Source organism: Rhipicephalus microplus, unplaced genomic scaffold (genome assembly GCF_043290135.1).
Source record: "Rhipicephalus microplus isolate Deutch F79 unplaced genomic scaffold, USDA_Rmic scaffold_23, whole genome shotgun sequence".
Classification (NCBI taxonomy): Eukaryota; Metazoa; Arthropoda; class Arachnida; order Ixodida; family Ixodidae; genus Rhipicephalus; species Rhipicephalus microplus.
Genome location: NW_027464596.1, coordinates 3,040,786 through 3,329,143, shown reverse-complemented (window position 1 = coordinate 3,329,143; position 288,358 = coordinate 3,040,786). Strand labels below are relative to the sequence as shown.

At 45.4% G+C, this 288,358-nt stretch overlaps 1 protein-coding gene across 4 annotated transcripts; it reads left to right on the top strand.

Moving 5' to 3' along the window:
* The first annotated feature begins 128,007 nt into the window (after window positions 1-128,007).
* On the top strand, window positions 128,008-270,884 carry LOC119169356 (monocarboxylate transporter 12). Of its 4 annotated transcripts, XM_075883989.1 has the most exons (8): window positions 128,008-128,137; window positions 178,712-178,929; window positions 181,409-181,468; window positions 228,197-228,380; window positions 231,212-231,355; window positions 252,549-252,893; window positions 259,139-259,687; window positions 270,310-270,884. In XM_075883989.1, the coding sequence occupies exons 3-8, from the start codon at window positions 181,448-181,450 to the stop codon at window positions 270,576-270,578; spliced, it is 1,512 nt and encodes a 503-aa protein (XP_075740104.1). In that variant the 5' UTR covers window positions 128,008-128,137; window positions 178,712-178,929; window positions 181,409-181,447; the 3' UTR covers window positions 270,579-270,884. The 4 variants fall into 4 exon arrangements, with proteins under 4 accessions (XP_075740104.1, XP_075740105.1, XP_037276359.2 ...); XM_075883990.1 differs by lacking the exon at window positions 181,409-181,468; XM_037420462.2 differs by lacking the exons at window positions 128,008-128,137; window positions 178,712-178,929; window positions 181,409-181,468 and adding an exon at window positions 203,026-203,324.
* The last annotated feature ends 17,474 nt before the right edge of the window (window positions 270,885-288,358 follow it).

Here is a 288,358-nt window from a genome sequence, read left to right as displayed (position 1 = left end):
TTTTTTCTTCCTAACGCGGCGCTCCTTCGTATGGTTGAAAAGGCTGCCACGCTGTTGGCGAAGCTTGTAAGTAGCGAGAAAAAAAATTGTTTTGCACTTTTATATAACATCGCATTCATTTGGTTATGTCGGGTCAAGGTGTACAAAAGGCAAAGTCAATGCTTGGGCGTATATATTCTCAAAGAGGCTTTTAGAAGGCGAAGCTCTTTACGCCGTGAATCGTATGTCCCGTGTCCTCGTAGCCGTCGCAGTAGCCAGTTGCATTGCAATGCATGTCAGTAAAAACGGTGTCACAGCGTATCCACGGCCTGAATAAAGATGAATGGGGCAAAGCGTCCGTCAGTTCATCCGCGCTTCCATGCGTCCGTCAGTGCGTGCATCCGTTAGTTCATCCGCGCGTCCGTCCATGCATCCATCCGTCCATCCGCCCTCTTCGCTGCACTCGTCACTATTCACCTTGTGCATACGCTGGGATTTTTTCGCTGCATATTTGCGCCACCCATATTCAAATACTCATACTTGCTATGCCTACTAAAAAGATATGCATGTGCTAGAAGCTAACTCTACTTCGAAGTTTGCAGGTTGTATAGTATGGAGGACACTGGCGAAGAAGTAACATGACAGCCCGATGAACACGCGAAATCAGAAGAGTTTCGCATTCTACGCTCGCGCATTACAGTCGATTCAAAGGGTTGCTTTCTTTTCTTTTATAAAACTATCACTGCATTTCTTTGTAACTCCACTTCAAGAATGCTTCCGTCGAGCCGCAGAAGCAGGATACAAGGAGCAGGGTGCAGACGGTCGCCATGCGTGTACACTATGTCAATACTGAACGTCACCGCTTAAGTGACCACTACGGGCTGGTTACAGGCTCAATTTGGTCACTGATGGTCCCCCATTTGCGCTGTGAATTTTAAGGCGTTTAGTGAATACTTTGGGCAATGTAACAACGAACATGGAAGTTCTTGATTGTTCAAGAAGTATGCATCACACGTTCACAGTTTGATGTACCTTCTATGAAACACTGCGGTGTTACATAGCAGTGACAATTTGCACTTTCAGTCCTTTAGTAGTCTACCTCAGTAAATACTTACTTTTCTTTAAAAAGCGCCCTTATGCGACATGTGCGACCCTTTGTTATAAATGCAGTCGAGAGTACAGTAAATGAACTCGACACTAATATTGCCATTCGGCTACCAAAACAATCCAAATTCGGATGAAAAAAAAGGAAACCAAATCAATTCACGCATTATAGCTGTGAAAGACGCTGTGAGTGAATGTATGTCCGCTAATGAAAGCCTTTATTCTGGCAAAAACACTTTTCAAGTCCGTTATTTCAGTGAACTGACCAGGGCAATCGGTTATCTAGAGCATAACTGCGCTTCAATTGACCAGCTCATAAATATTCAGAAGCAATATAATAGTGAAATTACGAGTCATCATAGGACAGCAATATGATTGTACGATGACTAGTTGACCCTCTTTTCTCCCATACAAGTCTCCGGAAAGGATCAATGCTAGAATGTCTCTATATTTCTCACATTGAGGTATTTAGCATCGAGACAAAACGCAGCGTTATCAAAAAAACGTAATACTGCCAAAGACGTATTGATTCCTCCTTACAATTACTTACTAGAGAAATCAGCAGTGGCCATGCTTTTCTTCTCGAATGGGGCAAAAATAGAAGCAATAAAGGAAAAAAATAGTTTCCTTCTACAGCCAGGAGATCCTGGCGGTGATTCGTGTCCGTAGGCGAAAAAAAAACCATGCACATGCTGGAATATGACGCGTTCTGCTGTATGCCCAGCTCTCTGCAGCCGCCCAATTACAATTAGTTACCCAGAGAAATAAGCAGTGGCCATGCTTTTCTTCACGAATGGGGCAAAAATAAAAGCAATGGATGGATGGATGGATGGATGGATGGATGGATGGATGGATGGATGGATGGATGGATGGATGGATGGATGGATGGATGGATGGATGGATGGATGGATGGATGGATGGATGGATGGATGGATGGATGGATGGATGGATATGGCTGTACCCTTTAGATCGGGCGGTGGCTAGCGCCACCAAGCCGTAATACCTAATGAACCAAAAACTATATTTATTTTTTTCCTTAAAGAGTGAGTTTGAGGATTCGTACTTTGCAGTGAAGAGTTTAATTTTCACTTGTGCCTTGACTTTAGCCACCAGTCAGATAACCTCCTTCTAGTTAAGTCTACCCGCTTAAAGTTTATTTTGCCCTCCCGGTCCCTAAACCCCAGTGCTTTGAAAACCTCTGCGCCATCATCCTGAACTATAGGGTGAAGCCCTTTACAGAACATTATCAAGTGTTCGGCAGTTTCTTCTTCCTCTACACACGCACTGCATACTGTGTCTACCCCTTCGTATTTGGCCCGATATGTCTTGGTTCGCAGTACTCCCGTCCTGGCCTCAAACAGTAGAGAACTACCCCGAGTATTGTCATAGATCCTTTCCTTGGCAATTTCCTGCTTAAATGTTCGATAGATCGCTAGTGCGGACTTCTTAATCATGCCCATTTTCCACATGTCAGTCTCCGTTTCCTTCACTTTCTTCTTAACCGATAGCTTTTTTTTTGGTTTGGCCACCTGCTGTTTTCTAAGTATTTACCAGTCAACTTCCTGGTTCGCTTCCTCCATTTTGTATCGACATTCTTCATGTACAAGTAGCTGAAAACCTTCCTAGTCCAACGCTCTTCCCCCATTTCTCTTAATCGCTTCTCAAAATTTATCTTGCTGCTAGCTTCCCTGCCCTCAAATGATGTCCATCCCATATCACCTTGTACTCCCTGATTTGGTGTATTCCAGTGAGCTCCTAAAGCAAGCCTACCTATTCCACGTTGCTTAATTTCTAATCTTGCTTGAACTTCTGATCTCATGCACAAGACCGCATTGCCGAACGTCAGCCCAGGAACCATGACCCCTTTCCATATTCCTCTCACAACATCATACCTATTGTAATTCCACAGTGCCCTATTTTTCATCACTGCTGCATTCCTGTTACCTTTAGTCGTCACGTATATTTCGTGTTCCCTTAGGTACTCGGTCCCATTGCTTATCCATACGCCCAGATATTTGTAGTTATCTGTTATCTCTAGCCTGACTTCCTGTATTCTAAGCTCACTGCCTTCGTTATCATTAAACGTCACGACTGCTGATTTTTCCTTACTGAATCTAAAATCTAAGCAATCTCCCTCATTACCGCAGATGTCCATCAATCTCTGCAAATCTTCCTTGTTGTCCGCCATTAACACTATATAATCTGCGTACATTAATGCTGGTAGTGCCTGATCAATGAGTTTTCCTTGTTTGTCTAAAGATAGGTTGAAGCCAAGTCCACTTCCCTCTAATTTGGCCTCTAATCCTTGTAGTTACATCATAAATAACAAGGGTGACAGTGGACACCCCTGCCTAAGTCCCCGTTTCACCTCTGTGGGCTTGGATACCTGTTTTTCCCACTTTATAACTACCTTGTTACTTTTATAGATTTCCTTTAAAAGATTAGTGACTCCATCTTCCACACCCAGTGTGTCTAGTATTCCCCACAGGTCCTCTGGGACCACGCTATCGTACGCTCCCTTGATATCCAAAATTCTAGCCACAGGGGCCTGAGTTCCTTTTCTGCTATTTCGATGCACTGCGTCAGTGAGAACAGATTGTCTTCCAACCTCCTGTGATTCCGAAACCCATTCTGCAGTTCCCCTAGCACCGCCTCATCCTCTATCCATGCCTGCAGTCTTTCTTTTATAATCTGCATCGCCAGCCTGTAGACCACTGATGTCACTGTTATGGGACGGTAGTTGTGTATGTCATCTTTGTCCCCTTTTCCTTTATAGATCATGCTCATCCTGCTAAGTTTCCATTCATCAAAAAATTCACCATCAATTATAGTTCTGCTCACTGCCTCTCTCAAAGTCTGTTTAGACTTCGTACCCAATGTCTTTATCAGCCCAATTTGAATGCCATCTGGGCCTGTTGATATACTACTTGGAGCCCTCTTCTCAGCCCTTTCCCACTCTCGGTGTGAAAATGGAGCCATTGTGCCACTTGATCCATCCCGGTCTATTGTGGTGCATAAGGCACTTCTTTGTTGAATTTTTCTGTCACCCTTGTTCTTATATATTCAATAGCTTCGTCCCCTTCTAGCCTAGCACCTTGAGCTGTAGTTATAAACCTCTACTCAAGATTTGTTTCATTTCTTAGGGAGTTTAGATGGTTCCAAAATTTTGCAGCTGCCTTTCTGTCCTCTTTATGTACTTCTGCCAGCCACTGAGCACCCTTTCTTCTAATCTTTTCATTGATCAGGGGGAATGCTTCCCTTCTAAAGCTTAGAAAGATTTCCCATTTTCTTTCAACATCATCTGTCGGATCAACCCGTTGCTTAGAATGTCTGTGTTCCCTATAGGCTTCCTGACGTTTCGCTATGGCTCTTTTAACTTCCTCATCCCACCAACTCTTGGGCTTGTGTCTTCTTTTCCGGGGTGACTTGTCTCGTGCCTTAGCAAGCTCTAGCCCAAACAGTCTAATTAGATTTGTATATGTCCACACATTTTTATTATCCTCAGTGATTACTTTCTCAATTTGTTTAGTAGCAATTTCTATATGCCTTTCTGAATCAAAAAATTTTCCTGTAGTTGCTCATCTTGTCTCCTTCGCACTTTCGCTGCTCTTCCAAGACTTAGCTTGATACGTTTGTGATCACTACCCAGACTTCTAGATCCACCTTCATCTATGTTCATTCCCCTGAGCTTATCATACATCCTATGTGACATCAGTGCGTAATTTATCGTTGACTGCAGCGTTCCTACCATGTTATTTGCCCTTCACACTTCTCGGTACTGTTGCAAATTATCAAATCATGCCTTTCACACAAAGCCATGATTATTTTGCCTGTTGAGTTAGTATACCCATCTATATCTTCTATGTGTGCATTCATATCTCCTAGTGTAATTATCTCGCACTCTCCTCCTAACTCCTCATTTGATATACACCCTACCATTGCCTGGTTTTCCTCTCTGGCCTTTGCTCCCGTCCACAAGTACACGAAACCAAGGAGTGTCATTTGCCCTGCCACTTTCCCTTTTAGCCATAAATGTTCCTTGCATGCCTGCTTGACTCTTTGCCAACCCGTGCTCTTATCTATAAATGCACCAATTTCACGCCCTTTTTGCTACCTTCTGTTCTATTGGAATAATCCCATACGTAGCCTGGATTGCAGGGTGGTTGCTCCTTGTCCCGAAGATGTGTCTCCAAAACCCCATACACCATAAGCTCCTCCTGCCTCAACTGCTCGTCTATCTCTTTCTACTTTAACCTATTCCTGCCACCCTGCATGTTAATATAGCCTACGTCTGACTCAGCTCGGCCCTTGTGCTTACGTCGATTTCTTCTCTCACGGACTACATGTGGCTTGAATATTTGTGCCCCTTTAAGTCCGTATTTGGCCACGCTGTTGGCCTCAGGGATCTGGGTCCCCTAAAAAAGCTATGGCTCGGTGACCCATTCTGTTACCGACCCTTCTGCCCATCGCACCACTGTAGTGAATGCCATCCTGTGCAAAGGGGCGAGCGCCGGGCTCGTACATGTCTTGGTTAACTTCCATTATGCTGTATCCGAGTTGCCGGCTCAAACCCTTGATCCCATAATTGGCCTCCACTACCCTCCTTTCGATCCCACGAGGCTGCCCCCAGACCTCTGGGACTGTGCATATGGTCACATGCACACTCCCAGAGGCTTTTCGGAGCTTACGCATCCCATCCTCTAGCTTTCTCTGAAGGTTCTGATCCTTGCCCTTCAACACATCATTGAGCCCAGCATGAATAATGACTAGATTTTCGCCCTCCATGCTGTTTTCTACAACCTCCTGAGCTTTGGCCAGTACATCCACCATGCTCTTCCCTGACTGTGCGTCCACCCTGACTCTCCCATCTTCCTTCACTGTCTTGAAGACGCCATCCCTAAACCAGGCCACGTTAGAGTCCCCCACCACTAGGACCCTTCTACGCTCCAATGGCTGGCTTCCTGTTTGTAATGGCGCCCCTGTTTGCTTCACCTGTTTCTCTCTGCCGTCAGTCCTGTTTTTCTGTCCTGCTTGAAGACTGCTGCGCCACCGAGCTGTATGTTCTCGGAGCCTCCGTGCTGTGGCCAGGCACTGCGGCCCCCTGACTTCCCTTCTCGCCTGTTCCTTCCCGCCTGTCGCCTTCTCCGCTTCCCCCGCCTTCCATGTCACGCCGCTTGGGGCCGGGGCAAAGCTCCATTAGTTCCTTTACACGCTGGTCTAGCTCGGTCCGCCCTTCCCGTTCTTTTCGAAGGTCGCCCTTAATTTGCTCTAATAGGCTGGCGGTAGCCTCCTCCCGCTCACGCGACGCTCCGAGCTCTTTTGGAGTTCTATCATCTGCTCCCGTTCTGCCCTAAGCTCCCCCTGAAGCCCCTTGATGCTAGCCTCCATGCGCTGCACGGCCGCCTTCAGTGCCTCGCACAGCCTGCACACGAAGCTCGCCTTCTGCGCGTCGGCCAAACTCGTGAATGCTGTCTCGTCTAAGTAGCACCAGCGCTTGCATTCTTCGCACTGCACCAGCTCACTCTCGCTCGTGGTTTTCCTAGCCTCCTTAGCCATCGCCCGCCCGACCATCGGACCGAGCGCCCAACAGCCCTACGTTTAACCCTAATCCCGCTATCCAGCCGCCTCCGTTAACTCTCCTACCTCAACAACTGTTTGAAGCTGCCACCCACACCGCACGCATACGTGTTCAATTTCGCTATTGGCCTCTCACTAGGTCCCCTTCGTGTTTGGCTCTAGCTAACAACTGACCGGACGCCCCGACCTTCTTCAAAACAGCCGCCTAGCCCGTTCACGTGGTCAACGTCACTACAACGTAGCCCGTGTCCCACACCTGCGGTACTGGCAACGCTAGTTATTGATTAGGAGCAAAAAAATAATAATGGTGTTCACAAACACAAAAATGAAGCGAAATGAAGAGAAACTTATCTCTCGTTGCGCACTACTTCTGCATCAACCGACCATGCACAACCTTGCACGACCTTGAATCCGTCGAACAGGCGGAGCGCGCGAAAACACATCCGCACAGCTAGGAAGTAAACAGGTGACCTCCAATAAAGCCTCCAATCCATATAAAACCTCCAATAAAACCTCCAATCGAATAAAGCGCCCGCCACCTAGCGGCCGCGCCTCGAAACGGCACTAACAGTGCATGGCCTCCGCGATAGCGGGTGCGTGGCATGTTTTTCTCCGGCTGTCCTAACCGCCACGCTTCGCGTGTGTCCAAACAACGGACATAATCATCATCATCATCATCATCATCATTAGCCTGACTACGTCTCCTGCTGGACAAAGGCCTCTCCCATGTTCCGCCAGTTAACCCGGTCCTGTGCTTGCTGCTGCCAATTTATACCCGAAAACTTCTTAATCTCATCTGCCCACCTAACCTTCTGTCTCCCCTAACCCGCTTGCCTTCTCTGGGAATCGAGTCAGTTACCCTTAATGACCAGCGGTTATCCTGTCAACGTACTACATGCCCGGCCCATGTCCATTTCCTCTTCTTGATTTCAACTATGATACCCTTAACCCCCGTTTGTTCCCTAATCCACTCTGCTGTCTTCTTGTCTCTTAAGGTTACACCTACTATTTTTCTTTCCATTGCTCGCTGCGTCGTCCTCATTTTAAGCTGAACCCTCTTTGCAAGACTCCAGGTTTCTGCTACGTAGCTAAGTACCGGCAAGATACAGCTGTTATATACCTTTCTCTTGAGGGATAGTGGCAATCTACCTGTCATATTTTCAGAGTGCTTGCCAAATGTGCTCCACCCCATTCTTATTCTTCTAGTTACTTCAATCTCGTGGTTCGGCGCCGCGTTTATTACCTGCCCTAAGTAGACATAGTCTTTTACAACTTGAAGTGCACTATTACCTATCTCGAAGCGCTGCTCTTTTCCGAGGTTATTGTACATTACTTTCATTTTCTGCAGAATAATTTTAAGACCCACCTTTCTGCTCTCCTTGTCTAACTTCGTAATCATGAGTTGCAATTCGTCTCCTGAGTTACTCAGCAATGCAATGTCATCCGCGAAGCTCAGGTTACTAAGGTACTCTCCACTAACTCTTATCCCTAACTGTTCCCATTCTAGGCTTGTGAAAACCTCCTGTGCGCACGCGGTAAATAGCATTGGGGAGATTGTGTTCCCTGCCTTACACCCTTCTTGACTGGTATTCTGTTGCTTTCTGTATGAAGCACTATGGTAGCAGTTGATCTCCTGTAGATTTCTTCCAGGATGTTTATATATACGTCATCAACGCCCTGATTCCGCAGTGTCTGCATGACGGCTGATATTTCTACTTAATCAAACGCCTTTTTTGTAATCTATGAAGGCTATGAATAGTGATTGGTTATATTCTGAGCATTTTTCAATTACCTGATCGATAGTATGAACGCGGTCGATTGTTGAGTAGCCTGTTAGAAATCCTGCTTGTTTTAGGAGCGAAGCTCCTTATGGCGTGGCTTGGGCGTCCCTCGTATGTAACCACCAGTGGCACATACCCGAAATAGGTATAACACTTGACCTCCAAGGTGGTGCCAGCGAGAGATTTCTTCTGTGCGTTGTTTAACAATAAAAAATAGTGCTCAATGTACATGCCAATGGCTGCTAATGGGGAATGAGAGACATGAGCATTCGGCTTTTAGTCAACGCGCACGCTGCGATCCCCATTAGCAGCCATTGGCATGTACATTGAGCACTATCGGACAAGAAAGGGATGCTACATTATACTCGCTGGGTGTAACATCCTTAGCTTTAGAAAGGTTTAGCGAGCGTTGAGTCGCAGTGCCATGAATACAATGAACTTGTATATACCATGAATGAACTCAAGGTGGTTAAAAATGAGAAGTAGATACGAAGCGCAAGCCGTAAGAATGTAAAAGCCGAATTCTCCTGTCTCTCATTTCTCATTAGCAGCCATTGGCATGTAAATTGAGCCCTATCTGACAGGGAAAGGTTGCTACGTTATACTCCCTGGGCGTAACCTCCTTGGTTTTCGAAAGGTTTAGCGAGCGTTTGGTCGCAGTGCCATGAATACAGTGAACTAGAATATACCATGAACTCGAGGTGGTTAAAGGTGGGAAGTGGACCCGAAGCGCAGGCCGTAAGAATGTGTGCGTGTGCCACCTCTCGTTTAGTCCTTGGAATGTCCGCTGGATTGCGGTGCTTCTATATGGGGAATATATGATAAAAAGATGCGAGATGGTGGGACTTGGAGTGTTGAATAGATGAACGAACGGACACACAAACAGATGCATGGATGGACGCATGAACGGACGCAGGGGCGGATGCACGAAAGAACGCAGGGACGGGCGCACAAACAGACGCATGGACGGTCACACAGACGGACGCATGGACGGACGAATGCTTCGCCCCACTCTCCATCATTCACTCCGTGGATATGCTGCCATTTTTTCTTTGGTTGCTTGAATTCTACTGTTTTCTTTACTGTGTTAGCAATTACCCTTGTAAATAGCTTGTATACTACAGAGAGCAAGCTGATCGGCCTGTAATTCTTCAAGTACTTGTCATCGCCTTTCTTATGCATTAAGATGATCTTAGCGTTCTTCCAAGACTCTGGCACTCTTCCCGTCAGGAGACACCTCGTAAACAGGGTGGCTAGTTTTACTAACATAATCTGTCCTCCATCTTTAAGCAGATCTGATGTTACCTGATCCTCACCAGCAGCTTTGTCTTTTTGCATGCGACGGACGGACATATATCTACGCAAATCTCTTCAGCGGACGACGTTACAACGCTCGTCCGGCTGCAAAGCACATCTGGACGATGGTAAAGCGAGCAGACGGACGCGCTGAAAAAAAAAATGCCATGCGGCACGCTTGAAGAGCTTATAGAGGCACGCCCAAAAGGCCATCTAGCAAGCTCTCGAGGCGGCGATGAGACAAGGTCACCAGTCCTTCTCGGGGTAGGCCTAGGCCTATAGGCCACGAATTGGCCTGAGTTATTATTGAAGCTGTTACCACCTCTACTGGATAAAGTGACCACTGCCCGCTTCGAATCTTTCAGCTCTTCGTCGCGCATTGCGTGGGCTGTTATTCTCAATCTGATGGTTCTGTCGTATTTAGGTGTGTGTCTTTAAGCTTTGGCGGCAACGTATACATGACCATTTGGTACTGTTTCTGAGCTTTGTACTCGTTTTCTGAGAGCTGTAGGCTTAGCGAGTGCCGCTATTGGCAGAACATCAGCTTGGTGATCTGCGTTAGCATGAATGCTACCAAATGTCAGAGTTCAGAATGATCTGCGAATGCTTTCTTATTCCTATTTTCTCTAGATGGCGCCACTAGTCTAAAAGTGCAATACCCCTTCATTGTAAGCAAAAGTATTGAATGTTTATGTACCTGTCTACATCTGAATTTACGAAACTAAACGACAAAAAGAAAAAATCAGCGCTTGTTTCCAGACCTGTAATGGTGCCCTCAGCTAAATCTGCTGTAGTATTTCGCGCGAATCCGATTGTGAGAAAGAGCTTGCCATTTTCCATTAGTGACGTCCGTGGACCCGGCACGGATGGCAGAAATCCGTGACGTGGGGACACGTGATGCGCCATTCGCTGCGGAAACGACGGATTCGGTCCGTCGTGTAGATACACGCTTCCCAGCAAAACCAACGAGTACCACCTCGCGCGCCTGGCTACCGCGAGAGGGCGCATTGAGTGAGGGTCCTTTGAGTTCAGTTCAGGCTGTCAAGGTGGATGGACGTGTTTTTTGAGCGCTCCGGATCGACTGCGCATATAAGTGTTTTTGCATGTTTTGAGCTTGTCTTTATAATTATAAGGCAGCGGTTGAAATCTTCGTAGCACTTATTTTATGGTACGGCTTTTTCGGGGGCCAGTCACCAGGTATTTATTAGTTAGTGCGGGTGTGTGTGTTTGAATTTTTTGTTGTTGTTTTTTTTTTCTTTTGCCACCCCGTGGGGGAGGTGCGCGTACATTGAACACGCAAATTTTTGTAGTAGAGCTTAGACTTTCTTTTTTTTCGTAGTGCAGGGCTCGAGTTTAGTAATTATCGAGTATAGGGACAATTGGTGTCAGAAAGGCATGGTTAAAAAGACTGTAAAGTGTTCAGGATGTGGAGTGGGTTTGAAAGTGGACCCAAGCGTAGAAGCGGATGTAGAAGAGGCTGACGCGAAGTGTAGGCAATGTGAGGTCGAGGAAAAAATGGAGAAAATGATGGTTGCCCAGAGTGAACTGCTGATGAGAATCGCCGAGCTCGAGACTGCGTTGGCGACAGAGCAAGAGAAAACGAGGGCAATGGGAGAAAGACTGAAGTCCGCCGAGGAAGCGCTAGTGAAGCTGAACAAAGAAGCGACCTACCGAGAGAACAGTATGGAACCGGCAACCAGAACGGTGGAGAAGGAAAAGCAAGCAAGTTTGAAAAACACAGGTTTAGCCGGTTCAACTGTGGCAAGGCCCAGCTTCAGCGAGGTAGTGGTGGGGCAGGGAGGGAACAAAGCAGCCGGCGTCAAAGGTGCAAGTAGCCCCCAGGTTCAGAACGCTCCAGCTGAAAAGTCACAGCATGTGATAATCGCTGGGGACTCGAATTTAAATCGATGCACAGAAGCCATCAAAGAGAGGGTAAGAGATGACAAGAGGGTTGCAGTAAGGGCGTTCCCAGGACGCCAGCTGGAAGCAGTCATGAGGCAAGCGAGCGCAAAGCTCAAAACGACAGCTGATAGACGAAACCTCGTGATAATTTCGGGCGGTTTAAACGATGTCCTAAATGAAGATGCAGCAGGACTAGCAGCCACACTGGCGAAAGGCGTCGATAACATGCGCGCCACTTCTCCTAAGGTACAGGTAGCGATATGCACGATACCGGAGGTACCGGTGCGTGATAGCAACCTGCAAAGAGCGGTGGTCAACGCAAACCAAGAGATATGGCGGATGAGTCGAGAGAAAGGCTTTGAGCTGGTGGAAATAAACAGAGAGGTGGGGGGGTTTTCAACGAGACAGAATTCACTTCGATGGGCGGCTAGGTCATGAGGTGGGTTGGCGACTTGCAGGACGCGCAGTAGCTTTTTTGGGGGGCAAGCGAGCCCTTCGGGGTGCAGGATAGCTAGTAACGAGGAAAACAACCAGGGAGACTCTTCGACAGGCGGTATGGACAGATACGATTCCAAAGTGGCACCAATATCTAAGATAGGTAGAGTCCGGGGCATAAATAGACGTAGCCACGAGCGCCGAGCCAATTCAGACATAGGGTATATTAACATGCAGGGTGGTAAGAACAGGCTGGAGTGGGAAGAGATAGAAGAACAGCTAAGGGAAGAGAGGCCGATGGTATACGGTTTTGTAGAAACACATCTCAGGGACATGGAACAACCTCCGAACAATCCAGACTACGCATGGGAATATTGTAATAGAACAGAAGGCAGCAGAAAGGGGGGTGGTATTGGGGCATTCATTCATAAAAAGTACAGACTGGCAAAGGGTCAAGCAGGAGTGCAAGGAACATTTATGGCTAAAAGGGAAAGTGGCAGGTCAAATGACACTCCTTGGTTTCGTGTACTTGTGGACGGGAGCAAAGGCCAGAGAGGAAAACCAGGCAATGGTAGAGTGTATATCAAAGGACATTCAGGAGTTAGGAAGAGAGTGCGAGATAATTATACTAGGAGACATGAATGCGCACATAGAAGATATAGATGGGTATACCGACCCGACAGGCAAAATGATCGTGGATATGTGTGAAAGGCTTGATTTGATCATTTGCAACAGTTGCGAGAAGTGTGAAGGGCAAATAACATGGGAGGTAGGAAGGCTTCAGTCGACGATAGATTATGCAATGATGTCACATAGGATGTATGATAAGCTCAGGGGAATGCACATAGATGAAGGTGGCTCCAGAAGTCTGGGTAGCGATCACAAACGTATCAAGCTAAGTTTTGGAAGAGCAGTGAAAGTGGGAAGGAGACAAGATGAGCAACTACAGGAAAATTTTTATCCAGAAAGGCAAATTTAAATAGCCACTAAACAAATTGAGAAAGTAATCAAGGAGGATAAGAAGACAGTGTGGACATACACGAATCTAATTAGACTCTTTGAGCTAGAACTTGCTAAGACGCGTGACAAGTCACCCCGGAAAAGAAGACACAAAGCCAAAAGTTGGTGGGATGAGGAAGTTAAGAGAGCCATAGCAAAACGTCAGGAAGCCTCTAGGGAACACAGACATGCTAAGCAGCGGGGTGAACCGGCAGATGATGTTGAAAGAAAATGGGCAACCTTTCTAAGCTGTAGAAGGGATGCATCCCTTCTGATCAATGAAAAGATTAGAAGGAAAGGAGCTCAGTGGCTGGCAGAAGTACATAAAAAAGATAGAAAGGCAGCTGCGAAATTTCGGAACCATCTAAACTCCCTAAAAATGAGACGAGCCAAGAGCAGAGTTTTATAACTACAGCCTAAGGTGCTAGGCAAGAAGGGCACGAAGCTATTGATTATATAAGAACAAGGGTGACAGAAAAATTTCAACAAAGAAGTACTTTATGCACCACAATAGACAAGGACGAATCAAGTGGTGGAATGGCTCCATTTTCACAACAAGAGTGGGAAAGGGCTGAGAAAAGGGTTCCTAGTAGTACATCAACAGGCCCAGATGGCATTCCAATTAGGCTGATAAAGACATTAGGTCCGAAGTCGAAGCAAGCTTTGAGAGAGGCAGTGAGCACAATAATAATTGATGGTGAAGTTCCCGATGGATGGAAACTTAGCAGGATGAGCATGATCTATAAAGGAAAGGGGGACTGACATAATCAACTACCGTCCTATAACAGTGACATCAGTGGTCTACAGGCTGGCGATGCAGATTATAAAGGAAAGACTGCAGGCGTGGATAGAGGATGAGGGGGTACTGGGGGAACTGCAGAATGGGTTTCGGAAACACAGGAGGTTGGAAGACAATCTGTTCTCACTGACGCTGTGCATCGAAATAGCAGAAAAGGAACACGGGCCCCTGTGACTAGCATTTTTGGATATCAAGGGAGCGTACGATAGCGTGGTTCAAGAGGAATTGTGGGGAATACTGGACACACTAGGCGTGGAACATGTAGTCACTAATCTTTTAAAGGGTATCTATAAAGGTAACAAGGTAGTTATAAATTGGGAAAAACAGGTATCCAAGCCTGCAGAGGTAAAACGGGGGCTTAGGCAGGGGTGCCCCCTGTCACCCTTATTATTCATAATGTACCTACAAGGATTAGAGGCAATATTAGAGGGAAGTGGACTGGACTTCAACCTCTCTTTAGTCAAACAAGGAAAACTTATTGAACAGGCACTACCAGCATTAATGTACGCAGATGATATAGTGCTAATGGCCAATAACAAGGAAGATTTGCAGAGATTGATGGACATCTGCGGTAATGAGGGAGATAGGTTAGATTTTAGATTCAGTAAGGAAAAATCAGCAGTGATGATTTTCAATGACAACGAAGGTAGTGAGCTTAGAATACAGGAAGTCAGGCTAGAGATAACAGATAACTACAAATATCTGGGCGTATGGATAAGCAATGGGACCGAGTACCTAAGGGAATATACGTGACGACTAAAGGTAACAGGAATGCAGCAGTGATGAAAAATAGGGCACTGTGGAATTACAATAGGTATGATGTTGTGAGAGGAATATGGAAAGGGGTCATGGTTCCTGGGCTGACGTTCGGCAATGCGGTCTTGTGCATGAGATCAGAAGTTCAAGCAAGATTAGAAATTAAGCGACGTGGAATAGGTAGGCTTGCTTTAGGAGCTCACTGGAATACACCAAATCAGGGAGTACAAGGTGATATGGGATGGACATCATTTGAGGGCAGGGAAGCTAGCAGCAAGATAAATTTTGAGAAGCGATTAAGAGAAATGGGGGAAGAGCGTTGGACTAGGAAGGTTTTCAGCTACTTGTACATGAAGAATGTCGATACAAAATGGAGGAAGCGAACCAGGAAGTTGACTGGTAAATACTTAGAAAACAGCAGGTGGCCAAACCAAAAAAAAAAGCTATCGGTTAAGAAGAAAGTGAAGGAAACGGAGACTGACATGTGGAGAATGGGCATGATTATGAAGTCCGCACTAGAGATCTATCGAACTTTTAAGCAGGAAATTGCCAAGGAAAGGATCTATGACAATACTCGGGGTAGTTCTCTACTGTTTGAGGCCAGGACGGGAGTACTGCGAACCAAGACATATCGGGCCAAATACGAAGGGGTAGACACAGTATGCAGTGCGTGTGGAGAGGAAGAAGAAACTGCCGAACACTTGATAATGTTCTGTAAAGGGCTTCACCCTATAGTTCAGGATGATGGCGCAGAGTTTTTCAAAGCACTGGGGTTTAGGGACCGGGAGGGCAAAATAAACTTTAAGCGGGTAGACTTAACTAGACGGAGGTTATCTGATTAGTGGCTAAAGTCAAGGCACGAGTGAAAATTAAACTCTTCACTGCAAAGTACGAATCCTCAAACTCACTCTTTAAGGAAAAAAATAAATATAGTTTTTGGTTCATTAGGTATTACGGCTTGGTGGCGCTAGCCACCGCCCGATCTAAAGGGTACAGCCATATCCATCCATCCATCCATCCATCCATCCATCCATCCATCCATCCATCCATCCATCCATCCATTCATCCATCCATCCATCCATCCATCCATCCATCCATCCATCCATCCATCCATCCATCCATCCATCCATCCATCCATCCATCCATCCATCCATCCATCCATCCATTGCTTTTATTTTTGCCCCATTCGTGAAGAAAAGCATGGCCACTGCTTATTTCTCTGGGTAACTAATTGTAATTGGGCGGCCGCAGAGAGCTGGGCATACAGCAGAACGCGTCATATTCCAGCATGTGCATGGTTATTTTTTCGCCTACGGACACGAATCACCGCCAGGATCTCCTGGCTGTAGAAGGAAACTATTTTTTTCCTTCATTGCTTCTATTTTTGCCCCATTCGAGAAGAAAAGCATGGTCACTGCTGATTTCTCTAGTAAGTAATTGTAAGGAGGAATCAATACGTCTTTGGCAGTATTACGTTTTTTTGATAACGCTGCGTTTTGTCTCGATGCTAAATACCTCAATGTGAGAAATATAGAGACATTCTAGCATTGATCCTTTCCGGAGACTTGTATGGGAGAAAAGAGGGTCAACTAGTCATCGTACAATCATATTGCTGTCCTATGATGACTCGTAATTTCACTATTATATTGCTTCTGAATATTTATGAGCTGGTCAATTGAAGCGCAGTTATGCTCTAGATAACCGATTGCCCTGGTCAGTTCACTGAAATAACGGACTTGAAAAGTGTTTTTGCCAGAATAAAGGCTTTCATTAGCGGACATACATTCACTCACAGCGTCTTCCACAGCTATAATGCGTGAATTGATTTCGTTTCCTTTTTTTTTCATCCGAATTTGGATTGTTTTGGTAGCCAAATGGCAATATTAGTGTCGAGTTCATTTACTGTACTCTCGACTGCATTTATAACAAAGGGTCGCACATGTCGCATAAGGGTGCTTTTTAAAGAAAAGTAAGTATTTACTGAGGTAGACTACTAAAGGACTGAAAGTGCAAATTGTCACTGCTATGTAACACCGCAGTGTTTAATAGAAGATACATCAAACTGTGAACGTGTGATGCATACTTCTTGAACAAGCAAGAACTTCCATGTTCGTTGTTACATTGCCCAAAGTATCCACTAAACGCCTTAAAATTCACAGCGCAAATGGGGGACCATCAGTGACCAAATTGAGCCTATAACCAGCCCGTAGTGGGCACTTAACCGGTGACGTTCGGTCTTGACATAGTGTAAACGCATGGCGACCGTCTGCACCCTGCTCCTTGTATCCTACTTCTGCGGCTCGACGGAAGCATTCATGAAGTGGAGTTACAAAGAAATGCAGTGATAGTTTTATAAAAGAAAAGAAAGCAACCCTTTGAATCGACTGTAATGCGCGAGCGTAGAATGCGAAACTCTTCTGATTTCGCGTGTTCATCGGGCTGTCATGTTACTTCTTCGCCAGTGTCCTCCATACTATACAACCTGCAAACTTCGAAGTAGAGTTAGCTTCTAGCACATGCATATCTTTTTAGTAGGCATAGCAAGTATGAGTATTTGAATATGGGTGGCGCAAGTATGCAGCGAAAAAATCCCAGCGTATGCACAAGGTGAATAGTGACGAGTGCGGCGAAGAGGGCGGATGGACGGATGGATGCATGGACGGACGCGCGGATGAACTAACGGATGCACGCACTGACGGACGCATGGAAGCGCGGATGAACTGACGGACGCTTTGCCCCATTCATCTTTATTCAGGCCGTGGATACGCTGTGACACCGTTTTTACTGACATGCATTGCAATGCAACTGGCTACTGCGACGGCTACGAGGACACGGGACATACGATTCACGGCGTAAAGAGCTTCGCCTTTTAAAAGCCCCTTTGAGAATTTATACGCCCAAGCATTGACTTTGCCTTTTGTACACCTTGACCCGACATAACCAAATGAATGCGATGTTATATAAAAGTGCAAAACAATTTTTTTTCTCGCTACTTACAAGCTTCGCCAACAGCGTGGCAGCCTTTTCAACCATACGAAGGAGCGCGGCGTTACGAAGAAAAAAGCGGGCCACGCCCACCTCTGCAAACAGGTGCTTTCCGTGCTATTGGGACGGCCTGAGAGAAACTCGCCACGCGCCCGCCATCTCGGAGGCCATGAACAGGGAAAACCTTGAAAAGAGATATGGTACCACGTAGAGCACGTTGAGAAGCGGCCGCAACTTAGGCATTGGAAAGGAGCTGACGGACAATACGTTAGTTTGTTCCAATCGAATCACTCGCGGCGACTTATTTGTCCTAAGGGAGTACACCATTACATACCGTGTGTGCATTCTTGCTAATGTTCAGGCATCTCTAAGCGCGGAATATAGTTTCGTTTAAATAACCAATCGCTTTAGCAAAATTTGTGCATTACGTGTGTGACTGTATTTTTCGCGTATGCTTGTTTTCTGCGCAAGATGCAGTGCTGCCGATTCTCTAATCAAGCTGCTCTAATCCTTCCACCACGACCATATTTGATTCAGAATGTGTGTATATACACGCACACAAACGCTCGCGCGATGACCGTGCTTGCGTAGCGTTCGTGTATGTACGTTCGTGCGTATAAACGTCATGTCCATTCATTCGTAGCATATATCTGCTTTGAATATGTACTGCCAATAAGAGACAAGCGACTGTTCGGAAGCACACGACATTATTTATTAGAAACATATTAACATGTATCGGCGAAGGAAAAGAATAAAGCACTCCAATTGAGATCGAAAGCATGATGGGCCTTATCTCAAAATACGCTGGGCCAGGCATAGCTCCGTTCTGTAATCAAGTGTACTTCATGCGTATTCAGCGTTTTACGGGACAACGGAGCTCAGTGGGATACATGCAATCGGCAGCACGAGTCGCAGAGTAGTTATCTCGAAAACTGTTAGGACCTTGCCTGTAGCAGTGTAGCAACGCATGCAGTGCAAAAGTGCTAGCACCTTTCGAAGAGGACCGCTACGCATGGCAGTTGTCTTCTTCAACCTCGGGTTCACTAGACAGTTTCTTCAATTTGTAGTCAATCTAATGCGGTTCACCACAGGGGCTTGATGTTTGCGCGCACAATGCAACTATTTCCGCCGTTTCGCCAGTGAAGTCCTTTATGCTGATAAGAATGGGGCGGACCGCGGCCAGCCCGTTTTCGTGTTCGACGAAGCAATGCGATTAGACGCCACAATCAAAAATGTTCAACGAAAGTGCTGCGTTGACCATGTTAGGTGTATCCATCGTCGTTTGTTCGACCAGTGTTGGCAGTACACGGAGCACTTTTAGGAGTAGCGAGTAGGGTAGCTTATTTGGCAGTGAATCGCGCCAGCGTCACTGCTCGTCACTGTTAAGGAAGCACATTTTCGAATATGCGTACGGGTAACCAATGGTGACAGAAACTATAAGAAAGTGAAGAGTGGGGAGATAGCAGGTGGATTGGGCACCCGAAGAAAAAAAGAATCAAAAGACTTAAGAGTGCGGCGGCGGACAGGAGGGGGTATGCCGTCGTTAGCGTAGTTCCGCACGACGGTTATCAACAGCATATAACCGCAAATGCGCGAAAAACAGAGACAATGTTCGGAGTGACAAGGTCTATAAAAGGGTAGAATAGTAGTAGGCGCGTTGCTTATTAATGTACCATGCTTGTAATCAGCCAAGCCATTTTATACATACTGTCTGATTGAAAATACAAGGCTCTGACTTACTTTGAAGGTTGTCTTGAAGGTCGACTTTGAAGGTTAAAGAACGACGCGCAGACTCTAATGTGCTCTATTTTCGGAAGAAGACTTAATTGCATTTCTATTTCATTATGTGTGAGAGGCGCCTGATTCTGCTCCCTTTCCAATCCTCGAAGCGTTATTCCCATTACAATTCCAATCAAATGCAGTGTCGCGAAAATGTGGAATCAATCTGAAGGCACTCCGACTCCGGCGTGGCGACTCCGCAATGCTAGGAAGGACCAGTTGAACATTGCTGAATATTTGCAGAACTTACAATCACGGTGTGAAGTTTCGGGAATGGAAATCAATTATTCGATGTCCACCCTTACCCAAACTTCTAGGAAAAATGCGATAATTCTAATCGAATAGTGTATCGAAAATCATCACTGACAAGACCAAAAAGACATTTAATCAGTTATAGGCTTACTTATAACAATTATTAGGTTTTTATAGAATCCACCCAAAACTCTTATTCAAAGCACGCTAACTTAAGGGAAACATGGTGGGGGAGAAGGAAAAACAAAGATACGAGACTTGCGCAGCATTCCACTGCGCATCAGCAACTGGTGGCTTGCAGGTACCAGCACAAGTAAGCCACAATAAAGAGTTGTTTTTATACCATCTGAATTGTGCGTTACAATTACGGTGTACGTGCTAGGTAATGATCCCAAACCCAGTTAAATTTTGAGGATGTAGCTCGGAGCCACGACCACTTGAACCAGCCGAGCTGTCCCGACGAGAGACAGACACCGTGGGTTGGCTGAAGGGTTTTGAGCGTGTCGCCGACTGCAATGAATAGACTGAAAAGTGGAAGCTCCGCCGCGTTTATTTCGTTTTGCAGGACAGCGCACGAACGTAGTTCAAAACACACACATGCTCACGTAAGCACACTCACATAAACACACGCACAGACACCGCAAATTTGTGAACACACACGCACATTTACCCACTCACACAAGCGCGCGCGCACACACATACCCGGGAAGACGCACACGAAAACAGATTCATGCACTCACACACATAGGGGCCCACGCACACGTCGAGTTTGTTCCACACTTAGGGTAAATCTTGAAGCGCATAAAATCACGATGCGGTCAGCGCTGCGATTGCGCGCAGGCAGCAGCTCGCGTATGTGCAGTCGCTTGAGGAGCTTCCTATTGAACCAAATTGTCTGCAATGGCGGCGCAAGCTGGCCATATTGTCGGGCAGCCTGCTTATTTCATCGTTGGTGCGGCAATAAGTTCGATATTATGTACTAAACTTTGTGCGTCTCTCTCTGTTATAAAAAGGAAAAGAAGAGAAAAGTGCCACCCGTAACTGTCTATCCTTAAGATGACAACTCAAGGGGTCTGCACAGAGATAGGGTAATAGGAATAAAAGCGATAGGACGGACAAGGGTAAGAGAATATAAAATGGTCATAGTTTTGCCGCGAGGACGGAGTGATGAATGTGATAGCAATAACTTGGAATGTAAGGTTGAGAACGGCTAGCAGATCGCAACGTGCAGCGCGCTGCTCACGCACAAACGACGCACGAAAACAACGCACACGGGACGAGAGCTAACTAACATCTTTTACAACATGATGCTTAACACGCTGTTAAAACAAAAACGATGCACGAAACGCAATCACAGGTACAGATATGAGTGCGAACGAACAAGTGTCCCAGTTAATGCTTCGCTTTGTTTGAAAAGCGCGTTCTTTACGCAAACGGGGCCTGACGAGTGAGCGAAGTTGATCTTTGTGGCTCAGGCAGCTGACGCAATCATTCTGGTGAAAGGCCAAGGAACCCGATTCTCCCCACTGAAGGATAAGGGCGAGCTCAAAAGCACCAAACCCCCCCGTATCCATACGTGAGGCAAAGTAGGCGTGGAGTAGACATGAGGCGTGGAGGTTAAGCGCGCGTTGATGCATCGCGAAGAGCTGGGTGCCTAGCGCGGGCGATTTTTTTCTTTCTTTAGTTTTCCTATCAATAGATGCGTATACATATACGGTGCTTGACGGCGACGTTGGAAGCGGTAAAAACCAGCCCAGACTGTCAATATAATGAATGTTGGAATGAAATTAAAGTAGAACTCATTCGCTTCGGCTCCCCCAGCACGCGCTCGGACCAACGAAACGCGCAGCCGACCGAAAAAGCCGCTGAAAAGCCAAGGCACAGTGATGCGACGGTTTAAAGTGGGTAATAAGAAGAGTGAGGTTCCCCAAACTCACGATGAAAGTCCGGTTGGCTATGGTGGTAGCGCCTCTTTATAGAGCTAATCCTTAAGCGTTGAGTGATCCTAAGCATGCACGGCCGCAGCACTGCACGGGTCAATTTTCCCGGCCCTGGCCAGGCCCCGCCCGAAAAATCTATGCTCCGGCCCGCCCGAGCCCGGCCCGGAGTTTTCAAATACGGCCCGCCATACCGAGCCCTCGCCCGGAAAGGTTTAGTCCCAGCCCGTTCCAGCCAAATATGCCATCGGAATAAATGAAGCACTGTCCAATCTTCGGTTACTGTATAGACACTTGCAGCACACAAGATAACTTCTAAAGAGTGTTTTGAGAAATTCTTTGAGGCCACAACTTTAACTGTTCTTGTGTATATTTCTGGTTAATTACACTTGTAGCACTTTTGAGAAATATTTTTTGAGCAATATCAAATAAAATGGGAGTCATAGCTGGCTCTCTCATCTACTCAGTGCTGCTAACCACGCTACCTTATTTTTGCATTTCAAAGAAGGACTACAAAATATAATACCCACATAAAGTGGAAAAAATGCCAGAAATTTGTCCTCCGACTATATAAAGTGCATTTGACCCATGGCTGTTGAGTGAATGTAGCAAGCCTCCTACAAATTTTGTTTATTGCACACTGGAATGGAAAAAAAAAATGTGTCCCACATCTTACCACGGGGGGAACCCAAGTAAGTGCATCACAGAGGGGAATAGAGAGGGGGGCATCAACGATACAAGAGGTTTGACGACGTGCGCGACGGGATTGTCTCATTTGGTATGTCATAAATAGGTAGTCCTCATCGTCACATAATCTTACCCTCTCTTACTAATTTTGGTTTACCCTACTTTATTTGGGTCATCACTCGAGTACCCAGACCTAAGAGATAGATAGATAGATAGATAGATAGATAGATAGATAGATAGATAGATAGATAGATAGATAGATAGATAGATAGATAGATAGATAGATAGATAGATAGATAGATACCCAGGCTAATGACGCCTGCAGCACGCAGAAGAATGCTTCGCTAAATAAAGCCACGTGTCCACCAGACACACCTCGACAAGCCAAGCGACAGGTATTAATAGAATTTTTAACAAACATACGGTATGCAGTGCACGCACCCCCCTCATGTCCCGATAACGCAGCAACTATGCAGCTTGCGAAACTATATGCGGGGTAAGCAAGTTGGACCTCTGCAGACACCAGGCAGAGATTAGCTAAGCACGTGCAACCTGTTTACATTGAAATTATACAAGAGATAGGGATCGTGTCACCACTTTTGATGCGTTTTACTTTTTTGTTGATATAAAAAAAAACAGCGGAAGCTAGGGTAAGAAGTTTGAAAGATTGAAAAGAAAATTCTTTGTATGGGGTGTCACTGGAGCCTTTGGAAGTTTAGGTTATGAAATGTGCCGCTACAGCTGTGACAGTATACCTTCATGTTACGAAAGGTACAGCAGCAAATCATCATCAGAATCATCTCCATTTTTAGAGCTTCCACTAACTTTCACAGCAGGAGTATTTTTGCGTTAGTTTGTCGAAGCGCAAGTGCGATACGCTTGTGCTTTGACAAATTAGCACAATTATGAATAACTGACAAAATATGGCAAAGACGAAAGAGGCCGTATGCGATGAGAATTCAAGTTAGGTATAAGCTAATTACCAGACGCTACATACATGAAGCGGCCTCTCTAACACAACAAATTGGTGATATTGGCATCGATAGGCGCGTCTGAGATAAGAGTCACTTTACATCATGAACTACAAGTGCACAAAAACTGCTTCTGATATAATAATGACTCGCTAGTCGTGTCTAGCAGTCTACGGAGTCACGCAGCTAGAAACAGGAGCTGCGGGTGTGAGAGCGAGGCTGCATAGTCGAAATGTTTCCAGAGGTTCACGTACTTATTAAATCACTACTTTGGGCAATGTATCATTGCTGTTGCAGCAATAGCACATGGTAAACCTTTGCTTACATGATACTAAAGAGCCTCTTTTCCTCAATGGTGTGAAGTTATAATAAGGGTTTCTTAAAATTACGTGTAGCATTCCAATGAAGCAAAATGCTAGACGTCTTGTACTACGCAATTACCATGCAGGCCAAAAGATTCAAAGTGTTGTCAGTTGCACTGTTTGAAATAGTATGTGTCCCATCCCTACGTCAAATCCTACAAAACAAAGTAAAACAGCCTACCCACGCCTATATACCGATACGAATGAGAGTGGGGCCTAATTCAGGCCCGACCCAGGCCCGAACCCGGCCGGGGACCGATCCAACAACCCCTTACCCGGCCCGACCCGGCCCTCAGTCTGGGCCAAGCCCGGGTCCGTACTGTGCTCTAGGTCGCAGCACATAGTCGCTGCTTCTGAGAGTGTGCTGGGAGCATCGTGACCATCGCACGCAGTGTCGTAACAGGCGTGTCGAGCATTATGTCCTTCGCGAAGCGGCAGGGGCGGACGGTGACTAAAAAGCAGGCGCACGTGGGGTCTTCGTCACGCCCTAGAAGATGGCGGCAGAAGCCGGTGATTGCGCAGAAGTAGTGTACTAGAAGAGGGCAGTGGAGTGAACGAGGCGGCCGCGCTGCATCTCGACTGATTCTCCAGCGGCTGACAGTAGTGGCGACGCTGTAGTTCCATGGTACTGAAGATCTCAGGAGCGTCTGCATTGGGAGCGCGTGCGCGAAAGCGTGTAATTGCTCGTTTTTAGTGCGTTTAATGCGTTTCTGAGCCTTCACAAGTGTATGCACACCTGCTACGCACCAAGGCGAACGAATAAATACGCAGGCATGCCGAAATTGCGTCAAGACATTCACTGTTTCAAAAACCTACTGACCAAAGAAAAAAAGAACACGTTAAGTCGTATTTCAGCGGATCCGCCTAGCTTCTTACTCAAGCAGCCCTTTGAGCTACGCGACATCATTAGTGGCTACTGGCGAACTACAAAGAGAGGAGAAGTATCAATATTGCGAATAAATCATACGCTCGCTATGTCGGCAATGTCTACAGTATCTAGAGTACTGTTCCTCATATGCGCTCGATTGTTTCATGAGAAACTCGAGCATAACTAATGTTGTCACAACATTTACATCAGCAACGACTCAGTTTCGTCATGTCAGTGTTGCGGAAAAAAATAAATAAAGTTTTCTAAAAAGCTCGTATTGTTTAAACTGCGTGCTTTCGCGCTTACTCTGCTTCTTTTATGTAAGCTTCAAGTGCTTATGATACCGGGAGGCCGATCTGAAGGAAAGCGTGTACCTAAGAGTCGTAAATTCTACGAGAACGGGGTTATCTTAAACATAATAAATAGTACCAATTGTATATATAGACTGTCCGTTAATCTGCGTAAATTCACTGTAATCAGTTCTCATTTTGTATTCACAGTTCAAATTGTGCTGCTTTCCAAGTATTCTATAGCGTATGGCCATTGTAAGCCCAGCAAATTCATGACGATGTTTTGTAATATAAGTGCAGTTCTTTTATTAAGTGTCAAAGCTGCAGGCAGGCGGTGGTGCATTCTGTCTTGAGAAATTTTGCTTGTATATATATGTGCACAGTAAACACACACGCAGACACACGCACACACACACACAAACGCATATATATATATATATATATATATATATATATATATATATATATATATATATATATATATATATATATATATATATATATATATATATATATATATATATATATATATATATATATATCCGCAATTATACGCACATAATTCACACGTCACCCCCCACTCACAATATCCATACGGCCGCTATTTTTACGCGGTCTGTGTTTCGTCCGACTACGTTGGACTTGAAGTAGTTTTGAGACCTCATACTGTCGAAAAGGTGACATTTACAGTGCGCATTTGTACAGAGACACGATAAACGTTCGGCGCAAAGCTGCCCAGGATTTTGTTTTTAGGAGGAGGAGGAGGGGGGGGGGGGGGTTGTGTGCAGCAGAACGACTAACTTTGGATATTTGGGGTCGCTGTAAATGCGAGTGAATATTCCGGTATACCCTTAAAAGTTAAATTACGAAAGTATTTCGTGGTGTTGGGGGTTCAGATTCCTTTCCTCTCCCCTATCTACTTGCGGCCTCCTGGTTCAGCGTGCATTTGACACGGTATTTTTTTTATCTCACAGGTTTCTGAGCGCATCTAACTTCCAATTAATCTGCTCAGTTATTCTGAATAATGTAGACGCATAACCAACAAAAGAAAACAGTTAAGACAGAAGAAATCAGAATAAGACATGCCCTTTCTGTCTCTTCTGTGTCTTATTTCTTCTAGCAGTGGTTCGTTGTCCATTAATTATAAGTATTACTTTTACTGCAAGTCAGCGGTCTCCTAAAACAAGTTTTTGTATCATAAATATTGTTTACGTTTAAGTAGGACCATCATTATGATGTAGTGCAACTCACTTGTGTTAGGCTCCGAATAATGGTGGTCTTTCACATCTCTGAAGCCATGTTTTCTTTAGTCAACGCATTACCAGCTGTTTTAGACGATGTGCTCCTACCAATGTTCGCAATACAAAAGTAATTTGAAGCACATTTAACTTCAGGTAACGTGTGTTATAATGCAAAGGCTATAAAGCCTGACTGTACCGATCATATTTTTTCTCATTGTTTTCATACCTGCAGTAACCAATTTAACAGTTTAACCTCAACAAAATAAATAATTTTCGATCTCTCACAAGGGTTTTACGGAGCTCGTACTCAGTAGGTTGGCGTGTCATACTTCAAGGGTTATGACATAATGTGTTAGACATAAATGATGGGCAGGTACGAAGAAATGTGCATCAAAAAAGCGCGCCGGGGGAGCCGAAGCGCATTGCAGTTACTGCGCGTGGCGGGTGGCTCTGTCAGTACTATTCGACGGCAGCACCGCCGCCACTTGGCAACACGGAAGGGAACGGGCGGCGAGGCGCGGTCTCGCCACTCAACACTTCTAGTACACTCTAGCAGAAGCTCGTGGTGTCAGTGTTGCCGTCAAGCGCATAGTGACTACGGCAGAGACCGGCTGAGTTGTGAAAAAGGGCGGCGACGTTTACCCGCGCGTGGGGATCACGGGAACGCAATGTGGGTCGCAGGGCAGCTTCCGAGGTCGTAGCGCCAGTTCCGGCGAGCGTATCCTGGAAAGAGCAGCCCTTGATGATCGTCGCGCTGCTCCCAGGGGCCATGGCGTTTTCCATGGCTATGCGGCGAGCCGCGGTGCCGTCAGATGAGACCATGATGATTGCGGCCTTGGAGCTGCCATGAAAGACAGGCCGGCTGGGTGGCGGGAAGTTTTTCGGAATAGTTGATGCAACGTGGATGTTCTGCTGCACTCAGTCCTGGAGCGTGCTTGATGCCACAGCGCCGGCACCGTTCGTCTCGCGAGCACGTTGCAGTTGCGTGCCCGAAGCGGTCGCATTAGGAACCTTGTGGGGGCCGGGGCTGGCCCAGGCGGACAGGGTGCCTTTGCTTGTAGAGAATGATATCTGGGGGGATGGTGGCCCCCGAAAGGTGAAAGTGAGTCAGTTGCCTCTCCGCACACCGGACACAAGTAGCACTGTTGACGCAGTGTTATCGGTGAGGTCTTCAACGAGAATGGACGGGTCGACTCTGTATAGATCATGCTCACACAGGTGTTGAGGTCCAGTTTGCTTGGGCTGGATTGAACTGCGCAGATCGTCGTAACCTGGTGCAGGGTGGTCAGATCGATGGTGGGGTGCATGTCAACTGCAACCAGGTTGCACTTGAAGTTCACCTGTGCACGTTGGTCGGCAGAGAATCCTTAGAGGAAGCCAGCGATGATGTCCCTCGACGCAGACAGGAAGTGTGCATTTTTCCCGACAGGTGGATAGATGATTGTGGATGCCTGGTCGTTCGGGATTAAATTGCCAACAAACCAACGGGGGATCTTGGAGGTGCGGAGATGTGCTTGGAGGCACGCACGCCCTTGAGGTGGGCACCGTTTGCTCGGCAGTCACTGGGGTTTGGAGAGAGAAGATGGTGTTGCTGCAAGGGGGGGGGGGGAGGGAAAACCCTTGCAGGAAGTCATGGTCGCGGCAGGAGAGGAGGAAGTTCCAACTTTCAATTTATTTTCGCTTGGAGCCTGGGAAAGGGTGGCATTGTCATGGCTGCTGTCCTCCTGAGGTAAGGTTGTCTTCCTGGATCATGGGGGCTTTTGCTGTGCCTGCTGATGCTGTTTGGGCTCCGAGGTTGCTGTGATGGCGTCCTGCTGCTGCGCTTTCTTCCGGTTGCGTCTCTGAGGCAACATTTGTAGCCCTTAGAAGGGCTGCGCGGGAAGGAGCGTAGAGCGACGACAGACGAAAGAACGGGTGTGCAAGAAACACGTCTTGCTTGCTTGATATGTCACTCGGCTATTGTTGTGCGATGCTAACCTATCAGCCTTCATTGGCAATAACGGGGTTCAAGAAACACAGTTTGACAACACACGTTGTTTGCTCTTTCGAATCGCCGTAGTACAGAGTGCGTTTTTTTTTCGTTGTGTGTGAACCGCAATACGCTGCGACGGAGAATAGTAGTGAGCTCATACCTTGCGTCGTATTTATCTGACTCTAAAAAAAGAAACAGCACTCTACAGCGACTGCAGTGTGGCTACGCGTGTTAAATACAATAAAACAGACGAAAACGAGTTCAGGAATGCTACAGTTGAGAGATGACGACCTGAACGTGCACGCGTCTTCTCTATGACATTTCATTATGCGAGGCAGCACTTACTCGCTGGTGCCGAAACTCGTGAAGCTTACAACTTCAATTATTACCCCGTTATGTCCCCAGTGGCCGCGAGGATGGCACTTATTTTAGACAGCATTGAGGCGCACTGTGACACGATGAGAAATATTGGCCCAGTTCCCGCAAGAACAATGAAATTCGCCCGTTGCCTGACAATCTGGCCAGCAAGCACCGCCAGGGGTGTAGCCATAATTTTTTTTTGGGGGGGGGGGCGAGGGGTCACGCCATTTTGACTCGGGGGCGGGGCACATGCATCAGCCTTTCTTTGTGACGTGACTACCAGCGGTAGTTTGAGCAGATTCTGTGCATCTATATGTCAGGGCACTTTCCCCTCTTCTAATGCGTATGCTTGAGAGGAGAGTAAGTAAAAGTAAAGTAATCACAGTAAAATGAAGTAAACACAGGTACAGTCACCATTTGAAGCAACTGCCTCTCGCCGCACCATTGAATTGACTAGTCTTTGAAGACACATCCTTTCGATGACCCGCCCGATCGGCAAAAAACATTGTTGATCTCTGTTAGGCGTAGATGGCGTAGTCCTCGCCGGGGCGAAGTGCGTTTATATTCAAGGACGGCTCCGCTTACAACGAGGATTGAGAGGTATACGTAGCATGTTCTTGAAGATTCATATTTGCATTTTAGGTTTGAGTTTTTTGCTGAGCGAATATTTTTTTTACTGTCAATGTTTGTGACTGCATGCCTATAGAAATCATTTTTGTGTTAAGCTCTATATATCAAGCAGCCTTGACGAAGTGATAGCTTTTAATAACTTTTTTTTTACTTTACTTCGTGCATCCGAGCATGCTTGCGATACGCAAAAAAGTATTTTTTTTTTTAAAGTAGGCTGCACGTTGGCAATACGATTTCGCGCGGTATTTTTCGGGCAGACTACCTCGCAACCTTGGTTGGCACTACGGTTACACTGTGGCTTTCGATAACAATAAGGTACTTTAATTGTACAGGTTTTGTTGTGCAATATGCGAGGGCAAGGTAATCATCGTTAAGATATGTTGCTCAGCCTCATTATAAAATTTACCTGGGACCACACTATACCTACTCACATAGAAATAGATTTTTCGCTGCGTGTATGTGCAAAAATACCTAAATACGCACAAAAACTCGTAATGTTCTCGGTTTGTTTTTTTTTTTGTAGATTTGGCCACTCTGCTCCCTGAAACGATAGCGTTGCGGCTAGGTCTCTTTCGTTGTTTACAGTCGCGCAGTCATCATTTCCTTTTGCGTCAACAGATTCAGAACTACTATACACTGTAAACAAAAATTACCCAGCTGGGAGGATTCGGGGGATGATGCTCTCGCTCTTTTCCGGTGACGGTACACAAACCGGAATGTACCGGACCATATACATTCGTTTTCCACCATTTTTCTCCACTGGGCGCCGGACGAAGAATACCGAAAGAAAATGGTGCCAACCCCTGATTACCTCCCGTGGTTGCTCCGGAAATGCTCCGGCACAACGCTCTTTGCCCCCGGTGGACGCTCCCCAATATCTGCCGCTCAACGCTCAGGGGCGTTAGAATTTTATTGAGGCTGGTTTGATTACATTTCATGAAATGCACAACACTGATTAGACCCATGGCCATAGGCTAGTAGGGGGTCTAACGGGAGAAAGTATACAAGCACAATACAAATTGTATAAAAAATCAGAACATCAAAAAAACTTTGATTTTCACGAAAACGAACAAAAATACAAGAAGATATCATTGGTATTTATTGTGATGTAAATGCTTGATAGGTATAGAGAACACATTGTTGCAGTTTGTTAATAAATATTCAATAACCAAGTACAGGCGAAACGTCAAACAATGTGTAAGGTTTTGTACATGGTAAATACTATTGTTCTACATGTTGCAAATACTTTTTGAGTGGGCTCGAGAAAGCCCTAGAATCTTTATTCTGAAGTGGTATGTTACTCCACCCTTTAGCTCCTATGAACTGTAGTAAGCGTTCACCACACACGTTTTTAGTAGGGGGAAGATTACAATTCGGCAATGTCATGCGTCTAGTGACGCGGAACGAGGAAGAAAAGATAAACATATCGAAAGGTACACTGTGTGCAATAACATTGTTGATGGTGACTGCGGTTTTATGCTGCCGTAAGTAATCAAAAGGTAGAATTTCCAACTTGTGAAACAAAGACTCACTGGGTTCATTATATGCCGCATAATCTATTATTCTAAGCGCACGCCTTTGTAATATGCGGATCGGATCAATGTGAGTTTTAAAGGTCCATCCCCATCAGTCTAAGCAGTACAATAGATGACCATGAACAAACCAAAAATAAAGCACTCAGAGAATATTTCTACTAAAATAACTTCTAGCAGCTAGTAGCATACTGCAGCCAGATACTAGCTTAGTACATACAGAATTAATTTGTTTTTTCTAGTGTAATTGGCGGTCGAACATTACAGCGAGATATTTAAATTCTTTTACATGCTCAAGTTGGCAGTTGTTCATTGTAAGACGAAATGACTCACAGTTTACATTTCGGTAATGGGAGTTAAAAATGGTGTATTTGCTTTTCTATGCATTGATTGTTAATTAGTTCAATGTAAACCACTTACAAACATATTTAGTTCTTCATTAGCTCTATACTCTTGATCGGCTATGTTATCGGCGGTAAGTATTAAAGCTTTGTCATCTGCGTACATTAGGAACTCGGCCGATTTTAGTATGCATGGTAAATCATTTACGTATAGTGAGAATAACAGTGGCCCCAGGACCGACCCCGGAGGTACCCCTGTCTTTATGTTTAATAATGACGACGTAAGATTTTGCATGCTGACCATTTGATGACGTCCACCAATGTAGTTAGAAAATAGGCTACAAATTTTGCCGCGGAATCCATAGTGTTTTAATTTCATAAGCAGGATATTATGGTCGACGGTATCGAATGCCTTTTTTAAATAAAGGAAGACAACTGCCACAAAAAGGTTGTTGTGCAGTGCTGTGTTAATCTTCTGTGATAACGATAACACAGCTGCTGATGTGGATAGGTGTGATCTAAATACATGCTGCTTCGGGCAAAAAGCATTATATTTTTCTAAGAATAGGCGCATTCGTTTTCCAAGAATCTTTTCGAATATCGTTTTTATAATGCTTAACACAAATATGGGCCGATAGCTTGAAGGATCAGAGCGATCGCCCTCTTTATATACCGGCACAACTTTGGCGTTTTTTAAACAAGATGGGTACGTCGACGTACCTAAGCAATGGTTACATACGTGCCACAAGATGGAACTCAAGATATCAATGTTATCTTTCACTAGGTATCACTAGGCAAGCAGTAATACCTTCTATTTCACTGGCTTTGTTCGTGCTTATATTGGCAACAGTGTCATGAATTTCATCGTCACTGATGTAGTGAAGAGCAAACGAATTTGATAAGGAGGTTGAAAAACATTTCATTTCTTTACGACGAATTTTGCGGCTAAGGTGGAGCCAATTTTAGTAAAGCATAAATTAAATTTATCGAATATACGCACACCAACTACATCAGGTGATACACGCTGTGTTGGTTCTTTACCGACAACTTCTTTTACAATTTGCCATGTTTTCTTTGAATCGCCTTGTGCTTGGAAAATGAGTCGAGAATAATAGACCTTTTTTTGTTGCCTCATAATATTCATGGTTTGGTTTCTCAACAGTTTGAATTGACCTAAATAATATTTATTTTATTTGTGCTGTCTCCACTTGTGGTACCAAAAGTCTTTCTTCTTCAGTAATGCAAGGATATCTCTGTGTTCATCAAAGAAGTTAGCGGGGTGTTATATGAGCGTGCGGACACGTTTGAACGACTGCATTCAATGGCATGGCGAATGGCTTTTGTTATGTTCTCTAGTTCCATGTTGGCGTCATCGTCATACAATGTTTGAAATTCGATGGAGAGGATGTGATTCCGTAATAAGTTGTAATTGATTTTGCTTGTATTTCTGGAAAATTGTGCATTCTTGTTTGGAGTTTTCTTATGGAAACAAAGCTATAGAAAAGTGATCTGCTATCGGTTCATAATAAATACCAGCATTCACTTTCGATGATAGGTTAGTTAAGGTGTGATTCCGACGTACTGGTTACTCTCGTAGGGGTATGTATGAGATTACAAAAATTGAATGAACGAACGAATTGTGTGTAATGAGTGTAACTAGTGTCTGCGGTGTGTATATTCATATCCCCAACAATAACGGCTCGGTTCTGGAGGTTACTTGAAAGACAGAAAAAAATTTCCTCCATCCTATCGAGGAAATGCGTTGCGTTGGAATTTGGTGGACGGTAAAGCACGCCGATTACACCAGAACAGTAGAGTCTGATAAAAAGTGCTTCTAAATCAGGAGAACTGTAGTTCGAGAAGGATATAACTGTATATGCGCAGCCTTTTTTTTTTACAAAAAGCGCCACTCCACCACCACGTGAACATGAGTCTCGCTGATGTCATATGCTTTGTACCCGGGAATGTTAACATTCTCTTCTTTTTTAACCATGCTTTTGTAGTTCCTTGCACATCGAAGTGGTTTGTATGTTCAGATAAAAAAGCAAGAAGCAAATTTAGGTTCTTCCTTATACTGCGGATATTGCAGTGGAATATGTTAGTGCATGTCTTATCGATCAGGTGATCAACTTGAGCTTTCGTGACAGCCATTTCTCTGAACATTCTAGTGGCAGGTGATCAAGAAGAGCAGCTACACTAGTTTCGCGAGATCATCCTCGCATGTAACGTGAACTACCTTCGAGTTCTCAGACTTCCTAGCAAGGATTTTTCCTTCGGAAACCCAGACGAACCTCCAGTTCTTATCTTTCTTTCTCTGTATAGCCTTACCTAATAAAACCTTATTTTCAAGACACAGATGTTCGCCCACGAATACAGGTTGATTTGTACTGAAACTAAGATTTGACGTGTTAAGCCTGTTCTTTCTTGCCGACTTTAATATTAGATCACATTTCGAGAGAGACAAGAACTTAACGGCCACATTTGGGACATTGTTTGCCTTCGTCGGCACTCTCTGAAAACATTGAAATCTTGGCGCTGACCTCAACACTCAGACAGTCGGCAATTTTTTTTCCACAATCTCCACTAGGTTTTCCTTCTCAGCGTAGGGAATGCCTTTCAGTTTAATGTTGTTCCGTCTCGAGTATTGCTCTATATCTATCATCTGTTTTGTCGTATCTGTTAATTCCTTTTCTATTTCCATGTTTTCTTTCTGACACTGGACGCTTCGGGTTCTGGCCTCATTCCATTCTTTACGCAGCGACATTATTTCAGTTTTGAGTTCGTCAAAGCTGTCACTAGCGAAGCTTACAGATGCCCTAATGGATATCAATTCTGCCTTGATAGCATTTTACAATGAATCAGTAGGGTTCCCGTCTGTTTTGATAGCTGAGAGAACGTCAAGAAGCTTCGTGTTCATCTCCTGCATTGCCTTCCCCATTTCCTTCACAGTACTTGGTGGTTTTTCACCTAAGGCACTGGCAAAATCCATCAGGGCATTCATTTTTCTTTTTTTGGCTCACACTTAGTTCACAAATAGCAACAGCAAATTGACAGTGTCATAGAACAAGTGCAAATTCAGGGCGGAGCGGTAGCCGTGAGTTCATAGGATTTGTGCTAAGTTACGCAAATTATCAAATCCTACGTGCGATGTGTAGAATACATGGTTAGTCAGTCCAACCAACGTCGGCTGCCCGATCCGCTCTGAAGGACGTCTACCAGGAGTTGCCTCTTTATATAGCCAATGGGAGCGTGCCCAACGACCTGCAGTGTCACTGTCGACGCCTCATGATCCGAAGCAGTCGGCACTTGCAAAAACAGAGGCACAGGTGTGCCTGCACGTAGTCCACTTGACGATTCTGCGTTGCCGCAGAATGACGATCCAGGTAATCCGATGCTTGTGGGTTTTGTTCCTGTGATGTGTAGAATACACGGTTAGTCAGTCCAGCCAACTTCGGCTGCCCGATCCGCTCTGAATGGCTGTTCGTGCGCTGTTCGAGGAGTGACGTAGGCAGCCTCGTCGCCGGGAGGCCATTCCCCACAAACCAACTTGGTGCAGGCAGAGCCAGTGCAGTGAGGATTGTGCGAAGTGTTCGACCACCTTGGAGAACTTAAGAACGTTCTAAACACCTTTTGGATGTCACAAACGACAAGCAGCAACAAAGGTTATCATCGACAGAAGGAAAATATGCGAACGGTAATCGTGTGATAGTTCCTGGCAGCGAACGACACATTGTGATCTCGCGAGTGTTGAGGAACCCGGTGGTAGCTAGTGCGGCAAAAAAATGGTGAGTGAGCTCTCCGTGAATTACCTGCGTTATTCCTGTCAGGTAGCACTTAGATTGGATAATGTTGGGTTGATAAACCAAACATGTGATCAATATTGGCTTATTTTATAAGACGTCAGTAAAAAGTCAGCGGTATTCTGATAATGCGTTGTTTAGACTACGTGTTTTTATTTTTCTGAACGCAGTTTCAGTAAGGCAAAACGATGAGGTGAGCGAGTTGGTACTGATTAATTATGGCGTAAATGCAGCACAAAAAAAACACGAAGTAAAAAAGTCAACACCACAAGAGCTTGTGGTTGTTAACTTTCTGTCCTCGTTCTTTTTTGCGCTACATTTACACCATATTAACTTCGGTGATTTGAATAAAGTTACTGTATTATTCCGAGCGCTGATGAGATATGCAACACTAAAAAATAGCATAGTTTTAGGTTGATTCTATCACATGTCAATAATTGTTATATGTAAACCTAACTGGTTAACTGATTTTTTGGTCTTGTACACATAAACGGTAGCATTTGTCCGCTTTCCATATAAATAAACGCCAGGTCGAAGTCTACCACTGCGTAAAAATTATTTTGATAGAATATGTAAGCTGAACTAATAAAACTTAAATACATGAAGTCAGTGTCACTTCTTTGTAAATGTAGTGAATTGAGGTAAGGCAACGTGTTTGGTGCAGATGCTTGAAAAAGTTATTTTGTTTGGATAAGTGGTATCTGAGATATTTATCTAGACGTATACTGGACTCTTCGGCTGACGTGATGCTTTCAGAAAAAGAAAGAGAGGGGCAAAAGAAACTGTCAATACTGCGGACGAGGAATAAAAAAAAAGAGGGGTTGTTTCGCAGGGCAACCCGTGCGGCACTCGACATTTCTGTGTAAGGGGGGGGGGGGGTAGTGAAGGTAACCCATATGACAGCCCAGCTCAACATTTCAAGACGAAGGAGGCATCCTAATGAAAGAAAGAAAGGTGGAGGCACCCTTTCGAAAAACTAGCCGTATTTTCTGTGTTGATGATGGGAGCGACTACTATGCTGCGGCTGCTGCTGCATTTTATTTTCTCTTTTCAGTCGTGCTGCCGTGGCTGTGACTGCTGGTATTTTTTTTTTTTTGGTGAAAGATGGGAGTGCGAACAGTGCAGAGTCGTAGTTTTGACCTGAGCAATACATACACGCTGGCCCGTGAACAGGAGAGGGGAAAAGAAAATTTCTTCAAGCCTGGGACGCTCATCGTGACGCTTACGCCTACATCACCTTCTATGGCCTCCGAACGTTTGCAGGAACCCTTAACCTGCAACGCTTTTGAGCATGGCCAGCAAACACTGCCGATTGGTAGTCGAAGCTGTCGACAACACGCAAGCCAAATAATATTGCGCAGCATGCGGCCTGGAATTCACAACAAATTATCAAAGTCAGCTAAAAATTGCTTTCTCTTCTCTCGACAAATCACGGAATAAGCCCGAAAATCCCTCGTAGTAAGCCCATCTATACACCATTGGCGGATTTGAACATGGCGCACTCGGTTGTTAACGGGATGGCCGCGGGAGGCCGCTATTTGTGCGCGCGTGCGCGCGCGATAACGCTATAGTGGCTAGAAAGGTTTCCCTAGTGTCGTGAACGAGACGGAAAAGCTGAAAGATTTTACAATACAGCCGCCAGATGGCGCAACTGCTCGTTAACACGCGGCACTTATGTGTCCAAGTCCGCACTATCAGGTGTTTCTCGTTGAAAACAAACTTTTTAATAACGGTACAAACTCGCGGCGCTCGCCACACAGAGCGCCGGTAAATTGTAAACATAGAAAACAAAAACAAATTTAAGGAGTATGCTGCCAGGTTATTTCCATCTGAAGAGCACTACAAGCGGGATATATAGCGCATACAGAACGAAGATGTAGGAGGTTAATGGCTTCTGTACCAGTTTTTTATCATTCCTTTCCACACAGTAGCGTTTGAGTGTAAAGACATCTATATCCATATATATTTAAAGCGCTTATATAAAAAAGACAACAACGAGAAAAAAAGACGCAAAGACAAGTGTTTGATGCAGAATGTGGGTGAACAGTGAAAAAAAGAAACGCAGCTATAGCCTAATGAAGTAAACATTAAATCTTAAATAAACATTTAAAAATGAGCATCAGCCCACAATTAATTTAAATTCATGCACACGTGAGAAATAAATATTGAACATGTCAGAAAGTGGCGACAAACCGAATGTACATAATTTACCGTGAAAAAGGAACAACAAGCAACAGCTGGATGCAAGCTTCGATTTCTCAGTGCAACTATTTTGCAATGGCACTCGGAAAAAAAATCAAAATTCATGCGTGAAGTTTAAACCGTGCACGGTTACTGGCACCGCCGCACTTTTTAGGTGTTTTTGTTTGTCCCGTTTTGAGGCCACGTTATATATTTAGTGGCTTTGTGAAAAAGTTCAGCCTGGTGAGTGCATAAAGCCTTATCACATCCCCAGTGAGCCGCTGCTTATGCACTGTGCAACCGATTAGTTCAAGTTCACAACTTTGAAGAAAAAATCAAAATGCTGGCCATTCGCGATCAATTTCTACAACCTCGCCGTTAATCACATGCTTGAACGTTGACATAGCGGTCATCAAAATGTCGCGAACACACCACACACGTCTCGCCAAGGTAGCTGTCTCTTTCTCTTGATGTTTCGTGCCCACTCTTCAAGGCATACAGGGTTCATGGAAGCTCTGAATAAAGATACCTTTTCTTCGCAGGTCTTGTATCCGCCTTTCCACAATGGCACAAAACAAGTTCTCTTTTTCTTTTTAGCCATATGGTACAATGTAGCGGCTGGACAGATTCGCAGTTGCACGCGGGTACAGTACTAAACTCTCAAGACGCAGCTCAGAAAGAAATTTCAGCAACCAATGAAGTTACAGTGCGAATTCCAACAGGGCCCCCCCCTCCCTCCAACTAGTGATGGCGGCTTTCCCACTCTCCTTCCACATAAGATCTAAACGAGACATGTACTGGTCTTTGAAGCAATTGACACGCTGATTTTCGAAGAACTTTTTCGCAGCTGCTTTCTTCGTGCGTAAAAAAGCACAATAAAGCTGGTACATTTCCCAAATTAACAATTGGTACAGACCGCTCTAAGTAGAGAAAAAGTACTGACGGCAGATCTACGAGGTGAATGATAATGAGATTGGGCGAAGCTCCTGGAAGTAATACCATGACATTTTCTTCCGTTCATTCGCCTGGCGATATGCGCGCTCCCTCACCGCTTACCATCTTCGAACGTTTTCAAGATCTGCTTCGCGACGTTGACGTGCTGCCTCGGCCTATCGTTTCCGTACGGAAGGATCTTGCCGACGCTGACGTGCCGCTGCAGCTTCTTGTTCACGTACGGCGGGATCTTCCCGACGCTGCCTTGCTGATGTGGCTCCTTGTTCCCGTACAGCAGGACCTTGCCGACGCTGCCTTGCTGATGTGGCCTCTCGTTCCCGTACGGAAGGATCTTGCCGACGCTGACGTGCCGCTGCAGCTTCTTGTTCACGTACGGTGGGATCTTGCCGACGCTGCCTCTCTGGTGTGGCTTCTTGTTCCCGTACAGCAGGATCTTGCCGACGGTGGCTTGCTGATTTGGCCTTTCGTTCCCGTACGAAAGGATCTTGCCGACGCTGACGTGCCGCTGCAGCTTCTTGTTCACGTACGGCGGGATCTTGCCGACGATGCCTTGCTGATGTGGCTTCTTGTTCCCGTACAACAGGATCTTGGCAGCGACGTCGCGCAGCTTCCCGGCGTGTTTCTGCCTTGCGTGCTCTCACTTGAGGGTCCTGTCTGCGAGCGCGCGCCGCCGCTGCCCTGACCGCCCGCCTTTCGGCATCCTTATCCATACAAGCACACACCGACGGCAACAAGCATCGGTAACTACAAATCTCTATCGATATGGTTTTGATTAAAGAACCATTGCTTTAGAAAACACCTGGCGTCTTTCGTTAAGCAGCTGGCGTCTTCTTTTTGTTTTGCTTTAGAAACATCTGGCTTCGTTTCGTTTTGCTTTTAGAAAACATCTGGCGTCTTTAGTTGGTTTATTTCATCAATCAACGGCGTTTTGAACAAAACAATTGCAGCATCTTTACGGAGTGAATGATGGAGAGTGGGGTGAAGCATTCCTCCGTCCATGCGTCCGTCTGTGTGACCGTCCATGCGTCTTTTCGTGCGCCCGTCCCTGCGTTCGTTCATGCATCCGCCCCTGCGTCTGTACATGCGTCCATCCATGAATCTGTCTGTGTGTCCGTTCGTCCATCTATTCAACACTCCAAGTCCCACCCTCTCGCATCTTTTTATCATATATTCCCCATATAGAAGCACCGCCATTCAGTGGACATTCCAAGGACTAAACGAGAGGTGGCACACGCACACTTTCTTACGGCTTGCGCTTCGGGTCTACTTCCCACCTTCAACCACCTTGAGTTCATGGTATATACTAGTTCACTGTATTCATGGCACTGCGGCCCAATGCTCGCTAAATCTTTCTAAAACCAAGGAGGTTACGCCCAGCGAGTATAACGTAGCAACCTTTTCCTGTCAGATAGTGCTCAATGTACATGCCAGTGGCTGCTAATGTGAAATGAGAGACAGGAGTATTCAGCTTTTAATTTCTTACGACTTGCGCTTCGTATCTGCTTCCCACCTTTAACCACCTCAAATTCATTCATGGTATATACTAGTTTATTGTATTCATGGCCCTGCGGCTCAACGCTCGCTAAACCTATCTAAAACTAAGGAGGGTACACCCAGCGAGTATAATGTAGCAACCCTTTCTTGTCCGATAGTGCTCAATGTACATGCCAATGGCTGCTAATACGGATGGCAGCGTGCGCATTGACTAAAAGCCGAAGCTCCTGCCTCTAATTCCCCATTAGCAGCCATTGGCATGTACATTGAGCACTATTTTCTATTGTTAAACAACGCACAGAAGAAATCTCTCACCGGCACCACCTTGGAGGTCAAATGTTATACCTATTTCGGGTATGTGCCACTGGTGGTTATGTACTACGAGGGACGCCCAAGCCACGCCATAAGGACCTTCGCCCCTAAAATTCCTTATTGTTTAATCACGCACAACAGAAATCTCACCAGGCACCACCTTGGAGGTAAACAATGGCTGCTACTGGGAATGAGAGACAGCAGAAGTCGGCTTTTAACACTTGTACTTCTACTAACGTTTCCTACTGGAACATGCCAATGACTGCTAATGGGGAATGAGAGACAGAAGAATACGGCTTTTAGTTAACGCGCACGCTGCGATTTTTTTTTATTGTTCAACAACGCACAGGAGAAATCTCCCACCGGCACCACCTTGGAGGTCAAAGCGTAAGACTAGTTAAACACTACGACTACAACTACGACTACGAGGGACGAACGGGTGCCGGTAAGATAAGAGTCCGAGCAAGCCGTTTCGCCGCGCCAGTCGCACAGCTGGTCCCGGGGCCACGTCACGCTGACGTTGCCCCACCGGTCCCCTTCAAGGAAAAAGGAAGCAACCTGTGGCAGTGTCGTCGCGCCCTACCGCGAGCGGCCGCCACCCCCTGGACTCGGGCCTCCCGCCCGGAGCCCCCCTCCCACCCCCATGCCAGGCATCGCAAGGTCCCCGGACTCCGTCTGCTGCCCCGGAAGCCTTCTGCCCTGGTGCCACCTGACGCTGAGCGGTCTCTGAGCCGCCCTGTGCACTAGAGTGCAGAGAAATCTGCACATTACCAGACCAACAAGTCGCCCTCCCTAGTCCCGCCGGCTGAGCGCCCGCGAGACCAGCGGACACGCCCCCTTCAGACATGGCAAGCCCAAGCAACCTCCCGGTGAGGGAGAACTGTTTTCTGTTCACCGCCCCCGATGGGGACGTGTCTATTGACGACCTTATAGATGCAGTTGAAGAGACAGCCGGACCTGATAGTGTGTTAGTCTTGCAACACATGGGGGCGCGAAGTTCCTTGTGTGTACCCGAAACGCGAGTCAGGCCACAAAGCTTATGGTCGCAGAGGGCTTCAAGGTTAACCGGGAACATGTTACAGTAGAAGCGGTAGGACCCCCAGTTACGTTTGTTAACGTATACCGCTTACCAGCATATATACCAGACGAGGTCTTGATTAACACTCTTTCACAGTACGGCAAGATAAGAAGTGTTTCCTTTGCATCAGTTCCTAACCGACAAAACAAGCTTAATAGGGTTAGAGTAGTGCGCATGGAAATGAGCAGGCCAGTCCCAAACTTCACAACCATTGCGGGGCACCGTGTCATGTGTGAATACCGCGATATGCGCAGAGTGTGCGCAAGGTGTAACGAACCGGGGCACATGGCCATGGCGTGCGCAGCCGCTTATTGCAAGAGATGTGGTGTTTTTGGGCATGACACCGAAGGGTGTGTTGAGGAGTGTAAGAGATGCGGCGGGTGGCACGGAACACGCGAGTGTTTCCGCAAACGCTCGTACCTTGCGGCAGCGCGCGGCCTTCCACCCGAGACGCGGCCAGTTACTGGTAACGACCACCCCAGCACCTCTCGCCCGCCTACCGGGACTGAACCGACATCAGGGCTTCAGGTCCTAAGACCCAAGACTCGGCCCCACACGACAACGAATGTCCCGGACCACTGGCAGTTCGAAGAACCCCGAGAGACGGAAGACGCCCGCACCGTATCAGCGACCCCCGCTCCCTTGAACGCAGGCTCCGAAGCGGGGGACGACACGAGCAATACTAGTTCAGATGGTGACCTGGACGAGTCGAGCGGCCATGAATCCGGCTCTCCGGAATCCACCCGCGACTCCTGGGATTTGTCGCAACCTGCAAGCGAGGAACAAGAAGTGCGAACACAGGCGCCGAGCCCCGAGAACGACGTGCCTGCATTCTCTGGTTTTGACGAGATTAGTTTCCCGCCACTTCCACCCCCGAGGGCTCTCCCCCCCAACCCTGAGGAGGTGCCCATCGTAAGCTCTGGCCGCTACGTCTTGCCGGATACTGGCCACTTGAGCACGGACCAGTGCACCTGCATCGAGATGCAAACTGCCGGCGCAGCCCCGACCGATAGGCGCGAGCGTTCGAGATCAAGGTCCCCTTTAAGAGGCGAGGACAAGTCACCCGGCGTGCCGTCGAGCCTACCCGCGAACCTTGAAAACAAGCCTCGGCGCTCCAAAGCACCCCTCTGTTCCAGCGACAGCGATGCCCCTCCCAGTGCGAAGTCGCCGAAATTGGACGCAGTACCGACAGCGAAAGGGCACTTGCCCTCAAGCGCAAGCGAAAAAAGATAGGCTCTTCGCCAAAGCACCCTCCCTTTTTTTTCTTCTCCGTTTTTGCTTCAAGGCGAACACAAGAGCGGGCGCCGCGACACTGCAACACGGTCCCCCCCTCCCCCCTTCCTCCTCCTCGCGCACGCTCCGCCTCTTTCTAACATGACGCAACACACCCCTCCCCCCACGCTTGTGTCTGCTATCAGCGGTGGCCGCGCCGCCTACTTCCTTTCCCCCTCTGCTCCTTTCGGCAGCCGAAGCCACGGCAATGGTTTTTGTTCATGCTTATCTGTTGCACAGCTGTCTGCTGCGCTTGCGACTAATCGGCACCATGGCTCCTATGACGCATCACTTAAACCACGGAGGGCTTTAGCCCAACTAGCAACCGCGCCGCCCGCGCCTTTACGTAAGCTCGGCTCCTTCGAGCGTGCCACCCCTGCCCAGGCGGTCGCCCCCCACCCCTTCCTTCACCCCAAGTCGTCTCCCCACACCCACTAGAGCAGATTATGTCAACTCACGTTTGCCACCTGCAACGTCCGCGGGTTTCGTGACAAATCGAAACAGCGAGACATCCTGTCCTACGCCCAAGCACAGGGTATTGATGTGCTCTTTTTACAAGAGACTAACTTCCGGTCGCCGTTAGAGGTCTCAACCTTCAGACGCGAGTTCCAGGTGGACGCTTTCTTCTCCCTAACTAAGTCAAGGGCCTGTGGAGTGGGAGTGGTCTTTACTACGCGACGCTTCCGGCAAAAGGCGTTCTGCATCTTCGGTGCTGACAGCAGGTCGCTCATGTTGGACCTCTACATCAGCGAAAGAAGGATTCGGTTCGTGAACGTGTACGCCCCGGCGACGCGGAAGAACACAAACACCTTCTTCCAACAGCTGCACGACCTTCTTTCGGAACCGGTCCCGCACGTCCTGCTGGGGGACTTCAACTGCGTCGTGGACTCGCAGCGCGACGTCAGGGGACCGGGCCGAGGGGGGTCCACGTACTATGCTAGGGAGCTCGTGAAGACTCTTCGACACCTTCGGTTATCCGACGCGTGGCTCATCGCCCACGGCGACCTTTTTGTCGCAACTCGAGCTTCTCACCTCACAGCCAGTCGATTAGATCGGACGTATCTCCCCTACTTTCTCCTTTCCTCGCTCGTGGCGTGCGAAGTCCTTTCCCCTCCGGCAGACCTAGCGAGTCCGTCAGATCACCTCCCCCTCGTCACTACGCTTAGCGGCTCTCCTGGACTCCGTACTGATGACCATGGGTGGCGAGTGGACCCAGCGCTCCTGCAAGACGATGATAGCATCGAGCGCATTAGGGCGCGGCTGCGGGCCTCCGTGGCGAACGCCCCGGACCTAACCCCACGCTCGTGGGACACCTTGAAAGTGCAGTGGAAGGGAATCCTTCAAGACGAAGGCAAGGCCAGGAAACGCCGCATAACCGCTAAACTGAATGAGATCATGCGCAGAATACGCATCGTCAGGGGGGCGGAGACGATGACGCCTTGCATGCGCGACTACCTGAACACCCTGGAGGTCGAGTATGCCCGGTTGCTCCAACTGCGCACGCGCAGACCGCCTGGGGAGCGGGGCGCACCCATTAACCACCTTGGAGCGCACCCCAGTGACACAACTGGGAATGGAAGCATACGAATTACCCGAGTGAAACGCCCGAACGATTCTTTCGCAACTGAACCAGAGGGAATCCGCGATGTCTTCTGCGAGTACTTCTCGGCCCTTTTTCGGGACGCCGGCAGCGACGGAGAAACTGACGGAGAAGATAAGATTAGAGAGGTCTGCCAGCACCACCCACGGCTGGGAGGAGAGGAGGTTGCGTTACTGAGCACGGAAGTGTCTGCAGAAGAGGTTAGGGGCGCGATAACAAGCATACCCCCGAACTCGGCCCCCGGCACCAACAGTCTCACAGCCAACTTTTACGCCACTTTTTTCGACGATCTAGAGGGAGTGCTTGTCGCACTGGCAAACATGGTGGTTACGAAGCAACTGAAACCCGCATCCTTTGGAGAGGGGAGGATTGTCCTCCTACTGAAAGAGGGAGCCCCGCAGGAGGAGCTGTCGGCATGGCGCCCCATAACCCTGTTGAACGTGGACTATAAAATGGTTGCTTCCATGCTTAATAGCCGCCTTAAGCTCCTCTTGCCATCCATCGTCACTCCCTGGCAGTCCTGTGCGGTTCCAGGCCGCTCGATCTTTGCCAACCTTACCGCAACAAGGGATGCCTTCGAATACATGTCTGCCAAGTCCCTGTCCGGAGCCTTTGTCTCCTTGGACCAGGCAAAGGCGTTTGACCGGGTGCGCCATGGATACATGATCAAGGTACTCCGCCAGTTCAGGTTCCCGACATGCTTCGTAGACACCATCGCCATCCTGTACAGCAACCTCACATGCCATGTAGTAGTAAACGGCACCCCGACGAGTAACTTTGTATACGAGAGAGGGATCCGCCAAGGGTGCCCGCTAGGGCCCTCCCTCTTCGTACTCTCGCTTGAGCCGTTGCTGGTGAACATCGACCGGAACATGCACGTCAGAGGCTTCCCGCTAACGGGGGAGCCCAACATTAAGGTCCTCGCTTACGCTGATGATGTATCCCTGTTCGTCAGGGACCCGACAAGCCTGCGAGCGTTTTGGCGAACATTCGCACACTAAGCTGAAGTCTCAGGCGCGGCCTTGAACATGAGGAAGAGCAAGGCCTTACCATTCGGAACATTCCCTCACGGCGCTCTGGGAGAGTTGAAAATGGTCGACGCCGTCAAGGTGCTCGGCATATACTTTTGCTGCGGCGGCGTCGCCGACCTAACCTGGCAACGAGCGCTCGAGCGGGCACAGGATGCAATAGCACGCCTCCAACCGAAGGATCTCACGCTTCGCGAGAGGGCCATAGCCGCAATGACAACCATCTGCGCCTTTCCCTTTTATGTAAGCCGAATAGGAGTGATGCCTACCAAGACTGCGACGCAATTGACAAGTATGATCGGTGCCTACCTGTGGGACGGCAAACCCGCGCCCTTACGTCGAACCCTCCTGCAACTCCCAGCTTCAGAGGGCGGCCTCGGGCTCACGCATGTCCTGACGGCGAGCAAAGTGCTTGCCTTGAAGACCGCAAGGGCCTTGTTTCGCGCACCTGATTACGTGGGGAGGCCCCTAATGCGTTACTGGTGCAGTACAAACTCATCGTTCCTGAATTCCAACCGGCCGCTCGCCCCACTCGCCGAGACTCCCTCCGCGTTCTATAAGGCAGCCGCAAACACCATGCGGATGCTAGAAAAGGAGGCCCCTACGTGCGACGTAGATGAGACCCCGCCTGCTCGCATTGTGGAAGAAATCGCCAGCAACCAGATAACCCCCGAAGAGAGACGACGTTCGCGGAACTGGAAGCGGAAAAGCAAAACGGATGGGCGTGCCATCCCTTCGTCCGCCCAAGACTTCGCATGGAGGAAAAACTGGAACGTCCTCCACACCCGCAAGCGCCTCCACAAGTTTGGCATCACGCCTACACCCCGCTGTCCCAATTGCCGCGCGGATGAGACCCTGGCGCATGCCTTATTTGAGTGCCCAGCGGTCAAACCGGTTTGGCGCCTGACTGCGAGGGATTTTAAAATCTGTCCTCCCCCAGCCCTGAACAGAAACAAAGGCGCCTTTGCAAAGTTAGTGGCCCTCTGCACCATATTCATGGTCTGGAAGCGACGGTGCTTCGCTGAGGTTAGCCGCTCTCCGGTCAGAGCGGCCTTCCCGACCGTAGCTCGTATCCGCCACATGGTGTGGCAGCACCTCTCAGACCAACTTGAAGCCAGCGGCGAGGAAAAGTTTCTCCGCCGCTGGCATACGAGGTTTTTCTCCTGCAAAAAGGCAAGTTACGCCTGCTGATAACCCCCCCTTTTTAAGCGCACGCCACCCACTGCGTCCCACTGTTTCCTGACCGGCAAATGGAAAGTGCCAATGCCCCCCCCCCCCCCTGTCAATTGTATAATTATGTGTCTCGAATCTGTTCTCTGTACGGATTAACCCCTTAGTTCTCTGGAGCCCGAACAGCGGCGACCATTATTGCACCCTTTTTCACCCTTAAACGGAAACGGGCTCTTTTGCGCGCGGGCCGTACAGCGCTCTTATAGCCTTTGTATAATGAGTGTTCGAATGATCGCGCTTCTATTGTAGTGTACAGTCTAAACGTGTTTTTGCTGTTCATCGGTGTCTTTACCGCGGGTGTCCATGATAAGTGTCGGAGAAGAATTATGTATTTGATTACTTGTCAGAAGTGCAATAAACTTCCCTTTGATTCGCCCCTAAAGAACAGCTGCGCCCCCTGTTGCAATTTTTTTTCTTCGTACTTAATCAGCCTTGCAGTTAATTGTTGACCATTCCATTCCATCCTTTGTCAGCTGAAACATCCACCTTGATTTGGGGGGGGGGGGAAGCACAGGTACAATATTGCAATTTGAAGAAGATGTCTTGCTAAGACAGTTAAATTGTGTGCGCGGGACAACAATACGTCCAACTCCTAGTTTTTGCATCTGTAGAAAGGTATATGGTTAGTGAAAATTATATCTATTGCATTCTATCTCTGTCGCGAAGATAAGCAGCAATAATATCTACGGTTGAAATGAGTGTTTCGGGAAGCAGTTATGCGACAGGGACGCAGTTTCACTGCCGCCAGCTGCAACCCGTCGTCAACCTCCCCCGCCCCTCGCCAACGTGCCAGCAACAGACAGCGCCACGTCGCGGTGCATAGAATTTGGTTTCTGCGCCGCCGCTTCGAAACGCTCCCGTTCACGATACTAGGAAACCCTTTCTAGCCACTACAGTCACAGTGAAAAACGCGCGCATTCGAAAAAAAAAATGGGGAAAGTGCTTAAGGTTGGGAGGCGCGCGTGACGTTTTTAAAGACTATATAGCCTTTTTTGGAGACCTTCGACAGAAAAATTTTGGTATTTTTCTGTTTGTTTGCCTTTAGCGATACCTTAAACGGCATTAAACGGCCAACCACATCCGCAGCGGCCAAATATACCGCTCAAGTTCAGCGCTCATAGTTGTGCAATTGTCAGTTTAAAAAGAAGCAATTATTGTGCATAGCTGACGTGTCATAACAACATGTCTATGTTTTGTATGTCTGTCTTTATACTAGAAGAGGCACACACAAGTAACTCTAAGGACTGTAGCGTTTATCGCGCTGCGCTGACTGTGCAACGCGTTGCTCAAAAAGGTGTTTCCAATGCTTTGCTTCGACGACACAGTCGTGGCACCTGCCCGTCGCTTTGCGATCTAAACCTTATCATCTCCGAGACTAGCGCGCGTCTATCTCCATGGGCGCGCATGCCTTCGTTTTCAAAGATAACTGCCAGATGGCACTCGTGCCTAACGTGCCTCGATGCGCTCGTTTGCCTCGGCTACACGCTCGAGGCACTTTAACGCAGCGCCTCCAGAATACCTTTCACCGATTTTCTTGCGCAGCACATCAAATAAACGTTTTGTTCACTCTCTCCAGACGCAAGACTATCGTCCTTCGACGACATTTGCAATGTAACATGCAGATTCGGGCCATTTTTTTTTTGTTTGCCCCTCACATCCCTCTCTGCTTAGATTCTAGCGTTTTCGTCGGGACAAGAGAAGAGAGAATGTCATTGCAGCGTGTGACAATTTTTTGTAACTCCACTCGTACTAGACAGATTCGTAAAATTTTGCGGCACTATATTTTTGAGGCAATACGCTTTTTCAGTGAATTGTTTCATGGTTACTGAAAAAAGTGTTTCAGGGACCCTTTAAGTTCAGTGAACTGTTCGGCCTTACCTTATTTCTGTGAAAATGCAGTTGGCTTAGGTGGCCCAACGTTTGTGTCTTCGGCTTTGTTACATTATAGAGATTTTGTTTTCTTTTTGTGCTTGAGGCGATTTGTCTTGAAAAAATACTTGCTCATACAATAACTACATTGAAAAATGTTCACAACGACAAGTATCGAAACAGAGCGGGCAGTGCAAATATAAAAAAACAATGCCAACCTATCCGGAAAATCATTTTTCAAAGTAGATGAAGCTACGCTTTCTTTAAACACAGGTCGCAACCATGCAAACTGTAAGTATTACGATGAGCACGCACTAAAATTCGACTGTAATAATCAGCAATAACATTTGATGAAATTAGGAAATAATCGGCAGGGGCATTCCTGATGCCATCTGCAAGAGTACTGAAATAGGATTATTTTAGTCTAGAATTGCTTTTGAATGTTTCAGCAAAAGTAGAGCTGTGAATTCAGAAATATATAGAAAACTGTCCAGTATTGAACTTTGTTGTCGTCAGGGAGGCAGGGAGATGTGTTTTTATCATGTTGCGGCTGTCTCACACCGGATTACTTGTGTGTGTGTGTGTGTGTGTGTGTGTGTGTGTGTGTGTGTGTGTGTGTTTTAGAAGTTGCTTCTTCTAATGCACCCACAGACTGTATTGGATTTTCAAGTGTTTAAGTGTCCACGGCTTTAGTGCTATCAGTTTCCGTGCCTCTCGCTTGATTTGCAGTTCTCATGTACATTTATTTTTTCCTAAATTATGCAGGAAGCAATCAGCTTAACCCTTGCTCTCTCTATGAATCTGATGGATGGTCCTTCGGGGATGGTGAAGAGTTTTTCCCAGTGGCCACCCTTTCTTCGTTTGTCGTGCAACTTTTTGCAGCTATATAGGATTCATTTTGAAGTGTGGCGTTTCAAACTTAAGTGCTGTTGATTCCATGAGATCTGTCCTATTGTATTTTGCTTTGGTGGCTTTTTGCATGTTTCTTTACTGTCTCCTTTTCCCAAATGCTGGGTAATCATCCAGAAATGGCAGCCTACTTTGAATAAACAAAGAATAAGAACTCGAGTGTTTTATTGAGTTTCATCTGATGGAACTCTGTGGAAAAGAATACACAGTTACTCTGCAGTGCTTGCATTAGTATTTTGACTTATTTCATCTAAGCAATGCGTGAAACGATCAGCATAGAATAAATAAACAGTGAAGCAAACACTTTAAAACCCTGTCATGCCAAGCGTATCATATATTTTAAGCCGTCTTTGGCAATTCGTGGCTGTGCTTGTTTCACCAACACCTGAGCCGAAGCAGTGCAGATCGATGGCCATGGACATCATAGACATTTTCGCTTTTGACTAGTACGGAAATTCACCGTGAGGGGGCCACACGTCTGCAGCGAATATGGCAGCACCCAGCTCAAACGGCATGGTGATTCCACAAAGAAAATTTTATGGTCGTTCTGCAAAAAATAAAGGTAAATATTTCGATCTTTTACCTGATTTGTGTTCTAGAACCTTTGCTGGCGCGGTTAAGTTAGTTTTGTTTGGTGCAGTCATGCTGAAAAGTGTTCTGACGGGAACATGTTTTCAGCGTACCGTATATGATACAGTGGGCATTCATCGTAAGCTTCACCGTCCGTATCATGTGTGTTACGAGTTACGATTACCTACAAATGTATCTAATATAACTTCTTTTTTCAGCTCGCATGGTCAAAGATATCATAGCCTGCATGCCTTCGTGTGACGTCAGTGACTTTAGTGACCTGACTGGCGACAATGAATACATTGCAAACAATGCAGCCTGGCTTGCTACACATGATACTGACATCTCTGATCAGTCCTCAGAAGAGAATGAAGACGATGTGACCAGCTCGCAATGCAGCACTGTATCCGTGGACAGGGGTGACGGCAGGAAGCGCTTGATAGATTGCTGCCTCCCTACTTTTACAGACACACCCACACAGCCTGCCGAAGTACTTCCTTTCTTGTCTTACTTCAGAGAGTTCGTAACCCCATCAATGATGAGCGAAGTAGTTCGCGAGACCAACTTGTACAGTACTCAGACGACTGGAAAATCCCTGAATATTACGGAGAGCGAGCTTGACCAATTCGTAGGTCTCTACTTATTCATGGGACTCGTGCAGATGCCCAGTGTTCGCAGCTATTGGGAACATGAAACGCGGTTCCCTGCCATCGCAGACATAATGCCAAGAAACCGATTTGAGAAAATTATGCGGCTTTTGTACTTCATAGATAACAACAAAGTCAACGACGAAGCAAAAAGGGACAAAGTATAGAAAATCCGTCCGTGGTAAGATGAGCTTCAGTGTAACTTTCTGACCGTAGAACCCAAACGTCTGAACAGCATCGACGTAGTCATGATCTCCTTTACAGAACGATGCCCAATAGATCAGTACATGCCCGCGAAACCACACCCTTGGGACATAAAACTGTGGGCGCGGGCTGGTTCATCTGGCTTTCTTTATCAGTTTGATGTCTGCCAAGGACAAGCAAAGAAAAATTACCAGTATGGTCTAGGCGGCGACGTTACGCAAAGATGTTCCAGGCTCTGCTAGAAAACAGGGGATACAAAGTAGCAGCGGATAACTACTTCTCCTCTCAGGACTGGCTGCTGAGCTGTCAAAGAGAGGCTTGGGATTTCTCGGGACGCTAAGAAGCAACAGACTGAAGGACTGCAGACTGAAATTGGAAAGTGACCTGAAAAAAAAGAAGGCCATGGTGCCTTCGACTATGCTGTGGCCTCTTCGCGAAATATATCAGTTGTGAGGTGGCACGACAAGAGAGCTGTCACCATTGTCTCAAACTATGTATCCGTTGAGGCAATTCGCTCTTTACGAAGATGGGATAGGAAGGAGAAAGAGTACATTCATGTTCCACAGCCAGCTGCAGTAAAGATCTACAACTCCTTCATGGGAGGTTTCGATCTACTGATTTAATTGGTGGAGCTGTGCAAGTTTGGATTGAAATCTACAAGATGGTACATGTACCTTTTTTTATCATACTCTCATGATGAGATTAGTGAACGCCTGGCTTCTCTAGAGGCGCCACTGTGACAACCTCAATGAAAAAAGTGCACATGTGAACCTCCGACAATTTCAGGCCGGTGCAGCCCGACGCCTAATTTCAGTGGGCAAAAAACCAGTTGGAAGACCGTCCTCTTTTGGAGTACCTGCTTCCAAAAAAACGGATAAGGTGAAGCATAAAACTTCGTTAAATTGTTTGAACGAAGAGGAGTGCCAGCACGACTTCAATCCCCTCACCAACCACTACGCATTTGCACGGACAGAAGCACATATGCATGGACGGGCGAACGAAAACATGAATTGACGGATGGATGGATGGACGCTTCGCCCCACTCATAGTCATTCACTCCGAGGATATACTGTGTTTTTTTTTTCTTCTGTGTTGGCTAACTAACAACTGCTAGGCGTGTGTGATATAATGCAGTGACTTAAGGTTTGTTGTACGTTAATTCCAGGTAATTGTCACGAGAGAAAAAAAAACAGACAAGACGACAAGAAAATTCAGAATAATTTTATTGCGAGTGCGGAACATAATTTGTTTCGCAGCACGGAACGGTTGTTTAGATTGATTCGTTAGTTCATTTTTGCCGGTTCCCAAGTGCTCACAGTACTTTATCATGTCGCCAATAGTTTGTCCCGTGGCGTAAAACAAATTTTATTGAGAGGAACTTAGGCAGTTCTATAGACAAATATTTAGGCAATATAAATCGGTACTATGTTCTTGTGATTCTGCTCCTGTCTGCTCGGAATTGGTGTCCCTTATTCAATTACGTGTTCTTGAAGCGGGCTCACAATATTGAACTGTAGCACCCACCATCACTGGCCACACGGTCTCGCAATGTAAAAACAGTGCTTTTGTGATATACTTTTCTGCTGTAACGACCCCTTCTTTTTATACATTAATCACTGTTTCATTGCTAAAGCTAGCCTTGAACAAAACAGATGACAATTTTAAACTTTGATATGTAAAGTTCCACTCCATGGCGTACGTCCCCAGACGAATGAGTCACTGCGATGTCATAAGTTACAATCTAAGGTTACATCGCCTATCATGGAGCTTTAGCATTTAAAAAAATATGAAATGGAAACGAATAAAATACAAAAATAAAATTGTTGTACCAGCACTTATAATTTATAAGTTACTTGACGTTGTAAACTTTATTAAACGTTACCGCGATTGCAGCGCAGGATTGCGAAATCAAATGTTAACAAGCGCGCCCTTTACCATCGCTGCTCTTTGACACGTTTAACCCGTGTAGGAACAGCTGAAGGGAAAGACGACGATTGCCCGTTGCGCAAGGATGTACGAGCAATACCTTATTACGATGTTCGCTAAACGCTTTGCATTAGTGCGGCCAGGGGTAGATGATATAAGTTGTGAGCGTTTAGGACCTTGTTATTGATCATTCTGCCTGGATTGACGCCAAAGTCGTGCAACAGGTGCTTCGGGACAAAAGCAAAACATCTGCTTTAATGCGTCACAAGAAAACTCTGTATTGAATGGGTGCCGCACTTGAAAAATGAGACGAGTGATTGATATAAAAATTTATACGATGTGCTTAGAGAACATGCACTACTTTGTTAGTTCACTCATGAAGCAACTTCGGCGTAGAGGCTCAAATTTACAAGATACCTTAAGTTCGCTTGTTTGTCATTTTTATTTATTTATTTATTTATTTATTTTTTATGACGTATAAGAGACGCCTAGGTCTGAGGAAGTTTAAAGCATCCATATCAGGTGATATATATAGAAAGTGACGCGAAAAACAGTTGTGCGGTTTATTTGAATAGCACACAGAAAGAAAAGAAAAAAAACATATAAATAATAGAATATTTTCTCCGATCAAGCTGCTACGACTTGCATCAGATAAACAGACAACGGAAACACACATTTTTCCTATACACAAAGATTAGCGCTACCCGAAAAAAAGTGAACTGAAATGGTGCCACACTGATATTTTAGGGATCACGTATAGCAAACAGGGAAAAGCAGTCCTTGGTTGTTAATTTACAATCTGAGACCATGCATGTAAAAATGAAGTGCCTATAAGCATTAGTTCTACCGAAAAAAGTGGTTAACTATTCAGGATAGTTTTTAGAGTGTTAAACAAGTTAGTATCATGTAGCTGAGCTATCAACGTTGGGCAGACTAAATTTTTGTGTTTCTAAGTGCTCTCTCAAGCTCCTTACTAAATCATCGCACTAATTGTAAAGTTTTGAGCAACCAATACTCTGCTGACAATTTTGTAGCTCCAGCATGATCAAGAAGACCGATGACACACTGCGAAATTTCAGTAACGAAGGTCCCATCAGAAACCACGGTCGACTTTACCAAGATGGCGGTAACATTGAACATTATCCGTCAATATCTATTCATTACCTGTAGTCTACACAAAGATATCGACCTATATATAGCAATCAGATACCACTTTCTGACACATCTAGATAGATAGATAGATAGATAGATAGATAGATAGATAGATAGATAGATAGATAGATAGATAGATAGATAGATATATAGATAGATAGATAGATAGATAGATAGATAGATAGATAGATAGATAGATAGATAGATAGATAGATAGATAGATAGATAGACAGATAGATAGATAGATAGATAGATAGATAGATAGATAGATAGATAGATAGATAGATAGATAGATAGATAGATAGATAGATAGATAGATAGATAGATAGATAGATAGATAGATAGACGTTACTAAGTTCAGAGAAAATCTAAACAAAGTAGGCAGGGTCGCAGGTGTGACACTTGCTGAAGATACAATGTGATGCTGAAAGTGTCATACACCGAGGAACTCACGGGATTACAGAACATTTTAGTCCCTTGTAATTTAAAATATTTTTATATTACGTGTTTTCTGAAATAAATGCTGCACTTTAGTTTTACGGTATTAGTTTTCACGGCTAGATTCTTTTGTAACCAAGATGCGAGAACAGACCTGTCATATATTTAATGTTTATTTTCGACGAGTGGCAACGAATGGTTGGCTTGGTATTTTTCTTAAAGCTGTGGATGAAAATTGTGGTGCTCTGCGAAAACTTTCAGTATCATACAGTGCTAATTACCACCTGAGCGGTGTATTGCATGGTCACTGTATGGCAATGTATGGTACTGTTAGGGGACTGTATGGCACTGTTAGGTGATCATTAGTCAGGCAGTCACATCTACCTTTAGCCCAATCATAGTAGGCAACAAATCTATTAATAAAATTCAAATTCACATCCCCAAAGCGTTTCATGACTGAAAATTATGCACCACCTCTGCTATCCACGCTATGTTTTTCTGTTGGTGTGATCAATGTCCAACATCTACGACGTGGCTCTGCAAACCACGTAAGGACATGCCACTTGTGTATATTTGCACAATCTGACTGCTAAGTGGGTGTGATGAGTACTAATTCTAATAGTGTGTGTACAATATTCGCAAATGAAAACCAAGCAATGAAATCTCGTAAACAATGCAGATCGGACGACACCGTCTGCGCATTCGTTCATCACTGCTACACCAGTGAAAAAAGGAAAAGCGCAATGTTGACAGATGCCAGCTGCACTTAGCTGTAACATGTTTGCAAAACCACGGCCAAATGTAAGAGCACAGTACCAAATCAGGCTGCGTAGGCAAATGCTTCGGTGGTTGACACATTCTGCAATAATGATGTAGCAATTTCGTGTGGTATACTTGGGTGATTTTCTGTGTGCAAGGCTCGTAAAATAGTAGGCATTGAGTAAAGTTATATTTGTCTTCTAGGCAACGTCTTTGACTGAACGTACGATTAGGAAGCTAATTTCAGCTGAAAACCTTTCATTTGTGAAGCACATAAGAGCTTTCTTCTCTCTAAGAAATCGGAAGAGAGATGTTTTCTTCTCAGTTTGAGGGTGGCAACTGCCTGAAGGACGCTTTAGCAATAAAACAGGACGTTAAACAGCGTATAAAACTACTTCCATGTACGATAATGTGTTATGCGATTCCTCTCGCACGTAAGTTTTAGACACATTATACCCAAGCTTTTGCTGATGCTGTGTCCCAAGGGATTTCTTCCGACATTGATAGGAGCTACGTGCCATGGCTGAAGTAATTGACTGACTTTTCAATAAGCATTCTCTCTCTCTTCCTTCAAACATATTCCCATTTAACAAAGACAGTTTCCCGGAGTTACAGAATTCTGCAACTCTAACCTCTTGACTTCATTTTTGAGCTTTTCGAGGTTATTCGCCCGCTGTTTGTACGTTTTAAAACGAATCACAACTGCCATAGGCGTGCGCTAGGTGCCTTTTTAGTTGAGGCATCCTGCACGGCCACACACGTTTAATTCGAACAACGGCCAGACAGATCGGACTCAGTGAAAGAATAGGGTAAAGCTGGCGCGCCCACGCGTCTTCTCTGATCTGCATAGGGAGGATGGTGCACCGCATGCTCCGGTCGTGCATGCAACATCCATTACCGCCGAAAAACCTTTCCACGTGCCCTGAAACGAACTTATTGTTTTAGTCGAACTCTGCAGCTTCTGCTTAATATCAAAACTACGATTTAGTGTTATATGGATGCCACTGTTATGCATTTGTTTCATTTTAACTGAGTATTGCCAGTAGGTTGAGTATTTTATTCACAATGAAAAGCAAATCAGAGAATGAAGATTTGAATACTTCTATCGGGAATCAGTTACCGTAAATGACCAGCGGCATTACTAAATGCAGACATCGTCGCAGAAATTCATGTCGAGACAGGCAAGCACGACGTTGGAAGGAAGGAGACGTGCCTTTCCAGAGGAGAATGTATGTGCCAAGTAAGTAAACAGCGTATAATTTGCTAACTTGTTCTTGGAACACCCTTCTAGGTCTGGCTTCGTCACAGTGATTGAAAGATACTTGAATACGCCGTTGGGAATCGTCCAACATGCAAGAATTCAGATTTGTTATTATATAGCGGCGCAGGCACAGAGAAACCTAACTGTTACTGTTTAGAAGTTTTACGGGTGCTTATGTGGACATGCAAGAGCATCTTATTAAGCCTGTACTGTGGCGTTCATGAGTCGTCTATAAAGAATATCAGAGTTAATTGCACTGAACACGCGGCGTGGTAGCAGCAATAGCTTCGATGTCCACGCAAAAGTAGACCAAAAAGGTACCAAATAGTCCATAATAATTGCTTTTGCGAAGTGGAGAAGCACTCATCCTGTTATTATTTGTGATCATCTCGATAGTCAGAGGTACCTGCTACACGCACATATGTAGGACATTATGTGCACTCTGTTGATTTTGCTGATAACGTTGTAGACTGATGGCTGTGCCGCTGTCTTGTCTGTAGTGGAGAGCAAGGATGGGGTATTCATTGGTTGAACACTTTGCAGTAGGGGAGGGGGGTTGCCGTAAACAATAACTGTTCACGCAATTCGCAACTTAAATTAGGTTCACAATTGCGTATTGTAAGCCGCCCGCTTGCTAGTTTATACTCTTCTGCCACGCCATTCTATATGTGCGAACGACCCGGCGTTAAGGGGCATGTTCCGGAAAAGTTCCAGGGTCGGCACCGTTCGGTGAGAGAGCAAAATCATCGTTGTGTGAGAGTAAAAATTTGAAATGGATGCGAATAATTATATAAATAAAAATCTTCAGCCCGAGCGAGAATCAAACCCTCGTCCGAACCTCGAGGGGCTTTATGACAGAACAGCTGCCTAGAGCACAAGTGTACTACCACCGAACCACGCCAGCGCATTTGTCTGCTTCGTAAAAGCAAGGTCATAAAAATCTCACGTACTGGGAAGAGTTTTCTCAACGAATATGTTATCCGGTCGCAAATGGTTAAATCTCACGAAGGGTACAAAACGAATTGCCCAGTCAATGGCTTAAGGTTGCCTACTCGCTTTAAAATATGCATTGCTGCGTAAAACGTTCATCTCCGCAGGCCGCTGACGCCTGTTTTTAATACTTTCGGATTTTGTTCAACTTGAATTCCGCTTGCAGCGTGACTGAGTCTCCGCGTTATTCGGGTTAAGAAAATGGTGCTTGCAAGTGGGGAACTGAAAGCAAGCAGGTTTACTGACACTTTTTGTACAGTTATATACGGGCTGAAAGGGCGAGAGTTCAGCAATAAGCGGTTAGGAGGATCCATTACCGTGGGCCCAGAGCCACAAGTTAAATAGATGAGCTGTTAACCCAAGGCCCAGAGTTGCTCTCACGTAGCGCCACACTAATAAACCCCCAGGCAGGCTTGAATAAAATCGATAAAACACACGACATCACCTACCTTGACACCAACCGATAAGACACTGTCGCCGAGGAGTCCTTGCGATAAGCGTGCGCACGTTTTACCTACAGGGGCGCAAAGGTCTGTCATCGCGCCCCCATTTCTATTAGGTCGCTGTATTGGGCAGATTTTGCTCATCCTCCCTTCACGTTGATGTATATGGAACACTTCACGCTTCATCGTTATATCATTTCGATCTTCAGAAAGACTTCGATCTCTAACCTAAGTAGTGCTTAGGCTGGCAAATGACCCCTAATACTGATAAATGTAATCTAACGACCATCACATGCCAGAAAGGACTTTTCTCCTTAATTCTACTTTTAAATATTCCATGTGAAAGGCACAAGCTCTTACAAATACCTTTTCGTGCATTTTTAGCCCTCACTATTGCGGTCCAAGTATATAAAAAATTTCAGCGCAGGCCTCCCGCATTCTTCGTTACCTCAAACGCGACATTCGCGACAATCAGTCATGGATAGATTCACTTCTATATAAACTGGTTCGAGAAGGAAGAAGCTCGACGCGTCTCGCGGTATACCCTGACAACAAGGAGAGCAGAAAACAGAGGACGTGGCCCTCCGTTTGAGCCACGGGAAACACTCTTACGCAGCTGATTGAAAGAGTAGATTTGCGGCTGCCTTAAAATGTCTCGGAAGTAAGTATTGGGCTCATTATCCAAACGTCGAAGAACAGCTGACGTGTGAAAACGAAACCACTCGCTCAAGGCAGACTGAGAATGGCAAACGGAAGACTGCAAGCCACCGTGGAGCTAGCGTGAGCGGTCCATTAGATGACTCATAAAGCACAAAAAATACTTGTGGCGTCGGTGGCGTCCTGCATTGATTTCGTTAGCATGAGTGGTGCAAAAGTTCATCATCTCGTGATGACATCAGAGAAAGCAAATATGTATAACATCATCAAGTTGGCATGGCCGCGTCAAGAAAAGTCACGTCACTTGATGACGCCACGATATGGAACTAATGTCCTGTCGATTTCTCTGATGAGGCTTTGCGTTGCCTCCGCAATAGTAAATGTTGCAAGCTTCTTGCCCCTCACCTGGTTTTGCATTGCCACTGCGATTGTCTAACCTTGTAGTAAAGGCCACAGCATAGCAAACAATGGGAAAGGGTAGTGAGTGTAAGGAGTGCTGATCTGAGCTTGAAAAGAAAAACGGAAAAGGCAGTAAAGCATAGCATAGCCGTGTATACCCTAGGAAAGGGGGGAACGGGAATTGGGGGTTTAGAAAGAGGAACACGAGGTGACGACAAAAAAAAAGGGGGAGGCCAAAGAACACAGCATAGTAAATGTAGGTGTGGATGTAGCTGTAGATCCTGAAGTTGTGGCTCACACCCAACCAGGGGGACTGGCAAAGAATCTTGTAACTTAACAAAAAAAGAATACGATTATATATTTCAATGCTAGCAAATAGAGTAATAAGAGAAATATTGGTTTTTATAAATCATTTTTGAAAAAAAACTTAGAATAATTAGTTCCTACTGAAGGAGCAATAAGTGCTTGATACCAAAGAAAATTTTCCTGTAGCCTACGTTAGTTAACTGGGAAACTTTTGGTAATGAGTTTTATTGAACAAAACTCCTCGACTGCAATGAAATCTTGCGCGGCCTCGCACTCTTTCCCATTGCTGTGCACATGGGTATGAGCACCTAATGACAGTACATTTGACGTTGTAAAAGCTAACCCAAGGAATCGTAATGGCATTTCCAGAGATACCTTTCTTAATGAAAAGATCAAAAAAAATTTCACAGTTCGCTCTTCTCCACAAAAAAGAACAGAGTGGGGAGGGAGTCAAGCCTGCTTTAAAGAAATAAAAATTTAATGGAAGAGTGCGACAGCATAATCGAGTGATTAAAACTTCCAAACATCTGTTATGAGGTGAGGAAGTTTTGAAAGGTCTCATTAAATGATTAAAATACCGGGAATTTTTTAGGTATGGTGTAGAAAATTCTCCCATCATCATTTGCCTCTGAAATCTAGCCGTTACTTCAAAAGCTTTTCTAGGGGTAATATTGATAGCTGGTCCGCCTCACGCCGTTTTCGCTAGTGCATCAGCTGTTTCATTTAGAGTTACGTCTTTATGCCCAAGCACCCACAGTAGCCGCACCTGAGTTAAGTGATTCAGTACTAATGATTTGAATTCGCCTAATGCTTTCCAATTGCCGGATGCCATGAGCGCACTGCAGACCAACAAGGAGTTCGTTATTATTGCGGCGGAATTGATTGATGTTGGCTGTTTTCAAAGGGCCAATACTAACTAAAAATTCTGCAATAAACCTAAGTGTGAAATCTGGAATTTGGAGGGAAAACTACCAGTCTAGAACAAGGCAGAATATACCAATGGCACTTTTTTTCATCTCTATGTGAAGCGTCCGTCGCAATGATGATCTGTACTTGCATTCCTAGCAGGTAGTCCTGTAAAGTAGCCCTTAACATATTACTCGGTAATGTTTGGAACAGTATAGCAAGCCGCGCGAAAAAAACTGAAGGTGAGGAGTGATGTGACGGTAAAAAGCAGATGGAGTGTACAGCATAGCACGTGCATGTTTGGTATAGCAAGGAGGTAAAAAAGAAGAAAGTGAGGTGAGGATGAAGGAAAGAAAGAAGTGCAAATGAAGTGTACGATTGCCGCACATCGAGCTACATAGACCAGCATTTCCGGCGCTTGCGAGGGGCAGCTCATCCTTGGGGGAAGTGATCTTTGGCAGGGGCTAAACGTGACTAGGAATGGATGATCTGATGGCAGGCGGTCAGTGGTTGTCCCTTGCTCGCCGTCCGCTGTGACGTAAACAAACGCACAGCTTCTATACCGGCTGCGCCGACAGGTCATGACTGGTTTCAGGATTATATCTTGCTGTTAACATCAGTGTGACAATAAAAATAACCTAGCCTGCAGACTACTTTACCGACGAGTACTGGTGCTGTTACTTTGTACGGCTGTTAATCTTGATGTTTTGTACATTGATTAATTGAACCAACACTTCGACGGTGGACGTATTCGTAGCAAAACGGCTAGCTTAGGATATTAGATGTTTGCTGACCTTATAATATTCATTGTTGTCCTGGATTACAAGAATAAGGTAACATTCATTTAACGGGCCGAGGTCACGGTGACCATATGACGAAAGTTGTCTAAAGTGGGCTAGGCGACCAGCCACAGATCGGGTCAGTGTACGGCCGGCGGTGCGGCAAGTTGTAGCGGCTGGGCGACGGGGAGTGGTATGGCAGTCGTTCTTGCCACGGTGTTCCGGTGATGTAATAGGTGTTGTCGCGAGGCAATTCAACCAGCTGCAGACGCGGCGCGGTGGCGGCCTATTTCCGGAGCCCCATCTGTCGGTACTGACAGCGTCGGTAGGTGTGGCTGGCCTACTCGCATTAGAAGCATGGCCAGCGGTTGTCAGGGGCGCGCCATACGTCACTTTACCCAGGCTATGGTGGCTTGAAGGAGAGGTGTCAATATCGTCCCGGCCGTGCCTTGAAAGGAGGCGTGCTGGTATTTCATTCCGCCGCGGAGCGGCGCGTAAGTCGCCATCATGATCGGTCGAGAACGCTTGCCAGCCGCTAGCGCGGCACATTTAGTTGCTTGCTCGTGTGCTCGCAAGTTGCAACGTCTACTCTTCACCCATTTGGACTTGTTCGGGATCAATACGTGCCAATGTGACCACGCAACAGTGCTGAGTAAACAGCAAAGACACTGCTTTGCACCTGGATGCAATGCGGGATATGCTTTGGCCCGCAAACAAGGGAAGGAAGCATCTCTCTTCTCTGCTCCCGCCGAAGATGAACAGCACAAGGCCTGGGAGCGTACGATTGCTCGCGCTGACAGACTACTGGAACAGAACTTCGTCGTGTGCGAAGCTCATATCGAAGGAAGATTCATCGTTCGTTGCTACAAGCATGTTATCAACGGGTTCTTAGCAACTTGGGAAAAAGCTGTGCCGAAGGAGGGTGGCTTCCTGAGTGAATCGACTGCCGAAGGACTCCTCGTCACTCTAAGCAGCACCCTTTCTATTCGGCACTATGTCACAAAAACTTTGGGGCCATAAGTACTTGATGACATCTCGCCTCTGCCAAGACGCACTTGAAAGCTTTTTTTTTTTAGAATTATGAAGCAAATCTCTGGCTAGTATTATCACCGTTCACCGACACAATTTTCGATCTATGCGAATTGACTCAGTTTTTACAGTTTGGCACAGTCACCCTCCATTGGAAACATACGTTCTGGAGTTCCGAGTAGCCGTTTATGTCCGGGCATCCGCAGGAATTCAATAACATTGCAGAATAAGCTGGATGAGCTGCTAGATGTGGGGCACCTCAATGAGGTTCGTGAAATTATAGTTGCTTGTGAAGCCCTCCCTGACCACACTGATCTCATTGGGCGCAAAAGTGGCTTCCAGATCACTTATTACGTCAGCGGCTATGTGGCCCGAAAGATGGGGAAAAAGACGAAGTGCAACGAATGTAGCAGGTTGTTGCTTAACTCTGAAAATTCCAACTTTCTTCCGGCAGAACCATGCCTTCTGTACCCGTCCGAGTCCTTAACAGACCTGATTGATTGATTTGTGGGGTTTAACGTCCCAAAACCACCATATGATTATGAGGGACGCCACTGTGGAGGGCTCCGAAAATTTCGACCACCTGGGGTTCTTTAACGTGAAATTAAATCTGAGCACACGGGCCTACAACATTTCCGCCTGCTTCGGAAATGCAGCCGCCACAGCCGGGATTCGATCCCGTGACCTGCGGGTCTGCAGTCTAGTATCTTAGCCGCTCAACCACCGCGGCAGGGCAAGACCCGGTCAAAACTCTATGGAACATGCATCCACCTATTACTTCAGCTTCAACAAGTTGAAATGTGACCGCATAACAGACCTTATCTTTTTCTTGTCCGTGAAGAGGTTAAATATGGTCGGCTTTGAACACCACAAACAGGTAGTGACAAACCAGATAATTAGTTTCTTTACACTGACCGGAATGCATTTTCTCGTTGCTGGAGAAAATACGTCCAATCAAAAAAGAGAGAGAGAGAGAAAATGAAGTTCTTGAAGTTGAGACGTATGACTTAATTGTCATAGTGGTAACTCAGCGAACAAGGTCTTATTTTATGTCACACTCTCTTGTTTCTTGTGATTTTACTATTGTCTTGTTCAGATTGCTCTAAATCTCCCATTAACAACTGTGATGTCACTCTCTGGCTGTGTTTCACATATGCAGAAATCAATTTTTTCGTGAACTGGTTTGTGACTGTTTTTAGATTTGTCAATCCAATCTAAATGACATGTGTGTATGTACGCCTATCGTATCATCGTATATTTACTGTTTTCTTTGATTGCCTTATTCACTTGCTTTAGCTGAGTTTCATATAACTTGCAGTTTTCTTTCACCTAATGAATATAATGTGTTTATTTTTATGTTGTTTTTCGTTTTCGTGAAAATAAACGTCTTGCTTGTAAAATTAGACCTTGAGTGCACAAGTACTAAAAATAAGGGTTGCCGATACCTTTACGTAAATTGAAACTTCACGGAGAACACTGCAGCATCAAATTTGAAAACTGCACGGACTTTGTTTTGGTGTCAAGCTCACGACAAGTCACTTGATTCTCCATCTTCTAAGCTTCGTAGCTGATATACTATGAAGTGAACTGAAAACACTAGTTTTAAGGGCAATACACGCTTTGCAGCGCGCCGCCAGAATTTTGACAGGTGGACTTTCTTATAATCCGCAAGGTAGCGTGAAATATTTGCAACAAAAAACGACTGATACGCACGCGCAGGCGCGAGTAGGGCCACCTCGAAGCGACCACAGCGCCGCCGCATCCGGATGAGTTCTCACTCGCTCTCCGGTGCGCCGATGCTGACACCTCTCCTTCTAGCCACCATGCCCAGGTCCGGAAACTCTCAAGTTCAAGTGATCACCTGTAGGGGGCGAAAAAATCAACCGCGGCGCGTTTCTATTTCAAACACCCAGAGTGGATTTACTAACCTCTCTGGCCACTCGCACTAATATACTTTTATACTTTAGGGGCGCCCTGGTCGGGACCACGTTTTAATTTTGAAATGACCAAATTCTACATCTTTGCTTACCACTACACATAAAAAACAACTTGTTCTTCTAGCAAGTAGTTTTTTCTCAAACATGTGCTGCGTCATCAATTTTTTGTGAAAGTTTTTACTCCAGCTGACTCGAGGTCAGCAGCAGCTTATTGACATCATTATTCTCATTTAAAAGCTTGCGGTGGCCAACGGTTGCGATGGCGGGTAACGGCTCGCGGTAGATTCGGATGTGTCTCGGACTGTTTGGTTTCGCTGTATATATTTGGGGCCTCTGCCGACCGACACACTCTTTCTCGTTCTGTTTATTTTGACTCGTTCAAATGGTTTCGCGAAGGCAATTCAAGTGACTTCCGGGGAACGAGGCGACCGTTTAAGCTTTCATTGGATGAACACCCGTTGCAAGCCCGGACCGGTGAGTAGAAACAACTTCAGTTTTTTTAAAGACGATTGCTTGCGGGGCCAGTTAGTTCTTGTCGACATATGTAGTTTTTTCCCAATGACTGCGTAGACGTCACACGGTGGCAGCGCATGCAATATTAAATTTTAAAATTGTTTCACGTCTCAATCTGTAACCGGAAAAACATGCGCTACTTGCGGCGTGGCTTCACGTGTTTACGAGTCACTGACTCAATAGTTAATTCTGAAATTATATCACCAGGTAACACCAACCAGGCCGTTGCGATGAAAGAAGGCAAATAAATCACTGTCACCTCGCATGTGTCTTCGTAGCTAGACCATATATAAGTGCAAAAAACCTACTAGGTAATAGTTTACCTCGGTCGCGTTTGAGAAACATCACATATTTATGGGTCTGGTTTTGCTTTAGTGTGACAAAGAAAGCGTCACATTAACTAGAAATACTTCTTTTACTGCCACAGCCTCCTGGCCCACCTGACATGGAAGCAGCTGTGTACAATGGGCAAGCAACCTGCTACACGACATGCCTTGTGAAGAAGCAGCCCTGAGTGATACACGTGTTATGAGGTACCATTACATATATGTATAAAATACTGCTGTTAACTAGTCAACTAAGTTTATCTGTTTACTTAAGAAAATTTAATGCATTGATTATGCATTGATTTCATGCACTGATATCTGGTGATGTTACTTGTTTTTCCAGACTGTAAAGCAACGACAGAATGACTACCCCCCAATGTCCACTCTGCAAGCAATTTGAAACATCTGAATGTCCACTACTACAGGTCATCTTGAACCTCACACTTGTAATGCTGTATTTGTGGATGTTTTACCGCGCATATCGTGGAGGGGTGCTTTAGATTGGCCACAATCATTGGCTGTCTACCATGGCATGGAATCTGCACTTCTATAATATTGAAACTGTAACACCATTATTTTGATTGTGTGGCACTGCTGAGCTCAACAACACACTGTTTAATCCCATCCACAGTGGCCAGATTTTGATGGGGGTGAAACGCTAAGACGCTTGTGTGTTCAAGGGTTCGTTCGATTCACCTGCACCACATGATCCATTTAAGAAAGCGCTGCACCTCGCCATTCGTTTCAGTGACGCAGAAATGTCATCCTCTTGATCGTGCCATTCATTTCAAAAAGCGCAGGAGAGGTACTGCACCAAAACTAGTTCATGACTTTCCTGTACCCTCTGCTCTGACGGAACTGGTTTGGTGCAGCCGCACGTACAGCTTAAGAAACAACAAAGCATTAGACACAGGTAATGTACCCACCTCTACAAATGTGGTGTTTTGCCAAGATGTTTACACTTCAATAAATCAAGCGAACAAAAATCAGGATTCCACCTTGTCGGCACCTTGTCATTCACTTACAATGCCGCACTGCTGAGCTTGTGCTGCACAAATTCTGAACTTCTCGTGCACAGCTGTGAACCAGTTCCGATTGGTGCAAGTGAACTAAACCTACCCTTAAAAGATGAAAGCTTGAAAATATGAAAAATATGTGAACAGGAGGTGTCAGAGCAAATGTTTCGACAAACAGTCTTGTCTCCTGTGAGGCTACAATGTCATTTGTTTTAACCCCTGGAAGCCAGAATTAATCTAAATTTGCCCACTACTGTACGACTCATGATCACTTCATAGTTGGCATGTGAATCGTCAGAAATTATTAACTGCAAAATGAACACCCCCGCAGTGAGGGGCATTAACAGGCTTTCCGATATTTAGTTGATCCTTGTGACAGTTTACGAACAGCACCCAGAACTGCTTCGTCTTAATTAACTGTGTTTAGCTCATACAAGTTTACAAAACGATGCGCCAAAGCTCATAAGGCTGCTCTCAATCACTTTAGCTTTGCACACATGTTCAATGGGTTCCTAAAATAATAAATCAAAAAGGTGATGAGCACTTACATCACAACTTTATCAAAGACGTAAATGCTGTCGTGAAGAGCAAGGTTGCGTTCATTGCATGTGGTACTGTTTTTTTTTTCATATAGTAGAGCAACAACCCAGATTTCTTTGAGCACATCTGTTCCTGTTTAAATCAAGTTGTTGTAACTATAGTGTCTACCACTACGAAGTGAAATTCTGTGCACTACGGGCATGAAAAAAAACTTGGAAATCGCACAGGTAGTTGAAACATACATGATCTTGACTTATGCACAGCCCCACTGCAATTATGCATTACATGAAGCTGATGAAGTACCAACTGTGCTGCTACTAGAGGTGACATGTCTGCTTTCTTCTCTATGCCGTCTATTTCACGGATAACGTTGAGAAGTGGCAGCGTCCAAGGTGTTTTTGAAGGTTTCCATTGTTTAAATTCTGGTACTACTGCTTGAAATGATGATATAGTATCCTGTAGTCTCGTTGCCGTCCTTTGTGTTAGTGCACCAGATAAAAAATGACTTTCAAGTTGCGTGAAAATTCTAAATAAATTTCGAGATGTTTCTTTAGTTCGGAGTACTGCCAAAGATGGCTCTCGAGCCTCCGCATACACTAAAGCACTGGAAGTTGACCGTGGTCAACCCAGACATACCCTCAATCTCCTTGCCAATAACAAGTGAAGTCTCCTTTCGGTGGAGGCTGGAAGTCCGTGCAGCAAAGGCAGTGTGTAAGTTACGATTGGGCGTATCCAGGCAACATGTAGGGCTAATAACGACTCTTTAGTACCACCCCATTTGGCCCCGCAGAGATGCCGGAGGATTCGAATGGCCTGATTCACTTTTTTTTTCAAGGGACTGGACATGAGGCGACCATGTTAGCCTCCGGTCTAAAATTACTCCCAAGAATTTATCAGTTTTCACCATTTCAATAGGCTGATTTTGCAGAAACATCTGGAAATTTCCAGTTCTTTTTAATGTAAACGGAAAGATGGCTGTTTTAGCCAGACTCAGTGCCATACCTCTTTTTTTAGAAAACGGTCTACATAATCCAATCCTTCTTGTAGAGTTTGTTGTACATCCAAAAACGATGGACCAGACGTCCATATACTTATATCATCAGCATATACTGAACATCTGATGTTAGGTGGAAGATTATACGGGAGCTGCGCCTTGACTGCATTAAAGAGAGTAGGGCTTAGCACGTTGTCCTTTGGCACTCCTTGGTTGACGACATGTTCTGACGTTGGGCCCTCCTGCGTAACTACAAAAATTTTCCGGTGATTCAGGAAGTCAGCGATCCAACGCAGTATCTTGCCCTTGAATCCCTGTAACGCCAGGCCTTCCAGAACGTGAACGTGACTCAATGTGTCGTATGCTCGGTGGACATCAAGGAATACAGCGACAGTGATGTTTCCTTGCGTTCGTTGGTTTTCCACATCTGTGACCAAATCAAGAAGGCAGTCCATTGTGCATCTACCTCTTCTGAAGCCGGCTATGCTTTCTGGTAGTAGTTTTTTCATGTCTTGCCACCATAAAATTCATTCATTGATCATGTTTTGCATCACATTTGAAAAACAACTTGTCAAACTAACCGGCCTAAACGAGTCCAACTGCATAGGGCTCTTCCCTGGCTTTAGCAACGGTACTACTTTTGATATCTTCCAACTTTCCGGAACTTTTTCTTCTTGCCAACTTTTATTATAGATGTCCAACAGGTGTAATTTTTCTTTCTTGCACAAATTAGCAAGAGAAGCGTATGTAACCCCATCTGTTCCTGGTGAACTTGTTCGTTTTACTGAAGACAGCACAAATTGTAGCTTCTCTGGTGTGAAGCTGTCATCCAGATCTAATGAACCGATCACAGAGAACTTAGTTACAACCGCTGAAGCTGATTCTGCTGAGGATTTATATTCGCTAGCTTGGGCGGTCTCTCCATTTCTCAGTATAAGATCGCAAAATTCTTCGGTAATCACACGTTCGCTAACTCCTCGAGACAGCGCTAGAGCCTGTAGTGGTCTCGAGTGGACTACTGGCTGTCGGAGTGCGCGTACCATGTTCCACAGTTGAGGCGCCGAGGTAAATGGAGAAAGTGAGGCACATAAAAGCGGCACAGTTGGTACTTCATCAGCTTCATGTAATGCATAATGAAAAAACGAAGATATATACAGACGGATCATGCACTGAAGAAGCGTCAGCCTGTGCGGTCTTTATACCCGAAATTCAGAAAAAGAAGATGTACAAATTATCGCACAAATATTCATCGACGACAGCAGAATTGGTGACTATCTCATCTGCGAGAATCCTGAGCCACGAAAATGGGTGATATGCACTGATAGCAAACCTGCTCTTCAACTAATCAGAAATGTGAGATCACCTCACAAAAATGGTGAAATAGCACATTGTATTGCAGAAACTGTGGAATATGCCTCATCGCAGGGTCACAACATCGTATTCCAATGGATACCCAGCCACATTGGAATAAAGGGAAATGAAGAGGCTGATAGCCTCGCGAAGAAAGCATTGAAGGAAGAACGGGATTGCGCGATCCCTATGTCTGGGACGGATATTCGACATTTTATATCGCAAGGAGCTAACCATTGTTCGATGGAGAAGTGGTTTGAGAGCCGTAAATCAAAGGAAACGACACTTTATGAAGTTGATCCACACAGAAAATTTTCCATAGTTACAGACCTCCCACGACACCTAGAGACATTATTCCACCGTCTTCGATTGGAAGTAGCATACACAAACAGCTTCCTACACAAGATACATCGATCCAACTCCCCGGAATGCCATTGTGGTCATGCAGAAGAAAATGTTCGCCATATTCTTTTGGAGTGCGTTAAATACGCGAATGAAAGAGAAAAATTAAAGAACAAATTAGCAAGTTTGGACAGACGGCCCCTCACAATAAACTACTTGGACCATGGCCTGAGATGCAGCTCCAGAAAAATGCAATAATCTTCCTGACAGACTTTTTAGTGGAGACCGGACTGGACAAGCGCCTATGACAGACAGCCAGAGATGGGTATATATAAAATGTGGTCATGTATATACTGACAGTAGAATAGTAAGGTGTGCGTGTAAATAGTTTATGACTGTGTGAACTGCGCGAAGAAAACTGTGTATTGGCATGATATTTGAACTGGTTTCAGTGTGCTATTGTGTTTTTTTTCTTTTCTGTATTGTTAATTTTTGGGTACCGTTCTGTATTATTATTTTATTTTTCGCTGCAGCACTTTGTGATATGGAGTAGCCGAGGCAATAGGCACCTCAAGCTCTCCACAGCAAAGCAGTGAAAACAGAACAGAAAAGAACAGCCCCACTGCAAGATAGTACGTATTTCAAGTCTTAACCTCTAAAAGTAGCAGGAAGAAAACAACTTCAGCTTTCAAGCACAAGTATACTGAAAAAGTAAACACAATAACAAGTGTACAATAAATGCGACCTTTATTGATCGAGTATTCGGACGAATTCACATCTAGTTCTACCAAATGATTTCAGGAGTGCTTGCTTGCAAGAGAGTGCTCAGGTTCTATCGATATGTCTATGCGAAAAAGGGATTGTGCTTAGAGCTGAGCAGATAGTGTACTGTAAGACACCAACAAAGATCTACAAACAACAAAATTGTACAATGCATGCCTAAAGCATATTTTCTTAGATTTGGGCCTTTTCAATCTGTAAGCACTCACCTTATAAGTGTTCTTTTAGAATACATGTTCTCTGCATACTCAGCAGACCGGTCATTACCTGCGATGAGAAATTCTAGCTGTAGTAACTGTGTAACTTAACTCTTAACAATAATTTTAGCAAGCCTGAAATATTTTAGGCCCGTCACCTAAATACATATTACCTATGATATGGGCTCACCCCTGAGAATTAAAACAAGTATCTACCCTGTCGACACGACGCGACATTGCACAATTGTGAAGTACTCAATGTAGCATTGCAGAGCGAAAAAAATTCAGAAGTACTTGTATCCGCATTTGCTTATTTAGCAAATTTAGCAGAACAACATGGCTATCACAGCGCGAGCTATCCATCGGCAATGTGCAAGTTTCCTTCCCGATTGCACATCATACGTTCACTTCACTTCAAGATAAAAACTAAAGGGCAAGCGCCGCATCTGACGGCAGAATCGGACCGTTGTCGTGAAGCCACGCTATTAAACTCGAGCGCCGCAACACAATGAGGGAGACATTCATTCAGCGGTCTCGATGTTCAGTTATATTCATATGCTCGTTAGCTTTCTTGAGTCTTCACACATGGGCTGAAAGCTTTCGATATGTATGAGTGACTTGTTTTGTTCGGACCCGACCGTATACATTGATTGTACCGGCTTGGACACTCGCAATAAGCGATGCAAAGCTTACTTGATTGACGTTGTTTTTGCCAGTCAAGTCCAGCTAGGTCACCTGGCGATAATTACAGACACAAACCGCGATTTAGCAACGAAAAAAAAAACCAAAGGAAGCGAGCAGCGTGAACTAGCCGCAGGCCCCCCACCTGCAGCAAAAAAAATGCGTCTGCTTATTGATCATGATAGTACTACCAGCGTCATCTCGCCTCGCGGTATTGCAGTTCAGTACGCCGCCGCTACATATTTGCATGTTATTTTGATACAACAGCCCAAAGGTACAATTTCCGTTCTCTAAACTGGCAGGTGTTCCGTGGTTTACCTTGGTGTGTAGCGCTGGCCGATGGGAGAACGGCAGGGCGTTGGTGGTGGTGGTGGCGGCATCTCGCGACGAAGGTCAGAAGTTCGGTGGAGCGGCGCTTTGGTGCGGGAGCGGAGGAGGGACGTCGCGTCGGGCTGCAGCAGCGTAGCTCCATCGCTTTTGGATAAGGCTACGGTGCTTCGGAGACTCCAAGCGATTGCCGAACTTCTTCGCGGAAAATGTCGGCAATCGAGTCCACTTGAGGCTGCGATGAAAGCAGCAGCTTCCGTAGCTCCTCCCACATGATCTGTCGGATCATATCACGTACGTCGTCGGAGCCTAGGGCGTGAACTTGCATCGATCAGCTATTGTACTATCGGGTACGCATTTCCAGCGTCTTCTCTATTGTCGAAGCCTCCGAGACAAACTCTTGAACTGTTTGGGGTAGGTTTCGCACCAGCCCAGTGAAGAGGTCTTGCTGTATCCCTCACATGAGCAAACCAACCTTCTTCTCCTCGGTCATGTCAGTGTCGCTGAGTCGGAACAGACAAATCATCTCTTCGGCAAAGATTCTGACGCTTTCGTACGGACGCTGCGCCAGTCTTTCCAGCAGAGCAACGGCCATTTCTTATCGAGCGGCTCTTGTGAACGTTTTCAGGAATGCGCCGCGGAAGAGATCCCCAGTCTGAAGTGACGACTTGTGGTTCTCGAAACGGGTCCTCACTGCTTCGTCCTTCTAAAGGTAGACGCCTCGCAGATTTTTTTCCGAATCCCACATGTTCAAGGCGGTCACTCGGTCATACGTCTCCAGCCAGGGTTTCGCTACTTCATATGATGATTCGTGGAAGGTCGGTCGCTTTCTTGGCTGCTGCATTACGTCCGTGGTGGGCTTTAGGACAGGGGCGGTCATAGTGGTCCCTGTAGTGGTGGTAGCCTTGGGCTTGCGAATGCTATTTGGTAAAGCCCCGTACTCTGGATGTAGCACTCGCTGAGTGCGGCTAGCTCGTTGATTGAGGTTTGCTTCAATGTCCCATTCACGATGTGGGCGTAGGCTCACAGCCAGAAGGGGACGTTCGGTACTTGGGCAGGAATGCACCTCCACCTGGTGTCACAGGGTAGTGACACGGACGAAGGAAGCAAACTAAATGTACATTGTCGTTCTTGATGAAATGGAACACATGAACGCGTGGCCTGCGCTCTGTGGCGGCTGCCTACAGCACCATCAACCGACAAGTGAAGAAAGCACATTCGCTTTTGTCGTCATCTATGGCCAAGCAGGATGACGAGTCATGGCCGGTGACGAGTCAAGCAGGTGACGAGTCACGGCCGGGATGACGAGTCACAAGCACTGCTAGATTACGTTACCGTGCGGTGAGTGATATCGGGCGATTACTACAGCTTGCGCCATGGTCACGCACAACGTTTGATATGTTGGCAGTGGACACGCACTAAAGGCGTGAGCATAAATGAAGTGCAACTAGGAGCGCTTGTCTTCCAGCCATAACTCATTTTTTTAGGCAACAGATAACGCTGAAAGTGACGTGTATTGTTTTGCAGTCGGTTGATGGTGCTGTAGGGGGCAGTCGCAGAGCGCAGGCCACGCGTTCGCGTGTTCCCTTTCATAAAGGACGACAGTGTACCAATAAATTGTTTATTCTGCCAATCTTGTCACCACGTAAAAGGAAAGACAGAATACTGAGTACACAGACACCGATAGCGGCGAACAGAGCGTCGGCAGTCGATCAATTGAGAAGCGATGAAGTGCATCGGCATTTATACACGTGCCATAGGGTATTCTAGCGTTAGCACTAGCGGCCACATAGATTCCAGAAGAAGCAGTAATGTCGGGGAAGAGCCCCGCCGCGGTGGTCTAGTGGTTAAGGTACTCGGCTGCTGACCCGCAGGTCGCGGGTTCGATTCCCGGCTGCGGCGGCTGCATTTCCGATGGAGGCGGAAATGTTGGAGGCCCGTGTGCTCAGATTTGGGTGCACGTTAAAGAACCCCAGGTGGTCGAAATTTCCGGAGCCCTCCACTACGGCGTCTCTCATAATCAAATGGTGGTTTTGGGACGGTAAACCCCACAAATCAAATCAATGTCGGGGAAGAGGGCATAATCTTACCAAAATGATCTGCTGCAGTCCCGTAGCTTCTCGAACACTGCTGGGGTAGTTTGTGCTGAGAATTACTGACAGTGAAACGGGGTGGTAACAAAACTTGAGGTGGGAGTGCGGCAATATTTATATCGTGGTTTTAGGATGTTAAACGCCCGATATTATCACTAGATATGATTATCACTAGATATTATCTACCTGCTGAATGTTTCTATCTCTACCTCTATCAGAAGATATTATCTCTATCTGCCAAAAAAGTATGCAACTTCTAAGGGAAGATTTCTTGTCTACGACAGCAGGCTGAAATTAAACGCCTCCGACTACAAAAAAAAAGCGACGCAAGAAGTGCAAAATCCATGAGAAGGTGTTTTCGCATTGTTACAAAGCAACCAGTAGCACCAAGCAGGATGCGAACTCATCGGGTCGCATGATGAAAACCTTAAGATGGCCCACAACGTGCCCGAAGTCCTATGACCATCACAGCGACGACGGACGACTACCCCCGCAAGACAAGCCACCGCCTCCACCCAAGCCTCATCGTCATTGTCAAATCCCTTCATTTGCCGTAACACCTCCTGCAGACTCACTCGATGCTTTCTTAAAAGGTGCATAACTTTTCCAGCCGCGGGATCGTGTTACAACTAAAGGAGAGAGAGAGGCCGCAGGCACGAGCAAGTGCCACGCGTGCTGGCTGGGGCAGTTGTTTCGTTGATCTTCGATGTAGTCACACGATGGGTCCGGGTCTCCTTCTTCGTTTCTCACACTTCTTTCGGAATTATTACTAGATGTTATCTACCTGCTGAATTTCTCGCTTGGTTCCCCCTTTTAAAACTTTGTACGTGGCCTGCCTTATGCCTAGCGATGACAGCATACAAGAGCACAGGCTCATAAAAAGCTCCACACCTAATATAATCAAGGCGCTCGAAAAATAGAAGGAAGGAGAATGATGACTCCTGCTTGGCGCGAGCATGCGCTAGAGCCAAAGCTGTCCTATAGTTATGCTCTATATCTTATGCTACGTTTGGCTAAGTGACGACGACCACATACAATCACATATGACAATCTAGGCAACTTAAGCGCTCCACCCTTAAAATTATGAATAGCTGGAGCACGGCGTAATAAGTTTGAAAATTCATACAATTCATAGTGAGCATTCGTGCTACCATAGAATTGAAGTGTTGCCTCATAGATAGTCTAATCGTATGCTCATCTGTTTTTTTTTTACGTGGGCTTTTCACTTTTCCTGAAGATCTGTGAGCTAGTAAATTATATGCAGTCGGTTTATTACTTTTGTAAGAAAATATATTAGGCAGCACAACAATGTTGAGCCACCTAGATTGACGAAATGAGCAAGTCTCCAAGCAAGGTTGCTGGCATTAACTCTCTCCAAACCTGAACACATTATAATCGGGTCACTGAACACAAATGCTTCATTTTTAGCAACATAAATTATATTCATTTTTTCCTGAACGATTCAATAGATTAAGGCCACCATGCAGTATATGCGTTCACCTTCGTAGGCAGTGCAATTACTCAAGGCGTAAATGCCTTTTATAGCGGAATTACAAAACGCGCGCTTACATAAATGCGACCACTGCAAACAGAAAAACATCGTCACACAGGACAGTGCAACGGCTTTCATATTCTTTTTCTTGAATATAACGAGGATAATAGAGCCTATTACAATGCAAACATGTGAAAGAATAGTGTTACTACTTTCCTAATTGGCGCACTAAACAGTCGTGAGTTCGGATTAGTTTGTTCTATGGAGAGAGAGAGACAGAGAATAAGGCTGAGTGAAAGGCAGGAATGTTAACCAGCAGAAAATTTCCGGTTTCATACTCTGCATTGGAGAAAATGAAATCGGATTTAAAAGGTAAGGTCGGAAAATGGAGAGAAAGAGGTGGGTAAAGAAGAAAATAGAAAGCACGCACGCACTTAGGCACGCGAATGACAAAGTCGTTTAGTGAATCCGGTTGACCGCAGAAACTTCAGCAGCGCCTTCGTCGCTGTCTGGCTTGAAGGTCGAACGTTCTCCAAACTTGGCTGTTCCGAAAGCAGCCGGTAGTCAAGCCGCGCTAACGTGACCGAAAGCTGTTGTATTTGGCCGCTGTAGTGAGGACAGTGAGAAAGAGCGTGGGAAATGGTTTCTTCTCTGCCACAGTGTTTACACGCAGTACAGTTCATTCAATAAATAACTGTTACGTTCAACGATGTGCTCTCTTCATGTCATCTAGCCTAGACGCTTTTTTTCTGCCCCACCTGTAGTAGCTGTCTAATATACATCTTTCATAACGTCATTTCTAACAGTTACACACGGGGCAGGTCTGTGTCAATATATCAAACAAACATATGCCCGTCAACATCATCAATTTTGCTTTAAGTATCCTTTTGGGGGTATTATTGAAGGGGAGAGGGAATAGCGAGTGAAAATAACATAGCAGATCACATTAATGAAACCTTAATCACAGAGAAACGCAATACTTGTTTAAAAACACTACAAGGTGGTACATTTTGAACGAGAAACAATAAAAAAGGCAAAAGAAGAGTACATGGTCATAATAAATGTTACAGCGTGATGTGACGACTGAGCAACTGCTTTAACAATTCAGTCTCGTTAGATGACAACACTATCTGCAAAAATGTTCTATTTAGTAGTGCCTATCGCCAAAAGAATTTATTGAAAGACGTCGAATGGTGCAACAGCTTCATGCGGCACACGTTTAAAAGTTGACGAGATTCACGCTTTGGCAGCATAAACAGTTTGCTGTTTCGGGCACCTGCAGAGTTCTCGGTCTGAAAAACTCTGCAGGCCAGCAAGTTTTCGTAACAGCAATGTCTGTGCTCTAACGTGGGTTCTGAAGTTAAGTCTGACCATAATTTCTTTTGCAGGAGCCATTGCAGTCGATGTTTCAGGAACACTCACAAGGGACTCACAACGACTAAACGTATCTGAATGTAAATTCATCCATTCACCTTGTAATGCTTGCCTAATAGCAAAAAAGTTAATAAGTAATAGCTAACTGATTAAAAATATGCAGCATAGACAGCCACCTGCCGACTAATACACATGGAATCGATTCCAGAAAGGCATGGGATCTCATGAATTTTTTTTTTCGGAAAAACAATCAGACACATTTGAGCACCGAAATGCTTGATAATATTGTTATGTGAGAAGACCAAGAGGTTGGTGTTATTATTTTACAGATTTGATTATTATTAAAAGGGTTGGCTAATGAACATAATTTGTTATTTAGCGCTTAGTCTGTCTGCGCGTCTGTCCGTCCGTTCGTCCGTGCTTACATGTAGTGAACACTTCAAGTACCACGATCTCGCTTGTTTTTGACATATATTCATCATATATAAGTACCGCCATCCAGCAGACAATCCATGGACTAAACGAGAGTATATATGTAGCACATTTCTGCTGTCAGCGTTTTGTTAACACCGAGAGCATGATAACGATGCCGTGCTACGTTTTTCGTAAAATGTGGACATTTTTTAGCGTGTTTGCGTATGTTTCACAAAAATCGTGGCGGTAAGCTGTTGGCATATTGTTTGAAAGAACGGTGAACCCAGCCTTGAAGAACACGCACACACGATAGGATTCACGAACACAAGCTGGGACTAGCAACAGTTTAATGAAGCAACGTGGTTCGCGAGGAAAACCAAAATTCACAAGCACTACACGTGATGCATCTGATACCAATGAAAACACTCGCATGGGACAATCCAAAAATGATTAATTACGAACATGTCCATGCAGCGCAAAATCACGAAGGTATTGTCACGACGTGGAAATGACAGGATACAGGACGACGGTACGACCAGGAAAAACAAGGTCTGTATTAACGAAACAAAAGAGCAGCCGCTTTGACGTCGTCTTCCTCGGAGCAACTGTGAGTACTCTCCACGCTCATCCCTTTGTCGTCCTCTTGCCCGGCCTTTAGCCGTGACATTAGCCTCCCATTCAAGAAAGCATCGTCTTGATGCTTTAAAATCAAAGTGGTTCGTACTCGCTGGAAACGCATGAGATCATTCGGAGAAATAAGGTTTCATCCGAACAACGTGCACAACTTCTGAAGCACACCTTCGACGCAATAATGAGTGCGCAGTATCTGGAACAACCTCATAAATGATGTCACTGAGACGTCGTAGAACTTCTAGGGCCCGAAGTACCGTCTTAACAGTTTTTCTGAGAGGCCACAGCGCTGAATAGGAGTCCATATCCAAACTTTCTCTCCTGGCTCGTATGAGACTACACGGTGACGAAGTTTGTAACGTCTTCAATCGTAGTGCTGCTGGCGACTAATACGTAGGCGTGCAAGTTATCGGGCTTCTTAGGCAAGCTGGGTGATATAAACAGCATCCGTCTCGACGTTTTCGCACTCGTGCAGCACCATATAGCATCCAGCATAGTGGTGACTTCACGACCATGAAGAAGGTGGAATGGCGTTGTTCTTGTTGTTTTTTGATGAGCCGTGTTAAAGGCGAACGTGACATACGGCACGATCTCGTCCCAGTTTTTATGCTCCACATCGACGTACATGCAGAGCATATCCGCAAGTGTCTTGTGAAACGCTGCCTAAGAGCCCCGCCACGATGGTCTAGTGGCTAAGGTACTCGGCTGCTGACCCGCAGGTCGCGGGATCAAATCCTGGCTGTGGCGGCTGCATTTCCGATGGAGGCGGAAATGTTGTAGGCCCGTGTACTCAGATTTGGGTGCACGTTAAAGAACCCCAGGTGGTCAAAATTTCCGGAGCCCTCCACTACGGCGTCTCTCATAATCATATGGTGGTTTTGGGACGTTAAACCCCACAAATCAATCAAACGCTGCCTAAGACCATTCACTTGCGGATGATACGCCGTTGTTCGCCATCGGGATGTGCCACTAAGTCTTAAAACCGTCTGTCATAGATCGGTTGCGAATGCAGTTCCCCTCTAAGTTATTAGAACTGACGGAGTGCCACATCCTCCACAAAAAATCGGGCTGCTTCATTTGCCGTGCCCCTCTCCAGAGCCTTGGTTTCGGCGTAACGAGTGAGGTAGTCGGTGGCTACTATAATCCATTTGCGACCTGCCGATGAGGTGGAAAATGGGCCCAAACGATCCATTCCGACTTGAGCGAATGGAGTAACAGGCACGTCAATAGGATGGAGGAGGCCTGCTGGTTTGGCGGGTGGGACTTTTCTGCGCTGGCAATCGAGGCATGGCCGAACATAGTGTTAAACGGTCGCCGTCAGTCTTGGCCAGTAGTATTTCTGCCTAAATCTGCACATCCTACCCGTGTAACCCAAGTGGCCAGATGTTGGTCCATCGTGGCATAATAATACTTCACTCCTTAGAGATGTTGGTACGACAAATAAGTAGTCGTTTCCGTGTGACGTGAAGTTCGAATTGTCTCGGATAAAAAACACGGGGTCTAGGCCACGGGTGCACATGGCATGTACATTTTGGCGTTTCGTGGAAATGAGCAGTTTGCGACATCTTGACACACTCATTGGCTTTGTACTGTTGATTTTGACGGCTTACTTGGTTCATACGGCTTATTATAGGCATGCGCCGATTGTTTATGCGTGTGTGGATTTTATGGAGTTGTTAGTCTAGCACTTATCCTGTCTGGATCATTCGCTGTTTTCATGTTTTTCATTGCATTCTTCGTAATTAGAGTTCGCTATCATCATTCTTTTTAGGTATAGTTAATATAATCACGTCATGCGAGAGTAACAAATATTCTGACACCCTTTCTCGTCTCCCGATAATTTGCCATCACGCGCATGCACAAAATGTATTAATGAACGCACGACGTGATCTATTGCACTATATTTTGTTGCACCAAGATCTATTGCACCATTGACGCACAAACTATACAGACTAACCACCTTTCAGTATGTTGTACGACGACGATAATCTGAATTGTACTCAGGATAGTGTTTCACCATAGATTGTCATCGTACAATCAATCGAATAGTTCATAAAACTGCTCAATAAGGAAGAACCCTCTCTATGACATAGATTACGAAACGGCAGTCGACTCTTGGGTGATAGAGGTTGTTGAAGTGTTGTGTCTGGTCGTTCTGGCACCGGAGACTCGAAAAGACGGTGTTCAGACAGCTTGCAACCTGAAGGAAACTTGAGGACAAGAAGTTCGCTACGTGACGAAGATCTCGCGAAACCAGACGAAGATTTCGTGTCCACATAGCCCACGCCCGCCCCAGTCAACGTTTTTCACTAGGGCATGGCCACCACAATTCTAAAGTCCCTATACCTACCCTTCACCTGTGGCACCAAGTTGTCTTTTGATGTGAGAAGGCCGGTGGGTGATGGGTCCGACTCTAGTAGTACCGGGAGCATGTCAGGACCATGGCAGAAGGCAAACGACCTCTTTTAGTCCTAGCCGCGGGCGACGCGTTTGCATTGGCAAAAACAATAAAATAAAAAAGGAACGCTGCTCGCCACGCTGGTGCTGGTTTTCATCCGCAGTGACGCCGCTGTCGTCAAGGAGGTTATCGTGGCCGGGAACCATAGCAGCAGTAGTTTTTGTCGAACACCTTACTACGTCGGGCTGCACGGCACCTCACTTCCCGTGTTGGGAAGACAATCCACATATTTGGACGGCCATCAGCAGGTCCGCAGCCCTCTGGCGACCTGTTCGCAGAACAGGCGACACCACTTTTTTCTTTACTCGGGTGGCAATTCCTACAAGGTGTTCCGTCAACAACTTGTGTGGGATTACACAGCCACTCCGCTTAAGACAAAGAAACAAAATACTCGAAAATATTTTCTGACAAGTACTCATAATAGAAAGAAGGTCTTTTTGCGAGCTCACGCATATCTACAACCTTACGGAGGCGTTCATGTAGCACTTGGGGGGCCTTCATTGAAAGACTGCAGTGTTGAGTCCAAACAAAATTGGAGAAGTTAAAAAATGAAACAGGTGATACTTCAGCTAGCCATGAAGTTGGTACACTGTGTACAGTTCAGAATTTCCCACAGTGAGAAAAAAAGTTGCCGGATACTCAGCGTTATGCAATGCGCTGGCGATTTTGTGGTATCAAAAACCGGAAATCAAGAAGTAGTTGCACTGTTTGCCATGTAATAGATTAATTGAATTGCTCGCAAATGTCAGCTAAAAAGTGTAATTGAGAGCTCTATACTCTGTTAGATGTCATATGTATCGCATATTGTTTCCTCGTTGTATAAGGAAGAGGAAAGGAAAGACAGGGACGTTATAGCCATTCGTTGTGTTGTGGTAGTGTTCATTGGACAGGCGGGACGCTCAAATAACATGAAACATCTATCACATCCACGAAAGGAGACTCGCCTGCTCGACTGAAGAGTGTACGGTTCGTCGCCCATTTTTAATGATACCCAGCAACGGAATACATACGCGAAGGAACTGATGGAAGCATATCAAATGTCATGAAATTCGAAAGGAAACTGACTGAAGCCTGCAAAATTCCCAAAAAAAACATGGTCCTGACCGTGTAGCTTTCATAGCGTTATCACAAGAAGAGGCTGATCATCTTTTCTGCAGCAATGCAATTAGAATGTAATATGCCCTGCGTTATATTGTCACGGCTAAAGGCCGGCCAAGAAGACAGAGCACGACGAAGTGATGAGCGTGGACAGAACCCATGGTTGCTCCGAGGAAGACAACGTTGAAGCGGCTGCTCTTTTGTTTTGTTAATACAGACCTTGTTTTTCCTGGTCGCACCGTCGTCCTGTATCCTGTTATTTTCACGTCCTGACATTGGTGGAGGTTCTGAACTTCTCCAACTGATGCTTGGGACATCTCCATGCCCTGGCACTTCGAGTACGCCACCGCAACCCGTTCCTGCAGTGGATACTTCCGTCCACCACTACAGTCGCCGACAGCGAGGCTTTACTCCCGAGGCAATACCCCTCCAACTTCTCCAGCAACACACCGTGCCTGAAGAAATGGCTACTGGAGGGCCTTCACAGCTTACTGTTGAGCAGCCTCAAATTCCCGAGACCTTTCACGATGTATATGAAGATGTTGAGGACTGGTTATCCCAGTATGAGCGAGTCGCCAAGGCCAACTGCTGGCCCACTGAACAAAAGCTATCACGCGTCTACTTTGCTTTGGCAGACAGCGCTCGTACGTGGTACGAGAACACGAGTCAACGCTGTCTTTGTCGGATGAACTTTGGCAGCAAATTCTCGGGACATTTGCAAACACCGACTGTCGGGATTTTGTTCTGCAGCTCATCGAGGCACGTATACAAAAACCGAACAAGAACGTCGCCATGTTTGCGGAGGACGTGACCCGCATGTTTGGGCGGGCTGACCGCGAGATACCTGAAGGTAAAAAAAATTCCGACATCTGATGAGGGGCGTCAAAGAAGAGCTGTTTGCCGGTCTTCTACACAACCCGCCAACAAGCGTAGCGGAATTTATCAAAGAGGCTACGACAATCGAGCGAGCACTGCATCAACGGCGCCGATACCACAACCAACCAAACAACACATCTCTCAGCCTCTCTGCTTTGACTGCCAGCAGTGAGTGTTCTCTGCGTGAGCTTATTCGTGAGGTTGTTCGTGAGAAGATCCAAAACCTCCTTGTGACTCCGCAAGAAAATGCCATGGCTTGCGTTGCAGAAGTTGTGCGCAAGAACTCCGCCGGGCATTTTCGTTGCCCGATTCGCTTTCAGACCAGCCTTCTGTAAGCTACGTAACGGCCGTACGTCGACCCACTCCAATGGCGTACAACTCGGCACTACTGACTGGCTTATCGTGACGTCAGCCAAGGGCCTTACCATGGGCCATGGGCCCCAGCTTCCGATCCGCCGATGCCGTATCCACAGTCTAACGTATCTATGCAAACGTCGCCGATGTACAGTCTGCCGACATCTGTATCTCGGTCGCAAAGAATGCCCACCAGTCGACCATTCATTTGTAAGACGTACTTGTGGTGCACCGTCGACCGCCGACTACTTTGCTTCCATTGCGGAGAAGCCGGCCACGTTTTCCGCATTTGCCCATACCGTGACTGTAACTATCAGAACCTTCTGCAAACCTCCCCTCATGCTTATTTCGATAAGCGTCTGCCGAAAGCCCTCTCGCAAATGCAAATGCTCTGCGCCCCTGATTTGAAGTCAGTTAGCGTCATTGGCAATTAACGGAATATATAATGTTGAACGTAAAGTTTTTAATGCTTTCAAAAAAACATGGTAAAGTGTCACGTGTAAATCATCCCTCAGTTTTTCTTGCAGATAAAGAATTCGCCCTTGTGGCGTCTGCCACACTTCGCACTACAGACAGTGGTCCGGAAGAGGAGGGAGCTCTCGCTCTGGCAATTGTTTATGCTACGACACTGTCACATGACTTCCCTGTCACTATTGTAACAGATTCACAAGCTTCTTGCTGTGCTTTCGCTCAAAGACTTGTGGCTGCCACATACACACAATACCCTCTCTTCTGTCTCACCGTCCGCATTACGTCCTGTGCATATCGTATGGACTCCTGGACACACCTCTCTCCATGGTAATGAACACGTTCATGCGCTTGCCCAAGAGCTGACCGGCCGGGCGCCATTGGAAGAGCTGTCAAAACCAGACGATGCATCGACAGAACCACTAAACTACAACGCTACGCTAGAGTACTACCGACAGAGCCATTATACGTATCCTCCACCCTCATCCTTCACTTAACAGGGCAGCTGCTGTCGCTTGTCGGCAACTACAGACCAATTCATTTCCTTGCCTTAATATGCTAAATCGCTTTCATCCGGCTCTCTACCCTCCTACTGCCCCTTTTGTGGATCCGTACCGACAGTGTACCACTCCACGTGGGAATGCTCTGCCCCACAGGATGTTCCTCTCATTCCCAACCCCGCCCCTTCCTCTTGGGAGTCTGCAGTGCTAAGCTTACGCCGGCAGGGGCAGCATCAGCTGATCCAGCGGGCTCGCAGGGTCGCGGAAGGCAACGAAGCCCTGGACTGAGGGCCCCACCCAAGGAAGGGTCAGTGTGTATTTGTTAATAAACAAGTTTATTCTCTCTCTCTCTCCTTCATCTGCACCTAACTCGCCGAAGCAGCGCATTTATGCCGAGGTGGCCCAGGGCACATCTCCTAGCCCTCGTTGGGGAAATCAACACCAGCGACCTTTGGGGGGAAGGTTGCCGCCCGTCGAGATGCTATCACACCCCCAACATCTTCACTACGGCGCGATACGACGAATAATACCAAGGATCGTACGATGGGCGATACCAAGGACGATACGACGCCACCGTTATCAACAGAAATCATAAGTGCCAATCTAGACATTTGTATAGATTGACGCCCAGTAACAGCGCTGATAGATATTGGCGCGGACTTCTCTATTATCAGCCGTAAACTCGCCGACTGCCTTAAGAAAGTCAGAAGAATATGGATGGGCCCGAACATAAGAACCGCAGGGGGTCAATTGGTGACGCCGATGGGCAAATGTACCGCTCGAAATATTATCGGAAGTTCAGATTTCGTCGCTACTTTCGTAATTTTATCGGAGTGCTGCAAATACCTGAGTTTGGGCATGTACTTCCTGCGTGAATACGGCGCCGTTATCAACACTCCTGAGAGAGAGAGAGAGAATAAACTTTATTGGGTTCCAGCATGCGGGATTCCCTCCGGCCGCGCAGGGCGTGGGGTTCACCCTATCTCACGTTACACTAGAAGTCCTAATGTCACGCGGGCCTAGACCTCAAGGCCTTCGTGCCCCGTCGCCGCTCGGGTTACTGAGGGTGTCCCCCTTTCGCCTTTGCAACACTCCTGAGAGATCAGTTACGTTTTGGATGGCCCCATGGCAAGTTTCGGACGGGCCCTGTACAAGACCAGTGGCGTAAACTTTTGCGCGTTTTCGACAACGACGTGACCATCCTGCCGCGGTTCAGTGCTCTCGTGGCTGTGACCTGTGCCACGTCGAGCAATTCTGAAAAAAAAAATCGCCGAGCAACTTCCAACACTGCTATTCAGCCATGGTTTATCTATCGCAAGATGCGTCGTGAGCATAAAATGGGGACACACGCACGTCCTTGTTAGGAACTTCAGCTCTGAACGCCGACATCTGAGGAGGGGCATGGCAGTCGCGTACATGCATGGAAGAGCTCGCCGAGATGACAGACTGCCTAACACTTGAGAAAGATAATTCAACTGCTCTGCCCCCCGTACCTCTATCTGTTGATATTGGCCCAAGTTTGCTGCCGGCGCCGAAGCAAAGTGTCCTGCAGCTTATTAACCAGTTTGAAGATTGTTTCTCTTCGACGTCCAGGGTCCATCAAACGCCACTGATGAAACATCGAATTATAACGACGACATGACCAGACTCATCAGGCAAAACCTGTACCATGTGGCTCCGCGGGAACGTGAAGCCATCGAGAACCAGGTGCCACAGATTCTTGAGCATGACGTTATTCAGCCGTCGAAAAGCCCTTGGGCTTCGTTGGTTATATTAGAGAAGAAAAAAGACGGCACATTACGCTTCTGCGTGGATTACCGCGAGCTGAATCAGGTGACAAAAAAAGACGTCAACCCACTTCTGCATATCGATCATTCACTCGATGGACTACGGCATGCGCGTTAATTCTCGTCGATGGATCTAAGAAGTGAGTATTGGCAGATAGAAGTCGATGAAAGATACCGGGAGAAAACAGCTTTCGTGACACCTGATGGCCTTTTTGAATTTAAGATACTTCCATTTGGCTTGTGCTCTGCACCGGCAACGTTTCAGCGGCTAATGGATACCGTACTATCAGGCCTCAAGTGGCCGACGTGCTTAGTGTAATTAGATGATGTCATCGTATTTTCTGCCACATTTGACGAACTCATCAGGCGACTGCACTCAGTATTTCAAGCTATCCGTTCCGCCGGACTAACACTTGAGGCAGAAAAATGCCACTTCGGCTTCAAAGAGCTTCTGTTCCTGGGGCATCTTGTCAGCAGTGAAGGTGGGCGGCCTGACCTTGAAAAAATAGCTGCCGTTACGAATTTTCCACCGCCAACTCACAAAAAGGTGGTCAGACCGTTTTCAGGACTGTGTGCGTACTACCGACGCTTCATTGAGAACTTCTCGCGCATTGCCTCGCCGCTGACCCGCTTTACCAGAGAAGACGTCGCATTCGTATGGAATGAAGAACAGCGAAAATCATTCGATGAGCTGCGGCAACACCTTCAGAAGCCACCTATCCTCGCACACTTTGATGATGACGCCCCGACAACAGTGTACCGACGCTAGCAACGTCGGCTTAGGAGCTGTAGCCGTGCAGCGGCAGGTTGGCGCAGAACGAGTAATTACTCGAGCAGAACACTTCCACGTGCGGAAAAAAATTATTCCACTGCGGGAAAAGAGTGCCTTGCGGTAGTGTGGGCCGTTCTGAAGTTCCGCCCATATCTGTATGGTCGTCCTTTTAATGTTGTCAGCGACCATCACTCCCTGTACTGGCTACAAATTTGAAATACCCTTTAGGACGGTGGGCGCGCTGGAGCCTGAAGCTTCAAGAATTCGACATGACGGTGGTCAACAGATCGAGGAAGCGACATTCAGAAGCCAATTGCCTTTCTCGTGCGCCATACAAACCTGCAACGGCAGAAGATGACGATACAGCCTTTGTTGGAGTTGTAAACACGGCTACTGTCACACAGCTGCAACGAGACGACCCGGAACTAGAACCCATATTTTTTTTTTTTTTGGAGGGTAACACTTCAGCTGTACCTAGACTATTTGCGAGAGGGCTTTCGTCATTTTGCTTGGGCAATGTCGTTCTGTATAAGATGATAAACTGAGCTGTGATCACATCACACATGACACTTAGCGCATTTCTTTATTATTTCGAAAGGCTTCGCAACTTTGATGTTCAATCGTATTTTTTTAGTTCGGACCATCTACAATGGTCAGACGGTCCGATTGCATTCAATTACAGGCTGCGTGAATACCGCATTCTATTTCCTACAAGTATACTGGTAGAAACTCACCTCTACGCTGCAAATGCGCTGCGCCCCTGATTTGAAGTCAGTTAGTGTCATTGGCAATTAAAGGAATATATAATGTTGAGCGTAAAGTTTTTAATGCTTTCAAAAAAAAAAACATGGTAAAGTGTCACGTGTAAATCATCCCTCAGTTTTTCTTGCAGATAAAGAATTCGCCTTGCTACATAGTAATGCACGTGGCGTTTATATTTTGGGTGTTTTATGAAAATGGGCTCTTTGTAACAGCCAGTTACACCTCTGGACTGTTAGGTGTACAGCTGTGAAATGACTCAGCCCATTTATGCATGGCTTCCTGAGTTGTGAGTGGGTGGGCTTTCTGCAATAAACAATGTGTTTGAAGTCCAACCCTTGTCCTGTCTGCTTTCTCTCCTTTGCTGGCTTTGCGTCTTTCACTGGTTTCCCCTTTCGAGTATTCTGAAGCAACTCACACAGCAAGCTACGTTAGTGATATGCTGTTTCAACAAACACGGTTGTGACACATTGGCATCTAGTTAGTTGAATTTAGTCCGAAATAGATAACAGGCAAAGTAAAGGCGCACATTACTCAGTTTGATTGCCTCTCAATGGCATGATAAAGTAGAGGAAACACAAGACATTGTACACCTGCACCTTGGTGTTTTGTCCTCATACATTCATGTTTTGGGCAGTACTTCAACGTAGTTTATGGTGATTCCAATCCCGTCCAATTTTCGGCTTCTTTGCCAGCTACCTGCCACTTTTTGGATCGTTTGTATTGTTGAGCATATTTCATTTTTTATGTTTTCCCTTTATATCGTGATTAAAGGCTGTGTTCCAGTTACTTAACTGGCTTTTCTAAATACAAATGCCTCAAACAGCCAGCTCTGGCTTGTTCATACTATTTTTCAATATAAGCAATTGCTTTCATGCACATAGAAGCGTGTTACATTACTTGCGCCGCTCTTCCCCCTTGACCTGCCGCTGTTCCTTGACGCGCTTTCACAGTCATATTGATTGTTATTCCGAAACTGACTCTCGACACCTTTTATTCATACGTATTGTTTAACAGGGAGTATGTAGACTCGATCATCAGCCAAATTGTGTATAGTCCTCGCCAAACCACGCCGCTGGTGCTATCCCCGACCTGCATTTGCTCAACGATAGTAACTCGGAAACTAGAATAAAAGTAATGTTTAATTTCAGTCTGACACTATTTCTCTACGTTATTGGGCCGGAGCATTGAGCAAGTTTTTTTTGGTCAGGCTATTCAACTTGAACCGCAGGCGCATCAATTACGATGCGTTTGCCAAGCGGGCAGAATTGAAAAAAAGGACCGGCTATTTACCGGTGGGAATAAGGTGTCATACAGAGGTAGGTTTACTAAAAAAAACTATTCGTACATAAAAAACAGACATGCTTCCTTTCACTTAGTGAAAGGAAGCATGCCTTTCATGCCATCATGGAAGCATGCCTTCAAGGCCAGCATGCCATCACATGCTTCCTTTCACTTAGTGAAAGGAAGCAACACAGACCACTAGCATCAGAAAGGTGAAGGGGAGAAAGGGGAGAGATTGAAGGGGAAGTGGAAGGAAGAGTGGAAGGGGGGCGCCCAAGGGGAGTCCACCTTATATTCCTTTTCTCTTTTTTTCTTTTTCCTTTTTCTCTTCTTTTCCTTTTCTTCTTTTTTTCTTTTTTCTGTCTTTTTCCTCTTTCCTTTCTCTCTGATTTGAGATTTTATAAAGCTGAGCACCAACAAACTTTACCTTCAATCCTGATGAAGGCCAGACTCTAGGCCGAAACGTCGAAATAAACCCCGTTGTGACCGCTCACGGAGGATCTACTGGACTATATGCAACGCTACGGCCACTCAGCCACCATGCCTGCCTATATATATATATATATATATATATATATATATATATATATATATATATATATTTATGAGATATAACAGACAATAATGCCAAAGATTGTATAGGGGAAGTTAATAAAACCAATGTATTGTAAATAAGAAGAAAGGAAAGTGGGTAAAAAAATACCTTGCCGTAAGCAGGCAAGGTATTTCCGCTTACGGCAAGGTATTTTTTCACCCACTTTTCTTTCTTCTTATTTACATTACATTGGTTCTAATAACTTCCCCTATACATTCTTTGGCATTATTGTCTGTTAGATCTCATTATTATTGTGTCAAAACACGAAAAAACGAGCCCTCACGTATACACTTCTTTCTCTTATTCATTACGAGGGCCTCGTACTGGCAGACTTGGTGCTGTTAGGTTGTATACGAGGGACTATTGGTCAGCTGCCCGCTCGTAATAGGTTCACGTGCTACGTGACGCCACACAGGCGTCACCATAAAAGGGTGTTCTACACTCGCCGCGGTGGCTACCTATGGCGCTGACTGACACTCCCACGTTTCAACTCACATATAAACCCAATAAAGTGGCTGGTGGGGTAGTCGCCGTGATAGCTCAGTAGCTAGAGCATCGAATGCGTTATTCGAAGATCCTAGGTTTGTTTCCTGCTCACGGCAAGGTATTTTTTCACCTACAGTCTTTGGCATTATTGTCTGTTAGATCTCAATAATATTGTGTCAAAACACGAAAAAATGGGCCCTTAGGTATACACTTCTTATATATATATATATATATATATATATATATATATATATATATATATATATATATATATATATATATATATATATATATATATATATATATATATATATATATATATATATGTGTGTGTGTGTGTGTGTGTGTGTTTTCGCGTGTGTGCGTGTAAAGAAACACGTTATGATTGAGCACTGCAATAAAAGAGCGTATAATATTGACTAAATGTATTACTCCACTCCCTGAAGCAATTTTGTTGCTATTTAGTTTCTGACCAGCAGATACTGAGGACGAGAGTACCTCGTTTCGCTACAAAGGGAGATCTTCGAACGTCCTTTGCGAAAGGCACCTTTTACCTTCGTTTGCGTAAAGATGGCCGTATGACATGAACCGCATATTCCTTGTCGTAAGGGCGAGGGAGGTAAACGGTGTTCGCGGGTGCCCGTGTGACAAGTGCATTAGATGAATGAGAGTGTTTGCACGCAGAATTGAGCGCTTGAGGGGAGATGGTTACCAAGATGACTGTTCTCTACTGCCTTGCGAAAAGTATCACGGAGAAGTGAAGAATACAATAATGACCTCACGTCAAGGGAAGAGACACGTTAAGTGTGAAATAGAGGTGACTGTGGGCATCTCTTGTCTGCCTATTATTTCACATCGCTTGAAAAAAGTACCATTAAGGTATATCTAGCGGTTTGTTTTTTTTTTCGGATGAAAAGAAATTGTCGAAGATTTGCCCGTTAGAAAGGATAGCCAAAGAGAAAAGCACAGAGGAAAAGTTAAATTGAAGAAAATAACACATGACACGAGGTATGTTGAGTGCAAAAAATGTGTACGGAATTCCTTTTGCAAGTGGAAAAGGATATGTAGGTTAATCAGGTTGTTACCTGAATGTGCGCCTTTATTAACGCGAGAGCCCACTAAAGGTGGCCCCGCGTATACTCACACTTATCGATGTACTGCGAGGAGTGCACTTGTGAGCCCAAACTTTCTGGCACCCAAATAATTTATAAGCACAGGAAGCGGACGACGAAAGGAGTAATGAAAGCGTATCAAATTAAGAAAAGAGGTGACAAGTGTGTTAGCGCAGCGTCTGTCCTGCTAAAACATCGCCAATTTACTTTTTTCGTAACATAACTAAATGGTTTTTCTCTTGATTTTTCTTGTTTTTTGAGGGGAGACAGGGGGTAAACATGTGCTTTTGCCGTTGTATGCCTTCGATCATAGGAGTCATCTTTCGTTACTTTAAGTTGTTGAGGATAATGGAGGTCATTAATGGTGATGTACATGCGTGTTATGCATTGTAGGGGTTTTGAGGCTGCGACTAGCTAGAGAACCCGTCAGGGAAGACGTGGAGCCAGGACAGGAACCTTGCTTAATCTTCTAGGCCTCGGCCGCAACTGCCCGCTGCCAGCGGCAGCCGCATGCCCCGAGTGCACCCGCGATCATCATTATCCTCCTTTTAGGGGTGAAGCTCCTTAAAGCGGCACCCGTTCGTCTCTCGTAGTAGTCGTAGTCGTAGTGCGTAATCAGTCTTACGTTTTGACCTGCATGGTGGTGCAGGTGGGAGATTTTTCGTGTGCGTTGTTGAACAATGAAAAATTCGCAGCGTGCACGTTAACAAAAGCCAAATTCTGTTGTCTCTCATTCCCCATTTACAGCCATTGGCATGTACATTGAGCCCTATCTGACAAGAAATGGTTACTACGTTATACCATTTAAGGTTTAGCGAGCGTTGAGCCCCAGTGCCATGAATACAGTGAACTAGTATATCTCATGAACTCGAGGTGGTTAAAGGTAGGAGGTAGACACGAAGCGAAAGCCGTAAGAATGTGTGCGCGTGCCACCTCTCGTTTAGTCCTTGGAATGTCCGCTGGATGGCGGTGCTTCTATATGGGGTATATAAGATGAATATATGCGAGATGGTGGTACTTGGAGTGTTGAATAGATGGACGAACGGACACACAGACAGATGCATGAACGGTCGCACGGATGGCTGTACGGACGAATGGACTAATGGACGGATGCAGGGGCGGATGCATGGACGAACGCAGGGACAGACGCACAGATGGACGTACGGACGCACGAACAGACACACGCACGGACGGGCGGATGGACGCACGGACAGTCACACAGACGGACACATGGACGGACGGAAGCAAGAACGAATGGACGGACAGATGCTTCGACCCACTCTCCATCAATCACTCCGTGGATATGCTGCCATTTTTTTTCTGTAATCGTCAAGCTCGTGGCCACCGCTCTCATACTGCCCCTCTCCCCTTAAAAAAGTGGATAGAAGATGTTGCAGAAATGAAGCAGCTATCCCTTGTCACGGCAGACCGCATGTGGTGCACAAGACCTCATGTCGGCGCAGTATATCTGCGCAGGGAGGCCAACTCCGTCGCCGCCGGAAGACGGAGGCTCGCCGGACCCGCTCAGGTTGACAACAGTGGTAGTCGGCGGGAGAATGGCAGACCCCTGATGCTCCAGGTGCAGCACTGGTCCCGGTGAGTCGTAAGCCGTTGCCATTACAGTATGTCGTGGTCGTTCTCGTTTAGCTCTTCATACCGTTCACGTATCGGTGGTGGCCACTCCTCCACGTGGTAGTCTTCGAAGGTTGGCGACACCGACAGTGAGGAAAATGTGACGTCCCCGAAGAAGTTCTGACGGTACCGGATCGCCTTTCATACTCTCTCTCAACGAAGCTTTGGTCGTCGAGGACAGCCATCTTGCACACCAGGTCAGACACGCTGCTGTAGTTGCTCACTTGACCTGCAGCTTCCTCCAACTGTTCTACCTTTGCTGTCGCTCTCTCGATATATTCCGGCAGCTGCGTTACTACTTCATCCTGTCGAGAATATTTGTCCGCCTGCTGCTGCCTTGCCTCAAGCGCTTTCACCAGTTGTAATGTATATGTAATGCATAGACGATCTTTGGTGGTGTAAACACGTGTGGTGTAAACTTCGGCGGATTTCGAAATGTTTGTGCAGGCGTCCGAGAAAGAGAAGGACGGTGACAAGAAGCCAAGCCAGTGACAGGTAGCAACAGTTTTCGCACGTGCGGCGGTGGCTCAAGAGGTTAAAAAAATTAGCAGATTCCATGTGCAGTGGGAATCGATGGTATGCGAAGCACGAATGAAGAAGGTTGATTTGCCACTTTTCAATCACCAGAACGTTACGAGGTGGAGATAAATTATGCCGTACACGACTTCCGTGTCATGATTATCATGTTTGTATGTTTCGTTCACCTTCGTCATCTATTCACGTCACGTGATGCCAAAATTAGTATATATGGAGCTAGCGAAACGGCCGCGAGCACGCTATGAGCGTGGTATGTTCTCATGTTCTTACATGACGCGCGTGTCATGATTACCACGTTTGCACCAGTCATACACATTTGTCATCCATTGATGTCACGTAACCCCAAATTTGGTATATGTGGAGCTAGCAAAACAGCCTCCAGTGCATCATGAAGGGTCCAATATACTCCAACGTAACTTTGACGTGCGCGCACGCTGGGCACAGCGACGCTACGTTAGCAAAACGCGAGCACGCTATAGTCTGACGCCTGGTGCGACCAGCGTCCATCGGCGTGACTGGACGGCAACCGGCGCCAAATGCAGCATGTCGCAATTGGCGCCATAGCGTTACCCAGACAGCACTGCGTCGGCCACTTATCGAGATGGAGGGACACCGGACGCTCCAAAACAAGCATGCGTGAAAGCAACGCAGCGCGCCCCTGCGAGTATATGCAGAACCGGCGCCTGGCGTGGGAACGCCGGCGGGGCGCGACAAAACGAACGGTGGCGTACACGCGCCGGGTCACGTCAAAATGTAGTGGCGCCTTGACTGTGGCATGCAGTCATGTTCTCGCATGACACGCATCTCATGGTTATCAAGTTCGCACCAGTCACATACCTTCGTTCATTGACCTTACGTAATACCAAATTTTAATAAAGAGAAAAATGGTTGGTGTAACCTTAAGAGACAAGAAGGGAGCAGAGTGGATTAGGGAACATACGGGGGTTAAGGATATCATAGTAGAAATCAAGAAGAAAAAAATGAACATGCACCGGGCATGTAGCGCGTATACAGGATAACCGCTGGTTATTAAGGGTAACTAACTGGATTCCCTGAGAAGGCAAGCGAGTTAGGGGGAGACAGAAGGTTAAGTGGGCAGATGAGATTAGGAAGTTTGCGGGTGTGAATTGGCAGCAGGAAGCACAGGACCGGGTTAACAGGCGAAAAATGGGAGAGGCCTTTGTCCTGCAGTGGACGTAGTCAGGCTGATGATGATGATGATGATAATGATGGTGATGAATACCAAATTTGGCATATGTGAAGATAGCGAAAAGAGCCTCAAGCGCATCATGAGTGTGGTATGTATTAATGTTGTTACATGACACGCATGTCGTGATTATTATGTTTGGGTGTGTCATTTACCTTTTTCGTCCGTTCACGTCACATAATACTTCACGTCACGGTATATGCGAAGCTAGCGAAACGCCTGCGAGCACATCATGAGCGTAGCATGTAGTCATAATGTTACATGACACGCATCCCATGTTTATCATTTTTGCGCCCGTCACATACCTTCCTTATAAATTCACGTCCCGTAATACCAAATTTCGTATAAGTGAAGCTAGCGAAACGGCCGCCAGCACATCGTGAGCGTGGCATAGTGTCATGTTGTTACATGACACACATCTCATGATTATTATGTTTCCACCAGTCAGGTACCTTCGTCATCCATTCACGTAACGTAATACCAAATTTGGTATATGTGACGCTAGCGAAACGGCCGAGAGTGCATCATGAGCGTGACATGTAGTCATGTTGTTAGATGACACGTATATCATCATTTTTATGTTAGGGTTGGTCGGTTGTGTTCGCCATGCAATTATGTCATACCATGCCAGTTTCGGAACATGTTATGTGAACGAAACTACCGCAAGAACAGCAAGATCATGAGTTGTAAATCATGACATTCATGACATACATGTCATGATTTTCATGTTATGACTAGGGAAATATGCTCGTCATATAGTCAATGTAAGCCATACAAAGTTTGGTATTGATACAATTATCCAAACGGCCAGGAGAGCCAAAAGGCGTAGGCGGTTGGATAGATAGATAGATAGATAGACAGACAGATAGATAGATAGATAGATAGATAGATAGATAGATAGATAGATAGATAGATAGATAATAGATAGATAGATACGCTCAAAGCCGCTGAAGATCGCTAAGAAGTTCTTCGCATTTAAAAGAGAAACAAGGGAGGCACGTGGGGAACGCGCAGAGAGCCGAGCTAGACCTAGCCAAAGGACACGCCAGACCAGGGCACTGTCCTTGGAGGTTTTGTGGCCATGCGCAGAGAGAGCCTGCTGCTCGCCTGGTGGTCCTGACGGTGGCTCCAGCTAAGACACGCCGTACCAGGGCGCTGCTCGTGGAGCTCCTCCTGCGTGTTATCTGGGGATCGAGGTCCAGGAGTCGAGGTACCTGTCCGGGGCTTCAGATACCAAGTGCGGCTCCTGCTACGTCGGCGTGTGTGACAGGCACGACGGGTTCCGGATCGCCGCCACCACCTGAGATGACTGAAAGCCGTCTACAAACGTGAGGACTGACAGAGGCGTTGGCTCCTGCCGCTACCGCACGCGGGACGTGCCACCTGCGTGCCTGAGCTTGCTAGGAACAAAGGCTATCGCCGTGCATGGACTGTCACTGCCTTGGGGTGCTGGTTCAGCAGACCGTGAGCGATCGTGTTTCTGTGTATATTGAACAGTAGCTGCTTGGACTTTAGGTAGTTTACGTGTGTATTTCTGTGCTTGTTTTCATGATAGTCGATCGATTCTCTTGTTATAAATGTTGTTCGAGAACGACTCCTGGATCACTCGTATCATTACTTTCATTAATCATGCACGGGAAGACGTGACGAACCACCCCTGTCGTTACAATATTTTTTGGTGTCCGCGACAGGATTAAGCTCTTGTTATGAATACCTTAAGCGCCTCACCTTCTTTGTGTGCCATTGCTGAAAGAAGGACACGGAAAAAGTTGCATCATTCAGTGTAGAACCTAGTAGGAACTCGGCCGAGGGAGAAATCATTTCGTTGTAGAAGCAGTTTGGTGCAAGCCAACGAGGGGACAGGAGCGTTGAGGTTACGTGATCGTGAGGGTAGCAAGGTTGTGGTGCAGGAGTATTGGACATGTTTACAGATGGTACAGCAGAGTTGCCCGTATACACGTGTCAGCCTTCTAAGGTTAGTTTGAGAAAACTATTGGGCAGGCGTCGCTACAGTTGGCAATGCTACAGCGGTAGATCGTGCTAGGACAACGCTAAGCTTGGGAGGAAAAAGTGACTTGACGGGTGACGGCTACGGCAATCTTAAGGACATTGTAAGTCAACAGCGCTTGACAATGTGAGTTGGCATACAGCGTAGGCGCCTTGCAGTTTCGGAAGATGTTAGGCATAAGGGCTCCAAAGCTCTGTTTAGTTTCATGCGATGGTTCCAGAAGGATATCAAGTCATCTGGACTTGATTAACTCAGCCTCTGTGAAAAGTGAGGAAGGCAGCCTATAATAGAAGACAGAGCTACTGCTGTTTAAGAAACAGCACATAGAGATCCTGTTAAAAGGTTAGCCATAGCGCATGCTGTGCAGATAGCGTCTTTTTTATTCTTCCAGTTTGTTTGGCCAAAAGGCCAGCTATTACAGAATTTTTACGCTAGCGTACAGTGCCTCGGAAGTTTAAACTTGTTACAGGAAGGAGTATTCCAGAGTGGAGTTGTTCTGTTTAAATGCTTGGATTGTGTGCAAGGTGACATAGCTACATGCATACGTCCGTCCCTGGAACTATTGTTCCCGCTTCAGCGAAGAAAGTTTGTTATGTGTTTATTCAGATGATTGCGGGAGATATTAGATATTTCTTGTAAAGTCCTTGGGCAGAGTATTGTACACATGTACGGTTGTCAGTGTTGGTTGTTATGAAATGTCATCTTAGGGAAGAAGTCAGGCTGTGAATCAGTGTGACATTTTTAGGTAGACAAAAGTTAATTCAAGCGTTCTATGTGTTGTTCCTTATCCCCATGCTATTGTTACAAATGTTGTTTCATTGAAACAACTTTCTTGAGTGGGGGGATAATTGTAATGCATGGACCAACTTGAACGGAATTTCGAAATGTTTGTGCAGGCGTCCGAGGAAGAGAAGGGTAGTGACAAGGAGCCTAGCCAGCAACAGGTGGCGACAAGTGGCACGTTATTTGGTGCTACGAGAGGTAAAAGAAGAGAAAGAAGATAGGCGCGTGGAGAACTCGCCGAGACACGAGCAAGACGTAGCCGAAGGACAAGCCGGAATAGCGCGCCGTCTTTGGAGGTTTCGTAGCCGTGCGCTCGGAGGGCCTCATGCTCGCCTGGGGGGGGGGGTCGTGACGGTGGCTCCAGCCGGGATACGCCAGACCAGGGCACATTCCGTGGAGCTCCTCATGCCTGTTCCCTGGGAATTGAATTCCGGAAGCAGAGGTACCTGTCCAGGGCTACTGCTACCGGGCTCGGTCCTGCTACGTGAGCGTGCGCGACAGGGACGATGGGTTCCAGATCGCCGCCGCCACCTGAGACAGCTGAAAGCCGTCTACAAACGTGAGGACTGACGGAGGCCTTGGCTCCTGCCGAGCTTGCACGCGGGATGTGGCACCTGCGTGCCTGAGCTCGCTACAGACAAGGGCCATTGCCGTGCGTGGACTGTCGCCTCCTCGGGACGCTGGTTCAGCAAACCATGAGCGACCGTGTTGCCATGTAGATTTAACAGTAGCCGCTTGGACTTTAGGAAGTTTACGTGTGCATTTCTGTCATTATCTTCGTGATAGTCGATCGAGTCTTGTTGTTTTAAATGTTGTTCGAGAACTACTCCTGCGTCATCTCGTATCATTTGTTTCGTTGACCACGCACAGGCAAACGTGACGAACCACTCCAGTTGTTACACTCACTTGTTCTCCATCTCGGCTGAGACAAGGACCTGTTTCAGCTCTGAAAGCTCTCCCTTAATGATGTTTTATTCGATCTCCTTTTTCTTGCGGGTGTGCGAGAATACACTGAGCTGTTTTTCTAATTCAGAGACCTTTGCCAACAAAGTCATCTGGCCAAGTTCGAGCCCGTGTCCTAATTCTTGTTGCACTAGGCTTCCTTCTAGCCGAGTTTCACAGTTAGTGCCTGCGCGTGACTGGCCTCTCGGTGGTGCTCCTACTGGACCTGGGCGAGCTGTACACGGGCATCAGATGCCTGCATTAGCAGCTCGTCTAGCTGTGAGTCTTGAAGTACACGCTGTCGTTGAAGCTTGTAGTATCATGGGTTGGACGCGACACACGGCGAACACGATGCCCTGCGCCCCAAGCGCCGGCCGGGAAAGAGGAGAATGCAGGAGCCGAGACCCAAGCTGGCACTCACGGAACTCTTTTATTAGCAAGGGCGCCACAATATATACAGCACAGCAGCGCCCCCTATCATACGTATTGAAACCAAAACCGAAAGCAATATACATCATCCCCCACCCTTTAGTAGGTAGTTCTTATACAGAAGTAGGCTGTTGGGAAATGGAACGCAACGTATCCAGCCGCAAATGCTTACAGAATTTATAATTGGTATCTTTATACACCACCTATTTACTTGCACTATTCAGCATGACCGTATGTATCCTTCCCCTACGTGAGGAATCTTGCCTCACCGGTATCAATAAAATGCAGTGGAACAATTGCTACAGCAAAGCAGATCAAAATGACATCAGAATAGGAACTTGTACAATACAAGACATACCTAAACATTATTTTAGAATGGTCACAATGCACACAATTCATAATTTATTGACATTTGAGTGGTCTGGAGGCTAATGAATTTTCGGCGGATGGCATGGTGGTATGCATGAAAAAACGTTCTCGAGCAACTCGCGTAAACACCCTCCAGCCACCTGTATGGAGCCCTGCATCTCACGTACATTACTATTGCAAGGCAACGTAGCTGATTTCTCGCATGGTATCCAAGACAGACCTCGTAGTAATGCCGGAACAGACGCATGAAATGCAGTAACACGTTCTGCAGTAGACTAGGTTAAAGCACTGGTATTAGGCACAACCGCATAAAATTCACAATATATTTCGCGCACATGAACTGTATGCGTTTAAGGCTGTTAAAAACATTCTGCATGCACGCAAGGCTATAGAACACTCGCGTCGGTATAATGTAAGAACTGTATACGCTGCATGGTAGGCAATTTCAGCTGATGCCGCTTAACATCGCTACAAGGAAAGTTATTGTGACTATCACGTATTTCACACACTTCATTACTGCAGGCTATTGATCTCACCCTCTTTAGCACACCAGCTTACTCGAGCCGCTCAAGCTCGTCGGTCACCTCGTTAGGCAGCCTGAATGGCCGTTGCTGGAACTTTGTGGGATCCTCGTGGCCCTGCCTGTAATCCCGTGGGTGTGCAGATTCCTGTACGCTGAGGACGGTGACCGTATTCGTCACAATATGATCTTGGCCTTTCTCCCCCCCCCCCATCTGGTGCAGATGCCAAATTTCCCGATAAACGGCACATCCTGCCAAAGTGCCTTTGCTTGCCGCAGCTTTTGCAAGTATGGCAACGAGCTGGAAAGCCTGGAAAATTAGCCCAGTGACGAGTCGAGCCGCAGCGGAAGCGGACACTCGGCTGGGATGGTGTTGAAGTACGAAAAGAACAATGTCCTGTAGAGCCGCATCTTCCACGGAAGACTGTTGTCGAGAGCCAGCGCCTTGGCGGGAGCCTGCTGCTGCGTAGTAGCGTCGACCGCTATCTGACTCCTGAACGGGCGCATGAAACCCAGATGTGGCTTGAAGGGCGCACTGCTGATCTAGCGTCTGATTTCGCATTGCAGATTCATCGATGCGTCTGAATGGTGCTCCATAATTAACTGCGTTAGCTTGCTGTATTGCTTCCATAGCTTTGCCGATTTCTTCAGACTTGGTCAACGTAAGTGTTCGGCTGGCGTTCAAGAAGTGTTCGCACAACGCTGACTAGCATACTCCTTCAACGAGTTGATCACGTATGCATTCGTTAAATGCCTAACCAAGTGCGCAAGTGAAGGCTTGTTGTTTCAGTTCCACGACATACTGGGTGAAAGATTCGAGCCCGGCAGTTGAAGCCTCCTGCAGAACTGATGTCTTTCAGCGATGAAGTTTGTAGCGTCCACGATGAGCAGGTCCAAGGCATTCAGTAAATGTGTGTACTCATTTGCTACATCCGAGCGACGCACAGATGTAAAAGCCGGTTCAGTAGAAACTTGAGCTTTTGGTGTTCTTATTGTTGCGTCCGCAGCGACGTAGATCTAGATGTAGATTCTTAACTTGTGGCTCACACCCACTAAGGAGAATTGGCCAAGAATAGGGTAGCTTAACAAAAAAGAATATACATATTTGAATACTAGCCAAAATAATATTGATTTTTTCTAAATTCTTCCTGCTAAAATTTGGAGAAATAGTTCCTACTGAAGGAGCAATAAATTATTGATTGCAAAGAAAATTTTTCAGTTGTGTACATAGGTTAACAGAGAACCTTTTGGAAAATAAGTTATTGTGTAATTCTCTTCGACTGTAAAATCAAATCTTGCACGCTGACTGCTGTTGCTTGTTTCACTTCGTCCCTGTTGGAGTACAGACGTTGTTCCTCCGCTCCGTGCCACGTCAAGAGAAGAGCCACTTTTCGTTCTGCTGACCATTCGCTGTCTCTGGCAGACACAATGTGTGCCTTGAAAAGCTTCACGCTACCTTTTCTACGGCACTGGAGGGTACGCGGAACATGCAAAAATGGTGCCGGAGCTGCGACGGACATCTTTCAGAAGATTCGCTAGTGGCGCACACAATAAACTGCTATCGAGATGCCAGGGCAATGAGCAGCAGCAGAAGTAACATGTAGGCATCTAAAGTATCGTCCGCAACAGCACGTTAATATCTTTCCAACTTTTGGGTATAGCCGAAATATATGAATGCAGGGGTAAAGTACGTGTGACCGTGAAAGCAGAGGTCGCATAGGCAAGCAGGATGCTCGCACTGTTCCTTGATGTACATGGATGCGCAGAACTCGTCACCAAAATGTAATATCGTGGGTCAGACGCGCCACATGGCGAACACGAGGCCTGGCGCCCGAAGCACCGGCCGGGAAAGAGGAAAAAGGAGATTCCGATACCAAGGCTAGCACTCACGGAACTCATAATCAAGCCGTGGTGTTGGGACGTGAAATCCCACTGTGATGATTATGGACGTTCGTCCCGTGGGTTGCTACTGACGGCCGAAAAAGGTTTTGCAAGAACGCTTAATGAGGCTAAGAGAGAAAAAAACGCCAGGTCTGTGAGTAAGCCGCAGCACAGTCACAACGAAAGCTAGAAGAGTGGCCTTTCAGAGCCTTTTCAAAACACCCATTGGGTAATTACTGCAAGCATACTTTCTTGATACTCACTAGGGCATTATTAATAAAATTTTGAGTAGTAGGCCGGCATTCACTATGCTGTTTTTCTTCATTCTTCTGAGAAGCGTGGTCTTTGCTAAACACTTGCAAGGAATTTTGTGCCTATTGTCCATGCAGTGGCTAACGACGATGAGGAATTATGGCTGAAGTGGGTATGCACCACAGTTATTAGCTGAACAAGAACAAGATTTTGTGATAGTTTGGAGCATTGGATGGCCCACTCGTTACGCTATTCGCATTGTGTGGCGACTGGTTGTTTTTTTCGCTGTTGTAAAACGCTTAGTAAGTTGCATTAACCCAATTACTTTCCCGACATCAAGCCTGTCTAAGACAAGTTTACCAACAAGTCTCAAGCACCAGCGTAGCTCAGTGGTAGAATACTGCGCTGGCTCCCAGCGGACCCGGGTTCAAGCCCCAGTGTCATTGGTTTCGGAAAATTTCATTGTGAAAGATCGACGGTGTGCGTCCTAACACATGGCGGCCCACTCCCACGATGAGACACTAAGGCCGAGACCTAGCGCCACATTGTGGGCCCTCTGGGCCACATTGTCCATCTGCGCTGCTTGTCCGTCTGCGCTGACTTTGGGCTGTCTGGGCCGCATTGTGGGCCCAGACAGCCCAAAGTTATGTCCGGACGATGCGACAGTAAGGCCGAGATCTAGCGCCGCATCGTGGGCCCTCTAGACAGCCCAAAGTTGTTATGTATTATCGCCGGACTCCACTAGATTTTTTTTCAATTTCACGTGATGTGGTTACGGACACTGCCGGTGGCGCTGGCCGCGGCGGAATAACACCTTTTGCTGTGAAACTTCATGAAGTACGGTGGTGAAGAGAAAATTGAGAAGCGATAAACCGAAAAACAAATGCACAGGGAACTGGCAAGCATGCGCACCAGGCAGGCTTAAACTGTCTGGAGTTGGGCTTTGGTACTGCACGACCCTAACGAACGCGTAGAGTTCGGGACTGGTAAGGAAAATTAAGAAGGACCACCGCCTCATGGCTCTAAGGACTGTCCTCCCGTCGAGGTGTGCCGGTAGACGTGCGGCAGGGCAGAAGTGGCATGGAGGATGCATGGTCGCACGGTAGGACACGGTCGCCACACACGGATGCGCTACCATGTGCAGCACCGTTGCATCTAACTCGCCGGCGCTCAGCACCTAGGGCTGCGAATCCAGAGACCCATGATCAGCCAACGGTCGAAGAAGGCAGCACCAGGCAGGCTTCATCCACGAACCCGCTCTCGGCTCAGGTCAGTTCCTTTAACCTGGAACTAAGCATGCGGGGCTTGACCTTGGAAAGACTCGACCTGGTCCCCCGTCCACCTCAGTATGATAATGAGGATGATGATTCCCAGAAGAATGGCACTACGCACCACGGGGGATCGACCACGAGACGAGCAACAGTAGAATTTGTGAAATAAAGTAAAGTAAAATAAAAATATGTTAAAAAGGAGAAACAAAAGAGAAAAAGAAAGGGGGAGGATATGCGAAAAAGATAGTATAAATGGAGACAAAAATATTCATCATAATTTTGGTGTGTTTCAATTCAATGCTACAAAGGGAAATATATAAACTAGTGAATTAATATAATTGATGTCAAAGGTTAGATGAAACATATTGTTTGAGATTTCCTGATATATTTAACATGGTGTTTTGTTTGATTCTTCAAATAAGTAAGTATATCCTTGTATATTACCCGGTCACACTGCCCCAGTGCTGACGACTCCAGGGAGAGCACTGCCGATGTAGAAAGCTTAAGGCCCCTTTTTTGAAAAGGTGGTTTTAGAAATCTTTGCCTTAGGTTCTGATGTCTTCGACACTCCAAGAAGTGCTCGATCGTTTCTGCTTCATTACAAAACATGCATGGGGATGATGGAACGAATTAAGGCCCGTGTAAGTAGAAATTTATAGACGGTATTCAGCATCGCAAGTTTGTTACTGTGCTGCACCATTAGCTATTCTACGGACACCTAAAATGCTGGAAACTTTTGTCGCTAAGCACAGATTTAGTATGTTTCTCGTGCAGACAGTGTTTTCTCATTCGTGCAAACGTGTGATCGCGGGATAGTTTTAGAATATTCAAGACATGTCATTTAACAGATGCTGCCGCTAAGGTGTCCACCGCTTCATTTATTTATAATTTATTGTGGCATGGTACCTATACCAGATGTACGTTCTGCACATGATTTGGCGTATACGAATAAAGTAATGCGAGGTAGCTGGACAAGTGAGATGCTACTATCGCAGCGCTGACGGGCAATCAATCTGTCAACACCACTACTGAAGAAATGTGTGATGGTACTTTACGCAGTGCAAGAATAATTGCTGTTAATTCTGCCTTGCTTGTTGGTATGAAGTCGGGCAAGCGAAGAGAAAAGGACCAACTGAGATCAGTTGGATACAGATACAGGAGAATCTGTGGCTACTACTGGATTTATACGCACGCTCTTGAGGTGGTCTTCCAACAACTCTTTTAAATACCTCGTGAGTATTAGCTTAGCGTTTCTTGGAAATATATCAGCAAATACTATTGGTGGAGTAGTAGTAAGTACTTTCGGGCAAACTACATCGCGAAGTGAGGCGTGTATTAGCTCTAAAAGTTTCGCCGCGAATAATATTTCAAGCTAATGTAGCCTAGACCATTCATATCGGAAAAATAAAGAAAGCTCTTTAAAACACATGCGCGTCCTCTGTAACCGTGCTCTAGAAGCTTTCGTGGCTTCCACGTTTTTCTGTCACGAGCTTTTTTCCACACGTTGTGTCGTAGCTCGTTCTTACTTCTTTCAAATCCCGCGCCACCGGCCCTCCGCTCTCCAGTTTATGTTTTGGCTTGCCACTTCAAGTCTTTTATGCTTATGCACCACCCAAAAAGTTGAAATGTGTGTCCTTTCGTCATAACAACCTCCTGCTCAAGAAAGTTTTTTAGGGAAAACAACTTTTTACAACCATAGAAGGTGGAAGACACACACAAACAAAAACAAAAGAAAAACGACAGGAATAACAGGTGTTAACTGTAGTATTTAAAGATGTATAGCGATTAGCATGGCAAGCAAATGGCATGCTAAACGCTGCTCAGTGAAGGGTTCAAACGCGGCTGTGGTAGTCGGCAGCTATGTTTTCGGCGCCCTTAAGGTACTCGACTATGAAATCGTATTCAGTCAGTAAAGGCTCCTCGGTAGTACTAAGCTATTCATGCCTAGCAGAATTTGTGTAGGTGAGAGAGGCTTGTGGTCAGTCTGTAATTCAAATAGCATGTCAAAAAAGTAAACGCGGAACTTTTGAATGGCCCATACATGAGCCAGTGCTTCCCTCTCAACAGTTGAGCACCGGGCTTCGCGTGGTAGAAGCTTACGGCTGGCGTCGGTCACTGAATGTAGCACAACTGCATGCCATTTCATTAGGCCATCTCCAATGCTAGTCGAACATGCGTCTGTTTGGAGTGTCTGACTGCACAATAACAGCAGCGGGTTGTACTTCATTCACGGACTTTCTTTCGTTTTCTTTCTTGACAAGGTAATAGGAAATAAGCTTCTCCGAGCTCCGAGATCTATCACATATTCATAGTCATTGCGTTTTTCAACGAACTTGAAGGGTTATTTCAAAGTCAATATTAACTTGTTTTTATTTGATGGTAGTAGTAGCAATGCACAATCTCCAGGCGATGGCTGACGAACTCTTGCTTTCTTACGTAATATTTCTTCTGCGTCATCTTGGCCTTGAGAAGTTCTTCATGGGCCACCTTGCATGTGTTTTGCAGTCACTTCGGGAGATCGACAACATACCCGCATGTTGTTTTTGTGTCGGGATCGATGTTCGCCCCTGTTCGCAGTTCCTCAGGAATGCACATTGGCCCGTGTACAAATCTACCGCAGAAGAGATCGAATGCTCAGAATCCAATGCTCGTGTGCAGAACTTCCCGGTAGGCGAAGAGCAGGGGCGCCAAATATCTGTAACAGTGTGGAGGCCTTTTTCGCCACATGCGGCGAACCATTTGTTTGAAGCTGCCGTTAAATTTCTCCACAAGTCCGTTGGCCATGGGGTGATATGGCGTTGTGGGTAGCTGCCAAAACAAAAGCAGCCGACTGATTTCGCGCCTAAAACTTCAAGGGAAAGATTTTCCATGGCCACTGCCTATATCTTGTAGCACTCTAACACGCGAGAGCATCTTTACTAATGCTTCCGCTATGCACTCCATCTCAATTCTCGGTAGAGCTAACGCATCCGATAACGCGTAGCAGAATATACCATCGTTAAGACATTCTTGTGTCCCTTGTATGACGTTCGAAATAGAGGCCCAATAACATCGATAGCAAACCAGTGAAAAGGTGTGTCTATGATACGAGTATTCCTATGAATGGGACTCTTCCGACGAGGTGTTTCGGCACGGATCCTTGACATATGTCGCATGACTTCATGAACCGTATGACGTCCGCCTATACACCCGGCCAATGAAACTCTGTAAGGACATGGTCTGTTGTTCTCCTTTGCCCCTGGTGACCTGACAGAAGGCGTTTATGAGCCATTTTCATCACTGTGTTTGGAGAGCTTTGGAACTACAAGTTGCTCCATGTCTCACCTTTCTGTCGTGTAGTGGCGCCAGAGGAGAAGCCCGTGTATCAACACAAAGTTAGTGACTGCCGATTTTCTTCGCCAATGTGACGAAGCATGTTTTCAACGTTCGATTTGTGTGCTGTAATTCCTGGAGATATTCCCTGCTGATATCCAGGGGTTGGATCAACAGAACACGCAACTGTCTCTCCTTTTTAGAGGCGAAACTCCTTTTAGTCAAACCTTGTCCTACGTCAGGCGTAAGCGGCGGTAGCAGACAAAAACACAAATAGACATACAGACAGACAAACAGGCGGACGCACGTATGGACGGATAGATGGGTGGACGGAGAGACGGGCGGATGGGTGGACGGATGGACGAATGTACGGACGGACTGATGCATGGGCGGACAGACGGATGCACAGGCGAACGCATGGATAAATGGACTGGCGGCCGCATGGACACACAGACGGACAGACAGACGGACCCACACACTGACAGGCAGAGAGACAGACAGACAGATGCACAGACAGATGTATCAACGGACGGACAGATATACAGACGGACGCTCCACCTCACTACTCATCATCAACTGCCTGGAGATGCTGGAATTTTTTTCTTTCCCTGCAGCTACCGTCACATCACCTTGTCATCCTCTATTCCATGAGACTGCATCTTCAGGTTGTTGTACATGGCCAACTGGATCATGGCGAATCCTTGCGCATTTATGTCGTAATGCCAGATTCGGTACTATATGTTTATCTGACAATACCTCTTCAATCTTTCCAAGGACAACTTCATACAACGATTCTCCGAATACAAGTAGCAAGTAGCCGGCCCTTGAAAAGCGGTGAATCAGTGTACACCTTTGCTTCAGGCAAGTCTTGTGCAGATTGGTCAAATACACGAATGGTACGAGTGTTACCAGTTAGGTTGCGCTCAGGAACCGGTGACCGTTTCACCATGACGATGTTGCATTCGGTATACCGTAATACAGTCACCAGCTTTGCTTCGAGATATTATTTATCATTTGCATCTGCTATGACCCTTTATCGCAAGTTGCATTCCTCCAAGTCCCCTCGACTATGCCATGACTATGGTTCTGTTTTTGCTTGTCCGGCCCACTTTCCATTCATTTGTAATGTTGCGGTTTCCGTGATCCTAAAACAGAGCATGATGCATCTCATCACTGTTGTTGAGATTTCGATAGACAACTATCGGGTCTGTACCCAGTGTTTTTACTAATCCGGCACGCCATCGGCTTTGGCGCTCTAGATTTAGTCCACCAGTCGGAAGCTCCATGACCCGTCTTGTTGCACACAAAACAGAGCGGTTTTCCTTTGTTTTCGCTTTCAGTGTCAACTTTAGCCAAAACAATAGGTTTCTTTTTATCCTTTTGTCCAGCAGGATTGGTGATTCCGAGCCTCAGATATTTATATGCCGTCGTTGCTAACGTGTTTAGGTTATTACATCCTCGTTTCTTAAAAAAGACAACCAACATCTCGTTGCCCTGCTTGAGGAACTGCTCGTACATCATCCTGTCTCGCAGTGCGTCATAAGTTTTGGGAGTTTTCGTCAGATCTTGCCAATAGTCGAAGCATATACAGAGACGTCCCGCTAACTGTCGACCTGTTTCAGTAATCTCGGGCCGGGTAACCCTTACTTTACTATATAGGGCGAAATCATTTTGGGTAGGCTGACCATCACCCATACATTCTGACCATCACCCATACTATCGTCCACAAAACTCGTGTTCACACGCTGCGCCTCTGCGACCCGACGTCGCTCATCAAGGAGGAGTTTCTCAGCCTCTATACGGTCTAACCCACGCTCATGATACTCTTGCGCTGCTAGGAGTGCCTCCTCTCGATCCTTCACTTTCTTTGCCCTCATTTCGTTTTCCTCCGCGTTCACCCATGCCAATAACGCCTCTCCACTCAGTCCCATTTTTTAGCTTTCTCTTCTTATCAATTCTTGTCTGCCACACACAAACAACGTGATGCTCTCAGATGTAATAATAGAGCTTGGTCCCATCCCACGAAAGCCAGAAATTGTGATGTTTACGGCCGTTCATCACGTGGGTTGTGACTGACGGACGAGAAAGGATTTTCAAGATTGCTTTGTAGGTAAAAAGAACCACTTTATGAAGAACCCTAGTGAAGAGGTGATAAAAAATGTGATAAACCGAAAACCTAAATGTACAGGGTACTGGCAAGCATGTGCAACAGGCACTCCTAAACTGTCCGGAGTTCGGCTTCGTTCTGGTAAGGGAAAATAAGAAAAACCCCTGCTAGACGGTTCGAAGCCCAATCCTTCTGTCGTGGTGTGCCGGTCGTCATGCGGGAAGGCAGAAGTGGCACGGAGGGTGCACAGTCACACGGTAGGCATGGTCGCTACACAGGGATGGGCTACCGTGTGCAGCACGGTTGCATCTAACTCAGCGACCAACTCAGCACGGCTGGCCGCGACTCCCGAGCATCAAGATCAGCCAACGTTCCACGAAGGCAGCACCAGGCAGGCCTCGTCCAGGAGCGCGCTTCCGGCCGCTGCACCCGGGCAGGAGCCGCGCCGCAGGTGAGGTCCTTGAACTTTGAAGTAAGCCAATGTGGCTGGGCCTTGGACAGATTTGACCTGGTCCCACAACCGCCTCAGGAACACTGGCTGACTTGCGTCTTCTAGAACCACGTTCCAGAAGCCTTCGTGGCTTCCTCGTCTTCCCGTCTCGAGAAATTTTTCGCACGTTCTGACGTAGCTCTTTCCTACTTCTTTCACAACCGAACCACCAGCGTCTGTTGTATGAACGCTGATAATCACGCTAATAACCTGACAGTTCATGCCACTGTAGCCTCTCCTATGTGCTGGACAGCTTCGCCAGTCACCCACTCCTAAATACTGAGCACGGCCGCGGCATTTCGGTGGAGGCAAATGGCGAAAGCCCACGTAGTTCACGCTATTGATAGACGCCAGATGGTCGAATTTTCTGGAACCCTTCAGTTAGTCTCCAGTGATAACAATTTCATGGGCGTGGGATGTGAAACTCAATGTAATTTTGATAATGCACCTTCAAAGAGAGAAATGTGGACGTCATCCAGCGTGAGAAGTGTGGTATGATGCATGATGTGTACCTTGAGCGCTATTGAGTTTCTTCTGTTCTTCGATCGGGTTCAGGATATATCTGAAAAGTGGGGATTGTGAAAGTCCAGGTCGATACGAAGAATTCGTCAACTTCTTGAATGGCTTTATTCACAAGGACCGATGCTTGGTGACAAGAATATGTTCTACATACGTAGTTTCAAACATGTATCGAATACCCATTTTATCAAATCATGAATGAACGTACCTTTTACTGAAAGAAAAAGATGACTCTGGGCCACTGTTGATTATGAGGTATGAAAGGGGTAAGGGTACGAAAGGATGATGAACAGTATCAGGTGATGCCTTCATGCCAATGAGATGCCCTCTCCAACACAACTCCAATGAACCCTTTTCTACTACCGTATATTGCGAGAGGTGCTTGATAGCCAGACTTTATTGTTTTCTATAGAGTGGTAATGTCGGCATGCAGCAGATTGTATTTAGGAGAGGGGAGAAATAATATACGCTCAGGCGTCTGTTGCTGTGCGAGAGATCTTTGTTCCTGTCACATCAGTACTACTTTGACTGTCGAGTGGTCATTGCTTCCTGAATAAATATTCATACGACAAAGTGAGGAATGAGCCGTGTGCCTTTTGAGAAAACTGCGCCGGTCCAAAGGAGATGTTTTAAATCGGCTCAACACAGCATCTGCCAGTGCACATTGTTTAGACCTATTTTAGCTTGAATGTCGGGGAGCCTGTTGCCATTTATCTAGTACGTTGTTGTGTATGCAGAGTCGGTTGTAAGTTCCCTTTAAAAATCTTCTCGTTGACGAGTGAATCCACCCTTGTCAATCAGCGTACGCACCGGTCTAGGTTCTAATAGTGTGTTTTCGCTGTTCACTCTCATAAAGAAACGTGCAGTACGAGTAGCTGAATAACTGTTATCAGTGAGGTCTGGATAAGGCCAAAAGCCTTGTAAATGGTCAGAGAAACGATCAGTTTAGTTCCGGGTCAATACTCTCAGCGAAACACCAAATTATCTTGTGTGCATTACTCTACACGCAGCCGCGTGAATCTTCAACAAGGGATACGATTAACACGAGCAGCGAGCACTGAACTGTTATGTACCTTCATGCCGTTAGATAAAATTCAAATAACATGCATACAAAATAACCTGTCACGGTCGTCAAGTGTGTGCTTCTTGCGGACAGAGGATATACTCATCAAACGCGACACTTTATTCGTTGAAGTTTACTAATAAAGGAGCTTGATATTTTCAAAAAATCACAATAAATTTAGGATTTTTCCGTTTTCTCATACACATTGGCATCTCAGCCGCGAAGGGTTTTTTTTTCAGTATTCTTCTGCACAAACAATTCTTTCTCTGACATGGTGGCTGCATTTTCCAGCGGCAAAAGCAAGAAACACGACTAAGGTTTTGGGAGATGGTACAGAAGCACGAATAGTCCAAATTGTTATTTTGTCACCTTCTGCGTCGTTCCTCATAATTACAATGTGGTAGTAGCAACAAATTATGGGGTTTGACGACCCAAACCACGATATGACCATGAGGGTAAAGACAGAATTCTGAATCCGCGATAGAATAGCTTTTCCTCCTTCCTTCTTAGCCAAGTATTTGTTCATGCATGTCTGGAATAAAGAATCAAACTCAGAAATACCGCAGTGTAGGGCACCCTGAAATCCTACCTTCTGGTATTTCTTAACGTGCACGCACAGCTAAGTACACGGGCCTCGAGCATTTCCGCTTCCTTCCAAACTGCGGCCGGCGGGGCCAGGATTCGATTCTTTGACTTGCGGGTCAGCACTCGGCCACGCATAACCCTATGGAAGTTTTATAGTGAAAGCTGTTGCGAAACCAAAACAGCCAATTTCGGTTGCATAGATTCCCGCCACCACCACCACCGCTGGTGCGAGCAACCGCTTCCACTTGAAAAAAAAAAGTACCCGTGTATCCTGTTGCAGTCAAGCGTGAAAGCTGTAGGAAGTACGATGCAGTGGTTCGGCTGCCCTTCACCGACATTCTTGTTCACGGCTAAGTGTACGTTGGCGTTCCCAACGCTCAGCTCTGGGTGTCCATGACATGAAAAGAAACCTTCATTTGTGTTGCTCCTCTCTTCCTCACCCTCACTTCCTTTTCTGATCCACCCGCTTTAGACAACTTTCGTAATGTGGTCGCCGCTACCTCTATCCGTTGAAAGAATGTTGCTTTATTCTTGTATCCTGACACTGCAAATGTTATTATAAGATCCGTAAACGTCTAATGGGCTAACCTATTACGCATACGTCAAGTTTAGCAGTGTTTACTTATTCAATAAGCAAAACGGCAAGATTAGCAGCCCCACCGATAAGCAGCACCAATACCCGTCGGTAAAGTAGTCTGCAGACTTGAGAATTCCTGTCACACTGACGTTCACAGCGATACATATTCCTGAAACCTGACTCGTGTTTCGAGAGAGTTTGAAGGTCACTTCGCCAGCTACCCCGGCTGCAAATACGAAAGGATGACACTGCTAACACATGCAGGAAGAATTGTGACATTTTGCGGTGGTCGTGTGTATATTTCTGCGTTATTTGGTGCGCCCTTGTTATAAAGAGTGTTTTAAAAGTCCAGCTTTGGCAGTTTCTCGTCCGCATTCGTCCTGTGAATGCTCATTTCGTGCAGGCGTTCTGCTCGAGGCATGCGCTGAAAGTTTCGAGCTTCTGTCGTTTGTTGGTCTTCGCGTGACTTTGCGATTGGTTGCTGTAGCATTCATTCCTTCGCCTTTGTGGAGAAAGAATTGCACAATAAACGTTCACGTACCCTGCGAATATATGTGTCACTTTCATGTTTTACCGACTCCTTGAGAAAGGGATCACCCACACTTTTTTTTTACTCCTTGATATACCACACACAGATGTGCTACGCTGTATGCTCTATCTCCTGCTTTCTAACGTTACATCACTCCTCACCTTCCCTTCCTTTTCACGATGTTTTCTATACCGTACTACGCATTACTCTCTTGCGCTCTTTCGTCCTCCTCATTCTTTCCTTTCTCCTCACCTCTGATTACTCTTTCTAACCGTCACTTCCTATTCTCGTTTTCCTATAGTATACACGGCTATGCTATGATTTACTGTCTATTCCATTCTTCTTCAAGCTCACATCAACCTTTCTTACACTCCCTACCCTTTCCTATCTTTTGCTATGCTGTGAATTTTATTACACCGTGGGCCAATCACAGAGGCAACGCAAAACCAGGTGAGGGGCAGAAGGCTGGCAATATTCACGATTTTACAATATTTTGTAATATTTACAATGCACCGCATTGTGTGTATAGAGCTTGTGCCTTTCACTTGAAGTATTTAGGAGCAGAATTTAGAAGAAATAAATTATTTCTTATGTGTGATGGTCACTAGCTTGCATTTACTAGTATTACGTGTCATTACGTATCGGAAATGTTGTAGGCCCGTGTGCTCAGATTTGGGTGCACGTTAAAGAACCCCAGGTGGTCTAAATTTCCGGAGCCCTCCACTACGGCGTCTCTCATAATCATATAGTGGTTTTGGGACGTTAAACCCCACATATCAATCAATCAATCATTACGTATCAGTATTACGTGCTCTGCCCCCTGAAGGTAAAACGTGCGCAGGCGTTGGCCCCCTCTGCCCCCCTGAAGTGAAACCTTTGCCAATAACAACAAAGCAATGCCCCCTGAAGAAAGAACATGCGCACTTTTTGCCTCTTCGAAGTGAAGCCTTTGCCAACAACAACAAAGCTTTGCTCTTCTGAAGACCTAACATGTGCATGCTTATCGCAACGACCCCTCGGTGACAGTGTGTTATTGGCTGGTTTCAGGGTAGGCGGCGTCGTGTAATGGATTGTATTCAGTCAAGAAGTAGGAGCCTGCCTTAGGGTTAAACAGCATAATGCTAAGTGGAAGAAGCTCTGAGCCTTGGCGCTTGAGTTCACGACTCATTCAATTCCTTAATGGCTCTTCCCATCTACTCGTCGCCGACCTGTCCCCCTCTCACTGTGTAAATAAGCGTGCAAACTGTCAGTAAACCTGCTTGATTTTGGTTTCCCAACTTGCGATTATCATTTTCTTAAGCCAAATAACTCCAAAACTCAGTCACGCTATTAAACGGAATTTGAGTTTTACAAAATTCTGAACTGACGTCAGCAGCCTGCGGAGAGAAACGTAGGGCGCAACAATGCACACTTTCTAAGATGTGGGCAACTTTAAGCCACTGATTCTTGGTGTGATTCGCTTGTTTTGTACGCTTCGTGTGACTTTACGATTTTAGAACGCGATAATACATGTATGAATTAAACTCTTTCAAATACATGACATTTTCATAACGTTTCTATTCGAAGCAGTAAAATGCAGTGGCGTGGCTCTGTGGTAGAACACTTGTGCTCTACTCAAGTGTCCTTTCATGGAGCCATTCGATGTTCGCTTGAGGGTTCGATTCTCACTCCGGCTGAATATTTTTATTGAGGTGGTTATTTATTTATTCGCATTCATATCGAATTTGCATTCCGCACACGGTGATTTTTCGGTCCCACTGAATAGCGCCAACCCTGGAATTTCTCCAGAGCAAGCTCTTCAACGCCTTCTCGTTCGCGCATCTAAGATGACGTGGTATAAGAGTATAAACTAACAAGTGGGTGGTTTACAACGCGCAAGTGTTAACCCAATTTAAATTGCGAATTGCGTAAAGAGTTATCGATTACTGGTCCTCCTCCCCCCCCCCCCCGCGAAGTGTTCAACCCATGGCTACCCGATCCTTACTCTCCACTCTCGACAAGACAAGGGCTGAGCCATTATTCTACATCGTTATCAGCCCAATCAACTGAGTGTACTTGGCGTCCTACATATGTGCAGCGGGTACCTCCGCCTATCCAGATAATTACGAATAATGTCATGATGACTGCTTCTCTACTTCACAAGAACTCTTATTTATGGCCTAATCGATACCCCGTAAGTGTAGTTCCGCTGCGTCATTGAAGCTATCGCTGCTACCACGCTGCGTTTTCAGCGCTGCTCGGATATATTTATATATACTAGACGACTTGTGAGTGCCACAGTATAGGCTTTATGATGCACTCTTCTGTGTCCACATAAGCATACGTATTTTTTTAAACAGTAAAGTGCCTTTTTCTTTGCGCCTGCGCCACCATAATCTGACAAATGCGTATTTATGAATGTTGCACAATTCCCAACGCCATTGTCAAATAGCCTTCACTCCCTGTCATGAAGGTAGAGCTATAATTGTTTTTCGTAATACAGTTGGCAAAATAAACGTTGTTTACTTACCTGGCATATACATTCTCCACTGGAAAGGCACGTCTCCTTCCTTCCAATGTCATGCTTGTCTGTCTCGACATGAATTTCTTCGACGATGTCTGCATGTTGAAGTGCCGCTGGTCTCCTACGGCAAATGATTCCCGATAGGAGTGTTAAAAATTTCGCCACCTGCTTTGCTTAGCATTGGCACTAAAATACTCAACTAAATGCCAATATTCAGTCACAGAACAGATTGGATGTAAAAGAGGTGGATGCATAAAACAATACAACGCGATATTGATATTAAACATAGCCTATGGACTTTGACCCAAACAATGATTTCGTTTGGCGGCACGGTAAACGTTATTCTGTGGTAATCAAGGTTTTCCGCACGAGAAGAGCATGGGTTGCGCCCGCTTTCCCATGCACAAGATTAGAGAAGGCGGGTGGGTGTGCTATCTGTACCCTATGCTTTTAGTGAGTGCGATCTGCCTGGGCATTGTTCAAATTACACGTTTGTGGTCATGCAGGCTGTCTCATCCTGAAAAGGCACCTATTGCAGTAGTGTTTCCTTTTGAATTGTATGAAATGCAGGTGAATTACATCGAATAGCTCAGAATAAAAGCCCGGAGAAGACGTTTTAAGAATGCTGTGACTACAGGAAACAGTTGTTATTAAGTGGGTAATAGCTCTGACAGTATAAAACATCTGAAGCTCAAGTACCAGAGTAATCGTGTAACACATTATCTTGACCGCACGTAATGTTTTACACTGTTCACAACCCTGGTTTATTGCGAAAGGGATTATACGTTGAAATACGTGGCGCAAGGTTGACAAAGAGAAAAAAAAACGAGACAGAAAGAGCGCCAACCAATAAACCTAGCACGGCAAGAAGCAGAAGCGATCAAGTGCACGTAATCCTGAGCCTGAGTAGAAGGTAAAACAGACTGGAAAGGGCCCCTTGTAGAAGAAATGAAGCTTAACAGTACGTTATGTTGGGCTAGTTGGTACATATTAGGCTGAAATACGTGGCGCAAGGTTGACAAAGAGAAAAAAAGACGAGACAGAAAGAGCGCCAACCAATAAACCTAGCACGGCAAGAAGCAGAAGCGATCAAGTGCACGTAATCCTGAGCTTGAGTAGAAGGTAAAACAGACTGGAAAGGGCCCCTTGTAGAAGAAATGAAGCTTAACAGTACGTTATGTTGGGCTAGTTCGTACATATTAGGCTGAAATACGTGGCGCAAGGTTGACAAAGAGAAAAAAAGACGATACAGAAAGACAGAAAGAGGAAGACGAGACAGACGTGTTTATAGGCAGTTCTCACTCACCAACTGAGATGAAAACCACCCTTGCATTATTTTCGCGAGCGAAGAAAGCACTGTAGTGCGTCAACAATAGAAAGCTTTCAGCTGAAATGGGCTTCAGCTTTACTCAAGCACATTGACTAGAACATAAAGATAACTTTACTCAGAGCATACTATTTTACCAGCCTTGCACAATCAAGAACACCCAAGTATACCACATGAAATTGCTCACATCATTAATTTCAGGATGTGCCCACCACCGAAGCATTTGTCTTCGCAGCTGAATTTAGTAGTTTGCTCCTTTACCTGACTGTGGTTTCGCAACTATCTTATAAGTAAATGCAGCTGGAATCTACCAGCACCATGCTCTCTTATTGAAGGGCGTTACAGTGATGAATGAATGTGCAGATGGAGTTGTGAGATTCCGCACTATTTACGGAACTGCCTTGCTTGGTTTTCATTTGCCGATATTGTACACACACCATTATTATTATTCCTCATCACACCCACTTAGCAGTCACATTTTGCAAATATTCACAGGGCATATTTTCGTAGGTGATTTGCAGAGCCGTGTCGTAGAAATGAGAGATACATCGCACCGAAACAAAAGCATTGTACAGGTCTATCTATCTGTCTATCTATCTATCTATCTATCTATCTATCTATCTATCTATCTATCTATCTATCTATCTATCTATCTATCTATCTATCTATCTATCTATCTATCTATCTATCTATCTATCTACCTATCTATCTATCCCTCTATCTATCTGTCTATCTATCTATCTATGAAAAACTATATAGATGTGTCAGAGGATGGTATCTGATTACTATATATAGGCCGATATATAATGGATAGATAGTCACAGGTAATGTTCAAGGATCCCGCCATCTAGGTAAGGTCGACCATGGTTCTTTTTGGGGATGTTCATCACTAGAATTTCGCAGTGCAAACCTACGGTCTTCTTGAACATGCTGGAGCTACAATGTTGTGAACACAGTATTGATTGCTGAAAAATTTTCAGTTAGAGCATTAATTTATTTGCAAGCTTCAGAGAGCTCTGAGAAACACAGAAGTTAAGCCTGCTATGCATGTTGGTAATTATTATGCTGTAACGCAGCTACTTGCTACCAACATGTTTAACACTTTAACACCTCATTCTGAATTCTTAACAACTTATTTGAATAGAAAAACTGCTTATAAAGATCGAAATTTTCCACGCATAGTCTCAGATTTTAAATAAGCACCCCGGGGGTCCTCCAAGTATCCACTGCTTTTCCCTCTTCGCCTCTCCATAAATCCTAAACTATCAGTGCATCATTTGAGTTTCCAAATTTTCCTTTCTGGTTGAGCTATATCGTGGTGTAGAGGAAAAATGACTATGTTTCCGTTGTCCATTTATCTGAAGAGAATTTCTGTTGAGGGATAGCAAAAATATTCTAATATTATTATGTAGTTCTTCTTTCCTTTCTTTATGTTTGCTATTCAAATTGACCGTCAAACTTTTTTGCGCGTCATTTTCTTTATTTTTCACCATATATTGATGCCGCCAGCTTCCTTAGACTTAGGGTTCCGTAGTATGTAATAAATAAATTAAAAAAAATAAAAATAACTAGTTAAATAAGTAAATAAATCAATAAAATAAAGAGATAAGCACACCTTATAAATTTGTGAGCCTCGACACCAATGTTGATTTATAAGTATACTAACAAGGTGACCCATGTCCTCTAGGCACACCATATTGTCACGTGCTTCCGGTGAGACGATGGTACTTATGCATGTGCGATGAATTACTATAAAAAGGACGAAGAACTCACTTGCGCGTTCTAATAATCAAGAGACCGACCTGCTTCTAGTATTTCGATTTCTGCGGCAAGACCTCTTTTTTGACGTCATGACACTGGTGTAGGGTGTTGGAGCCTACAACCTGATGCAGGACAGCCTTGCTTGGACCCGTTCAGCTAGTCCAAAAACTCAGCCCCTCGTCACGACACCGGTGCAGTTGTTCAGCCAGTGCCTAGTAGACCTAAGTCTAGAGACCACACCTGTTGCGCCTATTAACAACATGGCAGCTTCTACCACATCCACAGTTCTTCCATCGCAGACAGCTCTTCCCTTGCAGGTGATTTTTGGATATCATCCCGTTCCTAAATTTTGCGTGGGGAAGAGTATGATGATATAGATAACGGGTACGAATAGTTCGAACGGGTCGCTGTATTCAACCACTGGAACGAACAACAGAAAGTTGGCCGTGCACACTTCGCACTGGGAAATAGCGCTCGCATGTGGTATGGGAACCGCGAGGCTTCTTTTCAAGTTTGGGACGATTTCCGTCGAAAGCTCCTCGACACAATTTTGAACTCAGACCGACGGGATTGCGCACAGTAACTGATTGAAACCCGCATGCGAAAACCCAACAAAACAGCCACCATGTACGCAGAGGGTATCATCCGTCTGTTTCAACGAGCTGACCCTGACATACCCGAGGCAAAGAAGGTGCGTCACCAATCGTGGGGTGCTAAGGAACAAATGTTCACGGACCTCGTACAAAATCTACCTACAATAGTAGAAGAATTCATAAAAGAGGCTATTGTCGTCGAGCGCGCAATCCAACAACGATGCCGACACTTTGACCACCTGCCGAACCACATGGCAGTAACTGCTGCAGCTCAGAACACTGCCGTCTGCAAAAGGTCCCCTAATACAAATGGTCAGGAAAATATTGCGTGAAGAATTTTGGGCCCTCTGCGTTTCTCTTACCCAACCGCCTGTCGCATCTTTTGCCGAAATCACCAGCCAGTAGTTAAAGCAAGCCTTTACACCACCGGCGCGAAGTCCCGAGCCATATCCAACGAGTTATGCTGATGTGGTCCGTCGTCCTTCACTGGCTTTTGAGGCGACGCCCTTCCAGTCACCACCCACAGCCGTGCCTGGTGGCAACAACAATCCGTGAGACGACCACCAGTTCGCCGACCTGACTTGAAGCGCACGGCCGACCGTCAACCTATTTGTTTCCGCTGCGGGGAACCAGGTCACTTTGCCCGCTATTGCCGTGATGGTGATTCTGCGTTCCGCAATTTTAGGGGCGAAGCTCCTTATAGCGGCACCCGTTCGTCCCTCGTAGCCGTAGTAGTAGTCGTAGTGTGTAAGCAGTTTTATATTTTGACCCCCAAGGTGGTGCCGGTGGGAAGTTTCTTCTGTGCGTTGTTGATCAATAAAAAATTCGCAGCGTGCGCGTTAACTAAAAGCAGAATTCTCCTGTCTTTCATTCCCCCTTAACAGCCATTGGCATGTACATTGAGCACTATCTGACAAGAAAGGTTTGCTACGTAATACTCGCTGGGCGTAACCTCCTTTGTTTTAGAAAGGTTTTGCGAGCGTTGGGCCGCAGTGCCATGATTATAGTGAACTAGTATATACCATGAACTCGAGGTGGTTAAATGTGGAAAGTAGACACGAAGCGTAAGCCGTAAGAAAGTGTGCGTGTGCCTCCTCTCGTTCAGTCCTTGGAATGTCCGCTAGATGGCGGTGCTTCTATATGAGGAATATATGATGAAAAGATGCGAGATGGTGGTACTTGGAGTGTTGAATAGGTGGATGAACGGACACACGGACAGATGCATGGATGGACGCACAGATGGCTGCACGAACGAATGGATGCATGAACGGACGCAGGAACGAATGCATGGACGAACCCAGGGACGAACGCACAGATGGACGTGTGGACACACGAACAGACGCACGCACGGACGGGCGGATAGACGCACAGGCAGCCATACAGATGCACGCATGGACGGACGGAAGCGAGAACGAATGGACGGACGGATGCTTCGCCCAACTCTCCATCATTCACTCCGTTGATATGCTGCCATTTTATTTCTCGTCCCGCTTCTTTTCCCCTTCAAGTCCGTCGCACACACCATACCGATTAACTGTCGGCTGACCAAGCAACTCCACCGCGTCGCTGATGATCTCCATCCCCTGCGCATCACACTTCCTCGAACCATCAGAGTTACGCGGACGTCCCCAGAGGCCGTTCGACTAGCCCGCGCCGGAGAAACGAACTGCTGTGACCTCCGGGGGCAAGGTTGCTAATCGGCGAGACACCAAAAAGGTCGCCCTACTACCGCAAGAAGATATGACGACGACAACAAAGACAAATGCGACGACGAATACGAATGATGATGAAGTTGTACGTGCTGCTCTTGGCATTCTCATAGACGGACGACACGTCAGACCACTTGTTTACATTGGCGCCGACTTCTCGATCATGGGACAGGAGCTTGTTTACGGTATTAGAAAGGTTAAGACGCCGTGGACAGGGCCGCACATAAGGAGTGCCGGTGGTCAGCTGATGACTCTCACGGGTAAATGCACCCCTTGGCTACGCATCGGGGATTGCAGCTTCGTCATCACTTTTGTCGCGTTGCCAGACTGCTGTAAGGAGCTAATTTTGAGTATGAAATTTCTTCAAAATCTTGGAGATGTTATCAATATTTCTCATCGTATGATGACGTTTTGCGCAAATTCGTATGTACACAACAGCAACCATGAATCACACGGCCGTTTCGAACAGCCGACGATGTTACGCTCCCACCGAGGTTCTGCTGCCTTGTGTCGGTGTCCGCCCCGCCGCGGTGGTCTAGTGGCTAAGGTACTCGGCTGCTGACCCGCAGGGCGCGGGTTCGAATCCCGGCTGCGGCGGCTGCATTTCCGATGGAGGCGGAAATGTTGTAGGCCCGTGTGCTCAGATTTCGGTGCACGTTAAAGAACCCCAGGTGGTCTAAATTTCCGGAGCCCTCCACTACGGCGTCTCTCATAATCATATAGTGGTTTTGGGACGTTAAACCCCACATATCAATCAATTGTGTCGGTGTCCAGTGGGTGGGCTTGCTATATGAACGTGATAGCTGAGCACATGATTGATTCTTTGCTTACGCAAGGCATTTTCATCGCGAGAGGCATGCTGGCGCTTACTGATCGACAGGCAGAAGTGCTCCCCACGAATTGCCGCAACGAGTGCCGTCGAATCCAAAAGGCTACCGCGATTGTCTGCTACGACGATGTGGACTAAGTCAGGGATTGTTTTGCCTTGCAACCGGACGACGCGACTGTCCTTGCCTTGATGACTTTGTCATTGAACATCTGCTCCACGTTGCCGCCCTCTGATAGGAAGCACCTACTTAAACTCATACACCATTACAGTGACTGCTTTTCATGTACTTCATGGTACACGACCGATTTGGCACAATCCCTACTAAGTGGCTCCGAAAGAACGCGAGGAGATGGAACAACTACAGAAGATGTTCGATGCCCGTCATACAACCTTCGCAAAGTCCTTAGGTGTCTTCCGTCGTTCTTGCCAAGAAAAAAGACGGCAGCTTGCGGATCCGCATTGATTATCGCTAGTTGAACCAAGTCACGAAAAAAGACGTCTATCCACTGCCTCGCATAGACGATTCACTCGATCGGCTGAGTCATGCGCGCTATTTCCCATAAATGAACCAACGAAGCGGCTACTGTCAGATACAAGTCGACGAGAGAGATTGTGAAAAAAAAAAACAGCCCCTTTGACGCCCGATAGACTTCACGAATTTAAGGTGCTTCCAGTTGGGTTGCGCTGGGCGGCAGCCACTTTTCAGTGTCTCACAGAGACCGTACTATTAGGCCTGAAGTGGCAAACATGCTTGGTATATCTGGACGATTTGACTGCACTCTCGGGAACGTTTGAGTAACATCTCAGTCGTTTATTCACTGTCCTCCAAGTCATACTTTCAGCTAACCTTACTTTAAAACCACAAAAATGTAATTTTGGTTTCAACAAACTCAACTTCATAGGCCACTTCGTCAGTCACGAGGGCGTTCGACCTTACCAGATCAAAAGAAATACCATAGCAAAATTTCCTGCACCACGCTACAGAAAGGCCACGAGGCGCTTCTTAGGACTGTGCGCCTATTTTCGATGATTTATCAAGGACGTTTTGTCTATTGCGGTGCCATTCACACGACTCACACGTGAGGGAGTCCCCCTCTTTTGGAATGAACAGGAGCAAATGACATTCAATAAACTATGGCACCGCCTGCAAACACCTACAGTGCTTGCGCACTTCGACCAGCAGGCCTCTACAGCACTTCACACTGACGCCAGCAAGTAGGTCTGGATGCCGTTCTTGTGCTGTGGCAAGACAGCTGCGAAAAACTATTAACCTACGCAAGCAGAACTTTCTCTCGCACGTAGAAGAACTACTCGACTATTGAGAAGAAGTGCCCCGCCGTGGTGTGGGTGGTCATCAAACTTCGTTCGCATTTCTACGGCCGCTCCTTTAAGGTTGTTATCGATTGTCACTCTGTGTGCTGGCTCACTAACCTTAAAGATCCATCTGTCTGTTTGGCACGCTGTAGCCTTAGGCTTCGAGAATTCGACATGACTATCATCTACAAATCTGGGAACAGGCGCACCGATGTCGACTGTCTCCTACGGTCGCCAGTCGAGTCTGTCGCTCCTGATGACAAAAACATCGACGCGGCAGTATCGGTAGTTGTCAACGTGGTCACTATTACACGAGAGCAGCGCATGCAGTGACCCTGAGCTGTTACGACTCAATATTTATAAGGACGTCGTAACGACGTTCCGTAGTTATTCGCTAGAGGACCGCCAGCTTTTTGCTTGCGGAAGCATGTTCTCCATACGAAAAACTTCTCTCTTACCGACAACACGCACTTGCTCGGTGCGCCGTCATGCCTTCGCAAAGAAATTATGGAATCGTGCCATGATCAAGGCACTTCTGGTCATCTCGGCTACACCCAAACATTGTGCCGACTGCGACGCAAGTACTACTGGCCAATGCTATCTGCTGCTGTTAAACATCACGTGCAAACTTGTACCGACTGACGGTCTCTTCCATCCAGTCGAGGCACCAGCAATGTCGTTCACCCAGATTCGGATGGATTTTTCGGGCTCTTTTCCAACTTCCACCACGAAGAACAGATGAATTATTGTGGTCACCGATTACTTCTCTCGGTATCTGGAGACTAAAGCTATGCAACGCGGCGCAGCAGCAGAAGCCACTTAGTTGTTTATCGAAAATATCGTTGTTCGGCATGGCATTCCAACAACAGTGATTACAGACAGAGGACCTGCCTTTACCGCAGAGCTTTTGGAGTCGGTTTTCAGACTCGGCGGTATAGCTCACCGGAGAGTAGGCCCGTGTACTCAGATTTCGGGGCACGTTAAAGAACCCCAGGTGGTCGAAATTTCCGGAGCCCTCCACTACGGCGTCTCTCATATTCAAATGGTGGTTTTCGGACGTTAAACCCCACAAATCAATCATTAGCTCACCGGAGAACAACTGCATACCATCCGAAGACAAACGGACTGACGGAGCACTTCTATAGGACCCTCACAGACATGATCAGCATGTACGCTGACACGAAACAGAAAAGCTGAGATCAGATATTGCTGTACGTGACCTTTGCTTACAATACCGCTCGACAAGAAACCACTGGACGGACACCGTTCAGTCTGATCCGTTTTGGCGGAGTCATGACAACGTTGTATGCCTAGTTGTCGCATGAGTGTGACGTCATCCATGTAGACGCTGAAGAATTTACTCAGCGCACCGAGGAAGCCAAACAGCTCGCGAGCGTGCGCATCTGTCATCAGCAGCATTAAAATGCTCAACGGCACGAACCGCGACACAAGCTAATTAGCTACCCACCAGGCGACACAGTATGAGTCTCGATTCCGATACATCGACGTGGACTGCCTGAAAAACTGCTAAGACGGTACTTTGGCCCATACAGTCACGCGACGCCTGAATGACGTGAACTACGAAGTTGTTCCAGACAGTGATTCTACTTCTAAGGGCCGAAACCATTTACCCGATGTAATGCGCTTAGTGCGCATGAAACCGTATTCATCTAGTTAGTTAGCTCCCGGTTGCCGACTGTGTGCGACCAATCAATACGCCTAGTAGGGCACATAAGTTGTGCATCGGGACGATGCCTCTTCAGGAGGGAGACAAATGCCACGTTCTTGTGGCAAGCGAGACGATGAAACTTATGAAAGTGCTATGAATTACAAGAGAAAAGACAAAGAACTCGTTTGCGCGCTTTAATGAACAAGAGACCGATCTGCTTGTATCTCGATCTCTGTGGCAATACCTCTGTTTTTGACGTCGTGATAACATTTGTTTTTATATAAAGCACTCCTCTCACTTTTAGTACCGCGCTCATTCAATCCGGTGTTTTCTTGTGGCGCCAAAAAGAATATTCCTTGTGCTTGCCCTGAAAGCACCTGTCGTATGACATTGGATTTAACCCAGGCATAGTGATCACAAACAAGTTCTAAACGCTCACAACGTACATCATATACCCCTGGCCGCACAATTGAAAAGCCTTTAGCGAACGTCGTATGAACCTCTTGCTCTTACGTCCTTGCGTAACATATAATTGTGGTGTTTCCTTTCAGCTGTTTCTGCATGGGTGAAATATGCCAAAGATCAGGCCTAGTAAAGGCCGCGCTTGCTAACATGCATGCTTTCGCCATCCTTTGCATTCGCGAAGGGTCAGGTTAACAAGTATTGGGATCAAATCACCTAATAAACATAGTAAGTGTTCATGAGGTATAGGCGAAGTTGCCTTCTCTAGATATAAGTACCACCTTCAAGACGGCCTAGAACCATGAGACGTGTAAAGATAACTCGTCAGTTATTCATGAAGACTAGTAACCCATCTTCTTGCAGCAAAGAAAGCGTTTCATAGATTCCAATCGACAAAGACAGATTGTGAAGGAAGCGCAACTGCGATTATGCGTCACTACACACCAACCTTGGTGCTGCGATTAACTTGAAAAGAATTGAGATCTACCGAAAGTCAACAGTGTTCCCTGAAAATATATTTTGCGAAAAAAGAATTTCCACTACAGCAAGCTTCATGTTGATATTTTCTTAAACCTCGAAACCATAGCTCCTAAACCACGAGGTCGTTAAAATACATTCTTCATAAGTTATGTCAGAACTTTTTTTTCACCTTTGGAACAATTACAGGCGTTTTACATAAAATAAGTTTTACAAATTTTTACTCACTCGTGGATTTGTATGTGGCCTCGAACATAAAGAATGTGGTCCATCTCGTAGATTTTTTGATACAAAGACAACTTACGGCGAAATGCGATAGTTAACATTTGCATTTTCTCAGAATGTCTTCCTGTAGACAAAAAGTATTTTCAGGCAAATAGAGTGCGAAAGACAGTTTACAGGCAGGTACAAAGTTGCAAGATAGTTCATTTTTCCACATGTTTGGCCGTGCATTCAACATTGGGATGGTCCTATTGGAAATATTTTCAATAGCAAGTATAGTAGCAACTTTCATTACATACATACACAGAATGTCTTATAAAAACAATTGTTGTTTCAAGTGAGCAAAATAATTTTGAATTTGTGTGTTACCGCACACCGGGTTTGCATGAGTGTAAACGCCGTAGCAATGGCAGGTGATCTCACCATTTGAGAGCCTAAACAACGAAATCATCGTGAAATAAACAAGAACAACTGGAGTCCATATGCGTCGCGATTTCTGCTGTCATTGCCTATGTTTTGAACAGGCGCTGTTAAAGTTTGAAATATAATGCCGACTCTTCATCTTGAGCCATGGTGACAGGTATGGAAAATTCGGCTTGTCATCAGTTGATTGAGCTTGTCTGTGTATTCGTGGACAGATTGTTGTAGCGTTAATATCAGGCTGCTCAGCACTGTTTCTTTCTTCATCCCTCTGGCCTCTTAAATCGGTAGCGAGCAGAGTAGAGCCGAATTCTTGTGTGGTGCCCATAGGCTCCCATTCAGATTCAGGGTGTAATGTTAGCGTTGTAGACGGCAGTGATCGCGAGGCAGCGTTGTTAGGGATAGACTCATTTGTTGACTGTTCGGATGCAGTGTACTCCCGTTTAGTAATAGGAATTGCCATGTTGCCAGATTTGACGGGTAGTCTTCAGCCACCACTGCTTATTATCTATAAAATACTCGGGTTGTAAATGACGGCTACATATTAGAGTGTAGCGCGAAGATCTAATAGGAGACCAACATATCTGCTTGTTTACTGCAAGCACGCTCTCCCCGCACACCAGCGGAAGCTGCAATTTCACGAAGCTACAGCCGTTCAGTGCATTAATGCGATAGCTTTAAATGCCTCATCAAAAGCCAAAATTGATCGTCGGCGTCTTGTTGCGTCGATGGCGTGAACACGAGTAATGCGCAAAATCATCATTACGTGATAGCGTCATCATATGCCGTCACATATCATAAATATTTGTGACGTAGCGGAAGGTCACATAACTTGACAGCGTCATATTGGTTGAAATGGGCCAATCATGAGGGCAGTGCATAACCAGCTGAGGGGCAGAAAGCTAGCTTTGTCTTAAATTCATGAGGCAGTAAGAAACCAGTAAGAAAAATATCCAGGAGGGAAGTAGGAAACATTCAGTGCATGGAATTGGAAGAAAACGAGGGTTGTTCTGGCCTTTCAGTCGTCTCAGGTGGACCCGAGAAGGGACCGACGAATTTGTTTTGTAGCTAATGAGAAATGAAAAAAAAACACAATCAGATTTTTTACGTCAGATATGAAGAGTGGTACACAGCAGTATTATGGGCCGAAGTTACACCGATGTGAGGAGTCAACGCGCTGCGTTGGGTCTCGGAAGAGGCCCATTGGAAGCACCTTGAGGCAGTTAGAGGGTCGTCATCATGACGTCTCTGATGCCACCCTTTTGCTGCCCACGCTCGGCAGTCTCGGGCGCTGGTGAACTACGCGGAGTGCCATGCTGGTGCCGTACTCTCTGCGTTCTCGGCAAATCCGATCAGACAAGCTTCGACCCAGTGCCACGAAAGCAATGCTGCCACGAAAGCAATACGCGGGAAGAAGGAGGGACTACTTCTAGTCAATTGAACTTCGAAGCATTTGTGTAAAGGGCCTAGCTTCTGCAACGTAATCTTGAGCAGGAACTGATAAAACGGTGCTCCCATAGTTAACAGGCGCCTCATCACCTAACTAGTGCTTTAATGTTTTTGTGGTTTTCTTTATGCTGCTTGTTCTTTTCTTTATTGAAATGAATTCTTAGAAATGTGAGCGGACACCTGATTGCAAATAAGTATTTCACGTGTTCGCTAGCACACGAGCAAAGTAAAGCACACAACAACGCGGGACGTGCAAGTGACGTTTATTGAAAGTGGTATTTCGTAAAATACCACCTCGCAAGCTTAGAAAGCCAATAACAAAATCACGTGCACAAGCTATATAACACGCTCCGTTTACCACTGTTGACCACTTATCGGTGTTACCACTTACCGCTCTTGACGAGCATCTCGGGGGGAGGGGGGGAACTATCGTGTTTTCACCTATACCAACAAGCTGGCGCTTCGAGCACGCGTCGCCACATCATCACGACGAGGTGGTGCGCGCTCTCATCTCTCACGTGGACTTTGCCCCACGAAGATGAATGCAGAGGACGCTCACTCACGTGCCCTTATCTCGCGGTGAGGAGTATAGTACGTCTTGACTTTCACTGAAACGATTCTGTTGTAGTTACCGGGTGCATATAGATCACTGCACTTGTTGCACACTCTCCGCTTGCAAAAAGGGTGGGCTTATCAGACACAGCGAAGTTTCAAGTTTCAAGTTTTCAAGTTTGTTCAACAACGATGTCAGTTTACAGAAAAGCGCATACAGGATTGGTAATACACACAAGGATCCCCAATTTAGAAACTGTCAGGGGGGCACCCGTACATGATGTTAACGCGAGAACAAACAAAACATACAACATTCAGTTGTTACGGCATCTTCAGTAAGAAAAAAAAAAGCACAGAGCGGAAAAAAAAAACGAAAGTAGAAAATACATTTATGTTTAGCAAGGCAAAAAAAAAGAAAACATTGAGAACAAACAAGTGCAAGTTATAATACAAAACGTAAGGCCAATATAACATGTTGCAATTGTTATCGCTACATTAAAAAGCAGCTGCTAAGATGAAGACAACCATTGCAAAAAATATTTCTTTACTTGGTTTTTGAATGCATGTTCTGTTGATGATTTTATTACGTAAGGAAGGGAAATCCACAGCTTGATTCCCGTAAATGTGGTAGTGAACTTGCCGTAGTTTGTCCGAACGTTAGGCAGAAGGCGGTTATCAAGCTCAGAAAACCTAGTAATATTATTCTTTACAAGGCCCTCCACGACAATGCCATCTATATGCACATTACTGCGAAAAAGCTTATACATGACAACTGATAACTTCAGCGAAAAGAGGTAATAAAGAGGATGTATATTTAAATTCTGATAAAGTGACGTTGCATTAGTTAAGAAATGGCTGAAAGTCATTAGTCGAAGTGCTTGATTCTGTAGGCGTTGCAGTTGGTTGAGGTGGGTCAAATATGTGTTACCCCAGGCTGATGTGCAATAAGATAAATGGCTGTGAATATGTGTGTGATAAAGGGAGTGGATTATGTGTGCCAGAAAATATGAAAGAGTTTTGATTATAGCGCGTATTCCAAAGGTTGTCTAGCGAATGAGTGATTGCGCATGAAGATTGAATTTCATATGCCGGTCAATAACTACACCGAGAAACGTTGCACTGTCGGACATGGAAATTAAATTATCATCCAGACGCACACATATAGATTCTGAAAGTACAGTCGGGAAGAAATGAAAAATCATAAAAACAGTTTAATATGGATTAATTCTTAACATGTCCATTCCGCACCAGGAACTTATATTATGTAGATCCAAGTTAATGTGTCGTTTTAGCTCATCGACATTTCTAAAATAAGTAAATATGGTCGTGTTATCTGCATATAAGATACAGTCTGTAGCAGTCAAAACATTAGGTAGATCATTAATAAATAGCAAAAAGAGCAGCGGGCCAAGAATCGAGCCTTGAGGAACACCTTGATTTACTTTCTTAGCTGCTCAAACTTTACCGTCAATCTGAACAACTTGAGTGCAATTGCACAGACAACTAGATATAAATTGAAGTGCAGGGCCAGTTATGCCATACGATTCAAGTATATGTATAAGAATTTTGTGAATAATTGTGTCAAAAACTTTCGTTAAATCTATGAATACGCCACCAACTACCAAGCCTTGGTCAATTGCCCCCTTTATTTTATCGGTGAGGGTTAGAAGCGCAAGCTCAGTGGAATAGCCAGGCCGAAAGCCGTACTGTTTAGATGTCAACAGATTAAACTTTGTCAGGTAGGATATTAATCTTGTATGCATAAGACACTCGATTATTTTGCTGAAAAATGGAAGAGAACAAATGGGCCTATAATTACTAAGAAGTTCGCGATCACCTTTTTTTTTTTTTGAACAGGTGTTATTCTACCAACTTTTGGGGAGTCAGTAATTATTCCTGCTTTAAACATCTTGTTAACGATATCTGCAATGACAGGAGATAGCTCGCTAGAGACTAACTTTATGTGAGATGGATGAACAGAGTCAAGACCAGGTCCCGTGGACTTGAGCGTAGTTATAACACGAAGAACTTCCTCTGCACTCGTAGGTCGCAAGAAGAAAGAATAAGGCTGGTGAGGTGATGTTGGTAATGGGGATTTCTCAGAGATTCACAGGTACTGCTAAAATACTAAGTAATAACTGAGACGTGGGGCTGGCTTCTATCTGCTTGCCGTTCGGCGAGTTACCGTCCAACTTGCTGCTATCGTGTTCATTGCTTCGCCTTTGCGGCAAAGCTGTGACTTAAAAGAACGTTCATTTCATTGTTTGTCGTTTGTGAAACTCCCCAATTCGTTGAAATTTTCTGGGGTAGGGGAGGGGGGCAGGCGGTCCCATTGCACTCCTACGACCCCCTGGCTTCTTGTTCCGAACTTGATAACATGTGCGCCTATTGTGCTTACTTAATAAGGAGACCTGCTGTGATAGCTCTCCCATTTCTCATTTCCCGTGTACCCCTACGCCCTATAATTATTAGCCTACTATTCATCAGCGGTGTTTACGAGCTCGCGCTATATAATATTTATTCTGCGCTCCAATGACCATTCTCCCTTGCGCTGTCCAGCCACGGCCGGCACAACACTCGCGGCGCACTGCCAAGTGTCGTGCGTGACACGCGCGTCGGTCACGTCACCGGAACTCTCCGCTCGGCTGAGCCAACACAAATTACGACCTATTGACAGCCACCGCCCACGCAAAACCTGCACAAAAAGAAACCAACTCTCGCTACGACGCAACATCAAAGAGCAAAGGAGAGAATCGTGCAGCGGAGAGTGAGCAACCGGTTCTGGGTGGCGAGGGCTGCAAGTGGAGAGCTGGGCGGAGAGAAGCAGAGCACGTTGTTAGGAACACGTCGGTGGCATATTGTATCAATCAGACATCTCCCCGCTCGCTTATCAAGTATGCTAAGCGGGGAATGTGAAAACAAGAGATTGGGAAAGACCAAAAGAAAAAAACATGTAACTATGATAAGGCAACGGCCACCCCGCACCCCCTGGGGAACACCTCGGAAGTTTGCTTTCCCTTCACCGGCTAAAGTTTCTCCCCCGAGTCGACTGACTAACCTTAAGCGATGCTTCGGTCACAACCCATTGCTCACGGGGTTTTTCATCGCAGCATGAATGGACTTGCGCAGCTCCGCCGAGAGCTCGGTTTGCCACTTTTAGTGTTCGTTGTGTCACTGCGCGACGCCGGCCACGGCACACGGAGTTGACGCTGAAGCAGCCGGAGAATACGCGAGGCGCGCGTCGCTTCCGGAGCGTGAGTGTTGTTTTCTGCTCGGACCACTGGTGTGTCTGTTTAGCAAGCAGTGAGAGAAAGTGCTTACGGAAACGGTTGATATAGTTTCGCTAGCTGTATGCTTGAGAACGACGGCACGGTGCTGATTGGCCATATATGAAAACGATGGATGTGTTAACATGACAAATCTAAAAGTATAGTGTCAGCGATTTGGCATTGTTTCGTATAATATAGGCATTCGGAGTTCTGAGAGAACAAACATGAGCGTAAACTAGCAAGATTTGAACACTACGAAAAGAAATTACATGAGGATCTGTCGTTTATATAGAATGGCGAACATTAAGCCTTACGCCATTGAACGTCATCGAAGGACATTGATTTTAATAAGGGAAGGTGGTTCCTGAACTGACCGGCCGTATGAGATCTCAAGAAGGTACGAATCTGGCATGTTACAGTGAGTTACATTACAATAGTTCACGATGATGACAACCTGTATCAAATACAGAGTGTCTTCATTCATGTCAAATGATTTTTAAGGATTCGTACATTTTTTCGCTTCAATATTAGAAATATTATGACTGATCATAATGTTTTACTTAGAGTTTGTCGATGTCTAGTTTTGCAGGGGTACTATTGCATTCGTAATTTAGGGATGCACATCGGTCCCTTATTTTGCGTGTCTAAGTATTTTATCGCGAAGCTCATTTGCTCTTTCACAGAGCTTAATTCACATCCTACGTCGTTCATAGGTAACTACAAGCAGTAAATGTTATTCCATTCGGTAACTGCCTGGATGCATGCCACTGGTGTTTTATAAAAACAGGTGAGCACTTTAGTAAGCTAGTGCACACAGATCATCTTCATTATAAAACCTTATCCAAATGAGCAATGCTCGCGAAAATTAACGTCGTTATTGTGTTTCAACGTTCTATTTATTCATTAATTTATGAACACGCCTGTTTCATGGGCTTGAAGTTTTCAGAGTACGGAAGTTTCACCCGTTCACAAAGAAATATATTTGCTAAGGCCTTTGTCATCCAGAATACTATTGGGAAGCCCAAGCTCTACATGTTTTTCGATCGATCAATCAACGATCTCTCAGTGGAATTGAAAGATTATTCTATTACCAAATGATTGTTGACAAGAGTAGTGAGGGCTAACCATTATTTTAACCATTACGGGGAAAAATGCACAGTACCTGAAGTGAAACAAATGACACTCACAATCTGTCATGACGCCTCAATTTGCGAAACGGGCGACGTTTATAAGTAAATTTTATGGCTTGGTTTTTACGCAGAAGTCAAACATAATCAACACTTCAAAATTTAAGGACTTCATGCCGTGCAGCTTGATTGATTGATACTTGAGATTCGCCCCAAAACCACTACAGGAATATGAGAGACGCCGTAGTGGAGGGCTCCAGCAATTTCGACAACCTGGGGTTCTTTAGCCTGCATGCACCCGAATTTGAGCACGCAGGCCTACAGTATTTTCGCCTTTATCTAAAATGCAGTTGCCGCAGCCGAGATCCGGCAACCTGCGATGAGCAGCCGAATGCCTTATCCACTAGACCACAGTGGCGGGGCAGGCCGTGCCGCCGATGTGCGTGTGGTACATGGTTACAATAATTTACAAAATGAACTAGAAACTTCGGCTGTTCACTGCGATAAGCATTGAATATTAGTTGCAACCATGCCTAATAGAATGTTCCGAGTAATGAGGTATAAAGGTACACTTATGAAATAGTGAAATTGGTTTAGAACAATCAATTGTACTCTCAGACGTCTAGTTTAGGTAATTTTATCATCAGACTTACCTTTTTCGAAGAAAAAAACAAGGTCGAATGTTTATTCTGATGTTTCTCGCCGAAATCATCGCACATGACTTTCAAATCAGTTCCAAGACGTATGTTTTATATTTCGGTGATAGTTGCTCGACGAAACTTCCTGAATCTTTGTACTTGCCGATCACGAACCTCGTAGGACGCAGTAATGGTCGTCGATATCTGTGATGTCACCGCGTTTGATGCGAGCAAGTTCAGCTGGCGTCGCAATGGCCACATGTTATTTTCGCGCGTTTTGAACTTTACCAAGCACCTTCTAGAGGCAAGCGAGGTTTATTATCATAACTTGCAAATATGAAAACTAAAGTTTATTTTCAGTGTTTCTTTATTTCTTCCTCTTTCTTTTCTTACACCAATAATTAGGAATGATATGTTAGCGCGAATATATTTCTTTATATGCTCTATCATTTAAAACAGAAATTCTACAAAACATCACACGCAAGATGGCTACATTAGAAAGCACAATATATTCAGTAGCGAATTCATATGTTACATAATAGAGAAAAACGGTTATAGTATTTATTTTCAGGGATTTAGGTAATGGGCGAGCATTTCATGCCTTAAGGCAACTCTCTAGGGAAAATCTGGATGTTCTTCATCAGAATATTTCGCATCAGTTTATCAATGGTCTTTTGCGCAGCCCAGCATAAGGAGTCATAAAAGCGCTTTTTGTGCGACATCTAAAGTTGCAGTATGCACTGATAGAAGGATCTAACACGTTAAGCATCAAAGCACACTGAACATTGTCCTCCCGCGAGATTTACCAACGTGAAAGAACCCCAGGCGGTCGAAATTTCTGGAGCGCTCCACTACGGCGTCCCTCATAATCATATGGTGGTTTTGGGACGTTGAACCCCACATATCAAACAATCAATCTTTTCATCTCTCCCTTTTTTCTGTATTTTTTATCTTTTATTTTTCTCTCATAGTGAAGGGTATCAAACACGACGTTTGTCTGTTCAAGCTCCTTGCATTTCGTTGCGTCCCTCTTTCATCAGCTTTGTGTCAGTAATCAATTAGTTGCATCTCAAAAATATATTGCAGTTTAGTTACCTTTCAAAATTGCTTTTACTTAGTGTAGCCAGTAATGTTTCTGTCATATAAGTTCATGTGCGCAGTAGATGAGCATGTAATATAGGTGACCGTGCTAGCGTGAATACATGACAACACCGCACAGCGAGATGTTTGATATAATTACCACAGCAAGCCTGAACTTGAGGTTTCAAACTGATATGATGCACTGCTACAAATAAAATAAAAAAATGGCAGATCCCACATACCCGTGAATCGACGTAATGCAAAGCATGTGGAGGGAAGGCGACCGTGTTGAAATTTTTTTATTGAGCGACACAGCATGAAATGACGCTAAATATATTTACAAATGTTGCACGCTCAGAATATGTTGAAAAGTTGCAGATGTTTATATAACAAGTTGTGTGTACTTGTGGAACGATGCCAACTGGAACATACGTATTAGCAACAACAGAAGCTGATATGAAGCGCTGACGCTCGCGAGGATGCTGGCCCAGGGCACTGCTACATAAATCAAAATCAGCGCATGGCAACTGACCACAATTCACGTCAACCCGACGTAACGGCTGCATCAAAGGAGTACATATGTAATGATTATAAAACTGGGTAGGCAGCACTGCAACCACAATGGACGTTTCACGAAGACTAGTACCTATTTGAAAAGTAGTTACGAGACGTGGCATAGCTCTGTGGTAAAATGCTTCAGTGCCACGCAGAATGCTTGGGTTTGACTCTAGCTGGGACCCTGACACTTATTATTTGCATTCGTCGGGACGACGCTACCGACGTGGGGCATTTCTTAACACTCGCACGTTAAAATTGCCCACGTGTGTTCTCGTATTTCTTGGGTAGATACTAAGTGTCAATCACCTGTGGCACATACCCGCATACCAGCGGCACATACCCGCCCGTGTGTATCTGCCCCTGTCTGGCGGGAAGTGTTCGATGGCGTCCGTGACGGGATATTTGCATCTTTTATGTAGATTTAGATTCTAAACTCGTGGCTCACCCCCCCCCCCCCCCCCGAGGAATCGGCAAAGAATCGGGTAGCTTACTAAAAAAAACGAATGTATATAAATAAATACTGGCGAAAAGAAAATTAACAGAAATATTGTTTTTTGTAAATTATTTTTGAGGAAAAATGTTGATGAATCAGTTCCTAATGACTGACTAATAAATGATTGATATTAAAGAAGATTTTTCAATAGCCTACATGGGATAACTGAGAATATTTTGGTATTGAGGTTATTAAGTAAATCTTTTAGATTCTACAATGAAATCTTGCACGGCCATGCAAACTTTCCCATTGCTGTGGCCTAGGGTATGGCAACCGAGGAATAGTAAATTTGACGTTGTCAAATCTAAGCCAAGGATCCGTAATGGTATTTCTAGTGATACTTTTCGTAATGTTGAACACTTTCTACAAGAGATGAAAAAGTGCTCCACAGTTTCCTCCTCTCTACAAAAAGGACAAAGTGAAGAGGGAGTCAAGCCTGCTCTAAACAAATAAATATTTATTGAAAAAATACAACAGCGTAATCGAGTGCTTAAAACTTTCAGGCATCGGTCACGACATGAGGAAGTTTTCCAAGGTGTCATTAGATGTCTTGACCAGCGCCTCATAATCGTCAAATCTTCTTACCCTCCCATGCTAATTTTGGATCACGCCAAGTTAAGGGGATGACCACGAGAGCACTCAAACAAAACGGCTAGATAGATAGATAGATAGATAGATAGATAGATAGATAGATAGATAGATAGATAGATAGATAGATAGATAGATAGATAGATAGATAGATAGATAGATAGATAGATAGATAGATAGATAGATAGATAGATAGATAGATAGATAGATAGATAGATAGATAGATAGATAGAACTGGCTCTGCGGTAAAACGCTTCATTGCCACGCAGAATGTTTGGGTTCAATTCCAGCTCACACCCTGACATTCATTGTTTGCATTCGTCGGGTCGACGCTACCGACGTCGGGTATTTCTTGACGCTCGCGCGTTAAAATTGCCCATGTGGTTCTCGTTGTTCTTGGGTAAATACTAAGTGTCAATCGCTTGTGGCATATACCCACAATCCAGCGGCACATACCCGCCCGTGAGTATGTGCCACTGTCTCGCGGGGAGGGTTTGACAACGGACGGGACCACACTGTGACAAGATTCATGTCATGGGCAGCGCGTCATATTTGTCAAACCAGCTTACCCTCCCATGCTAACTTTGGTTCACGCCAAGTTAAGGGGGTGACCTCGAGAGCACCCAAACGTAAGCGGCTAGATAGATGGATAGATAGATAGATAGATAGATAGATAGATAGATAGATAGATAGATAGATAGATAGATAGATAGATAGATAGATAGATAGATAGATATGTGGGGTTTACATATGTATATGAGAGACGCCGTAGTGGAGGGCTCCGGAAATTTCGACCACCTGGGGTTCTTTAACGTGCACCCAAATCTGAGCACACAGGCCTACAATAGATGGATAGATAGATAGATAGATAGATAGATAGATATGTTAAAATTCACCGAAGTTCACCATTAAATGCTTCGCATTTAAAAGCATACCACAACATGTGTTTTGACGCTTCTGACCATTGCGCGATGCTTGTAGCGGGAATTATTCCTGTATCCCGTATCGCAAGCGCTTTAATTTTTGCCTAGATGGGAGCACACTTGGCCATAAATCATGCCGCGCACATGTGCGAGCATTGTGTGCTTCGCTAATGAAATAGATTGGCGTATGTGTGAGCTCTGCTACAAATATTACCTGCGGTATGTTTTCAAGTGTATCAAGCCGTTCAGGCAATTACTTGGCGGTGGAAGCGGAGCGAAAATCGAACCCTAGTTACAATTTACATTTCAGGCATTATGTGGTTCGTTTGCTTTTTTCTCTTCACCATATTTACTTGTGCTTGCAGTTCCGTGTTAATGAGAACGTCAATACAAAACCTTTGAGGAAAAGTGACGATGACTTAGCTAGGAAAATATAGCGCAAAGAAGACGAGGACGCAGGAACGAATTAGGCTGGACAAGTGCTGGATGAGCACTGGACAACGACTACTTCATAAGAGCCTATGTAAGGGAAGATTGGGTGCACATCAGAAGCAAACACAATATCCTTTGTATCGGAGGCGAAAGCAATCAAACGAAAGCCGTTTATTCAGGTAATGCTCGCGCATATAAAAGGGCACCATGGCTGATACGCATGCGCAGTTGCACATGACACGCTCGATACACCTTTATTTCTTTAGGGCAATTTGTACTGCATAGAAATTGAATACACTTGGTGAAAATTATCGTCGTAGTACAGCCGACGCGGCTGATGCGTTGGACGTGCTGATCACCTAGGAGCCAGTGCCGCCGTTGTCGTGCTGGACGTGCCGACTGTCCCCGGTGGCAGCGTATGAGCCGGATTGGCTTAGCACTGTGGCGAAAGCTCATTTTTCTCAGCTGCGTCCTCGTTGTCCGAGTCATTGCTTTCAGTTGTGCCAAGCAGGAAAGGCTCACGTGTCCTGAGCAGACGCTGCCTATTGCGCCGCAGCAGCTGGTTGTCTTCTGTGTCTACTTGGTAGGACCGCAGTGCTAGCTTGCCAATGACCTGGGCCCTTCGGATCCACTGTTTGCCTCTAACCCGGACTCTCTCTCCTTTCTTTAGCGGCGACAAAGTTCTCCGCGCGTCGGGTGAGTTGCGCTTGAATACTGGGGAGCAGGGTTCTGGCGTGACGTCTGGGAGGGGAGTGCGAAGTCTTCTCAGCAGTAGTTCTTCTGGAGACCGACCATCTTCAGGAGGAGCGGTGCAATAGGCCAGAAGACCCAGCCAGAGGTCGTCTGGGGTCTCCGACGTCTTCTTCACTGTTCTTTTCACAATTTGCACCCCTTTTTTGGCAAGTCCATAGGAGCGGGGAAGTCCGGGACTCGATAGTAAATGGTTGAAACCGTACCTGGATGCAAAAAGAAAGAAGTCATGAGAAGAAAACTGTGGCCCATTGTCAGTGCACACTTCTACTGGTATCCCATATCTTGCAAAAATAGCGCTCACTTTGGAAATGGCTGTCCTTGCCGTAGTGTCACTCAACTGTTCCACTTCTGGAAAATTCGTCAGGGCATCAAAGACGCACAAATAAGAATTTTCCCCGTACTGTAAAAGGTTCACGCCCAACCGGTACCACGCGTGAGGCCGCGTTGGTCTCGAAATGATCGGTTCCCTCGGTTGCGCGTACGCGTGCTTCCGGCATGCGCTGCAGCTTCGTAACATATTGTCAATGTCATTACCAAGTCCGGGCCAAAACACTAAGCTGCGCGCCCTTGCTTTACTCTTATTCAGTCCTAAATGCCCTTCGTGAATGTGTTTAAGCATTTCCAGCCGCATGGATCTCGAGATTGCTACTTTACATTCCTTCAGTAGCACTCCCTGTACTTTAGACAATTCTGAAGCAAACGGTTTCATCGGGCCTTCAAGGCTATCGCCTCCTTGTCCTTCGATGTAACGACTAACGGCTTGCAGTTCTTGATCTTTTGCAGTCTCTACCATCAAGTGGTTGAGGGTTTTAGTGCGCACCAAATCCAGCATAACAGCGACTGCGTGGAGTTCAACGTCTTCTGTCGAGCCTACGTATTCCTCGTTGCCTGGCGTAACGATTTGGACAGCATGTCGGCAAGGGCCAGCTGCTTCCCTGGAATGAATCGGAGTTAATAGTCAGATGTCAGCAAACGAGAGAAGAAGCGTTGAAGTCGTGGTGGCATATCTCCGATACCCTTGGATGCGATGGCTAGAAGAGGCCGGGGATCTGTTTCGATAATAGTTTTGCGGCCATACACAAAGTGACGAAACTTTTCGCATGCAAAAGTGATGTCCAGGGTTTGTTTTTCGATTTGTGAATACATTTGTTCAGCGTGCGTCATAACACGTGAAGCGTAGGCTATCGGTCGCCAGTAATCACCATACTGCTCAAGAAGAGCTGCACGCAGTCCACGTTTTGATGCATCCGCTATTATTTTAGTTGCCCTAGCTGGGTCAAAGATAGCGAGAACTGGCGCCTGACTGAGCATGTGACATATCGCTTTCCACTTGCGAGCGTGGTTTTCAGTCCATTCAAACACAGTTTCTTTCCTGATTAGACTGCGCAGAAGCTTTGTGTTTTCGGCCACGTATTTTCTGGAATGGTTCACGACGCCGAGCATTCTGTGGACTGCTGCCTTGTCCGTAGGGAACGGCATTTCACTGAGGGACGCGCTAAGCACCGCGTTCGGCCGGATGCCGTCGCACGTGAGGACGTCACCGAGAAAGCCAATTTCGGTCTGCCGAAACTTGCACTTTGCAGCGTTAAACGTCAGACCGGCCTCGCAGGCCCTTTGCAAAACATTCTGGAGGCGGGCATCGTGCTTTTCCGCTGTTGCTCCCCAGAGTATAATGTCGTCGATGTGTACAGCTGTACCTGGGATAGTGTCAAATAGCTCGCTCAGCGTTTTTTTGGAATACTTCTGGCGCAGACGCAATTCCGAACGGAAGTCTCAAAAATATGTACCGGCCAAATGGTGTTCCGAACGTGCAGATCTTAGATGTGGCCTCATCTAGTCGAATCTGGTGAAAGCCCGAGTTCGCATTGAGGCGCAAAAAAACCTGACACCGACTAGATCTGCTTCGATGTCTTCGTGTCTAGGCATATGGTAATGCTGGCACTTTAAGCATTTGTTAATTTCACTAGGGTTCATGCACACACGCAGGCTTCCATCCTTTTTTCGAACAAGAACAAGGGGGCTTACCGAGTCTGTGGGTTCCTGGATCATTTGTATGATTCCCGCTTGCTCCATGCGCCACAACTCTTCTCGCAGAGGCTCTGTTAGCGCCTGGGGTACTCGTCGCGCCAGTTGAACCACTGGCGTGGCCCCTTCTTCCAACTTGATTTTTACTTGCGAGCAACGCACCCAGTGCCGCGGACCAGCTACGGAAACTCTGAAAATATCGTCCACACCAGTGTTGTTCACGACATCAACTGACCTGGACACTAGTCCTAGCGCCTAGCTTGCTAGTAGTCCCAGTATGGGAGGGTTCCCCTTTTTTGACAATGAAGAAGTCAATGTTTCTTGATCGGCCATTTATGATGACCCGCAATTCAGCCCCTCCGATGTGCTGGATAACGTGCCCGCTATAGGCGCGAAGGACCGAGGTGCTTGGGCTCAAGCTTGCTTTTTCTTTGCTTCTTTGATAGATTGAAAAAGGCAAGTTCGCCTGAGAGCCTGTGTCTACTTTAAACAGGACAGCTTGACTGCCTACATGCGCCTATATTAGCCAATCTGCCTTGCTCCTGATAGCATCGACATTGACGTCCAAGATAATGAAATAGTCTTGATCTTCGAGCACATCGTGCACCTGAGGGCTTCGCTTGCAACACACCGCAAAATGGTTCGTTGCCTTACAGAAAAAAACACATCTTTCCAAACGCTGGGCGTTTCCCACGTTCGTGCGCCCTGTTGCATCTGCTGCATTTGGACCCAGTTGAATAAGGCCGTCGCTTCACTGTCGCAGCTTGGCCTTCTGGCTGTGCCCATGCCTCATTTCGAAGGGCTGCAACTTCTGCGGCTTTACAAAGCTGTTCTCCCTTAAGCGCTGTCAAATCCTTCACACCAATCATCTTCTCTCGCAATTTGGAGTTGTTGGTGCCAAAAACAACCTGGTCACGGATCATCGAGTCGACCTGTAGCCCAAAGTGGCAGTTGCGGGCTTGCTTCCGCAAATCTCACAAGAATTCCTCGAACGGCTCTCCTTCACCCCGAGTCCTTGAACAAAACAGGTATCGTTCATGCACCTCATTCTGCTGCTCTTGGCAGAACTCTTGGAATTTCTTCACAACTGTGGCATAGTCATCTCTGTCTTTGCTCTCCAAAAATGTAAAATTATTAAATACCTCCAGTGCGTCATCACTTGCAGCACTCAGCAGCAGAGCTGTCTTTGTGGCTTCTGACCTCGGCTGCTTTCAAGATTCCGATGCCGTAAGAAATAAGCCAAGCTTCTGTTTGAAACGATCCCAGTTTTTCGAGATGTTGCCGGCTAGGAGCAGGGTATCCGGAGGCTTCACTAATTCCATCTCGTGGGCCCGCGTTGTGCAGACAAGTCAGGTTCCCCCCCCCCCCCAGGAAGCGAGCCACTTTTGACACCGTGTATCGGAGGCGAAGGCAACCAAACGAAAGCCGATTATTCAGGTAATGCTCACGCATATAAAGGGGCACCATGGCTGATACGCATGCGCAGTTGCAGTTGCACATGACACGCTTGATACATCCTTGACAACTTTCTTGTCGAATACCAGCTTTTATTGTTGCAGGAATATTCCGTCTTTCATTGCATTGCGCCTGTATCAGCATTTTATCTTCTTGTTGGAATAGATGACCAGTAAAAGAGCGAGGGGTTGTGGGATGCACTGTCTGCTAGCGGCTCCCGGTTCGAAAAGAGTAGACGATGGGGAACCGCTTCGCCACAAGCCTCAGATTATTCAGGATTCATGCGCATGGTCGGCCGTATATCTTCGTCCTGATAAACCATGGTCGGTTTTTCAGCCGTTGCCTGCAACAAGTTGAGCGTCCAAGGCAAACTCAGGTATCGTTTCCTATGTAATGAAGACAGAAAAACGAGCGGGGCCGTGACTGTGAAGAAATCCACAGTGACAGGTAGCCTTTGAGTACGGAACTCTGAGGCCACAGTGGGCTAAAACCATATTATCACAGGTACCTGTGTATTCCACACTAAAAAAAGTTTACGCATGAATTCACAGCGAATATTATATTGAGAAATAAATTGTCGTGCAGGCGCACCTAGCAAAGATAATATGAGAACGGGCAGGCGAAATCTACCTGCCACACAAGATTAGCACCGACCGTTGCACTCATATATATGACAAAAAACGCGAAAGCTTCACTCGAGTAAGTTTACACGTAGTGCAGGACGAGTTCATTTGCGTTTATCTTGGTCAAACAATGCGCCAGGACGGCACCCAAAGGAAGAATTGCGTTAAACAAACGCAGGGTTTCGATTATTCGGTGCCCTCTAAGTCTGACTGTATTGTTTATGTGCCGCTGTGCCACACAGCTTGACCAAGATCAGTGTTCAAATAAGCATCTGGCTTCGACTAAGAAATGCATCTTATAGCGCACTGAATTCTAAAAAAAAAATATCTCAACGCGCTCAACAAGTGCTGCGCTTCATGCCGATCATCTGACAATGTCGGCCGAAGCAGCAATACCGAAATGAACTCTTAGCACACTGCTACAGTCATCCCCATCCCCCGAGATCTTTAAAATAACGACTTTTTATCTGCAGTAACGTATCATACAATGAAAGCTGTATTCTAAAAAGTTTCCTAACCGTACATGGCTTTCGTATCTTGTCATCGTCATAGTTACGATTAGCAAAAAAAAAACAACTTTTTGCACTGACATTGCACGCAGAGGTACTTTTTTTAACGGAGCAGTACGAAAATGCACGCATGCCGCTGCTGACCCATGTGGAGCGTCGAACCGGAAGCCAGCGTATCTCACAGTTCACTGCGATTGCCATTTTACCAGTCACCTATTCGAGTGCTCCATATTTTGCCGAAAGACCTTATTCTGATTGCCCTTACGCGAACACCAGTTTTGCGCATTTGGGCAGCTATAACGTTTCAATCATGTCATCCTTCATTTATTTTTACATACGCTAGCCCCCATGTGGCTGCAGCAATACCGTTTTGAAAAATCTAACCAACCAAAAATAATTTTTTTGTTAATGGCAATGCATTGACACCTCTGGGTAAAATTTTGAAGGTTTGCACGTGTTTTCTCCGTGGTTCAGTGGTCCAAAGCCTTACGCTCTGACATCTACAAGTTCGGGGCGTACCCGAAAATTTAGCACATTTGCAAAAAGAATGTTCCACCCTAATGCGCTAGAACAAGTCGAGGCTTGAAACTTTCTATGTTGAGAACTGCTCGGTGAGGTTGTTGGTTGACCAAATAGAGAATATGCATGTAGAAGTTGCTTGCTATACATAGCTGCGGCTTATAAAGCCTACAGATTCCTTCTTGAACAAGTCGCTCTTGCCGGTACCATAAACATTTCATATTTTGTAAGCGCATATTAGGATAGCTATGCCGTGCGTTCTGATGTGTTGATAGTACACTTTATGGAAGAGCTCTGTGGCAAGTGCACTGAAGGAAGGGTTTTTTTTTTTTACAGTGGCGCTTTAAAGGGTACACATTCTTAATGTTGTAGAACTTGTCGATGGACAAAAATAACCCACGTGATATCCATCGAGCGAGTGATGAGGGCTCATAGTGGTGTCATGTGACGTAACTGTGGTGTCGCATTGTGACGTCATCAATTGACTTCTACAATTGGTCAAAGGTAGGCCTAGTCTGAACCAAGTTCAACTCTATCTACGGTAGGCCTATGAAGCTTAGGTGGAGCTTCAAGCCGTTTTCTACTCGTTTCGCTGGGTCCGTCCAATCTAGGTGCTTTGTTGGCCCAGTCTTGTATATCAAGTGAGGCTTCACCGTGCACTGCGTGAACACTCAGGGGCGGTGCTGTTATGAAGAATGACGACGAAAGCAGGCGCGAGAGCGCGCCCGCTACTTGTACTGGTCCACCACAGTGACCATATAGCTCCATGTGGCTTGCAGCTGACCAATAATCTCTCGCGTACAACCTTGAAGGGGTACTGACACAAACTTTTGCGGCCGAGATAGCCTGTGCAGTAGATTCCCGTGCACATTCGCATATCATCTGCAAAATATTAAGAGCTAATGTTTGTTTGAGCGACCGACTTCATAGTGCTGTAGACACCCTCGTAAGGGACTCACAGGAGAACCCCTACTTCCCTCACGTCACCACGTTGCGGTCAACAAAACAAGTTATGTTGACGTCATCACCGCCATAATTCTTTTTCCACATTTGTTCCCGCAAAAAACACTTCTCGGCGGCTGGTCGCGAGTGCGTGGCCGTGGCGCACGCTTGGAAAACTCTGTGTTTGGTGACACTGCAGTCCCGTTTCCTGTTCGAAAGTAATTCTTGACGCGGACCGTGCGGAAGTGTGTCACGGTTTTGTGTGATGACGTGGTTGGGAGCTGCACACGCTAGATGGCGATAGTTGCACCCGGCGGCTTCTTGTTTTTGGAGCTCTCCCAAACCGAAAATGAAACTGGTCGATAATGAAGGGCCTGTAATTATTTATCTGCCTGTGCTGCAGCAAACGGTGTGTCCTATTTAGACTAACAGGCCCCCACCAACATACTGCAGCAGGAAAACGCGAGTCCAAAGTTTTTGTGTCAGTACCTCTTTAGAGTCACAAGTGGGAGTGTTAACCCTTTGCCATCTCTCGCCCCCCTGTTAGGCATGCCTAAGGCTTCATGGGTTGTTTATACGACTTCGCAGTCGCGGTTGATGAATAATTGAACATAAATGTCTGACGGCATATTTTGAGTTGCCATTATAAGAACATGCGCTGTGACCAGAAACCTTTTAGTTGCATGGAACAAAACATGCACAGCGGTGAGTACGGTTAGAGTCAACGCGGAGCGCCAGTGCTTGAAGGCGCGGCCACGCGACGAATTCAAGTGGTGCAGGCGCAGACGACTATGCCACTCTTGGTATACTACAGACAAGTGAAATTGGCGCTTGGCCACTACGAAATGGCGTGCTCAAGTGATGTAGCTGACGACATAAAGCAGCTACCGTGTGTCCACGTGTGCAAGCGTCGCTACGCTTCGATGCGCGCCCCCGCCTCCACACTGGCGCTGCGCGGATTGCGGCCACGCACTCGCGTGTTCACCCTAACAGTGCTCACCACTGTACGCGACGTAACATTTTGTTGCTGGCATGTTTTACTGCGCTAAGAGAACAACACATAGACTGAAGAAAAAGCTGACATCGTGTTTTAGTTCTTGCGGTAGATGGCTTTAACTTTTTATTTATTTTATGGTTACTCTTATTTCTATATAAGTTATAACTTTCTTAAACTGATGCTTTACTGATTTACTGAATGTTTTTATATCCCTACTGATTTTGTTTTTCGGTTAACTATGGTAGTCAGTTAGACATCGCGAATTCGAATATGACGTTGGATAACACTGGTTGACATGACTGAATGGACAACTTATGTGAGCAGGGAGGATATTCCAGGCTTTGATCTTGGCAGGCTCGCCAATGCTGTGACAGGGTTGTCTAACGCTCCCAGCCTGTTTCGTTAAAGCAAGCGGAATGAACACATGAAAGCAGGAAGCTGAGCGCAAACAGAACTCCTAATATATATATATATATATATATATATATATATATATATATATATATATATATATATATATATATATATATACAAGTTAGGTGGATGCACTAAATGAGGTTGATTAGCTTTTCGGCTAGCGGGCCAGCCTTCACCGCAAGCTATCCTACGGGTTTTTACAAAGGTTGGCTTACCATCCGAAACATTAATAAAACGACATTTCGTAGACGTACGTCATCCTCCTCAATGATCTATCGTACCAGATGCATATATTTTGATTGATTGTTTGATTATTATGGGAAGTTTAACGGCCCAAAACCCCCATATGATTATGAGAGACGCCGTAGTTGAGGGCTCCGGTAATTTCGACCCCCTGCGGTTTTTTAACGTGCACCCAAATCTGAGAAGCAAGGCCTGCAATATTTCCGCCTCTATCAGAAATGCAGCCGCCGCAGCCGGGATTCGATCCCGCGAGCTGCGGGTCAGCAGCCGAGTACCTTAGCCACTAGTCAACCGTTGGGGGGGGGGCAATGCATTGATATATATATATATATATATATATATATATATATATATATATATATATATATATATATATATATACATATATTATGAGGAAGAGCTTTATTCGAGGCGAGCTCGAGCTGGCACACACTGATGATGATATCTACAGATGAGGAAATTATACGAATGATCATGACACGTCTGATTGATAAAGAAGAGTCGGTGACTGCGCTCACACTAATTCCCCGTCACGTTGGAAACGGCCTCTTGGCCGCGCGAGAGACAACATTAGGAATTGCGTCGGGTATACAGTTTCAACCGAGAAACGTGCACAATTTCTGTCCCACGGCAACGGTGGTCGGAGGGAGCGTTAAGTGGTGAGATACGGTAATTAACGGGATCGTTTGTTCAATCACCGTATAAGGCCCTATAAAACGACTGAGGAATTTTTCACATAAGCCGGGCACACGCACGGGAGTCCACAGAACTTCGTCTCCTGGGTAAAAGGTGACAGCACGGTGTGTAGAGTCGTAGCGAGACTTGCGAGCTTCCTGAGAGATGCCCATGTTGAATCGGGCCAGATGACGGCAGTGCTCGAGGCGAGACAAAAATTGTGTTGATAAAGGCTTGCTGAGGTAGCAAGAGCCGAAAGGAAGGAGACGTCCAGAGTTACACTTGGAGAGCTGCCATGGACCAGAAAATAGGGAGAAAAGCCGGAGGTGCGTTGCGTAGCTGTATTGTAGGCGAACGTTACGAATGGCAAAATGGCGTCCCAGTTCGTGTGGTCCAGGTTAACGTACATGGCAATCATGTCCGAGAGGGTACGAAGAAAGCGTTTCGTCAAGCCATTTGTTTGAGGATGATAAGTAGAACTTGTTTTGTGGATGGTGTTGGCGGCACGTAGAACCTCAGCAACAATAGAGGAAAGAATGACCTTGCCGCGGTCACTGAGCAGAAGACGTGGAGCTCCATGGCGTAAAAATATGTTACGCAGAAAAAAATCAGTTACTTCAGTGGCTGTACCAGCGTGCAGTGAGGCGGTTTCCGCGTAACGAGTGAGGTGGTCAACAGCCGTTACAATCGAACGATTTCCATTGGAGGTCACGGGAAGGGGGCCGTACAAGTCTATCCCGACGACTTCGAATGGCAAAGCGGGACAAGGAAGAGGTTGGAGAAAGCCAGAAGGAGCAGTAGTGGGTCGTTTCCGCCGTTGACTTAAGGCACACGAAGAAACATATTTGGAAATCGCGGATGAGAGGCCAGGCCAGGTGAACCGACTGCGTATTTTGTCGTACGTTTTCTGATAGCCGAGATGCCCAGCAGCAGGATCATCATGGAATGTCTCAAGAACCTGACGTTGTAGACAACGTGGTATAACGGGGACCCATTTCTTTCCTTCAACGTGGTAAATATAGCGATGTAAAACACCATCGTGAAGCTTGAATTGTTTCAGTTGTCGGCGAAGTCGGGCATTCGGAGGAGTGAATGTACCTTCTAAGCGTGCTACTATAGAGCGGCAGTAAGGGTCAACGCGTTGATGCAACACAAGGGTAGAAGGGCGGCCGGATATTAGCCAACTGAGACCTGCGATGGGTAATGCTGCGGTGGAAATTGGTGACGGTGGGCTATTACGGTTGGGTAGAGGGTTGCGACAAAGAGCATCAGCATCTTGGTGCTTCTTACCAGACCTGTAGACGACATCAAAGCTGTGCTCTTGTAAACGAAGCACCCAGCTGCCAAGACGACCCGATAAGTTCTTTAGCGACGAAAGCCAGCACAATGCGTTGTGGTCGGTGACGACTGTGAAGTGGCGGCCGTGGAGGTATGGACGAAATTTGCGTACCGCTCATACAACAGCAAGACACTGTTGTTCGGTTATTGCATAACTTTTCTCGGCAGCAGTCAAAGCACGACTGGCGTAAGCGATGACACGTTCGCGTGCGGTGTTGTCACGCTGCAGTAGAACGGCACCTAGACCATGACCACTGGCGTCAGTGTGAAGAATTGTGGGTGCACCTGGATCGAAATCACATAGTACAGGGTCGGATGTCAGGGTTTGCTTCAACGCCAGGAAAGCCTTTTCACAGTCTTCAGACCAGACGAATGCCGTGTTACTTGCGAGCAGTTGATGAAGCGGAGAGGCAAGCCTTGCGAAATTGCGTATGAAGCGCCGAAAGTAGGATGCCAAGCCGAGAAAACTGCGCAGGTCTTTTTAATGCAACGGACGTGGAAACTCGAGGACGGCGGCAAGCTTTTCAGGATCCGGTCGAATACCGTCTTTGCTGACTAAGTGCCCTGGAACCTTGATCGTCTTGCTTGCGAAGGTGCATTTTTTCGTATTCAGCTGTAAACCAGCTTTTGCAAGGTAACCTAGGACTTCTTCGAGACGTTGTAGATGTTGCGAAAAGATTGACAAAAACACTATGATGTCGTCTAGGTAGCATAAGCAGGTTTTCCACTTCAGGCCACGCAATACGCTGTCGATCATACTTTCGAAGGTAGCAGGCGCGTTACAAAGTCCGAAAGGCATCACGTTAAATTCATATAGCCCATCTGGGGTGGTAAAAGCCGTATTCTCCTTGTCAGGTTCGGACACTAGTATTTGCCAGTAGCCCGATCTCCACCACTTATGAAGAAGAGCTTTATTCGAGGCGAGCTCGAGCTGGCACACACTGATGATGATATCTACAGGTGAGGAAATTATGCAAATGCTGATGACACGTCCAATTGATAAAGAAGAGTCGGTGACTGCGCTCACAGTATATATATATATATATATATATATATATATATATATATATATATATATATATATATATATATATATATATATATATATATATATATATTGTACCGAAGCATACTGGCGCCAGATCTGTGCCAGCGTGAAAGAAGACGTTGACGTTTGTGTGTGGCTCGTGCTTGCCGGGTTCCTGCCTGCACCAGCTTGTTGCGGCTAACGTTTCTCGAATGATAACCTGTGTTTTTACGCAACCTTGCTCGTTGCATTTGGTGGAGGTGCTGGGTAACGTCCTGGAGCTCCGCAGCCGTAAGCTACCATCTCAGCCCGCGATGACCGAGCGCGTCGATCACCCACAAGGCTCTTCCACGCTGCCACCTGTCATGTGTTCTGGTGTACTTCGTCTGCGTGACCCACCAGTATACAACGGCACTGAAGATCAAGATGTCGAGGACTGGCTGGCAGAGTACGAGCATGCCAGCGCGATTAACAAGTGGGATGACCCTGTGAAGCTGACTCACGTCATCTTCTACTTGACGGATTTGGCCAACCTCTGGTTCACCAACCACCAAGCAGGCATCCCCACCTGGTCGGTTTTCAAAGAGGCCGTCAGCTCGTTTTTCGGTCGTCCAGCCATGCGTAAGCTTCGTGCTGAACTGGGCCTGCGGGGACGATTTCAGCGAAATGGTGAGAGCTTCACGAGCTACATTGAGGATGTGATCAGCCTCTGTAGGCGAGTTGATGCGAGGATGACGGAGGCTGACAGAATAAAGAATATATTGAAAGGCATTGATGACGACGCTTTTCATATGCTTGTGGCCAAAGACCCACAGATCGTCACGGCCGTGATTCAGCTCTGTCAAAGTTTCGATGAGCTGCGCAAGCAACGAATTTCTACACGTCGCGCTAATACGCAAACAGCTGATATTTCGGCTTTGGAGTGCAAAAGCAGTGGCGCCGACTACAGCGTGGTAATGCCCTAAATTCAACAGTACATCCGGGAGGAAGTTGCTCGACAGCTCTCTCATGTAGCCACCATCAACGAGACCCCCACAACACTGGACCACTCACTTCGCCGTGCTGTTCAGACGCAAGTTGCCGAGGCTCTCCCTTCGCCCGCGTCCCCAATATCAGTGGCTGCACCGCTGACTTATGCAGAAGCCGTCCGCCGACCTCCTGCCCAACCGCCGCTCCCTTCATACAGTCCAGCCACCAACTACTACAGGTCACCAGTTTCGGTTTATCCGGTAAATCGGCCCTTTCCACCACCTCGAGCACCTGTAAACCCTTGGCGTACTCCGGATAACCGGCCCGTCTGCTACAACTGTGGTATTCCAGGACATATCGCGCGCTGCTGTCGTCTCTGTGGATTCTATTTGAATGATGTTCAGCATTCCGGCAACACACTTCGGCAATCAGAATCGCATGTGACACCTGATTCACATGACCCTCGCTCACGTCGACCAGACTTCAGCCGACGTCGATCTCCTTCACCCGGTCTTCGGTCTCCTTCCTCCATGTTTCGCCGTTCCAACCACGCCCAGGAGGAAAACTAACAGTCGCAGTTCCTGAGGCAAGAGCGGCGCCACCGACGAAATTTCCAAGGCCAAATCTTTCGCCCCCTAACGAGATTGCCGTGTTTGTGGACGGTTTCGCCACAATTGCTCTTGTCGACACAGGTGCCGCTATTTGTATAATCAGTGAAGTGTTATGCCGCAAACTGAACAAAGTGACGACTCCACTGGTTGAAATTTCTTTACGCACAGCGAGTTCGCAACACGTCCAACCTTCTGCCACATGCACTGCTCGTGTTGTGATTAAAGGAGTGCTTTACATCGTTGAATTTGTCGTCCTTCCGCATGCGTCTCATGAAATCATCCTGGGATGGAACTTGCTTTCCGCTAATCATGCGGTTGTCGACTGCACTCGTGCTCAACTCGTTTTGTTTCCATTCAGCACGACATTCATAGATCTGCCTCACTCACCCAAAAAGGTGATCGTCGCCGCTGACGTCGTCATTTCTGCTTTTTCGGTCGCCGCGGTATCTCTTTTGTGCAACTCCGTTTCCGATTCAACTGCCCTCTTTATGCCGTCACAAGAATGCGCTCGTCGCCGGAACCTTGTCGTCCCGTTTGCCGTCATAACACTTGCCGATGGCTCCAGTGCCGTGTACGTGTGCAATCCGTTCCCTTGTCCCGCTACCTTATTGCATGGCGAATGTATTGGGAGTCTTGACACTTATGATGACATCTTTCCTTTCGATGCCCGTTCTGATACGACACCGTTGTCCGTGGATGCTGTCACAGCTGCCACCGCGCCCTCACTACCTGACGAAGACGTTCTGTTGCGCAGCGGAGACACCGGCCTGACGCAAGACCAGCGCAATCAGCTCATTCAACTACTTGACCGTTTCCGCGCCTCCTTCGACCACGGACAACCTCCCTTGGGACGCACGTCAGTTGTCGCTCACCATATCGACACCGGTCATCATACTCCACTTCGTCAGCGCCCCTACCGCGTCTCGCAGGCTGAGCGTGACGTCATCGCTCAACACGTTGACGAGATTCTGCAACGTGGTGTTATTCAGCACTCACACAGTCCTTGGGCTTCGCCAGTGGTCCTCGTGCGAAAAAAGGATGGCTTCATCAGGTTTTGCGTGGATTATCGTCGACTAAACAACATCACACGCAAGGATGTTTACCCCCTGCCACGCATTGATGACGCCTTGGATTGCCTTCAAGGTGCGGAGTTTTTCTCTTCACTGGATCTGCGCTCTGGATATTGGCAAGTGCCAATGGCTGAACCAGATTGTCCAAAAACGGCGTTTGTGACCCCTGACGGCTTAAATGAATTTAATGTAATGCCCATCGGTCTTTGCAATGCGCCTGCGACTTTTGAAAGAATGATGGACAGTGTCCTCAGGGGACTTAAATGGCACATCTGTCTTTGCTATTTAGACGACATTGTTGTATTCTCGGCGAATTTTGATAATCATCTTTCCCGTCTGGAACAAGTTCTCCAGTGCCTTACGGCAGCCGGGTTGCAACTAAACTTCAAGAAATGTCGTTTTGGCGCCCGCAAACTCACAATTCTCGGCCATGTCGTTTCAAAAGAAGGAAAATCACCAGACCCTGCCAAACTGCGTGCCGTTGTCGAGTACCCCAAGACTACTACCCTAAAGGAGCTTCGTAGTTTCGTAGGCTTGTGTTCCTATTTTCGGCGTTTCATTCGCAATTTTGCCTCTATAATTGCCCCTCTGACTCAGCTTCTCTCCCTTAGCGTGGACCTTCACCATCTTATTTTGCGACACGGTGCACCTCGTGAATTACTGAGTGACCGTGGACGCGTGTTTCTCTCGAACGCCGTCGACGAACTGCTCAAGGCATGTCGCACTGTCCATCGGAAATCCTCGGCATACCATCCTCAAACCAATGGCATGACGGAACGCTTTAACCGTACCCTTGGAGATATGCTTGCTATGTACGCCTCTGACGACCACACTAATTGGGACCAAATGCTTCCTTTTGTCACGTACGCGTACAACTCTGCGCCAAAAACAACCACTGGCTTTTCTCCTTTCTTCCTCCTGTACGGACGTGAGCCATCATGCTCCATGGACACCATTCTCCCTTACTGGCCTGATGTTTCCGAAGCGACGCCTGTTTCCGAAGCAGCTGCTTATGCCGAAGAGTGTCGTCAACTCGCTCGCTCATTTACCGCACAAGACCAATGGCGCCTGAAACTGACCACGATTCCTCTGCGTCTACTGTACACTATAACCCAGGAATGCTGGTTTGGCTCAGGCTTTGAACTTTTGAGAGATCATATTAGAATAGCGCGGGATAACATATTTTATATGCTGCGTATTTGCTATTCTTCTGGTGTCACTGGCGGAACACTGCTTCGTGATAGTGGGAGCAGCAGCCGCTGCTGAACAGGCCCAGACAAGATGGCAAAGAGGAGTATCTGGAGAGCGCTCGGACTCAGCAGGCGCTGACGATCAGTCGTGCCCGGGACTCCGAATAGAAAAGTAGTGTCGCTCATTGTATCCGCGTCGTCTCTGAGAAGCTCTGCGTAGGTACTTGCCCAGAACCTTGCAATCCATAATACTGGGCTGATTGTTTTATACCCGAGCCCTCAGAGAGCTGAGCAGCAGCCGGTGTCATGTTTGTGCGCCAACACCTACTTCCATCAAATCAAAAGAGAGGACAAAAATAATCTGTGAAAGCGACAAATAATCTGCGAAAGCGACAAACGTTTTCATAGTCGGTTACTATTCCAGTTAAGCCCTGTTAGGGGTAAGAAAGTAGATGATCGTAGCAGGTACGGCGGGTTCTCTTTTAGGGTAGCTGGCTCCCTACCGTCGTCCGCATAGCCGATCTTCGCCAGTGAGGGGACGCGGTAAGAGAACCTAGAACGAAGATTTATTTACAATATAGAAGAAAGATAGGAAATGTACAGGTATCCAGAAGATCCCGCATTATGTACAACAGAGATTCAGTTCATGATTCAGCACATGACGCAGCTCGAAACTCGGCGCCTTGCAGACTGGGCGCCGATGGGGTTGAAAGCCTTCCTAGAAGACCGGCTTACGCAGAATGGCGCCTGCCCAGGCGAATTGCCGGGCCAAACTTAGCAGCTCCTCCGCCGCCCGGAAAATCTCAGCTGGCCAGCGCTCCCAACCGCTGGGCACGACGAGAATGGCTGGTGACGAGGACGATGGCCTGGCTTGTATCCTCCAGCTGCCAACTTGCAACCAACTCCCAAACAACCTCACAATGAATGACAACAGCAAAACGAACCACACGACACAATACCATGCCGCAGTCAAGCACATTGGACTCGCTTAAAACCCTCCAAGCTTCTCGAAAAACACAAACAAATTCTACTCTAAAATTTTGACAGAATTTTGTGCCGCCAAAGTTACATCAATTATGGATGTAGATATCCTTACTAAAGATCGAACAAGTTGCCGTGCGAGAAAAGCACACAAAGGCAAATACAATTTCGCCCCAAATAACAATAAACACACTCTTTCAAAGCTAACCTTCTACCATCCGCACTATGTTGTAACTTACATCTGCTAATTTCATGACTAACTTCATGAAACAGAACAAACTATAGTAGTTTCATAGGAATGCTGCCTGAACCTATACAAGGTAACTGGGCGCATTTCATATTCCATTACGACATAATTTCAAGGCGTAGTCGAGAGTACCTACTTTTAGGACACCTGGACACTAACGAAAACTCTCTCAGATTAGATTGTCACAATAGATCGAACTGCATCTTATGAACTCTTAAAACGCATCCCTAACCTCAACTTTCAGTATAGCGAAAAGCTCAGCTTAAGAGGTCACATGATCCGCAAGCAAACACAAAAATAACAAAGGGAAATGCAACTCGTGTACTAACATCCTCATTTGCTTGATGTAGCTTCATGTCAACCCATGTTTTTAAAGAACGCACAGGACTTTGCCTTGCGCACTAACACGACATCATACTTTCATCCAAACAAAGCTTAGCATACTAACACACACCTAACCATAGGCGATCCCTATAACCTAGGCACCACTAAACACGTGCCTGAACGTAAATGTTCACAAAAAACAACATGCGAGTAAGACACCAGATGCCGAATACGTCAGGAGCACCTCACAAAACTTGTTCAAGCTTTGTGTTCAAACCCTTCATCAAATGATCCTCAAATATGACACGCGTCCACGGACGCATGAACATTTCGAAAATCGCTTCTGGTTATCTTATAAAACATGTTTTTAACAATTTACTCTCATTTACTCTCCAAAGACGGTAGAAAACCACACGCTACACTAAAGGGCACGAAGCTTACAAACTTCCGCTCCGCTCGACAACGCCACCACGCTTTCGAAACTAACGGGGCTTACAAATCTTCAGTTACGACTTGCGTGTCTTTATGTCAAAGACAAAAACACTTAATTTCAAGTAGTCGGTTGACCGGTGCGGGTTACTGCTTCCGCATAACGCTTAACAGCTTAACTAAAAAATCTTACAATGCTTTAAAAAAAAACTAGAAGGGAAAAAACTAGAAGGGAAAAAAGTATCCAAGCAACCTAGCCATGGAGATGACATAGGCATCATACTTCAAAACCAAAAATAAGCAAATAAACATGCTTCCAAAAACATTCCTGTATCACTCTCTCCAGTCTACAGCTGTCCCTCGCTCTTCAGTCGTACACGCAGCGGTCGCGGTCTTGCCGGATTTCGAGAACACCCGAGGCAACGACGCGTATGTACGACCAGCTGAACGGTGCAGTCACGCATCATTGGCGATTTCAGTATGCCCTTGTCAGGTTCGCGGAGGGGACACCAGTGATCCGCAGAACAGAGTGGCGATGCCCTCTTTGGGCTCGCACCCGCGCGGTGCTTCTTTATTGTGGCCTTTCGACGCAAAAATTTTGGTCTGTCTTCATGTCTGTACATTTGTCTGTTTGTCCACTCTTAACGGCACTGGGTACTTGAAACGACCGACCCCATCTGTAGCACCCACCATTGTTGCTCAAGATATAGCGTTCATACTTGTGAAATTGCCAATTAAAATGCAGTTACTGCGCTTGTCTGGGCACCATAACAACACGTATGTATTCTGCATGCGTGCCTTTTACTAGAAAAGGCATACATAAGTAATTTTAAGGACCGTAGCGCTTGTCACGCTGCGCTCACCATGCCACGCTTGCACGAAAAGGCGAGTGTTTCTAACGCTTTGCTAAGACCAGACGGTGGTGGCACCTACCCGTCGCATCGCGTTCTACACCTTATCACCTCCGAGACTGGTGCGCACACCCGCCTCAGAGCCACGGGCTATGTTTTCCAAAAAAACTGCCAGATGGCGATCATGTCTGACGTGTGATGTGACTTGATGCGTTCGTTCGCTTCCGCTGCACGCTCGAGCTACTTTAACGCAGCGCTTCCAGAATACCATTCACCAAATTTCTGGCGCAGAACATCAAATAAATGTTTTGTTCACTTTCTCCACACGCAATACTATCATCTTTCGACAACATTTGCAGATAACATTCAGATACGGGGCCAATTTTAAAGACGGTAGTCTTTCTTGAGGATCTTCGACGCAAAAATTTTGATCTGTCTATCTGTCTGTATTATTGTCTGTTTGTCTACTCCTAACAGCATCTGGTATTTGAAACGGCCGACCCCATCCGCAGCTCCCACCTATGTTGCTCAAGATTCAGCGTTCATACTTGTGCAATCGTCGATTAAAAAGCAATTATTGCGCGTGTCTGGGGCACCATAACAACACGTATATATTCTGCATGTGCGCCTTTTACTAGAAAAGGCATACATAGGCAGTTTGAAGGACCGTAGCGCTTATCCCGCTGCGCTGACCATCCAACGCTTGCACGGAAAGACGAGTGTTTCCAACGCTTTGCTAAAACAAGACGGTGGTGACACGTACCCGTCGCCTTGCGTTCTACACCTTATCACCTCTGAGGCGGCCGCGCACACCCGTCTCAGAGCCACGCTTTGTTTTTGAAAAAAAAAAAACTGCCAGATGGCTCTCATGTCTCACGTGTGACATGACTTTATGCGCTCGTTCACCTCCGCTGCACGCTCGAGGCACTCTAATTCACCAATTTTCTTCAACAGAACATCAAATAAATGTTTTCTTCACTCTCTCGACGCGCAAGAATATCGTATTTCAACGACATTTGCAGATAAATACCGATACGGGGCAAATTTTTTTCCTAGGACCCCTTCGACACTGTTGTCCGTCGAAAGCTTTAAACCTCTGCCACGAATTCTGTCGCGAGGATGCACGCTGTGGCCTATCTTTTCGCCGCTGGAGCCTTACTTCACGCCACAAAGGCCTCTTCTTTGAACTGGCCGATAACCTACCCCTCTGTAATTCGCCCGTCTGATTGCTACCTCTTTCATCTCTTCGCTTGGTCGCGCGCATGCGCTTCACTCTTTTATGGCGACATTTGCGACCGACCTTTTCCTCACCAAAGGAAGTGAGCCTTGGGTTGCGTCATCGGTGGTTGAACAGCTCGAGGATGCTTCTGCACCACCTTCCACACTGTTTCGGCACTTCAATTGCTTGGCACTGTTGCCATGTCGGGCCAATTCACCGGCGTTAACCCTGTACTCACGCACCCAACTAAACTGGCGCCTCCCATTTGATTTCATTTGCGAAGGACCCGCTGTTCCTTTTTCTTTCGTCCGGCAGTTGAGACGCATAAAAATGAACTTTGACGCCGACGCAAAACTCCTAGTTTTGCTTGCTGCACTGATAGGTTTCAATCCTTTCTCAACACGCGCAGCACTGCTTGTCTCACTCGCGGCTCTCCGACGTCTTCTGCGTCTGCGCCACTTCTTGCGGCTCGTTTCCAAGCCTCCCAATTGCATCTCACACTCGTGAACCCTCTTATAGCTTTCGTCAGCTGTCTCAGTCGCGCAGTCTAAATGATTTTCGACAAAATCATCTCTTTCACATTCTAGACCAGCGGACAGGTTAACACACTCAAGAACAATGCAGCTCTTTGAAGAATCTTGCTCGTATTCCTGGGAGCTATCTGTAACTGCGCTGTTGTCCTCACTCTCTGCTTCAGCTGCTTCTTTCGAGCTTTCTCCGATTTCTTTGCCCATTTCCACATTGTTTGCAAGTTCCACCGTCGCGACAACCTCAGTTGAGGTCTGTACCAGCTTGACTACAGCTATCCTAACTGTTTCGCTACCATCTAACTGGCACAGCACCTCGTCGCACTTGTTCACGCCTTCGTCGGAATCTCTACTCAGCGCAGCATCTTTACCAGCTCTCAAACGCGGTTCGTCTTCGAAGCTGCTGCTGTCTGCACACGTGCTAGCATTCTCTGAAGCTCTGGACTGCACCTCATTCACATGATCATCGCACTTCTCGTGCGCTACAGTTGCGGATGGCTGGAGCTTCCGCCGCATTGCCTCGACTTTCTGTTCCAACAAGTCAATCTCCAAGTCGCGTGCTTGATCACGCTCTTTTCTATCTCGCTTCATCTCCTTCTCTCGTTCCCTTCTTTCCGTTTCTTCTCTTACCTTCTCCTTCTGATCTCTTTCTTTTTTTCTGTTTTTAGAAAGTCTCTAACGCGTTTTTATTTATTTTTTACATACTGCTGACCTGTTTACCAGGTCTTAAGCAGGAATGGGCATACAGATATGTTTACTACAAAAATATAATTGACATCACACAGCATACTGACAGTGGTTACACTTCAACACTTTTGTATTAATTTACAAAAAAAAACTAAAGAAAAACATTTCAACAATGGCATGGCTTTGCTGACTGAAACGTAGTAAAAAATGGAAGCATTGCGTAACTCTGGGCTGCATGACTGTACAAAAAAAACTGTTAGTGGTTATTGAGAGCATGTAGAAATAAATCAACTGTTGGACACTGTACAGCACCGGGTGAAAGGCAATTCCACTCACGGGTAGTTCTTGAAAAAAATGAATACCTGAATATGTCTGGGTGGTTTACGTAATATAAAACTTTCTTTGAATGATGTGAGCGCACAGCATATTCACTTATTTGTCGATTGTGCACTGTTTTGTTGAAACCAAATTTGTTGTGGAAAATGAGGTAAAAAGCTTCAGCCTCTCCATTTTTCTTCTCTCCTGTAGCTTTTCGAGATCCGCTTTAATTAGTAGAAGTTAAGGGGAAGTACGCCAACTATAACAATTAAAAACAAATCGGACAAATTTCCTTTGGGCCATTTCTAATTTTTACATTGGACTCATTAAAGAGATCCCACACTGCAGCTCCATATTCTAATACTGGTCTAATGAAAGTTTTGTACGCGAGAAGTTTGATGTGTGGTGTGGCATTCACAAGCCTCCTTCGCAAATAGCCGAGCTTTTTCATTGCCTTTCTTTCAATATATTCTATGTGTTCATTCCATTTTGAGTCAGATATGAGTATGAGTCCTAAATATTTGTGTTTAGTGACTTCGGATAACGCATGACCATTGACGTGATAGGTAAACAGAAGCGGCTGTTTCTTGCGCGTAACTCGCATCGCTACTGTTTCTTTATAATTAATTGTCATCTGCCAATTTACACACCACGTTTGTAGCGTTGCTAGTGCAGTATTTAAAGATTCTTGATCACTGTAACTATAAATTTTCTGATATAGCATACAATCGTCCGCGAAAAGCTTTATTTTTACGGGCAAGTTTAGCACAGTGTCATTAATAAGTAACAGAAAAAAAAACAACGGCCCCAAAATTGACCCTTGAGGCACACCCGATTTCACGGGGGTGGAACTCGAGGTGACACCATCAATGGCAACACATTGGCTCCTCGTTGAGAGATAAGCAGTTATCTATGCAAGTAATTTCTCAATTTTCAGAATTGGTTCGAGCTTAATTAGTAACTTCTGGTGACTCACACAATCAAAAGCTTTCTCAAAATTCAATAATATAACATCTACTTGACCATTCGTATCGAGCGCTGCTGATAGGTCATGAACGTCTGAATAAGCTAGGTTACCGTAGAATACCCTTTGCGAAAACCGTGCTGATCTCCTCCTCACTGATTTTTTGCGAGATCAGTCTCACAATCGGCGTCCTGCCCATTCCTTCCTCTACTTCAATGCCTAGATGCTTACTCACAGCCAAAAGTTCCTCTCTTAGCATTGCCTTCCACGCCATGATTGCTGGTTTACTTTGGTCCTGCGTCTTACACATAATTAGGGGATCCCTGTTACTCTATACTCAAACTAGGTGATCTCCCTACCCCATAATCAAACAACCCAGCTTCTACTCAACTCACGTTCAAAATGAAGCCTGGAAAGTGAAAGCAAAGACCAAGTACTCACCGCAACACAGCACCATGTCGCGAGGTCCATCTCACCGCTGCCAACCAGTTGTTAAGGGTCGGAAGGTTGACGATGACATCCCACCGCTGCCGCCAGTTGTGAAGGGTAGGAAGGTCTCGATGATGCAGGAACGGCGGGTCTGTTCATGGTAGCGGGCTTACCGCCGGCGTCCGCATAGCTTATCTTCGCCAGTGAGGAGACGCGTTAACAAAGAACGAAGATTTACTTCCATTATAGAAGAAAGATTGGAATTGTACATGGATCCAGAAGATCCCACATTAAGTACAACAGAGATTCATTTCATGATGCATCTCAAGATTCAGCGTCTTGCAGACTGGGTGCCGATGGTGTTGAAAGCCTCCCTAGCAGACCGGCTTACGCACAATGGCGCCTGCCCAGATGAATTGCCGGGCCAAGCGTAACAGCCCATTGCTGACGGGCTTGATTGCAGTCATGTTTGTCTCGGAATAGCCTCTTTCAACGAGGTAAAAAAGATAAGGTGACCCTGCAGCCAGGGGCGTAACGAGAAGTTTGTTTCGTGAAGCACCTCCTTTATCTTAAGGGGTACAACGACTGGTATAGGTGTTAGAGTGCTATTTTGAGCTTTATATGACATGGCAATCAAAAATTGCTGCGAGAGGGTGGGGGGCAGTGGCACGGACCCGGTATGTCACGTCGGGCTATGCCGCTGTCTGCTGTGACAGCATGCAGGGGAGACGAGAGTGGGTTAGTCTCGAGGAGTGGTGGCTTCGGAAAGCAATGTTGCTAGAGTTGTGCCAATGCGGACGTCGTGGGGCTAACATCTAAAGCGTTCAGGCATAGTTGGCTTTGACAACACCAGAAAAAAAAAGACTGGCGTGGGGCGAAACATGTGTGCAGGGGCATTTAGGCTCTGCTAAACTCAAGGCAGGGTAGGGGCGAGGCATCTAGGGCTTTGGGAGAAATTTTTTTGATGGAGCATTAGTGGTCACAAGTCTGAAAACGGGAATGTAGGAAAGCGTGTTTCCCGTGCAATAACGTTCCCGGACAACTGCATCGGAATTCAGCTTACCTTAAAGGGCCCGTAAACCAGCTGCGATATATTTCAAACTTTTCAGGTAAACACGTGCATCGTGTGCTGAATGTCTTCGCGATCAATTAACGATTCTACACGTGGCAGCATTATAAGCCGCTGGCGCACCACAAATTCTAAGGAACGATCCCTACATCTTTCCGGGCCTTTTGGGTCTCGGCGTGACGCGCCTTACGAATATGATCTGATTCCCGCTAGCCACAAATATGTTGTGATTGGTCGAGCAAGTGACCCGGACTTCCGGCTAGTCTGAAAGCAGCTGTCTGCGCTGCTTTTCGTTGTTCATCGTGTTGGCGACGCTTTGAAGGCGAGCTTGTCAAGCAGAGTACATACCGGATAATTCGTACAAGCACGGGCAAGCACGGCAGTCTCGGATCACCGACAAACACGCAGTCGACAGAGGGACGTAGTCACGGGCACCGGAAGTAGACAGCATTCACGCTTGCCACGCGATATTGGGAAGGGTAGGGGGGGGGCGCTTGGCGAGAAGGTGAACCGACTTTGGGAGAGGATACCATGGAGGGTAGCGAAGGAGATAGCGAAAGAAGGGATCGTCACAATTTTGATAATCAAACGCGTCGGCTCCGTGTTCGTCGTACACTCGTGCACAATTTCCCCACCGCAACTGAATTTCGACCTCTGGGTTGTTTTTATTTATTTTTTTTGTTCTCAACATGCCTTGTTTTGATTTGCTACGGCATATAGAAAAGGGTGTTTCAGCGTCACAAACGTCGTCGGCTATGTGTCGGGATCACTGTTGCTCTCTTCATTTTTAGTGGAATGGAGATGAGCAGTGGCATTTACTCGATTTTAGTGGTGCGGGCATGTTTACGATGGGCCGTGACTAAATAGCACACCGCGACGACAATAGGTGCCGACAAGCCAACACACTCGGGGTGATTCGCACCTAAAATTATGCGGCCACGTTCATTGTTGTTCAAACACATCGGAAGCACGCATAGCAGAAGACTCTTAGACATCCACAGCCCACTGTGAGCATGTGTGATCGCAACTACCGAATTTAGTTAGGTGACTGCATATTAAAGATATATGCACTGGGCTACGAAACATGTTGTCTTGCTCGACAAAGTGGGCTAGCGCACGTAAGCAGACGATTGTACTTGCATGCTGGGGTGTTGTTTCGTCATTTCTTTTCTGTCTGCACCTTCAACTTGTGACGCTTTGGGAAAATCTCAGAATATTTCTCGCTCTGGCAAAAGCCATGGAGCAAGGTGTCTTCTTTATCGCTTGTCGGCATAGCCCTACTTCGCAGCAACATGACGTAGAGATGAACAATAAAATTGGCCCCGTATCTGCATTCAATCTGCAAATGTCGTCGAAATACGATAGTCTTCCGTGTGGAGAGAGTGAACAAAACATTTATTTGATGTTCCGCTCAAGAAAATCGTTGAATGGTATTCTGGAGGCGCTGCGTTAGAGTGCCTCGAGCGTGCAGCGGAGGTGAACGAGCGCATCAAGTCACGTCACACCTGAGACATGAGCGCCATCTGGCAGTTTTTTTTTCAAAAACAAAGCACGTGGCTCTGAGATGGGTGTGCGCGCCCGTCTCAGAGATGATAAGATGTCGAACGCAAGGCGACGGGTAGGTGCCACCACCGTCTTGTTTTAGCAAAGCGTTGGTAACACTCGCCTTTTCGTGCAAGCGTTGCATGGTCAGCGTAGCGTGATAAGCGCTACGGTCCTTAAAATTACTTATGTATGCCTTTTCTAGTAAAAGGCACACATGCAGAATATATACGTGTTGTTATGGTGCTTCAGACGTGCGCAATAATTGCTTTTTAACCGACGATTGCACAAGTATCAACGCTGAATCTTGAGCAACATAAATGGGCGCTGCGGATGATGGGGTCGGCCGTTTCGAATACCCGATGTTGTTCAGAGTGGACAAACAGACAAGTGTACAGACAGACAGACGGACAGACAGACAGACAGACAGACAGACAGACATACAGACAGACAGACAGACAAACAGACAGATAAAGAGACAGACAGACAGACCAAAATTTTTGCGTCGAAGGTCCCCAAGAAAGACTATCGTCTTTAAAAAGAACAATACCGCATGCGATAACCTTGTGTACATTGCAGGCGCTTGTTGCCGCTCTTCACACCAGGAATTCTCGTGCATCTATTTCACATTTACGTTCACGGCGCAACTATCTATTGAAGCCATTGCAGCTTTGTTTGTATAGAAATTCATACCCGCGTCTGTTTGTGTGCAATTGAGAGTTCGTGAGTGAGAAATCTCAAAATAGATAGGTAATAAGAGCGCTAAGAAGTTTTAGAATTAAGACCGAAGCAGTATTTGCCCCTGAATTTTTTCATTTTATGAGAAGTGCTCTCATCCAAACGATGTTGGTTTCTGTGTGGAGGGCACTAATGTTGGCGTCCTTTATTTTCTGCATATTTCCAACTATGGCCGAAAATTCCGACATGAAAATGACCAATATTTAGGAACATCTTCAAGAAGCGCCAAATAAAATAAACTTTGCCTGACGAAAAACATTAGTTGCCAAAAGTTGCTCTCATCTATGCGCAACAGATACTTACTGTAACGTTCTCATGAATTTGCAGTGTGCAACTACAAACCCTGTGGCTTCCCAGAGTGTTTATATTTTACAATGGTGCCCAATCTGTTTCTATTTGGTGGTGTTCAGTAATCTTGGGAAGTAGCACTCTGTAATGCAATACTGCGCTCGTCTCCTTCTTGTCCCTTTGTCGTCGTTCTGTTTTCGCACTAAAACTACCGCCACGCGATACTGCTGTTTTTTCAATATGTTCCAGTGGGTTCCTGCTGCATATAACCGGGATATGTTTTTCTCACCAATTCCTCATTCAGTAATCACAGGGTGACGTTGCTGCCGCAGAGAGATGGCGCCACATTAAGGTGTCCAAAATCCAGAGAAGGTCAAACATTTGTACATCACTTGCGGTTGAACGTTATCTCAACTGGCTTCCATTTCGTGAAGTATATGGCGCTAGAGGTGGTTAGTAACGCTGTGGCAGTTGGTTGAGTGAACTATAAAGAATAGCACGTGGGTTCGTAGGTTACAATGAACGTCGATGTTGCTTACGCAGAAACAGCAACTTAACGCGCTGAACGCATCCTAGGCATTCTCTACCGCCAACCGCTCAGTGAAACAAAAAAAATATCTCACCGTGTGCCATATTTTTTTTTCAGAAGGTACAGACATGACTTATAGAGCGTCATTCTACTGCCCTAATTTGAATCTGCCCAAGGACAATGGCTCTAGCACAGCGCACACCGAATTAACGTGCCACACCGACTTTTATAGTATTGAATGTTCAGGGGAGCAAAAATCAAAAAAGTTCAACATAGTAAACTCCCCATGAAAATGAGCCGTGCTCCCAACTGGATTTGCAGAAAAGGTGCCTTTTCCTCTTCTGAACCTCTTGCACTTCTCGGGCTTATCAGTTTCCCTACCAGACACTGCGTTTCATCAACGACAGTAATGATAACTCTGGCAATCACGCTCCTTTCTCGCGGTTTTATTTCTTACCACATAATACCACACTGATTAAAATTATCCTTCTGGACGTACCCTGTTTGAACAGGTTATGAAGAAAAACGTATGGCTGCACAGTAATGTAAAACCTGAAGGAGTGCGTCACACGGGCACCCAGCGATTCGCGGTCGTAGACTTCCCACTCATCTGTCTATCGAAGCGTTGATGACGCCAATGTTTGAGGTATGCATGTAGGGCATGCAGTGTAGATTTTATTTAGGCAGTTTCAAACACGGCATACACACGGTGTTCTGGAAAAAAGTCCTGGCGCAAGGCGTCTCATTTATCACTTGTCAACATTGCGCTACTTCTCACCAACGTGACGGAGAGTAGAACAATGAAAAGTACAATGCTGCGAGCGATAACAGTTGTGGATATTGCAGCCACCTGTTGCCGCTCTTCACATCATGGACTCTCGTGCGTCGATTGCAAATTTTCGTTCAGGACGCAACTACTTCTCGACGCCATTATCTAAACATCGATTGCCGAAAACGGCTCTCACTTATGAGCAGCAGAGACTCACCGGAACATTCTTATAAAACGACATTGTGAAACTACGAACTATGAGCTTTCCCAGAGTGTGTAATATTTTACAATGGTGCTCAATGTGTTTCTAAAGGTAATGTGTGGTATGCACAACAGGTATTTGACACTTTATTTCTACCATGGAGCGGTGAAAACCGACATCTGTAATGCAAATTTGAGAGCGTTAAGAGAAAGTGACATTCGCAGCGTTGATTCAATGAACGGAAAAATATATGTTATGGTGTCATGAGGAATTCAGCTCAAGGATTCCGCGTGACGATGATGTATCTACCACAGAGCCGTGCAAGCTCTCTGCACTTGTTTGGAAAAGGACCTGGTTGAATATGCGGACACTTCCATTGTGGTTTTATTGCTGCCCATCTGATTTAAAAACACCACCTATGTACTCCATCGATACATGCATAACGTCGGGTTAGCGTCAATTGTAGCCCAGCGCCATCCATTCAAGTATGTCCACGTAGCACTATTCATGCGTACCATTCTCGTAAGCACAAGTGCTACATTTCCGCTTACCTCTTCTGGTGTTGATAATGCCCATGAGGCACTTGGTATCATTTCGCAACTATAAACAACTCGATATACAAAACAAATGTCACTGCTCAACATTCACGCCTGTGCGTACAATCTTTGTACATAGTTTTAGCGGCGTTCGAAACGTTTCACTTCGGAAAAAAATACCACCACGATCACATTCTCTTTACACGTTTCGCATGACATCGATTCTCATGGTACGCCTAATTTTTTAACATTGTTTTATGATTTTCGATGAACATTTACTATCAGGTGCGTTTCAGGAGCACGTCAGATACACACAATCGCCAGACATGACTTTGGCGGGAAATTGTCGGAGTTGTAGCGACACGCGGCTGGTTTAACTTAGAATCGTTCTATGGAAAACATCCTAGCGTGACCTCAATGTCACAATACGACATATGTGCGCGCCACTCGATGGATCTGGAAGACACTCGAAAGTAGTAGTAACGATGTAACTAGTTGTACGTCTCATGTAACCCTGCCATGCTTGAGGCGCCTAACTAGAAAGCGAAAAGAAAGACAACGTCGTGTGAAATAAAAAAAGTCTCATATATCGAGAGTCCTGAGCCCTCGCCACGCAGTGCCATAATATGCAATTTTGTTACCTTAGATATGTGAGAAACACGAACGAGCTACGATGCGGTGCGTCATGTGTGGCCACCAAATTGGCGATCTATAACAGCATTATGGCGTCATGTGGTAGTGTCATATCATGATTATGATGTTTTGCCTCAATCGTCCCCGGCACTGATAGATGTGAGAGGCCACTGGCGCTGTCCACCTACGGTGTAGTTTCAAGTTGGATGATGCATTTTCGTCTCGAAATGTTGTCACACACAGCGCGAAAGGATGCTCCATCAGAAAAGCTATTGCTATTGAAATGCTGTAATTTTCGAGCCACTACTGACGTGTTTATGCAAAATGTAACATTGTACCTGTACTTGACACGGGTATGTAAAATAACGAGAGCGAGCACAACGTCCGTATATTCGTCTACGACTTTTAACAGTCTCTAGCTTCCCTAAGAACTCCTTCATAAATTTGAGTTTGTGTTTATTCTACCATGTGTGAGGACGTTTATTGAACCGGAGAAGTCGCAACGATGTCGCAACGAAAAATGGCCGTACAGCAAGTCTGGCAAAGGCTGCCCAGGTTCTCGTGCAATCAGAGCACGGGGTTTTTCCTTCTCTTTAGAAGGCGCATATGCGCTAGTGCGTATGCTCCGCTACAATACCCCCCGGGGTGAAGAGTAGCCATCCTGGCGACTCAGGGAGTAGGCACGATGAGGGGGTCGTAGTAGGGTTTGAGACGGTCGACGTGTACGGTCTCGCGTCCTCGACGGCGCAAATCTGGCGATTGTGTTAGGGGCTCGATATTGTAATTCACCAGCGAGGTTGCGTCAATGACACGGTATAGACCATGGTACCGGGCCAGAAGTTTAGAAGACAGGCCAGGAACGTGCGGGGGCACCCAAAGCCACACGAGGGAGCCAGTACGAAACGTAGGCGCTATGGGATGAGCGTCATCATGTCGTGTTTTTTGTAGACCTTGAGCCTCACTTGTCATAGACCGAGCCACTGACGGCAGTCTTCAGCGTATCTGGCGACTTCCGAAAGCGGGGAGCACTCCGATGAATCAGGGTGGTACGGGAGTAAGGTGTCGAGTGGGTGGGATGGTTCGCGGCCGTACAACAGAAAGAACGGGGAAAAACCGGTAGTCGCTTGCGTCGCGGTGTTGTAAGCGAAGGTGACAAAAGGTAAGACAGCGTCCCAGTTAGTGTGGTCGGAGGAGGTGTACATCCTCAGCATGTCGCCAAGTGCGCGGTTGAACCGTTCAGTGAGCCCATTCGTCTGTGGATGGTATGCGGTAGATTTCCGGTGGGTGATGTTGCATTCAGCGAGAATAGCTTGGATGACCTCCGACAGGAACACTCGACCCCTATCACTGAGTAATTCCCGTGGAGCCCCATGGCCGAGCATGAAGCTGCGCAGAATGAAGAGTGCAACTTCGTGGGCGGTCGCTGCCGGTAGAGCTGCAGTCTCAGCGTAGCGTGTCAGATGATCGACGCCGACAATAATCCACCAGTTTCCAGAGCGACTATATGGGAGGGGGCCATAGAGATCGATACCCACGTGGTCGAATGGGCGAGCCGGGCATGGGAGCGTCTGTAACATGCCAGTAAGGTGCCGCGGAGGTGTCTTTTTCTGTTGGCAACTGGTGCAAGACTGAACGTATTTCTGCACAAAGCGATACATTCCTCGGCAGTAATATCGTTGGCGCAGCCTTTAGTAAGTTTTCAGGACACCTTCGTGAGCACTTTGGGGGTCTGCATGGAAATTCGTGCAGATGTCAGAGCGCATATGAGTTGGGACAGCAAGGAGCTACTTCCGACCACCAGGCATGTAGTTGCGGCGGTACAGAATGCTGTCTCGCACGGGAAAGTGGGCTGCTTGTCGGCGTAGTGCTCTCGTGGAAGGGACAGCCGACGGATCGGTAAGGTAGTCGAGTAACAATGCAAGGTATGGATCTTTACGCTGCTCCGAAAGCATGTCAGTGGTGTCTATTGGTGACAAGGTGGTAAAAAGTGGTGACAGAGAAGCCACATCTGGGGTTAATGGTGATCGCGAAAGTGCATCGGCATCCGCATGCTTGCGACCGGAACGATATACTACACAGATGTCGTATTCTTGCAATTGAAGTGCCCAACGACCCAGGCGTCCGGACGGGTCTTTCAATGTGGACAGCCAACATAGAGCGCGGTGGTCTGTGACCACGTCGAAAGGGCGACCGTAAAGGTACGGGCAAAACTTCGTCAAGGCCCAGATTATGGCCAAACACTCCTTCTCTGTCACGGAGTGATTCAATTCAGCCTTATTGAGAGCGCGACTTGCATAGGCGACCACGTATTCGGCTTGGGTGCCTTTCCGTTGTGCCAAAACTGCACCAAGACTGATGCCACTTGCATCGGTGTGAATTTCTGTGGCAGCAGCGGGGTCGTAGTGACGAAGAATAGGTGGTGAGGTCAGCAGGTGGCGCAGCTGGCGAAATGCGTCGTCACATGCATGTGACCATGCAGATATACCTTTGCTGTTGGAAAGCACACTCGTGAGAGGTGCGATGATGGACGCGAAGTTGCGTACGAAGCGACGAAAGTAGGAGCAGAGACCGACGAAACTTCTTAGGGCTTTCAGTTATGTGGGCAACGGTAAGTCAGCGACAGCTCGAAGCTTATCGGGATCCGGAAAAACACCGTCTCTTGTGATGACATGTCCCAAGATGACTAGTTTTCGTGCTGCGAAGTGGCACTTCTTGGAGTTAGGCTCTAGGCCTTCAGAAGTTAGACACGTCAGAATCTCGTAGAGGCGAACAAGATGTGTCGGGAAATCAGACGAAAAGACTACGATGTCGTCCAGGTAACACAAGCAAGTTTTCCACTTATGGGCACGCAAGATGGTATCGATCGTGCGCTCAAATGTGGCAGGTGCGTTGCAGAGCCCAAATGGCATCACTTTGAACTCATATAGGCCATCTGGCGTCACAAAGGCTGTTTTAGGGCGATCACATTCAGCCATTGGCACCTGCCAATACCAAGAACGCAGATCCAAGGATGTAAAGTACTCGGCTCCTTGTAAACAGTCAAGAGCATCGTCTATTCGTGGTAGCGGGTAGACATCTTTCTTCGTAATCTTGTTTAAGCGGCGATAGTCCACGCAAAATCTAACGGTGCCATCTTTTTTTTCTATCAGAACCACAGGTGATGACCAAGCGCTTTGAGAAGGCTGTATCACTCAACGTTTAAGCATGTCGTCTACTTGCTCCGTCATGACGCGGCGCTCTTCGGCGGAAACGCGGTAAGGACGCTGTCGCAGAGGCGAATGTGAGCCGGTGTCAATACTATGAGTGATAGTCGTGGTGCGGCCCAAAGCAGGTTCTTGAAAGTCGAAACAAGAGCGAAACTTGTTAAGGAGAGCAACAAGTTGGCGGCGATGCGAGAGGGGAAGGTCTGCGTCAATAGCATTGTCGAAGGCTGACAAACTTAATGGCTCAGACGCATAAGTTATTGCGGCAATGTGACATGGTGTTTCGTCGGGAATAATAATATCATCGATATGGTCGACAGGTTGCACATATCCCAACGTTTCACTACGAAGTAAGCCAATGGGGTAGTTGCAGTGGTTGGTAACCAGCATTACGGTTACCAACCAGACGCAATTGTAAGAACGGCAAATGGGAGAACGATGCCCTTGCGTTCAGTAAAAAATCGGAGATGGCGTAAACACCACCGTGGCGTCAGGTTGCGCCACACATGAAAGGCTATAGGGACCGAAGCTTCCGGGGGCAAGGTGATGTCGTCGTCAGTGATGAGTTTGCAGAGCTGAGGAGACCGGTCGGGTGGTGGAAATTGATATGTTGGCACAAGGGACACTTCGGCACGGGAACAATCAATGATAGCTTCATGACGTGATAAGAAATCCCAACCGAGGATAAGGTCATGAGAGCAAGATGGCAGAACGAAAAACTGTACGACCTACAAAACGTATTGGATGACGACGCGCGCCATACACAGAGCCGAAGGATGAATGCGTTGCGCGCTAGCCGTGGACAGCACCATACCACAGAGAGATGTGGTCACTTTATTCTGTTTCCGACCAAATTTGGCGTCCTTCACAGAAACGGCGGCCCCGGTATCAATTAACGCTAATGTGGCGACTCCCTCAACATCGACATCAACAACATTTTGCGGCGAAAACGAAGGCCTTGGGAATTGCGCACAAGTTGCAGTTCTTGCCTCCGGAACTGCACTGATTAGTTTCCCTCCTCAGGAGGTGTTCGACGACGCATAGGCGATGGCGATCGGTGACGAGGGGATGGGAAACGAGCAGTCGATGGGCGGTGATCCGAGTCTGAGTGCCTCTGTTCATATGCAGATGCGGTGGCCTGCTGCAGCGCGTAGGTAGAAGTTCTGAAGTATGCGTTTGCAGGTGTGGGGCGATGGCGGCAGAAGCGTGCAATGTGGCCAGCGATACCACAGGCGAAGCAGATAGGACGATTGTCTTGGGTGCGCCACTCATTAGATCGACGGAAAAAGCGAGGTGAGGGCCGGTAAACTGGAGGTGAGGCCGGAGGAGGTGGAGCAGATAAGGCGACTGGATGCGGTGGGGGCCGCGCGACCACAGCTGCGTAGCTGAGAGGTAAAGGTGGTGCAGGTGGTGCGTAGCCGACAGCTGAGAGATTAGGTGCTACTGAAGTGCATGGGTAAAGGGCCTGCACTGTAGAGAGGACATCACAAATTTCAGTGCGTATGGCCTGCTGCAGTGTCGAAGGCAGGCTTGCGGTGGGCGCGTCGCTATGCGGCAGCAGGGAGAGCTGTCGGGCGACTTACTTCCTGATGAAGTCTTTGATCTGGTTGCACAGACTTTCTTGGCGAACGTTGGCATTTGTGAGTGCGACGGCCGAGATCGAATCCGGCGGTGGGACACTCTGTCGGGCGATGGAACGCTGACACCGCAATTTATCAAAGCTCTCGCAGAGGCTTACGAGGATTGCCACCGTGTTCGGGCTTTTCGCTAGCAACATCTGGAATGCGCCATCCTCGATGCCCTTGAGAATCTGCCGAATTTTCTCTTCTTCGGGCATAGATGGATTCACACGCCTGTAGAGGTCGAGCACGTCCTCTATGTAACTAGTAAACGTCTCGCCAGGCTGCTGGGCTCGAAGGCGCAGGCGCTGGTCAGTGCGGAACTTGCGGACCTCTGGTCGGCCGAACGCTTCAGTCACGAGTGTCTTAAAGGAGGACCAGTTGGCGATGGCGGTTTCGCGGTTGTTAAACCAAGGCTTAGCTACGTCTGCCAAGTAAAAGATAACGTAGGCTAGCTTAGAGTCGTTGTCCCACTTGTTGCTGGCGCTTACGCGTTCGTACAAGGAGAGCCAGTCTTCGACGTCTTGCTCACCACTGTCGCTGAAGATTGGTGGGTCCCGTTGGTGAGTAGCGCCGGGGCAGGTAGACGGGACAGCCGGTGGTGCTGGCTGGGCTGGGATGGGCTGGTTGGCGACTGCGTCAGTCATGTTTCTCGGTGGTCTCTCGGGCAACTTGCGAGAGCGGAGCTCCAGGTCTGCTTGGGGATCTCAGCAGCCTCCACCAAATGTGATGACGTTTATTAAACCGGAGAAGTCGCAACGATGTCGCAACGAAAAAATGGCCGTACGACAAGTCAGGCAAAGGTGGCCCAGGTTCTCGTGCAATCAGAGCACGGGGTTTTTCCTTCTCTTTGGAAGGCACATACGCACTAGTGCGTATGCTCCACTACACATGTAACAGTTACATGAAAACAGTGCATAATTGAATTGGTGCTAAGATAAAAAATCTGCGTGTAACAGCTTGACTGGCTCCTTCTCTAAGAAAGTAAACCAACCTACATAATTGGAAAAACATTGCAGGCAGCGGAAAGCGACAATACAAAAAGAACACGCATGAGACCCATGACAGCAAATAATACACCAACTCTGAAATGCATAAAACATATTTATAACAATTCAATATAAGAACGAATGAAACTAAATAATTATTACGGAAATCATCCCATTTTCATGAATAACACAATCAGGACATAGACTTTACCATATGAGTCTTTGACAATATACGTAGATTATTAATGGTTTAATTTCTATTTGTTCGTTGCACTTGGAAGACAGCAACGTAGCGTTTGAAGTCCATAGTTAGTGCGAGGTAATGGCTACATCTCTGTATACCGAGTAACTCGACTGCCAGGATTAGGTTAAAGGGCAGCCAAAGTGAGTAAAAGGGTACTTCCTCTGCGTAGTTTTTAAAGCTTGAGAGAAGCTGTTATGTGTAGTAAGTATCAGTACTCAAAATTGTATATTTGGGAATACTGAACCAGTATGTGCGTTATAGAATACACCTTCAATACATCACACGGCGTTTTTTTTTTTGTAGCAAGACCGGGTTATTTGATAATTCCTCAAAGCCTGTTGACCAGACCAATGACAATATTGTAAATGGGGTAAAAAAAAGAGCATTGTATACTAACAGTTTTATTTGTTTCAAAGAAACTACAGCCCCGCCGCGGTGGTCTAGTGGCTAAGGTACTCGGCTGCTGACCTGCAGGTCGCGGGATCAAATCCTGGCTGCAGCGTCTGCATTTCCGATGGAGGCTGAAATGCTGTTTGCCCGTGTGCTCAGATTGGGGTGTACGTTAAAGAACCCCTGGTGGTTCGAAATTTCCGGAGCCTTTCACTACAGCGTCTCTCATATTCATATGGGGATTTTGGGACGTTAAACCTCACATATCAATCAATCAATCAATCAATCAATCAATCAATCAAATGTATTATATTCTGACATCAACGCAACACAACCAAACATTTACAAATTTTGTGACTAATCTGCTCAGTATGGGAATTCTCTGTCATGTTTTCGTGAAACTAGACACCAAGAGCTTTAACTGTTTGAGGTTAAGTTTACTTACGACGTTGTTAGGTATCAGTTTGTGGGACATTTGAAATGATTTGGATTTTGCACGGAAATTTCGCGTCTGAGTGACACACATTCCCTGCTGAATCACATACTCTGCTTAGCGCTCCGCATTTTGTCTCACTATATCACCGCTTTTAAAATAAATTTATCACTCGGCCTGCGTTTCTCAATTTCGTTCTTTCGGCACCATGCAACAACATCTTCGTTCATCTGCTGATACAATGTGCACAATGGTAGCCTTCTGATACAGACGATATACCCGTGAGAGACAAACAATGGTGCGTAATCGTAACTTCTCGTATTTCTGATAACAGAGTGTGTAACTGCCAAACACGGAGATATGTCGCGCAGATGTTTCGTCACTATGAAACTTTGGGGCAGCACCCGGAAGAGCGCGAAATTGGCTGTGGGAGCCAAAACCTGGTGAATGCAAAAAATATGACAAGCAAGCAGTGCGATATGATAAGTATGTTTCCACTTTTGGCAAGATATTGTCACTTCAGAGCGCAAGTCATAATAATGTTGCGCGACTCCGATCATGCATTCAGTGACGCGATGTAATGCTATCTTACTCGCTATAGCTACGCACATTTGTCTATCCCAATGTATTGAATGATGCTGCCTGTGATTGACGTTAACTACAGTATAAGGCCACTATTACTGTCTTTTCGTTCATGTCCCGTGCATTGGGTCATACGTCACACGCGTGGCCATGCATACTGAGTTATTCATCGCCGTCCCTATACTCCGAGTACAATGATGGTGAAGCTGATTATGCTCTCAGAGAAACAAGCACCATGTGACACACGTGATCACAATGAAGAAACAATGCTCCTCAGGCTATCTTCTAGTGAATGAGAAGGCGTACGTAGCTGTAGAGTTGTAGATTCTCGATAAGTTCACGGGTGCAGCTAGAGGTTGTAAGTGCATGAGAACAATGTAACAGGCCCTATATATATAGAGAGTTTAAGTATTACAGCAAAAACAGTTTTCTTTAACTTCCTGGTTTGCTGTGGTGCGTCTCAAGTATACTACTCAGTTCCCGATATTTCTCCCGCATTAGAAGATATACCAAACGGTAATTCGAATATGAGAGAAGAAAAGTTTTAGCAGATTTGCCTTGATATATTTGGTAGATGCGCCTCTAATAAAGACACCCGGGTCCTCCATTTACAATAGCTTGGATTTGACAAATCTATTTCAGTTCAACACGTAGGAGTATGCGGTACAGTTGCAGACGGAAACGCTCATATCGACATCCCACTATGAAGCAACCAAATGCAATACGTGTTTTACATGAATGTTTCATACTGGCGTAATGCCAGATCATGTGGTTTTAGAGAGAAAGGACACTTTTTGTATTTATTCTGTATTTATCTGATTTCCGTTGAAGTTTCCTCAGCACTGGAGCGCAGCGTAAAGGCACAGCTGTAGCACTTGCACCACGTGTATTGTTCGCTACTAAAGGCACCAAGTAAGAGTTCTGAAGCGTGAGCATCGCAACGAGGAAGCCAGCGCGACGAATAAATCTCGTGAAACTGCATAGTACTAGCAAGAAATTGATTGATTTCTAAGGTTTCACGTCCCAAAACCACCATTTGATTATGAGAGACGCTGTAGTGGAGGTCTCTGGAAATTTCGACGACATGGGGTTCTTTAACGTACAACAAAATGTGAGCACACGGGCCTACAGCATTTTCGCCTCCATCAGAAATGCAGCTGCCGCAGCCGGGATTTTAACCCACGACCTGCGGGTCAGCAGTCGAGCACTTTAGCCACTAGACCACCGCGGCGGGGCGGACCAGCAAGAGACTCCAACCCACTGGAAAGAGAACTCTTTCATTTGATGCAAGCACGCATTACGTTCAAATACTCGCGGCTTTGTAAAAATGAACGCGTCACAACCTACTTGACTTTTGAAGACACCGCTAGGCTGATCAAAGCGCTCGACGGAGCTATGCCAGTGTGGGGCACCCTCAAATGAACGTATGACATCAATGAACCCCACACTTACACATCAATGCACCCCCCCCCCTGCCAATGCACTATGTATATGACATATATGTTTCTGTCCAAAACGGCTGCAACTACATTGATAGAGACGCATTTCGCTTCACTGTTTGGAACGATGGCCGTCATATAGCCAATATGTTTTAGGGGCGAAGCTCCTTAGGGCGTGGGCTGTGCGTCCCCTGTAGCCTGTATGTAGCCACCTCTAGTTTAGTTCTTGCAGTGTTCACTAGATGGCGGTACCGTCCCCTGTATGTAGCCACCTCTAGTTTAGTTCTTGCAGTGTTCACTAGATGGCGGTACCGTCTCCTGTATGTCGGGCGTCGGGCTGTCAAGGTGGATGGACGTGTTTTTGGAGCGCTCCGGATCGACTGCGCAGATAAGTGTTTTTGCATGTTTTGAGCTTGTCTTTATAATTATAAAGCAGCGGTTGAAATCTTCGTAGCACTTATTTTATGGTACGGCTTTTTCGGGGGCCAGACACCAGGTATTTATTAGTGCGGCTGTGTGTGTTTGAAATTTTTTTTGTTGTTTTTTTTATTTTGCCGCCCCGTGGGGGAGGTGCGCGTACATTGAACACGCAAATTTTTGTAGTAGAGCATAGACTTTTTTTTTTGAAGTGCAGGGCTCGAGTTTAGTAATTATCGAGTATAGGGACAATTGGTGTCAGAAAGGCATGGTTAAAAAGACTGTGAAGTGTTCAGGATGTGGAGTGGGTTTGAAAGTGGACCCAAGCGTAGAAGCGGATGGAGAAGAGGCTGACGCGAAGTGTAGGCAATGTGAGGTCGAGGAAAAAATGGAGAAAATGATGGTTGCCCAGAGTGAACTGCTGGTGAGAATCGCCGAGCTCGAGACTGCGTTGGCGACAGAGCAAGAGAAAACGAGGGCAATGGGAGAACGACTGAAGTCCGCCGAGGAAGCGCTAGCGAAGCTGAACAAAGAAGCGACCTACCGAGAGAACAGTAAGGAACCGGCAAACAGAACGGTGGAGAAGGAAAAGCGAGCAAGTTTGGAAAAAACAGGTTTAGCCGGTTCAACTGTCGCAAGGCCCAGCTTCAGCGAGGTAGTGGTGGGGCAGGGAGGGAACAAAGCAGCCGGCGTCACAGGTGCAAGTAGCCCCCAGGTGCAGAACGATCCAGCTGAAAAGTCACAGCATGTGATAATCGCCGGGGACTCCAATTTAAATCGATGCACAGAAGCCATCAAAGAGAGGGTGAGAGGTGACAAGAGGGTTGCAGTAGGGGCGTTCCCAGGACGCAAGCTGGAAGCAGTCATGAGGCAAGCGAGCGCAAAGCTCAAAACGACAGCTGATAGACGAAACCTCGTGATAATTTCAGGCGGTTTAAACGATGTCCTCAATGTAGATGCAACAGGACTAGCAGCCACACTGGCGAAAGGCGTCGATGACATGCGCGCCACTTCTCCTAAGGTACAGATAGTGATATGCACGATACCGGAGGTACCGGTGCGTGATAGCAACCTGCAAAGAGCGGTGGTCAACGCAAACCAAGAGATATGGCGGATGAGTCGAGAGAAAGGTTTTGAGGTGGTGGAAATAAACAGAGAGGTGCATAGGTGGGGGGGTTTTCAACGAGACAGAATTCACTTCGATGGGCGGCTAGGTCATGAGGTGGGTTGGCGACTTGCAGGACGCGCAGTAGCTTTTTTGGGGGGCAAGCGAGCCCTTCGGGGTGCAGGATAGCTAGTAACGAGGAAAACAACCAGGGAGACTCTTCGACAGGTGGTATGGACAGATACGATTCCAAAGTGGCACCAATATCTAAGAAAGGTAGAGTCCGGGGCATAAATAGACGTAGCCACGAGCGCCGAGCCAATTCAGACATACTGTATATTAACATGCAGGGAGGTAGGAACAGGCTGAAGTGGGAAGAGATAGAAGAACAGCTAAGGGAAGAGAGGCCGATGGTATACGGTTTTGTAGAAACACATCTCAGGGACATGGAACAACCTCCGAATAATCCGGACTACGCGTGGGAATATTGTAATAGAACAGAAGGCAGCAGAAAGGGGGGTGGTATTGGGGCATTCATTCATAAAAGTACAGACTGGCAAAGGGTCAAGCAGGAGTGCAAGGAACATTTATGGCTAAAAGGGAAAGTGGCAGGTCAAATGACACTCCTTGGTTTCGTGTACTTGTGGACGGGAGCAAAGGCCAGAGAGGAAAACCAGGCAATGGTAGAGTGTATATCAAAGGACATTCAGGAGTTAGGAAGAGAGTGCGAGATAATTATACTAGGAGACATGAATGCGCACATAGAAGATATAGATGGGTATACCGACCCGACAGGCAAAATGATCATGGATATGTGTGAAAGGCTTGATTTGATCATTTGCAACAGTACCGAGAAGTGCGAAGGGCAAATAACATGGGAGGTAGGAAGGCTTCAGTCGACGATAGATTATGCACTCATGTCACATAGGATGTATGATAAGCTCAGGGGAATGCACATAGATGAAGGTGGCTCCAGAAGTCTTGGTAGCGATCACAAACGTATCAAGCTAAGTTTTGGAAGAGTAGTGAAAGTGGGAAAGAGACAAGATGAGCAACTACAGGAAAATTTTTATTCAGAAAGGCAAATTGAAATAGCCACTAAACAAATTGAGAAAGTAATCACGGAGGATAATAAGACAGTGTGGACATACACGAATCTAATTAGACTCTTTGAGTTGGAGCTTGCTAAGACGCGTGAGAAGTCACCCCGGAAAAGAAGACACAAACCCAAAAGTTGGTGGGATGAGGAAGTTAAGAGAGCCATAGCAAAACGTCAGGAAGCCTCTAGGGAACACAGACATGCTAAGCAGCGGGGTGAACCGACAGATGAAGTTGAAAGAAAATGGGCAACCTTTATAAGCTGTAGAAGGGATGCATCCCTTCTGATCAATGAAAAGATTAGAAGGAAGGGAGCTCAGTGGCTGGCAGAAGTACATAAAAAAGATAGAAAGGCAGCTGCGAAATTTTGGAACCATCTAAACTCCCTAAGAAATGAGACGAGCCTAGTGCAGAGTTTTATAACTACAGCCCAAGGTGCTAGGCTAGAAGGGGACGAAGCTATTGAATATATAAGAACAAGGGTGACAGAAAAATTTCAACAAAGTACTTTATGCACCACAATAGACAAGGACGAATCAAGTGGTGCAATGGCTCCATTTTCACAACAAGAGTGGGAAAGGGCTGAGAAAAGGGTCCCTAGTAGTACATCAACAGGCCCAGATGGCATTCCAATTAGGCTGATAAAGACATTAGGTCCGAAGTCTAAGCAGGCTTTGGGAGAGGCAGTGAGCACAATAATAATCGATGGTGAAGTTCCCGATGGATGGAAACTTAGCAGGATGAGCATGATCTATAAAGGAAAGGGGGACAAAGCTGACATAAACAACTACCGTCCTATAACAGTGACATCAGTGGTCTACAGGCTGGCGATGCAGATTATAAAGGAAAGACTGCAGGCGTGGATAGATGATGAGGGGGTGCTGGGGGAACTGCAGAATGGGTTTCGGAAACACAGGAGGTTGGAAGACAATCTGTTCTCACTGACGCAGTGCATCGAAATAGCAGAAAAGGAACACAGGCCTCTGTGGCTAGCATTTTTGGATATCAAGGGAGCGTATGATAGCGTGGTTCAAGAGGAATTGTGGGGAATCCTGGACACACTAGGCGTGGAACATGTAGTCACTAATCTTTTAAAGGGTATCTATAAAGGTAACAAGGTAGTTATAAAGTGGGAAAAACAGGTATCCAAGCCTGCAGATGTAAAACGGGGGCTTAGGCAGGGGTGCCCCCTGTCACCCTTATTATTCATGATGTACCTACAAGGATTAGAAGCAAAACTAGAGGGAAGTGGGCTGGGCTTCAACCTCTCTTTAGTCAAACAAGGAAAACTTATTGATCAGGCACTACCAGCATTATTGTACGCAGATGATATAGTGCTAATGGCCAACAACAAGGAAGATTTGCAGAGATTGATGGACATCTGCGGTAATGAGGGAGATAGGTTAGATTTTAGATTCAGTAAGGAAAAATCAGCAGTCATGATTTTCAATGACAACGAAGGTAGTGAGCTTAGAATACAGGAGGTCACGGTAGAGATTACACATAAATACAAATATCTGGGCGTATGGATAAGCAATGGGACCGAGTATCTGAGGGAACACGAAATATACGTGACGACTAAAGGTAACAGGAATGCAGCAGTCATGAAAAATAGGGCCCTGTGGAATTACAATAGGTATGATGTTGTGAGAGGAATATGGAAAGGGGTCATGGTTCCTGGGCTGACGTTCGGCAATGCGGTCTTGTGCATGAGATCAGAAGTTCAAGCAAGATTAGAAATTAAGCAACGGGGAATAGGTAGGCTTGCTTTAGGAGCTCACGGGAATACACCAAATCAGGGAGTACAAGGTGATATGGGATGGACATCATTTGAGGGCAGGGAAGCTAGCAGCAAGATAAAATTTGAGAAACGATTGAGAGAAATGGGGGAAGAGCGTTGGGCTAGGAAGGTTTTCAGCTACTTATACTTAAAAAATGTCGATACGAAATGGAGGAAGCGAACCAGGAAGTTGACTGGTAAATACTTAGAAAACAGCAGGTGGCCAAACCAAAAAGAACTGTCGGTTAAGAAGAAAGTGAAGGAAACTGAGACTGACATGTGGAGAATGGGCATGATTAAGAAGTCCGCACTAGAGACCTATCGAACCTTTAAGCAGGAAATTGCCAGGGAAAGGATCTATGATAATACTCGGGGTAGTTCTCTACTGTTTGAGGCCCGGACGGGAGTACTGCGAACCAAGACATATCGGGCCAAATACGAAGGGGTAGACACAGTATGCAGTGCGTGTGGAGAGGAAGAAGAAACTGCCGAACACTTGATAATGTTCTGTAAAGGGCTTCACCCTATAGTTCAGGATGATGGCGCTGCGTTTTTCAAAGCACTGGGGTTTAGGGACCGGGAGGGCAAAATAGACTTTAAGCGGGTAGACTTAACTAGAAGGAGGTTATCTGATTGGTGGCTAAAGTCGAGGCACGAGTGAAAATAAACTCTTCACTGCAAAGTACGAATCCTCAAACTCACTTTTTAAGAAAAAAAAATAAATATAGTTTTTTGTTCACTAGGTATTACGGCTTGGTGGCGCTAGCCACCGCCCGATCTAAAGGGTACAGCCATATCCATCCATCCATCCATGTAGCCACCTCTCATTTAGTTCTTGTAGTGTTTACTAGATGGTGGTACTTGTAGCTGATGATGAAAAGATGCAAGATGTTATAAACTAGAAAGCGGTACTTGTAGTTGATGAAAGACGCGAGATCTTATAAAATAGGAATGATGTCACATATGGCGCGTGTCATTGGTTGAAGGCAATCGTTCGATTTAGTGCGGCGACGTACGCTAGGGGGAGCGATGTAATAAAATCGAGTGGGCAAAATGTACAGAGGATTCATGGTTTACCAGGTTTACCTCCGGAGCTTCGCCCACTCATCATCATTCACTTCGTGGATATGGCGGAATTTTTTTTCCTTGCCACTCTAGATGGTCGCATGGAGGCATAGTCAGGCAAACTAGAAATGAACAGAGAAACATTTAAAATATTCAACATTGCGACCGAGTAGGCAAGCTAGGCCACTGGTTATAATACGTCAAATATTGGTCTACTTATATATTTCTGGCGCATACTTTAGCTCGCTCTTTAGTGTATTATTCAATAAAATAAATACAGCTTTTATACGCTACAGGTCTGGCGCAGTATATGGTTTTTGCAACGTTTTCTCTCAAGTCGTGTGATTTATGCTGCAAGTGGTGATACGTATTCAGTGGCGGTGAAAGCAAACTTTATAGTCAGGAACCAACGCGAAGAGTGAATCAACTGATAATTTGTCTGCAAGTGGAGTGACTCCTTATGCTTATCTCTTTGTTTTGTATGTACACGAACCCAAATAAACAAATAAAGCAATAATTACTTCGTTGTTTGACAACATTATGAACCGTTTTTAGGACAGTGTTTAGGTTTAAAAATTGTCCAACGTTTAGCTATGGTACAGTAATGCATGTATATTTCAAGTATGTTTTTAATAACTATATGTGCGCTTAATTGAATAAGTCTTCCTACTGTGAATAATAATATGCGAGACTTCATGTGTCAGGGTCATGGTATCACTATGAGACACGCCACAGTGGAGTGCTCCAAAAATTTAAAATATCTTTTCCAATTTCACATGCACCGATTTTAGTATTTCAGCATATCGCCTCGTTTGAAATGCAATCGCCGTGGCAGGAATCAAACCCGGGACTTTCGGGTCAGCAGCAGAGATTATTTTTGCGGTAAGCCTGGACTGAAAGTACTGTGGAACAGATGTGAATAAATAAAACCCATTTGATACTCTCCTATCGCCGAAACATAAATAATTCAATTGCACAAATACACGATTCAGTTAGCCAAAATACCAGCAAGTCTGGACAGCAGAGTAATAACAAAGCAAATTACAATCTTCAAAAAATGTGCTTAAAACGGTACCTGGCATCAAGGAACAACAAACCGTTTTTTCTGTGTTTTGAAAAATTACCCTAGCAAGAAATGGTTTTGAACTGTACCAAGTGAAAAAAAAAGAACTGAAGGCATATTTTAATTTTTGCATCTAAAGGCAATCATGTCATTCGAGAAGTTTCATAACTTAGCGCACAGAAATACTCTAAATTAATTCCAGACAAATCAAAAATAAGTACAAATGTTCTGCCGCTTGCGCAGTAAACTCATAGAAAAAGGTTACCTTAGCGGTTGCGATACCTTGCTATGGATGCCACCGTGCGAAAGGAGCTATAGTAAGCACACCCGCAAGTTAACAAACCTTTTTGTTGTGCCGTTATTTTTTTGCGATTGAGTGGTAATGCAATAGTTAAAGAGCCTTTCAGTTCTTCTGCAAGCCAGGCAGGATGGAATCACACGACATGAATGTGTGGTGTGACGGTGGCAACAGTAGCGTGATTCTGTTAACAAATTAAGTGCCTCCGTGTTTGACACTCAATATCGGTCACAACAGAGCGACAATTGTAAGATGAAAGATATCACCGTGTAATGTGTTTCACAATCCTTCTTCTTCTTTCGCTAAGGCAACTTCAACATACGGCAAATGTCTACTGTTGCACCTTCCAGCGATTCTTTTATGCCAAGCGGAATACGCACTCTCGGCTATCAACCCTTATCTGGGTTCCCGCAAATGAAGTTGCCTTGGCGGATGCAAACCGAAACCAGTAACGCCCACGGAGCCAGCGTTCATCTTGAGCGATGACGGCAGGTGCTTTTAAAAGAGCGTCGTGATGGCAAGTTGCCTTCATGCTACCTGACCAACGCGACCTCCCTCGCATGAGCATGTGAGTCATTATTCAATTGTTTGATTGTTGCTTTCTTCAACGAAGTTGCGTAGCGTTCGTTATTGTTGAATAGATGCGAGTACCCATGTCACAGAACAAGCGAAATTTCTGCAACGCTACTCAAATTTATTTGGAAAGGTTTTCTGAGTCTGACTGCTGCGTGCCTTCTAGTCTGAGAGCATACATATGACAGGTTAGTTCCTCATTACAGTGGCGAAGCCAGGTGGAGGTTTGAACCCCACTCTCCTCGTATTTTTAACGCCAATACCCCCCCCCCCCCCTCCCCCGCCACTTACCCACCTTTCTTTTTTCGTGGCTTCGCGCTGACAATATTGCGAAACCAAGTGCTGCTTCTATCACAATACCATTCCTGGGCTCTTTTACAGTAATAATGTCTGCATACGAAAAAAAAACATGTCAAAACATGTGATCTTTGTCGAAGCTTTGGCACTCTGTGAAGTTTTGGTCATGAATCTCGGCCGCGAGCGTTTTAAGTTGGCTCAGCGACGGAATTATTGCTGCAGCTTTGGATACATGTTCCCGCCGGAACATATCCCGTTGGAGTCGATCACTGCAATAATATTCACTAGTCGGAGGTTCGTTGCAGTGGTATTAGCCAGACACAATTTCAAAATCTGATAGGGCACGTTCAAGCCCGTTACAGTGTGATTTTTCGTAGGTGTACTAGGAACACAAGTTTTATTGTTAAGCACTGTTGCAAAAATTGGAAGAATAACGAACATAAAGCTGAAAAAAAAATATTACACTTACACGGCAATATATATATATATATATATATATATATATATATTTGATATGTGGGGTTTAACGTCCCAAAACCACCATATGATTATGAGAGACACCGTAGTGGAGAGCTCCGAAAATTTCGACCACCTGGGGTTCTTTAACATGCACCAAAGTCTGAGCACACGGGCCTACAACATTTCCGCCCCATCGGAAATGCAGCCGCCGCAGCCGGGATTCAAACCCGCGACCTGCGGGTCAGCAGCCGAGTACCTTAGCCACTAGACCACCGTGGCGTTGCATATGTACGCGAATATATATATATATATATATATATATATATATATATATATATATATATATATATATATATATATATATACATATATATATATATATATATATATATATATATATATATATATATATATATATATATATATATATATATATATATATATATATATATATATATATATATATATATATATACATAAGGGCTCATTTTTCCGTGTTTTAACACAACATTAATGAGATCTAACAGACAGTAATGCCAAGGAATGTACAGGGGAAGCTATTAGAACCAATGGAATGTAAATAGGAAGAAAGAAAAGTGGATGAAAAAATAGCCAGCCGTGAGCAGAATTAGCCTGCTCATGGCTGGCTATTCACAATAGTTACACAAATATTACACAAATAGTTGCTTATCGCGTATTGCAAGCTTGCTTGGATGCGTGCAGTAAAGTTAAAAATGTTGACTAAAAGCTATCACTGCGTCAGGGCTTCTTGACTGAGCTCAATATGAAATCGTTCTTTTAGGCATACAGTCACAAACATCGGCAGTAAGAAATTCACTCAGCAAAGTAAGCAACGCCGAAATGTAATTTACAGTATACGCAGAAAGATATACGCAGCATGTAAAATGTGCTGCACATACACTTTATGTCGTGTAGTAAGCGGAGTCATCTTTGACTTGTGAAACGCACTTCGCCCCGACGAGGACTACGCCATCTACGAGATTCACGAATAACGATGTCTTATCTGATCAGGCAGGTTGTTGCAGTGACGCGTTTTCGAAGACTAGTTCATTCAATAGTGCGACGAGAGACCGTTGCTTCAAACGGCCACTGTATCTGTCGATTGCTGTATTTCATGGCTATTACTTTACGTTTACTTACCCTCTTCACAATCCAGATTCATACGGAGGGGTGGGGTCTCATAACGTAGGCAGCATGTGCACAGTCTGCTCAAACTACCACCGATAGTCACGTCACAGTGGAAAACTGATGCGTCCCCCTCCCAATCGGGTCAATGTGACCCCCCCACCCTCCTGGAAACATTTTTGGCTACGCCCTTGCCTCATTGTGTCAGATAGCAAGCTTCTTTATTTAATTTCGCAGGCATTTACACGCTAACAATTGTGATCTGAACGTCTTCGGGCTGCTTCGATGTTTCGGTTTGGCGAGCTCTGTTGACACGTATTAAAATAGATTCTGTTACTGCGACTGGAGAATTTTGATGATAAACAGTATAATAGGCATGTGGACTTTGCAAGTTACCGTACCTAATTCATGTTAATAGAGAAGTCAAGTAATCACCAGGATTTTTTACTACTCGCTCCGCACGTTTTGCCTGGGATGGTCGCTTTTGCTAACCATGACACACATCATAGCGTGCATGGCTTGCATATCAGGCGGAGAAGAAGAACTGATGCAAGTATGCTTTCTGTCCGTAGTGCCTGGACGTGCCACATGTACGGCGATAACTCCTCGCAATGGCACGGGCACCAAGAAAGGTAGGTTAAGAGCAATTTGCTGCCCTCTCTGAGATGGTTTTGTTACACAGATATCGATCGTCTTCACATACAGTAATAATAGTCGCGACAATCCTGCTCAGGAGTCACTCGTTTCACCGCGTGCTGCTTTCGTAGCACGGGCGACCGGACCAGTAAAGAGAACTTTCAAAACTTATTTGGTGAGGCGACCCTGAATTTGGCAGCATCCAGGTGAACAAGACAGTCTAAAAAAAAAAAAAAAAGTCAGCCAATCGTACCCCAGGGTGCAATCAATAGTAAAACTTGTTGGCAATTTGTAAGCGTCTCTGTGAATGCCACCCCATTCTTTTTTCTTGATTGCTTTGAAAAGAAAGAAGGTATAAGACAGCAGAAATAACAAATTAATTTATCGATGAACGTCACAGAAAGTGCGATGGTAGTTTTTCTGAGTGTTCCGGGCCATATCGCTCTGCATTACCGGCAAGACGTTATCCCGCAGGTAGAATATGTCAAGTATTTCGGGATCACTTATACTGAAAACCTAATTGGAGTCCACATATAGAAAACATGGCTGCCAAAGAAACACGTGCGCTTGGGATACTTCGTAGACTCAGCAACAAACGTTCAGGTTTATGCCGTGATGTTCTCATCATGATTTACTGCATGTATATTCGCCCGATATTAGAGTTCGGCTGCGTCTTGTTTTCTGGTGCACCTGCATACAAACTACGACCACTGGTTCTTTTAGAACACGAATAATTACGATTATGTCTTGAACTTTCGAAATTTGTATATAATACTATTTTATACAAAGAAGCACACCTGCCTTCTCTTCGTACTCAGTTTAACATCCTAACCGTGCGTACATTTCTAAAGATCTATGCATCGCCATTGAGGAGATTGCATATATATTTTTCTTAATCATTCGATGGAATTTTTCGGCCATCTGTGGCCAAGATTACGGTGTTCCCAAATCATTTTTGCACAGGCACAATTGGAAGCATTACAAGTGCATCTCCGTGAAGTACTAATCATAAGCAGGTCTGTACAAACAAGTCAAATGGAATTTAATGACATATTTCCCAAGAGTTGCAAACATTTACCCAGTAGATTCTTAAATTGCATTTTGGAGGACCGTTTATCTAGATTAGAAACGGCTGCAGTGATAGCAACTGACGCCTCACTTTGTGAAGAAAAAGCACGGATGGGAATTGCATCATTACGTTTATATTGGTTGTTTTTAATTATATTACCTGACTTTACTCCTATTTATCATGCGGAATTATTTGCCAATATATTAGCTCCATGGAACTTACCCCTATCATTATCAGAAGCCGTCATTCTGACAAACAGCCTATCCGTCCATTCCTCTTTAACTGCATCAAATTTTTCAATTTCTTCAGAAATATTTGATTCCCTCATTCCAAGACATATACGTATTATTCGCGTGGTATGAGTACCAGGGCACAAAGGTATACCTCTAAATCAACAGGCGGATGCACTCGCACCTTTATCATGTAATGGTCCGATAATGTCTATTTTGCCGACGTTGGCGTTTGTAATTGCGGCGCGTTTTGAAAAATTTGCCGTATTGAACAACTTCGCAAAGTCTGCGTTACAGTTTCTGAGTTCCCTCACCTCAATTATCGTTGGCAGAATCGATGGTATTTCTCCAGAAGGACTGAGATTGCAGTTACCCAAATATGATGCCGAGTCCCCCCACTGAATTTTCACCTACACAGGTCTGGTCTGGTACGGTCACCTTTATGCCTCCATTGCAATGAGTGTAAATTTCTTGATCATTTCTTTCTAACGTGCACATTATTCACCAATCAGAGGAAAAGACTTCTATACGAACCACTTCGAAAGTTGAGATTAAGTTTATCTCTTCCGGTTCTTCTTTCTTTTGGAGCTACCGCGCTGGGTTTTAGCCACAGGAGCGTTCGCGAAGCCGTTTGCGATTTCCTTCGGGAGACGAGAAGAACAGAATGCTAAGTTCGTTGTTAAAGATTATCAAAAAAAGCATATTCATTAAAAACTTACATTTCGAAATTATAAACATTTCGTTTTAAATAGCAAGACACCGTTCGTTTCATGGCCGATCCCCCATAGTGGGTTGTGCCAGGATAAAAGGGACAAACAAACAAACAAACATAGTGGTCACGGTTATGGTGGATTAATGTAACAGTGCATTGTTTCGGAGCACGAGTAGTGGGAATCATCTAGATTTTATCAGGATTCTAAGAACAGGAGCGTAACCGGTGAGACTTAGAGGCATCCAGGTCTCCTGATTGAAAAGTTGGTGCACGCAGTCGTACATTATCTGATACCACAACCTGATGCGAACTATTCGCAAGTTTCTTCGTTTATATAGGGCGCACAGGCTGGTTCAATATGGTGTTCACAGGGAGTATTAGAGTCGCTGAGAACATGTGCAGCCTGCCCGGCACTGTTTTTTTTTTCTTCGCGATGGCTCTACCCTTTTTTGCAGTCGCATATTATGCGCCACCTAGACACTTCAGAAACTCGGATATGATGTCTCGTTGAAGGCGAAGAGGTCCTGAATGCCAACCGCATCACTTGTTGTGGCGTGCGATGTCCATGCACGTTGCGCTCCACTGAAGGAGTGCCTCACAATCATTACGTGGTTTGTCACGCAAAGCCCCAAATAGTGTTATAATATTCTGTATTTCGTTTCATGTCGTCCGTTTGAGCTGATACTTATCGATGTTATATTCTGCTAAGTTATCGAAATGCAAATGTTTTTGGCACATTTTTTAAAAGAAAGTCACAGCTTTGCTGCAAAAGCAAAGCAATGAATGCAATAGCAACAAATTGAAAGGTCATGAGCAGAATGGCCGGCACATCGAGACGTGTCCCGCGTTTTTCTCGTACAAATGAGGCACGAAACGTACTCTCAGGCATAGATTAACGCAAATAAGCGTCTCATTTGTTGCTTCGCTGTGTCTGAAAACAATACTCTCTTCGCAAACGGAGACTGTGCAACGTTTTCAGTGACCTTTGTGCTCCTGGTAACTACAACAGAAACGTTCTAGTGAAGGCCGAACGCCAGCCAAGACGTACTATACACCCCACCGCGAGATAAGGGCGCGCAGGTGAGCGTGACGCCATGCTCTCTATAGGACAAAGTGCACGTGGGAGATCAGAGCACGCTCCGCCGCGTTGTGACGGTGTGGCTAAGCGCGCTCATTGTGCCATTTTCCTGGTAATGCTGAGAACACAATAGTCCTCCCGCCCTCAATACCCGTCACCACCGGTAAGTGGTGCATATAAATAGATTGCAGTTTGAGTGTTGAAAGACGTACTCTTCGATGGCTCAGTAGTTAACGCCTCGCACTCACGATGCAGAGCCTTCAAGTTCGATTCCGCGCGCCGGGGTGTTTTTCTGTATTATTTTTCTTTCTTGCTATTTATATAGATGATACGTATACATATACGGCGAGTGACGATGACGCCGAGGTGGACATGAAAATCCAGCAGAGAGTGTCCACATAATTTCTATCGTAATAAAAAAGAACAGCTGCGTAAGGAGCAGCCTCGGGGGGTTCAACAACAAGGCCACGTCATAAGCATACGAGAAGAGGCCAAGACGTACGATCCTCCTCGCCGCGACATAAGGGCACGCGAGTGAGCGTGACGTCCTTATCAGCACCTCAAGCTTCTTGTGTGACGTGCTGGCGAACCATACGGCCGCTGCGCCAGGGAAGGTGGCTGTGGCCCTTCAAGCGCGGAATAACGGTCACCAATCTACAATTTCCAAGCCACCTGCGTACTGTGACAACCTCTATATACTTCTCCATCCAATTCATTGCCAGCTGAAGACACGTCCAAGTGACGCAGCGCGATTCCTGCGGCAGCCTCTTCTGCCACTTTTCTTGCACCTGAAGGAAGAAGAAACAGGAAACCTGCTTCGTTTGAGGCAATGACGACTTCGGCTATTGCTGCCTCTCAACAGCCACATCGACCGCAATGACCAAGGGCCATTTTTGTTTCGAAGCTGAGCTCGAACACCACTGCTGCTGACATAAAAAAAACATATAACTTCAAAAGATCTGTCTCCCACCTCTTGGCGGCATCTTCAGACTAATTTTCAGACCTTTTTTTTTCTACATTGAAGTTGACGAGGAAACACAACAACGCTTGAATGACCCTTCAATAGGTGCAACTTCAAGTTTTGGAGTGGTTGCTGCACAATGACATTCTTCATCCTTCTCAGCTAGTTAGTGCCTAGTGTTGAAAGTGCAGTGTAACGTGAACATTCTCCATCAGAATGATCGTGGTCTGCGTACCAAGAGAAACAAGTTTTTCACTAATGTTCTTTCGTCTCCTTTTATTATTATCACTATTTCTTTAACTTGGCTGGGCCCTGAAATTCCCTCTCTGACTTTCTGCAGTGACCTAGATTTTAGTGGAAACAAACAGACAGGCGGTGACGTGCTGATTTCCATCGACAGTTCGCTGAAATATGTTAGACGCGAAGACCTGCGATCTTTAGAACAATCAATCTGGTTAGAAATCAGCCTGCAGCGCCGAGAAAAAGGGTTGATTAGACGTTTCCAATTACCACCGAGTATTTCCCCTGCCTTGATTCATGATGTCATGTCTCCCAATGAACATTTCATTTTGTCTCATAGCGGGCACAAATTTTTTGTTCTTGGTGACTTCAATGTGTCAAGAATTGACTGCAGCACGCATACCATTTGTCATTATAATCGGTTAATTCAGAAAAAGTACAGTCTGCTCTTACACTTTTCGGCGTTTAATACTCTGCTGAAACATAGCGCAATCAACCGTCGCAGAGACAATGTCTTAGGTCCCATGTCAGTCAAACGATGAGACCATTGAGGTTTCACGCTCCGACATCTCTATTGTTCGCCCTGACAAATACCACCCGCCACTTAATGTAATTCTTATCAGTATGTGCCAAAACGTCGAGCTATACAGCCGTCACTTTAACCAATCTCCAAGATTTGCTTTCAAGAGAGGTGACACGTGCTTTCATCAACCCTTGTCCGCTGTTTATTGGGCACAGGCTACTAAGAAACCAAATAATGATGACCAAATTGAGGAGTTTACGTAGCTTGTACTAAACAGCATGCGTGCGTTTATACTGCAACACGCACATAAACATCGAATATCTCTGATGGTTCTCCCTTAAACTTAGGGCACTCGCGCACAAAGATCGGGCGCACAAGATGGGTAAACGTTTTTCATTCAGCAGCCAAAATGAATACTACAGCTCTTTCAGAACTCTCTTAAAACGCCTATGTAAAGGAAGCACAGCTCATATATTGCATTATTAGAACAAATCTTTCACACAGCCCAGCTGCGTTTTGGAAGTATGTGCGCAAACGGCGTAGAAAAAGGGGGGAGTCCTTCGGGCTTCTGGACTCGGACGGTGTCGAAGTGCGTGACGTTATTGCTTGTTTTTCTACGCAGTTTTCATTCGTTTAGAAGGCCTAAGATTCCAGCAGAACTGAAATAAGACCACAGCACAAGGCAGTTTCACATCTAGTTGTCTGTCGCTGGATGAAAAGCTCATCTGCTCATGCATCATGCGCTTATAACCGTCTTTATTGTCTGGCTCAGCTGGGATCCCTTCTGCCATACTAAAGGCTTATGGTAGCATATTTGTCCCAGTACTGACTAAAATGTTTGATAACAGCCTGACCACTTCCGCATTTCCCAGCGTATGAAAAACTGCACGTGTTTTTTTTAGTTTTTTTTTTAAGTCGGACTGCAAAACTGATGTTTCTAACTATCGCCCGAATTCTTTACTGTGTGCCACTTTCAAGATCTTTGAGCTGGCTATTCACAATATATTGTATGTTAGCGTGAATATATAATTGATCTATAATCAACACGGCTTTCTGCTTGGCCACTCATCTCCCAGAAATCTTGCTAGTTTCATGACGCAAATCTCCTCAGGTATTTCTCAAAGAGGGCAAGTTGTGTCCAGAGAAAGGCTTTTAACGTGGTAAGCCACTCAAGGTTTCTGGTCGAATTTGCAAACTTTGATTCTGACTCGTATGTTGCGCATCTCCAGAAAACTATCTGCTTAAGAGATCATAATATGCTGCCGTGAATGGATAATTGTTTTCCTTGTATAAAGTGACTACTGTAGTCCCTCAAGTATCGGCATTAGCCCAACTCTTAGTTTTAATTTTCTTTAACAGTACCTTTTTTGCAATTAGTTATTCCTCTTTTTTCTTGTATGCCGATGCTGTCAAGATATTTAGGAAAATTTATTCAGTTAACGACTGTCGTTTGCTTTAGCCAGATTTTTGTTCGTTCTCAGAATGATGTGACAACAACAACCTTTCTTTTAATATCTCAAAGACCAAATTCATAAGTATATCTCCCAAAACATTCATTGTGTCATTTCCATACTCTGTCATTACCATGTCGTTATGCAATGGTTATGAATTCAAAGATCTTGGTGTTTTTCTTGACAGTATGTGAAAATTTTCTGCTCACACTAATTGTGCTGCCATGCGTGGCCTTCGTTCTCCCCACTGTGTTTACCGAATTTCTAGAGAATTCTCTTTTCCTACAGCCTTCTACAAATTCTACACCGCAATATGTCTTCCTAAACTTCAATATGCATCTGTGATCTGCGACAGCATTGCTAAATCTCGCAGTGACGTCTTTGAGCGAGTGCAAGAAATACTGATAAACATCTACAAACATCGTTTCGCTAGAAATTACTCTAGATCTCACTGTAACACTACCAGATTATTGTCCTTGCCGATGAATTTCTTCACTGCCGATGAAGTCGCACTATCCTGTCATTTCTTTACAGCCTAGTTCACGGTATGATATGCCGCCCTTTACTTCTCAGTTGTCTAAATTTTTGGATTCGCCATAAGTTAACCACAGAGAATCGACCATTTAATATACCTGTCAAATTCTTTCAACACTACTGCTCACAAAAAGCGAAGCCTTTATATTAATAATTTCTATGATCTTGACACTTTTCACAGTCTACTGTCATTTTTTTATCTGAGCTCTACGCTGTGGTAATATAGTTTTTCACAGTGTTCAGATTCTTCCAATTTCCATCTTTCAAGAAGGTTTCTACATAACTTTGTATACCCTCCTATATTTTTCACGCGTATTTCTTGATTCTCCTGTTTTCTATCCATTGTTCTCATATTGCGTTAATTTCTTTTTGTCTGTGCGTTATCACTCTTTTTATTTTATTTTCTAAAGACTGCCTGTATTGTATTCTTCATTTGTATTGTTTTTTGTTTGCGTACGCCTGCACTAAGACTTCATGGTTGTTCTAGGGCATGTTAAATATATCTGGTTTTCTTAATAACACATTATTATTATTATTATTATTATTATTATTATTATTATTATTATTATTATTATTATTATTATTATTATTATTATTATTATTATTATTATTATTATTATTATTATTATTATTATTATTATTATTATTATTATTAAACCTTTGCACAACTGTCAAGGGTGGCTAGACCAGCATGATGTAGTAGAGCAGTAGGTGAGTCGTTGCGCCCGTATCTGTTGGAGATAAAGCGCACTGCTTTCCGCTGAACCCTTTCCAGTATAGCGATACTATTCACAGTGTGAGAGAACCACACAATATTAGCATGTTCCAAGACCGGGCGGACAAATGTGACGTAAGCAAGACGCTTCGTTTCATGTGTGGCGAATGACAGGGCCCTTTTAATGAAAAATAATTTGCTCGTCGCTTTTTTAGACACTTGACGCACGTGCTCTGTCGAAAGAAGATCAGATGAAATTGTGATACCAAGGTATTTGTACTGGTTAACCCTTTGTAGTGGAACATTATTAAAATGGTATTGAAAATCAAACTTAGACGCCTTGTTGATAATGAATTTATTATTGGAATTGGAATAATAATAGTAATAATAATATTATTATTATTATTATTATTATTATTATTATTATTATTATTATTATTATTATTATTATTATTATTATTATTATTATTATTATTATTATTATTATTATTATTATTATTATTATTAAATTTGCAAGCACAAATACACGAGAAGGCAGAGGGTACTGAAGGGCCCAACCCACCTGGTTGTTAACAGACCGGTATAACATCATTGGCGCTCTCCATAGAATATTGTAGCATCTCTTGCCTCACTGATATTACATTCTGGAGTGTAAACACACCGTCGATAGTGTGGCTAATCGTGTGAAGCAGTTGGTATACACGCTCGTCTGTTGATGAACACAAACGTTGCTACACAATCTCTCTACAATAGGACAGAAGTATTTGTTTTATCACTTCGCCTCATTAGTATACGTCGTGTATGTTATCATTCCGTTTCCCGCAGGATGCAGCGTGGTTGTGGGCGCCAATGTCCGAGTCTAAACGCACGTTATCTCCCACCGGGCAAAACTTGATGTGTTTTTTTTTCTTTCGCGGATGAGAAGCATGGAGGTGTAAAAATAATAGTTGTATCCTAAAGTCTATGAAGCTTACAAGCAATACAAAAGCTATGTAATGCTTTGAGGCAAAACAAAATCTTCATAGGAATCTTCCATAAAGGGCTGACGGCAGATTCATTCAGTGTACATTCTAACGCGGTAGCGTTAAATAGCTCGCTTTTCAGGCAATATGACGTTCGCTTTCGTGTATAGGCGTCTTTCATTTATGCTAAAAAAACGGGTGTCGTACGTGAGCAACGAATTGAGAAGGATTGAACGAATAAACTTTAATAATTCTTCGCTTGGGTGAGGCTAGGAAAGGGGGGCGGGGGAAGAGGGAAGAGGAGCTCGAACCGCTGTGTCATTTCACCTTCTATTGCTGATGATGAAGCTAGTCGGCCAGCTCTTCGTTTGCCGACCAGCTTTAGGCCATCAGGCAAACTAATGATGTGTTTCAAGCAAAAAAAATAATAAAACAAAAGTCGGTTTCAGGTTTTATGCATAGCAAGCAGGTGCTCTGCCACAGATACCGCTTCAGAAAAATGAATACACTATATAATTGTCAAGTAGTGGGCAGAGTTTTCTTAATGCATGTAATATTGCGTAGCTAAAGCTTGAAATTGAGCAAATCACCGAAACATGTGAACTTAGCAAAGAGGGAGTGTTTTAAGGGCCCATTCATTGCAAAGTGCTCAGGCATATTTAATTGTCAGCATTAGCAAAAGCATCAACATAGTGACCAGCTGTGTAGGTTCGCATGTTGCCTAACAGAAGTGTAGTGGGTCCTTCGCTGATTCGAAGAAAAAAATTAAGGTGTGCTAAGCATTTGACAACTGTAAGTGCAGATGTTTTACCAATTTGTTCTTTTAAAAAAATCATACCTATATAAACGTATTCGGCTAGTAAAACAATTTTGTTTCTAAGATAAGGTAGCATCCGTTTCATGGCTGATCCCCCGCGGCGATCTGCGCCAGGCATCTAGTGGCCAACCAGCCAATGAACGAACTGCAGTACGCATTCCAGGACATTTTGAAACAGTCACTGTTACCTACACAGACATTCGTTTTCTTGCGGCATGGTTGAGACATCCATCGTGAATCGCAGCCTGGCTAGCATTACAGAAAGCGATGAGCGCGGGGCACGAATACGTTATAACGTACTACTTATAAATGAAAATTTGAACTGTCCTGCAAGTTTTTGTTTCCAGTGAAGTTTCCCATGGCACTAGGGAAGGTCATCGAAAAAGCCACTGTGTGACCAAATGGGAAGATAGCCATCAATAGGGAACTTGAAGAATTGTTTTCTTCGTTAAAAAACGTTATAATGACAAAGTTTACCTTGAAAGAAGAACTGTTTTTCTCGATCGATGTATAGACCTGATTATAGTTGGACCATGACGTGCTTTGAATCGCATCTCAACCTGGACAAAAATGGTGATTCTGGGATTTTCTGGAGTTCATAATTTTTCCTTCAAAAGTGTAGAAACCTTTGTGCCCAAAAAATGTTTTACCTTGAGGTAAACCGTTTGCAAAGTAAGAATTGATCACACAGATATTGATATGTTTCCAAGTATTAGGAGAAAAATAATAACAGAGAATATTTTGAATACGAAAGAAAATCGCAGCGACATTATGGGGCTTCGAACACCCCACACAAACGCATTTGGACAGTACGTAAACCGAATTCGGCATTCAAATGAAGAACGACATCTTTAGGACATTTTTTTCTGACAAACAAATTTTTCAGACGACATTCTGCAAACCTGGGAAAGCTCCCACGTGGCTGAAAATTTTTCCTCTCGGAAATATACCAATACTTCAATGTCTTCAATGAAACAACTCAGCAAAATGTTTTGTAAAGCAATTCACAAGACCGCACAAACAGCTTAGACGTTAGGGGTGGAAAAACCTACACAAATGAGTACTACTGTTCCTTGTCACTGTGAAAAAATTGCATGTTTGTCTCGGTTTAAAATGAGACATCCAGGATGTTTCGTAATAGCGGATGGCTGGCAACGAAGAAACAATGGTTAGGCTGTGACACCGATATCTGGCAGCCACTCTGGTATGCGCTGCGCACTATTGTAACAATAGTACAATCTCTGACGTCATTTGCAGCATCCTGTTTATGCCATAGGAAAGTTATATATATATATATAGGAGAAAGAAGAGAAATGACATGTTCTAGTTGTTTTGCAAGAAAACGCGTGTCTTGCGTGGAATTTTTTCAGGTGCCGAGAGTGACACTTGTGACACCAGCGACGAAAACAACCAACCAGAGTGAAATAATCTATGCTCGACTGCCACATATTCGCAACCTTCGATGTGGCGACTCATATATTGTTATGCTAAGAGTCGTATTTTTCTTTGTCGCTATTTCTTCAACTCTAAGATTGTCCACACATCTGCTTAACGACCATTGGTGTAATCGTTGCCTCTGTTTTATTACTACGTCTAGATGACTGTTCCTTTGCGTTGATGTCAAGCGAGGTTGCTGACAAATATTGTTTAAAATAGTTTTCCATCTTTAGGGGACGATGGCGGTGAGCCCCTTCTCCCCTTCCTAAGAAAAAAAAGAGACAAATATCTCAACAAAAATTTATCACATCACTGCCCTGGCTCCCGTATTATCGTTAACAAAGAAGAGATCATATACCTTGTGACGGCTTTAAATTAAAACACGTTTTTACAGTATGTTAGTAAATGCAATGCAGTTCAGCACGTATGAAACAAACTCCAAAAATCTGTGGGCACTGCCAAGACTCTACTCGTTGTACGGGAGTACGAGACACCATCTAGAGCTCATGAAGACCAGTCGCCAACTCAGTAGCAATACGAAGTTGCGTTGATGACAGCTGACCCCAATTCTGGTAACCGGGATAATACATGCAGCAGTGAGCCTTGGTTTCCAAGAATTAAGACACTGTCTGTGAAAAGCCATCACAGGAGCCTATTCATTAAGTTCATTGCTCATTCTCGTTTGCCCCCGAAAAAATAAAAATATTGTTGTCTAATGAACGCTGTTTAGGCTCATTTTGTTTATTTTTGTTGCTGCATGAATACGGCGCTGTGATTGTTTCCTAAAATGAATAAGGAAACGTTTTTACAAGTACGACTATAAAAAATAATATTGGTTAGTGCATTACCTATAAAATGGCCAGGAAATTGTCATTGCAAAAGACTTATGCCACTTCTTGTCACCTCTCAGTGGATGATCAGAAATTGAGACAACGGGCCGTTGTAGAGAAAAGAAAAATAAAACCGCATAGACGTGTTGATGTGCGACTAACCAACCCCAAGATTCAACATTCTAATGAAGAGAAGTACGCGCAGTGTTGCTATGTTTGCATGTAGCTGCAAGAATATTGCGATTACGCACTGTAATAAGGAAGTTACAGGGTTTAGAGCTCCCGTTTCAGTCGGTTTCAAATTTTCGTGCTGCCACTCGCCACCCTTATTCGCAATAGAGCAGAGAAGAAGTAGCTCGTCGTCGTGACTGCGGCCACTTCAGCTGCGTAACACAACGTCCGTCATGCATCATTGGCGCGCAACCAACAACCGACCACAGCATATACCCTGCTTCCCCCACATGAAGACGTTTCATAGTGGCACGGACACGAAACGCTACGCAAAAAGCACATTTTCCCTGGCGGTATTCAGACGTCTCGGAAGCTTTCGTTTTGGCAATCCCGCACTTCTGGAGTTTCGGGTGCCACAATACGGCAGAGGGCAGCACAGCAAAATCAAAATGAGGACTGCGCAGATGAACTTGCATCGCTGCAGGGCCAAGGCACTATTTCGTAGGGGAAAGAACCGATAGACAAGCTCGGTGGTGCGTAACGTAGCCCATCGGCAAGCTTTCGTCATACTGTGCGTATGAGTGGATTGGTCCTGTGAAGTAAACAGTTGAGGGGTTGCTTCTTTTATAAATGGAGTGTCTGCGTGGCAAATGCTGTGCGGCAAAAATTCTGTGTGGCAAATATTCTGCGCGGCATTGTCTGCACCGCAATTATTCGGCAAATGCTACCACTGTGGTCTACTGTATGAATTTGCGAGTTTATTTGGAGGGGGAGGGTAAGAAATATCGGAACCTCTTTACTGGCCCATTACTGTACATGTACAGCATATCTAACGCCATTTAGTCCGGAATAAGTTAAAACAAGCAGTACTTCTTTATTATTAGCGGTTTAAGCCTGCCACCTGTACAAATACTTGTGGTGTCTGCCTCCCCTAGGACACAAGGTGGATCTATTTTTTCAAGGTAAATAGAACACCTGACGAAGCTCAGCGAACAACGCCAACTTTGCATCAACTCTTAACTCTCATGAAATTTAGACACATTGACTGAAAGAAAAGCTGGGTCCTAAGGTCTATAATACTGACATTGAAGTCGGCGACTTGCATAAAAGGTGGACAGATGCACGGATGGACAGACAAATGAACGCACGGACAGATTAACTGCAGGTAAACGAACGCATAGACGGACTGGTGGACGGACAGACGGATGGCACAGGTGTTTTTTTTTTCATAGCTGTAAACAGGTGTTTTGATACTAGTGTGGACGCCGGTATATCATCGGACAAGGCTTTTCTCTGAGGAGCTTCGCCCCTAAATTATGACGTCTTGAAAAACAGGCCTCATTCAAGTTGGTACTCCTGCGCGCACATCACGAAGTCACAAACCTTGCCGTCTTCGTGTTGTGTGTGCAAAAGATTTAGTATGCAGCCAAACCGTTGATTCGGGTGGTCTAATGCATTGATGTAGCGAAACCATTGATCCTGCCCCACCACTCTCCGGAAGCTTCACGCACCTAGCATTGCCTAGAGCATGTGAGGCACAGTTGGTTTTTTTTTAAATAGTTATACCGTTTTTTACATCGTTACAATTATTCGGCAAGAACTTCAACAGCGGTGTTGAAGAACGGGGAGAATTCTGCCAGCATACGTGGTTCTTCTGACGCGTTAAGAAAGTAGAAATTGTGTTTCATTACTCTTAGACAATTATTTTGTAAAATTGAGCCCTCCTTCATTCATTTCGTTTTTTTTTTTAGCTCACTGAGGTAACCAGAATTCAGCACTGTGTCCCTTCTCTGTCCGTATCTAACCCAATGCACTGTAAAGTACTCTACGATAACCTCTATTCGACGTCCTTACCAGTGCGAAAAATCAAGTAAATGTCCACCTAATCAAAAAAAATACTAAACGCACCTTTTTAAATATTCGTCAACATTCGTTATCGGCCTTGCTTTGTTGTGACTTCTTTTGTTCGTGTGCGCCCACGCTTACTTTCAGAATGAATACGGACCAATCCAACAAGCTCAGTTCTCTGTTGCTCTTGTTATAATCGCCCAATGATTATTTTGTATTTTTTATGCGACTTTATATGTTTTGCGTTTTTTCTTTCATTTTAGTTCGAACAGAATTGATAGATGTAATTGTGGTGAAGCACGTAGTGAGTGTTAGTACCGGGACGCCTCCGGTTACCAGAAACCTCAAGCTAAGGACTCTGCCCTCATATTCAAGTTGCAGCTATCATGCTACCTTAGGCAGTGATGATATTGCTTTCGGTGTTTTTATTACACATAATACATTCTCGCATTGCGAGCTTCTTCAGGTACTACGAATGCGAGATTAACGACTGATGGAAAGATACGGTGTTATCAAAAAGTGATTTTGGTTCGAAACGAAGCTCTCCTGATTATATGCAAAACCTTCAACATAGCTCTGAACGGATGGTTTAGACAGGAGCATACTTTACGACAGCATAGGCTATACGTTAAGGCTCTACGACAAGTACAGCGCTCTTCTCCCGATGAACCGGTATGATTCACACGATAGGATGGGTTCATTTTGAGGAAAATGTCAGCTGCCGTTGCCACCTTAAAATGGCTGTTTTTGTATATACTGTATGGGCCGGCTTTCAGGTTTCGAGAAACATATCGACATTGGTCTGCGAGATGACTGAATTGAAGACGCCCACTCTGAAATAAGAAGCTTTTGTGCTACGGTTATGTTTTAAGGAATGGTTGACGGACTAGACGCCTAACAAAAAAAAATTCGTGAGACCAATGACACTTCTATGGGTCATGCACATACTTAATACGAACATTTGGGAATAAAACATTCGGCAGATCCCACGTACCTGGGAATGGACGTTATGCAAAACACGAGGAGAGAATGTTGCAATTTTTTTATTGAGCGACACATTATAAAATGACGCTAAGTATATGTAGAAATGTTGCACGCACATACATAGGTTGAAGAGTTGCAGATGTTTATATACCCATGTGTTTGCACTTGCGCAACGATGCCAACTGGAACATGCGCATTAGCAACACCAGAATCTGATATGAAGCACTGATGTTTGCCAGGATCCTGGCCCTGGACACTTCTTAATAAATAAACTTCAGCGCATTGCTAATAACCACAATTGGTTAGCTGCCATGCGCTGTCCATGCACTCCAAACACAACCCGACGTGACGGCTGTATCAAAGGGGTACATATGAATGTTTTCTAAATTTGGGTATGCAGCTCTGCAATTACTATTTACGTTTCACGAAGATTAGCGTCTATTTGAAAAGTAGTTCCCAGACCTGGCGTAGCTCTGTGGTAAAATGCTTCATTGTCACGCAGAATGTTTGGGTTCAATTCCAGCTGAGACCCTGACATTCATTCTTTGCATTCGTCGGGTCGACGCTACCGACGTCGGGTATTTCTTGACGCTCGCGCGTTGAAATTGCCCATGTGTGTTCTCGTTGTTCTTGGGAAACACTAAGTGTCAATCACCTGTGGCACATACCCACATTCCAGCGGCACATACCCGCCCGTGAGTATATGCCACTGCCTCGCGGGAAGTGTTTGACAACGGACGCGACGACGTTGTGACATTATTCATGTCTTGGGCAGCGCCTCATATTGGTCAAGCCATCTTACCCTCTCATGCTAATTTTGGTTCACATTAAGTTAAGGGGGTAACCTCGAGAGCACCCAAACGTAAGTGGCTAGATAGATAGATAGATAGATAGATAGATAGATAGATAGATAGATAGATAGATAGATAGATAGATAGATAGATAGATTCAAATTCACCGAAGTTCACTAAAAAATGCTTCGCATTTAAACAATCAAACGAATGCAGTATCGTGTGGGCCGGGCCAATAGCGAAAGGTCCAGAGGCGGTTTCTTTGACACACCATGCACGGTAAAAATACATAGAAGCGTAGAAATTGTCTTCTTATTTTTAGGTGCCGAAGGTGTGAATGAGAGAGTTGGGGATTTTTTTAACGCCATAGCAACTGTCGCTTTTGGGTGGCACTGGCTGTGAAAAAAAATGTGTATGTCGACCTTCAGCGAAAGATCTCGATGGATGCAAGGAATGATATGCAGCGTTCGAGCATTCCGCGTGGCACTGAAATATGGTCACACCTGAATGTGGGAATACGTAGCAAAAGAGGACCCTGTGCAGTTGTGAGGCGAGAAAAAGAGTCAAGCTAGCGAAGATAAAATTGCGAGGCAGAGGCGCACAAAGCGTCACACCGCTACGCCCACCCGTAACGTGTCTTTTGCGACTGCAGTTTAAGTAGGCACTCCTATAGGAAAGCGTGCAATCGTTAATGTCACGCACACATGCTTTCCGCCACAGTAGTTGCGTATTAGACGGAGGAGAGAAGTATGGAAAGTGAATGGTGAGCCGAATGCAGCCTGATAGGCTTTTGCGTTGGAAGCTTAACGGCGAAGTTTAAGCAATTTAGGACGTTCTTTGTACGTGCCCATATTGAACAAGTGTGGAGAAGGTACAGCGTCTTATTACGTATGTTCCCCACGGGGAGTTCCATGGCAAGGCTCGCTTTAACAAAGTATGTAATCAAAGGCAACACAATGTTTCAAAAAAATCCCACTCTAAGTGTAAGATTATTGTTACATTTTTTTCAACATCTGTCCTGATTGATTTCAACGTCCTGATAGATTCATAAAACACAACAGAATGGCTTTTTTCAAAAAAAATGTTGGAATAAGAACATATTTTGCCTAAATCATCATGCCACCTTACTTTAAAAAACAAAAATCTTATGAACAAAGAGAAGATACATGTGACGTCGCCACAAATGACGGTTCAGACACGTCCGAAGCCCAGAAGCTTGTGGATTTCAAATATTTTTGTGCTTGTAATATTTCAAATGGAAGCCGAACTCTCACCATGGCACGCTTCCGCATGGTCTGTTTCATAAAAATCTTCATGCAAATACGACTTACTATTTTTAAAAAAAGAAGTGACGTCAGGATTGAGTCACCAAGCGCGCACTGTGTGGCTGGAGTCTTCTCAATGTTTTCGTCATGCGCAAAAGAAACGTGACAGCAACAACGGTAACTCGAGCGAGTTGCAACAGGTGCCAGAGCTGACCTGCGTATTGTGTCACATTGAGTTACGGGGGAGGCGACCGGAAACGATTGCCTGAACAGACGGCGTTGGGCATATTGTCAGACACGCGGTTATGCCGTCAACCAGAAAGGGCAATATTTTCTGAGGAGAAACCTCTGTATATTTTGCTGACACAAACCATACCGAAACAAAGAGCCACGGTACGAGCACTCGCAGAGTTTTTTACAATCCCCTATAGGGAACTGTGGTGCGGCAATCGTTCGGCCTCCATTGGAATAAATGACACGAGTTGGCCTAATCTTCATGCTGGTGGCTTGCAACGCACTAGTGGCTTTGTTCATTGCTTTGTTTCGATGTTTCTTTTGGATCAAATAATGAACATTTGGGAACATAGTGAGCCCACTTCAATTGATGAGCCTAAATCAGCCCAGGTGACAATCGGAGCTCTTAAACCTTTGCTCAACTTTGTTTTGTGAAAAAAACGGACGCAGTCGACACGGTACCGAATGGGGACGAGAGAACGAACCGTAATAAAATACATTTACTGCCCATAATATCCATGCTGGCTGAAGTGACGTGTGTTGCAGCTCACATAGACACTAGCCCCAGAGTTCCCTCTAGTAAATGTAGTAAGAAACTGCGTACGCGCTGGCAGGCACGATCGTGCTGTTTTAGAGGTGTTGAGCAGGTTATCGCTGGGAGACTTTTTTCGACAGATTAAGCCAAAAAGATGAGACGCAGGATATAACAAAGATGACAAGAACTACGCCGTGGTTCGCGTTTGTTTGAGTGAGGGTGTTATTTAGTCGCGTGGTCTTGACGATTAGGTAAACCACACTCAAGCCGAAACGGTTGAAAAATTTGTCCGGCTAAATAGTGTGCAGCAAAATAAGTACCACTCAAGGTACGACAGCAGCATTGGTCGTTCAAAAAACCCCACATGGTCCCTGGTACGTTTCCTTTAGCCTACCCGGAAGTGATAGCCAGCCTTCTTTTCTAAGTCGTTGTACTGAACGTTCCGCACCCCACTAAGAAACATTTTGCCACTAACATGGCCTTGCATTGCCTCTAAGGTTGGAGGCGCAGTAAGCTTTCTGTGTCTCAACTTGTTTTGCTATGCGTCAGGAATCAGCCCACATTTTACAGGCAATAATAGTTTAAGGTGATGCCGTCACGATATAAGATGTCATACTACAGAGCAAAATATACGCAATGAGCAGAAGGATGCGCCATTCGTATAGATACGTCATCTCCTTATCAGTAAGTTGTATGGAAGCCGCACTCACACAACCCACCCAAATATGAAATGCGTTCAATGGGAAGGCGTTTGCAGCAATGAAAGCATTGATATTATTTAGGCAGGTGTGTCCGCTATCGCCTTGCTGTCCAAGATGAACAGTCGCCCGCAAGTTTAACACAAACTCTTCGCAGCGTATTCTGAAACAGTTTGACGCTAGCACCACGTATAGGTTTGGGCTATCTCGCCGAGATGTTACCCATGCATGCCAACATACCATCAAAGCAAACCAAGGCATTATCTCGGGTACAGCGCCCAGTGCTTCGCGGCTGGCATCAGTCAAAGTAGTCTAGGTCACACGTCGGAGTATTCGTGTTAATTAGAGATCATTCGATCAACATTCAACCAGGCCATAGGACCCAGTATACACATAGCGAGAGGCTTATTTTGTTGAACTCCTATGTGAACAGAAAGACAATGACGCCACCTGCTACTACACCACTCAGAATTCGTGTTGAGCTCCCTAACACCTGTACGTGACGAAGATGCGAAGTGCACTTTAAAAGAGTTCGTTTGTGATGTTGGGGTTGATATAAAGTCAAGGCTACCATGAATTTCAGGGGCGATGCCCCATGAGGCGTGGGTCTGTCCATCCTCCGTAGTTGTCGGTCGTAGCCACCGGGATGAGAGATGGGAGATGACGGTACTTGGAGTGTTCACTAGATGGACGCACTGATGGACGCATGGACGGACGAACAGACAGACTAGCAGACAGGAGGACGGACGGATGGACGCACGGAGCGGGTATGTGCCACAAGGGATGTGACATGGCGGTACTTGGAGTGTTCACTAAATGGACGTTCGGACGGACTGGCAGACAGACTAGAAGACGGATGAACAGGTGGACGGACGCGCGGACGTACGGACGAATGGATGCAGGGACAGACGGACGCATGAATGGACGCATGGATGGTCGCGTGGACGGAGGGAAGGAAACGCGAACGGGCGGACGGAAGCATGGACGAGCTGACGGATGCTTCGCCCCAATCGTCATCATTCACTCCGTGAATATGCTTTGATTTTTTTACGTGATATCACATCGGCTCACCAAACATGGCGTGCGCTTAATAATTCCTCTAGCGAAAATGACGCGTGTCCGGATGAATTTCCTTTACAACACCGGCCTGAAGGCACATCAGCCCGACGGTACACCACTCAGCCACAGGCACAGCGATACTCTTTGCTTGTCGGGGCTCTTCCGAGTAAGCTGACACGTGATGGTGCTTCGCAATAAACTTCGAAAGCAGCTTTAATTTCTGAAGCGCGCAGTTTCCGATCGCTGGCTATATTTCTGCCCTCGCAGAAGAATACCCCATACACGCACTTATGTAGCTATGTGTTTTTCAACCTAATTTTCAAGGGAAAATGTGCAGTCTAATAGGGAGACCCCACGACTTATCTTACGGCGAAAGAACGCAAAAAAAGAAAAGGGTAGCAACAATAATAAATTAGATATGTTATACTCAAAAGCAGCAATATGTTTATGAAAGACACCTTGCTGAAGGGATCCATTAATATCGACCACCTGAAGGGTTTTTAACGTGCACTTAAAATTGAGTACTCGTGTAAATAGCAGTTCGTGTCTATTAAATTGTTATTGGATCCCGCGACATTCGGAGCAGTTGTCAGGCACCATAACCACTACCACGCCGCAACGGATATACGCGTCAATATCTGGCTTGAAAAGTAGACTTCGTCACTAAGATGATCCCCGTACAAGCAAGGTGTCATTACATTTTCATCGTATCCCGTCATTTTTTTTTTGATGCGACGCATTTCTTTGTATACTGCAGGCGTTTTCAGCATCTATCTATCTATCTATCTATCTATCTATCTATCTATCTATCTATCTATCTATCTATCTATCTATCTATCTATCTATCTATCTATCTATCTATCTATCTATATCTATCTATCTCTATCTATCTATCTATCTATCTATCTATCTATCTATCTATCTATCTATCTGTCTATCTATCTATCTATCCGCCTATGTCTGGGTGCTCTCGTGAACACCCCCTTAATTTGAGGTGGACCCAAATTAGTATGGGAGGGTGAGATGGTTTGACGAATATGACTCACTGGTACTGACACGAATAATGTCACAGTCTCGTCACGCATGTCATCAAACACTTTGCGACAAACAGTGGCACGTACCCGCGGCTATGTATGCGCCACTTCAGGCGCGTACGTTTTGCTGAAAATGAAGTGATGCTCCTTTATTAGGGAAAACTCAGCTCCGTGCCTACTTTTCATCTTTACTGCGATTTGGAAAGTAGTGCTTAGTCGTGGTTTTGGTGGCTTTTCTGCGCTTTGTGCGCTGTATAGCTCAGGCTTTACAAAAAAATGCGGGCTCACTGCAATGTACACTTGAGCGAAAGAGTAGTACAAATTGTGCGGTTTGGCACTTAGCCAGACCCATGCAATACAAACGAAGACGACACCTTTCCTCGAGAATGTGCGCTTTTGGCACTTGGCCAGACCCATACAATACAAATGAAGGTGACAGCTTTTCTTGGTATACAGAGATCTCAATCGTTGGCCTCTGAGGCTGCAAGATGTCATATGAAACAATACCTTACGTCGTGCCTGATTGCTTTTCTAATATTGCACGTTTTGCTGCATCTAACAATTCTCAAGCGTCCTCGCAAGCAATACAATAAATAGTATAAGTATAGGGCTGACTCTTACGAAATTTGTTCATACTGCTTCAATATCTTCGATGCTCTGATTTACTCTATGTTGAGTTCTCCTGCTTGTAATTACTTTTAAAATATGGCTTTAGCAGTGACGTTGTCGCCAGTTCGATTGCTAACCTTTCCCTAAACCACAGTGTTACATTAAAAAAACCCTGTCGTCTACAAACTTCATCCCTCTACAACATGACTCTTTTCTTTTTCTGTTTCACAAGCGAACGAGTGGCAATCGAAATATTCGACGACAGCATAAAGAGCGCGAGCGTGCCACGTCACCCGCCGTGGTATTTACGCAGCTAAGTGGTTGGCTTGCTGACCGCGGCAGCCGTATTTCAACAAGCGCAAAATGCAAGAACAGTGGACTCCCATTCAGAATCACATCAAAGAATCACGGGTTAATATTCACCCACGGTCCACCACTAAAGCGTGCCGGACAATCATGTTGCGGCTTTGGCGCGCAAAGATCCATAATTTAACAACTATGTCAGGTCGAGACTTTCTTACATCGGGAGGCGACGAGCAGCGCGAAGCGTACGCCGTGCGATACCCGTCACTCGCACAGCGGGAGCTTGCTTATACGAGGCAACAGGGAAACTTTGCGCTGTGCTTTCGGGCGCACTTGAATTAAGAAACCGCCGCAGAGAGATGCCTCGCTTGGGCGCGCGCTCTAAATACAAACAAAAGGCTCGGGATGCGCGAGCTATATACCGAGTGGCGCTCGATACGAAGCAGGGCGCTCCTGCGCGTCCCGCGCGACTCGCGAGGCGGAAGCCCTAGATGTGGCCCAGTTGGGAGCATCTGCCGGGAGCCCCGTGCGTCGTCAAGCACGGCAGCTGCAGCTGCAGTCACTAGCCGCTGCACAGCAGCGACGACTGATTCCGCGCATGAGCTCTCTTCAAGAGTGGTGTTTCCACTGATGAGCCCAACGGAGACACCGTGGGTCTTGTATAACCTGCGTGCATTTACCTGTGCCTTCTTATATTGTAAGTCAAAGGAAGCCACGCTGAAGTCGTCTCAAGGGGCCACGGCCGGTGGAGCGAATTCGAGCGTGAGTGACACTCGTATTTTTGAACAAGATTTCAGTAACCTTAACCGCGTATTTTGCTAGCGTGGTTTATCTGATATGAAAATATAAAATCATGACCTCTGAGATTGTGTGCTGGCGGGAATCCGCCGGCCCGCAATCTAGAAGAATATGTTTTGGTATTTATGCAGATATACCACGCTGTCGAAACACACGCTAAGGCGTCGACGCGCAATCTCGGAGGCCATGTATGAACTCATTATGATTACAGCCTCAAAGTCTCCTTTCATTCACGAGGGAAGCTCGAATCAGAGTGTTTCAAACTGATTGGTCGAATAAGATTACTTTTCATGTATTCTACAAAATCACCGTGTCTACATGCTTCTCTACATCTAAGAGAGTACAAAAGGCATAATTTGAGTCGTTGACTTTGCATGTCGCAAGAATATTTTGAGCAGAAGAGGAGCTTGATCTAGCATTATAAGGCTTCAGAGCGCGTGTAGTCTTTGGAAATGTACGCAATCGTGGATCATCTATGTTGGAACAAGTGAAAAAAATGCTGTTTGTGTGAGATTTCACTAAGCTCAAAACACTGCCTGAAAACTCTACAAGCACCCTTGAGTACCACATGTGAAATGTTTTGTTGATACTTGAGTTTTCTCGAACGGGCGTGGCCTCGTGGTTGACTGAAAAAGTCCATGAGCCTTATTTTTAGAATTTCTAGGAAACAGGCATGAACTTCTAAGTGTGGAATGCTAGTATAACAGAAGTATAACATAGTATAACAGAAGCTCAGGCAAGTTTTCAAGTCACAATAAAATAAAATCCTAGATTTTCAATTGACAACATAGGACAACGGAAATTTCGGTTAGCTTGTGCGACTTCAGAGAATATTTCCACTGCAATGTAAAACCAAGCGTTAAGAAGCGGAAACAAGGGATTACTTGAGAAGCATTGTCAGACAGATACCACGTATACATACACCATAAAAACGGCCGCATGTAGAACATTCTTTTTAAATTCGGAAATCAGAACAATAAAGTGCATTCCATAGACTCTCTTTTATTCGAGCAAGATGAAAAAGACAAAGGAGGAGGTTACACGCGCACTAACAACGCTTGCAATGTTTTCGATTAGCTGCCTGGACTTATCGATTTGCGGTGCGCAAACGACTACCCAGCTAACACATGCTAAAAATTACGCCAATAGGTAAGAAAATTGAATGGAAGTCTTGAAATTAAACTGATTTAAGGTGAATAAATTGACCAACGTACGTAAGAAGAAAAGTCTTAAACCGAGCATGAAGCTTGGTTGCCTCGCAAAAAAAAAAACAAAGTTGACATACTAAAAGTCTTCAATAGAGCGATATTCCTAGCATTAATTTCTCCACGAAATCTGATTTTCTTTCTCCTGTCTCTTTTCCTGTTAGTGCAATAGTGTAAGTAGCGATGGTTTTTGCATACGTTAATAATTAAGAATTTACAGAATGCATGTAACTGGACAAAACTAACACAAATGCTTTTAATTTCATCGCCCACGCTGGTAGACAAACTTTTCAAAAAGGACCTTTGTAGGACTCCTGAGGTTCCAGCCAGTGCAAGCGTACAGAAGAACCCTGGCTTGATAATTTGATAACTCATTTTGTAACAAAAAAGCATATTGCTTTCCAAACGTATCAAAATGCATTGTTAATCGTTTGTCTGCTTCCAACAGCCCCTTTCAAGCCTACAAGATGCTCCTAAAACCATCGCTTTCAAGCCAGCTTCCTTACTACTGCTGATAATGCCGGAGTGGTCGCTTTAAGCACATGATCTTACAGGTATACACGTTAACAGAATGGTCGATTTTATTGATTAGCGATTGCCCTTAAAATAATTGTTTAGGTAGCATAGGTATTACCTAAACATTTTTCAACAGCTGGTGAAGCACCAATTTGGCATACGGTTGGCCTGTTAGAGTGGCACGAAGTTAGCTATACTACGGCAACCATGTTTGTTAGATCTTTGGCAAGTCAGATACGAAGACGACAACAATTCACTTCGTGTGTTGTACGTGTCTCTATATAGAAGCGCTTTAGCAGTGTTAGCCAAGGTGTATGTAAACTAGTAGCAAAATTTCCAAGGATGCCCACGTATACAGTATAGTTGGCGACTCGTCGCCACCATCATCATCTGCGTATAGAAAGCACCACTAAAAAAATTAAAATGGTGTCACAACCGGCTGCGGTAACGATGTCGTGCTTTGCCATACAAGAGCGAAATTGAAATTTAACTTTAATTGCTTACCTTTCACGTGCCCTTATAAATACGCAATCTTATTGCGCCTTATGGCTCTCTAATTTCGAACACGAGAAAAAAGACAAAAAAAGATTGAAGAAGCGAAGTTGTTTCATATGGCAAATGGTCTATTTGCAACATGCACGGAAAGCTTCGCAGATGGAGTTGTGACACAACTGTTCACTTGCACAGCATAATAGTTTGAATACTCACGTTGCCTAATCGTGGAAAATCACTTGAGAATATCGTTTTGGCAGGCTTGAGAATATCGCTTTGGCAGCCATAAATTGTAGCGGCCGTCTCGTTCCTTAGTGTGTCACATTCACCGTCAGCAAAGGCGAAGGCACGCCGGCCGTGCGCAAGTGAACACTCGGTAATTACAGCAGCGGCCTTCTAGGCACTCTGTGAGCTAGTTCAACTGCGAAATATCACGCTAGTAAAAAGCACCTAAGCAAATAAATAGGCTACAGAAGACACGCACGAAACCACTATGAAAAAAATGGCAGAATGTCCACGGGGTGAATGATGGAGAGTGGGGCGAAGCATCCGTCCATTCATACGTTCTTGTTCCATCCATCCATGCGTCCGTCTGTGTAACCGCCCATGCGTCCATCCGCCCGTCTGTGCATGCATCTGTTCGTGCGTCCGCACGTCCATCTGTGCGTCCGACCCTGCGTCCGTCTCTGCGTCCATTCGTCGGTGCAGCCATCCGTGTGTCCGTCCATGCATCTGTCTGTGTGTCCGTTCGTCCATCTATTCAAAACTTCAAGTACCACCATCTCGCATCTTTTCATAATATATTCCGCATATGCACCGCCATTCAGCGGACATTCCAAGGACTGAATGAGAGTAGGCACACGCACACTTTCTTAAGGATTGCGCCTCGGGTCTACTTCCCACCTTTAACCACCTCGAGTTCATACTATATACTAGTTCACTGTATTTATGGCACTGCGGCCCAACGCTCGCTAAACCTTTCTTAAACCAATGAGGTTTTGCCCAGTGAGTATAACGTAGCAACCCTTTCTTGTCAGATCGTGCTCAATGTACATGCCAATGGCTGCTAAGGAGGAATGAGAGACAGGAGAATTCGGCTTTTAGTTAACGCGCACGCTGCGAATTTTTTATTGTTCAACAACGCACAGAAATCTCTCACCGGCACCACATTGGAGGTCAAAATGTAAGACTGGTTACACACTACGACTACTAATACGACTACGAGGGACGAACAGGTGCCGCTATATGGAGTTTCGCCCCTAAAAGTGAGCGATGCCTCATTGACCTGGCATTGCGCCGAACTAAATACGGGCTCTCATAGCTGACTTCCTTAACACGCCCCCCCCCCGCCCCGGTCATGGCACTCGACCGAAAATACACATAATCAATTATTTATCCAAATGTTAGTTGAAGTGTCAAGCAAAATATTAGTGATCTTTGACATATATAAAATTATGACTGTTTGAAAAAAAAGATATATTGAGTATTTAGTTTTGGTTATTTGGCCCTTCCTCACTTAGTCACGCTTCAATCGTCGGCACGCGCACAGTTAAAGCCTGTGGCAATCGGTTTTCCACACTTTTAGTTCCAAGTTTCACGACCCATATAATTTGACCATGGTCTTGGGTCTGAGGAATACGTCGAGCAATTCTGTTCGGGCCGTATACTTGATGCGGCATTCTGGATCCTGCAAGAGGCAGACAAGTGTGGCAAAACAACGTTTAAAGAATGATCCCTTCACACTTTGCCACATTCTTCTCATCTGCAGCAACATTTACGTCGGATTAACAGACATGCATCAACACTGGGCCGAGAGCACCGTTACGTGTACGGGTAGATTAGCAAACCGGAAAAATTAGCTGCGCATTGTTCGAGCGTGGAGGCTGGACTCTGTTTTGAGCAGATTAACGTATACTGTTATGAACGGTAAAGCAGAAAATTGAAAGAGAAACAGTGGACGTCTACAGCAAGTTAACACCTTCTTATCGTTTCAGCGCCTACATAAGTACGCCAAATTTATCTCTAAGGAATGTTGAAATCGCTATTTTGTATGGCAAGTCACAGCTCTTGTGGAAACGTGTGTTCTGAGGAACTCTTGGCAACATTTTTTATACGAATCGTTCTTGATATGCACTTTTAAGACTTTGTTCTGACAATTTGTTTTTTTTTCTGTTCACATTTGCACCTTTTTTGTTCCCCCACTTCTTATTTGGGCGCATTGAGACTCAGGCGCCTCAGTGGCAACTCAGTAAGAATGGACAGTTGTTGGTTTCCGCGCAACCGTTCATGCTACTTCATGTCGTGCCTTCAGTGAGTCGTTCTTTTATTATACAGCGTATTCCACGCAAAATTTCCCAACCTGTGTTATATTGTATGTGCCTTTTATCAGTATATTGTTAAATGTTTAAAATTTGGTTGTTGCCTATTTTTGAGTGTTCGTATTTTGGTTAGATTTGATGCTTTTTCAAGCTGCTGGTTGCTCGTGTTGTTTATTTTTGTTTGTACTGATGCGAATTTGCAATATTTTTTTATTTGACTCGGAAATCTCTAATTTTATCACTTGTGATTCTCATAATTATGATTATTCTTCTCTTTCATTACAAACACTATCAAAATTAGTTATGTACATATGGCGAACTGCTTACCGATATTTTCGTCATCTCCATTTGTTTCTTGTGAGGTGGTGGCCCCAGCAGTTTTTACTTCAGGACTTCCGAATCTGCCATTCTATGTCTACTGTTAATTCGCTAAATACTGATCATATCCCTGCAGCCAAAAAAAATGGCATCCGGGGCTTCCGCTGTTAAGGCACATGCTCAAGTTTGTTTTCCATGCTCACGTGTTACCCGAAACTTCAACAGAATTCCTCACTTTTCTTTACTATCTAGTTCTGCCGTACTGCCTTCTTGTCAGTAGCTGGGTAGGCTGATAATTTAGACACAGCATTGACGCTGTCTAGCGCATGCCCAGTGCTTATTTTATAACAATTCTTCGACGCATATTGATTAAAATTCGAACTTCCTTTTCAAAGATAAATGACATACTTCCTCGAAGCAAACTTGAGCACGTGTACTCATTGTATGTGTAAACAGCACTGAACTCAAAAAAGCCCCGCAATACACGTTTAGGAGGAAGTTCCCGGTGAAAAGAGAAGTGCCTGTCTTATCAAATTTGCAGGAGTTGTTGATTAAAAAGTGCGCGGTATTCTGCACAAGTTTACCAGTGGGTTGGAAAAAATGCAAATTTACTAATGCACTCAAACGAAGACATCAAAAGCTTGATGAACGAGTTACTTCTCAGCTTATTCTCAGTATAGCATACATAATATTCGAAACCGTAATGTACAATGACATAGGCGTGGCGTCTACTTGACTTCATTCAACCTTAGGAAAGCAAGCTAGCTTGAGAAAAGGATAGTTTGCTACGGGTTACAGAAATGTTCGCGGTCGAACAATTGAAAGCCATACATAATACTACAAAGCCCTGTAGAGTCGTCAGCAAATTTAACGCGCACCTGTCCTGGAGCAGTTTCATTGACGCTAGCGCCGCGTGTATATGGGTTCTATTGCCGAGATGTTACTCATGAATGCCGGCATACTATGCAAGCATACCGAGGCGATATCTTGGAAACAGTGCCCAGCGTTGGCGGCAGGCATCAGTCAAAGTAGTGCAGGCCCTTCGTAAGAGCGTTTGTGCCTGGTGAGTATACAGCCTGTTCACGACTGCACATGGTCTTCGTTACCTACGATGAGCCGTTCGAATTAGTAGAAACCCTGGCAGTTTGAGACACACCGCCTGGTCTACGAGCACGCAATACGTAGGGGGATACCACAGCCAAAGGTGAACACCTAGCCCACCTCTCCGCGAGAAAAAGAAGATTTCGATTGCGAAATCTGCCTTACAAGGAAATGTCATCTCTCCAGTATTTTTAGCTTCATACTTTGAAGTAATCAAATGTCCGATATACAGACTCTACGAGTATAAGAATAAATATAAAGTGTTTATCTGAGTAACTGTGCCTTTATAGAAACATCGTGTTACTGAAAAGTGACGATGGCGAAATAAAAAAAAATGGTTGAAAGCGCGAACCGAGAGTGAGCTAGAGACCAGTGGATTTATACTAAGAAGTTTACAGACATGAAATGCGCCTAGCTCTAGTACAATTGAATCAATTGGAAATCATTCAGAGTGGCCGGCAATAAGCACGACGAACAGTCAGAGTTGATAGGCAGCGCTGTTTTTGTCTGTTTCTTATCGTTACGTCTATTTCGCACTGTTGGTACCTTTTATGATTGTTGATAATGCTACTGATGATGAACATAAATGTGATTATAGTGTTAGAACCACGGCATGATATTCAGCAAGGTGCATTCACACCCGATTGTTATATGTCAGCCTGGCTTAAAGGGGTCCTGCAGAGCTTCTTAAGCGGGTCAGAAAATGGTGCCGATCGGCAGTAGAAGATCCTGAAACTACGCGGACCAATCATTAGAATGCATTAAGGGACATGGAATTCAAATGAATTCTCAAAGTGAACTAGAAATTACTTATTCTTGTCCCTAGGAATGATACCCCGTACACAAATTGCCGCGGATATTATCCAAAGTCCGCGGCTGCTGGCTCGATTGAGCACAGTGGGCCTTTCGATCAGTCTCCTCTCTCGTAGAACGCTTTGAGATACCCCGAGCATTCTCAACAGAGCAATGTGAGCTCTTCAGGTCATGTGCTCAAAACGCCGTGGGTAACCTTGGCGACTATGGGTGCCCGGCTAACAGCGTATGAAGCTTCGGCTAGAAAGTGAATTTTTGCTGTAGTCCTGCGCCAACTTATCACCCCAAGCGGATGTCACGTTTCGCTCTCGCAGCAATGCACTGTCTCCGAGTTTGAGCTACGCCGTATCCATCCACTTGTGGGATATATATATATATATATATATATATATATATATATTGTAAGGAAGAGGAAGTACTCTTGTCGATTTGCCATGCATCAACTGAACATTTATTTTGGGCCACGTTGTTTCCAAGGAAGGCATCCTCCCGGATCCCGAGAAATTGCGAGCAGCGAGCTGTTACGGCTCGAAGCTCCTAAACCCGCCACCATCAAAGAACTTCGAAGTTTCATCGGCTTGTGTTCGTATTTCCGGCAATTCCTCCGAAACTTCGCGTCTATTATATCACCTCTCACGCAACTTCTCAGCAACTGTAAAGACATCTTATCGTGGTCCCCTACCTGCGACGAGGCTTTCACCATTTTGCGACGGCTTCTCACGACGCCACCCATTCTACGCCATTTCGATCCCGAAGCTCCAACTGAAATCCACACCGACGCCAGTGCTGTAGGCCTGGGTGCTGTGCTCGCACAGCGTAAACCGGAGCATCAGGAATACGTCGTGGCAATCGCTAGTCGCACACTTACCAAGGCTGAGAGCAACTACAGCGTCACAGAAAAGGAGTGCTTGGCCATTGTGTGGGCCCTTGCAAAGTTTCGCCCATATTTCTTCGTTCTTTTGACGTCGTGACCGACCACCACGCGTTGTGCTGGCTTTCGACGTTAAAAGACCCATCTGGCCGCCTCGCTCGCTGGGCGTTGAAAATTCAAGATTATGACATACGCGTGGTTTATCGCTCAGGACGGAAGCATGCTGACGCCGACGCCCTTTCCCGTTTCCCCTGTCCCAGAATGCCACAGCTGACTCCGCTTGCGATTCCACATTGTCATCGCTTGACTTTGACAAAATTGCTATCGAACAACGCAATGACCCGTGGACTGCGTCTCTCCTCAAACATCTCTCCGACACTTCTGAACTCCCAAAGACGCGAACGCTCCGGCGCCAAGTTCCACACTTATCGATACGTGACACGCATCTCTATCGACGCAACTACACACCAGAGGGACGCAAGTGGCTGCTCATCGTTCCACAAACCCTGAGGTCGCAGATTTGTTCCTCTTTCCACGCTGACCCACAATGTGGCCACGCAGGAGTCTTCAAGACCTACGAAAGGCTTCGACATCGCTACTAATGGCATGGTATGTCTACCTTCGTCCGCAACTTCGTCCGCTCTTGTGCCGAATGTCAGCGCCGAAAATCTCCACCACACGCCTCCGCCGGTGAACTGCAGCCTTTACCATGCCCTTCCCGACCCTTCGAAAGGGTTGGAATAGATATTTATGGGCCACTTCCATTGACTCCGACTGACAACAGGTGGATAATAGTTGCTATCGACCACCTAACGCGCTATGTTGAGACCGCTGCTCTTCAAACGGCTACAGCACAGGAGGTTGCCACTTTCCTACTGCGTCATTTTGTGTTGCGTCATGGAGGCCCTCAAGAACTCCTCAGTGACCGCGGCCGCGCCTTCTTGTCCGAGGTCATTGAAAAATTGCTCGCTGAGTGTGCTATTGTACATCGCACATGTACCGCTTAACACCCTCAAACCAATGGGGCTACCGAGCGCTTTAATCGTACTCTCGATGACATGCTATCTATGTATGTGACGCCTGACCACTCTAACTGAGACTTAGTCCTCCCATTCATTACATACGCCTATAATACGGCAACGCAAGCGACAACAGGCTTCTTCCCTTTTTTACCTCCTCTACGGCCGTAACCCCTCCCACACCATTGACACCATTCTGCCCTATCGACCAGACGCGTCCAAGTGCCTACCAATCTTGGACGCCGCCAGACACGAATGTCGCCAGTTAGCTCATCGCTTTACCTGCGATGACCAAAACAGGCAAAAAGCAATTCATGATGCCCAGACCTCAACTCCCGTTTTTCTTCCGGGTCCTCTTGTGTGGCTGTCAGTGCCGCATCGCACACCTGGGCTCTCTTCCAAACTTCCGCCAAAGTACGATGGGCCATATCGTATTCTCGAACAAACTTCGCCAGTAAACTACCTCATTGAGCCTATTACGCCACCATCAGACTTGCGACGTCGCAACCGCGAGGTTGTACATGTCCAGAGGCTCAAGCAGTATCACGGTTCAACGCCGCCTGCACAGGACTAAGTCGCCAGGATGGCTCCTTGTTTTCTCCGTGGGGCCATTGTAAGGAAGAGGAAGTACTCCGGCGCAGAGGCAGCAGCATCGAGCGTGCAGCAGCAGCTCGAGCTTGGGAATTGCGGCTGGTGCATCGCCTTCCAAGTCTTCCAAGCATCAACCTTTCTGCTCAATAAATCTTCTCTATATTATATATATATATATATATATATATATATATATATATATATATATATATATATATATATATATATATATATATATATATATATATATATATATATATGATCTCTAACAGACAGTAATGCCAAGGAATGTACAGGGGAAGTTATTAGTACCAATGGAATGTAAATAAGAAGAAAGAAAAGTGGATGAAAAATAACCAGCCGTGAGCAGGAAACGAACCTACGACCTTCGAATAACGCGTTCGATGCTCTAACCACTGAGCTACCACAGCGGCCTTCCCCCCCTCCACTTTTTTGGGGTCTATATGTGAATTTAGAAGTAGGAGTGACAGTCAGCGCCATTTATAAGCCAAACGACGAGTGTGAAAACACTCTTATGCGCATGTTTTGGCGTCACGTAGCACGTGATCTTATTATGAGCGGGCAGCTGAATAATTGTCCCTCCTATACAACCTAAACACACCAAGTCTGCCAGTACGAGACCCTCGTTCAATGAAATAAGGGAAAGAAGTGTATACCTAAGGGCTCATTTTTCCGTGTTTTAACACAATATTAATGAGATCTAACAGACAGTAACGCCAAGGAATGTACAGGGGAAGTTATTAGAACCAATGGAATGTAAATACGAAGAAAGAAAAGTGGATGAAAAAGTAACCAGTTTTCACTTTTCTTTCTTCTTATTTACAATCCATTGGTTCTAATAACTTCCCCTGTACATTCCTTGGCATTACTGTCTGTTAGATCTCATTAATATTGTGTTAAAACACGGAAAAACGAGCCCTCTGGTATACACTTCTTTCCCTTATATATATATATATATATATATATATATATATATATATATATATATATATATATATATATATATATATATGTATACTGTCTTCACCCTGGCAGTTTTCGGGAGTAGGTATCAATGAGTCTCTTCCGTGGTGTTCTTGTTGCAATCGTCGCATCTTTCTGCCTGTGTATGGTATTTCAAGCCTTCATAAATTTTCTCCTTGTTTGCATGTCATTTAAATGAATTATATCAAGTATAATGAGTTTATCGGATGCGCCATTGTTTTTCGTGTATACGTGCGATCAAAATGCTAACTGATGTGTTCTTACTGCTGTGAATAACAAGTCTCCGATAGTCTGCTGTGACGCACTGCACCAGTTAGCGTTCGTTCTATTTCCAACCAAGAAAGATGCTCTCCTCATGTGCACCTGAATATTTTTAGATTTGTACCACCTGGAATTCTATGCAAGGTTCTGTGTTCTGCTTAGATGACGCCACTTTTGGACATATTGCGTTAAACGGAAACCCGTATGTCAGGTTTCGAAAGAACTCGAGCGCTATTCGACAGCTTCATACTACGTCTCATAGTTGGTTTCCTGGTACGTATGCCTGTAACTGTGAGGCGCAATTCTCGTCGTGCGCAGTACACAGTTCGCGTGTGCTTTAACCACCTGTGTCGTTCAATTTCTTAGTCACTTGCGGTCCTGCCTATCGACTATATATATTGCAGGCATGGCCCCCAGAAAAGCGATGAAGGCAAAAAACCTTAGTCCTAGTGCCACTAGATATCCCTTGCGAGCTCTAAGACGCAGCGGACGTTTTTTTCTGCATAATAAGAGTAATAACATCTGGGGTTTTGCGCGCCGAAACGTACTATGTGGTTATGAGAGACACCGTAGTGGCTGGCTCCGTAAAGATCGACCACTTGGGTTTTTTAACGTGAATGTAGATTACTTGAATCCGAAGTAGTGAATTCATTTTCTTAGGCTAGTCATAAAGAAACTTTAAAGGAAGATTATCATAGTTCGACTATCATGTTTCCTTCGTGTTTCCTTAACTATAGGAGAGCACAACGCGGGGGCACAGTGTTTAGCTCAGACCTGGGGTTATTTAGTGGGCCCTGGCGTCACGAAGGAACATACAAAGTGGACATGTGATTCAAATTGAGCTTTTTTTGCATACTCTCCGACCCACTCTGATTTAGGGTCAAAGCACCGCAAGGCGCTTAACTTGCGGTGACCTTAATGTCGTTATAGACACCTCGCCTCGCAGAGAGCCGAGCTTTGCGTCAGAAGGTCTGCCTATGGATGCATGTCTATGCAGATACGAGCACGGCCTTTCAAATGCAGTGACATTCGCCTTGACACGCTCGTGGGGCTGGGCCTTGGTATCGGCCGTGACCAGAATTTTGTCCGCCCTCGATCACAGTGTCTGCAATCACCCACAATGGGCACGTCGTGTTGATGGCAGCTGATTAAACGTAATATGAGTGCCATATCGGCCTTTGGCTCCCGCCACCTAATTACTATGTATGAAATTTGTCAACGTGAGAGTGAGATAACAATTCCCGTCAAAAATTTACATTGTGTTCTTTTATTTTTATATTTTTTAAATGCGCCACTCGAAGTGCATTTGTTCTTTTTATGTACGACAATAAATTAGCTCGCAGGCCAAGAAACTTTACTGCTCACAAAACCTTCACAAGTTGTTTCAAAGGGAAGTTTCTGGTGGGAAACCAGTCGGTATTGATAAAATCGTTAACACCAGGGTACTTAAGTTTAGGTTCCGGAATTCATTTTGAAAAGAATTCAAAAATTCGAAATGTTTAAAATGAACGTTAATCTGTATTTATGGAAGTTAATTGTCCAAGCAGTATAAAAAGAATGCGTCGCTGCCGGCAACTGGCCCGCCTCTAGATGATTGACACAAAAGCAACCAGAGATACCAGCAAACACCATGTGTAAGCTAACGAAAACGTCCCTTTCTACGTATTGCCGCTGTATACATTTCTCGAATGAATATCACGCATGCACTGGTGGCGCAACACGTACCGTACAGTTCGTACAGCTATTGCCAAAGCCTTGTTGATTGTCTAAACATGAATTCAGAAAGATTTGGTGCTTTTAAAACAAACTATCGCCGTAACATGACCCAAGAAAAAGTATGTGTGTTACTATTTGGATCAGTCTTGACTTGCCACGCATATGACTATGTTTATTGAGACACCATGGCTATCGACACCTTCATTTTAGAGCTAAAAAAAAGGGGGAGGGGTATGACATGGCATTGTAAGCTCTTTCAGCAACTAGTTTGTTGCATTTGGTTTAAATGAAATACAGTGCATAGTAATGTGGAGGTGAACCAAGTGGATATCCACGCATGAGCCCTTGCCAAGCTCGGCACATGTGGCATCAAGAAATTTTATCTTGCTCTCCTAGAGAGAGATGAATAATTTGCTAGCGCAATTAGTTCCTTTTCTTGGTACAAGGGAAGCCTCCTAGTGTTCGCGGGCTGATTTCTTCCACCTTCTATTTGGAAACTCAGCTTCGCGGAATATCTGGTCAGCCATGATTTTCCTACAAAGAGTAGAAGGATGGTCAACATTAAATATTGTACGTGCTCTCTGAATGAGAAATCAAGGCAGCAGCTTGTTCGCCCTTCGTATGACTTTGCGCAGGCCAGGGCATGCTGTATACTTCTTTCACATGTCTCAAAAAGACCAAGGCGTGCTTCTTTGCGCATCATTTCTGCTCGCTTACCGCTTTTCTGGTGCGACGGTAAAGCTTCAAGATTTACGTGGTGCCGATGACTCACTCTATAGTACCACGACTCACCGATGCCAACCTGACAATCTTCAAGAAGGGTTCTACGCATGCCCAATTTTCTCCTTTTTTCGCCTATATATGTATACCATTTTGATATTAAATTTTTGTTGAAAGTAAGCACTCCTTTCTGTCTTTGTTTTTTTTTTTTTTGCTCTCGTAGTTACGAAGTAACTACTTCTAGATTGCACTGTTCCTACAATCAGGGTTCACCACTCGGAATATCTTTTTCTGATTTCGGCACAAATGAAAAGATCGTTTAACATATGAGTGGAAACGAGCTTGCCTTTGTCGATAAAAGAGCAATGATAACTTTAACTGGATGTTGAAACTCGACAAGAAAGGACCGCCAGTGTCACCCAACAGCGATGTGGTCGATGTACTAGTAGGAGATTCCTCGCTGGTACTCCTGTTTGGCATAAAAAAAGCATAACGTGTAGTTAGACTTTACGCACTTGAGACAGCTTTTTGTTGCGCCAGAAACTAATTTTTGCTTTTTTCTCACGTGTTCAAACAGAGGCCCGGTGGCGTTGCCAGCGGTGTGGTCGCTTGTCTGCATGTCTGCCTGCAATCGACGGAGAAACGCGATCACAACGTGCGCGTCCGCTCATGAACAACAATAAAGTGTGCGCGTGCCCTAAATGACCACTAAGATATTTGTTATAGTAACAAACAAAACTTGATGTAGCCTGAAATAACCGCACGTGATTTAAGTTTTCGACTTTCAGCGTCAGTACAACTGTCATCACCTCCAGTCTACTGGTCAGTTTTGTGGGAATTCATCCCACCTATGGAAAGAGAATGAGCGCATATCGAAAACTTCTTCCTTTTTCACACAAAAACTTTACACACTTTTCATAGAAACTGCTTCAAAGTTGGACACTTCTGATGGTACTTTTTTATTGCGACGCAAAACAGAAAAGCAGTGAAGGACGGTAGACAATACAAGTGGCAAGTTAGAGCTCACAAAAGATAGTCAAAAACTCTCGTTCTTTTTTTTAGAGTGTTGTTTACTGTCGTGTACTAGTTTAACCTAATAGTAAACAGCTTAATGCACCTAAAGTGGTTTTGAGGACGAAAGAGACAAAATAGAAAAAGAAACAAGACAATTGGGTGCACAGGCTTCAAGAAAAACATTAGATGGTTTATTCTTGAAGGCTGCGCACCCATTTGTCTGCTTCCTGTTTTTAAGTGCTCTATGCTAGGCACATCTAAGAAATAAGGAGTAGCCTCATTTGTGTGTCAGCGCCTTCTTACATCACGCAATAAAGAAGAGTGAGCAGGCTGGTGCCCTTGTTTAACAAGCTCACGCGTGAGCAGGACATCTTTTATCAATTATGAAGGCCTACAGCATTCCAAAGAAGTTATGATAAATGTGCTAGCACTGCCTTATTCTCTGAAACAATCAAAGAACAGCTGTATATGCGTAATACGCCTCCATGACAAGCGTATGTGGAAGTATCGCAAGTATGCAATGCTATTTCAAAATGCAAATAAAATAATAATAGTATCGTTACCTATGAGCACGCGCCACGAGTCGAATTGGCGGACTCCTGTTTGACGATGAAAGCATTTTGTCCGATAGTAAAATAGTTAAACCGTGGTGTTCTCCCTCTCATGCTGTCTCTTTCTTTTTCTTTCTCATTGCCTTTTTTATACTTCGAATGGGCTGAATATCACGTTTGGTCGCACGTAGCGAGCTGGCCTCTCTTTGCGCCCTAATTTTAAGTAATACATGTGTGCGCTGCAATGTGTGGCATTACGTGGAAATGTAGCTTCGAGCACACTTTGAAATAATTGCGAACGTACATAATACTGATTCAGGCACAAAACTGCGCACAAAGACTAGAATAGTACTCGCACCTTACTTTTCGCTCATATTACTAATGTAGAACACATCCAAGAGTCTTTTTATGATAACAGCACTGGTCTAACAGGGAGGAAGGTACACGTGCCATCCCACGAAGACTGAATTTCGCAGTGAACTTCGTCCGGCATGGGACACACAACAGGTTGATGAGTATAATGGGGACGCTGCAGAGCGCATAAGGCTGTTCAGTAAAGATTGAAAAGAAGGCGGAAGTTTAAAAAATATGTATAAATTTAGAGGAAAACAAGAGAAACATTATTCGACATGTTTCAGCGTAAAAAAATCAATAAAGTGGATAGGCATGGCACTTGATCTTATAACCAAGAATCAGGTTGAGCACTTCGAATCAAAAGGTCATCTCTTACAACAAACAAAAATGAAACAGTCAAAGAAGATTTAGCAAAAAAAAAATATATGGGCGCAAACATGCATTAGTGGAGCGGAGACAGGTAGCAGTAGAGCTGGTGGCATTACCCATCACTTTTCCCGCACCTCACTACTCTCTCACATCGCTTGCATTATTCCACGATACGGGATTATTCTGAGCTTTACCCTATCACCCCCTCCTTTTTTCCCCGCTAATCCACCTTTATTTTTTTTAACCCTTTAATTTACTTTACTATGCGCGGCTCTAATTTTCAGTTTTTTTTCTATCTTAGTTTGGAGTGCGTATTCGAGTAAAGTAGTAGATCACAGAAAAGAGAGTGAAAGGATCGCGTGCCCGTAATGGTGACGATAGGTTCCACGCCCTGCCATGCCACATAATCAAAAACCTAACAGATTCTCTGCGAAAATACTCAGATAACGTCACGATATTCTTTCAGAACCTGTTACCTAATGATTTGGAGTCGTCAGAACTTGGAATGACGTAAATTTTATTTCTTAGCAAAGCTTCAGTAGAGAAATCCACATTCCAGAGGAAGGATGTTGTTTTATAGAGGCCATATAACTGGGGTTGGGGTCTTTCGCTATTTGTAGCAGTAACGTGAGACGATTCTTTTTAGTGTAATTGTGAACGCTCACGTGTATCAATGAAACACAAAATGCTATTCACTTCTGATGCGTAGTCTACCAAGACGAAACCACTTCTCCTCGAAAGACGTGGTGAAAGTTAATGAAGTTCGGTAGCATGCTGCACACCCTGTAACCTCTGAAGGTTAAAGCCCACTGTGAACTTTGTTTGCAGCTGCCTCTTGAAAAATAACGAGTCTGCAAGATATAACAACCCGTAGTCCGAGTCACAATCATTCAAGTTTCGTTATATGTTCTGAACCTTCCCTGCCCCACCCCCTCACACCCCTCATTACGACCTCAGCACGCCACGTGGTGTCGTACTGCCTCGCGGATTGTCCAGCCTTTGTCCAAGTGACGGTATCATCAGGTGATATCATAATTCCCTGTCTACGCATACGCCATGGTTATCTGATGTCATGCGATTATACGATAACGCTGTGGCGTAAGTCACCGATTTCGGCACCCTGTGACGTCATCGTGATGTCACAACGAAACTAAATCATACTTTCTCTACACACCTCTCCCTCAAAGACGAGGGCGTGCATTTCTTCGCAACTTCATCCACCTGCCGTTTTAAGTGCGAACGCACTTTATAAGTGACCCTGAATCCGCCTTCCACGGTGCGCCTCCTCCTCTACCCTAGCAATGGCGCGAGGAGTGGGGAGGAGTGCCTCATATAGAGTTTCCTAATATACACTAGAGGGAACTCTGGCGCTAGTGCCTACGGGAGCTGCAACGCACGGCGCTTCAGCGAGCATGGGAATGATGGGTAGTACACACATTTGTCTAATCTTCGTACTTCTGGCCTGCTTCTGGCTTCGTTTGAGTTCGTGTGGCTTCGACCTGTTTTCTCGCGAAACAAAAAATCAGCAAATATTCAGTGGTTGTTTGAAATCAGTGGTTGCTTGAAAAGCAAATGTTCAGTAGTGTTTGAACTTGCTCGAAATCGACAAGTCTTCATAGGTATGGATCTATCGCAGGCATCAACCTCGACTGCGATACCTTGAACAACGAGTACAACGCAATCGAATGCGAGATCGCACGCGCCGTTGAAGATGTCGCACCGGTTGAAGACAAGGCAGCGCGGCGAAGGGCCCGTGATGCCGAGCGCAAGCGGGCGAAGCGGGCCGCGAACATAAACATCATTATAGTGCGAATTTACTCTCACATATACACGTAAACTCACCAAGATTTCCTGAGAGAGCCTAATGGTTCCTGGGAATCGCAATGTGATCACATTGGGGGAGTTTACGTTAACTCACTGGCGAATGAAAACGGGTTTTAACTACACTCCCCCTCATAGCATCACCCCGTGCATTCACACTTAACCATGTTCACCCTCGGGGAAACGTTTTTTTCTCTTTTTTTACTCAGTGTCACGCTTAAGGTTTTAGCCTCAATAAACTTCAAGTACCGTGGGCTAATCTTATGCCGAGTGATGAAATTATGACAGTGCCGCAAACCTCAGTGTTTGTCACAAGTATTTAGATAGATTGCTTGGACATGACGTTTTTACAATATGCGATTAAGACCAAGGGATCAGCGCCACATAACCTTATTAGACCCAGCACCAACAAAAATCTGCTCGCTGGCGTAGCACTTCGCAGCGTGGCTGAAGAAAATGCTTAAATGGCGCCATGCTTTACATCTGAGTAAAACTTGATCGCCTTCACGAAAAAAAAGCATCTTGCAGTATATCCGTGCGGGCGCGGATACATGGCTCTCTCGCCTCTCTTAGCATCCACAAAGAAATATGCTTTTTAGCAATTTAGTACATCCATACAGTTGTCTTCCAATTGAAGACCAAACACCACTGCCGCTTTCACGTCCAAGTGAAGTGTGGCTGGCGTCAATGTACCACGCAAATGGACTCACAACCACATTTCGGGAAGGAAAATCTACCACGGGGAGTGGCGGAAAGACACGCCACGATGTTGTCTCCTCAATCCTGAATAACAACGACTCGCTCATGCAGCATGTGCGACGCCAACGCTGATAGCCAACGGACAGCTGTGTTTGCCGGGCCGTAATTCATTATGCAACGTCTGTACGAGTACGCTGTGTGGAGAGCAGTGCGTGCGTGCTCAGTCAAAAAAGAAAGCTGACACAGTGTATGCCGGCGTGTTTTTTTTTCTATAATACAGCGAAGGCTTCACTGGAGGTCAAAACAAGCGTTTTATTTACGTAAGCGCGCGTTTTCAAGGACTAGCGACTTCGAACGACCTGCGGGTGATCCCTGCAGAAAAACTGATATGACTTTTTGTGCAAGGAATTCCCTACAGCTTCTACGCTACGGGATTGGGTTCTGTCGATGAAGGTCGAGTCAAGCTTGTGAGGCCCTAATATTTTTATGCGCTGGAGGTCGTCCCGAGATATCATGTTGCCGTGCTTTTGTCACACGGCATGGTGCCACGGTCGAGAGCACTGGAGAAACTTGGTTGCTGCGATGCAACTTCAAATCTTCGAGATCAATGCAACGTAGATTTGTCTGGCTCACGTACTCGGTTGAAATGTTGTGTCACTAAATTTGTGAGTATTCAAAGACATTGAGATACGTACGTCATCAACTAGGCTGCATTTATGCCTCTATTACACTTCCGTCATCAGTGTCAAATTAGGTATGAGATCTCAATGTGTAACGGTATTAAACTATAAAGAAACAGTAGCGTAAATGTTTCGCGCACTTTGCTCATGCAACTTCGCTCCCATAAAACACGACACTTTAAATCGCCAGAACCTGTTGATAAGGTTTTCGTGGAAAGCTATGAAAATTGTTGGAAAGCTCAAATCAATAAGCGCAACATTAAGGTACACCAGTCACATACCTTTTTAAGTGAAACATTTGTGATCAAAAAAAGTAGATAGTCGAGACTGTTTTACAATAATAGTGAAAAATGTGATATTTCTAGCTAAGGGAAACGTCAACGTAATTGCGATATTCACCTATCCTATGATGAATTCACGTACGACTAACCACTTTTGTAGAGGTTTTGCACACTCACTCTGCTGAGCAGTGTGTGCTGAGCAGTGCGTCTTCTTTTATTTGCAAAAAGTCTTTGTTTTAGCAGAACTTTTGAATAAGAATTATGTTAACCGATAAACATTCAGATTTATCCAATCTGTGGCTAGGAGCAAAAACAAAAAAAGAAGATGGGCTTAGTTTTTGGTCGGGCGGTCTCATGACGCCCATTTTCGACTGTGTAGGTGCCCTCTCAAGCGACTATGCACTTCGCTCTGCCAAGCACCAGGTCAGTAGTGCGCATGTACCTATTTAACAAGTTAGGTACCTTGCGGCAGCGATACCCTGCCTCCCACAGGAACAGCGGATGCTCAACTATTTCACTAAGAATTTGGTTGGTAAAGGTACGCACAGGGGCCTTCGCAGAGCCTTATACGGCTGCCTCTCGAGATGAGTACCCACAAACAACTGAGCGCCGGGTCACTGTACTTATCTCTTTATTGGGCAAAACCTGTGTGTTCCCGGTCGGCACTATGAATCAAACCCGGTACCTCCCGCATTCGAGGCGGACGTTTTAAAGCATGTAGCCACCACTGCAGTACGAGGGACACTTCGATCAGCATAAACACTTTTCCTTTCCTTGAGGCTGTGCCTTGGTACAGTAAAACAGTTTCTATAATGGTTCGCTATCCGTTTCGCAACCGTTAGGTGCAATGCGCTGCGTTCGGTACATCGTACAGTGGTATTTAGTTGTGGCTGTACTGGCTCCAACACTTTAGAAATAACTGCTACGGGTCACAGAACATGAGCTAACAGGTCTTGTCCGTTTGTTTCTTTATCGTTTGCTCTCTGTAGGGTCTGCATCACGTGTATCGCAGCTCATGAAACGAGTGGAAGTTTTGCTAGGAGATAAAATAAATCAGCCTGCTTCTTGACAAAAAAATTAGCGATGTCTTTTTGTAGGAATACCGAAGAGAAATTTACCGAAAAAAAATAACTGCAGGAGGCATACACATATCTGCGGTCATCTTATGACAACTGCGCTGCATGGCAAGTGCAGCGGCATTTCCGATCCTCCAACGTGTTCTGTCACATTGCGCTCTCTCTCTCTTCATTGCAAATTTTGCTGAATATGGTAAATAATGTAAAATCGAAAAGCTGTATCAAAAATTTAAAAGAACGCGAGCCCTGCACGCAACGCGCAGCACTGTCCCCTGATTTTACAACTATTCATCATGCTGAATTACTTGCGATTCTCATAGCATTACGAAAATCGCCTCAATTCATGAGAGATACTATTATTCTAACGGACTGCCTGTCCGTGTGTACTTCATTAACGGCGCCTAATATGTCCAATGTTTTAGACGTGTTTTACGCCCTTGCCCCAAGATATTTACGAGTCATTATGTTAGTGTGGATATTAGGGCATAAAGATGTAACCCTCAATGAATATGCAGATGCACTTGCAGTGGCCTCACATACTTGTCCCATAATTTCTATATTGCCGGCACTAGCAGTTATCGTCGTGGGACGCTTTGGAAAGTTTGTCACATTGGATAATTTTGAAAAGTCTCGCTTGGCAACACCTGGGTTTTCGCATCTCAAGTACCCCTGAAAAAATCGATGGTGTCCCTCTATAAGAGGGGAGATATCAATTACGAGACTATGAATCCGATTCTTTCCTCCCCCTCCGCTGAGTTTTTATCTACACAAATCTCGTCTGGCGTAGTCTCCCCTGTGCCTCCACTAAAAAGAGAGTGAATCTATGCATCACTTCATCTTAACATGCAGGTTGTTTATAAATCAAGAAAAACGACTGTCGGACGAACCCTTACATCCTCTCTGCAGGTTGGCTTTAAATTTATTCCTTCCGGTGGTGCTTTCTTCTGGAGCAACTGAAAAGGGATGTAGCGGCAAGCACGTTTGCGAAGCCGTGTGCGATTCTCTAAAGGAAACAAAACGAATAGAATGTTGGGCTTAGGCATAAATTCACTTTATTTCCTACCATATTAGCTTTTGAAGTTTTCTTAATGTTACGTATATTTATTTTATTCAAATCCATGGTTTACCAATCTATTCTCTGTTAAACATCCCTATCTAAACGTCCCACCTGGTAGAACAATTCTATCTCAAAGATGAGGTACCATCCGTTTCATATCCGATCATCAGTGGTGGGTAGCGCCAGGACTCTGAGGAACAGCCAACAACAACCACTGTCACAGCAAAAGCACGAAGAGCGGCCTTTTCTTAACACTTTTGAGTAACTGCTACAAGCACACTTGCTGGGTACCCACTACGTCATAGATAAATATGATTGTTGTGGAGTAGCCTGGCTATTCTCTATCATTCTTCGGAGAAGCGTGGTATCCACTCTCCCCTTGATAGCAAGATTGTGCAAAATTTTTATGCCATGGCTGATGACGAGGAAGAATTATGCCTGAAGTGGGTATGCGCTAGAGTAAATAGGTGAACAAGAACAAGCTTTTGTAATGGGCTGGAATATTATACAACCCGCTCTTTACGCAACTCACATGGCGTGACGCCTGTTTGTTCCTCTGATGTTTTAAAACGCTTTATTACTCAAGATGCGGGATTCTTTTCCCGGCTTCAAGCCTGCCTAAGGCCAGTTTTGAACCAAGCTTCAAGCACCGGTGTGGTCGAGCGGTAGAATGCCGCGCTGGCGCGCAGAGGACACGGGTTCAAATCCCTTTGTGTGCTTACTGTCTTGTATTTACTGATTTCATCCTATTTTTTCGATTATTGCGTTCAGACACCGGCAGCGGCAGCCAAAAATTAATGACAAAAAAGCTTAATTTGTTATATATGAATCAGTTATCAAGTGCAGCGGTCGTTCTGGTAAATAATGCGGCATTTTTGATCATTTAGAAGAAAACGTGTTGATATGGCTAAATTAGTGATTAGTTTGACCAACTCCATGCAGGGGGTATAGTAATGGGATAAACGAAAGACATGTTGATGCAACGACGAACAACATTTGAGCCCAACTAACCTCGTTTTTTTGTTTTTCAAAGAAGCTGATTGTCTGCTCTATGAGTGCGCTACATGTTTTGTGCAGGCCTGGTGCTTTCTTTTTTTCTCAGTCTCAGCACTGAAACATACGGACAATACTGATACGTTCTCACCTATGAATAAAACTTCCCTTTGGGTACGTTTAGGTGGAAGTTTTATCAGGCACAGTTACTATACACCCCACAACTTTTATAACCACTTTGACAAAAGAAGGCTGTGAGATGTGGCGCCCATTTTTTTCTCTGTCATTATTTAGTCCTCAAAGGTACGGTTGGGCCACAAAACTGGGGCTTGTACATTCGGAACGTGATGCCATAGCCCCTGAGCCCCCTAGAGTGAATGAAATCGCTCACACACGAAAGCAAGATCTATCTGTGTGCCCATGCGTGCGCTATGCTTCCTATGTATCACGCTCTTCTCTTCCCACTTACGTTCTGAGTTTCATATTCCCTGTCATCTCACGTGTGCAACCCCGAACACAATACTTACGACCGCTTTGCCTTCCCTTTGATAAAATTTTTGCTTCAGTAACTTGTTTTGCTTTATTGCGCGTACAAGCACAACGTACGATCATATAAGTCAGATACGAGGTAACTTCTAGTAACTCGAATGATGCCGTCAATGAGCAAAAAAGCTCAGTGCTCCGCAATTGGAAGGCAACGCAAGATATGCTACTGATTGCAAACATACCGGTGAACAAGAAGGGCGCGTGTAGGGAGGCGGCGAAACGTGAACAAAAGCAGGACATGAGGCTGCGCTGCATTCACTGGTGTGTGCGAAATTTGGGAAAAGGGGCGCTATTCTATTTAGGATAGATGTCTCTTTTGGATTACTGTTATCCTTCGTCAGCAGGTTGAGTGTCACTTCCACCGCCCCTCGTTGCGGTGGATATCTCGCTAAGCGTCCAGTGCAACATCTGCAGAAACACGAAATAGTTCAGGTAGCTTTATGTCTTACACCACTTTGCCTTGCAAGTATACATGTAACTTCCGATGGAGGCGGAAATGTTGTAGGCCCGTGTACTCAGATTTGGGTGCACGTTAAAGAACCCCAGGTGGTCAAAACTTCCGGAGCCCTCCACTTCGGCGTCTCTCATAATCAAATGGTGGTTTTGGGACGTTAAACCCTACATATCAATCAAGTATACATGTAACTCCTCAATAGCTATTGCCCTTCACTGACTCCGTCTGTCACTCTATTTTGATACAGTGCTTGTTTAATTCAATGCAGCAGCGTAGTGTTTTACTGTCGATGGAATGCTGGAAATGAACGATGCATTTGCGGCTAACCAGACTCAATTTCCAGGTTTTAAAGCAGGCGCATCATGTGCGCTCCAGACGACAGCTTGGGTAACGATGCGAATACTAAATACTGATGCAGTGAGCAATGCACTGCGTCAACGACTTCAAAAAGGCCGCTTAGATCACGGCCGGGCTGGGCTTCTTTCTAGTGGTGAAAAAAATTGTATGCGAAGATTTTCGTTTACGCTTTAAAACACACAAGGAGTGAAAGTGTATTAAGGATCTACTCAACGGAGTATCCTCGCATTCATTTCGTTGTGAAAATATTATAAACTTTTTTGTTCTGCTGGCTTTTTTTTTATTTTCTTTTGTGCTGAGTTGAATCATTTTGTAATAATACAAATAGACGACGTTACAAGAAAGCTTTTCGACTGATCTGCAGGCAGCGTGGCGGAATGAGCCAAACGTCGACTAGATATAGAACCACTCGAAGTAAAGAGCGATCTTTTTACAATAATACACCAGCGGCTGCAGTTGCTGAACTTCATAGTCCGAAGAAAAACTCGTTTGCACAAAATGCTGTGGTGTCAACACACCCCGTCTCACCTCATGTCCGTTTAGAGCCTCAGAATGCTGAGGCAGAAAAAGTCAGCAGAATGAAGGTCCAACAGACGCGATTCCGTTTTGTCTGACTTTTCAGTCTTTAACATCAGGACTTCAAGAAAAATACACTTAGCAAACTAAGTCGTTCTAAAGGCTGGAAATATGTGCTCTTTGCAGAATGGTGTAATTCTTGTGGCTCTAGAAACCCGTGGCTTGCGAGTTCGTTCAAGTTCAAGCAAAAGATCACCGAAAAATTCACGTTATGCCACAACGCTAGGAAGCGGTGAAGGGCATTTGCCTCTGTGTTTGACTCTTACGGAAAGAGCCACGCGTCATCCGTACATAAACAGTGGAGTGATTCCACGTTATACATACATATAAAAAGTAAGACTTGACGAGCATGCCTGGTGGTGTCTTATCTACCAGTTTCGGAATTCCGCGCTTCTGCCTTTGAACTCTGGCAAGAGTTTGTTTGCCTGCACGCACGTGGTCACGTCTTTTTTGTTGGTGTCCATGCAGAACGCTATGGTGAAGAATATTTCTGCGTGTTGTGATTTTAGTCCAAAATAACACCGATTACGTTTATATTTTAATGAACACTCGCTTGTTATCACTCGCTTCATTCCAGTAGAACTATTAAGAAGCAGTCAGGAAATCCGCTTACAACGATGCTATTGTTAGATGAGTGCACGTTCCTCTGACGTTTTATCAGTATTATACATATATTATTATATCTTAGCAGTGTTACGTATTATATTGTAGCACAGCTTTCGCACCCATTTCTATAAGTCATGAATGCTTTCAGCTCACCTGTGTTTCTGTTTATTGTGGTCCTATCCTAGAAAGAGAGCGAAAAGACATTTATTGGGTCCAAACTGCAGAGTTTGAGGTGCTGATCCATCCACCTCCTGGCTATATATCTATGCCGCGAACTTTAGGAACCTGCGACATTATGAGAATTGTGAGGCCTGTACACGCGGTGACGCTTGCCTCATTATTGTGTGAGCATGTGCTCGACATTCCTTAAACATGGAAATCTGTGGCAGTCAGCGTCTTAAGTGCAGTACATGGTGTCACGTGTGAACTGTACTTTCTTCTCCACATGTCACGCAGCATGGGCCGGACAGCATTCACAGCTGGTGCACGGCGGGCGCTTGTGCCTTGTCAGCCTTTTTCGCTCTGGCCCCGTTGCGGGCCTTCGGCGTCCTTTTCGTGGCCATTATGCAGGAGTTCGGCGCCAACAGAGAAGAGGCCTCGTGGACAATCATGCTACTGGGTGGTGGGAGAGTGCTGTCGGGTGAGTGCATAACCACTTCTGTGGCTGCAGGCTGTAATGTATGCGCCTAAATAATGCACGAAAAATGTTATAACAGTAATACAAAAGAATCGCCCTGTTTTCCAACGCCAAGCTTTGAAATTTGTCACCGTTGTATGGGTAAGGTACAAAACAGCACACACATATATGCGCACAAAATTACTCTCAAACAAAGATGCAGAGAAGAAATCGCATCGGAAAAGTTTGCAGTCATAAAAGATGTACTGGGTTCATCATTGTATATAAAAATTGAATTTATGGTGACCTCAAGCGTACGGGCAAAAGCAGAAACAAAGAGAACATCTAATTAGATTCGTCTTTTCCTTGTTGGTATATGAAATTTTCAATTCTGCGAGCACTGTAATTTTCAAGTCTGTGAGCACTGTTAAACTGTAGATCTTATGAAAGCTGCATATACAAATTCATCGCACTAGAGTACATCTTTCCATACAACACCTTGAAGGAATGATGTGCAGACGTCTTGTTATTTAACGATCAACTGCATATACAAATTCCTCGAATTGAAGTGCATCTTCCTATACGGTACCGTAAATGAATGATGAGTGGACGTCTTAGTATTCAACGCTGACCCGAAAAATAACAAAGAAAGTCGACCACACGCAATGCGTCTGTGCTCACTTCGTATTGGTACCCTACAGCACAGAAGGCAGTAGCAATAAAATGAGTCCAGCGTGTTTACTAGTAAGGCACTACTAATGATAACAATATCCGTTTTATCAATAGTTACGTGACAAAAACTGTCAACAGCACTATCGAGTTTCATAGTACAGTATCGATAAGGTAATATCAACCACGCAAGCTCAATTCAGCATCAACTGAGTTTCTCCAGTGCCTCGCAAATGGCGGAGCAATAGGAGCACGCTGAAAAGCAGAAACGCTGACAGGCTCGCGTTCTTTCAGCAGAATGCTTCACTGGCACATTGCAATAAGGTTGAACTGTTCATCTGTAGCGACAAACTAGCCGTTATATAATTATATATGAGAGAACTGCCAGCCCTCAAATTCAAGTTACATTCTCTGACTTCAAAGAAAAAATATCAAACTGCAATGGTTCGGGTTTCACCGTTCACTTTCCAACCTAAAAACATCAACAGCTAAGTTTGTTCGTTTTCAGGTGTAAGTGACTGTTTTTGGCCACAAATTTCTTGGATGGCCATGATCCAGCATTTCCGCTGCCGGAATAAGTTAATTATTTTCCCAAAAGAGTTTCTGTAAACGAACTAAGTATTGCTGCACTCGGCTCTTGGGGATGTTTTGGCATTATTCTCAACCGAAACAACATAATTATTGACTCCCCAATCAATAGTATTACCTGAAGAAATGGTGCCAATGCTTTATTGGTAATCCAACCGATGATTTATTGATAGTATATAGAAGTATTACGTATAGTTTTGTTACAGTAGCTAGAGCTTGAAGGAACCCGTAACGAATATTTATGGTACCTGTTTTCATGAGTGCAACAAAAAGCTTACCAGTCAAAGCTTGTAATCATGGAACGGTAACGCGAAAAACTCCGCAAAACATTTATAATCATATTTTTTTTGGCAAATATGCAGTCTTAAGGAGGTATGCTGCAAACAGTGGATGTGATCGCTATAGCACTTTATACGCCAGTGTAACGCCAGCAATGATGAAAAGTGAAGACCTAAGCACAAACACGTAATGGTGTGTTTCTCAAGACTGCAGTCCCGTGACCACTGCTTTATAGCGGGCTAAATTATTTTACAAAACTACAGCACTTTTCCGGGGCTCTTTATGCAAAGACTTTTGGTTGCGAATAGATCGTTTTTTAAACTTTAGCCATGTCTAGCTAAGCCAGGTCTTCGAAAACAAAACTACGCGTTTACACGTAATCGACCATTCACGCATAGTAGTGCAGTTGGATGTATTCATTAAGACATCGCTTGACAACTTGAGCGAGTTAGAGGAATGAGTTTTGGCTCTCATGCAAGCGAAAATTTGGACCCCTATTAGGTAGGACGAGAGTGACATGCTTCGACGGATGACAGCGGTAGCGATGAATCCGACGAAACGCCACCATCGCCACCACCAGCAGCACGCATGAAGCTATTCTCCTCAGAGCAGTAGGTCCATGGCATTTCGCGTGCCACAGCAATCGCATTCACAAGCTCGCGTGCTTCTTCCGACGCGCCCGACACGGCGGGAACCGAGATACTCTGAAAACCCCACGTGGTTGCGCGCATGCGCAACTGCACCCGTTTCTCAGCAGAGGCCACGAAAGCAGCGCCACTTTTTATGCGGTACTTTAACTAGTAAGCCGAATAGAAACAAACGAAAATGAACAATAACAAACATATTAGAAATTTAAGCCCTTATTCCGGTGCGCTTTAAATAAACACAGCAAAGTTCTTAGGAATTCATATTTGTTTTTCAATGCTCTAGTGCTAGGGGCGCGAAATTCTGGTATAGGTTAGTTTTGAACGCGATTCAAAAATATACATCCTACTCAGATGGCGAAAAGTTTGCTGCTACCTGCCACCATAATTCTTGCTCTTTTATTTTCCACCTGAATCTAATCACCCGTTTTAGCCAGTTCTGAGTTCCTTTAAAGCAAGATATTGGTGCTATCGATAGTCCGTTTAAGGAGAGTTGTCTGTCAACAGTATCTAATCAATTTATTGATATTGTTTTTTTACACTCTATTGGGGTAATATGCGTTAAATACATCAGCACGATGAACTGCTCATGGATGCCATACGCGGGTTCTCGTGTGCATGCACGCTTTCCTGTTCAAGTGGTTGATAGTGAACACCAGGCGTTGCTCCTCGTAGGTCTGCTGGCTGGTCCCCTTGCGCACCGTTTCACGACAAGGCCGGTCATTCTCTTGGGCAGCATCATTTCAGCTGGAGGCGTCATGCTGGCCTACTTCGCTACAAACATGTGGAGCCTACACCTTACACTAGGCATTGTTCATGGTGAGTGCACAGCGCCGTGGTGAGGCAGTATCTTTGTAGCTGTCGTGCTTTAAGCGAATGCTCTTGATAATAAAACGTAAACAATTGAAGTGACCCCCTAAAAGGAGTTGTAAAAAGTGGTCGAATTTCCAATGTTATAAAACAAAACAAAGCAAAGTGACGTTTCTGGATCCGTGACAATACCTGGTTCACAATTGAATGTCGGCTGAGCGGCAGGCTTTTAGGTATTGTGGAGCGCATCACACAAACTGCGGGGGTACACGTGATTTGGGGCGTCAGATGTCTGAATTATCAGAATAATCGAGATTTAGCCTGGTTGTCAAGTTCTTCTTCGTGGCCATTGTTCGCATGTTTTTCCATCTGACCTCGTGCTCCCGTCTTCTTTGCATGCTCTGCATGGTCCTTGGTGGAGTCTTTTTTATGCTGCTGCTTCAAACGCATGCAGAAATTTGCGCTTTCACTGATTTATACCGAATTGCAGTAGTTGCATAGGATCTTGTAGACAATGCCAGGGAGGCTTGCAGGAGAGAATTTTTTCCATTAAGGAAGTCACCCTTAAGCTTGCTCGTTGGCAAACACCCTATATGCACACTACGTTTTCTGAACACACGTCACCAAATACATTTCTGCGCACGATGGCTTCAAAAAAGACTGGCAAGGAAAAGTCTGGTAGAGTGTCAAACTGCTAGCGTCAAAAATACCTAACGCACTAAGCTGAGACCTTACCGTCAATATGTTGAACAATACGTCAATGAACCCTTGAGATCAAATAATGGAGGACTTTTTGAAATAGTCAAAAGAGCATCGAACAGCAGTTTATCCACGTTCCTTTAAAACAGCGTTGCAATGTTTTCCCATGCCTCCTATTGAGATTTCATGGGAGCACATCAGTTGAACGGCACGAAACATCGTAACATCACGGCAAGAGAACTTAAAGCCAGCTCATGTAGAGCAGCTTGTGTTTCTGCATAACAATTCATAACTTTTTGGTAGCAGTCACTCAACGCGCTGTGTGCTTGGAGACATGAGCAGATTTTTTTCTTGTTTCTCACCATACTGTATAGGATATATTTCACTGGGTATTTCATTCTATAGTCTCTATTTCTGGCCACTATTCAGCACTATTGCATTCGAATTTCATTCTAGATGACATTTCACCATTCGAACACCCTCCTCTCGAAACAACAAAGGAGGCGTAGCTCGACGTAGGCTTCTGTGCATCGTTTGTGGGGCAGCTACAGTAATGAAATGCTAACTAGCCAGTCTGCGCTGACGACATGTTCAAGAGTAGTAAGTAAATTGAAGAAGTCGTCATCATTAAAAATCTACTTTGCACTGTACTTTCACACCGCAAAGAAAATATCTACAAGAACGGTGTTGGAATATTGTGTTGCGCTCAGTATTACAATGACACAAAGATTGCAATGTCAACAAACGTAGCGGACACTCCTTTCATGTTGTAATATAACACGTCTACATAAATTTCGATTGTGCATCTGACGGTGGCGGGAGTAATCGGAAGCTGTGCGTGACATGGTGGTCTGTGACAGCGGTCACTTGCCCTTGTTCGCTCTGGCAAACTACCTCATCATGTACAGGTGTGCGTGCGTAGGGTTTCCAGGAGGGGGGAGGGTGAGGGAGCGATGGGTGATCGCAGCGCCTCCTTCCTGTTATGCCAATCAACGGGACTGACTTTCCGTCTTTCCCCATGAGTCACAGCGCCCCCTGTAATATGTTATAGAAAGGGCCGACTTTGCGCCTCCCTCTTAATGATGAGAAGGGCAGGTACCACCCTGCCTCCTCGTGCGCATGCCTGTGTCATCATGAATCAGTGACATCGACGGAGTGCTTAAGCACTTTTACGCAGGTGGAATTAGACGCCAGGTGAAGGGCTTTCTAAACTAGAAAATCAAAATAAGTATGTAAGGAATGCTCAGCACTAACTAAGAATGTGAAGTTGAAGGCCTACTTGGAGCTTTTGTTGATCTACTGTTGAAATTTTCGCTGGTGCACTTAAATTTAGAATAAACTGCTTCAGATTGGACGGTTCGAATTTTTTCGCGCTTTTTTTGAACATGCAAACGGTCTACTGATGTGCTGGCGAAGTTTATGCCCAACTTAGGGCTGATGTTCTGTCAAGTTTTATAGCGACCCATCTGTAATTAATATTTTGGAACGGCATAAACATTCAATTAGGTTTCCGAGTATCTGCACATTAACGATTATACACACTTTGCTTACTTCTTAAGCTTATAAAATGGGATGTGTGGATAAATCAAGTTAGGTTAACTTTACCTTCTGCCCGAGTCGTGCGCAACTAATGCTTTACTAAGATCCAAGAAAATCAAGTGTGTAAGCTATAAAACAAATTTACCTGTAAGAAGCAACAACAAACTTACACCGTGCACTGTGTACAAATGAGAAAACTCACTGAGGTTTACCTCCTGTAAGCTTAGCATTCATGGGTGAATGTATGTATGGCTTCCTACCACAATGACCATTTAAACGGCGTACACCCTCGGTATCTTTGGCCCTGGCCCGCTTTCGGGATTTTTAAGCTTTCGTATGACTTACCAATTTTGCTTCCGTTCACTCCTGAATTTCAACAGGCGTATTTGTCTTTTCTTAGGCTTTATCAGCCTGTCCTTGCGATATGTACTGGACGATTGGATTCAACCTGTCGCGTGTGCCGCAGTACACGCACGGATCACCAAACGCCGGCAAAGCAGCTGTTAAACCTTTGCCTAGCCACTAGGTGCCTCGGCAAGAGAGTCTCCGAGCACGCGCAGCTGCTACGCCTTGCGTAGCACATTGCGCAGCACATGCAGGGGCAAAAAGAGCAGCAGCTGCTGGAGTAATTGGCTGAGAGCCATAAAGTTTTTTGTGTTTCTCCCTAGCTGGCCCCTCGAACCATGAGTCTCTAAAACCCCTTGATCCCGGGAAAGTAACGAAACTCTTCTCCACGCGCGTTTCCTCCTCGATTCTTCGCGCCCGTTTACAGTACGCACGGCGCCATTTTTTGCCGACACTCTCGCTGGAACGCCGCAGCATTCAGTGGAGGTGGTTTATTTGCGGCAGCTCGCGCACCATCGTAGTGCTGAAAATTATTTTAATGGTGATAATAAAAGTAAGAATGCTGAGGCAACTGTTCAATAAAAAATCAGGTTTTTCAAAACGTCGTCTAAGTGGGGCATGCTATAATAATATGAAAATTTTTATGGGGAGTTCTACGATGCGGATGTTTTTCTGCCGGATGATAACGAGCTGCACGTTTGCATCTGATATAGTTCCGCTTGTGGCTTCTTCCGTCTGTGTTCGGATTTTTTTTTTTTTCGTGCTTTTGCGCCAGTGTAAGACATGGGTCATTACAGCGTCACATATTGCAATGACTTCGTGCATGGAGGATCGTTCAGCCACGTGTTCATCTTCTCGGCGTGAAAGTAGCTTTGTGCAGTGGTCACCAAACTGAAGAAGGCCTTTGAGGAATCTCAATACGATTAAGTGTTGCCAACATTGACTCATCTACCACAATAACAGAATCATAAGAAAATGAATATTTAGAACTACGTTTTCACGTTTTTGCCAAAGAAACTAGCAATAGGGTTACTTGTGAGAGGAGAAACTCTGCATCAGGAACGTCATCAAATTCTGCGCGTCGATAGCGACCAAAAATTTTTATTAGGACTGACTGATTCAAGTCTGAAGTACCCATGTAACACGGTATGTATAAAAGGTAATATAAATTTTTATTGGAGAATGCAAGACATGCTAATGCACTTGTGACGAAAACGATTGCGGCCTAGAAAATGGCTCACTCGCTATCACCGTGCTAAAGCTTTCTTTTTTCGTTGCACCTCTTCATTTTTTTCTTTCGGTGGACAAAATCTCTTTCAAGAATTTTGTGTTATTGCCCCCCTCCAAAAACAAATAACAAAATAAATATCATTATAGAAACGTGCGCCAATCAGTGTCATCTCTATTCATTCATTCAATCATTTATTGATTTGTTTGTTTTCTCCAACAAACTTTCTCGTAAACAAATCCTAACAATCACAAAAAGCGCGATCGAGAAGCTGTGTCATCCTACGTTATTGTTCGCACAGAAAGCAAACTACAGTTGTGCCTTTTCGACAATTATTGAGGTGCATGCGAGGTAAAGAAGTATGAACTAAATATTTTTATTTATTTTATTGATCTATTTAAATATACTGCAGACAAGCAATTCGGTCCAGGCAGGAAGGGCATAAGACACGTCAAGTCATTCGTAACAGAAAAAAAAACATGTATCCATACGCTAACAGAAGTGGCATGTCTGTGAAACAGCAACAAAATTTATAACACATTTGAACACTATAATTACCCAGTACATATCGTTCCACTGACATAGCGAAATTGTAAGCCGCAAAAATCTCCTGAGCCAGTGAATTGCATTCATAAACTGTTCTGGGAAAATAACTGTATTTGTAAACATTACTTCGTTCAAATATTAGTGCCAAGGATCGATCACGTTTACGGCGGGTATTCCCAGCAGTGGCTGACTGAACGCAACAAGGTACATTTAGGGCAAATTTCTTTGACATAACTTTTGTAAAAAAACGTTAAACGATTCCACTTTCTCCTTGTTTCTAACAAAGAGATTCAGCCAATTGATTACCATTCCACTTTGAAGCAACGCGCGAATAGCCGAGAAAAAATTCACAGCATACCAACGAGGTGAATGATGACGAGTGGGGTGAAACGTGCGGACGGACGGACGCACAGATGGACGGACGCACAGATGGACGGACGGATTGACGCATGGAAGAATGGATGGATGTACACACGGATGAACGGAAGCATGAACGGACTGACGGACAGGCTCTTCATTTCACTCATCATCATTTACTCCGTAGATATGCTGTGACACCGTTTTTATTGGCATCCAATGCAATGCAACCGGCTACTACGACGACACGGGACATACGACCCACGGCACAAAAAGCTTCGCCCCTAAAAACAGGCATGTGGCTGAGCAGGCTGAAACAATATTTCAAATGCAGCATTCGTTGTTGCTTTGATACAAGCAAAAAGAAAGGCGCAAAGTACACTGTTCTTTGTCGAGACGAAGATTTTCGGCCGATGTTGTGCAGCCACTGCTGCTTGCGCAAGCCATCGTGTTTACCTTGGGATATCATAACAAGTGCGTAACCATTTCCACTGTAGTTGTTGCAGTCATAGGCGCAACAGCACGGCTTAGCACTCACACAAAGTACGGAAAACAAAGCGCGCGTTACGTTTGTTTTGCAGAGCGTCGGCGAAAAATGGCGCAAGCAAAAAAGAAAAGCACAAGCAAAGAGCAAGATGAACGTGTCTCGAAGTGCAAACGCGAAGGAAAGCAATCATGGTGCAGAAAAAATTGGCAGATCCCACATACAGTGGGAATCGCTGATATGCGAAGCACGAATGAAAAATGTTGATATGCCACTTTGAAAAAAGCACAAGGTTACCAGGTGGAAGTAAATGATGCCGCACATAAATTCCGTGTCACGATAATCAAGTTTGGATGTGTCGTTTACTTTCGTCTTCTATTCACGTCACGTGCAAATTTAGTATATGTGGAGCTAGCGAAATGAACGCGAGCACGCTGAGAGCGTGGTATGTTGTCATGTTCTTAGATGACACGTGTGTCAGAATTATCATGTTTGCACCAGTCATTTATTTCCTCATTCAATGACGTCATGTAACACCCATTTGGTATTTTTACGAAGCGACGACGCCGACACGGTCCTGAAGGCGCCACTGCTCCGAAACTCGCCTCCTAGGTCACCAGCCGTTTGGTAGCGTGAGTTTCTCAGCTCGTGACTGCTTCTAGCAGAGCTGATAAGCGAGCGCACAAAACGACGGTGAGTTAAGGCGAGGCTTATTTACGGCATAGAAATAGAGGCATTACCAATTCGGCACTGGGGTCAACAGCTTAGGAACTCGAAGAGCCGAAATGCCTTCTCTCTGACAAATACGTCGGCTGCTATCTGACGCATAGGTTAGCTGCAGGCGACGTGCTGCTTGGCTTTTTTATGGCCACCGGGTGAACCTTTGCATCACCAACGTCCAACCAGAAGCGCTGCTGGCCGTGGTGTCAGAATCCTCCAATGGGGACCCACCGTTGGGCTGCGTCATACCCATCAAATCCGGAGCCGCTGCGCTGGGTTGCACCCAAGGGCGAGTGAGGTTGCCACGCATTGCGTAAGACTCGCCAGACTGGAACGCGTCGATTGTTTATTGGGCTCGTGGGCTGAGGGAGCTCGCTGTGCGAAGCGTAGGACAGAGTAGCACCGCCGCTTGATGACATCGTTGAGTTGATCGCGTCAGGAGGGCTCGATCGCTGGCCTTGACACAGATTGCCTTTGCAGAGGCATTGACGTTCGGTGTGGACTCCCAGTCGTAACAGCATCCCCACAGCCAGACAATGCGTCGCAAAGGCGAGATGCTTTAACGTGGCCCGGATTTCGGGTGCGCTCGTTCACCGGGTCCCTCCAGGTTTGCCTCCAGGGCCATGGGGAGCATGTAGCTCCAGGCTCAGTTCCGTTAACACGTGCCATTCTTGAGGACGGATCCCAGCTCCAATGGCTTGTCGCCACAACTTGTCGGCTAGCTTCGGTAGTCACTTCGGATGATTTTTGGTCTCAGCTCTTGTAGATGGTTCTGCAACTTGTCAAGAACGGTTCGACAACAGACAACACACGACACGAGCAAATGCCGTCGCTTACCCGACAGAACACCACACAAAGTATAGTACAACATAGACCTAGCTACGTGTCTATCGGTATTTCGTTCCCTCTACAACAAGAGGCACATGTGGGACACAACACTCTTAAAATTAGAACTCAAATTTTTACACGTACAAGAACGTAATGAAATAGAATACAACATAAAGTCGGCTCCTTGAGATAACTCCGGACAAGAGCGCTCAGCCAAGGCCATGATGAGAAGAAAATTTTGTTCCGACTCACCAGCGAGAGACCGAAATGTCAAGAAGGTACAAGCTACAACGCACGGTTCAATGCGTCTCATATAGCATTTCGCTTTCTTTTTTTTGTAACGAACGTCAAAGTTGTGGTGTTGGAGTATCATGCTCCACCTCAGTACCGGCCACTGTTAGGCGACATGTTATTTATCCAGGTTAGAAGACAGTGGTCCGTTTCGACCACAAACCTCGAACCCACACGAGGCAAGCGCATTCCTTTTCAGAGGTACTGTATGCCTCTTCCCTGCAGTTGAGTTTTTGACATTCCTTACTGGCCTTTCCATACCAGCACTGCCTTCCTGACACAATATAGCTCCCATGCCACGATCACTTGCATCGCATTGAATGACAAATCTCTTAGAGAAATAGGCTGTCAAGAGAATGGGCTTTTCACTTAGGGCCTGTTTCAGCTTCCAAAACGCCTTCTCCTTTTCTGAGTTCCATACTGCTTTAACTGGCTCGGACTTTCGAAGTGCGTCAGTTAGAGGGCTGGCAATGCTTGAGTAGTTTTGCACGTAATGCTGATAGTATCCAGCTAGGCCAGAGAACGCCCTTATCTCAGATTTTGTGGTTGGTCGTGGATAGTTCGCGACGGCAGCTACCTTAATTTCTGACGGTCTACGCCGGCCACGTCCTACAACGTGTCCCAAATAAGACTCCTCGCCGCACCCTACGTGACATTTAGTAGGTTTCATGGTAAGACCAGCTCCTTTCAACCTGTTCAGCACGACGCGTAAATGCAAGACATGTTCTTCACAGTTGTTTGAGAAGATCACAGTTGTTTGAGAAGAAAGGGGTCATGGTTCCTGGACTGACGTTCGGCAATACGGTCTTGTGCATGAGATCAGAAGTTCAAGCAAGATTAGAAATTAAGCAACGTGGAATAGGTAGGCTTGCTTTAGGAGCTCACGGGAATACACCAAATCAGGGAGTACAAGGTGATATGGGATGGACATCATTTGAGGGCCGGGAAGCTAGCAGCAAGATAAAATTTGAGAAACGATTGAGAGAAATGGGGGAAGAGCGCTGGGCTAGGAAGGTTTTCAGCTACTTGTACATGAAGAATGTCGATACAAAATGGAGGAAGTGAACCAGGAAGTTGACTGGTAAATACTTAGAAAACAGCAGGTGGCCAAACCAAAAAGAACTATCGGTTAAGAAGAAAGTGAAGGAAACGGAGACTGACATGTGGAGAATGGGCATGATTAAGAAGTCCGCACTAGAGATCTATCGCACTTTTAAGCAGGAAATTGCCAAGGAAAGGATCTATGATAATACTCGGGGTAGTTCTCTACTGTTTGAGGCCAGGACGGGAGTACTGCGAACCAAGACATATCGGGCCAAATACGAAGGGGTAGACACAGTATGCAGTGCGTGTGGAGAGGAAGAAGAAACTGCCGAACACTTGATAATGTTCTGTAAAGGGCTTCACCCTATAGTTCAGGATGATGGCGCAGAGTTTTTCAAAGCACTGGGGTTTAGGGACCGGGAGGGCAAAATAAATTTTAAGCGTGTAGACTTAGCCAGAAGGAGGTTATCTGATTGGTGGCTAAAGTCAAGACACGAGTGAAAATTAAACTCTTCACTGCAAAGTACGAATCCTCAAACTCACTTTTTAAGGAAAAAAATAAATATAGTTTTTGGTTCATTAGGTATTACGGCTTGGTGGCGCTAGCCACCGCCCGATCTAAAGGGTACAGCCATATCCATCCATCCATCCATCCATCGTACAGGATCAGGATGTTGAAAGGTGTTCGAATTGTACAAACATTGCACACATATGAGCAAATATACAAAAGCACTGAACAAACAAGTATCCAGCGGTGCGTAGAAGTATACAAAAGTTTAACACAAAAATTCACAGGTATTGCCTCTAGCATGAAAAGATAACAAAACTAACATTAACAACTGCATGCATATGACACATTATAAGGTAAATAAACACTGTGGAAAAAAAAGAAAAAAAGTTCAAGCTACACAGAAGTGAAGTAATCAGACACTTTTTTCCTAAACTGGTCAATATTGTTAGTAAGCACTAGGGATGGTGGCAGGCGATTCCACTCTAATGTAGTTCTAGGAATAAACGAATTTGAATTTGATACAGTGCGACATTTCGGGATACGAACTTTGCAAGAATGATCTATGCGCAATGAAACATGAGCAGGGGGTAAGATAAGAGCAGTTTTAAGGGTGGCGTTCAATTTATAGATTTTAAAGAAAAGGCACATGCGCGATATCTTCCTGCGCAGTGCGAGTGGTTCAAGAGATAGAGTTGCTTTCATTTGCGTTACGCTTGATAAACGGCCGTAATCGGGAAGGATGAAACGCGATGCTCTGTTTTGGGTTGCTTCAAGTGCATTTATTAGTGAATTATCGCATGGATCCCATACTGAAGACGCGTATTCGAGTTTAGATCGAACAAGTGACTTGTACAATAACAGTTTAACAGAAGCGGGGGCTAGAGAAAAATGTCGCCGAATAAAACCAAGCGTCTGGTTAGCATTTAAGATATTAGAGGAGACATGCATATTCCAACTCAGGTCTGCTGTTAAAATAACCCCGAGGTATTTATAGGACGACACTGGTAGCAATGGGGAGCTGCTTATATTGTAAGAGGAAGGGTTTAATTTACGTTGGCGTGAGAACCGCATTACTTTACATTTGTTAATATTAAGTGTCATATGCCAAGTCGAGCACCAATTATCGATAGCGTCAAGGTCCTGTTGAAGCAAAGAAACGTCAGTAGCATTTTTTATTTCTCGGTAAATAACACAGTCATCGGCAAAAAGTTTCACAGAAGAAGTCAGATTGCTAGGCAGATCATTAATATATATAAGAAAAAGCAGTGGACCTAAAACTGAGGCTTGTGGGACGCCTGAAGTGACAGGTAGAGTTGAAGAGTTAAAACCATTAACATGAACAAATTGAGAGCGATCTGTTAGAAAACATTTAATCCACTTAAGAACGTTAGGGTCGATATTCAGTTGGCTTAGTTTGTGAAGAAGCAGGCTGTGGGGAACTTTATCGAATGCCTTACAAAAGTCTATGAATATGCAATCAGCCGCGCAACCATTATCAAGTACAGAATGAAGGTCGTTTGTGAAGGCTACAAACTGCGTTTCACACGAAAATAATTTTCTAAAGCCATGTTGCTCAGGTGAAAAAAATGAGAATGTTTCAAGAAATTTTGCCAAGTGGGAAGCGATGACGTGTTCAAATATTTTACAAGAAATACTCGTTAACAAAATCGGGCGATAGTTCGAAGCAGAATGTTTGTCACCAGATTTATGGAGTGGAATCACTTTATCTATTTTCCAGTCATCTGGAATCTCCCCTGACTGAAGAGACTGATTAAATATTTTGGACAATATTATAGCAGAATAAACCGAGGTGTTTTTGAGCACTTTTGTATTAATGTCCACGGGACCACAACTAGAAGATAGTTTTAGGCTCTCAATAATGCGTACAATGCCATCAAAATCAAAATGAACAGGGTTCATGGGGAAATCATAATGAGTGTGACAGGCAGGGTGTGACGAGTTAGTACAACTGGAAAATGCTTTTGCAAACGTGTCATTCAGAGCGGCGGCGCAATCAGCGTTGCTGATTCGGTTTGACTGCAAATCAATAAGAGAAATTGTCCAATCATCTGTATTCTTAATCGGACTCCAGAATTTTTTAGGGTTTGCGGAAAGAAGTTCAGGTAATGTAACATTCATATACTTATGTTTTGCTTGCTTTAAAGCTTTCCTATATGTACATACGACATCCTTAAGTGCTGACCAGTGCTCTGATTTTCGAGACCGCTTTGCTGTGATGAAGAAACGCCTTTTTTTTGTTAGCAAGGCGTTTTAATGCACGGCTGAACCATGGAAACTGACGGTTAGTGGTAATGACCTTTTGGGGAATATGATGTTTAGGTAAATTGTGAATTGTACTTTTAAAAGGTGCCAGTTTTCAGTGACCGATCTCTCGTCGAAACCAACAAGAAACTCATCCAGAAAAATCTTCAGCCCATCATTATTGGCCGAAAAGTTAGCCTTTCCGTAGTCGTAAATAACCTTAGGGTTATTATGGGACAAACGAGTTGGGACATTCAACATTACGTGTATTACGAAGTGATCGCTAATTTTCGGTAAATAGCTGATGTCGGTGACAAGATCGGGAGCTGTTGTTAACAATAGGTCAAGTGTGTTAGACATGCAATCAGTTATTCTTGTTGGCTCAGTGATAACCTGAGTCAAAGAAAACGTTGAACAGAGTGCCACAAAATTTGATGATTCGCATGTTTCTTCACTTGAGATAGCGGGTGATTGCCAGTTAACATCGGGAAAATTGAATCACCGAAAAGAAATATCTGCTGATTAGAAAACTTTGTGTGAATGGTGTTAAGAGTGTCGTGAAGATCATTACAAAAGCCTAGTGGCGTAGACGGCGGACGATAACATACACAGAGTAGAAACTTCGTGAAGTTAACAGATATTTGGACGCAAGTGAACTCAAGATTTGTAGTGACATTGACTTGTGAGCATTCAAAATTGTGGTTAACAGCAACTAAGACACCACCGCCACGCTTTGAGGAGCGATCGCATCGGAAAATATTGTAGCACATTTGAGCAGAAAAACTTTCACTGTCCCGTACAGATTAGTTCAACCAAGTCTCAGTTAATACAATAATGTCAGCGGCAGTTGTGTCAGCAGCACAAGAAATAGAATCGTGGTTACGGACTACACTTCGTATGTTAGTGAAAAGAACTGAAATGTTACTTGGCGCCCGCGGCACGTTATGTGGACGGACGGTGAGCTATTCTGTGGATGCATGTGGAAAGAGAGTTGAATGCGGAGCTGTAGAGGCGCTGGGGTTTCTGCATTTTTTCTTTACTTCACCGCTTACCTCGCAATACTCGTAACACTTATTGTTTAAAGTGAGTTTGTTATAGCGGAGTTTGAATTTTTCATCTGGCGCTGAGCGTTTCGCAAAGTCTACTAGAATTTTGCGGGCATTTCGGGTAGCTGGCGAGAAGTCTTCACTAATTGTGATGTCTGATCCTTTAAGTTTGGTTTTTCCGCTGAGTACTTTTTCTTTTGTTTTGTAATTTGCAAACTTTACTATTATTGGTCGAGCTTTGTCGTGATGCAGTGTGCCAACTCTATGCGCACACGCGATATCGCTATCGACAAGATTAATCGACATTTGGTCAAGTACAATCTTGACCTCCTTTTCCGAGTCCGCCCATGTTTCCGAGGGGTTATCAGACACATTAAAAAATAAAAGGTTGTCCCTTCTCGCTCTGTCTTCCAGGTCTGACAAACGTACTTTTAACAAAGTATTTTTGTTTTGATGTGTGCCAATAGATTCTTTTACTGTAGTTATGTCTTCAGCATGCTCTTCCAGAACTTCAAACCTGTTTTCCATGGAGCTTAACCTTTCAGATATGTTTGTGACCATCGCGTTCAGTTCAGCGTGTTTTGACGTTAAGCTTCCGATGGAATTGAGTATGCGCGCCTGACCATCCTCGATCAGCTTTGAACGGGCTGTGAGGTCCCTCAGCATTGTTATAACAACATCGGTCGTAGGCTCCGGTGGTACTTCGGACACCTGCGTGCCACCCTGTCGAGGTTTAGTAGGCCCCGGGTTAAGCTCCACATCCCCCGACAGTAACAGTTTCAACACATCAAAGCACTCATTTACATGTTGTAAGAGCACTTGTGGGCATGGGAATACAACAAGAAAAGCGTTATTGGAGCGCTTAGAAGAAGCTTCACTAACCTGTAACAGGCAGAGACGAAAAATATTCGTGAGCCGCATCGTAGCGTTGCTCCCATGCCCACTAAAGTGGCACGGCTGGCCCGATGCGCTTATATCAGGCGGCGTTGCTGACGTAATCGAAGATGTCCAGGTTGATCCAGGGGGAGCCACAGAGACTTGCGTCAGGGTGGTCTCCCATGGCATGTCGGAGCGTGCGTCATGTAGCGCTGGTTCGGAGACGATCGGCGTTGAACGATAAGCGTCACCAGGAAGCCACTCGGGCAAACCGACAGCGCATGCGTCGACAACGAACGGCAGCTGCAACAGGCAGAGACGAAAAATATTCGTGAGCCGCATCGTGCGTTGCTCCCATGCCCACTAAAGTGGCACGGCTGGCCCGATGCGCTTATATCAGGCGGCGTTGCTGACGTAATCGAAGATGTCCAGGTTGATCCAGGGGGAGCCACAGGGACTTGCGTCAGGGTGGTCTCCCATGGCATGTCGGAGCGTGCGTCATGTAGCGCTGGTTCGGAGACGATCGGCGTTGAACGATAAGCGTCACCGGGAAGCCACTCGGGCAAACCGACAGCGCATGCGTCGACAACGAACGGCAGCTGCAACAGGCAGAGACGAAAAATATTCGTGAGCCGCATCGTGCGTTGCTCCCATGCCCACTAAAGTGGCACGGCTGGCCCGATGCGCTTATATCAGGCGGCGTTGCTGACGTAATCGAAGATGTCCAGGTTGATCCAGGGGGAGCCACAGGGACTTGCGTCGGGGTGGTCTCCCACGGCATGTCGGAGCGTGCGTCATGTAGCGCTGGTTCGGAGACGATCGGCGTTGAACGATAAGCGTCACCGGGAAGCCACTCGGGCGAACCGACAGCGCATGCGTCGACAACGAACGGCAGCTGTAACAGACAGAGACGAAAAATATTCGTGAGCCGCATCGTAGCGTTGCTCCCATGCCCACTAAAGTCACGTCGGACATTATCACGTCGGACACTTCGCCGGGAAGAAGAGCTAACAAGTTCTGCGCCCATAGAGACCGCTCCAAGGCATTTCGCTCACACACGTGTTCGAACTTGACGAGATACTTCGCCATGTCCTCGCTTACTATGAACGGTGGCAGTTGGTCGCGAATTATCTGACCACTGACCTGAACTGTCACAGAAACATCGCTAGGCACCTGAGAACACTGTAGGATTGCCAATTCTATCCGTTTCAAGACAAGGCACTCCTGTCTCTTGGCCTCCTGACGGCGTTCTCGCCTTTCAGATTCTTCACGTTCGCAAACTTCTCGCCTTTCAGCTTATTCGCGTTCGCAAACTTCTCGCCTTTCAGCCTCTTCGTTGCGTGCTTTGATATCCGCCCAGGCCTCATCAAGTTCCTCAATCGTCACTCCTGCATCACTCATGCCAAAATAAGGGCAAGTTCCTCACAAATTTCGATTAGTTCCTTCACCTTAAAGTTGTTCATCGTTTACACTAGCGTCTTGCTGTTTGCCCCTATTAAGAAACTACCTTCCGTACCCACTATAAGTCTACTAGCAAGACGTGCAGGCAGTTTTCAAGAACTGCCGTGTTTACACCCTCCGCATTACCTCGGTTTCAAAGCACTCCGACTTGGCTTGAAACGATCAAAGCTCATTTTAATGCTTCACACAGCCCTTCTATAAACTGCTGTAACCTGTGCTAGAGTAGTCTGGTGAACTGAGGGGAAACATCAGGCACTCAACGCATCGATGTCGCTGACGCCGGCCAATCCCACCACTGGCACCATTGATACGAAGCGACGTCGCCAACACGGTCTCGAAGGCGCTACTGCTCCGGAAATCACCGCCTAGGTCACCATCCGTTTGGTAGCGTCTGTTTCTCAGCTCGCGACTGCTCCTGCGCAGAGCTGATAGAGGAGCGGACAAGACGGCGGTGAGTTAAGGCGAGGTTTATGTACAGCATAGGGGTGATAGGGGTGTTACCAATTCGGCACTGGGGCGAACACCTTAGGGACTCAAAGAGTCGAGATGTCTTCTCTCTGACGAATACGTCGGCTGCTCTCTGACGCATAAGTCAGCTGCTCGCGACGTGCCGTTTGACCCTTTAGGGGCGAAGCTCTGTATACCAGCACCCGTTTGTCCCTTGTAGTCGTAGTAGTAGTGTGTAACCAGTCTTACATTTTGACCTCCAAGGTGGTGTCGATGGGAGATTTCTTCTATGCGTTGTTGAACAATGAAAAATTCACAGCGCGCGCGTTAACTAAAAGCCACATTCTCCTGTCTATTATTCCCCCTTAGCAGCCATTGGCATGTAGATTGAGCACTGACTGACAAGAAAGGGTTGCTACATTATACTCGCTGGGCGTAACCTCCTTGGTTTTATAAAGGTTTAGCGAGTGTTCGGCCGCAGTGCCATGAATACAGTGAACTAGTATATACCATGAACTCGAGGTGGTTAAAGGTGGGAAGTCTATAGACATGAAGCGCAAGCCGTAAGAAAGTGGGCGTGTGCCTCCTCTCGTTCAGTCCTTGGAATGTCCGCTGGATGGTGGTGCTTTTATATGAGGAATATATGATGAAAAGGTGCGAGATCGTGGTACTTGGAGTTTTTAATAGGTGGACGAACGGACACACAGACAGATGCATGAACGGACGCATGGATGGCTGCACGGACGGAGGGACGCATGAACGGACGCAGGAGTGGATTCATGGAAGAACGCAGGAACGGACGCACAGAAGGACGTGCGGACGCTCGAACAGACGCACGCACGGATGGGTGGATGGACGCACGCGCGGCCACACAGACGCACGCATGGACGGACGGAAGCAAGAACGAATTGACGGACGGATGCTTCGCCCCACTCTCCATCGTTTAGGTCATGGATATGCTGCCAAATTTTTATAGGCACACGCTGAACCCTTGCGTCACCAACGTCCAACCAGAAGCGTCGCTGGCCGTGATGTCAGAATCCTCCAATAGGAGCCGCTGGGCTGCGCCATCATCATCGAATCCGGAGCCGCTGCGCTAGGTTGCACCCAAAGACGAGTGAGGTTGCCACGCATTGCGTGATACTCGCCAGACTGGAAGGCACCGATTGCTTCATCGGGCTCTTAAGCGGAGGGAGCTCGCTGTGCGTGGCGTAAGACAGACCAGCGCCGCCGCTTAATGACGTCGTTAAGTTGACCGCGTCAGGCAGGCTCGACCGCTGGCCTTGAAACAGATTGCCTTTGCAGAGGCATAGACGTTTGGTGTGGACTCCCAGGTGTAACAGTATATATGCAGCTAGCAAAACGGCGGCGAGCGCGTCATGAAGGCCCCAATATACTCCAATGTAGCGCTGATGCGCACGGACGCTGGACACAGTGACGCTACGTTAGCGAAACACGAGCACTCTATAGTCTGACGCCAGGTGCGACCAGCATCCGTCAGTGCGGCCACCGGTGCAAATTGTGCCATGCTTCATTTCGCGCCTATGTGTTACCGAGACAACACTGCGTCTCCCTCTCTTTCGTGATGGAGGGACGCCGAATGCGTTGAAACGCGCATGCGTCAAGGCAACGCAGCGCAGCGCGCACCTGCGAGTATATGTCAGGACACGTGCCTGGAATGACAACGCCGGCGTGACGAAATGAACGCCAGCGAGTACGTGCACCGCGTCACGTCGAAATGTATTGACGCCTTGACTAAGGCATCTAGTCATGTTCTCACATGGCACGCATCTCATGATTATCATGTTCGCACCAGTCACATACCTTCGTCATCCATTGCCGTCAGGTAATACTAAATTGTGTATTTGTTAAGCAAGCGAAATGGCTGCGAGCGCATCATCAGTGTGGATGTAGTAATGTTGTTACATCACAAGCATGTCATGATTATCATATTTGCACCAGTATAGTACCTTCGTCATCCATTCACGTCCCGTCATACCAGATTTGGTATAAATGAAGCCAGCGAAATGGTGGGCAGCGCATCATGAACGTGGCATGTAGTTATGTTGTTACAAGACACGCATCTCATGATTATCATGTTTGCACCAGTCACATTGACCAGGCCATCATTGACCATTGACCATCACATTGACCAGTCACATTGCACCAGGCCATCAGTGAACCTATCTGCGCGAACGATATAGACGTAATTCAGAGTGGCAACGAAAGACAAGACAAAGAAGAACATTATTGTTCAGTTCGTGAAGCGCGAAAAGAGAGACAAGGTTCTAGAGAAGGCTAAGAAAACAAAACTCACGAGCGGAAGCCTGGGTCTATCATTGGGAGCTTCTAGAAGTGAGGCAAATCATCCTATCTTTGTAAATGAACACCTTTGTCAGTATCTAAAGAGACTACTTGGTATGGCAATAGCGCGCAAGCGCGAACATGGCTGGAAGTTTGTCTGGATAAAAAACGGTGGCATTTTTGCCCGTCACGATGAGACTTCATCCATTGTGGCAATAAAACGCGAGAGCGATTTGGACAAGATTACCGCCAGAGGATAAGGATGCGCGCCCCCTGCGCGAACACTTCTATTGTCCAGATTGTAGAAACATGGGTGCTAACTTCGTGCTACCTGAGGACATGCGTGGTATCATATTTGACAACCCAGGGAAGCTTTTTAAGGTTTTCCATCTAAATGTTAGATCCATGCAATGTAAATTTGATGAAATCCACACCCTTTTATTTATTTATTTATTTATTTAATGCATACTGCAGACCTTCACAGGTCCAAGCAGGTGGGCACGGTACAAGTAGCAAGTACATGTTAGGCACTCAAGTCACGTAGAAAAGGAAAAAGGAAAGAATTCAACATATAAATTTAGGTTTACACACCCAACACACAGTTTTTACACAGTAAATCAACCAAAGTGAATCTTTATACAGAGTCTCTTAGAAGGTTCCATTCTTCCACTGTTCGTGCAAAAAAAAAGATAATTTAAATGCATCTGTTCGTGCAAAATAAGGTGTTAGGGTTCCGGAGTGATGGTGTCTCGTATGCCTTGTCGATATGGGTGTCAGGTACTGTGTAGGTTGTAGTGCTGTTTGTCTTTGAAGAAGTTGGGAAAGAAAATTAAGCCTTAATGTCTTCCGTCGTGACTCAAGGAGATCAATGCCATTAGCTCTAATTAACTCAGAAGATGAATCAGTGTGACGAAACTTAGAGTATATATACCTTACAGTTTTCCTTTGGATTCTTTCTAGTTTATTGACGTTTTTCTGTGTGAACGGGTCCCATATTATGCATGCATATTCTAACTTTGGTCGGATTATTGATTGGTAGGCCAGGAGTTTGACATCAGGAAGAGCTTTTTTTTAATTTGTGTCGTAAGAAAGGCAGTTTACGGAAGGCGGAAGCGGAGATATTGTCAATAGGTTGATTCCAAGATAAATTACTTGTGAGTGTTACTCCTAAATATTTGAATTCAGAAACTAGCTGTAGAGGTGACTCATTTAATGCATAAGTATACTGAAGTTAATTTTTCTTCCGGGTTATACGCATGCATACAGTTTTATCTAAGTTCAAAGCCATCCCCCAGCGATTGCACCATTGAAAAACATTAAACAAACTGTGATTAAGGTCATGTTGATTTTCCGGGCAAGTAATTTCATTATACAAGACACAATCGTCCGCGAACAGACGAATTTGCACAGATGAACATACCACACTTACAATGTCATTTATATGCAGCAGGAACAGTAGGGGTCCCAAGACACTCCCCGACGGTACTCCAGAGGCGACAGGAAGACAACCCGATCGCTGATCCCCAATTTCTACGTACTGAATTCGGTTTTTTAAATAATCAATAACCCAGAAAACTAAGATGCGAGGAAGATCAATATTGTTCAATTTTAGTATTAGTCTGTCACGAGGAACCCTATCAAACGCTTTACTAAAATCCAAGAATATCGCATCAGTTTGACTGTTCTTATCTAGAGTAGATGCAAAGGAATGAGATATAGTGAGCAGTTGTAAATCACACCTTAGGCCTACTGAATATGGGGTTCCTCAGGGTAGCATACTAGGACCAATTCTCTTCCTTTTCTATAATAATGATATTGTAAGAATCTATGAGGATTGTAAATATATTATATATGCCGACGATTGCTCGGTACTTCTTGAGGGAAGAGACTTGGAGACCATAACACGAAAGGGTGATACATTCTGTCATAACTTACAGATCTGGTGCAAGTTCAATAGGCTTGCTTTAAACGAATCGAAAACTAAATGTGTGTTGTTCCGTTCCCCGGGTATTTTAAGAAGCATCGACGATTATATAACTCTTGGGCCATTTCAAATCAAAATCGAGAAACATATTAAGATTCTTGGTGTAATTTTTTCAGAAAATATGTCCTGGAAGGAACATGTGAGAACCTTATTGCCAAAATTAAGCAGAACAGCCGGTGTATTAGGCCGAAACCGTCACACTTTTCCTGTTAGCATTAAAAGAATGTTATATTTCGCGCTCTTCAACGTTCACTTATATTATTGCACGCTAATATGGCGAAACACAACATTATCGAACTTACAGCAAATATTCTTGGTCCAGAAAAAAGCACTTCGTTCAATAGAAAACGTCTCGTTTCTAGAACACACAGAACCTTTATTCCACAAACATAAAATTATGAAGATTCACAACAAATACAAGCATAAACTACTTAGAACATACAAAAATGCCACATTAGGAAGAACACAGCTATTCGAAGAAATTGCAAATCTTCGAGCAAATACAATTTCCTATCCTTTCAGGTATCACCCACCATACCACGTTTCTTTCTCGCGTACCCATTATGGGAAAGAAAAACTTGATTATGTACTCGCAACCACACTAAATGAACTAGAACAAAGAAATGTTGACGTTCTGAACTTTACTAACAAAACCTTACTAGATCTGTTTATGTAAATGTATTAGAAATACTCATGTTTATATATTTACAGTAGCTAGTTTTACTAAAGTGATTGTAACTTAAAACATACATTGATGTGTTTTTTTCATTAGAACACCGTAGTCTGCATAACAACTTTTAATAATTGCATTGTACATACTGTGGCTATATAGACTTGTTAGATGTTTTGCCCTGTCACTACTGCTGCACGGGTGACCAGAGCTTAGTCAAGCTGCGCAAGGGCAGCTTTTTTCTCTGGTCCCCTATTTTCGCAGTGACAATGCGTTGTATTGTCTGAAGCAAAAATGAAATTTGATTTGATTGATTGATTTGATTGGTTGATTCCTTTGTTATCCATTCACGTACTGTTATACCAATTTTGGTATATGTGACGCTAGCGAAACGGCCGCGAGCGCATCATGAGCGTGGTATGTAGTCACGTTGTTACATGACACGCATGTCTTGGTTTTCATGTTAGGGTCTGTCGCTTGTGTTCGCCATGCAATCATGCCAAACCAACCAGTTTTGCAACATGCCGTGTGAAGAAAACCACTGAAAGAGCTGCAGGACCACGATATGTAAATCATGATATTCATGACGTAAATGTCATGAATTTAATGTTTTGACTAGTCAAATATGTTCGTCATACAGTCATGTTATGCCATACGAAGTTTGGTATTGGTACCATTATCGAAACGGCCAGGAGAGCTAAAAGTCGTAGGCGGCTAGATAGATAGATAGATAGATAGATAGATAGATAGATAGATAGATAGATAGATAGATAGATAGATAGATAGATAGATAGATAGATAGATAGATAGATAGATAGATAGATAGATAGATAGATAGATAGATAGATAGATAGATAGATAGATAGATAGATAGATAGATAGATAGATAGATAGATAGATAGATAGATAGATAGATAGATAGATAGATAGATAGATAGATAGATAGATAGATAGATAGATAGATAGATAGATAGATAGATAGATAGATAGATAGATAGATAGATAGATAGATAGATAGATAGATAGATAGATAGATAGATAGATAGATAGATAGATAGATAGATACGCTCAAAGTCGCCGAAGTTCGCAAAGAAATGCTGACGGTACTTTCCCTAGATGAAGGAGCTTTACGAGTCTTAGTTTCAGCCAGGGCTTGCCGGACGCGGCTATTCACTCGGTTTTGGCTCATTCCGTCTAGCTGTAGCTCACGCAGGACACATACTCAACCTATTAGTTGTCACAATTTTTTCTTGTAAAGAAGCAGTAGTGATTAGTCTAAATACTGTCACCATTCTGTATTAATACAAAAATTTTCTGACTGCGCTATGGAAAATGTTAACCTCAGGTAGCCGATCATACCACAGAAGAAAACAAAAGACAAAACAGCACCTACACTGTCATCTGCAGTTTCCCACCCCAATGCTCGGTAGCAAATCGTCTGCTAGCATATAATTAACCTTGCTCTATGTCACTCTCTTTCTCTCAAAAACCACGCATTACAACGCAATAGTTTTTGTACAACTTGCTGATCTTATTGCCGGGTGCATTTTTTTTTGGCAGGTTTCGGCTCTGGAATTGTGTATGCTATGAACCCTGTGCTGATCAGCGAACATTTTGTGAAGTACCAAACGATGGCTACGGGTGTGTGCTTTGCCGGCTCCACGCTAGGCAGCTTCGTCTTCCCCAAACTAATTGAGAAGCTGATCGCATGGTACGGCTTTCAAGAAGCAATGCTGATCTTCGGCGCTGTCATCTTGAATGCGGCTGCCTTCAGCCTCTTCCTTCGTCAACCCCACTGGCTCAAGCGATGCGGCACTTCGGTGGAGTCACTCATCACTGTGGATAGCACTGACGACAAGTCTTCAGCGCAGTTGCCTTACGTCATTCCAGTGGGTCGAGATACAGGTAAGCTAGTGTTCGTTCAATGTTGCTTTTTGAGATTTAATTCAGGCAATGAAACCATTAAATACCGAGTCGCTTGTCACAAAAGTTAGCGCTCGTGGCAGCCTTAGTCGGCATAGAAAGATACGTGCGGGTAACATATACTTACCCACTTAAATGGCCACAAAACATATGTCCGGGCTTGAGTTGAGTAATAATAATAATAATATTAATACTACTACTACTACTACTAATAATAATAATAATAATAATATTAATAATAATAATAATAATAATAGGAAGAAAAAGAACATGGAAAGGAATTGTGGTTTAACGTATACCAACACTGCCTTCTTATTATGAGGGACGTCGTAGAGGAGGCCTGTAGAAATTTTGTCTACCTGAGGTTCTTTAATGTACACCTACATCTAAATACATAGGCTTCGAGCATATCCACGAAGTGAATGATGATGAGTGGGGCTAAGCGTCCGTCAGCCGTCCGTTCTTTCTTGCTTCCGTCCGCCCGCCTGACGACACGTGCGTCCATCCATGCGTTTGTCCATCTGTGCGTCCGTTAATCCGTCCGTCCATTTGTGCGTCCATCCGCCCGTACGTCTGCACGTGCTTCCATCTGTCCGTCCATCTTCTAGTCTGTCTGTCCGTCCATCCATGCGTCCATCTAGTGAACACTCCAAGTACCGCCATCTCGCATCTCACATTTCCTGCCGCACATAACCACTCCACGCGTTCATCCATCTGTCCGTCAGTCTGCTAGTCTGTCTGTTCGTCCGCCCATGCGTTCAACCGTGTGTCCATCTAGTGAACACTCCAAGTACCGCCCTCTCCCATCTCGCATCCCCTGTGGCGCACACCTGCTTAAGAGCGGGTATATGCCACCGGTGCCTACGCACGACAAGAACAGGAGGAAGGACAGACCCACACCTTAAGAAGCTTCGCCCCTAAAAAGTGACCACTGAGACCAGGATTTGATCCCAAGATCTGTGTGTCTTGTCAAGCACAGGGCGCTGACAAGTGCATCATCGTGCGCTTTTGTTCACGCGAGAAGAAAAATAGTTTCCTTCGCAAAGCGCATAAGGCGCGACGGCGTGCTTCCCAGTTAAGACTATCCGGAAGTAATGACAATCCAGTCTTTGTCAATGAACATATATACCATTGCCAATAAAAAGCTGTTCCGTAAAGCGCTTGTTCTCAAAAAGGAAAAAAAAATGGCGGTTCCTCTGGACAGAGAATTGTCATATCAAGGCCCGCAAGACAGAGGACAGCAGGGTATTTTGGATTAATACGGAATCTGATCTCAACATATTCACGTGACGTTGACAAATTCGGTTCGCTTTTCCCACCTCATAGCTTTCGTCGTGTATCATCATGTCGTTGCTTCCTTTCGAGGAAATTAAATCCCTCCTTGCTAATTCTACTTGTTCATTGCTGCACATCAATGCGCGTAGTTTGACAAAAAACTACGATAACAATATTGGATTCACTGATGACTTACTCTCTCATTCCTTTTCATTTTTATGTATTACTGAAACATGGCTAGGATCTTGTGATGGCAATCTGTGCGGATTTTGATCGTTTAACTCTGAGTATTGTCACCGCAATTCGGGTCGCTACGGCGGCTCGGCCATATTTATATCGCCCGAGATAAAGTACAAGCGCAGGACTGACCTATCTTTGAATATTCCGAACTGTGTATCTGTATGGATCAAGGCTGCCTTCCCCTCCTCTGTTAATCTAAATAAAGTGATTATTGCATGCATTTACCGTTCTCCATCTTCGTCTATTCCGCATTTTCTACATAATTTAGCTGCTGTACTTCACATTATCACCGCAGAAAATAAGCAAGTTGTTTTGGTTGGTGATATCAAGACTAACCTAATGAATACAGATAACAACAGCACCATAGCATATAGTGACTGTTTTCCTGGCTTCGGGCTTGAATCCTTAATTTCATCCCCTACTTGATTTTCACCCACTGGAACAAGCACACTCATTGACCACGTATTAAGCAATTTTTCGCCAACCCCTAGCGCAAGAGTCATTGATGCGTGCATCACTGATCATCATCCTGTCTTTGTAACTTTCGCCGTAAATCTACCCCGCCTTAACACGTGCCATTTCACGTCAACCTTCGATCAGGAAAACTTTATCAAGGCAATTCAAGGCTCTGAGTGGTCTTCTATTAGCACCTTAAAAAATCCTGAAGAAGCACTAGGCAACTTCTGCTCCCCATTTATTAAAGCTGTTCATGCAAACACTAAAACTGTTAAATGCAAGAAAATATATAGGTTTCAACGTAATCCCTGGTTAACTCAAGGCTTGTTAACTAGTATGCGGAAAAAAAATAATCTCTACATTAAAACAAAAAAACAGCCATTTAATGTGAATTTGAGACTTAGGTATAAAAATATATTAAGATGTTGAATAAACTGCCTAAACAATCAAAACAACTTTATTATGAAAAAGAATTCTGTAAAGCCAGAAATGACCCAAAGAAAAAATGGAAACTCTTCAATGGCTTTTTAAACAGACCTCAGGTTAGTAATGTAATTGATAAAATTAGGTATAAACAGCAAATCTGTACTGAGTCCTCTGACATAGCCGAGTCTTTTAGTGATTACGTTGATGAAATATACAATGATAGGCCCAAATTTCACAGGGTCTGTATTTCTTGATCTCACGAAAGCCTTTGATACCATTAGTCATAATATTTTATTTAGCAAATTAGAGTCCTTGGGTATCACTGGTCCATCCTGGACCTTCATAAAAAACTACCTTCTTGATCGTGAACAATCAGTCTGCATTGGGGGCGTTAATTCTAATGTTAAAATATTTAATCAAGGGGTCCCACAGGGTTCTATACTTGGACCCTTACTGTTTTGTATCTATATTATTTATTTGCCTGACTACCTTGAAGATTCTAAAGTTATTCTTTACGCTGATGATACGACCATTTCCATCTCGCGTAAATCATTACCTACTCTGATTAATATTTTGAACAAAGAACTGACTAATGTCGTTGAATGGTGTCGCTTAAACAACTTAATTTTAAACCCGCTCAAAACTCAGTTCATGGTTTTTCAAACATCACAAAAAATTCTACCTTTCATTCTACAAGTGTTTATTGACAATTATTTTATTCCTGCGTCTAACTGTGTGTGTTTTCTGGGCGTAAAACTAGACCCTCAATTAAAGTTCACCAATCATATTCTTTACGTCAAACAAAAAACAGCATTTGGTATAAGATCACTCATCAAATCTCGTCCTTTTTTTTTTCACTTGAAGCCTTATTGTCTTTATACTTTGCCTTCATACATAGTCACATCACCTATGGCATTACATCATGGGGAAATACATATAACATTCACATTTCGTCTGTACAGCACATTCAGAATCAGGCCATTCGCATTATTACCAACAGCTCATCGTATTGTAATGCTACCCCACTCCTCAGGCTAACTGTATTTTTACTGTGTCTGGCTTATTTAATTTTCAGTTAATCATATCGTTATATAAACAACTTAACAAACAGCTTGCGTTTCATTTAATCGATGCTAGTTTACTCACTTACACCAATGGCACTATATTCGCCCACAGTCACAACTTCAATTTACCTAAATGTAAAACCAATTATGGCAAAATGACGTCCGCCTTCGCAGTCATTAAATTGTGGAATAACCTGCCCTATACACTAAAATCATCATCATCTTTTCATGCATTCAAACGTGATCCTAAAAATTTCTTCTTGCATAAATAGGTTGACAACGATGATTACTTAACGATTCTTATGTATCCGGGCATGAAATTGGAAAGTCTTTGCAAATTTAGGTTATTGCTTTATGGCGTGATTAAGTTTTACTTGTATAACTCATTACTATTGTTCTTGTATCGCATTCTGATGGCCTTTTTTGTTTACTTGATGTTATTTTATGTAAGGTCACTGTTTACTTCTCACATGTGTTGCGTATTTTACGTGCTGTTATAATTAACAATTTTATTGTTATTGTTAACCGAGGGCCCACTGCAGTCGCTTGACTTTGGGACCCTCGTCTGCATGCTACATTCTACGAATTTTGTATTTTGAATGAATGAATAAACTGAAACTGAAACTGAAACTGTAATCACTGGACCTTCCCTGGTGGGTGAATTTTGCAATCCGTGCTAGTTCTAGCGTGTCTCATAGCAAAGTGCAGAAATTTGAACGCATCCTCTTCTGTGTAGAATATACATTTCGAACCCCTAACGCCGCATTTGAGCCATTGGCATTGCGCGAAGTAATAGTGGCGATGATCAAATCCAACAATTCGGACAGAATTCCTGGTTGAAAAGACGCAAGTCTTGGAGTCGAGGCAATCACGCTCTCAGTATACGGAGTAATTTTGACAAGAAATGCTTCGTCGTCACCTAGTGTAAATACATTTGCAAAGTGACTGCCTTGCTGCTCCGTTGGATGCTAGTCTATGCAGAGAAGCGCATCCGCTCTTGTATTAAACTGTTTCAAAAGAGACAGCACGATGGTAGTTCATAAGTTTCAGACGCCACACGGCGCACTTCGTAATGCCAGCCCTGGTCGGTGAACTGAAGGAATGTTTGGTGGGGATCTAGTTGGTGAGAAATGGAAAACACAAAGCTAAGCCTAGATAAAGGACACAAGGAGAAATAAGTCAACGGGACCAGCGCAGACTAACAACTGTTACCAAGTGAATGCGACCAGCGCTGTTTTGAGTGTGCGCTCCTCCAACCGACTTCTTTCTCCTTGTGTCCAGTATCTAGGCGTAGTTTTATTTATTTCTTGTCAATGCAATGAGCTTACAGGATACATTTTCTAACAAGTATTTTTAATTAAACATGTACTCAAAGTGCACTTTTTTGTGCAAGAAATGATATAAAGCCATCCCAGAAATTGATAAACTGAGGCTCAAAAGACAACCGGGTGATGCTCTAAGACAGGTGGTTTACTATGGGGAGGCTGCGTGTAGATTAAAAATGTGAAATGGCACCTCGTGAAATCTTCAGGAAAAAGAAAGACAAAAAAAGCGTTTGATCGTTAACGAGTTTTCCTTTCAACGACGCACTAACGACATATACGGGATCCCCTCTAACAATATTGCTAACATCACACTGCTTTTTATTAGAAGGGAAGCTCCATGGGACCTATCGCCTTGTCTTTTGTTGTGCTTCCTGTATAGAGCCGTTAGTGTAGTCGAAATTATGTGCGACGCAAAAAAAGCTATACAATATACTTTAACGCAAGCATAAGCTAGTTATAAGTTACGAGATCGCTCTTCTCGGCAAAAATAACCTACCGAGAAAAGTATTGATGAGTTGATCTTTACTAAAATGTGCCTAGACGTTGAGGCTTCCTGAGGCCCCATGTAACACAAACGCACACGTTGAGAACTGCATGTGCCAACAAAAACCCATATTAAAATGTTATCCAACCATCGATAAGATGACTGGTTCTTGGATTCACTTTCGAGGCGTATCCTCCACTCCCGTTATTTTCTAAATCCTCCTTGAATGACCTAAAACTATTGGAAGGCGAAATAAATATACCATTCTACATACACTTTATATGACTCAATTTACATTATATGGGACAACACACTAGTAACGTTTGGTTACTCTCTAATACAATACCCAGACCTTCGCCTACTCGACATGATGCGCGGATTCTTTTTCTTCTAATATCAACGCATTTCCTATGCATGTTCAACAAGCTTTTCTGCTTCTGCCGTTTCGTTTTCAAGTTCAAGCTGTCCTACTGCCAAAGCGTTAGCCAAACTGCCTAAACTGTAGACTCACTCAATACCTCGCAACTGATTTGATTTGATGGCCTGCCTTTCAAGAGCTACGACGACCGTTAAAATGAATGTCATCCTTTTGATGCAAAAACTTTTTTACAATGTTTTTTTAGTACAGAAACACAGGAACAAAGAAGAGCATAATGAGAGTTAGTGCTTTTTACGAAATCGTTCTCTTTTTTTTTCTAAAATGTTCGCTTCAGAGGATACAGATCAGCGCTACCAGACAAGTGGACACAACAGATACTTTTGAAAGATCAAACCAATTCTTAGAAAGTGCTTGTCCTTGCATTGTTCTCCTTTGATACTCTTTATGTGTACACACACAAAAGAAAAGAAAACTGATGATAACTCATTTCAACAAAGCGTACTTGCAGTAAACAATTTTCATAGGAATTTATCTCATGTACCCTTAAGTGTAATTCGCAATTTTACTGCTCTGTCCAGATTCCAAGGACCCTGAAGCCAAAACACGTTTGGATCAAGCCGTTGTAGTCGTGCATGAACACCGTAGAAATATCTCCCTGCTGTGCGGTTTGGACGTGCTGCAGATTCCCATGTTGTATCTAGTCATGTTCTCCTCCGTGGCCTTCAACCTCGGCTACGATTGCTACAACTCGCTGCTGGTTGACTTCGCCGTAGACAGAGGAATCGCTCAGAGCAGCGCAGTCACGATGACGTCTGTCAGCTCCCTCGCCGACCTCGTGGGCCGCTTAGGGTTACCCGTCCTTGCCGACCGACGGCTGCTCACCAGGCGCACCCTGATGGCCATGGTGTTGGCCTTAGTCGGACTGATGTACGTCATTATGCCGCAGTGCTCGGGGTACGGGTCCTTGTTCGCGCTGGCCGCGGCTGTCGCCTTCCTGCTAGGCAGTGGCGTCGTCCTGTTTCCCGTGATACTCGTTGACTGTGTCGGGCTCGACAGAATCGCCGTAGCAACGGGCCTACTGACGGCCTTGTCGGCCACGTTCTCCTTCGCCAAACCATCTCTTATAGGTAAGGTTCATCGTTGGCTAAACTCTGCTTAGTGATTTGCACATTTCATTTGCAATTTATATTTTTATGAAAGAATGCGTTTCAAGACGCCTATGCTTTGTGGTATGACGTACTGTATGGTACGACATTTTCAAGAACGTGCAAGTCGAGTAAAAAAGAGCTCAAGGTTATTATGTCATTGCAAGCACAATTCGGGCAACCAGTCTCCTCGTGCCCATCTGTAACATTGGAGGAAAATGTCTTTTGCGCAGTACAACGTGCTAGATATTTCTTAATTACACTGGACTTGTCAAAACAGAGGCGTTTCCTTGGCAGAAGAGTTCCCTGTTTTAATCTTTTCAACATACCGGTGGGGTAAACATAACAAAGCCTTCCCTACGGGGAAAGTGTGAGCAAGGGAAGCTTGGCACGTGCGCGCCTTTCACAACCGCTTTCATTTATTCATTGATTCATTTGTGTACTTTTTCAACATTAATCGGTGTTCGCTTCAAACTCAGTCCTTTTTTCGGGGTATTGAAAACGCGAAAGGCTGACGCAGACAAAGAATGTCCATTGGAACCTCCTCGTCGCCATCTTTCCTCTAAGTGCGTCCATCCTTTAATAAAGCACTTCTTTGTATCCTCTGGGAATGAACTATACACAGAAATGGCCATTGTTTCTGCAACACGCTCTTTTATTTTATTTTTTATCGTACTTGTGTGTTGCATTGACCTTGCGAACATTGTTTTTGGTAGCTGTGAGTTTGTTTTCAAGATAGAACAGCCGCTTATGATCGCCAGCACTCCTTCTGAAACAGTTTATTACGTAAAGATTACCCTGCTAAGCGAGGCGTTGTTTCATTTTGCGATGGCCTCAAATAAGAAAACATTACTCAGTGCACTTATAGGGGCGAACACAATCACCGATTATCGGTCGGCTGATCTTCCGCGTCATCTTTTATACTGTCGGAATCTAGTCTTCCACCTTAAGTGAAGTGATTTCATTAGTTTTTACAAAATCGACTTCTCACGTGGTGCGCGTAATTTTATTACCCCATTGCAGAGCTATGAAGCTTTCTACATTCCCGCGACACCTGCGGCGGACTTTGGTAGCAGGTGAAACGCTAACATGAACCTAAGAAAATGTATTTGTGGGCCCACACTTCACCACAAGAGCGGCAAAAAGCTCGTTTCGCAGAAGTATCGACATCAGTGTCGTTGTCATTGGTTCTGAACGAAAATCAACACCTTGTCAGTGAGCGAAAAATAAAAAAATTGCAAATAAAATAAACAGTAAAAATTTTCTCTCCCGAGTGACGATCACACCCAAGTCATCTGCGTGGCTAGCAGGAGTTCTACTGAGCACAAAAGCAACGGAAAAGGTAAAAACGACAAACAGACGGAGTGCATAAGTTCAACCACAGAGCCACCGTGTCTGTTAAAAATACTTTGGAAAAGAACACCATTATTACATCTTTTAGTGGAATGAGTGTTCTTAGGGCATCCCACATAGGAGACGTGGATATTCTCGGCAGGCGTCAAAACAGTATATTTAGAAAAGAGTGGGTGTTCTAAAGGCTCTTCCATCATAAAGCACTCGGGCATTTCGATCCTCAGCAGTAGAGCTTTCAACAAGCTCAACAGCTGCGTAGGTTCGCGAGTTGCAGTATAGGGTGCTCCGCCGATTCGCAAAAGGAATAATTATGGCCTACTGGTTAATTCAAACTGTGCATGCAGTAGGTGTTCTTTGATACCTGTGAACGGTCAGTGTTACGTGCACAGTTGTTCGTTTCCTTACGACTCCATTGAGGCGTGCACCGAGAGCAGAAGCAAGCTAGGAGTTCCGAATGCGAAGTGCATGACACCCGATTACACTTTCGCGAGCTGCTCTTCAAGACGAAGCTCAAGAGTCTTCCAATTTCTTAATAGCCAAAGTCAGGGACCTAATGTGAAAAAAAACAATGAGCTCGTTCGTTAAAGCTGTCACTGTTTATTTTTTTACGAATATTGCCCAATCTTAGCATTGACTCAGAGTTCGTTTTCGAAATAAGAAATAGAATTTATGTCGAAATAAATTCTAAAACAACTAAACAAGCAAAAGAAAATGCTGCTCAGAAGTGTAACACGGGGACGAAGCACCAAAAAACGGAAACACCGCCATCACTTGGATTTTGAGAAGGAGTGGCTGGAACCAATTACCTGGCTCACAACAATCTAGAAGCACACTCTTCTGTACAAAAAGCAATGCATTCGTGTGATTATGTCATTGCCGACACTGCTTTATGGAATGGAAGTTCACTAATTTCTATTCGTGGCAGGGGCTTAGGCAGAAATAGTTTTCAGGGAGGGGTTGGATCCTTTATCAGAAGTGGGGGCCGGGCAGGGAGATGCGATCGAGGTCTCACACTGGGCTTCGTATACGCAACGGTAACGAAAAAAAAAACGCCACTGGTTTACCGCAAAATAGAATTCACATTTTTCGGAGAAGAACACATTCACACTATTGAACGTGTGCAAATGCGGTTTAGCGTTGCCTCCGCGTTCATTGCTTACCACATTTTCTATGGTGCTATACCATTTATATTGTCATGGTCGAACTACATACTAAAGCTGATTCTCGAAAAGCAATGTCTTATGTGCCTCTGAGAAGTTCGAAAGACAGCCGTCAGTATTCTGAAGTCGACGTCAACAGGCCATTCTATAGTAAAGATATTCTTCTCGGGAAAACCTACGCGGCAAAAAAAGAATATACATACGCAAAACGTGTCGAAACTCCCGTCGTTTAACTCTTCCGACAAGCCGCATTTGTTCGCCTTTAGCTTTCAAGGTCTACTCTTTGTTCTTTGTTTCACTTCGGCTCCTACGGCGTATCACGCTGTGGGAGAAAGGCCGTGCATAGTAGATGTATACGTAGTGGTGGTTACATGTGCTTAGCGTCACACGTTTTCTACAGGTTAGAACACGCAACGCACACATTGATCCACACACAGAACAAAAAAAAAAAAGAAACCCTTCGCACTGCACGTCATCGCCACGTTGCTCATGAACCGCCCGCATATTGAATAATCCTTCGAAAATTCGCCACCATAGTTTGTGATGTACATTTTCCCTGCAATTACTTATAAACATTAGGGTGTAAGTTTTGTAAGCAGCAACTTAGTGCATATAATTGTACCTTCGCAAGCACACGACCTACACAGTCTCTTATAAGGTGACACTTATATTGAATTGACCCTCAATGTAAGTGTCAATTCAATAGAGTGCCAAAGGGCACTCTATTGAATTGTTTCTTTTTTACGAGCATTTACGTAACGAAGAAAATAGCAGTCGGTACTGCCAGTAATTCACCGTGCCTACCCAACCCACGTTACAAGCTCGGTCTTCGACATAATTGGCATATGCCAGCCAAACGCCAATGATGTGGCTGAAAGTTTATTATCTTCTAAAACGGATGCTAATGTGGAAAATATTTTAGTTATCAATAAATTATCCTTCAACTGTTCCACAGTCACTGCACTCACACCGAGAGGAGGCTTGGTAAGCAAGAAATCGCGCAAAAAAATTTGGGTCGTGATGTCGCTTTGAAATTCCTGCTCCAAACATCGTGATGTCATGAATTTTGACGGTGTTTACTAGGGCGCCTGACTACTTGGCTCCTAATAGGTGAAAATTGAAGAAAAATGGCTGCTGAAGGAGTGAGAGGCCTATATACCATAAAAAGATTCAGGGAATTTTCATCGTGCCAATATCGAGAAAGTAGACACACTTTGACATTCGTCACGTCACGGATGCACGTTTCAGAGCGAAATTTAGAAACTGTATTTTGAGCATCTTCCTCTCCTGTAATTATGAACCTATGAAAGTAAAATTGACAACGTTTATACTTTTCAGACAACTTTTCTTAAATCGAGAGCAACTTTTGTTTCAATTTACGGTCACTTTAAAGAACCGTTCAATGTAATCAAGTTACGAGAGATATGTACGTACCCACAGTTGCCAAATTTTCACTGACTTATAGCATGCTCGTGCGCCGAGGAGTACAACGGGAGACAATACATGGTTCGTTCTCACCGGCTTCTCCGTTCACGTAAGCGCTTCGAAAGTTTGTTTACAGTGCGCTTTAGTCTTTCTGAACGTATTAGTGGACTTATATAAATGGTCATTGGAGAATGGGTGAATATCTCGGTGTCCACAGGAGGGGTTGGTTATTTGCGAGTTTGCACTTTCATAATGACCAATAGTGCTCAATAAAATGAAGCCACAGGGTGGGAACGGGCATGTCAAAGCTGAGGCACCGGTGATTTTTCTGCAAAAAGGCTATGCTGAGCGCCAACGAACGGAAAGCTTGAATCGCGTAGAATTACAATGACCTGATTAAGGAGGGGCACCAGCTTCGCTTTTCGCCAGTGTTTTCGAAAAGAAGATAATGAGATTGTGTCGTTTATTTTAATACACGTGAGAAACAAAGAACCATGTTTACTATGCTGCCGAAGGCGATTGGTTGGTAACAGCTTTATTGGTAGGCCTGCAGAGCTTTTGTACAAAATATTGTTACGGGGTGTAGGATACAAGCCATGATGAACATCAAGGACTGCTTCATCAAGGCTACAAAGATGACGATTCCCTGATAATCTTCATAGCTTGCATCAATATCATGATAAAAATAAAAACAGCGAACGCCCACCAAAAGTATGCCAAAGATTTATAGAATTTCGGCTCCTAAATACAAGCCATTGGCTTCCGTGTGACAACCTAATCATTACCATAGCTTATCTGGAAACATACTGCTACCCACGCTCTTATATTTTGCATGGATTCTGTGCGGAAGCTCGAACATAAGCCGATGACTTTCATGTGGGCTTCTTATGTTATTTTGTAACTTTTTTTTTGAAAACACATATGTTCTTTTAATATATTCCGTGCCATTTCATCTCGACCAGCCGAGATTTTATCTAAATCTTGATTCCTCGCACATAGGGCTTTGTATGTAGCAATGCATTCTTGGTTTAATGCACTCTGCGATGACCAGGCTGTCTTAACATTGCGGTTAAGCTTTCTCACGAGTGGGTATCCCTTTGCAACATAAGTCTGGAATTAATTCAGGCAGCATTATGTTACTGCCAACCCCACCACTACTGATCTTTTGAAATACCGTCAGGAAGGATTATTTGTTGCCACTGAGTAACATAATTGGTCTAATACGAAGAGTACAAGAGGATTTAAGAAGTTTACAATTAGGTGCCTCTATTCGAAAATCCAGCTATTTGAATTCTGTAATAGCCTTCGAGGTTGATTAAGTTAATGAAAGTGCCTATAACTTCGGCAAGCTTAGTAAAGTGTTAGCAAAAATTGGGAGGAGTTCTACCTGCAAATTGCTGCAATTCAGGTGAAGTGTATAGACCAAACGTATCACCTTCTTCAAATGTCACAACTCTATTCCAGATACAAAACGCTTCAAGAGCTGTGCCGCTAGAGCTACATTGGTGTAACGTATATAGGTACAGGTAAAATATTTATTATGTGATGCAATACGGTCTTTCATCACTCAATAGGGCTTGCAAAATTCACGTGTAGGCTTTGTCAATAATTTCCGTGCATGTTTTCAAGCCATTGATGGCAATAAAAAGTGTACACTTGGTACATATATTGCGCATGACTTCTTTACTGGTAGCACCACAATCTTTATCAACTATTGTGCACTGGATGCAAAATAGGCAGCGTTTTCCAAACCATCTATTTCAACAGAAACACTTTAGCAGACCTAGGGCTGACTATGACGGCAGTCTGTCGTGTTGTAACCTAAACCACAATAGGTTGCTTTTTCATCGATGCAATATAGCCTAATTGTTATAAGAGAATGCCACCAATCCAATAATATGTATTCCAAGCATGTCAAAATATGTATTTCATTTTACAATTGGATGGATGATGACGTGGCAGATATCTGCTATTCCTGATGAAATGTCACTTCAGTTCTTTTTTTATGTGAAGGTCAGTGGATGTGCGCTTTATTTTGCAAGGGAAAAAAAACTAGATGCTTTGAATAAGAGGCAGCGATAACTTCCGGTAAGCGAACAGGTGGTTTTCAAATTCGCATTTGCATTACGTGTTCTTTTTAAAGGAAAAAAAAAATGTCTGGCAGCGTATTCTCTTTGTCTTTTTCTCATTCATAGTCACCGAGAATTATGTTACACTGATACGCTGCCCAACGTCTACTCGGGACGAGGTGTCACCAATCACGCACAGTCGTACCAGACGCAGTGGCAGAACGCATCATGTAATGCTCTGCGTGAGCTGTTGACACTACTACTCATGAGGCAAAACAGGTTGAATAACATGGATATAACGTTTTTGTGAGCTTATGGCCGTGTGAAGAGAGTGTCGCACAATAAGAATGCTCGATTAATAATGCATGGTCACTCAACAATGCGCTTGACTTGTTTAGTTCTTGTGTCTTTGTTGCTTGTCACACCGCACTTAGCATTGCCGCCCGATGGTTCTAGGCGAAATAAGTAACTTCGGTCTCACACGACGCTTTCGATTTTCAGTGGCTTTTGCAGCACCATATTTTGAAGCGAGAGTTATTTCAGCGAGCTCAGGGGTTTTGTTGTTTGAATGAACTATCCGCGTATAACGCAGAACATTGCGCAAACGTACAGGTGTAATTTTTTTACCTTATATGCCCAATGAAGTTGTCTTGGCGCTTTTTCTTTCTATTTCAGGACTTTAAGTTAACTTCTCTCGCAAATGTTTTGGCCTGTTCAGATACGTTGTTTATTAAGTAGGGGCGACTCAAGAAGGCGACCGATAACGTGCCCTCGCACTTCCTATTCCCAACATTCAGGCTAGGCAACGAGCTTTAGCTTTAGTTGTCATCATTTTTTATGGCACCATTCCTGCTTGTGCATTATACTTCTCGCGTGATTTCGCGTGAACTTCATGGCTTTTCATCACACATAACTGTTCAGTTTTTTTTTTGTTGAAAAACTTCACTGTGGGCATGGTGCATATATCGAATACTGACAATACGGGTCAGTTTACATGTTAACAATGCTTCAAAAATGTGGGCTCTCATTACCATTCCCACAGCTGTTCAGCAAATAAACTTGGTTTAAGTATACTCCTTTGGCAATATGTTTATAACAATTTTTTTTCAAAAAACAGGTTATGAAAGCAATGCCAAGTGTTTTATACAATTGTTCATTTTGTATCAACCGAAAACTGGAATGGCGTTGAAAGATAATCCCGCGTTCGTTTCTCCAAATGCATTCTGTTTTACCCTCGCACATCTATTGGTACTGGTCCTCCGTGTTTCAGACGGTCTTTGAACTTCACAAGAATATAACAACAACGCTTCTTGGCAGTGGAGTGTTGCTTTATTTTGCTGTAAAAAATACAGCAAAACCGTACACATTGACCTTCTTTTATAGCAAAAAAACTTTGGCTTTTCTTTTTTGTTTAGTAGTTGAAGCAGCTTTCATGACCACCTGGGCTCACACAAAACTGCGATTTCATTTGAAAAGCTCTCTTTTTACGCTTCGAATTCTGATGATCTAGTGTTACAACTGCATTATTCAATTTATTGTACGAAAAGTGTATGATGGGAACAGAGGACATTCAATTTAGCCAACCCAACTGCTGTATTAGGGAAGAAAGAGAGATGAAGTGTAGTTAAATGAAATACGGATAATAAAGTATATGATAATGAATAGGCATAGCCAGAAGGCACAAAGAGTTAATGGCGCTGTTCATCATTCTTTACTATTACGCTCAACTGACTGCTGTACAGTGTTGCACTATGTCTCCCTCCCTTTTACTCACGTTTCATGTTGGCCGCTACAGTTGGAGGCGTCCTTCAATAAGGTGGCCTATAACTGGGGCGGAATTCGTAGCCACAAAAAAGCATTTGCTATTTATGTCAGTGTTAATGAAATACACCAGATGGGCATGCAGATATTGATCGCCATTCTTAGTGCAATGGTAGTCATTTTTTGTAGCAGATCATCACCACTCGATAGAAAAGCTACCTCAGCTACAGTTAATGACCAGCATTTATAGACTTCAACAAAAAACAGCAGCATGTTATGCTGGTCTGTGACAATTTTGAACAACACCTGTGAAAGCTTCATCTCGAAATTTCGCCGTGCTTTACGTAAAGGCCTCGCTTAACGGTTGCATTGGAACTGCGGCGTTTCATTCTGCAGCCCTCAGCCTGGCTTTAAGTTGTAATTAATAAGACACCACCTTCGACAAGTGCACAAGTGCATAAACATTACTGTTACTACAGAGTTGATACACTTGAAAAAAAGCTAACAAATTATCGAATGCGCCCTACGCACTACACGCAGAAAACGGCTGCAGGCAGAACATGGATCCTGGCAGCGTTGGTAGTAGAAAGTGTCGCGCCTATCGCTTATCGACCTAGGGCTCCGAATGCTCATTCATATGTACATATCATAACGTTTATATGGTCATTACAGACTTTATGAAGAAAACTGAAATTCGTCTGGCAATGAACCTAAAGGTTTTTTCTACTTCAACGCTGATCTTTATTGCTGGGTGCTCATTGCGTTAGTACGAGATAGAGAAAACTGTTTCAATGTTCCTTGTCCCAATACGAAACAGACGCGGCCGGTTCTTTCCGACACAGCCAGTTGAAAGCAGCATAATTCACACTACTTAATACAGTAATCATTTAAAGTTGCGATCATTTCACTCCAAAAAGTGACCAATTACAATCATAGTATCCAAAATGGAAGCAGTTGCACTTATTTTGCAGTAATCACTTAATTCTCAGGTTGCCTTTTTTTGCTTTTTTTCTGCAATAGAATCAAATAGTATTTTGCGCATGACGAGAAGCGACGAGGAAACATAGTGCGGTATTTCTAAATTGTGTGATTGCAAGGACATTATATGTTCATGTACACGTGATATAAAGCTGTGTGCCTTATCACTGCACACTGGACACAAGATTATTCATTTTCTTCTCAGATGCCGACATATAATTTGCTTGCCGACATATAATTTGCCGACATGCCATGCCGACATACCATTTTGCCGACATACCATGCCGACATATAATTTGCTTAAGTGTCTAATTCTTATTGCTTCGATTATTTTTCGCATGTGTTTTTCAAAGCAGCTTTCTTCGATAAAACATGAGCTGGATTTAGTTTTACATGTGTAGTCCCTGCAATTTCTTGCAAGATTATTATAACTTTATTTCTACTTCATGAGCTTTTGAATGAGCGCATTCGATAAGTGTGTCATTTCGAGCGTTTATAACGACACTGACCTGTTTAAACGGAGTAACATTGCCCGCAGGGCAGTGGAGCAAGGCATTTGCGCTGATTATACCTTACCTTCTGTTTATTGTTGAGATCTGGGAATTTTTTGCGGCAACAAACTATCATTCTACGCAGCTGTGAGAGTCGCAAAACGACATATTGTTTGGAGACATTTTATATCAGTACAGCTGTCCAAGTAAAAAAAAACCTATGAAATATGGGACAGTTCTGAGGCCGTCCCATCATTGCTCTTCCCAAACGGAAGCATGACGGAACATCGTGTCAACCACCATTACCTTGTATATCGTGTGCATATTACCTATATTCTTACAGGTGGACTTTTTTTCTCCTTAGCGTATCAGCAGCTGGGTAGTGACATTTACTGGTTGATTTACTTAATTTACGGGTGAGAGAGTGCTTAAAAACTTCGAATGAGAGGACACGAAGCTGCTTCTTATAATTTTAGGCAGCGTCGGCATCGAGTAGTAGTGTTTGAAATCATATCTCCTTCTCCGATCTATTTCTCAAGCAGACACAGCGATGTATGCTGCATTGGTCATAACCTTATTTAGAATTATCTCAAGACGCATAGCAGATACTCTCGTATTATTCTAGTCAAAGTGGCTGGTCGGAAGGGCTGTATATGAATCGGCGTTATCAGCGACTGTACTGAACGTACCACGAAGGCGGATGGAGTTTTACGCACACGATGATATAAGGAAGACTAATAGACGTGTAACTATACTGACACTCCCTTCCACAGTATTAATTCCAGACTGTAAACTACAACCATTACTTTCCTTGGTGTAAACATTGAAATGATTAATTCATTTACTCATTTTTCTTCACATTTCTTTTTCTCATGAATTGATCAAATACTTGCAAGTTTGCGCTTTTGCTGTTCGTGCCAGTGCTTTCACTGTTCAATATTTTATTCTGTTTCTCACCGCTGAACTCCAGCCATGAGTAATAATACGGTGCCTCCTTTGGCTTTTTGTACAACGTCTGTATCGTCATGGGCAGATATACTTGTTTATTATTCTTCAGAAAGCCGAAAAAGGTGTGCATTGTTTTACATCAAATAGCTGTTCACTGTGATCCTAGCACTCTGTTCAGGCAAAACTAAACAGCCGATCATGGGTCACAACGGTTGAAAGCTGGTCGATAGCAAACTGCGCCGCGGACGGGACACAAAGAAGGAACAAATACCGGCAGATGAGGGCAGCGTGTATTTTCTCGTGCCTTTTTTGTACCCAGCCTGGTGCGCAGTTCGCCACAAGACGGTAACATTTGTTTTTATTCGAGTGTCATTGCGAAGCACGCTAACTACATCACTTTGACCTTGCCTTCACTGCAGGGTACTTTCGAGACACGCTCGGCTCCTACGATTTCTTGTTCGTGGCGTGCGGCTTGGTTGCCATAGCGACGTCACTGGCGTGGGTCTTTGTCAACTTATTCATGTGGCGAAAGCGCAGCACGTGGACTCCAGACACAGTCCTCGGAGACAAATCGGAACAGGCATCAGGCAGATTCTCCTATTACCCCCGGCTCGTCTACATTGGCGATGGTCGGTACATGGAGACGGGAAAGTCGAGGGCACCCAGCACGATAACGGCCCTCTATTGATTCCATGAACTGCGGCAATCGACTCGAGTTGACCGTGCTCTTACTGAGACAATGTGACACAATGTGTCTGCATGTGCTCGCCTCTTGCCATCAAGGAGAGAAAACATTCCCGTCTCAACGTATCCTGTCGTGGTGCAGTACTGAATGATATGAAGTGCCAGCGCAGTGGTAAACATCAATTCATCCAGAAGTGTCAAATATTTCATCGCTATTCATTTTGTATGTAAAATAAAACCATTTCATCTTGTATGTATAAAATTGACATCAGTAAAATAAATATCGCTTAGAAATCATTTCAACACAAAACGTTTCTTCGTTTTTGTCAACATTTCTTACTATTTTTCAACAAAGATAATCCGGAACAATTGCAGCAACACTTTTTATACTACAGCTGTTATGTATTCGAGCTTTGCTAGTTGTGTGATCCTATAGCTTCTTGCAAGGTCACACCTAACGCCTCCTTTATTTCTTTCAATGGCAGTCAGTGCGGGACGCGTGCTCCTCAGAGGAGCCGTTGGTGTGCCTTACTTAACCCTCTCGGCCCTGGCGGTGTCGATTGACACCACCGCGCAACATTTTCCCTAGTATCTCGAAAACTTAACCAATACTGTTCATTCTTGGGGGCGTAGTTCTTAAATAATCCCCACCGCAATTGACATCAATATTGTGGCACGTTTGCAGGGGTAGCAGTCACAAAGAAGAAGAAGCGCGACCGAGGTATTCCGTGAATACGAGGTGCGTAAGTTGAGATGGGTAAGCGCCATTTTGAGGATGACGTACCGAAGCTGTTTCAGTGAGTATTAGAAAAGTAAGAAGTTGGTTTTCAATGTGTGTACACAATTGAATGGCAGAAAAAGAAAAGCTATTTTTTTCATTTTTCAATCAATGGGCCCTAATTATCTGATTCAATGCCAAGTTAAATAATCCAAAAACGCTTGTATCAGTGGCTTAATTTTTTGTTTGTGGTGTTCTGAGGTCGCGACAAAACTACGAGAAAAACGCGCACAAAAAGTGTATCCGACCAAAATAAAAAGTCCAGGTTGGAAAGGGCTAAAGTAGTGGTCGTGATACGTCACACGTGCGTCCGAGCACTTTCTCACGGAAATACGATAGAGGTGTTGCCCTCACCGATATCTTACGTTTAGAAGATTTGTTCCTTCGTGCTTCTTCTCTGTCGCTCAAATCAATGCCACCACTGCCTCAAAGCGCTTATAAACGGGCGGGGCCACCGAATTTTGAGGTTATCCCAAGCCTGCTGTAGGTTTCCTCTGTATGTAAGGACTCTCCACTCAAAGGGTCCGACACACAATAAACGCCTAAAGTATATTTTTTCCCTTATAAAAGTGTAGCTGAATGCTCAATATCATGGTCTAGGCCAATCGCTTGCGCAGCAACAAGAACGTTTCAGAATATGAGAAGCAGTGGCAGTTGTCATGACGTCAAACTCATCTCTAGTGACGTGAGTGACCTCCGCCATCTCCGAAACGAGCATACCCAACCAACGTCTCCTAGATTTGCCGTGCCTGTCGAATGAGTGCGAAACGCCGATCATCTATGGCGGCGCTGCCTACGTAAGAGTAAGGGTCTTTTTACTTGGCCTTTAAGATCGGCGATTTTGGCGTTTGCTACTAATTTCACAGGATGCCTTGTAATAAAAAAGTGGCTGGCTGAATGACGTTGTCACTTACGTAGGGTTAATTATAACTACGTTTACGCATTTTTGAAACTTTTTTACGTTATTTTTGTTGCATATAAGCTCCAAAATGTAAAAACCTATTTGAAGGCACCCCTACTTAAGTAGCGCCACCACTGCAGTTCCGACGACGGCCGCTTCCCAAGTGACCGCCGATAACCCGGCAGACAGACAAAGAACTTTATTCAGGTCCTGAGGAACTGCGTTGTAACGGCCTCGTTTAGGTGGAATCCGTAGCAGTCGCGGGCCGCTCCCATGTAGGGACCGGAAGACCGTGGCCATCCGCCCTCTCGCAGGCCCTCTGGACAGCCCGAAGTTGAACCAAGAGGTCGCCGCTGTTAAGGGCTTCCTCCCAGTCCTCTTCTTTGTTGAACTCTGCGTCACGTAACGCAGGACATTGCCAGAGCATATGAGGTAATGAGCAATACGCCTCTCCGCAGTCCGGACAATGCGACTCGATGTTGGGCGAAAAATGACTGAACCTGCCTCGCGAAGGGAAAGACCCCGTTTGGAGCATCCTGTAGGCCGATGATTGCGGTCGCGTAAGTTTAGGATGAGGAAGTGGAAAAGCCCTCCGAGATAGATTATAATGAGTCATGATCTCGTGGAAAGTGAGTAGCGAGTCCCTGTATCTTCCGGCGTCCCCGCCTGTGAATCCGCCGGGACCGCCGCGGTGAGCGATACCTCGCGCACGGTCATGGGCAAACTCATTGGCGTTGGGGACATCAGGATGTACGTTGGCCCCCATGTGGGCCGGGAACCATGTTATGGTGTGAAACCCGGCAGCCCCCTCACAGCCGAGGATGGCCGCTGCCTCACGCGAGATCGAGCCCGAGGCGAAAGCCCTAGCTGCGGAACGCGAATCTGTAAAGACATTAGGACGCGATGGGTCCTTCATTGCTATGGCGATGGCGATTTGCTCAGCCACCATTGCCGAAACCTTTCTAACCGAGGCAGAGCATAGGAGTGTGCCACTATGATCGACCGAGACCACTGCGAAGCTATCCGAACGCCCGTACTGGGCTGCATCGACAAAGGTCGCGAGATGCGGTCTGTTTGCAACTGATTTTAATAAGGAACGGGCCCGAGCTATGCGGCGCCCTACATTGTACTGTGGGTGGACATTTCTTGGAAGTGGAGCTACCGAAAACGTGCCTCTGATCGAGGGTGGTAGTGTTACATTACGCTGGTTAGTCGCCGTAGGACCGCCGCCTATGGATTCCAGGATGCGCCTGCCAGCCCTCGAGGACGATAGTCGCACGACCTGAGCCATCTGCTGGGCCTCGATCACCTCAGAGAGGGAGTTATGCATGCCCAATTGTAGGAGCTTCTCGGTGCTAGTGTGGATAGGCAAGCCTAGAACTCGCTTTATGCTTTTGCGCATTAGTGTATCAATTCTTGCCTCTTCTCTTTTTGACCAGCGCAACGCCGAAGCGACATAATTAATGTGGCTCATGAGAAATGCATGATAGAGCCGAAGGAGATTGCTCTCGCTCAGCCCACCCCTGCGGTTCGAGACCCTGAGTATGAGCCTAAGCATGTTCTCCGTCTTGGAGGTGATGCGGGATATAGTTCGTGAGTTGCCCCCCTTGGACTTTAGCAGGAGTCCGAGGACCCTGATGGAGTCCACCCTGGGTATTTTCTGCCCATCCTGTGTGTATAAAGCTATGGGAATCTGTTCTAAAGGAGTGAGGTTCCTCAGTCCTTGTCGGGTGGGTCTGTATAGTAGTAACTCAGACTTTGCCGATGACAGGCTCAGGCCCGAACCGACTAGAAAGTTCTGCGTGATGTCTAATGCCTCTTGAAGCACCTGCTCTACCCCGGCGTCAGACCCTCCCATGTACCACACGGTGATATCGTCCGCGTAGAGAGCATGGTTAGCCCCGCGCACCGTAGCGAGTCGCTCCGAGAGGCCCTTCATGGCAATATTGAAGAGTAGAGGAGAGATAACTGCCCCCTGTGGGGTGCCTCTCGCTCCCAAGGTAAATTCCGTGGATTGGACTTGACCGATCCTAACTGTAGCCCTGCGATCCCTGAGAAAGGACCTAACGTATGCGTGGAACCGTTGTCCTAGATCAATAACCGAAATTGCCTCAAGCACAAACTTGTGCGAGATATCAAAAGCTTTGGCTAGGTCTAGAGCTAGTATGCCTCTAGTATCCCTGGTGTTGTTGTCAATGATTTGTCTTTTGATAAGGAGCATCACGTCCTGTGTGGATAGTGCAGGTCTGAATCCTACCATAATGTGTGGAAATAGCTCTCTGCTTTCTATGTACTCGGATACCCGATGGTGAATCGCATGTTTGGCCACCTTGCCTACGCAGGACGTAAGCGAGATGGGTCGCATGTTCTCCAAAGCCAGAGGTTTGCCTGGCTTTGGGATGAGCGCTACCGAAGCTGTCTTCCAGGATTCGGGGACGTGCCCCATCTTCAAGATCTTGTTGACTTCCTCGGTAAGCTTCTCGATGGATTTGCCATCCAAGTTACGTAAGAGCTTATTTGAGATTCAATCCGGGCCCGGTGCAGAGCGTCCGTTGAGCTCGTGGAGGACCTTACAGATTTCTGGTTCAGTGAAAGGTGCGTCCAGCTCCGCCACCATTCCACCCCTGTAATGCGGATAGTCCGCATCACCGGAAGGGCCGAGCGGAAGATAGCTGTCCGCTAACCTCTTCAGGAGGGCCTTTTCGGACACTCCCTTCGCTTTTTGGTTGTGAACGATTCTGTCAATAGCCAATCGCTGATTTCCCTTCGACTGTGACTCATCAAGTAATTGTTTGAGGAGGTTCCATTTGGTCCCCACTCTCATCTGTTCGTCAACCGAAGAACATACTTCATTCCACTGCTGTTTGGAGAGTTCAATAGAGTAGGCTTCGATCTCACGATTGAGTTGCGCAGTTTTCTTTCGAAGTCGGCAATTGAGCCTTTGCATCCTCCACCGGGCCAGGATGGAATTCTTAGCCTCTAAGAGATGCGCGAGGCGTGCATCCATCCGATCAACCCTCAGGTTCGTTTTGACAACCTTGGTCGCAGCATTAGCGTCCTCCTTGAGCCTTGCAAAGAGGCTGTCTAAGCTGTCGTATTCATCCTGGTCCTCCTTCCGCAATTTACGAAAGGCATCCCAGTCCGTTACTTTAAATTCCCTGGGGGGAGCTGCATTGAATGCTAGGGTAATAGCCACTATGAAGTGGTCGCTACCTAGATTCTATTGCAAATTTTACCACCCTGTTCTGGCGACGTTCTTGACGAACGCCAAGTCTGCAGTTGTGTCTCGGACCACCGATGTGCCAATTCTTGTCGGGTATTGTGGGTCCGTAATCAATTCAAGAGAACAGCTAGATATGGCCTTTAGGAGGTTGTTGCCTTTGGGGGACTGCCTGGCGTATCCCCAAGCGTCGTGCGGAGCATTAAAGTCTCCCGCTACCACAATGGGGGCCCTCCTGGCCAGAGCCACCGCTTTTGCCATGATCGAAGCGAACCCCTGCCGCTTGTCCGACGGCGAGCTGTACACATTCAGGAGGAATACGCTGTTCTTGAGCCAGCTGTTGGGGATTATTTCAAGCATAATGACCTCAGCCTTGCTGTTGCCAAGCTGCAGTTTGTGTTCATGAAAGGAGCACTTTTTTCCGACCAAGGTTGCCAAACCGCGCTTCCCTTGCTCGCGCACCGAGACGACTCGATAGCCCTGGAAAGTTAGCGCATCACCGAGAGTTTCCTGTAACATAATTACGTGCGGTTTGACCGCCTGAAAAGCAATAAAGTGCAGCAGTGGAGCCCTACGCCTTTTGAAACTGGCACAGTTCCACTGCCACACGACCAGTTCATTAGTGTTGTCCGCCATAATTACTGTTCTGAGACAGCCAACCTCCTGTCGGGTTGACTGTTACCGCGCCTGCAGGCGACTGTGCCCTGTTCGGGCCTTTCGGAGGCGAGCTACCCGTAGCTAGCGCTGCCTGTGTACCTTCAAGAGACGACACCCTTTTCAGTAGGGTAGTCATGCTATGAGCCAGTTGTTTAATCGATTGATGCATGCTTTCCAGAGCCTTGCTGTTGGATTCTGTCTCCATAGCATCCCACTCCCCTTGGGGCGGTGAGGCCCTACGTTTTCCCGAGCGCGCCTGCACGTCCCCTGGTGGGGGAATCTGTTGTCTCTCACCCTGCGAGGAGTAATGTTTGCGGAACGACTCAAGGTCAGCCCTCAGCTGTTGAATCTCTGCCTTAAGGCAAGCATTCTCTTGGATCAACTTAGCTACCCTGGGGTCTTCCCTATGCTCTGGCAATGGTACCTGCGTTACCTCTGGTGGCGGCGCCGCTGGCTTCGGCTTGGCTCGATCTGCCCAGGTAGGTACTTCCTGGATTCGTGCCCGGGAGTAAGAGCGCCCTTTGGTGCGAGCGCGGCCCCTGGAGCGGTCGCGCCGGCGGCCAGCCGGCGTGACGGAACGCCCCTGCCTGGGAGCACTTGCCACGCTGGAATCCCTTGACCGGTCCTCTTCGGCCAGCTGTTGCTGAGACTTTTTGACGCGCTTTCGGCGCCGTTGTCTTCTCCGTCGCACGACGTAAGGAACTTGAAAGCGTTCTTTGCACATTCTGTCCGCCTTCGGATGTGGGCCTCCGCAAAGGGCACATTTCGGCGAGCACTGGTGATCTTCGGGTGGAGACACGAGCCCACAGCCCCTGCACACCCTCTTGTTGGGGTTGGGGCAAACATCGGCCCTGTGACCAAGTCCTCCACACGCGTAGCACACGTCGGTTTGGCGCTTGTGGAGCGTGCAGCGCAGCATGCTGACGCCACATATGACATAGTTTGGTACCTTCATGCCGTCGAAAAGCACTACCACAGTGGTGGTGTTCTTGATCCTTTTGGCTTCTAGGGCCTTCGGATTTCGCTGGTTGACGATCATCGTTTGGAGCTGGGCCTCGCTGATGTCAGTGTCCACTCCTCGTATGACTCCTTTACAGGTGTTATCGGGTGCCACGACTTATGTCGCCACATGGTACATTCCTTCGCTTATCCGAATCTGTTGGATCGCGGCGTAGGCGTTTGCGTTCTTCTGCTCCGGTGTGGAAACTACGAGAATGTTCTGGGCGATGTTTGGGCAAACGATGTCCCCTTCCGTCTCTGCCGGGGCAAGAGCAGCCGCCATGGCAATAGCCTGTGCGAGCCTAATTTGGCTTACTTTTTTGACGTCAATTCCGTCCCTCGGCCTGACGATAATTCGTATGTGGTCCCTCGGCAGCCGGGGGAGCCTCGATGCAGCTGCGAGGCGCTTCATTGCACATTGCGGGGCTGCCGTGCGGCGGCCTCCCTTCGAGCCCACATGTGATGCGGTGCCCGCGGAAACTTGCGTTTCTACACGAGCTTTCTTGTTCCTGCCCAGCGCTGTCGTCCAACCCGGGCGAGTGGCTTCTTCGTGAGAGATTTCCTCTCCTTCCACCATCTCTACTTCGGGCATGTTGCCCCTTTTCTCCCGCCCCTCGCCGTCGACACTAGGCTGAGCCCGGTAGGGTTAGCCGAGCCGCGGCGCGTTCCACAAGAAAAGTTCCAATAATTCGGCAAAAGGACCACTCACCGAAAAAAGTCTGGTATCGACGTGATCCTCAGAAGAAACTGCGTTGAATGAAATGCAGCTCGAGCACAGGCACCACAAAAATTCTAACAAAAACATTAACAGAAACGGGAGCCGATCTTCTCGCGTCCGCACTGGTCGGCGCCCCCTGCGTCTCGATAACCCGGCAGGCACGGGAAATCTAGGAGGCGTGGACCCAACGTACCACAAAGAATCGGTTGCTGTATTACTCGCCGATTTTCGATTGCTTTTTGGCGAAGTGCTACGCGTCGAAACCTGCGAAGGCATTCAGCGTTCTCGGTGGGTTGCCCACGTAGCGACCATGGCTGTATGCTATTGTGTGCTAGACTGCTGACCGAGCAGATTCAGTGACCCGGTGAATTTTCACAAGTTCTTCAAAGGCGAACAACAAAGGAACGCCTAGACAGACTTCGTTCTTTTCCAAATAAATGTCTATAATCTTTTTGTTGATTCAAGAAGGGTGTAAGGCAGGGGGACACAATTTCCCCAATGCTATTTACCGCGTGCTTACACGAGGTTTTCAGAAGCCTAGAATGGGAGCAGTTAGGGATAAGAGTCAATGGAGAATACCTTAGTAACCTGCGCTTCGCCGATGACATTGCATTGCTGAGTAACTCGGGGGACGAATTGCAACTCATGATTACGGAGTTAGACAAGGAGAGCAGAAAGGTGGGTCTTAAAATTAATCTGCAGAAAACGAAAGTAATGTACAACAACCTCGGCAAGGAGCAGCGCTTCGAGATAGGTAATAGTGCACTTGAAGTTGTAAAAGACTATGTCTACTTAGGGCAGGTAATAACCGCAGAGCCGAACCACGAGATTGAAGTAACTAGAAGAATAAGAATGGGGTGGAGCACATTCGGCAAGCACTCTCAAATTATGACAGGTAGATTGCCACTATCCCTCAAGAGGAAGGTATATAACAGCTGTATCTTGCCGGTACTTAGCTACGGAGCAGAAACCTGGAGACTTACAAAGAGGGTTCAGCTTAAATTGAGGACGACGCAGCGAGCAATGGAAAGAAAAATGGTAGGTGTAACCTTAAGAGACAAGAAGAGAGCAGAGTGGATTAGGGAACAAACGGGGGTTAAGGATATCATAGCTGAAATCAAGATGAAGAAATGGACATGGGCAGGGCATGTAGTGCGTAGACAGGATAACCGCTGGTCATTAAGGGTAACTGACTGGATTCCCAGAGAAGGGAAGCGGGTTAGGGGGAGACAGAAGGTTAGGTGGGCAGATGAGATTAAGAAGTTTGCGGGTATAAATTGGCAGCAGCAAGCACAGGACCGGGTTAACTGGCGGAACTTGGGAGAGGCCTTTGTCCTGCAGTGGACGTAGTCAGGCTGATGATGATGATGATGATGATGAATCTTTTTGTTGAAGAACTGTGTTGTACAATGGATGGATTCGCATGTTGTGAACGAGGAAAGAACTCGAATGCCTGCTTTTACAAGTGTGCTGGCGTCCCTTGGAGAGACACTGTGTGCGTCCGTCAAGGACACTGGGTGCTTTCGAAGAGCCATTTAACGAGTCTTCCAGGGACAACGGAGGCGTCCGCAAAGACGCTGCGCGCGTCCGACAGCATGGCTGCTCTTTCCTTCTTCAGTGTCTCAGCGCCTATAAAAGGCCGGCGCATCTAGTGTCGGGCGGCTTCCTCGTCTACGTTCTGTACATACGTAGTAAAAATAAACGATTTGTTTCTTTCTGGCTGCCTTTTGCTTAGCCACTGCCTGGATGCTACAGCAGCTGGCCATGGCGAGTGTCAGCGTGTTTGTTTAGCTGGTGCTTGTATGGCACGTGTGTGAGAGAGCAGACGAAACTCAACACGATGTGCGTCACAGCCTTGTGAGGTCACGTGACCAATCCACCTATGTATCGACGTCACTGCCCGACTCAGCGCCATGAAATCGAAACCGAAAATGGTTCACATAAGTAGAGCAGTGTTAAAGTATTTCGCGAAATTACAGGAATGTTGGTGCGTGTATCATGCTAAATGGATCTGAAGGAAACGTTTACAGCAAAGAGCACGAGCACGCATGCCACAAATTTGGTCGCACCACCCCTTTAATGTCAGCGCATGCAACAGGGTCGTAATGACGCTTCCCCATTGGTTGCCCGCATAGCGCCACAACCGGGGACATCCTATCTCAAAACACTGCATCTTTACACAGCCAGCGTGGCCGCAAACATTGTGATCACGAGAAATACAAGACGCTGCCCCACGGATATGTACAAAACTGAACGAAAAATTATTTCATAATATTTTCGTCGTGTGGCACCACATAATTGGTTCTCTCTCCCAAGACCGCAAAGCACACGCAAAGTCTAGGCGATGGGTGAGAGGAGGAAAGGGTGGAGGGGTGAATGGAATCGGGTGCCACTGGCTGACGTTGAATAAATAGAGGAGGCGCTTCCATACGCATCGTATCTACTTTTGTAACGTATATCGTTACAGAGTGACTCGTTGCACAACGGCAACGTGCGCAACTCTAGATTTGGTCCAGGAGTATTAACCCAGATGGCTGAACACATTTTCAGTTTTTTCCTCTTGAGTTTAGGTAGTGTGTCTTGAACCCCAAGCCGTTGCGTCATCTGTGTAAGGGCAAATATGGTGCTCGAGAGATGTGAACTCCATGGCATACCGAAGTAAAACCAATGACACAATTAAACCGGGTTGAAGCAGCGTCATATCACTCGAGTTCCCCGCACAGTGGTGTCACAGACGGTACCTATGGTTTGGTTGACTTTTACTTAAGTTCTCGTGTTGCCAGGACACTATGAGCAGAAAATGGGAGGAGACGCACGCCAGCAGGAGACATTTTTTTTTTCAACAGCACGATGGGACATCGAAAGATGGCTAATGGGATGACAAAAGAATTCATCTTGCTTTTACTGTAGTTTATTTTACGGCTCGTATACGTAGAAATATGTGTTTCATTTTGAGGCTGGTAGCACTTTGGAGCGATTCGCCTATGCGACAAGAAAAAAAAATGGCAGCATATCCACGAAGTGAATGATGGAGAGTGGAGCGAAGCATCCATCCGGCCATTCGTGCTTGCTTCCGTCCGTCCATGCGTCCGTCTGTGTGACCACCCGTTCGTTCATCCACCCGTCAGTGCGTGCGTCTGTTCGTGCGTCCGCACGTCCGTCTGTGCATCCGCCCCTGCGTCGGTCCATGCGTCAATCCACCTGGGCAGCCATCCGTGCGTCCGTCCATGCATCTGTCTGTCTGTTCGTTCGCCCATCTATTCAACACCCCAAGTGCCACCATCTCGCATCTTTTGAACATGTATTCCCCATACAGAAGCACTGCCATCCGCAGGACATTCGAAGGAATAAAGGAGAGTTGGCACACGCACACTTTCTTACGGCTTGTGTTTCATGTCTACTTCCCACCTTTAACTACCTGGAGTTCATGGTATATACTAGTTCACTGTATTCATGGCACTGCGGCTCAACGCTCGCTAAACCTTTCTAAAACCAAGGAGGTTACGCCCAGCGAGTATAACGTAGCAACCCTTTCTTGTCAGATAGTGCTCCATGTACATGCCAATGGCTGCTAATGGGGAATGAGAGACAGGAGAATTCGGCTTTTAGGTGACGCACACGCTGCGAATTTTTTTATTGTAAGTAACGCACACGCTGCGAATTTTTTATCTCCCACCGGCACCACCTTGCAAGTCAAAACGTAAGACTGGTTACACACTACGACTACAACTACTACGAGGGACAAACGGGTGCCGCTCTAAGGAGCTGTGCCCTGAAAATACGCCATCTCCCACTAAAAGGAACCATCAGTAGCTCGCGAAGCAGCGCATGCGTTGAATTAAAAGTTCCCTTCTTCAGGGGCACTTTGCCCGATGTTAACGCGTCCTTGCAAGGTGTTGCTGTTACTTGTTCCAGAATCTTGTTGTAGCATGCCATGCGGATTCATCGCCACACCATGCAGGAGCACGGGCTTCATCGCGCATCTGCAGAATCTCATTCCCTGACGCTATTACATGACTGCGGAGATCCCGTAATGGGGAGAGGCCACGGCTAAAGCCATTTACGCTGGTTCGAACGTGCTAGCGGGTAAGCGCGTTATGGCAGTGCTTGGGTCAACTGCCACATACACCAGCTTGAACCAGTACTTCCTAGGAGAATTTTCAGAGGGTGTTGATTCAGTTCTAGCATAAGCGTCTTCGCATGTAAAAATGGGAGGGAGTATGCCAAACTTCCACAAGCCAAACCTCGTCTAAAAGCACTTGCTTTTTGCTTTTGTGCTGATTTTTCACGATGCTCCTGTTCTATGTCCTTTTTTGGTGGGCTCGTAAACCAAAACGAAATTTGACGAACGCTTGACTCTAGCGTCCGCAAGCCAATCTCCTCAGATGTCGCCCCCCCACCGCCACCTCCCCCCCCCCCGTCTAGTTACCCATACGCCGCGCTTAATTCCAAGCGTGCTTCTGCTTTATTTTGAGCGATCGGCTTCGAAAATTTCACGCGATGTTGCTTTCTACTCTGTTTTACTCCTTGAAAACAACGAACGAAAAAAAGTAAATCAATATGGTTAACAGAAGTAGTCAAAAAGTAACCGGCATTATTAACCAAAGATAGTCAGAAACGTTTCGCAAACCTGCAGCTCACTGAGCGCTACACAAAGAGGGCAACACCACCTCACCAGACACGTGATTCCTCCGGCTAATGGCACTTCCATAGCGCCAAATCAGTGCCCGCCGTCTGGAAACCGCCCCTGGACGACAGCGTTGACGTCCCGCAAATAGCGAGCTGAAGTCTCGGTCAACAGCGGCAGCTTTCCAAGCACGACACGGTTAGCGACATCAGCCTGTGTCTTTGCAAGGGAAAGCTAACTGAGCATCTCCAAAACGTATGTGGCGAATAGAAAAGCTCGACACCGTTCAACCTCAGACCACGGCAGCTCATCAGCGCTCCTAAGCCCACCCTAGACTCAACACAAAGCAAGCTTGAGTAGAGCGCCCGCATCACCTGAATAATACAGCCACGGTGTGTAAAAAGGCAGCTGCGGTGCAACGCCAATAGCGCCAGAAACAGAACTGCCTCTTCTGTGCGCGAAAACGTGACCATAGAATAACATCGTCTGATCGTAATTACACATTACCGCATGTCACAGAAAGCTAAAAACGGACGATAACATAATACCGACATTCCAATACCAGAAGTCGTAGCACAAATAATAACAGCAAAACAGTAACAACATTGTGACGGGAATCGCTGGGGGCCCGCACAACGAACTTGCTCAAGCTTCACAGCTGTGGAGCAGCTGCAGTTTTTACGATCAATATAGATCGGTTGGATATTTCCAGTTTCATAACGGAAACAGGTCACTTCAATATTTCTTGACTTCCCCATAAAGTGATGTCGTCTTCAAGAAAGCAATTTCGTCTACGTATGTTCACTCAATACATTGGTCACAAGCGTACCATCAGTTTACGCGGAAGCGTACAACTAATCTTTGTGTTGAAAGGTCGTGGTGATGGTGAAATAAGACAGCCATAGCGTGAACTTTTCCGAATATCAACCAATGTGCCGTTAGTCATTGCCGGGTTATGCTTCCCAGGTACCCGAAATAATTTTTTTCAATGAAGCTCTGAGTGGTGCCCAGGCAGATTCGCGGAGCACCGATGCTTCTGATAACTTTGAATGTGCGGGTTGTCCTAAAACAATGACTCAGGATGGTCTTGCGAAATAGGGAAACTATAAAACGCACTGCCTTCACGCAGGTACACGTGGCACTGCCTGAGTTTGCAAGCACAACCAGTAGCGTCTGCATCGTGACGTCCTCATGTTTCTATCATTGTTAAAGGACTGCTCACACGAAATACTTGTTTATGATTTTCTCGTTTTGTTTCGTTTTGTTTACTGTATCTGTATTTTTGTGACTCGCAATGCCAAGATTGAATTGTGGGTTCTTTAACGTATAGTATAACTAACTGTAGCTACCCTAATGACGACCAATTTCATGCCGTTTTGAAGCACCCACCTAAAAACACAAGTGACTACATAGCTAAACATGCACTGTCATGCCGGTGTGCCGCGCGTAGAAAGGAATGAAAAGATATGGGAGCATCGGCATATTACGTCTTTTCAGAACGTGCTCTCTCGAAAACAAAGATCATTCGCAGCCTCAGCAGACTGGCAGTCGTAGTATTCTGTTCTCTCCCTAAATCATCTGTGACGTTGACAATACTCCACAATAACAATACTCGTGTGTGCTCATCTCAGTTGGAAGCTCATCGCGACAGTGTTCTGAAGTGCTGACGACCCATATGAGCACTTAAGTATTTGATTAGTATGTGGGGTTTAACACCATAGTGCAGAACTCTGGAAATTTCGACCACCTGGGGTTCTTTAACGTGCACCCAAATCTGAGCACACGGGCCTACTGAGCACTCAAGTTTACATTAGGACCAAATTAAAATTTTCCTAGAGCCACCGTTCGTATCTAATGTTAAGTAAGAAATGCCCCCATAAACACAATAAACAAACAACACAAACATACGGCGGAAGCCTTTGATGTCTTATGCTCAAGTCCGTTCGTTCCTCCGTCAATCACTAGGCGCTTCTACCACCGCTGCGATACAGACCAAAAACTGTGTCGCTTGTATTATTTCGGAAATTTACATTCTGGTACAGTTCGTTTAATAATCCTACACCGCGTGCCAGTCAAACATCATATCTAGTCAAATAACCACGAACCCTCAATTAAATTGGCAGCGTGCCTCCGTGCTGTGCAGCTAATGTAATCGAAAAATCCTAGTCTTCTGTTTGGAGGCGGTGCGTCAGATATGGACTTATGCATCTGGCAGTAATATCGGCAAACAGTAGTTTGCACCATGGCCGGACTAGACTGGACCTGCGACGCTTCTTTCCTTTCAGCCTTCTCACCCATCGCGATTACAATGGGAGAGTTTTTGAGTATCTTTCGCCACCCAGCGGCGGTCGGGGTGCAGCGACCCTGACACTACATCTTCTGCGCCGCGCACACGGCACATGAGAGTTTGTTGACCTGAAACCGCGAAATAAGGGTTCTCGACGAAAAGGGGGAGGGGGATTAATAAAGAAATGGAGGATAGAGTGAGGATTGTCTATACCTTTCGGGGAAAACTCCCGGTGTTCCTTCTCACCAATTCCCAAACAATACCGAACTATGCGGCAAGTGACAAACAAATATTTCTAAAGACAACCTCTTCATCAATGACAAGTCTGCATCGACAGTCGTATGCAGCAGACACTTGCGCGAATAAGACTATGTGCCTGCGTTCCACATCAGAAAATTTATTCCTCACTGTGCGCGCGCCTACTTTTTTAAATGCGAGGCATTTCTTAGCGAACTTCGGCAACTATGAGTGTATCTATCTATCTAGCCGTGCACCTGCGACTTTTAGCTCTCCTGGCCGTTTGTATAGGTATGACATAACTTGACTACATGACGAGCATATTTGACTAGTTATAACATGAAAATCAAGACATGTATGTCATTATTATTATGATTTACATTTCATGGTTTTGATGCTCTTGCGGCGGTTTCATTCACATGACATGTTGCGAAATCGGTATGGTATTACATGATTGCATGGCGAACGCAAGAGAATGACCCTAACATGAAAATCATGACATGCGTCTCATGTAACAACATGACTACATGCCACGCTCATGATGCGCCCTCGGCCATTTCGCTAGCATCACATATACCAAATTCGGTATTACATTACGTGAATGGATAACGAAGGTACCTGACTGGTGCAAACATGATAATCATGAGATGCGCGTCATTTAACATGACTACATGCCGCGCTCATGATGCGCCCTCGGCCTTTTCGCTAGCATCACATATACCAAATTCGGTATTACATTACGTGAATGTATAACGAAGGTATCTGACTGGTGCAAACATGATAATCATGATATGCGTGTCATGTAACAACATGACTACACGAAACGCTCATGATGCGCTGGCGGCCGTTTTGCTAGCTTCACTTATACCAAATTCGGTATTAAGTGATGCAAACGGATGTCGTAGATAAATTACACATCCGAACATGATAATCACGACATGCGTGTTATGTAACATGACTACATGCCACACTCATGATGCACTCGCGGCCATTTCGCTAGCTTCACATACGCCAAATTTGGTAATACGTGACGTCAATGGATGGTAAAGGTATGTGACTGGTGCAAACATGATATGAGATGTATATTATTATTCATGAGATGTGTATTATGTGAGAGCATGACTGCATGCCACAGTCAAGACGCCAATACATTTCGACGTGACGCGGCGCGTGCGCACCGGCTTTCGTTTTGTCGCGTCACGCCAGTGTTGCCACGCCAGGCGCTGGTCCTGCCATATACTCGCAGGCGCGCGCAGCGTTGCTTGGACGCGCGCGCGTTTCAGCACATCCGGCGTCCTTCCGTCTCGAAAAGAGGCAGACGCAGTGCTGTCTGTGCAACGCATTGGCGCCAAATGCAGCATATCGCATTTCGCGCCGGATGCTGTCGGGCCGCGCCGACGTATGATGGTCGCGCCGGTCGCGCTTGGCGTCAGACTAAAGAGTGCTCACGTTTTGCTAACGTAGCGTCGCTGTGCCCCACGTGCGATTGCGTCAACGTTACGTCGGAGTATATTTGGCCCTTCATGATGCACTCGAGGCCGTTTTGCTAGCTCCACATATACTGAATTTGGGTGTTACGTGACGTCAGTGCACGACGAAAGTATATGACTGGTGCAAATATGATAATCATGCGACACGTGTCATGTAAGAACACGACAACATACCACGCTCGTAGCGTGCTCACGTCCGCTTCGCTAGCTCCGCAAATACTAAATTTGGCGTCACGTGACGTGAATAGATGACGAAGGTAAACAACACATCCAAACATGATAATCATGACATGGCGTTATTAATGTCATGGCCTTAAGAAAATCGCAGCAGATGCACAGAAAACACAAAGAAAGGTAGTGCTTCTTTTGCATCAAATAGAATGAAACATAAGAAAGCATTCAGCGTACCCAGACGATTTTGTAAGGGCTGTGTCGTATGCTGCTTTTTTGTCACAAGGAGGCTACGATCATGCGCGCACTTCGGGGCGTGTAACACAGCCAGCAAGGTGAACTCTTCAGAAGTGTATCGGTTCAAGCCCAGTATCATCTGGTATGAGCAATGCCATAGATCATTTGTGCGTCTTCAATGATTACGCAACTTGTTTTTCGACACGTAGAAGTGGAGAAGCGCACCCGAACTCATGTGCTGGCGTTGCACGCGCTGTACGGAGCAGCGGAAGATGGCAGGGTCACAGCGCCCCCCTCAAAAAAGTGGCGAGGGGTATGTACTACACCCGTTGCGAAGGCTGTAAAAAGAGAGCGTGCAGGTGCAGTCTAGCCCAGCTCTGCTTTCACATAACCCATGGGTCCAGTGCTTCTGCAGAAGCACTGGCACGTGGCAGCACTCTTTCGCCGGCAGAGTGCTTTTTAAAAACGGTAGTCGTTCTTGGGGACCTTCAACGCAAAAATTTTGGTCTGTCTTTTGTCTATTTGTCTGCACTTTTGTCTCTTTTCCCGACCTTAACGGCACTCTGAACGGCTGTAAAGTGGTCAAATAGTATTACAAACGGCCGACCCCATCTGCAGCACCCACTAATATAGCTCAAGATTCGGCATTCATACTTGTGCGATTGTCAATGAAAAAGCAATTATTCTGCACATCTGAGGCACCATAACAACACGTCAATATTCTGTATGTTTCTCTTACTAGAAAAGGCATACATGAGTAATTCTAAAGACCGTAGCGATTATCACGTCGCGCTGACCATGCAACGCTTGCACTAAAAAGGCAAGCCTTTTCAACGCTTTGCTAAGACGACACGGTGGTGGCACCTACGCGTCGCCTTGCGTTCTACACCTTATCATCTCCACAACGGGCTCGCAGGGCGCACGCGCTTCGTTTTTCAAGATAACTGCCGGATGCGCTCATGTCTCACGTGTGACGTGACTTGATGCGATCGTTTGCCTCCGCTGTACGCTCAAGGCACTCTAACGCAGCGCCTCCAGAATACCATGCACCGATTTTCTTCTGCAGAACATCAAATGAACGTTTTGTTCACTCTCTTCAGGCGCAAGACTATATTATCTTTTGACGACATTTGCACTGTAACATGCATATAGGGGGCAGTTTATTTAGCAAAGCGCCGCACTTAAAGCACAGCGTAAGAAAAACCAGGGTCCTTATAAGTGCGTATCAACGCATTTTATAGTAATTGAATTAACCATCTAATAGGTTTTGGTGTTGCACCATAACTATTGATCGACAATGTAAACTAGTATGAACGCAGTCATCAGATTAAGATGGCTGGCTGCATTACGTGACGGACAGACAGGCCGGCAGAGAGACGGAGAAACAGACCAATATCTCTGCGTTCAAGTATCCTAAAAAGATTATCGTCTTTAATATAACGGGCTCTTTAGCACTATCGCG

What these genes read in the sequence shown, in the direction of transcription:
- LOC119169356 (XM_037420462.2), top strand. Translation starts at nt 203,193, where the DNA reads ATGAGCCCAACGGAGACACCGTGGGTCTTGTATAACCTGCGTGCATTT. An exon ending in TGGTGGGAGAGTGCTGTCGG is followed by an intron (nt 228,381 to 231,211) that starts GTGAGTGCATAA and finishes TGCTCCTCGTAG; the next exon opens with GTCTGCTGGCTGGTCCCCTT. An exon ending in CGCCAAACCATCTCTTATAG is followed by an intron (nt 259,688 to 270,309) that starts GTAAGGTTCATC and finishes CCTTCACTGCAG; the next exon opens with GGTACTTTCGAGACACGCTC.